Consider the following 235,238-nt stretch of genomic DNA (forward strand, 5'->3'; position numbering starts at 1 on the left):
TGTAGATCGAAAAATGCACAAAGATCATATCAACCCCCTAGACAACGACATGACACACGCAATTGGGATCAAGGACCGCAGAGACGGAGTTATGAGCCACACGCAGGGGAAACAAAAAGGTATCCCCCAAAAAGAGACTGGCAAATCACTGATAGTTCCCATTTACCCCTTTCACAGGTAATAGCTGCCAGCGCAATGCAGGGAGGTCACCACGCACCATAGGGGCGGGGCCACACCTGTAATCTGCAGCCAGTAAAATTAATTGCGAGCCTTGGAAGTGAACCCGAGGTCACAATTGATGTAGCTGGTAAATCTCTAAATTTCCTTGTAGATACGGGGCGGCCAAGTCAGTGATAAATTCGACCGTGGGCATGAGAACCACTGGTAAAACAATTCCAGCCATGGGAGTAACAGGAGTAGTACAGCACTACCCTTTAAGCAAACCTGCAGAGATTACGATAGGGCCTTTGCATACCAAGCATTCTTTTCTGCTGGCTGCATCGGCTCCGACTAATCTCCTAGGGAGAGATTTACTGTGCAAAATGGGATGCGTCATATACTGTACTCCTGAAGGTGTGTTCTTGGACATACCCGAAAACCACGCTCAGGAAGCGCAGGATATGCTAGACTCCCCAACAAGATTAATGTCACACACTGTTGTTGAAAATAGGTGTCCGTCCAAGGTAGAGGAAATGATTTCCCAGATACCGGAATCACTTTGGACCAAGGATGGACAAGACACTGGATTGATGGCAAACGTAGCCCCAGTAGTTGTGCAAGTAAAAGATGGTAGGATAGCTCCAAAAATCCCACAATACCCTCTGAAGCCAGAGGTGGAGTTAGGAGTTTACCCTGTAATAGAGCGCTTGCTACAACAGGGCATTCTGGTAAGAACGTCCAGCACTGCCAATAGTCCCATCTTCCCTGTTAAAAAGAGTGGGGGGAGGGGTTACAGATTAGTGTAGGATCTAAGAGGGATCAACAAAATAGTTGAGAGTCAATTCCCCGTAGTGCCAAATCCAGCTGTCATCCTTATGCAAATCCCTCCCACTGCCAAATTTTTCACTGTGATTGACCTCTGCTCCGCTTTCTTCTCGGTACCTCTGCACCCTGACAGTCAATACTTATTCGCATTCACATACAGAGGAGTTCAGTACACTTGGATTCGATTACCACAAGGTTTCATAGACAGTCCAAGTATTTTCTCACAGGCCCTGCATGATTGTTTACAGTCTTTCCAACCAGAGAGTGGATCAATATTGATACAGTATGTGGATGATTTACTACCGTGTTCAGATTCACTGGAAGCGTCCCTGAGAGATACGAAACAACTCCTGTTTCATCTTTCAGACACAGGACACAAGGTTTCCAAGGACAAGTTACAATTATGCCAGACCCGTGTGAGGTATTTGGGACACTGTCTAACACAAGGACTGAGACACCTTACCGCTGATAGAATTCAAGCAATTCGTGACATGACCCTGCCACAAACCCAGCAACAGATAAGAACATTTTTAGGAATGTGTGGGTATTGCCGTAACTGGATCCCAGGTTTTTCCATACTAGCCCGACCTTTGCAGGAGATGGTCTCCTCAAACAAACCTGATCGGATTTCGCACACAGACGAATCTGAGATGGCATTTGAGAGACTTAAACAGTGCCTAACGCAGGCACCAGCATTAGGTATGCCTGACTATGGGAAACCCTTTGAGCTGTACGGAACAGAGAGTGCTGGGTGCGCAGCAGGTGTCTTAACCCAGAAGCATGGTGATGCCAGCAGGCCGTTAGCCTACTATAGCGCTCAGCTAGATACAGTAGCGCGATCCCTCCCCACATGCTTGCGAAGCGTTGCAGCAATAGCATTGCTAGTCACAAAAAGCGAAGATGTAGTGCTAGGACACAACCTCACAATTCATACACCACATGCAGTGTCAGCCTTACTGAATTCTGCCCAAACCAGACACGTCTCATCAGCGCGGTTTACAAGATGGGAATTGGCATTGATGGCCCCCGTAAACATCACCATAAGGAGATGCAGCGCATTAAATCCTGCAACGTATCTCCCAGGTGTGCCTGGACAGGCACAAAGGGTGGAGGATGAGAGTGATGGTGAAGGAGGATTTAATACAGGGGATGACACGCATGATTGTATGGAATATTTGACCCAAAATTTCACGGCAAGGCCTGACATCAGTGACAACCCACTGGAAGATGTAGATTTTACCTTCTACACTGACGGTAGTTGTCACAGACAGACGGACTCGGGAGACTTGTGTACTGGATACGCAGTCGTAGATGACCAAGGTACCATAGAAGCGGAACCGCTAGGCCCACCACACTCAGCACAAGTTTCTGAACTGGTTGCCCTAACCAGAGCATGTGAATTGGCTAAGGGCAAATCAGCCAATATTTATACAGATTCTAGGTACGCCTTCGGAGTAGTCCATGATTTCGGGGCCCGTAGCGCGTGCAGCCCACATCAAAAGACTTCTGACAGCGATACAGGAACCCGACAGAGTGGCTGTTATCAAGTGTAAAGCTCACACATATAGCCAAGACCCGGTATCACTTGGTAACAGCCGAGCAGATGAAGCTGCTAAATCAGCAGCCGGTAACCCCATACAAACAGACAGTACACAACTGATGGTATTTAATACTGTAAACACACAGAAATTGTGTGAAATGCAAAACTTGTGTTCCCCACAGGAAAAGGCAGTCTGGAGGTCAAAAGGATATGGCCAGGAGTCCTCAGGACTCTGGACAGATGGACAGGGTAAGCCAGTGGCACCCAGAGCATACCTTCCAAGTCTAGCGGAAGCGGCACATGGGCTGACTCATCTAGGCAAAGAAGGAATGTGTAAGTTGGTAAGAGCTTATTGGTGCGCCCCATGATTTTCTTCCCATGCGGGTAAAAGAGCGATGACATGTCTCACCTGCTTGAGGAAGAATATCGGAAAGGCAATACCGACAGAGCCATCCCATATCCCTCCGACAGATGGCCCTTTTCAGGTAATACAAATTGATTTCATACAATTGCCACCTTGTAGAAATTTAAAATATGTATTGGTCTGTATTGATGTGTTCTCAAATTGGGTCGAAGCATTTCCCGCGGCCACAAATACCGCTGTGTTTACTGCAAAGAAAATTGTGCAGGAATTTGTGTGTAGGTATGGTATCCCTAGAATCATTGAAAGTGATAGGGGTACCCATTTTACAGGTGAAGTCTTTCAAACAATGTGTAAGTTAATGGGAATTAATAGTAAGCTGCACACTCCGTATCGCCCCCAGGCGAGTGCAAAGGTGGAAAGAGTAAACAGCACTATTAAAAATAAATTGAGCAAGGTAATGACTGAAACAGGACTGTTATGGCCTGAAGCTTTGCCAATCGTATTATACAGCATCAGAACCACTCCCAGGTCCCCTCTTAATCTGTCTCCTTTTGAAATTCTGTTTGGTCGACAACCCCATGTTATGATTAACCCCCAGGATGATTTGAAATGTAACAATGAAGTAACTGTAAAGTACTTGGTTAAGATGAGTAAGCAATTGAGGAATCAGAATGATAATCTAAAGTTGGTGATTCCTGATTTGCCAGACAGTAATTGTCATGACATTGAACCTGGGGATTATGTAATGATACGGAATTTTCTACGCTCAGGTTGCCTTATTGACAGATGGGAAGAGCCATATCAAGTCTTATTGACCAGCACAACAGCATTGAAGGTTGCCGAGAGAGAGACTTGGGTCCATTCGTCTCATTGTAAAAAGGTCACTGACCCAGAGAGGTCCCGTGATAAAGAACAGACGGTAGAGGTTGTATCACTAGAGTGTCTGTTCAGGGAGGATTGAGACGACACCTGAGCGCTGAGAATAACAAGACCGGAAGCTTGTCGAGCCAGATTTCTTTTTCCCATTTGTTATTTTCTCCAGTTCCCACCTCCCTCCTATTTCCTTTCCCCCTTCTTATTTTTTTCCTTTTACTCCTCTAAGATGGACTTGCCCCAAGAGACTGTGATCCGGATTTTCCTGTTGACCATGATGTTGACCAGAGCAGTCTGTTTCGGTGAGAGTACCATGGAGGTCGAGAAAGGATCGGGAATGGGTTCTGATGACCAGGATGCAGGCGTAAATTTCCAAGAGCAACATAATCACCGAGTAAAGGCGAGTATCAGAAAACGATCTGGTAGCATTGACAATAGAAGGAATTGTGAAGGATTGTTAGCTGAAGAGAACTGCATCTGTAGGCATTGTGACAATATAGTTGAGGATGGGTGCATAAAGAAATGTCAGTCCAGTTTTAATGTCCACATGGACCGGCATCCATTGAGTGACTATCACTCCTTAGTGGGTAAAGTGTTAAATCAGACAGACTGTTGGGTATGCTCTCAAGTACCTCAAGGCCATAGCAAATCAGGACTAGTACCATTCCCTTTAACTGTAGGAGAGGTACTTGAGCTAAGTGGTGGGAGGCCGGTGGACAAGAGGTTTAATATCTCTAGTCCTCCTAGTTTGAAGCTCCACCAATATCATGTGGATAGGTCCTTAGGGTGCTTTAACATTTCCAATCCCCGAAAGCCGGGAAATTGGGAAGTGTCATGGAGTAATCAAACCATGACCTTTTCATACAGACCCGACAGAATGCCCATAGACACAGAACTTATACGCCAGATAGCCGACCATAGGAAATTTTTCCGGTATAGGTACACCTTAGGAAGTAGGACCATGCGAGTTGGAGAAGTATCACCAGGATACTGTGCACAGATCGTACAAACTGATACGTGTACTAAACAGATGGGAGAGTTAGGGTTAGGAGATTTCACATGGAAAATTTGTAACATGATAATGTCATACTCCGTCCCATATGTTCTCCCCGATGATGCATATTTCATATGCGGGAGGAAGGCGTATAAGTGGCTTGCCCCAAACTCAGAGGGATTGTGCTATATTGGAAAAGTAGTGCCTGAAGTAATGACTGTAACCCATAACAAAATGACAGATATTCACCGCAGTGCCCAAGCTCCTTATACTCACACTCATTACGAGCACGTCGTTAAACGGCACCTGATAGAGAGGACAGAGCATTCAGCCTCTGATCTGATCCATGAATCCACCGGGATTCAATTCCTACTCGCGTTAGATATCACTCGTACCGCCAGAGGAGTGATAAATTATAAATATATATCTGCGCTTGCAAATTTATTAGACAATATCACCGAAATGTATGACGACACATTCAGGTACACTGGGAAAGAGTTACAAGCCTACAAAACAGAACTGGTTCAGCATAGGATGATTCTCAATTACCTCACAGCTGTGACAGGCGGGTATTGTGTTACCCTAGCAACTCAATATGGAATAAAGTGCTGCACGTACATTACAAACAGCACGGAGGACCCAGCCGAGGTCATAGACCAAAAGATGGATGACATTTTACAATTTTAAGTGGGAGTTTCGAAGGAAACACAATCTCACACTCGCTGCTCTGGGTAATGAGCTGACCAGTTGGGTGTCATGGTTGAACCCACAAAATTGGTTCTTGGGCTTAGGAGAATGGGCCCAAGGTATTATTATGGATGTAGGGAAATTTCTTTTGTGTATTCTGGGAGTCGTCATATTGGTTGGCCTGATATTTAGATGCGTTCGGGTTTTAGCGAAGTGTAAAGGTAGTACCAGGGTGATGAGTCTGAGGAGCGAGGACACTGTACTAACAACAACTAATCTGATTTATGACCCAACGATAGAGACAATGTTGTGATGAAAATGTGATTGCACGGTCCGTTTCTTTCACCCGTTTCTCCTTTGTTTTCCTCCAAGGTACAAAGACATCCGCTTGGAAGAAGAATTTGACAACCTCTTTTATACAGACCATTGATGAACTATGTACAAGCCCCAAATATCCCTAGTGACTTTAAATTTTACGATAGCCCAAACATTTGAGTGACTAACTTTCTGGACAATGGAAAAACTTTTGCCGTCATTTATAGCAAAAGCATCAGGAGACTACAGTCAACATGTACATCGAGACAAGACACAAGACAAGACCTCAATCGGCAAATGTATATTAAACTCACATAGTTTATGACTGCATTTACCATAATTGCTTCTTATCTTCATTTCTACAACCTTCAGGTAATGACACACATAGTCAATAGGGAATATAGGCACAGATATCAGCACTCACATATCCCCCCATTCATGTATCATCAACTAAAATGTGCTTCCCCATTTTGTTACAACTAAAAGCCGAAAAGAGCTCGGTAAAGTTTGACAGCCCATCCACAGACCCGTAATACGGGATAAGAAGGAATTCAAATGTATACTTCGCAATACCTCGAAGCTTGATTTAAAACACGTACGGCACGATGATACATGACCCCTCAAACATGGATTCATACACACATGCTTCTACTATCTCACTAGGTCATACCTTTTTCCCACCTGCTCCTCTCCTCCCTTTACCCAATCATAAAATTGTATTTGCATTATGACATATATTTTTCTTTTGAACTGTTTTAGGAAGTGGCAGTTATTGATGACTGCCAAAGGGTGGACTGTCAAAGTCGGAAAAATATCATGCTGCACGTTGCCATATATTCACCTCATGCGCTTGCCCGCTGCACGTGCACATTCTCTCCCGTGCGTGCGGATACTCGCAGCTGCGTAATGGAGCTTCTACGGCCGTGCGCATTGGCGCGTGGTATGTGCATTTATGGTAGAGTTTGTGTGCGTCTAGCGGGCGACTCAAATGTTAAATAATAAAACCAAATAGTATGTTTTATAGATAATGTTCCCCTTAATAATGATTGTAAGTTTGTTTAATGTAACTGGTCGCTGGACAGAGAAATTCCTCTTTTCATGGTACGAAGGGTCAGACAGGGTTTAAGCAGTTGTGTTTGGTACCTAACTAAAGAACATTTTATTAGAAACAATCCGGTGCTGGTTAGGTAAAGATTAATCGCTCCTGCGTATAGTTATGGCCATTAGTATTTTCTGGACATTTACTATATTTGCGATTCATTATCCATGCGGCGGGAATTCTCAGATTCCCTCCCACCTGAGCAGTTTGATATAGTCACAGCCCACCTGTTCAAACTAACCTATGACCTTTTGTTATGATGCGAGGAGACATTCCTGTGTCCAATGAACAATGAGATTATAGGTCCCTTTGTAGTACACTGTACGCAGTGTATATAAGATCAGCCAGCCTGGGCAGCTCTCTCACTCTCCACAAACGGTTTTCATCTTGACTAACTTGGAGCTGGTACAAGAAGCTGCGCAGCGATCGTTCCCAGTGTGTGTAAGTTATTCTCTGTAACCATTCTAAATCTCTGTTTGTATTTGCCATATTCTCTCTCTCTGTTATTGTATAAGATTGTGACGATATTGTATATTTATGTGTAGTTAGCCTGCTTAGATATTGATGTTAGCCTGTAGTGTATGAACTGTTAACTGTTTTAACTTTTACATAGCTAGATATTGTTAGTAAAGGTGTTGGAACCTTAGCAAGGTATTGTGTGTTTATTACATTGCTGAGAGTATTCAGAGTGTCTCGATCGCTCAAGAGGCTTTCATACAATAGAGGTTAATTAGCATTGCATTGTGCTCACATTACAAAACCAAGGTTTACAGTACAATCTCAGTCTTTCACTGTGTTGCATACAAGGTTTACTGAGTGTCATCCCGTGAGCGTCTGCGCCGCTCGTGTTCTCCTCGTGGTCACGAGCGTACGCTACGCTAGTAGCGTAGCAAGTTGTGAGCGAGCGTGTCACATGTGCGTCTCGATCGCGGCCGAGCGTATGCTACGCTAAGTGCGTACACTTACGGTACCCCACAAGCCAATTGCGTACTGAGTCTCTTACCCATTTATAGTGAATGTTATAAGATAAATAGTTAGCTTTATCATTACCATGGCAGCCACCTGGCTATCAGCGCTGGGGCACACTCTGCTGTTGCCGATGGGGGGGGACTCTACACTGGACATACGGCCACCGATCCCCACTCTGTGATGGAGACCTTACAGCTACCGCTGTGTTCCCGGCTCCCTCTCCAGCTTCACCCCCCTGTGCCTGGCCGCTAGTTCACAGCTCTGATGTCTACAGCTTGGGTGGTAGCTCAGGCACAGGGTTATGAGCACTCAAGGGAGGGATCAGTAGACTGCTGTCAGCTGTGACTGACAGCTCTTATCTCTCCCTTTCAAAGAGGTCACGTGACCTCTCCTGAGGTGATGCCCCACCCACTGGCAATCACCTCACTGGATGATTGACAGCTAGGAGCACAAGGAGTTACTAGAATGTTCCCTCAGTCACTGGCCACCAATGTGTACATTAATACGTATAATACATTTTAGCATGTACATAAATACATATCAATAAAAATACATATAGCTGGTGTACATACATGAATTTTTTCTCTCTTGACAATTGTAATACAGGTTGAGAATCCCATATCCAAATATTCCGAAATACGGAATATTCCGAAATACGGACTTTTTTGAGTGAGAGTGAGATAGTGAAACCTTCGTTTTCTGATGTCTCAATGTACACAACCTTTGTTTAATACACAAAGTTATTCCAAATGTTGTATTAAATGGCCTTCAGGCTGTGTGTATAAGGTGTATATTAAACATAAATGAATTGTGTGAATGTAGACACACTTTGTTTAATGCACAAAGTTATAAAAAATATTGGCTAAAATGACCTTCAGGCTGTGTGTATAAGGTGTATACGAAACATAAATGCATTCTGTGCTTAGATTTAGGTCCCATCGCCATGATATCTCATTATAGTATGCAATTATTCCAAAATACGGAAAAATCCGATATCCAAAATACCTCTGGTCCCAAGCATTTTGGATAAGAGATACTCAACCTGTATATGGTAGGTTAACCCCATTCTCAGGGCTGCACTTCTCCATATAAACTATATTTTAACTCTGTTCCAGGGTTACATTACTCCTTTACCTCACAAATGTATAGTTTACAACATACTTATGTGTAACATCTATTATAACCGCTACATGGGATTTCATATATATATATATATATATATATATATATATATATAATGAAGCAAGGACTGGCACTCCTTAAGATCCAAAAAACAACAGGGTGAGGGCCCAGGTGCCAGATGTTGAAATTGATAACCGAGTGAAAAGATCCGGCACTCAGAGGACTTAATGTAGAGCAATAAGCTGGTTTAAATATCAAGCTGACAGCGCAGCATCAATAGGTCAACGTTTCATTTATTTCCATAAATTTCGTCAGGACAAGAATAACTTACAAGTAAAACAATCTTACCTTAAATAACCCTCCACACAAACCATCATGCACGCTGTGTGTGCTTCCTGGACGGGGTTTGATGACGTCACCCCGGGGCGACGCGCGCTCTCCAGCGCCGTTTTCATGGTTACCCGCCGGAGGCAAACACAGCGCTGAAAAGACAACAAAGAATGATCACCTTAGAGACGTGAATAAAAACGTGAAACAACAGATGTCAATACACTGCTAGGAAGTGATCAAGAGGCTGGGCATGCATTATTATATACATATTGCAATTACAATAATGTATTAACAGGGAAAGACATACGCCCACTAATATGAAAACTATTATGGTGGCGTAAAGGGAGGTCAAATTAACCCTATGGTATTTAATAACCTGGATTTATAATATAAAGAATAAATCCTCAGACACAATTGGAATAAATTTTTGCCTGATAAAGGGACATTACATGACTAGAAGAAGCACCCCAGGTTATTGGACTCATTGAGACCATACGGTGAGAGTGTACAGAGCTCAAAAATCCAACGGGCTTCTCTACGTAATAACAGAGCACCCCGGTCACCCCCCCGTATATTGGCAGGGACATGGTCAATGACCTTATGTCGTAAACTGGCCAATGTGTGTTTTGCTTCACGAAAGTGGCGGGCGACCGGTTGTTCTTGAGGGGTGCCTGAAAGGGCAGAACGTATGGCTTGCCGGTGCAGTGCTATCCTTTCCTTAAATTGTCGGATGGTCTTACCCACATACAGCAAGCCACATGGACATTTGATATAGTAGATAACATAAGAGCTCTGACAGGTTAAGACATGCTTGATTTTAATTTTAGATCCGGAATGTGGGTGGGTAAAGAATGAACCACATTCCATTGAACGGCAGGTCATGCAACCTAGGCACTTATAGCATCCAGGCTGTCGTGTTAGAAAAGTTCTGGGGATGGATGTGTCCATATTTGAAATGTCATTCTTGACGAGTATGTCACGAAGATTGCGGTTCCGCTTATAGCTTGGCATCAGCTTGCAATCTTGGAGGGATTTTAGATCAGGATCTGCCGTGATTATGGGCCACAGATTCATGCCATTTTTCATAATCTTATGGTTGAGGGGATGAAATTCCTGGACAAATGGTATCCTTTTGTCCAGTGTCTTAGAAGAGGTTTTCAAACAAAGAGTGTCCTCTCGTTGAATGGTTAACACCTGACGTTTAGTATCCATCAAACGGGTGACATCGTACCCTCTGGAAACAAACTGTTGAATCATTAGATCTATTCGTTGCTCTGCTTTGACAGGCGTGTCACAGGTGCGGATTGCACGGAGGAATTGGGATTTGGGAAGACTCTGGGATACAAAGCCAGGATGTTGGCTATCAGCCCTCAAAATGGTGTTTCGATCGGTTGGTTTTTTATATAGATCGGTTGTAAGTTTCCCATCCTGTATAGTGACTTCCACATCAAGGAATTGTACCTGTTTGTCACTGATGGAATAGGTAAAGTGTATGTTGTCATCCAAAGTATTGACATGGTCCATTGTGGTTTTGAAAGCTTGGCAGGTGTTTGTCCAAATGATAAATAAGTCATCTATATACCTAGTGAGGTATAAGATGTGCGGCCGCATCATGGGGTTTAACAAAAAAAGATTATGGTCAATGTCAAACATAAAGATGTTAGCTAGGGACGGCCCCACGCAAGATCCCATGGCGCAACCTCTCAGTTGGATGTACCATCGGCAGTCAAAAAGGAAATAATTCCTAGTTAAGGATAGATGTAATAACTCGCAAAAAAAGTTAATGTCAGGACCACGGTATGCCAAATTCCCAGTAAGAAACCTGCGGACGGCCTGAACTCCCCTCTCATGGGGGATGTTGGTGTATAATGACACCACGTCCACTGTGCAAAGATGACAGCCCTCTGGTAGTGTAGAAAACGAAGATAATTTCCTAAGAAATGTAGAAGAATCTTTTAGGAACGTAGGTTGATCCTGGATTAGTTCCTGTAGGAAACTGTCCAAGTATTGTGATATGATGTAATAAATGGATTCCCGTGCACTGATAATAGGTCGTCCGGGCGGGCAGCTGGAATTTTTGTGTAATTTCGGGATAGAATAAGGTCATAAGGTCATTGACCATGTCCCTGCCAATTTACGGAGGGGGGGGGACCGGGGTGCTCTGTTATTACGTAGAGAAGCCCGTTGGATTTTTGAGCTCCGTACACTCTCACCGTACGGTCTCAATGAGTCCAATAACCTGGGGTGCTTCCTCTAGTCATGTAATGTCCCTTTATCAGGCAAAAATTTATTCCAATTGTGTCTGAGGATTTATTCTTTATATTATAAATCCAGGTTATTAAATACCATAGGGTTAATTTGACCTCCCTTTACGCCACCATAATAGTTTTCATATTAGTGGGCGTATGTCTTTCCCTGTTAATACATTATTGTAATTGCAATATGTATATAATAATGCATGCCCAGCCTCTTGATCACTTCCTAGCAGTGTATTGACATCTGTTGTTTCACGTTTTTATTCACGTCTCTAAGGTGATCATTCTTTGTTGTCTTTTCAGCGCTGTGTTTGCCTCTGGCGGGTAACCATGGAAACGGCGCTGGAGAGCGCGCGTCGCCCCGGGGTGACGTCATCAAACCCCGTCCAGGAAGCACACACAGCGTGCATGATGGTTTGTGTGGAGGGTTATTTAAGGTAAGATTGTTTTACTTGTAAGTTATTCTTGTCCTGACGAAATTTATGGAAATAAATGAAACATTGACCTATTGATGCTGCGCTGTCAGCTTGATATTTAAACCAGCTTATTGCTCTACATTAAGTCCTCTGAGTGCCGGATCTTTTCACTCGGTTATCAATTTCAACATCTGGCACCTGGGCCCTCACCCTGTTGTTTTTTGGATCTTAAGGAGTGCCAGTCCTTGCTTCATTATATGTGATTGGGGTAGCCTGAGCTATTGTCCGTCTTTGTGCAAAATGACGGATACTACCCATGTTCCTCATATCTGACAAGGCACCCCCTGTTTTATTACCAGGATACAGACTGTTTTGTTTTTTGTATATTATTTTTCACTTTTTTTCACTAATCATTCCTTTGGGATTTTCTTTTGGTGTGTCAAACACTGTTGTTAAATATGGCAACGGGTTTCGAGCAATCTACCCACAGTGGATACAGGGATGTTCCCCTGCCACTAGGAGAACTGCTATCTCTCTCGGAGAGTGAGGCGGAAGGCATCCTATTTCCTGAGATTACAGACACATTTGAAAGCACAATGCCTAATGAACAAATCTTTTTCAAACTCCTCAAATTAAGAAAGAAAGAGATTGATTATTTCTTACATGGCTCTACCCTGAGTGATTATTATCGCAAAAAATTGATTCCCAGGGGTTTTCGGATCAAAAATGCCCCCACCATCGGTAAATTCAACCCAGAGTTCTGCCGACGGTGGGTGGCAGTATTAAATAAATGTAGTTTTGATCTACTTTTACTGGTTATCGAAGAATCCCAACGTGAATTAACCAAGATTAAAGATAAAATCATTGCCTTTGAGGCTACCTTGGACAACACATTCAAAGACGACCCGGACACCCAATGGATGACTAAACTTCAAGAGCAAGTCGACAAGTATCGACAGGAATTGCTGAAATTTAAGCGTGACAAGCTTACAGTGGTTCAAAGGGACTACCAACAAGGCTCCGTATATCCCTGGGTGAACAACCCAGGTGTCTCGACCAAACGACAAGGAATATCCAGATGGCAACAACGACGTGACCGGGCCACTAATGATTCCTCTGGTACGCAATCATCGCAAAGCGACCAGGATGGTGAACGTTCTAAAACCCACGGCAAACCCCCTTTAGGGGTTCGTACCCGCGCTCAAAGCGGGGCACCAACAAAAAAACCCGGCGAGGTGGCCAATGGAAAAAGATCTACAAACAAGAAGCGTGCAGCCAAGAAGAAGACATAGGGGTAAATTTACTAAGATTCGTAATTTCCGTAAAAAGGTCAAAGTTCAATCACGAATGACATCGACAGTGTAAAACTGCAACTTTTTGAATTGATTACGATGGATTTACTAAGCTGTCGTATTCGGGTTTTTCTTTTCTTCCGATGTCGATGTCATTCGTTTTTTTTTACCTATTTTTACGGCAGTGATTAGCAAAACACTGCCGTTTTTTTTTACAATCAATCTCGGCCGGATCTGTGTGATCCGTGCTGGGGTTCTTATTTTTTTTTTTTTTAATTAAGCAATGTAAAATCCCCAAAAAAAATGCGTGGGGTCCCCCCTCCTAAGCATAACCAGCCTCGGGCTCTTTGAGCCGATCCTGGTTGCAGAAATATGGGGAAAAAATTGACAGGGGTTCCCCCATATTTAAGCAACCAGCATCGGGCTCTGCGCCTGGTCCTGGTTCCAAAAATACGGGGGACAAAAGAGTAGGGGTCCCCCGTATTTTTAAAACCAGCACCGGGCTCCACTAGCTGGACAGATAATGCCACAGCCGGGGGTCACTTTTATACAGTGCCCTGCGGCCGTGGCATAAAAAATCCAACTAGTCACCCCTGGCCAGGGTACCCTGGGGGAGTGGGGACCCCTTCAATCAAGGGGTCCCCCCCCCCCAGCCACCCAAGGGCCAGGGGTGAAGCCCGAGGCTGTCCCCCCCCATCCAATGGGCTGCGGATGGGGAGGCTGATAGCCATTTGTGATAATGAAAAGATATTGTTTTTAGTAGCAGTACTACAAGTCCCAGCAAGCCTCCCCCGCATGCTGGTACTTGGAGAACCACAAGTACCAGCATGCGGCGGAAAAACGGGCCCGCTGGTACCTGTAGTACTGCCACTAAAAAAATACCCAAAAAAACACAAGACACACACACCGTGAAAGTATAATTTTATTACATACATACACACATACATACATACTTACCTTATGTTCTCACGCAGGTCGGTCCTCTTCTCCAGTAGAATCCAAGGGCTACCTGTTGAAGAAATTCTACTCACCAGATCCATGGGTCCAGGCTCCTCGGCAAATCCAGGGTTAATCCACGTACTTGAATAAATAAAAAAAAACGGTGTCCCGACCACGAACTGAAAGGGGACCCATGTTTGCACATGGGTCACCTTCCCACGAATGCCAGAAACCCACTTTGACTTCTGTCTAAGTGGGTTTCTTCAGCCAATCAGGGAGTGCCACGTTGTAGCACTCTCCTGATCAGCTGTGTGCTGCTGTCCTCACTGACAGGCAGCACGCGGCAGTGTTACAATGTAGCGCCTATGCGCTCCATTGTAACCAATGATGGGAACTTTCTGCTCAGCGGTGACGTCACTTTAGGTCAACCGCAGGGCAGAAAGTTCCCATCATTGGTTACAATGTAGCGCATAGGCGCTACATTGTAACACTGCCGCGTGCTGCCTGTCAGTGAGGACAGCAGCACACAGCTGATCAGGAGAGTGCTACAACGTGGCACTCCCTGATTGGCTGAAGAAACCCACTTAGACAGAAGTCAAAGTGGGTTTCTGGCATTCGTGGGAAGGTGACCCATGTGCAAACATGGGTCCCCTTTCAGTTCGTGGTCGGGACACCGTTTTTTTTTATTTATTCAAGTACGTGGATTAACCCTGGATTTGCCGAGGAGCCTGGACCCATGGATCTGGTGAGTAGAATTTCTTCAACAGGTAGCCCTTGGATTCTACTGGAGAAGAGGACCGACCTGCGCGAGAACATAAGGTAAGTATGTATGTATGTGTGTATGTATGTAATAAAATTATACTTTCACGGTGTGTGTGTCTTGTGTTTTTTTGGGTATTTTTTTAGTGGTAGTACTACAGGTACCAGCGGGCCCGTTTTTCCGCCGCATGCTGGTACTTGTGGTTCTCCAAGTACCAGCATGCGGGGGAGGCTTGCAGGGACTTGTAGTACTGCTACTAAAAACAATATCTTTTCATTATCACAAATGGCTATCAGCCTCCCCATCCGCAGCCCATTGGATGGGGGGGGACAGCCTCGGGCTTCACCCCTGGCCCTTGGGTGGCTGGGGGGGGGGGACCCCTTGATTGAAGGGGTCCCCACTCCCCCAGGGTACCCCGGCCAGGGGTGACTAGTTGGATTTTTGATGCCACGGCCGCAGGGCACTGTATAAAAGTGACCCCCGGCTGTGGCATTATCTGTCCAGCTAGTGGAGCCCGGTGCTGGTTTTAAAAATACGGGGGACCCCTACTCTTTTTGTCCCCCGTATTTTTGGGACCAGGACCAGGCGCAGAGCCCGATGCTGGTTGCTTAAATATGGGGGAACCCCTGTCATTTTTTCCCCCATATTTCTGCAACCAGGATCGGCTCAAAGAGCCCGAGGCTGGTTATGCTTAGGAGGGGGGACCCCACGCAATTTTTTTGGCAAAAATAAGCACTTTCCCACCCCTTCCCACTGATATACATGCACGGATCTCATGGATCCCTGCATGCATCTCAAATCACGGAAAAAAAAAGCAGGTCTGTTTTTTTTAGGACTTTTTTACGAGTTGTAATTTTTCACGGCAGTGTTTTGTGTTTTTTTGCTTTGCACTTCTTAGTAAATGACCGAGATTCATATCTAAACAGGCGTAATTTGACCGATGGTGTATTCATTCGTAATTTTTTACCTGAACTAGCAAAAAATTACGAATGCCCTCATCACTGCCGTGATTAGTGTTTAGTAAATGACCGAGATTAACCGAGATGACACTTTGAAGAAAAAACGGCATCTCGGTCAAAATCGGGAGCTTAGTAAATATACCCCATAGTCTTTAATCTGTCCAAAAGAACCTTATCCAGTGATGAGATAAGTGTCCTTAACAAAGGTCTTTCTTTTATACCATCCACCATTTTTGACAAATTCACCTGGACTGTGGACTTACATAAATTCACCCGACAGATTAGACTAAAGGAGTTTTTTGACAAACAACCAGTACAACTCCCGGCATCTCAACTGCAAAGATTTAAACCAAAATCATTTTTTGATCCTTCTTCCTCTAACAACTCACTTAAAGTCTTTTCCAGGACTCTTAACAAAAGTGTAATGGATGAATTTAACATCTTTGCCGAAAGAACAGCCCTGAAGAACCTACAAAGCTACATGGACATCGTTATCCGCCACACAGATAAGGGCGCGGGGGGGGGGGGGGTGGTTGTTCTAGATCTTGAATATTATCGCCAAGAATTGCAATCCCAACTAAATGATATAGAGGTGTACAAGGAGTTGGGATCGGATCCTACAAATTCATTCAAAAGTGAATTGGATGCCATCCTCAAGGAGGCTACTGTAAATGGGCTCATTACAGAGACTGTCCGCCAAGCTTTAATTACTAATCACCCAAAAACAGCTGTCTTGTATTCTATCCCGAAATTACACAAAAATTCCAGCTGCCTGCCCGGACGACCTATTATCAGTGCACGGGAATCCATTTATTACATCATATCACAATACTTGGACAGTTTCCTACAGGAACGAATCCAGGATCAACCTACGTTCCTAAAAGATTCTTCTACATTTCTTAGGAAATTATCTTCGTTTTCTACACTACCAGAGGGCTGTCATCTTTGCACAGTGGACGTGGTGTCATTATACACCAATATCCCCCATGAGATGGGAGTTCAGGCCGTCCGCAGGTTTCTTACTGGGAATTTGGCATACCGTGGTCCTGACATTAACTTTTTTTGCGAGTTATTACATCTATCCTTAACTAGGAATTATTTCCTTTTTGACTGCCGATGGTACATCCAACTGAGAGGTTGCGCCATGGGATCTTGCGTGGGGCCGTCCCTAGCTAACATCTTTATGTTTGACATTGACCATAATCTTTTTTTGTTAAACCCCATGATGCGGCCGCACATCTTATACCTCACTAGGTATATAGATGACTTATTTATAATTTGGACAAACACCTGCCAAGCTTTCAAAACCGCAATGGACCATGTCAATACTTTGGATGACAACATACACTTTACCTATTCCATCAGTGACAAACAGGTACAATTCCTTGATGTGGAAGTCACTATACAGGATGGGAAACTTACAACCGATCTATATAAAAAACCAACCGATCGAAACACCATTTTGAAGGCTGATAGCCAACATCCTGGCTTTGTATCCCAGAGTCTTCCCAAATCCCAATTCCTCCGTGCAATTCGCACCTGTGACACGCCTGTCAAAGCAGAGCAACGAATAGATCTAATGATCCAACAGTTTGTTTCCAGAGGGTATGATGTCACCCATTTGATGGATACTAAACGTCAGGTGTTAACCATTCAACGAGAGGACACTCTTTGTTTGAAAACCTCTTCTAAGACACTGGACAAAAGGATACCATTTGTCCAGGAATTTCATCCCCTCAACCATAAGATTATGAAAAATGGCAAGAATCTGTGGCCCATAATCACGGCAGATCCTGATCTAAAATCCCTCCAAGATTGCAAGCTGATGCCAAGCTATAAGCGGAACCGCAATCTTCGTGACATACTCGCCAAGAATGACATTTCAAATATGGACACATCCATCCCCAGAACTTTTCTAACACGACAGCCTGGATGCTATAAGTGCCTAGGTTGCACGACCTGCCGTTCAATGGAATGTGGTTCATTCTTTACCCACCCACATTCCGGATCTAAAATTAAAATCAAGCATGTCTTAACCTGTCAGAGCTCTTATGTTATCTACTATATCAAATGTCCATGTGGCTTGCTGTATGTGGGTAAGACCATCCGACAATTTAAGGAAAGGATGGCACTGCACCGGCAAGCCATACGTTCTGCCCTTTCAGGCACCCCTCAAGAACAACCGGTCGCCCGCCACTTTCGTGAAGCAAAACACACATTGGCCAGTTTACGACATAAAGTCATTGACCATGTCCCTGCCAATTTACGGGGGGGTGACCGGGGTGCTCTGTTATTACGTAGAGAAGCCCGTTGGATTTTTGAGCTCCGTACACTCTCACCGTACGGTCTCAATGAGTCCAATAACCTGGGGTGCTTCCTCTAGTCATGTAATGTCCCTTTATCAGGCAAAAATTTATTCCAATTGTGTCTGAGGATTTATTCTTTATATTTTAAATCCAGGTTATTAAATACCATAGGATTAATTTGACCTCCCTTTACGCCACCATAATAGTTTTCATATTAGTGGGCGTATGTCTTTCCCTGTTAATACATTATTGTAATTGCAATATGTATATAATAATGCATGCCCAGCCTCTTGATCACTTCCTAGCAGTGTATTGACATCTGTTGTTTCACGTTTTTATTCACGTCTCTAAGGTGATCATTCTTTGTTGTCTTTTCAGCGCTGTTTTTGCCTCCGGCGGGTAACCATGGAAACGGCGCTGGAGAGTGCGCGTCCAGGAAGCACACACAGCGTGCATGATGGTTTGTGTGGAGGGTTATTTAAGGTAAGATTGTTTTACTTGTAAGTTATTCTTGTCCTGACGAAATTTATGGAAATAAATGAAACGTTGACCTATTGATGCTGCGCTGTCAGCTTGATATTTAAACCAGCTTATTGCTCTACATTAAGTCCTCTGAGTGCCGGATCTTTTCACTCGGTTATATATATATATATATATAGGAAGAAGTCCAACAATGTGGAGGGGCACTCATCCAATCAGAATGTCTTCAAAGGCTTCAATTTCATAATCACTTTATTGCAGTCGATCTCAGGCTTATTGTAGTCGACGTTTTGATCCTACATTAAGGATCTTTATCAAGACAAGCTTCCGTATACATAGAATAATTGCAAAGCATCACACATTGATTGTCCAAAGGATCAATGCGGCATATTCAGACAGTGTTATGGCTGTGTGGCAAATATTTCACCATTCATCTCACAATTACAGTAGTAAATAAACTCTCAGCAATTAGATAACCGAACAACTGGAGTCATCACCCCGGGTGGCTAATCGGGCCCACAATACTTCTACAGCCAGGGCACCTTCCCCTCCAGGGATAAAGGTTCCAGACTGTGCACTTGAATTATACATTATATGTGTTACCTTATTCTACACGGGACTATTTTGTATTTTCTACAGTGCATTGCTGTTATTAATCTGGTACATTATCATGCATAAAGTAAACTAGCAGTATTTACTATATAACTATATTAAGGAGCCCAGACCATGTACTGTACTCCCTAATGGTTAGCCAAACATATGTGAAGGCTGGACACACCCCCTCTGGAGAGTGGACACACCCCTAAACATGGGCCCATACAACTGCATATCCCCGGTGGGCCCTTCATGCCTGGGATCATCTATTTCACACTCTTACGAGGTTTGGATTCCTGGGGAATTTTATCTCTTTGCTGAAAGCTCTTTACTCCTCCCCCCTTACCCAGGTGTCCAGCACTTGCTATTTTTCTTCTCCTTTCCAGATTTAGAAAGACACTCGGCAGGGATGTCCTATGTCCCCATTATTGTTTGCAATTGCATTGGAACCGCTTGCTATAGTTCTTCGCTCTCCTGACAGCTTTAAAGGGATTACCGTGGGTCAGACTGATTTAAAATGATCCCTCTTTGTAGACAATATGCTGCTTTTTGTCTCAGATCCCAAAATCTCCATTCCAAATATATCGATATTGTCTATGTTTGGGTCATTTGCGGGTTATAAAATCAACTTACATAAATCTGAACTTCTACCGATCACGGGCCTTAGTGCCTCTGACCTTTTAGACCCCGCATTCAGTCATTTCCATGTTACCCGTACTCAATTTAAATACTTTGGTATAAATATCTCTTTGTCACTGTCAGCTTTATATCGCTCTAACTTCTCCCCGGTCATCTCTCAAATTGCAACATTACTGGACTCATGGAAATTATTACCGTTGTCACTGCTGGGTAGGATAGCTTTGATTAAAAGTATAATATTCCCCAAATTGTCTTACCCAATTCAAATGCTACCTATCGCCCTATCCCAAACTGATATCAAACACTGTTTACGTTTATTTACCATTTTTTTATGGAAGGGAGGACATCCCCGCATAGCTCTTACCAAATTATTGCTCTACAAATCTAAAGGTGGTTTGGGTCTCCCAGACATTAAACTGTTTACTAACTCAGTATTCTTTAGATATATCAGCGACTGGTTGTTAGGTAGGGAGGTATATACCCATGCTTCGTCTGAAGTGGCTCTTTTTGCCCCCTTTTCCTGCAGCAGCACTGCTCCACACCCCAAAATGCCTTATTCCCCCGATATTTGTAATAATATTATGTTTCATGACACATATGTGGCGTTGAAGGCAATTTGTTTTAAGCTCTCTAGGCCGTATACTGCGTCTCGATATATACCTTTTTGTGGGAATCCTCAATTCACCCCGGGGTTAAACAATGTTATGTTCTCACTGGATATTAAAGGGTATCTCAAAAATAAGGGATGTTTTTGACCCTGGCGGCATGATTTTACATTTTTCTGACTTTCAGGCCACATACCGGATTCAACGCCAACAGTTTTTTATGTATCTCCAAGCTTCTCATTATGCTAAGTCAATTACCTCATGGCTGTCGCTCTTGACATCACCTGATCCTATACAATCACTCTTAGCATTTATTGTTTTACACCCATGTAAGACAAAATACTTGAGTGCCGAACTGACAATATCAGTACCTACTAGAGTTTGGAAACAGAATGTAGCAGCATGGGAGTGAGATGTTCCCTATATAATTTCTTCTGACCTATTACTTGATCATTTCGAATCCACATTGAAATATTTGCGATGCACCTGGTTACAAGAGGTTCACATTAACACAATTAATAGGGTGTATATCTCCCAGTCCAGAAGAAAGCATATGGTTTCAGGGGAGTCGAGTGATTGCCTAAAGTGTAAATGCCAGAACGCAACCTTTTTTCATAACATGTGGTCATGCCCGAAAATACGTACATTTTGGGGCAAAGTAACAAACTATATCAATTCTATTTTTCATTTACAACTTCAAGCTGAACCCCTTGCTCTATTATGCGCAAATTTTAAACATTGGTCCTTAGGCTCTGATGGTCCTAACTTCATCCCCTTGTTGACCAATATAGTAACAATTGCCAGGAAGACAATTTTATGTGTTTGGACTAGTTCCACCCCCCCCACCCCCCTTTTTTTTTGGGAACGGTTAAATCCCTTTTGTTGAAAACTCTTTATTATGATAGATAAACCATATTTCCAGCTCTAGCATCTGGTGTAGTCTCATTCTATAAGAAATGGGGCCCCCTTGTTGAATCACTCGACTCCCCAACTCGAGACAAAGTTATGCAGGTGTTTGAAACTACTAGCTGGTTGTCACGAACCGGTCTCTCACCTTTGCGGGTTCTCGGGTTCATCCGTTGCCAGTGCGGTTGCTCGCGGTGCTGTGCGCCCGTGTGGGGACACGGCGTGATCAATGGCACAGGTAATGCAGAGTCTGGGAACTGTGAGTGCGGGGACCAAATGGCCTAAGGCACTGCGGTGTGTCTGCTGTATAGGAGGTGGCCATGTTGGAGACCAAATAGCTAATACTGAGCACTTGTGAAAACACCTGTGGGCAGGTGTAAGCCAATCCCGTGCTTGTGCTGCCTTTAAGTAGGCTGGGATTATGTTACTCTGGGCCAGTGCTTTGTTGTATCAAAGCTGTGCTCTAGCTCTGAGCTCTCTCCGTGCATTCCTGTGTGATTCCCGTGGTCCAGATATCGCCTCCGTTCCCAGAGGTCCGTCTGCAGCCTTCACTGCTGAAAGATCCACCGGCTCTCTGCTGTGCTGTCAGTTAATTGCACTCCTATTGGAAATAGTTGGATTCCCAGTGTCCTTCATGAGGTTACCTTGTCAGTCTGTCTATCATTCAAAGTCTGGAGGATTCTGTTTCTCTCAGCTGTTCGTTTGTTCAACTCTGCATTTAACCCATTCATCACCTTGTCTTCTACTACAGTTTCACAGTGATCTCCGGAACCCGCAAGTAACCCAATTCAGTACTTTTTATTTGCTATGTTGTCATTACAAGGATAATTCATCACAGTCTCTCAGTTAACCCTCAAAACTCTATTGCAAATTCTTACAGTTAATTCACCATGTCTGCATTAACCAGTTAAACACAATCTGCAGTTCTGCATCAAAGCTTGTTTATATTTGGACAATCCAACATTTATTCTTCAGCTTGCTTTTGCATATGTTTCCATGAACATTTCTTTTATTTATTTTTGAGTTTTCTCTTGCATATTATTTCTGCCATTCTTGCAATACTTCAGTATAATGATGATTAACAACTAGTCATTTAACTCCTTACTGAATTGTTATTTAATAAATATATGAAGCGGAACTTTCTTTGTCCTCCCTGCTTTCTTCATACCCCAGCACCTACACCTGTGGTTGGTTCCGGGTTAACGGATTCACAAAAACACCCGGGCCTGACAGTAAGCACTGGCCACATGGATCCGTCAAGTGACCAATTCGCAGGAGGCGGTGCTACGTCAGATATCCTTTCCCGTCTGGAAAACCAGGAGTCTATACAGACACAAATAGTGCAGTTTATGCAAACTATGGCAGACCGTTTAGAGACTCTTCATACAGCTATTAAAACGTCTCAAGTTCAGATTCCAACTCCGGTTGTCCCAGTTACCACTACAGCTTCTCCTGTGATGCTGCCTACGTCCCGCTTGCAGTTACCCTCTCCAAGTAAGTTTGACGGGACTCCAAAACTTTGCAGAGGATTCCTGAATCAATGCGAGATCCAGTTCGAACTGATGTCCGCCAGTTTCCCATCAGCTCGTTCTAAGGTCGCATATATTATTGCCCTCCTCTCTGGTCAGGCTCTGGAGTGGGCATCACCATTATGGGAGAGAGGTGATCCTATCCTCTCTAATTACAAAGAGTTCGTATCTTCCTTCCGGAGAATCTTTGACGAACCAGGCAGGACCACCTCAGCATCCTTGGAGATTCTCCGTCTACGTCAAGGTTTACGTCCTGTCAGTCAATATATTATTCAGTTTCGCACGTTGTCTTCAGAGTTAAACTGGAATGAGGAGGCCCTGATCGCCGCGTTTTGGAATGGACTTTCAGAGAGAATCAAGGATGATTTAACTATCCGGGACGTGCCAACTAAACTGGATGAATTGATTTCTCTCTGTAACAAACTTGACCTACGCTACAGGGAGCGATGTTTAGAGAAATCCAGGGCAGAGCGATCCAGTCCACGTTATCATCCTAGGCCTCGACAAGACTCTTCTTCACAGTCTCCGGTAACGACAGAAGAACCTATGCAGATTGGGCGCTCTCGCCTCACAGAAGAGGAACGACTTCGTCGTCGACAGGGTAACCTCTGCATGTACTGTGGGTCCTCCGAACACTTAGTTAAATTCTGCAAACTCCGACCGGGAAACTCTCGCTCCTAGCTTATTCAAGAGAGGTTAAGCTAGGAGTTACTCTAGAATCACGTTCTGGGAAAGAGCCGACCTTGTCTATTCAATTAGAAGTTCCAAGTTCTACAGTGAAAGTTTCAGCTCTCCTAGATTCTGGGGCAGCCGAGAACTTCATCTCCTCAGCCTTTGTCATGCGGTCTAAAGTTCAAACCATGCCTCTGGAAGCAGCAGTTGCCGTTACAGCAGTGGATGGAAGTCGAATTCCAGATGGTATAATTACTCATCGAACCGTATGTCTCAAGATGAAAGTTGGTGTGCTCCATTCCGAATACCTCTCCTTCTACGTGATTCCCAAAGCCTCTCAAGATGTGATACTTGGTTTACCTTGGCTGCAGAAACATAATCCTCAACTCAATTGGCAAACCATGGAAGTCCTTTCGTGGGGTAAATCTTGTACCAAGGACTGTTTAGCCTCCGTTGTACCTCTCCGGTCAATTAGCCTTCCCGACCTACCTCCGGTGTATCAATCTTTTGCAGATGTTTTCAGTAAACAAGCAGCAGACTCTCTACCTCCTCACCGCGAATGGGACTGCCCAATCGTCCTGGTTCCAGGCAAAACCCCTCCTAGGGGACGAATTTATCCGCTATCCATCCCAGAGACGCAAGCTATGTCTGACTATATACAGGAAAATCTAATCAAAGGATTTATCAGACCATCTTCTTCACCTGCAGGAGCCGGATTCTTTTTCGTTAAGAAGAAGGACGGTGGGTTACGACCATGCATAGATTACCGTGGACTCAATGAGATCACTGTGAAAAACAAGTATCCATTACCCTTAATTCCAGAATTATTTGACCGGGTAAAGGGAGCTACTGTGTTTACAAAACTGGATCTCCGAGGGGCCTACAATTTAATCCGCATCCGTGCAGGGGACGAGTGGAAGACTGCTTTTAATACCCGGGATGGGCATTACGAATACCTCGTAATGCCCTTTGGTCTTTGTAATGCACCTGCAGTTTTTCAAAGCTATGTGAATGAACTTTTTCGTGATCTTCTCTACAAGTGTCTAGTAGTGTACCTGGATGATATCCTAATATTCTCTAATGATCTAAAGTCTCACCGTCACCAAGTTAAAGAGGTACTGACACGTCTGAGGAAAAATCAACTTTATTGTAAGTTAGAGAAGTGCACTTTTGAAGTATCTTCCATACCGTTCCTTGGTTACATCATTTCTGGATCAGAGCTATGTATGGATCCAGGTAAGGTACAAGCTATCCGAGATTGGTCCACTCCTTCAACTCTCAAGGGGATTCAGCGATTTCTTGGCTTTGCGAATTTCTATAGGAGATTCATCAAGAATTATTCTACGTTAGCTGCTCCCATCACAGCCTTAACTCGCAAGGGAGCAAATCCTATGAACTGGTCTTCTGAAGCAATCAAAGCCTTCTCTGATTTAAAGCAAGCCTTTGTGTCAGCCCCCATTCTTCGACAGCCTGATTTGAATCGTCCCTTTCTACTAGAGGTGGATGCATCTACAGAAGCAGTAGGAGCTGTGTTGTCACAACTCTTTGAAGATAAAAAGGTCCATCCCTGTGGATATTTCTCCCGTAAGTTCCTCCCGGCAGAACGTAATTATGCAATCGGTGAGCAAGAGTTACTTGCCATCAAGTTGGCATTTGAGGAGTGGAGATACCTTCTAGAAGGAGCACAACATCGCATTACAGTTTATACTGATCATAAGAATCTTCTGTATCTGCAGTCAGCTCAGTGTTTGAATCCACGACAAGCTCGATGGGCGCTTTTCTTCTCACGATTTGATTTCAAACTCACCTATCGTCCAGGGTCTCAGAACAAAAAGGCAGATGCCCTTTCCCGGTCCTTTGCTTCTTCTGAATTAAATGATGCTACCACGAATCAAGCCATTGTGAATCCTACGTCCTTTTTAATGACTCGAACCTCTCCAGTTCCTCCGCTTGGCAAGACCTTTGTCGCCACAAGTCTTCGAAAACGGCTGCTTACCTGGGCTCACTCCTCTTCCTTCATGGGTCATCCTGGGGTTCTAAAGACTCTCAAATTTATTCAACAGTCTTATTGGTGGCCACGTCTCAAAGCCGATGTCCAAGAGTTTATAGCAGCATGTCCTAAATGTGCCCAACATAAGAGTCCAAGAAGTTCTCCACCAGGTCTATTACATCCACTATCCATACCCAAACAACCATGGACTCATATCTCAATGGATTTCGTGACCGATCTACCTCCATCAAAAGGGCGAAATACCATTTGGGTGATAGTGGATCGATTTTCGAAAATGGCACATTTCATTCCATTAACTGGGTTACCATCAGCCCCTTTACTAGCCAGATTGTTCATCTCTGAAATCTTCAAGTTGCATGGCCTTCCTCGAGAAATTATCTCTGATCGGGGAACACAGTTTGTGGCCAAGTTTTGGAGGTCGCTGTGTTCATCTTTAAATGTCAAGTTGAACTTTTCTTCTGCATATCATCCTCAGACAGATGGACAAACTGAGAGAGTCAACCAAGACCTTGAAACATTTCTCCGGCTATATATATCGTCCTCACAGGATGACTGGGTTGACTACCTTCCATTGGCAGAATTTGCTCATAATAATCTCTTCCATTCATCTTCAGAATCTACGCCCTTTTATATTAACTTCGGCTTTCATCCTCGGGTGCCAGAGTTTCATCCATTGCCAGCCCTAGAGGTCCCAGCGGCAGATCAAGAGCTTCAACGTCTATCTAGCATCTGGAGTTGTGTACGTAAGTCCTTGGTCAAAACTTCCGCTCGTTATAAATCTTTTGCAGATAGAAAACGTAAAGCTGTACCGAATTACAAAGTGGGAGACCAAGTTTGGATTTCTACGCGCAATCTCAAGTTCAAAGTTCCTTCTAAGAAATTTGCTCCCAGGTTTATTGGTCCATTTCCCATTGTAAAGGTACTCAACCCTGTGTCATACAAAGTCAAGTTGCCACCGTCTTTGAGAATTCCTAACGCCTTTCATACATCTTTACTGAAGCCTTTGATTCTCAATAAGTTCCGTACTACCCAGTCCAAATCTCCTAAAGTTCACTCTTTGCAGAATGAGGAATTTGAAGTTAAAGAGATTGTGGACTCACGTTCCCGATATGGACGTTTACAGTTTCTGGTCGACTGGAAGGGTTACGGTCCGGAGGAGAGATCCTGGGTTTTCTCTGAAGATGTTCATGCTCCAAGACTGGTACAGAAATACTTCTCCAAAAATCCTGACAAGGTTCAAAGGTGTTCGGAGACCACCCGTAGAAGAGGGGGTACTGTCACGAACCGGTCTCTCACCTTTGCGGGTTCTGGGGTTCATCCGTTGCCAGTGCGGTTGCTCGCGGTGCTGTGCGCCCGTGTGGGGACACGGCGTGATCAATGGCACAGGTAATGCAGAGTCTGGGAACTGTGAGTGCGGGGACCAAATGGCCTAAGGCACTGCGGTGTGTCTGCTGTATAGGAGGTGGCCATGTTGGAGACCAAATAGCTAATACTGAGCACTTGTGAAAACACCTGTGGGCAGGTGTAAGCCAATCCCGTGCTTGTGCTGCCTTTAAGTAGGCTGGGATTATGTTACTCTGGGCCAGTGCTTTGTTGTATCAAAGCTGTGCTCTAGCTCTGAGCTCTCTCCGTGCATTCCTGTGTGATTCCCGTGGTCCAGATATCGCCTCCGTTCCCAGAGGTCCGTCTGCAGCCTTCACTGCTGAAAGATCCACCGGCTCTCTGCTGTGCTGTCAGTTAATTGCACTCCTATTGGAAATAGTTGGATTCCCAGTGTCCTGCATGAGGTTACCTTGTCAGTCTGCCTATCATTCAAAGTCTGGAGGATTCTGTTTCTCTCAGCTGTTCGTTTGTTCAACTCTGCATTTAACCCATTCATCACCTTGTCTTCTACTACAGTTTCACAGTGATCTCCGGAACCCGCAAGTAACCCAATTCAGTACTTTTTATTTGCTATGTTGTCATTACAAGGATAATTCATCACAGTCTCTCAGTTAACCCTCAAAACTCTATTGCAAATTCTTACAGTTAATTCACCATGTCTGCATTAACCAGTTAAACACAATCTGCAGTTCTGCATCAAAGCTTGTTTATATTTGGACAATCTAACATTTATTCTTCAGCTTGCTTTTGCATATGTTTCCATGAACATTTCTTTTATTTATTTTTGAGTTTTCTCTTGCATATTATTTCTGCCATTCTTGCAATACTTCAGTATAATGATGATTAACAACTAGTCATTTAACTCCTTACTGAATTGTTATTTAATAAATATATGAAGCGGAACTTTCTTTGTCCTCCCTGCTTTCTTCATACCCCAGCACCTACACCTGTGGTTGGTTCCTGGTTAACGGATTCACAAAAACACCCGGGCCTGACACTGGTCTCTCAAACGTAATCTTACTGCTGGTATACAGCCGAATACTCGCGGAATGTCTGACACAACATAGTGACCTGCTTTCCCTATCTTTCCCTATCTTATATTTTATATCAATTTTGATAGATGCTTTTTTATTAATGTATTGCTCTTTCAGTTGTACCATACTTCATTCTTACGCTTTGGACTTTTTAAATGTTGTTGGTTCACCCAATTGTTATAATCAGTGACTGATAATGTTTGAGGTTCCTTACCCTTGCCTCCCCTCTCCCTTTTTCCTCCTCTTCTCCTCCCCCCTCCTCTCTTTTTTTATGTTTTGTATTTCTGTATGTCAGGGACTTTACTGTTTTCATCATCATGTATAGTTATGAGTGTTACCATTATGTATTGCTCCCTGTACTGATTGTTTTTCTTTCCTGTGTAAAAAACCTAATAAAAACGTTTATGAAAAACATCATCCTTCATCCTCACCCCTAAACATCATCCTCCATCCTCATCACACCCCCGCTGCTACATAACAGCCCCCTGCTACTCCAACCTGACTGCCTCCTCCCGAAGGGGGCAGCCATATTGTCGGTAAGTACGCATTAAGGTACACTGTATTTTGCTGTAATATGATATCTGCAGGTAATAAATGTGTTCCTCTTGCTGAAATGTGACACCAAATGATTGCACGTAAACTGTAACCTGGAAGCGCTGTTTATACCTCAACATATTGGGGAGTGTCTGCAAGTTATTTCTTTTGTGTGTAAGCAGCTAGTGTTGTTATTATTATTATTAGTAGATATAAAATATTGATTGGTAGAATCTTGTAAAATATTCTACAAATATTTTACTTGATCTGTACTATACTTGATATTACCAAAAATGCAGAGTGTGTTTCATTAGGACTAACTTCACTTGAGAAATTTCTCCTTGTTTATGTTCTATCTATCTATCTATCTATCTATCTATCTATCTATCATGGGCTCTGCTGTCTGGCGTAACGTGTATAAACTAAGGGCTTTGCTGAAAGACATAATTTTTATAAGAGGCTGTACTGTTGTGGTCAGGTGTAATGTGTATAAAGGGCTCTACTGTGCAGTTTAATGTGGATTATGGACACTACTGTGCAGTGTAATATAAATTGGTACTATTCTTTTTCCATGGCCCTTCCCCACGAAGTCACACCCCTATTTTGAATATGGAAGGGGGCACCAATTCTCTTTATGGCAAAGGGCACCAAAATGTCTAGTTACGGCACTGCCCATTTCTAATGAGGAAGGAGTCAGATGAAAGGCCATTGACTATTATTGAAGCTGAGGGGATGCGGTAGAGCGAAGTTACACTGTTATAAAAAGCCACTTTGATACACACATTAATAACGGTTCACTGTATAAATGACCAGGCTACCCTGTCAAAAGTTTTTTCAGCATTGAGAGCCACCACCAGGGCTAATAAAGATCGGTCTTGTGTGAGGTGAATGAAATTGATGAGCTGTCTAGTGTTATCGGAAGCTTTTCTATTTGGAATGAAACCAACCTGATCTGGATGTACTAAGGAGCTAAACGGTTAGCTTATATTTTAGCGAAAAGTTTTAAATCGATATTAAGAAGTGAGATTGGCCTATAATTCTTCATTTCTAAGGATCACAGTCTGGCTTTGGGATGACTATTATATTAGCCATGGTGGTGGCTTGGAACCCTTCAAGAGCGAATTTAAAAGTAATTGGAGCATAGGGAGTAAGGAATATAGGGAGGTGATGCCATCGAGACTGGGAGTGGTTGATCGACGAAGATGTTTTATTGCTGCAGAAATTTCCTCATCTGTGATGGGTGCGTTGGGAGCCTCAATATGTGATGCGGAGAGTTTAGGCAGATGGCCGGACGCCAAGAAGTGGTAAATATTATCTACTGTAGATCTTTGGGGGGTTTTGTGGCCTTGGGTGAAAAGATTGTGTAAAGATTTATAATAATTCTTAAACTGCATAGTTCCCAAGGGTCATTGGTAATAGAGCCGCCAGAGTATTTCAGGGAAAGGATGCGATTTTGTGTGCGTTTAGTTTGTAATCTTCAAATGAGTAGCGTGCCAGCTTTATTAGATTTTTTGTAGAATCTATTACAGACCCATAAAAGAAAGCTAGTATTCTTTTTAGTTAGAATCTGTGAGAATTGGCTGTTAGCCTCAAGGAAGTTTAAATACAGTAAGTGCGCTTTTAGAGTTGCAGTGGTGAACTTCAGTTAGGGAGGTGAGTGTTGTTTCTAGTTCAGATACACGGTTGAGTCACATTATTATGACCACCTCCTGCATTTGACGTCGGCATCGCTTAGCCCATTATTATTATTATTATTATCCTTTATTTATATGGCGCCACAAGGGTTCCGCAGCGCCCGATTACAGAGTACAAATGCACATAAAAAATAGGAAAACAGTGACTTACAGTTGAATACAATATAGGACAAGTACAGGGCAGCTAAGCATAACTACACCAGTAAACATAGAGATAAGTTCCAGGTGGTCAAAAAACTGTGGGATCTGGGCGGTTGAGGATTATTAAAGTAAGAAAAGTATAAGCACATGAGGGAAGAGGGCCCTACTCGTGAGAGCTTACATTCTAAGGGGCCCATGAAGTACATCACATGTCGTGCGCTGGCTTGGTGTGTATGCGGTCAATTTGCCGGCTGTTGGGATCCCAGCGGTCAGGATACCAACACCGGAATCCTGACACCCGGTGAAATGCCAGCGGTTGAAATCCGACGACTGCCCGGATTCCCCACTTGGGTGGTGGACCACGCCACCACCTGAGGGGGAATAGATTAGTGTGGCGACCTAAGGTTGCCACCAGGTCCGATGCGCGGCGAGTGCAGCGAACCCGCGAGGGGACATGGTTCACTCGCTGCTGCTATTCCATCTGTCGGGATTCTGGCATCAGTCTGCTGCCAGCCAGGATCCCGACAGGGATATAATATTGACCCCGCTTGGTGGGTATATAAGGTGTGCGATAGGCCATCTGCATATCACTCGCTGCTGTCTTGGGTAAAAGGGGCGATTTATACTTGTTGCAAAAAGGGGTAATTATTGGCTTTTGGGCCAAGGGTGGCAGTATTTCTGAAACAGCGCAGTTTGCAAACTATTTGTGCGTTGCTGTGGTGCAGGTGTATCATGCCTGGACAAGTGGCACCATGTGTCATTTATGTGAGAGGTGGATGTTGGCTACGAAGGTGCCTGAGGGCTGACCGACATGCTAGAGTCAAAATGTACCTGGGGCCAACCTACCAGCACCTTATTGAGTCAGTCCCAGCCTGTCTAGCTGATGTACGTGCTGCACACGGCAGTTACTCTGGCCATTATCTTGTGGTCATAATAATGTGACTTGACCGTGTTTAATATATACTGTATGTGTGTTTTTGAATGATATATAATATACTGTATATGTGTTTGTGTGTCATATACCATATAATATAAATGTGTTTGTATGTTTTAAATAGTATGTCTCATGGAGCTATCACCTTACAAGTCATTACATGCAGACAAGTTCCTATGTGTGAGTGCCAATGTTTGGATTACACTGGATTGATAAGGGAACAATATTACAATAAAATAAAAGAGTTGAGACCAGCTGGGGAAGGCATTGGCAATCAGAGCCTTTTAGAATTTTTGGTGCCCTGTGCCAGAAAAAGAATTGCTGCCCCCCCAAAATTGGAACTCTGACAGACACACACCAGGCTGCTATTATTTATGGTGCTGGTTCAGCGAATCCAATTTATCACCCATTAGAAACAGTAATTGTTCCATAGTATTCCCTTTGTTCATATGCTTCATTGGTCCAATATAATCGTAGGTAACAATATATAAAGTTCCTGTTAGGGACCTTCATTAATTGAAGATTTTTATCCGATTTTAATTAATTCTGTAGTAATTTCCCACATGGAAAACCGATCTGTTTTCAGACTATTTCAAACCGGCACTTCTAGCGACATACTCCTGTATATCATATTTGCCTATAAATATTGATACTTGCCCCTGAAGAAGTCATTTGGGATGAAACGCGTTCGGTTCTGTGTCATTTTTGTTTTTCATTTATCACCATCTGAATGAATATCTGACAAAAGCTATTTGTCCTGTTCATGTTGAATCTATCATTACATCAAAGTAAAATCTGCTGTTAATCTGTGCTTAACTGCTCTTATGTGTGGTTCTGTAAAATAAATTGTATTTATTTAAAGGAGTTTGTGTTTTATAAAGACTTTTAGATTACTGGTACTATACAGCTGTCTTACACATTATTATCATTTGGTTGCTTAATGATACCATTCCAATATTGTGATACAATGATTGTTTAACAATGAATCACACTTCCCTTAGGTCAGTCAAGTAAAAGATAACAGGGGCCTCAAACCAGAAATAACCATGTTTGGATGGTCTGGTGGGGTGTGTGAGGTCATGCTGATGTCATAGTGGCAACTGCCTCTATCAGCACTGTGCTGTTGCTGTCTCTCACATATGCCTTCAGAGGCCTGGGATGGCATAGCACATTGTGTAAGCAAAAGGAGAAAGAAGAAGGCTCTTGTGTGGGCGCACTCATTAACTAATTGTAATCACTTTTGGTGATTAACACATTGGTTATTCTATTTACTGATAAAACACAATTTTATTGGCATAGCACATTGGCAGAAGGTTAGTGACTAGACAATTTTGGGGCAGCTTAGTTCGGCAGACTTTTAGCATGACTATTATAATAATAAGAATTTACTCACCGGTAATTCTATTTCTCGTAGTCCGTAGTGGATGCTGGGTACTCCGTAAGGACCATGGGGAATAGACGGGCTCCGCAGGAGACTGGGCACTCTTAAAAGAAAGATTAGGTACTATATCTGGTGTGCACTGGCTCCTCCCTCTATGCCCCTCCTCCAGACCTCAGTTAGGGAAACTGTGCCCGGAGGAGCTGACATTACTAGGAAAGGATTTGGAATTCAGGGTAAGACTCATACCAGCCACACCAATCACACCGTACAACTTGTGATAACTATACCCAGTTAACAGTATGAACAACAACTGAGCCTCATTCAACAGATGGCTCATAACAATAACCCTTTAGTTAAGCAATAACTATATACATGTATTGCAGAAAGTCCGCACTTGGGACGGGCTCCCAGCATCCACTACGGACTACGAGAAATAGAATTACCGGTGAGTAAATTCTTATTTTCTCTGACGTCCTAGTGGATGCTGGGTACTCCGTAAGGACCATGGGGATTATACCAAAGCTCCCAAACGGGCGGGAGAGTGCGGATGACTCTGCAGCACCGAATGAGCAAACTCAAGGTCCTCCTCAGCCAGGGTATCAAACTTGTAGAATTTTGCAAAAGTGTTTGATCCCGACCAAGTAGCAGCTCGGCAAAGTTGTAAAGCCGAGACCCCTCGGGCAGCCGCCCAAGAAGAGCCCACCTTCCTCGTGGAATGGGCTTTTACAGATTTAGGATGCGGCAGTCCAGCCGCAGAATGTGCAAGTTGAATCGTGCTACAGATCCAGCGAGCAATAGTCTGCTTTGAAGCAGGAGCACCCAGCTTGTTGGGTGCATGCAGGATAAACAGCGAGTCAGTTTTCCTGACTCTAGCCGTCCTGGAAACATAGATTTTCAGGGCCCGGACTACGTCCAGCAACTTGGAATCCTCCAAGTCCCGAGTAGCCGCAGGCACCACAATAGGTTGGTTCAAATGAAACGCTGATACCACCTTAGGGAGAAATTGGGGACGAGTCCTCAATTCTGCCCTGTCCATATGGAAAATCAGATATGGGCTTTTACAGGACAAAGCCGCCAATTCTGACACACGCCTAGCTGAGGCCAAGGCCAACAGCATGACTACCTTCCACGTGAGATACTTCAATTCCACGGTCTGAAGTGGCTCAAACCAATGTGATTTTAGGAAATCCAGCACAACGTTGAGATCCCAAGGTGCCACTGGAGGCACAAAAGGGTGCTGAATACGCAGCACTCCCTTAACAAACGTCTGAACTTCAGGCAGTGACGCCAGTTCTTTTTGAAAGAAAATAGACAGGGCCAAAATCTGGACTTTAATGGATCCCAATTTTAGGCCCATAGTTACTCCTGACTGTAGGAAGTGCAGAAATCGACCCAGCTGAAATTCCTCTGTTGGGGCCTTCCTGGCCTCACACCAAGCAACATATTTTCGCCATATGCGGTGATAATGTTTTGCTGTCACATCTTTCCTTGCTTTAATCAGCGTAGGAATGACTTCATCCGGAATGCCCTTTTCCATTAGGATCCGGCGTTCAACCGCCATGCCGTCAAACGCAGCCGCGGTAAGTCTTGGAACAGACAGGGCCCCTGCTGTAGCAGGTCCTGTCGAGAATCCGGGCAGTCGTCGGATTTCAACCGCTGGCATTTCTTGTAGTTCCGGGTACCAAGTTCTTCTTGGCCAATCCGGAACGATGAGTATAGTTCTTACTCCTCTCTTTCTTATTATCCTCAGTACCTTTGGTATGAGAGGAAGAGGAGGGAACACATAAACCGGCTGGTACACCTACGGTGTCACTAGAGCGTCCACAGCTATCGCCTGAGGGTCCCTTGACCTGGCGCAATATCTTTTTAGCTTTTTGTTGAGGCGGGACGCCATCATGTCCACCTGTGGCCTTTCCCAACGATTTACAATCAGCTTGAAGACTTCTGGATGAAGTCCCCACTCTCCCGGGTGGAGGTCGTGCCTGCTGAGGAAGTCTGCTTCCCAGTTGTCCACTCCCGGAATGAACACTGCTGACAGTGCTAGCACGTGATTCTCCGCCCATCGAAGAATCCTTGTGGCTTCTGCCATCGCCATCCTGCTTCTTGTGCCGCCCTGTCGGTTTACATGGGCGACCGCCGTGATGTTGTCTGACTGAATCAGCACCGGCTGGTTTTGAAGCAGGGTTACTGCTTGACTCAGGGCATTGTAAATGGCCCTTAGTTCCAGAATATTTATGTGTAGGGAAGTCTCCTGACTCGACCACTGTCCTTGGAAGTTTCTTCCCTGAGTGACTGCCCCCCAACCTCGGAGGCTTGCATCCGTGGTCACCAGGACCCAGTCCTGAATGCCGAATCTGCGGCCCTCGAGAAGATGAGCACTCTGCAGCCACCACAGCAGAGACACCCTGGCCCTCGGGGACAGGGTGATCAACCGATGCATCTGAAGATGCGATCCGGACCACTTGTCTAACAGATCCCACTGAAAGATCCTTGCATGGAACCTGCCGAAGGGAATTGCTTTGTAAGAAGCTACCATCTTTCCCAGGACTCGCGTGCAGTGATGCACCGACACCTGTTTTGGATTCAGGAGGTCCCTGACCAGAGATGACAATTCCTGGGCCTTCTCCTCCGGGAGAAACACCTTCTTCTGTTCTGTGTCCAGAATCATGCCCAAGAACAGCAGACGCGTCGTAGGAATCAGCTGCGACTTTGGGATATTCAGAATCCAGCCGTGCTGTTGTAGCACTTCCCGAGATAGTGCTACTCCGACTAACAACTGCTCCTTGGACCTCGCCTTTATAAGGAGATCGTCCAAGTATGGGATAATTATAACTCCCTTCTTTCGAAGGAGTATCATCATTTCGGCCATTACCTTGGTAAATACCCTCGGTGCAGTGGACAGACCAAACGGCAACGTCTGGAATTGGTAATGACAGTCCTGTACCACAAACCTGAGGTACTCCTGGTGAGGGGGGTAAATGGGGACATGTAGGTAAGCATCCTTGATGTCCAGTGACACCATAAAATCCCCCTCTTCCAGGCTTGCAATAACCGCCCTGAGCGATTCCATTTTGAACTTGAACTTCCTTATATAAGTGTTCAAGGATTTCAAATTTAGAATGGGTCTCACCGAACCGTCTGGTTTCGGTACCACAAACATTGTGGAATAGTAACCCCGTCCCTGTTGAAGGAGGGGAACTTTGATTATCACCTGCTGAAGGTACAGCTTGTGAATTGCCACCAGTACTACCTCCCTTTCCTTGGGAGCAGCTGGCAAGGCTGATTTGAGGTAACGGCGAGGGGGAGACGCCTCGAACTCCAGCTTGTATCCCTGAGATACCACTTGTAGAACCCAGAGATCCACCTGTGAGCGAACCCACTGGTCGCTGAAGTTCCGGAGACGCGCCCCAACCGCACCTGGCTCCACCTGTGGAGCCCCAGCGTCATGCGGTGGACTTAGTGGAAGCAGGGGAGGATTTTTGTTCCTTGGAACTGGCTTTCTGGTGCAGCTTTTTCCCTCTACCCCTGCCTCTGGGCAGAAAGGACGCGCCTCTGACCCGCTTGCCTTTCTGAGGCCGAAAGGACTGTATTTGATAATACGGTGCTTTCTTAGGCTGTGAGGGAACCTGAGGTAAAAAAGTCGACTTCCCAGCTGTTGCTGTGGATACGAGGTCCGAGAGACCGTCCCCAAACAATTCCTCACCCTTATAAGGCAAAACCTCCATGTGCCTTTTAGAATCAGCATCACCTGTCCATTGCCGAGTCCATAATACTCTCCTGGCAGAAATGGACATTGCATTAATTCTAGATGCCAGCAGGCAAATGTCCCTCTGTGCATCCCTCATATATAAGACGACGTATTTAATATGCTCTATGGTTAGCAAAATAGTATCCCTGTCAAGGGAATCAATGTTATCTGACAGGGAATCAGACCAAGCAGCTGCAGCACTACACATCCATGCCGAAGCAATTGCAGGTCTCAGTATAGTACCTGAGTGTGTATATACAGACTTCAGGATAGCCTCCTGCTTTCTATCTGCAGGCTCCTTTAAGGCGGCCGTATCCTGAGACGGCAGTGCCACCTTTTTTGATAAGCGTGTGAGCACCTTGTCCACCCTAGGGGATGTTTCCCAACGTAGCCTGTCCGTTGGCGGGAAAGGGTACGCCATCAGTAACCTCTTAGAAATCAAATCACTAATTTCTTATCAGGGGAACACCACGCTTCTTCACACAATTCATTTAACTCATCAGATGGGGGAAAAGTCACTGGCTGCTTTTTCTCCCCAAACATAATACCCTTTTTAGTGGTAACCGGGTTAATGTCAGAAATGTGCATCACATTTTTCATTGCCGTAATCATGCATCGGATGGCCCTTGTGGACTGTACATTTGTCTCTTCCTCGTCTACACTGGAGTCAGACTCCGTGTCGACATCTGTGTCTGCCATCTGAGGTAGCGGGCGTTTTTGAGCCCCTGATGGCCTCTGAGATGCCTGGGACGGCGCGGGCTGAGATGCCGGCTGTCCCAAAGCTGCGTCATTGAACCTTTTATGCAAGGAGTTGACACTGTCGGTTAATACCTTCCACATATCCATCCACTCTGGTGTCGGCCCCGCAGGGGGCGATATCACACTTATCGGCACCTGCTCCGCCTCCACGTAAGCGTCCTTCTCAAACATGTCGACACAGCCGTACCGACACACCGCACACACACACAGGGAATGCTCTGACTGAGGACAGGACCCCACAAAGTCCTTTGGGGAGACAGAGAGGGAGTATGCCAGCACACACCAGAGCGCTATATAACAGAGGGATTTACACTAACAGAAAGTGAATTTTCCCCCAATAGCTGCTTATAATAAGAATTTACTCACCGGTAATTCTATTTCTCGTAGTCCGTAGTGGATGCTGGGAACTCCGTAAGGACCATGGGGAATAGCGGGCTCCGAAGGAGGCTGGGCACTCTAGAAAGATTTATGACTACCTGGTGTGCACTGGCTCCTCCCACTATGACCCTCCTCCAAGCCTCAGTTAGGACACTGTGCCCGGACGAGCAGACATAATAAGGAAGGATTTAGAATCCCGGGTAAGACTCTTACCAGCCACACCAATCACACCGTACAACTCGTGATACTATATCCAATTTGACAGTATGAAAACAACTGAGCCTCTCAACAGATGGCTCAACAATAACCCTTTAGTTAACAATAACTATTTACAAGTATTGCAGACAATCCGCACTTGGGATGGGCGCCCAGCATCCACTACGGACTACGAGAAATAGAATTACCGGTGAGTAAATTCTTATTTTCTCTAACGTCCTAGTGGATGCTGGGAACTCCGTAAGGACCATGGGGATTATACCAAAGCTCCCAAACGGGCGGGAGAGTGCGGATGACTCTGTAGCACCGAATGAGAGAACTCCAGGTCCTCCTCAGCCAGGGTATCAAATTTGTAGAATTTTGCAAACGTGTTTGCCCCTGACCAAGTAGCTGCTCGGCAAAGTTGTAAAGCCGAGACCCCTCGGGCAGCCGCCCAAGATGAGCCCACCTTCCTTGTGGAATGGGCATTTACAGATTTTGGCTGTGGTATGCCTGCCACAGAATGTGCAAGCTGAATTGTACTACAAATCCAGCGAGCAATAGACTGCTTAGAAGCAGGAGCACCCAGCTTGTTGGGTGCATACAGGATAAACAGCGAGTCAGAGTTTCTGACTCCAGCCGTCCTGGAAACATATATTTTCAGGGCCCTGACAACATCTAGCAACTTGGAGTCCTCCAATTCACTAGTAGCCGCCGGCACCACAATAGGCTGGTTCAGGTGAAACGCTGACACCACCTTAGGAAGAAATTGGGGACGAGTCCTCAATTCTGCCCTATCCATATGGAAAATCAGATAAGGGCTTTTACATGATAAAGCCGCCAATTCTGACACTCGCCTGGCTGAAGCCAAGGCCAATAACATGACCACTTTCCACGTGAGATATTTTAGATCCACGGTTTTTAGTGGCTCAAACCAATGTGATTTTAAGAAAACTCAACACCACGTTGAGATCCCAAGGTGCCACAGGGGGCACAAACGGGGGCTGAATATGCAGCACTCCTTTCACAATGTCTGAACTTCAGGTACTGAAGCTAATTCTTTTTGAAAGAAAATCGACAGAGCCGAGATCTGTACTTTAATGGAGCCTAGACTCAGGCCCATATTCACTCCTGCTTGCAGGAAATGTAGAAATCGACCTAGTGGAAATTCCTCTGTTGGGGCCTTTTTGGCCTCGCACCAAGCAACATATTTTCGCCATATACGGTGATAATGCGTTGCCGTAACATCTTTCCTGGCTTTAATAAGCGCAGGAATGACTTCTTCCGGAATACCCTTTTCCTTCAGGATCTGGCGCTCAATCGCCATGCCGTCAAACGCAGCCGCGGTAAGTCTTGGAACAGACAGGGCCCCTGCTGAAGCAGGTCCTGTCTGAGCGGCAGAGGCCATGGGTCCTCTGATATCATTTCCTGAAGTTCCGGGTACCAAGCCCTTCTTGGCCAATCCGGAACCACGAGTATCGTTCTTACTCCTCGCCATCTTATTATTCTCAGTAGCTTTGGTATGAGAGGCAGAGTAGGGAACACATAAACCGACTGGTACACCCACGGTGTCACTAGAGCGTCCACAGCTATCGCCTGAGGGTCCCTTGACCTGGCGCAATATCTCTTTAGCTTTTTGTTGAGGCGGGACGCCATCATGTCCACCTGTGGCCTTTCCCAACGGTTTACCAACAGCAGGAAGACTTCTGGATGAAGTCCCCACTCTCCCGGGTGTAGGTCGTGTCTGCTGAGGAAGTCTGCTTCCCTGTTGTCCACTCCCGGAATGAACACTGCTGACAGTGCTAGTACGTGATTTTCCGCCCATCGGAGAATCCTTGTGGCTTCTGCCATTGCCATCCTGCTTCTTGTGCCGCCCTGTCGGGTCACATGGGCGACTGCCGTGATGTTGTCTGACTGTATCAGTACCGGCTGGTTTTGAAGCAGGGGTCTTGCCTGACTTAGGGCATTGTAAATGGCCCTCAGTTCCAGAATTTATATGTAGGGAAGTCTCCTGACTTGACCATAGGCCCTGGAAGTTTCTTCCCTGTGTGACTGCTCCCCAGCCTTGAAGGCTGGCATCCGTGGTCACCAGGACCCAGTCCTGTATGCCGAAACTGCGGCCCTCTAGAAGATGAGCACCCTGCATCCACCACAGTAGAGACACCCTGGTCCTTGGAGACAGGGTTATCATTTGATGCATTTGAAGATGCGATCCCGACCACTTATCTAAGAGGTCTCACTGGAAGGTCCTCGCATGGAACCTGCCGAATGGAATTGCTTCGTATGAAGCCACCATTTTTCCCAGGACTCGTGTGCAACGATGCACCGATACCCTTTTTGGTTTTAGGAGGTCTCTGACTAGAGATGACAGCTCCTTGGCTTTCTCCTGCGGGAGAAACACTTTTTTCTGTTCTGTGTCCAAAATCATCCCCAGGAACAGTAAGCGAGTGGAAGGAACCAGCTGTGACTTTGGAATGTTCAGAATCCAGCCATGCTGTTGTAGCACCTCCTGAGATAGTGCTACTCCGACCAGTAACTGCTCCCTGGACCTTGCCTTTATAAGGAGATCGTCCAAGTATGGGATAAATAAAAACTCCCTTTTTTTTGAAGGAGTATCATCATTTCTGCCATTACCTTGGTAAACACCCTCGGTGCCGTGGACAGTCCAAACGGTAGTGTCTGGAATTGGTAATGGCAATCCTGTACCACAATCTGAGGTACTCCTGGTGAGGAAGGTAAATAGGGACATGCAGGTAAGCATCCTTGATGTCCAGGGATACCATGTAATCCCCCTCGTCCAAGCTTGCAATAACCGCCCTGAGCGATTACATCTTGAACTTTGTTATGTAAGTGTTCAAGGATTTCCATTTTAAAATGGGTCTCACCGAACCGGCTGGTTTCGGTACCACAAACAGTGTGGAATAGTAACCCCGTCCTTGTTGAAGTAGGGGCACCTTGACTATCACCTGCTGGGAATACAGCTTGTGAATTGCCTCTAGCACAGCCTCCCTGCCTGAGGGAGTTGTCGGCAAGGCAGATTTGAGTAAACGGCGGGGGGGAGACGCCTCGACTTCCAGCTTGTACCCCTGAGATACTACTTGAAGGATCCAGGGATCCACCTGTGAGCGAGCCCACTGATCGCTGAAATGGTTGAGGCGGCCCCCCACCATACCTGGCTACGCCTGTGGAGCCCCCGCGTCATGCGGTGGACTCAGAGGAAGCAGGGGAAGAATTTTGATTCTGGGAACTGGCTGCTGGTGCAGCTTTTTCCATCTTCCCTCGTTTGACCCGCCTGCTTTTTTGAAGCCGAAAGGACTGTACCTGATAATACAGTGCGTTTCTTAGGCTGTGAGGAAACCTGAGGTAAAATATTTTCATCCCAGCTGTTGCTGTGGATACGAGGTCCCAGAGACCATCCCCAACCAATTCCTCACCCTTATAAGGCTCTATGTGCCTTTTAAAGTCAGCATCACCTGTCCAGTGTCGGGTCTCCAATACCCTCCTGACAGAATGGACATTGCAATAATTCAGGATGCCAGCCGGCAAAATATTCCTCTGTGCATCCCTCATATATAAGACGACGTCTTATGTTCGCAAAATAGTATCCCTGTTTGAAAGGGGTACAGACCACGCTGCAGCAGTCTGCAGGTCTCAGTCTAGTACCTGAGTGTGTAATTACAGACTTCAGGATAGCCTCCTGCTATTTATCAGCAGGTACCTTCAAAGTGGCCGTATCCTAAGACGGCAGTGCCACCTTGACAAACGTGTGAGCGCCTTCTCCACCCTAGGGGATATCTCCCAGCGTAACTTATCCTCTGGCGGGAAAGGGTACGCCATCAGTAACTTGTTAGAAATTACCAGTTTCTTATCGGGGAAACCCACGCTTTTTCACACTTCATTCACTCATTTGATGGGGGAACAAAACACTGCCTGCTTTTTCTCCCCACACATAAAACCCTTTGTTTTTAGTGGTACTTGGGTTAATGTCAGAAATGTGTAACACATTTTATATTGCCGGGATCATGTAACGGATGTTCCTAGTGGATTGTGTATATGTCTCAACCTCGTTGACACTGGAGTCAGACTCCGTGTCGACATCTGTGTCTGCCATCTGAGGGAGCGTTGATGGCCTTTGAGACGCCTGGGCAGGCGCGGGCTGAGAAGCCGGCTGTCCCATAGCTGTTACGTCATCCAGCCTTTTATGTAAGGAGTTGACACTGTCGGTTAATACCTTCCACCTATCCATCCACTCTGGTGTCGGCCCACAGGGGCGACATCTCATTTATCGGCATCTGCTCCGCCTCCACATAAGTCTCCTCATCAAACATGTCGACACAGCCGTACCGACACACCGCACACACACAAGGAATGCTCCAATGAGGACAGGACCCACAAAAGCCCTTTGGGGGGACAGAGTGAGAGTATGCCAGCACACACCAGAGCGCTATATAATGCAGGGACTAACTGAGTTATGTCCCCTATAGCTTCTTTTATATAATTTATACTGCGCCTAAATTTAGTGCCCCCCCTCTCTGTTTTAACCCTGTTCTGTAGTGTAGACTGAAGGGGAGAGCCAGGGAGCTTCCATCCAACGGAGCTGTGAGGGAAAAATGGCGCCAGTGTGCTGAGGAGATAGGCTCCGCCCCTTTTTCGCGGACTTTTCTCCCGCATTTTTATGGTATCTGGCAGGGGTTAATATACATCCATATAGCCCTGGGGGTTATATGTGATGTATTTTTGCCAGCCAAGGTGTTTATATTGCTGCTCAGGGCGCCCCCCCCCCCCAGCGCCCTGCACCCTCAGTGACCGGAGTGTGTGGTGTGCATGAGGAGCAATGGCGCACAGCTGCAGTGCTGTGCGCTACCTTGGTGAAGACTGATGTCTTCTGCCGCCGTTTTTCCGGACCTCTTCTCGCTTCTGACTCTGTAAGGGGGACGGCGGTGCGGCTCCGGGACCGAACACCAAGGACTGGGCCTGCGGTCGATCCCTCTGGAGCTAATGGTGTCCAGTAGCCTAAGAAGCCCAATCCGGCTGCAAGCAGGCGAGTTCGCTTCTTCTCCCCTTAGTCCCTCGCTGCAGTGAGCCTGTTGCCAGCAGGTCTCACTGAAAATAAAAAACCTAAATCTATACTTTCTTTCTAAGGGCTCAGGAGAGCCCCTAGTGTGCATCCAACCTCGGCCGGGCACAAGATCTAACTGAGGCTTGGAGGAGGGTCATAGTGGGAGGAGCCAGTGCACACCAGGTAGTCATAAATCTTTCTAGAGTGCCCAGCCTCCTTCGGAGCCCGCTATTCCCCATGGTCCTTACGGAGTTCCCAGCATCCACTAGGACGTTAGAGAAATCACCTTTTGCGCCTAAATTTATGTGCCCCCCCTCTCTTTTTTACCCTTCTCGTAGTGTATACTGCAGGGGAGAGCCTGGGGAGCGTCCTTCCAGCTGAGCTGTGAAGAGAAAATGGCGCTGGCTGTGCTGAGGAAGATAGCCCCGCCCCTTCAGCGGCGGGCTTCTCCCGCTTTTTTAATAATATTTATGGCGGGGGATTAGGCACATATACAGTTTATAACTGTATTATGTGCATTTTGCCAAAAAGGTATACATATTGCAGCCCAGGGCGCCCCCCCCCCCCCCCCAGCGCCCTGCACCCACCAGTGACCGGAGCGTGTGGTGTGCTGTGGGAGCAATGGCGCACAGCTGCAGTGCTGTGCGCTACCTTATTATAGACCGGAGTCTTCAGCCGCCGATTTTCTCCTGGTTCTTCCGTCTTCTGGCTCTGCAAGGGGGACGGCGGCGCGGCTCCGGGAACGGACGATCGAGGTCGGGCCCTGTGTTCGATCCCTCTGGAGCTAATGGTGTCCAGTAGCCTTAGAAGCACAAGCTAGCTGCAAGCAGGTAGGTTTGCTTCTCTCCCCTCAGTCCCTCGTAGCAGTGAGTCTGTTGCCAGCAGATCTCACTGAAAATAAAAAACCTAACAAATACTTTCTTTTCTAGTAAGCTCAGGAGAGCCCACTAGGTGCATCCAGCTCTGGCCGGGCATAGATTCTAACTGCGGTCTGGAGGAGGGGCATAGAGGGAGGAGCCAGTGCACACCAGATAGTACCTAATCTTTCTTTTAAGAGTGCCCAGTCTCCTGCGGAGCCCGTCTATTCCCCATGGTCCTTACGGAGTACCCAGCATCCACTAGGACGTCAGAGAAATATAATTTATGACCTTGGGGATAGCATAGTATTGGATTAAAACAAAATCTCACACCTACTGGGACAGCACCATTACTTAACAACCACATGTGCCTGCAACTGGGAAATTAGAGAAATTTGAAGCACTGTCTAGATGGGCCTATAATGTTCCTAATTACAGGTAATTCCTTTATGTGCAGCCGCACCTATGACATCTCCTTGGAGTTGTTTGGTGAGCCTATAATGTTGCAAATCAAATACTTTACTCTCTCTCTCTCTCTCTCTGCCTGCCTAAATCCCAGTATGCCAGTATTGCAGGCTGATCCATTTTTATTAATGTGCAGAGAATTATATTGTGCTTTAATCATTACTTTTGTTTTTATCCAATACTATATACAGATGTAGCCATGCTGGTCATGGTTACATCTGAGGTAAATGCAGGGATGTACAGTCAGGGGAGGCAGGGGAAGCAGTGCCTCCCCGTCATTAATGATTAAAATAATATAAAGAAGATACTTATGACACATATTCTGTGTCAGAAGCATCTGCTTTATATTTTCCTAATCATTATCCCTGTTTAAATGTGTTTGGGAGGCACCGATCATGGTGCCTCCCGTTGTGAATGGGGAAAAGTGTGGGAGCGAGGGGCGGGCGCAGGCAGGGCCTAGCCATGGGCATTAAAAGCCCACTGGAAATACAGTACATGGAAAAGCGGCACCATTAGAGGTGCCGCTTTCATACAGGGACGTGCTTTCAACCCATGAAAACACGCCCCTGTCAGTGAGGCCACACTGACTGGCTAGCGGATCCGTCACTGGATCCGCTGTCATCACTATGGGGGCGCGGCGGAGGTGCGGGCGTCGGTGGCGGCGGAGAGTTTGGCAGCGGAATGGTACAAATTTCAAAAATGGCGCCTCGGCATCATTTTTTACATTCAGGGGAAAATAACAAAAAAAGTTCCAGTTAAATGTTGAAATAATTTACAAAAAATAATAATTATCCGACCAAAAAAATAAGAAAAAAATAAATCCCGACAGCCGGCGTACCGACAGCTGGGCGAGCGCAAATAAGCCCCTTGCGGCTCGCTGCGCTCTCCTCGCTGTGGGCACGGTGGTGCGCTATGCTCGCCACTCTATTTATTCTCCCTCCAGGGGGGTCGTGGACCCCCAAGAGGGAGAAAAATTGTCGGTATGCCGGGTGTTGGGATTCCGGCGCCAGGATCCCAACAGCTGGCAAACTAAATACCACCCCACAAGGATTACTGGCACCTCAGGAGGTATGTGATAACTCTGAGCTGTGGTAAGGGTTCCAGTGACACAGACTTTGTTTCTGTGCAAAATAGACAAATACAAGTGCTATGAGACCCGTAAACAATTGTTAATTACATTCTAAACAACTACAGTGGAGATAATATCATACAATTTTAATTTAGTCTATTTTCACTTAAAAAACAGTATCAATAAAGAAAAAGTGATGAAACAGTGCTGAATGTGATCTGCGGTACAGAATCTGACCTGCTTCCTAGGACTTGACCAACGACTGGCCTGCAGAGTCCTGAGAGCTGCGGCACATGACTGGACCAAAAAAGAAATCAGCGCCAAAGTCCTGGATCAGCAGAAGGATTATTGCAAAATGAGCTTCATACAAACATCTATTCCCTCAGTGGTTCCCAAACTGTTGTCTCTAGGCACTTGTAGTGGTGTCCTGGGTTGGTGGTCTAGGTCTAGGACCAATTCAAATTATTTATGGTCAATATAATAGGCAAAACCAGTGCTAAGCCTTACTGAAGCAGCCCCTATAGCAGGGATGGGGAACCTTTTTTCTACCAAGGGCCATTTGGATATTTATAAAATCTTTCGGGTACCATACAAAAATGATCAACTTAAAAATTAGCCTGCCTCCAGTAATTATGCCCCCAGTCAGTAGTTATGCTCCCAGTAGATATGCCCCAGTAGTTATGCCCCCAGTACATGTGCCCCCAGTACATATGCCCCCAGTCAGTTGTTATGCCCCAGTACATATGCCCCAGTACATATGCCCCGTCAGTTGTTATGTCCCAGTACAAATGCCCCAGTAGATGTACCCACAGTCAGTTGTTATGCCCCAGTAGACATGCCCCTAGTCAGTTGTTATATCCCAGTACATACGCCCCCAATCAGTTGTTATGCCCCATTAGATATGCCCCCAGTCAATTGTTATGCCCCATTAGATATGCCCCCAGTCAATTGTTATGCCCCATTAGATATGCTCCCAGTCACTTGATATGCCCCCATCACTTGTTATGCCCCATTAGATATGCCCCCAGTCACTTGTTATGCCCCATTAAATGAGCCCCCTCTAGTAGCGCCGCTTACACACACACATAAAAAAAAAAAAAAATCACAATACTCACCAGCCCCGTTCCTACTTCCGGACCGCTGCACACCGCCTGGCAGTCCACTCCTCGGAACTCTGGGAGAAATGTCATGACGTCTCTCTCATAGCGCACAGCCGCACACTGTCAGAGCCGGAGCTCAGGAGTGAGCTCCGTCTTTCGGCTGCCACTGAGGGGAAGGAGCCGGTGCCTGCTGGTAACACAATCTCAGCGGGCGCCCAACATCTCCATCGGTTAGGTGAGCCTGGCCGGGCCGGATCAATTGGATTTGCGGGCCTTATACGGACGTTCTCCACCCCTGCCCTATAGGAACACAAATTGTCTAGTTTCAAAGAGCAGAAGCTTCTCTTTCTATAAAAGTGTTGTACCAAGGTTATTCTAAGAGAACTGCTATTTCAAATAATTATAACACAAAAGAAAACTAACATGTATCTGTAACCTTGATAAAGGGCCTAATTCAGATCTGATCTGATCGCTGCTGTGTGCTTTCGCACAGCGGGCGATCAGATCTGAACTGCGCATGCCTATGCATCGCAATGCGCCAGGGCGTCAGACGGCTACAATGGGCTTCGCCGATCAGCGACGGGATGGTGCGAAGGATCCATTCACACGGGCGTTCGCACGGAGATTGACAGGAAGAGGCCGTTTGTGGGTGGCAGCTGACCGTTTTCAAGGAGTGTCTGGAAAAATGCAGGCGGGCTCAAGCGTTTTCAGGGAGGGTGTCTGGCGTCAGCTCCGGCCTCGATCAACAGGATTCAATCGCACTGGAATAGTAAGTCCTGGGCTGCGCAGAGACTGCACAAAATCAGTTTGTCCAGCTCTGCTGCACATGCGATCGCACACTTGCACAGCGAAAAAACACTCCCCCTGTAGGTGGCGACTATCTGATCGCAGGGCAGCAAAAAACGCAGCCCAGCTGTCAGATCTGAATTAGGCTCACAGACCTTACTGCAGTGTCGGACTGGGGCATGAAGGGCCCACCGGGGGAATGCTGTTGTAGGTGCCCATACTTAATGGTGTGGCCAGGCTCCAGTGGGAGAGTGGCCAACCACCACAGAGGTTTGGCTAACCATTACAGTGTACATGTTCTGTGCCCCTTGGTAAATGGATAATAAACCATATTCTTGTGAAGTATAATGTACAGAGGCGTATCTAAGGTAGGGCGAGCAGGGCATATGCCCTGGGCGCCCTGGCAAGACTGGCAGAAGGGGGCGCTGATGGCCAGGCCAGGGCAGATTAAACAGTAAACTGTCAGCCTCTGTCTGAACCTCCGCTTCGAACCTCCGCTCCGACCGTCCCTGGGCGGGTGAGGATCAGAGAACTGTGTAGCCACCGCCGGTCCATTAGGAGAAGAGTGGAGTGGGGAAGTAGCAGACAAGGCACCATCATTGGCTGCGCGTGGTGTCCGGAGGCGTCACCGGATTTTGCAGTATTGACCTCATTCAATACAGCCCGGCTGCCTGCACCCCCGCGTACTGTGTATCGCTAGTGCCAGATCTGGGCTCCTTCCCTAACCCTCTTCCGCACGGCGGGCGGGATGATCTGCTCTGGAGAAGAAGTGTGTGCACGGAGCAGCCAGGGGGGCGCTCACCCGCCCCAGCTACATACGTCCCGACACTCCCGCCTCCCGTTTCCCCGGTCAGTCTGCCCCAAAAGTGCCAGTCCGATCCCCCAGACCCATGCATGTTAAATCCGGATCCGCCCCCCCCCCCTCCCCCCCCTCGGCGGCAGTAGCAGCACCGGTTCCCTACCCCCTCGTCAGCAACAGCAGCGGTTCTTCCCCACTGTCCTCAGCAGCAGCTGCGGTTCCCTCCCCCCCTCGGCGGCAGCAGCAGCGGTTCTCCCCCTCCCCTCAGCAGCAGCAGCGGTTCTCCCCCTGCCCTCCCCTCAGCGGCAGCAATGGTTCTCCCCCCTCCCCCTCAGCAGCAGCAGCAGCGGTGTTCCCCCCCATCCTCGGCAGCAGCAGCAGCGGTTCTCCCCCTTCCCCCTCTCCCCGCCCCTGCACATTTGAAGTAATGGGCACTGGGATATCTACGATGGGGAGTGGAAGAACAGGCCAGGCAAGGAGAGCTCTGGCAGCAAGACTGAGCATGGAGGTGGCTGGAGAAGGAGTGTCTGGTCCCAAGGTGAGTGTGTGGTTCTACCCACAGCGTGTGTATGTGTGTGCATAGTATGCAATTGGCCCCTGTGTAACTGTAGGCTGGCAATTACCCATGTAGGTGTGTGTAGGGTGTCCGTGACCCGTGTGTGTGTGTTTGTGTAGGGTGGCGATGGTGTGCTGAGTGACGACACAGGGGCTAGGTGATGGTGTGCTTAGTGACAACACAGGGGGTAGTTGATGGTGTGCTGAGTTACGACGCAGGGGGCAGTGATGTTGTGCTGAGTGACGACACGGCAGAGGCGTATCTAGCACGGGGCGAGCCCAAACAGAGGGGGGCGCCACCGGCACCTGCACGGCCCACTCGCCCCATGCTTCAGGGATTCCGCCGGCGCTACCCGCGGCGCTTTCCCTGTCTCCCCGGCTGCTGTGCCTGTCACAATAGACAGGCAGCGGCAGCCAGGAGCCTCCCCCTACTCCCCCCATGCGCGTGCGCGACCTCGGGGGGCGTGCGGCCCCTGAACAGCAGTGAGTGCAGGTGAGCGGGGTAATCTTCTTTATACTTCGCTGTCGGGACAGGGGAGGGAAGGGGGTGCGGGACATTTTGTGTGTGTGTGTGTGTTAAGTGTGTGTGTGTTAATTGTGTGTGTGTCGGACAGTGTGCGTGTGTTGTGTGTGGGGCAGTGCGTGTGTGTTAATTGTGTGTGTGTGTGTGGGACAGTGTGAGTGTGTTAATTGTGTGTGTGGGACAGTTTGAGTGTGTGTAAATTGTGTGTGTGTGTGTGTGTGTGTGTGACAGTGTGAGTGTGTATTGTGTGTGTATTAATTGTGTGTGTGTGTGTGTGGGACAGTGTGTGTGTGTGTTAATTGTGTGTGTGTGTGTGGGACAGTGTGAGTGTGTTAATTGTGTGTGTGGGACAGTGCGTGTTTGTTAATTGTGTGTGTGTGTGTGTGTGTGTGTGTGTGGGACAGTGTGAGTGTGTTGTGTGTGTGGGACAGTTTTGAGTGCGTGTTAATTGTGTGTGTGTGGGACAGTGTGCGTGTGTGTTAATTGTGTGTGTGTGGGACAGTGTGAGTGTGTTAATTGTGTGTGCGTGTGTGTGTGTGTGTGTGTGGGACAGTGTGAGTGTGTTAATTGTGTGTGTGTGGGACAGTGTGAGTGTGTATTGTGTGTGTGTGGGACAGTGTGCGTGTGTGTTAATTGTGTGTGTGTGGGACAGTGTGCGTGTGTTAATTGTGTGTGTGTGTGGGACAGTGTGAGTGTGTTAATTGTGTGTGTGTGGGACAGTGCGTGTTTGTTAATTGTGTGTGTGGGACAGTGTGCGTGTGTGTTATTTGTGTGTGTGGGACAGTGTGCGTGTGTGTTATTTGTGTGTGTGGGACAGTGTGCGTGCGTGTGTGTTAATTGTGTGTGGGACAGTGTGCGTGTGTTAATTGTGTGTGTGTGTCTGTTAATTGTCCCGGCGGTTATTGGCGTCTGTAGTGTGCGCCCCGTCCTCCTCCGCTGCCGCTGACAGGAGCGGCGGTGTGCGGCTCTCCCCCTCCTCCGCCGGCTCCGTCCTCCCGTCGTGGCCCTGCAGTGTGTGCCGGTCTCCCCAGCAGCAGCAGCAGGTTAGTCTCTCCCCCCCCCCCCCCCCTCTCTCTCTCTCTCTCTCTCTCTCTCTCTCTCTCTCCTCCTGTGGATTGCAGTTTGTAAGTATCATTTTAATTTTTACAGGTACCCCTATTGAATTCTACTGGACAAGTGGACGTGACCGGCGTGGGATGTAGGTAAGTAATCTGTCTCTCATTTTTACAGGTACCCCTATTGAATTCTACTGGACAAGTGGACGTGGCCAGCGTGGGATGTAGGTAAGTAATCTGTCTCTCATTTTTACAGATTCCCCTACTGGATTCTACTGACAAGTGGACGTGATCGGCGTGGGATTTTGGTAAGTAATCTGTCTCTCATTTTTACAGGTACCCCTATTGAATTCTACTGGACAAGTGGACGTGATCGGCGTGGGATGTAGGTAAGTAATCTGTCTCTCATTTTTACAGGTACCCCTATTGGATTCTACTGTACAAGTGGACGTGATCGGCGTGGGATGTAGGTAAGTAATCTGTCTGTCATTTTTACAGGTACCCCTATTGGATTCTACTGGACAAGTGGACGTGATCGGCGTGGGATGTAGGTAAGTAATCTGTCTCTCATTTTTACAGGTACCCCTATTGAATTCTACTGGACAAGTGGACGTGATCGGCGTGGGATGTAGGTAAGTAATCTGTCTCTCATTTTTACAGGTACCCCTACTGGATTCTACTGGACAAGTGGATGTGACCGGCGTGGGATGTAGGTAAGTAATCTGTCTCTCATTTTTACAGGTACCCCTATTGAATTCTACTGGACAAGTGGACGTGATCGGCGTGGGATGTAGGTAAGTAATCTGTCTCTCATTTTTACAGGTACCCCTACTGGATTCTACTGGACAAGTGGATGTGACCGGCGTGGGATGTAGGTAAGTAATCTGTCTCTCATTTTTACAGGTACCCCTATTGAATTCTACTGGACAAGTGGACGTGACCAGCGTGGGATGTAGGTAAGTAATCTGTCTCTCATTTTTACAGGTACCCCTATTGAATTCTACTGGACAAGTGGACGTGACCAGCGTGGGATGTAGGTAAGTAATCTGTCTCTCATTTTTACAGATTCCCCTACTGGATTCTACTGACAAGTGGACGTGATCGGCGTGGGATTTTGGTAAGTAATCTGTCTCTCATTTTTACAGGTACCCCTATTGAATTCTACTGGACAAGTGTACGTGATCGGCGTGGGATGTAGGTAAGTAATCTGTCTCTCATTTTTACAGGTACCCCTATTGGATTCTACTGTACAAGTGGACGTGATCGGCGTGGGATGTAGGTAAGTAATCTGTCTGTCATTTTTACAGGTACCCCTATTGGATTCTACTGGACAAGTGGACGTGACCAGCGTGGGATGTAGGTAAGTAATCTGTCTCTCATTTTTACAGATTCCCCTACTGGATTCTACTGGACAAGTGGACGTGACCAGCGTGGGATGTAGGTAAGTAATCTGTCTCTCATTTTTACAGATTCCCCTACTGGATTCTACTGGACAAGTGGACGTGACCGGCGTGGGATGTAGGTAAGTAATCTGTCTCTCATTTTTACAGCTACCCCTATTGGATTCTACTGGACAAGTGGAAGTGACCGGTGTGGGATATAGGTAAGTATGTGTGAGTGTGTCAGTGTGCTTTAATAAATTTTTACTGTCACGGTGTGTGAGTTGTGTTTTTATTTGGGTATTTTTTCTGTTGTAGAACTACAGGTACCGGCGGGCCCGTTATTTCCCTGCATGTTGGTACTTGAGGTTCTCCAAGTACCAGCAAGCGGGGCAGGCTTTCTGGGCCTTGTAGTTCCACAACAAAAAACAATATTCTTTTTTTACTTACATGGCTATCAGCCTCCCATCCACAGCCCACGGATGGGGGGGACAGCCTCGGGCTTCACCCCTGGCCCTTGGGTGCCTGGAGGGGGGGTGACCCCTTGATTTAAGGGGTCCCCACTCCTCTAGGGAACCCCGGCCAGTGGTGACTAGTTAGGGGGGTAATGCCACGGCCGCAGGGACCTACATAAATGTGTCCCCCGGCTGTGGCATTATGTCCCTGGCTAGTGGAGCCCGGTGCTGGTTTTAAAAATACGGGGGGACCCCTACATCTTTTGTCCCCCGTATTTTTGGAACCAGGACCGGACTAAGAGCCCGATGCTGGTTGTCTAAATACGGGGAACCCCTGTCCAATTTTTTCCCAGTATTTAAACAACCAGGACCGGCTCAAAGAGCCCGAGGCTGGTTATACTTAGGAGGGGGACCTCACGCAGGTTTTTTTTACATTTTTAACCCATTCAGACCCTTCTCCATTAAGTTAATGGAAACCCTGGACAACAAAATTGCATTCATGTCCTCCTCCCACTCCCTTCCCAGTCCCAAACACTAATTATTATTTTTTTCTATAAAAATGTACAATATATCACAAGTATGATGAGCAGGCATGCAGCGGGCATTGGCGACTTTGGACTGAGTTGCAAATTAGTGGCGGAGGGCTGGGTCAGTTGATGGTGGGCGAGTTTGTAAGCCATTGGTGGTGGCAGCGGGCATCGGCTCAGAGGCAGTGGCGGGCATTGGCTCGGTGGCGGTAGGGGTCATCGGCAGGATTCGGCGGACATTATGGCTGTAGTGACTCACCGCACGCCACTGACCTCACCGCACGCCACTGGTGTGTGTTAATTGTGTGTGTGTGGAACAGTGTCAGTGTGTGTAAATTTTTGCAGTCCAGTGTGTGTGTGGGGGAGAGGAAAGTATGAGAATGTGTGTGTGTAGTCTGAGTGGGTGTGTGTAGGATTTGGGGGTGGCCAGTCTGTGTGTGTGTAATCAGTGTGTGTGTGGGATGTACTAATGGCCATTTACCGAAGAGAGATATGTATTAAACCACGGGCACTGAGATGCCCTTCTCACTCACCATCCAGCTGGGTGGGCGAGCCGGGCGGGTGGAAAGCCAGCAGCAGGGGCAGCATGCCGGATATCAGCAGCCGAGGGTGGGGGCTGTAATGCACATGCGGAGCCCAAAGCCGGAGATCAGCAGCATGCTGACCGGCAATAAGCAGCTTCTGCTTCCGCGTTCAACATGCTGCTGATCTCCGGCTTTGGGCTACGCAGGGTTCGGGGGATGGGTGTCCTCTGCCGGTGTACTGCAGCTCCTGGGGTGCGGGCTCCGGAGGCTTTCAGCACTGTTCTATATCCAGCTGCCTCAAGTAAGTACAGCCCGCACCCTCTGCTGCTGATATCCGGCATGCTGCTGCTGGCTGTCCCCCCGCCCGGCCACACAGCTGTATGGTGAGAAGGGCATCTCAGTTCCTGAGGTTTAACACATATGCCTCAGAAAATGGCCTCTGCGGTAAACGATACTAATGCTTACCGTGACAGTAACAGCGGGGAGGAAGGCGCACATCGGGATCCTGCAGCATGAAACAAGAACCCCTTCGGAGCGCAGCAGACCACACTGAAAAGGGAGCATACCCGGTGCGGTGCTCTGCATCCCGGGTGGTGCCGAAGATGTGGAGTGTCGGCGGTGGCAGAAGCGCCGCAGCTTGGGGTGAGAAACCGCTGCAGCCCTTCCGCTGCTAAACTCTGCAATTAGTCTATTAAGGGGGTGGGCTCCCCTCATCATAGTGCCCCACAGGCCATGTTAATTCTGGGGGTAGGATCCCCTAACTCTATAATGGGAATTTTGGCTCATATCATGTGCTGTAACGTGAATTTTGGCTAATACCGTGTGCTATAATGTGAATTTCGGCTCATACTATGTGGGGTAATGTGAATTTTGGCTCATTCCGTGTGCTGTAATGTGAATTTCGGCTAATACCGTGTGATGTAATGTGAATTTTGGCTCATACCATGTGGGGAAATGTGAATTTTGGCTCATACCATGTGGAGTAATGTGAATTTTGGCTCATACCGTGTGCTATAATGTGAATTTCGGCTCATACCGTGTGCTATAATGTGAATTTTGGCTCATACCATGTGGGGTAATGTGAATTTCGGGTCATACTGTGTGCTATTATGTGAATTTCGGCTCATGCCGTGTGGGGCAATGTGAATTTCGGCTCATACTGTGTGCTATAATGTGAATTTCGGCTCATACCGTGTGCTATAATGTGAAAGGGGCACCAGTACTAGATAGTATAAGGGGTCCTACGACACTGAAGGACACGCCCCTTTTGAGTGACCGCGCCCCTTTTCCGGAGCGCGCGCGCCTTCGGCGCGCGCATAATTGCTATCTACACTCTTTCATTACACCTTCAAAAATTCAACTTCGACCACTGCACCTACATACACATACATACACCCCCTGACATCTTTATATGCAGTGACACCGGTGGCGTCTGCACATACTTTCCTTTTGTATTTTTTTTTTATTATCATTTTATTAAGTATTTTTTTTTTGGGGGGGGGGGGCCATTATTGATCTTGCCCTGGGCTCCAAAAACCCTAGTTACGCCTCTGATAATGTAACATAAGTATAATGCATAATTTAAGTGTACTTGGATAGAGTGTGGAACCTGATCCCTAGAGGAGGAGGGCCCACAGGCAGTGGGGCCCATGGGTGGTTTCCCCCGTTCCCTGTGGGCCAGTCCGACCCTGCCTTACTGCACCTCCTAAATCTGAACTTTGAGCTTTTTATCTCTAGACCTATCATTCGCCATTATGGTGTTCCATTATAATGCCCATGTTGATGTCCTATAGATATATGCTACAATCCACAAAGATGTGTATTGTACATGGGAGGTCATTCCGAGTTGTTCGCTCGCAAGGCGATTTTAGCAGAGTTGCTCACGCTAAGCCGCCGCCTACTGGGAGTGAATCTTAGCATCTTAAAATTGCGAACGAAGTATTCGCAATATTGCGATTACACACCTCGTAGCAGTTTCTGAGTAGCTTCAAACTTACTCGGCATCTGCGATCAGTTCAGTGCTTGTCGTTCCTGGTTTGACGTCACAAACACTCCCAGTGTTCGCCCAGACACTCCTCCGTTTCTCCGGCCACTCCTGCGTTTTTTCCGGAAACGGTAGCGTTTTTTCCCACACGCCCATAAAACGGCCTGTTTCCGCCCAGTAACACCCATTTCCTGTCAATCACATTACGATCGCCAGAACGATGAAAAAGCCGTGAGTAAAATTACTATGTGCATAGCAAATTTACTTGGCGCAGCCGCAGTGCGGTTATTGCGCATGCGCATTAAGCGGAAAATCGCTGCGATGCGAAGATTTTTACCGAGCGAACAACTCGGAATGAGGGCCATTGTCCTACAGATTTATCAGTATGTGCTGCTCTGTTTAAAGAAAAAGATGATGTGGATGATGAAAAAATATACTATTTTACACGTCTTGTTTGCTTCCTCACACACTCAACTTTTTGACATTACTCCATAAACTGGAAGGGTGACATGCATGGACAGTGTCGGACTGGGGCATGCAGGGCCCACCGGGGGGAATGCAGTGGTAGGGGCCCATGTTAGGGGTGTGACCAGTCTGCAGAGGGGGTGTGGCCAGCCACCTCATTGGTTTGACTAACCATTAGAGAGTGCAACGTCTGGGCCCCTTCATAAATATATACAGTATATTAAGCTGCTGCATGCATGACAATGTACCAGATTAATAACAGATTAATAACAGCAATGCACTGTAGAAAATACACCATAGTCCAGTATAAGGTAACATATGTATAATGTATAATTCAAGTGCACAGTCGTGGGCCCCCAGGCAGTGGGGCCCACCGGTGGTTTCCCCTGTACCCCTGTGGGCCAGTCCAAGCCTGTATGTCTGTGTGTATGGTGTGTTATATATCTGTGTTTGGCACTTGTCTCCATCACCCAATTCAAACTACAGATCTTCACTGCAGCAGTGACTGAGGGCCTTGTCCCTGGCGGCAGGAGAAGGTGACCTTCATTCATAGATCATGAAGACCTCACACTGCCATCCCTTTGAACTGTCTGATCAAGTTTTGTTTCATTGTACATGCATACATGGCTTTTATATGTGCTATCGGAAGTGTTCTCCTTGATTTTATATAAATATACTATTGACTGTAATAAAAAATAATAATACTAATAATACAATACATATTGTAATAAATAATACATTTGTACTATATTTGCATTATAAACATAATTTAGAATTCATTTACAGTTTTTTTGTCACCAAAACTTGATTAAACATTGTATCATAATTTAGATTTTAATAGGATGTTGATTTTAGCAGTTATGACGCATAGAGAAACCTGTGAAAAAAAAAGTTTCCTTTAGAGCAGGGGTGGGGAACCTTTTTTCTACCAAGGGCCATTTGGATACTTATAAAATCCTTCGGGGGCCATAAAAAAAATTATCAACTTAAAAATGAACCTGCCCCCACTAGTTATGAACCATAACTATGCCCCAGTAGATATGCCCCCAGTAATTATGCCCCCAGTCAGGAGATATGCCCCCATTCAGTAGATTTGCCCCCAGTAGATATGCCCCAAGTAGATATGCCCCCAGTAGAAATACCCCGTCATTTGTTATGCCCCAGTAGATATACCACCAGTCACTTGTTATGCCCCATTAGCTATGCCCCCAGTCAGTTGTTTACCCCCTGTAGTTATGCCCCATTAGATATGCCCCCAGTCAGTTGTTTACCCTCTGTAGTTATGCCCCATTAGATATACCCCCTAGTAGCGCCGCTTACACACACACACACATTAAAATAAAAAATAAAAACACAATACTCACCAGCTCCTGCTTCCGGACCACTGCCCTCCATCTGGCTGCCCGCTCCTCGGAAATATGGGAGAGACGTCTTGACATCTCTCTCACAGCGCCGCACAGTAGCACACGCACATTGCCAGGGCCGGAAGCCGGAGCTCAGGAGTGAGCGCCTGCCTTCGGCTGCTGCTGAGGGGAAGGAGCCAGGCGCCCGCTGGTAACAAAATCTCAGCAAGCGCCCGGCATCTCCCTCAGTTAGGTGAGCCTGGCTGGGCCGGATCAAGTGGCTTTGCGGGCCTCACAGCAAAATTTTGAAAGCTCACCCCCAACTCCTAGCACTCCATCAGAGTGACAGGGGGATGGGGCAGTGGGTTAGGACAGTGACAGGGGGAGTTCAGAAAAGCAGAGAGAGTGACGGTTCCTGAAAGAGTGGAGGGCGAGGTGTGGCACAGCAGACTGAGGTAATATTTACATACAGTGCAAGACCCAATAAAAAATTGTATACATTCACACAAACACGTGCTAACCTTAAGACTTGTTGCACAGGTTCCAGTGCAGTCAGTTGATCTAGTTCCACTTCCTAATTGTTCTGAACTTGGTCTGGAGGTGCGCTCCCACCGTACTCTCTACTGAAACACTGGATCGCCAGCAGCTGTATGTTTCTCTCCCTTCTTTTTTCTGCTTATTGCTCCCCCCAGCTAACCCTCCCAGTTGTGGCTGTAACACCCATGCTATGCTGCCAGGGACAGGTCGAGAACATAATGACATAGGGCACTACGTCAGGGAGGGGGGGGGGGCGGGGGGACTACTTGTGCGCGTCAAAGGAAAAGTGGGGTGGCACAGGAATTAGGCCAGGTGAGTATCGGGTGCAATCCACAGCACCATATATCATGTAACATCCCCAGCTCCATAGCTACTTTGCCTCTCTCCACTCTCGTGTTCTTATCTAAACAACCTGCAAACCATCTGTTCTTGAGTCGTTCCTGCACGGAGCGGCAGTTCGGCGGCTACTAGTGAAGAGTCAGTCTGAGTGTGACTTATCAGACATATAGCCGCTGGCTCAGGCCCCTTAATAGCGGTGGCATACCTCTCAACATGACCCTCTCCAGGAGGGACACAATGCTCTGCTTCTGGACTTTTCTCCTAATTTATGATTGCCAGCATCTGTGTGAACAGGTGAATGGATAAGAAAGGTGTTTCAGCACAGGTGATGGCAATCATAAATTAAGAGGGAAGTCCAGGAGCAGAGCATTCTGTCCCTCCTGGAGAGGGTCATGTTGGGAGGTATGAGGTCGGCACCACTACTGGTCTCTCCCTCTCCTCTCTCTCCCCGCCCAACATGAGGGCTGACAGGGCTGAATGCCTCATCCTGGATACGGGTGGGCTTGCTGTTTAAATAAAAAATAAATTTCTTCTGAGCGACAGGTGGGGCAAATTACATGGTGCCCCCATCTCCCAAATCCGCCACTGTCTTTCTCTACCTCCACCTAACTCTCTTTTGCTTCTGCTAAACCCCATGGTCCCTCTGTTAGTGAAACTGGAAATTAAAATATAAGTAACATGTAATGTAAGTGTTGAAAGGGGTGTAGTATGTCTGACCGGCTGTCAGTATACCGACGCTAGGTCCCGGCAGCATACTGACGCCGGGATCCCGGCGGGGAGGGACGAGTGCAGCATGCCACTTGCGGGCTCGGTGGTGACCTGCGGTCGCCACGGGTTCTATTCCCACTCTATGGGTGTCGTGGGCACCCACGAGTGGAAATAGTCCCTGTTGGTCGGCATGCCGACCATCGGGATAGTGAGGGGGCGGGATGTCGGTGGAGGTCATGTGACCGTCAGTCACCCGACCGCCGGTCACATGAATACCACCAGACCAGTACATAATTAGACATAATAACTATCCCATTGCACTCCCTTCCTGGTCTATGGCTATGTGGGGTGGGGTGGGGTGGACTCAATTACATGCAGTAAATTACCATTGCTAATTGATCCCCGGGGCTTAATCAATTAGCCCCGATACCTGGCAGTATCTGGGATTTTCTTTTTACCTGCCTGGAGGTGGAGGCAGGAGAAAAAAAATCCCCACTAACTGACCTGCTTTCGTAGGCACGAACAAGAAAACACATGGATCTGGATCCTGTGTTGTTTGCACGTAAAAATAAAAAAGGGTCACTTTTCGCACAAGAAAAACTCCAATTGAATTCCCCCCATTGAAATTGAAAATAAATAAAAGATGTGTTTAAAGTAAAATAAAGTGTTGTTTATTTTCTATACAGTGTATGTTGGGTAAACAAGTACAGTTATATTTAGATCAAATATGAGTAATGTGTTGCTTTTAAAATATATATAATCATAGTTACAGCATCCTACATACTTGAGGCCAAGGTCTTATTGCATATATAAGAAAAATGCAAAATGAATTACTAAACGGTGGCTGGCTTCTCTGCATACAAACTGTAATATAGAAATAATCTGAAGTTAAATATCTTCAAGGAAAAAAGAATAAAAATCATATATACAGGGATTATGGCCATCTCTTGTTAGCAGATCATCTACTGATGGATGGATGGATGGTGTCTGCAGAGCAGTGATGTTGTTTTCTTGCTTCCGCATGCTCCTAGGTGGTCGTGCCGGGATCCAGGGATGCAGGAACAGAAATGTGCCGCTAGGCACCACATGTAATGATGTAATGATGTTGCCAATGCGGCTTCATTGATTAGTCTTGCACATGTACAGCGCACTGGGTGACATTTACATACACAGGGGGTAACAGGGGGAGGGATCACTTTTCTGTTTCTGTTTTCAGTTATTATTGTGTCGCTGGACAGCGTAGCTCCTAATTTAAATTGCACTCTAAATAAAGGTGGTTGGTGGAAACTAAGGGGAGATGTACGAAGCCTTGGAGAGTGATAAAGCGGAGAGAGAGAAAGTAGCAGCCAATCAGCTCCTAACTGCCATGTTACAGGCTGTGGGCAGGATGTACTAAAGCAAAAACTGTGGTAATAAATTAAGTTTTGGAGTTTTTACCACATTCCCATATGTACCAAGATCCAGAATGTGTTGCATTCCAGAGCTTGGACCCAATGGGCAACATCATCTGCTAGTCCCTACTAGAACCAACTGTGGCCACCATGTTGCTGTGATGCAAAGGACAGCTTTTATCGGGAGAGCGATACTAATCACACATGTAAGTACATATGTGAGTATTATGTAAGCAGTAAGTAGAGGGATGTATTTCGGATGCATTGCTTAGTGCATCCTGACCTGTGTTTGAAAAGTGACAGTTAGGAGCTGATTAGTTGGTAGGTTATCTCTCTCCCCTTTATCACTCTCAAAGGCTTAGTTATTAGTGACACACGGTGCATTGAACAGCCCCACCATGCGCCTCGAAGGTGTGTGCGACTGAAAGAGGTGCATGGCCTCCCTGCTCAACACCGTTTTAATCACTCGGGGGGCATGCCCAACATTCCCGGAGATGCTGGCCTGTCTAGGAGACTCGTCTGCCTGCACTCCCAGCCACTCTCCAGTGACAGGAGCTGGCTGCTGCAGATAAGGTCACAGCGCAGCATCTGGCTCCCTGTCACTAAGGAGGAGCCAGCATTTTTATGTCACCTGTCGGAGGGTTCCCCCATTGGGTGCCTGTGCCCCTTTGTACCCCTTAGTCGCTGGGCCTGGGGTGTGGTATGCAAAGTTGACCACACTTAGGTCGACAGTGTCTAGGTGGACCACTATTGGTCAACAGTAAGTAGGTCGACATGGTTTCTAGGTCAACAGGGACTTTAGGTCGACATGTACTAGGTCGACATGACAGAATGTCGACATGAGTTTTTGTACTTTTTTGGGTGGTTTTCTCCGTACAGTGACCGGGATCCCCAATTAGTGCACCGTGTCCCCTCACATGTCTCGCTTCGCTCGCCACGTTGTCTTTATGGGGTATTGTGTGTAGAATTTTGAGGGGAAAAAATGAATGTATTCCATTTTAGAATAAGGCTGTAACGTAACAAAATGTGGAAAAAGTGAAGTGCTGTGAATATTTTCCATATGCACTGTATGTAGAGTTGGTCAAATCTCACATATGCAGCCAACGCTGCATAGCAAGCAAAATGCAGATTTTTTACTCTGGGCCCATATAACTTGGCAGCTTCTGTCGAACTCTGAGTTAGTTCCACAATGTATATATTTTTATTAAGGTTGGAGGTTGCAGCCAATTTGTGTAAATCATGTGACTCACAAAGGTTATGGTGGGCAAGTGAAGGCTCTCCAGCATTCAGGCACAGAATAGGTGGCTCTCCATGTTTTGCGGCTTACATTATGTGGGTGCCTAGACAGCCTTTCAGTACCAGGGGTGCCAACAGCTTTTCTGGGCCCCGGTAATGAGGGGGGCAGGGGCAATGAGGGGGGCATGGCCATATCAGTCTATTGAAAATAGTAAAATACATAACTTATGTGCGACCGCGAAGCGGGCACACGCCTCACAAGGGGGGGCGCCGGGAGGTAGGGTGCGATTGCTCCCCTTCCTTTCATCATGGGAGACAGGACTGGCCTCCACTGAGCTGCCTCTCTCCCCAGGGCTGCTGGGAGAGAGGCTGCTGTAGCGGTGGCCAGTCCTCTCTCCCCACCTGACGTGCGGCTGTCAGCAACGGTGAAGGGGAGGGCAGCGGGACCTGGGACCCCGCCAATGGGCCCAGGACCAGGTAAAGAGTACCCACTCCCCCCCTCTCGGCGCCACTGTTTAGTACAGTCACATTATTTTCTAGTAACCCTAAGTATTGCTTCCCAGTGGTTTTGTCAATACCCAACTTATGGCTGGAGGGGCATAAGAACTTAGAACTCCACCACAACTGGAAAGCCACAGGCCTAAACAAAGTCAACAGTGTAAGAAACAAGCACGCCACCACTAGCGGACAGGTTTTTTCTTATTAGGATACAAATACCAATAACAAAATGATTCAGCAGCTTATTCGTGTTAAGTATATCACAGAGGTAAGTGATATATTTTGGTTCTCTTTAAATCGATGTTATCTCTAAAAAAATGGTACAGTCCCATTCCATCTAATCGCTGCTCCTTCCCATTTAGTTCTGATAGTCATCTCCAATGAGGGAAATCTCTTTTCACGATCACCTTCATCTATTTTGTAGTGTCCTTCCCAGTGATGGGAGTGAGTATCTGAAAGATAAAACACCCATTCATTAGTTATAAATAAAACTACAATGCACAATTGTTGGTTAATGCCAGCAAAAGAGCGGTAGGTTTCCTAAAGCTTCTAAAACAGACAAGTGGTAGTGTTGCTCATTGCAGAATGCACTAAAGAAATGATAACTAGAATCTGATTGGTTGCTATGGGCAACAACACTACTTCTCTGTTTTAGAAGCTTTATGAAATCTATCCCTTGGTGTGAAATCAAACAACATTGTAAGATGAAGCTCTGGTTAATGTGACAAAGGCAAACTAAAAATATTGTGTGTTATTTACAATAGAATGTGCAGACATAGGGTCTGATTGGGAGATGTGCACAAGCCAGATGGTTTGCGTACATCTCCAATGGTGGGGTTCTTGCGCATGTACTGAATTGGTCCTGCATGGTCACATGAGGCGTCCTCTGGGCTGTAGCCTGACTGATGCTGCAGGTGTCTGGGGACTGGGGTGGGCCAAGCTGGGCAGAGTTCACGGTCTGCGTCCTCTGGCCTCAGCAGTGTGAACATCTTGCTAATCCTGCGTAACATGAGGGTTACTCAGATTGCGGGTGTAGGTGCCTATGCTTGACAACTGAACATGCACAGTGCGAAAAATTGCAAGACCTTTCTATATAACACACTTATGTACATCTCTGAAGCAGCCACATTGGGCCTGCTATTGTGCTTACCAGATATCTGCCTGCATGCCTAAAATCATGTCCTTGTCCACTCCATTGACTCATGGTCACAAGCCTGAACTCATGTCTTTTCATCCAATTTACTGCTGGAGGAAATGCACAGTGACGCACAGACAAGTCACTTGGTATATGGGCTGTAAGGCGGGGTGTGCCAGGAGGACGGCACCATCTCTGCTCCAGTGTCTCCTTTTCCAGCATGTGGGTTACCTGGAACAGCATTCTGCAGCCTAGAGAGGCATTTGTCAGCATGTCCTTTAGATATACCCAGCTACCTGGCAGTTCCCTTTCACCTCTTTGTGACAACATGTTGTCATATGTTCTCAGTCCTAGGGGCTGCCCCATTGCGCGGAAGAACCCTGCTATGGCCCTGTCTGGCATTTCATCTTACATTCACTGCATGATACTGTAGCTAACAAAATGATCACAAAACCTAACGAGGCAGCATAGTGACCCACGTACTTATAGTTAGGAACAGCAAAAAAGTACAAACCATTGTGTAAATGCAATGCTGTATGCAGCACACAAATGCAGGGCAGCTATATTTACACTGCAACCTACTTGAGTAGGATTCATCCCCTAAATACTTCAATTGCATTGACGCACAGGGAAGAAAATTATTTGTTGGGCACTCTTTTATGTAGCAACTAGCTGTTCTACCCGTTCTTCGCACAGGAGTTTCTGATTTTCACGGTTGTAAATATAAACGAGTGTTAAAAGTGTAGTAAATCTTTAGAGATGTAAATTGGAGACGTCTTAATATAAGTAAATATTAATCCATGGTTCTTGGCGTTACCTGAGGAGCACCCGTAGCAGATACGGTAAAAAGTGACAGGACTATTTTTGAAGTTTATGAAATTCTACACACCGGAGGTTCAATCCAAATTTTGATCTGATTGTCCATTTGTGAGTTATCGCACATGCAACGCAAGTCACGCACTGGTAATTATGTCATTATGTTAACTCCCTTTTCATCCCCTTAGATGAGGTTTATTAAAATTCTAATTACATACATTAGTTTTCCTATTTCCCACCTGAAGAATACATATGTTAAATTTCAGCTTCCTAACAGCCCTCACTCATATATATATATATATATATATATATATATATATATATATATAGAGGTATAAATCTACTTTAGTATGTAAGCTCTCATGAGTAGGGCCCTCTTCCCTCATGTGCTTATCCTTTCTCTTACTTTAATAATCTTCAACTGCACCAAATCCCGCTGTCTTCTGCCACCTGATGCTTATGTCAGTGTCGTCTGCTGATGTAGCTATGTTTACTTACCCTGTACTTGTCCTATATTGTCTTCAACTGTAAGTCACTGTTTTCCTGTTTTGATTATTTGTATATGTACTCTGTAATTGAGCGCTGCGGAACCCTTGTGGCGCCATATAAATAAAGGATTAAATATATATATATATATATATATACTGTATATATTACAGCAATTAAAACATAACTTTTTATTGTACTTATATTCCTAAATTAATGGCGATGTACAAGTTAAATAAAAATTGTTAAGTTTGTTTATAACTTACAGGAAGAAAAAGCAATACCTTAAATACAGAAATGTTCAGGCTACTGCAACCTCTAATCATGTGTGCGTTAAACCTCTATGAAATGGGTACACGTTGCGTAAGCACACCGTCACGCTGTAAGCACAAAATAGCTACACGTGCGGCCTGTACACTTTAACCCCTAACAGGAAAGGAATGCTACACCAATTGTATATGTTATGTTGTGGTCCAATGCAGCAACAAATATTTACTTAAAAGGGGGTTCACAGAGAAATACAACAATACAAGAGAAAAAGGCTACAATCAATGGATACATACATTTGATCGCCTGCACCACACGGTTCCGGCCCTCAGTCAATCTGGATAGATAACCTTCAGAGAATAGACTGAGCCCAGCCAGGAGGCTTGGTTTTTATACAATGGTCCAAAGCATGAAACAAAGGAAACTGTAATCTCTTCATCCATTGGTCATTTACAGTACATGAGGGGTCATAGGTCGGTTTGAATAGGTGGGTGATGCCTGGTCCAGGTGCACTTGCAGATATCCTTCACTGGGATCCCGCCGAATATCAAGAGTACAGTAAATACAGTGTATTATTAATATTGTACTCTTGTGCATATCTATGCGCAGGAGCGTGCTACTTTCTGCAAACTGCCATCGGAATATTGCCATTGAAATACTGTACAACTGGATACCAAACACCACCTCCTAACCTAATTCTGTCCCCTCATAGCCTGTAAAGTTGAATATCTCTATTGTTCCATTTCTAAAGTAAACGTAACTTGCTGGTGTGGTGTGTGTGGGCCGTGTAAATTATGCACTACGTGGATGAAATGTCAGTTATGTCTTTGTGGCTTTTCCATGCGAATACTACCATATTTACTCATACCACGCGCTAATACGCAGGACTCGTGAGCCAATGTACGCAGCGCGCGGGCATGTGCACCCACGGCAGAACAAGCACACGCACAGAGGCCACTCTGTGTGGTGTTTGTACTTGATGCATGTGGGTATAATAGTTTCAACTTCAACAGTCCACCCTTTGGCAGTAAACAATAACTGCCACACATAACTAATAAAACTGAAAATATTACATATACATTATATACAAAGTTCGGGTGACTGAGGGAAGATTTGTAGGTGGGAAATGTATAGCCTAGTGGGATAGGAAGAAAGCATGTATGTATGAATTAATGTCTGAGGGGCATGTATCATCGTGCCGTATATGTTCTAAGTAAGCTTCGAGGTATTGCGAAGTATACATTAAATCCTTCTCATCCCGGGTCTGTACATGGGCAAACAAACTCTACTGAGCTCTTTTCGGGCAAGGACCATTAGCCCTCACCTTTCCAGCTTCTTATACCAACAAATGGGGGGCACATTTATCTGATGATACATGGAGTGGAAATGTATGTGTATGCTACTATGTGTGGATAACATTTATCGACTATGTGTGCCATTAACTGGGGATTGCAGAGATGAGGGTAAGACACATAAAAATACATTTACATAAATTAGGGTATTGTTGATGTCTTTTCCGGTTGGGTGTTTCTGGGTAGAGGGGAAAACAGAAAAATGGAGACAGAAACAGGCCATGAAATTCATTTACAATCCTTATCATAACACTGTTTCTACGGATGGGTCATATATCAAATCTGCCGCTGTTACAACGCCCTCACTCCTTAGACTCATCAAATTTGTCCTATGTTTGTGCCGCATCAAAATTCGAACACATCTGAATATCAGACCAATAATTATGACGACACCCAGGATACAGAGGAGAAACTTTCCCACACTTGCAATTACATTTTGCGCCCACTCCTAACCCAGAGAACCATTTGAGTGGGTTCAACCATGAGGCCCAGCCGGTCAATTCATTACCCACAGCTGTCAAGGTAAGGTTGTGCTTCCTTCCTGAACTCCCACTTCAACTGCAAGATCTCGTCCATCTTTTGATCGATGATCTCCGTTGGGTCTTCGGTACTGTTCGTAATATACGTACAGCACTTCACACCATATTGAGTTGCCAGAATAACACAGTACCCACCTGTCACAGCCGTGACATAATTCAGGACCATCCTGTGCTGGACCAGCTCCTTCTTGTAGGCTTGTAGCTCCCTACCCGTATACCTGAAGGTGTCATCATACATCTCAGTGATATTATCTATCAAGTTCGCTAGCGCATGGATGTACTTATAATTTATAATTCCTGTGGAAGTACGGGTGATATCTAATGCAAGAAGGAATTGAATCCCGGTGGATTCATGGAACAAATCAGAGGCTGTGTGCTCTGTCCTATCTATGAGGTGTCTCTTGACAACGTGTTCATAATATGTATGAGTATAAGGAGTCTGAGCGTTGCGGTGAATGTCTTTCATTTTGTCGTGTGTAATGGTCATAACCTCTGGTAGTACTCTGCCAATATAACACAACCCTCAAGAGCTCGAAGTAAGCCACTTGTACGCTTTCCTTCCACATATGAAGTACGCATCATCTGGAAGAACATAAGGGACAAAATGCAACAAAACCTTATTACATATTTTCCTTATAAAGAAACCGGTCCCCAGTTCTCTCATTTGCTCAGTACAAGTATCGGGCTGGATGATGTGGGCACAATACCCCTGCGACACTTTTCCAGCCCACATGGTTTTGATCCCACGTGTATACCTGTATCGAAAATACTTCCCACTTGCGGCTATCTTACGTACAAGTTCGGAGTTGATAGGTATTTTATCAGCTCTGTGTGAAAAGGTCATTGTCTGGTTATTCCATGTCACTTCCCAATTTCCTGGTTTCTGGAAATTGGACACATTAAAACACAATAGTGACCTATCTACGTGTTACTGGTGGAGCTTCAAGCTAGGGGGCCTAGATATATTGAATTTCTTGTCCACCGGTCTCCCACCCCGTAATTCGAGTACCTCATCTATTGTTAAAGGGTATGGCACTAATCCCGACTTACTCTGTCCTTGAGGTACTTTTGAGCACACCCAGCATTCTGTTTGGTTTAAGACCGTACCCACTAATGAGTGGTAATCACTCAAAGGATGTCCGCCAATGTCGATATTACTGTTTGACTGACATCTCTGGATGCACCCATCTTTGACTATGTTTTCGCAATGCTTACATATGCAGTATTCATCAGACAATAACCCTTCACATTGCCTCCGAGCTCCGTGACTACCAGATCTCTTACTGATGCCAGCTTTGACCAAAGTGATGTGCTGATCCTGTGGTCCTACGAATCTGTACTCTCCATCAGAAACCATTCCAGATCCTTGCTCGACGTCTCGGGGTCCCTCACAAAAACAGATTGTCCTAATCAAAAACAGAGTGACAAGAAAAAGCCGGAACACAGTCTCTTGGTGTGGATCCATTTCATTAAGGAGCATAAATAGAATAGGGGAAAAAGAAAAATGCAGTGGGGGGGGGGGGGGGGTGAAAAAAATAATAAGATTTTACTTACCGATAAATCTATTTCTCGGAGTCCGTAGTGGATGCTGGGGTTCCTGAAAGGACCATGGGGAATAGCGGCTCCGCAGGAGACAGGGCACAAAAAGTAAAGCTTTTCCAGATCAGGTGGTGTGCACTGGCTCCTCCCCCCATGACCCTCCTCCAGACTCCAGTTAGGCACTGTGCCCGGACGAGCGTACACAATAAGGGAGGATTTTGAATCCCGGGTAAGACTCATACCAGCCACACCAATCACACCGTACAACTTGTGATCTAAACCCAGTTAACAGTATGATAACAGCGGAGCCTCTGAAAGATGGCTTCCTTCAACAATAACCCGAATTAGTTAACAATAACTATGTACAATTATTGCAGATAATCCGCACTTGGGATGGGCGCCCAGCATCCACTACGGACTCCGAGAAATAGATTTATCGGTAAGTAAAATCTTATTTTCTCTATCGTCCTAGTGGATGCTGGGGTTCCTGAAAGGACCATGGGGATTATACCAAAGCTCCCAAACGGGCGGGAGAGTGCGGATGACTCTGCAGCACCGAATGAGAGAACTCCAGGTCCTCCTTAGCCAGAGTATCAAATTTGTAAAATTTTACAAACGTGTTCTCCCCTGACCACGTAGCTGCTCGGCAAAGTTGTAATGCCGAGACCCCTCGGGCAGCCGCCCAAGATGAACCCACCTTCCTTGTGGAGTGGGCCTTTACAGATTTAGGCTGTGGCAGGCCTGCCACAGAATGTGCAAGTTGGATTGTGCTACAGATCCAACGAGCAATCGTCTGCTTAGACGCAGGAGCACCCATCTTGTTGGGTGCATACAATATAAACAACGAGTCAGATTTTCTGACTCCAGCTGTCCTTGCAATATATATTTTTAATGCTCTGACAACGTCCAGTAACTTGGAGTCCTCCAAGTCACTTGTAGCCGCAGGCACTACAATAGGCTGGTTCAGATGAAATGCTGACACCACCTTAGGGAGAAAATGCGGACGAGTCCGCAGTTCTGCCCTGTCCGAATGGAAAATCAGATATGGGCTTTTGTAAGATAAAGCTGCCAGTTCTGACACTCTCCTGGCCGAAGCCAGGGCTAGAAGCATGGTCACTTTCCATGTGAGATATTTCAAATCCACCTTCTTTAGTGGTTCAAACCAATGAGATTTTAGAAAGTCCAAAACCACATTGAGATCCCACGGTGCCACTGGAGGCACCACAGGAGGCTGTATATGTAGCACTCCCTTAACAAAGGTCTGGACTTCAGGGACTGAAGCCAATTCTTTTTGAAAGAAAATCGACAGGGCCGAAATTTGAACCTTAATAGATCCCAATTTGAGACCCATAGACAATCCTGATTGCAGGAAATGTAGGAATCGACCCAGTTGAAATTCCTCCGTCGGAGCACTCCGATCTTCGCACCACGCAACATATTTTCGCCAAATTCGGTGATAATGTTGCACGGTTACTTCCTTCCTTGCTTTAATCAAAGTAGGAATGACTTCTTCCGGCATGCCTTTTTCCTTTAGGATCCGGCGTTCAACCGCCATGCCGTCAAACGCAGCCGCGGTAAGTCTTGAAACAGACAGGGACCCTGCTGAAGCAAGTCCCTCCTTAGAGGTAGAGGCCACGGATCTTCCGTGATCATCTCTTGAAGTTCCGGGTACCAAGTCCTTCTTGGCCAATCCGGAACCACTAGTATCGTCCTTACGCCTCTTTGCCGTATAATTCTCAATACTTTTGGTATGAGAGGCAGAGGAGGAAACACATACACCGACTGGTACACCCAAGGCGTTACCAGCGCGTCCACAGCTATTGCCTGCGGATCTCTTGACCTGGCGCAATACCTGTCCAGTTTTTTGTTGAGGCGAGACGCCATCATGTCCACCATTGGTCTTTCCCAACGGGTTACCAGCAAGTGGAAGACTTCTGGATGAAGTCCCCACTCTCCCGGGTGAAGATCGTGTCTGCTGAGGAAGTCTGCTTCCCAGTTGTCCACTCCCGGGATGAACACTGCTGACAGTGCTATCACATGATTCTCTGCCCAGCGAAGAATCCTTGCAGCTTCTGCCATTGCACTCCTGCTTCTTGTGCCGCCCTGTCTGTTCACATGGGCGACTGCCGTGATGTTGTCCGACTGGATCAACACCGGTTTTCCCTGAAGCAGAGGTTCTGCCCGGCTTAGAGCATTGTATATTGCTCTTAGTTCCAGAATGTTTATGTGAAGAGACGTTTCCAGGCTCGTCCATACTTCCTGGAAGTTTCTTCCTTGTGTGACTGCTCCCCAGCCTCTCAGGCTGGCGTCCGTGGTCACCAGGATCCAATCCTGTATGCCGAATCTGCGGCCCTCCAATAGATGAGCACTCTGCAACCACCACAGAAGAGACACCCTTGTCCTTGGAGACAGGGTTATCCGCAGGTGCATCTGAAGATGCGACCCTGACCATTTGTCCAACAGATCCCTTTGGAAAATTCTTGCGTGGAATCTGCCGAATGGAATTGCTTCGTAAGAAGCCACCATTTTTCCCAGGACTCTTGTGCATTGATGTACAGACACCTTTCCTGGTTTTAGGAGGTTCCTGACAAGCTCGGATAACTCCTTGGCTTTTTCCTCCGGGAGAAAAACCTTTTTCTGAACCGTGTCCAGAATCATCCCTAGGAACAGCAGACGAGTTGTCGGCATTAACTGGGATTTTTGAATATTCAGAATCCACCCGTGCTGTTTTAGCACTTCTTGCGACAGTGCTAATCCCATCTCTAGCTGTTCTCTGGACCTTGCCCTTATTAGGAGATCGTCCAAGTATGGGATAATTAATATGCCTTTTCTTCGAAGAAGAATCATCATCTCGGCCATTACCTTTGTAAAGACCCGAGGTGCCGTGGACAATCCGAACGGCAGCGTCTGAAACTGATAGTGACAGTTTTGTACAACGAACCTGAGGTACCCCTGGTGTGAGGGGTAAATTGGAACGTGGAGATACGCATCCTTGATGTCCAAGAATACCATAAAGTCCCCCTCTTCCAGGTTCGCTATCACTGCTCTGAGTGACTCCATCTTGAACTTGAACTTCTTTATGTACAGGTTCAAGGACTTCAGATTTACAGTAGAATAGGCCTTACCGAGCCATCCGGCTTCGGTACCACAAAAAGAGTGGAATAATACCCCTTCCCTTGTTGTAGAAGAGGTACCTTGACTATCACCTGCTGAGAGTACAGCTTGTGAATGGCTTCCAAAACCGTCTCCCTTTCGGAGGGGGACGTTGGTAAAGCAGACTTCAGGAAACGGCGAGGTGGATCTGTCTCTAATTCCAACCTGTACCCCTGAGATATTATCTGCAGGATCCAGGGATCTACCTGCGAGTGAGCCCACTGCGCGCTGTAATTTTTGAGACGACCACCCACCGTCCCCGAGTCCGCTTGAGAAGCCCCAGCGTCATGCTGAGGCTTTTGTAGAAGCCGGGGAAGGCTTCTGTTCCTGGGAAGGAGCTGCCTGTTGCTGTCTCTTCCCTCGACCTCTGCCTCGTGGCAGATATGAATAGCCCTTTGCTCTCTTATTTTTAAAGGAACGAAAGGGCTGCGGTTGAAAAGTCGGTGCCTTTTTCTGTTGGGGAGTGACTTGAGGTAGAAAGGTGGATTTCCCGGCTGTAGCCGTGGCCACCAAATCTGATAGACCGACTCCAAATAACTCCTCCCCTTTATACGGCAAAACTTCCATATGTCGTTTTGAATCCGCATCGCCTGTCCACTGTCGCGTCCATAAAGCTCTTCTGGCCGAAATGGACATAGCACTTACCCGTGATGCCAGTGTGCAGATATCCCTCTGTGCATCACGCATATAAAGAAATGCATCCTTTATTTGTTCTAACGACAGTAAAATATTGTCCCTGTCCAGGGTATCAATATTTTCAATCAGGGACTCTGACCAAACTACCCCAGCACTGCACATCCAGGCAGTCGCTATAGCTGGTCGTAGTATAACACCTGCATGTGTGTATATACTTTTTTGGATATTTTCCATCCTCCTATCTGATGGATCTTTAAGTGCGGCCGTCTCAGGAGAGGGTAACGCCACTTGTTTAGATAAGCGTGTTAGCGCCTTGTCCACCCTAGGAGGTGTTTCCCAGCGCTCCCTAACCTCTGGCGGGAAAGGGTATAATGCCAATAATTTCTTTGAAATTATCAGCTTTTTATCAGGGGCAACCCACGCTTCATTACACACGTCATTTAATTCTTCTGATTCAGGAAAAACTATAGGTAGTTTTTGCACACCCCACATAATACCCTGTTTAGTGGTACCTGTAGTATCAGCTAAATGTAACGCCTCCTTCATTGCCAAAATCATATAACGTGTGGCCCTACTGGAAAATACGGTTGATTCGTCACCGTCACCACTGGAGTCAGTGCCTGCGTCTGGGTCTGTGTCGACCGACTGAGGCAAAGGGCGTTTCACAGCCCCTGACGGTGTTTGAGTCGCCTGGACAGGCACTAATTGATTGTCCGGCCGTCTCATGTCGTCAAACGACTGCTTTAGCGTGTTGACACTATCCCGTAGTTCCATAAATAAAGGCATCCATTCTGGTGTCGACTCCCTAGGGGGTGACATCCTCATATTTGGCAATTGCTCCGCCTCCACACCAATATCGTCCTCATACATGTCGACACACACGTACCGACACACAGCAGACACACAGGGAATGCTCCTAACGAAGACAGGACCCACTAGCCCTTTGGGGAGACAGAGGGAGAGTTTGCCAGCACACACCAAAAGCGCTATATATAACAGGGATAGCCTTATAATAAGTGCTCCCTTATAGCTGCTTTATATATATCAAAATATCGCCATAAATTTGCCCCCCCTCTCTGTTTTACCCTGTTTCTGTAGTGCAGTGCAGGGGAGAGACCTGGGAGCCGTCCTGACCAGCGGAGCTGTGAGAGGAAATGGCGCCGTGTGCTGAGGAGATAGGCCCCGCCCCTTTTCCGGCGGGCTCGTCTCCCGCTATTTAGTGAATCCAGGCAGGGGTTAAATATCTCCATATAGCCTCTGGGGGCTATATGTGAGGTATTTTTAGCCTTTATATAGGTTACATTTGCCTCCCAGGGCGCCCCCCCCCAGCGCCCTGCACCCTCAGTGACTGCGTGTGAAGTGTGCTGAGAGGAAAATGGCGCACAGCTGCAGTGCTGTGCGCTACCTTTAGAAGACTGCAGGAGTCTTCAGCCGCCGATTCTGGACCTCTTCTGACTTCAGCATCTGCAAGGGGGCCGGCGGCGCGGCTCCGGTGACCATCCAGGCTGTACCTGTGATCGTCCCTCTGGAGCTGATGTCCAGTAGCCAAAAAGCCAATCCATCCTGCACGCAGGTGAGTTCACTTCTTCTCCCCTCAGTCCCTCGTTGCAGTGATCCTGTTGCCAGCAGGACTCACTGTAAAATAAAAAACCTAAGCTAAACTTTTTCTAAGCAGCTCTTTAGGAGAGCCACCTAGATTGCACCCTTCTCGGCCGGGCACAAAAATCTAACTAACTGGAGTCTGGAGGAGGGTCATGGGGGGAGGAGCCAGTGCACACCACCTGATCTGGAAAAGCTTTACTTTTTGTGCCCTGTCTCCTGCGGAGCCGCTATTCCCCATGGTCCTTTCAGGAACCCCAGCATCCACTAGGACGATAGAGAAAAAAATGTTATGACAACCGTCCTTGATTTTGTTGTTCTCCACGCTCAGGTGCCGTCCAACAGTCCTGTCTCTCAGCTTTCCCGGAACAGATTCTCTAGTGATACGAGGTTCTCTTCACCTTTCTCTTTGTCACGAGTTTTCTCTGGGTCAGCGACCTTCTTGCAGTGGGACGAGTGGACCCAAGTCTCTCTCTCGGCAACCTTTAGTGCTGTCGTGCTGGTTAACAAAACTTGATACGGTCCTTCCCACCTGTCAATGAGGCAACCTGAGCGTAGAAAATTTCGAATCATCACATAATCCCCAGGTTCAATGTCATGACAATTACTGTTTGGTAGGTCAGGAATCGCAAGGTTTTAGATTCCTTTGCTGGTTTCTCAGTTGCTGGCTCATCCTAACCAAATATTGCACAGTTATTTCATTATTGCACTTCAAATCATCCTGGGGGTCTATCATTACATGGGGTTGTCATCCAAAAAGAACTTCGAAGGGTGATAAGTTAAGCGGGAGTGGTTCTGATGCTGTACATCACTAGTGGCAGTGCTTCTGGCCACAACAGTCCAGTTTCAGCCATCACTTTGCTCTGCTTGTTCTTAATAGTGCTGTTCATTCTCTCCACCTTCGCACTTGCCTGTGGCCGGTATGGAGTATGCAGCTTACTATTAATACCCATCAGTTTTCACGTGACCTGAAAGACTTCATCTGTAAAATGGATACCCCTATCACTTTCAATCATTCTAGGGATACCATATCTACACACAAATTCCTGCACGATTTTCTTTGCAGTGAACATGGCAGAATTTGTGGCAACGGGGAATGCTTCTACCCAGTTTGAAAAGACATCGGTACATACTAACACATACTTTAAATTCCTACAGGGTGGTAACTGTATGAAGTCGATTTGTATTACCTGGAAAGGTCCGTCTGTAGGAGGGATATGGGATGGCTCCGTTGGTATTGTCTTACCAGTATTCTTCCTCAAGCAAGTAAGACATGTCATTGCTTTCTTACCTGCATGAGAAGAGAACCCTGGTACACTCCAGTAGGCTCTTACCAACTTGCACATACCTTCCTTACCCAGATGAGTCAGACCGTGTGCCACCTCAGCTAGGCTTGGGAGATATGCCCTGGGGGCCACTGGCCTACAGTGTCCATCTGTCCAAAGTCCTGAGGACTCCTGACCATATCCCTTCGCCTTCCAGACTGCCTTCTCCTGTAGGGACACAAATTTTGCATTTCGATTAATTGTTGCATGTTTACTGTGTTAAATGTCATCAGTTGTGTGATGTTGGTTTGTATGATGGTGCTTGCTGCTGATTTTGCAACTACGTCTGCCCCGCTGTTACCAAGTGAAATTGGGTCTTGGTTGTAAGTATGTGCTTTACACTTGATAACAGCCACTCTGTCCGGTTCCTGTATGGCTGTCAGAAGCCTCTTGATGTATGACGCATGCGCTACAGGTATGCCAGCTGCCGTCATGAAATTTCTGAGGTGCCACAGGGCCCCAAAATCATGCACCACTCCAAAGGCGTACCTAGAATCCGTGTATATATTAGCTGACTTACCCTTTGCCAACTCACATGCTCTGGTCAGTGCTACCAGCTCAGCAACTTGTGCTAAGTGAGGTGGACCAAGGGGTTCAGCTTCTATGATACCTTCGTCATCTACAACTGCGTATCCGGTGCACAGGTCTCCCGAGTCCGTCTGTCTGTGGCAACTACCATCAGTGTAGAAGGTAAAGTCTACTCCTTCCAGTGGGTTTTCACTGATGTCAGGTCTCGCAGTGAAGGTCTGGTTCAGGTATTCCATACAATCATGCGTATCAGTGTCTGCACTAAATCCTCCTCCACCATCATTCTCATCCTCCACACTTTGTGCATGACCAGGCACACTCGGCAAGTAGGTTGCAGGATTTAGTGTGCTGCAGCTCTTTATGGTGATGTTTACAGGGGCCATCAGTGATAGTTCCCACTTTGTAAACTGAGCGGATGAGACATGTTTGGTTGGAGCTTAGCAACGCTGATACTGCATGTGGTATATTGATGGTCAAGTCGTGTCCTAGCACTACGTCCTCGCTTTTACTTACCAACAAAGCTATGGCTGCAACACTTCGTAGGCAAGTGGAGAGAGACCGTGCTACAGTGTCCAACTGTGCACTGTAGTAGGCTACCGGTCTTCTGGCATCACCATGTTTCTGTGTTAAGACTCCTGCCGCGCACCCAGCGCTTTCAGTACCATACAATTCAAAGGGCTTCTCGTAATCTGGCATCCCCAATGCTGGTGCTTGTGGCAAGCACTGTTTTAGTCTCTCAAACGCCAGCTCAGACTTTTCTGTATGAGAGACCCGTTCTGGTTTGTTCGAGGAGACCATTTCCTGCAAAGGTAGTGCCAGAATAGAGAACCCTGGAATCCAATTCCGACAGTACCCACACATTCCGAGGAAAGTGCGGATCTGTTGCTGAGTTTGCGGCAGAGTCATGTCGCGGATGGCCTGTATTCTATCAGTGGTCAGGTGCCTAAGTCCTTGTGTCAAGCAGTGTCCCAAGTATTTAACCCTAGTCCGGCACAACTGCAACTTATCCTTTGAAACCTTGTGTCCTGTCTGGGAGAGATGAAACAGAAGCTGTTTAGTGTCTGCCAGGGATGACTCGAATGAGTCAGAACACAACAACAAGTCATCAACATATTGTATTAGCACCGACCCACTCTCAGGTTGAAAAGATTGCAAACAGTCATGTAAGGCCTGGGAGAAAATACTTGGGCTGTCAATGAAACCTTGGGAGGACGGGTCCAGGTATATTGTATTCCCCTGTGGGTGAAAGCAAAGAGGTATTGGCTGTCAGAGTGGAGAGGGACAGAAAAGAATGCAATGGCCCTATCGTAATCTCTGCAGGTCTACTCAAAGGGTACTGCTGCACCTTTCCCGTTACTCCCATTGCCAAAATCATTTTACCCGTGGTTGTTACACCTGTGTTTGAATTTAGTACTGATCTGCCAGTCCCTCCTCGGTGGGTACCTCCATGTTTCCCCTCTATGCAGCTCATAATCCCTCCTGTGTGTTCCCTGATCCTGGCTATGTGTTTGGTACCGTGGTTCGTATTCTGGTCTAGGGGATCTATATGTAGTATGTGTCCCATTACTCCTACAATTTTGAGCAAAATGTCCCTCCTTCCTACAAATGTAACACAGTCTTGGTTTTCTCCAATCAACAGGGGCCTGGGGTTTAGTTTGGTTGGACATCCCTTCCAGCTCCTGTATACTTACCAGCATCAACCTATCCCCTTGCGACTCCCTGTGTTTAGTGATATTGCGGTCATGCTCAAGTGCAGACTCTCTCAGTGCAGCTACCGTGATACCCCTCCAATTTGGCAGAGAGGTCTGCACTCTGGTCCTCAATGCCTCCTTTAGTTCATCCATTAGTACAGAGACAGCTACCTCCCTATGGTTGGCATTTTCCTTTATATCCTCTATCCCAGTGTATCTAGCCATTTCCAGTAGTGCTCTATGGAAATACTCGGATGCCATTTCACTTTCCTTCTGTTTTATAGAGAAAATTTTGTTCCACTTAACAACAATAGGGAAATACAATCCTAATTGTATGTTAATTTGACTTACATTCTCTTGGCTGTACTCATCAGTGAGAGGCACTTCTACATCGAGTTTACAATCAGTTATGAATTTTGGGATTTCAATATTTGAGGATAGACTCGCTCTTAGCACTGTCCGCCAATCTTTGAATTCTGACATAATTGATATCAGTTCTGATCGGGACCAAGGACAATGCATTGCAATGTTCCTGATGGGGGTTACTCCCTGATTATCAGTCTTCCCATTGGGGACTGCAATCACCCTGACTGGGTTTAACTCAACCACTTCATTTCTGTTTGTCTCTATAATACGGGGAGCTATTTTCTCTGCATAATGTATAGTTCCGTACTTACCGGTGGACACGACCTCACTCGTTCCTCCACTGGGGGGCATCGCCACTGCTCTCAACGGTTGGGCCGTGCCCACCTGGGTGTCCTGCATGGTAGCTGCTAGAGAGAGTGCTGATATCGTACTAGGCTCATCGTCTTCCTCACAACCTTTGGGAGAATTCAAAATGGGATACAACTTGCAAGGATTAGGGTTAACACATTGATTATGCATTTTGCTATCATTTACCGATGTACCATTGGTTGTAGCAAATATCTCCCCATCGACATATGGCGGTGGTGGTGCACTCACAATCACCTTCCTGTCAGGTTTGGAACTTACTGTGTGAGCCAGCTCCCTTTGCACATCTCCCTTTAGTTGCCACAGATTTAAACAGTTGGTATGTCTGATCCTTTGTTTCCTAGATTTGATCAGACATATCCTAATCCTTACGCTCTGTATTACCTCTGGTTCAAAACTACCCATCCTAGGGAATGATGCCCTATCATCAGCAGTCATACATACCCACTCATCACAAAAAGCCTCCGCATGTGGACCATACTTCCCACACATTATCAACCGAGCTGTCCCCCTGGGCCGCAGCTCCCCAGCCTGAACCCTGGCTGCCAAACGCTTCACGCTTGTGCACTTGGCTCCCATTGCGGACTTTTTTAAACACAATCTCCAAATGCACAACGAAAAACAGTGAAAGTACTTACCGAGTGCTTTCACTCACTCCTGCCCACGCTGGCCTGTACTCCGACCCACTCCAACAGTGGAAAACCCGGTGTACCCAACCTCGGACTCCTATCAGACCCTTCAGCACCGTAATTTCTTTCGGTGGAGGTTCTGTTGGAATATTTTTCCTGAGAGAGTCAGCGAAAAATTACTTTTTCGGTATCTTTCCACTGGAATTTTTATAGGATGAGAAACAGACTATCGATCACCCTTTCCAGTGACTGTCCACCAGGGAGATTTCCTGAAGAGCGAAAAACCCCTTTCTTTACACAATCACGTCTGCGTATTCTTCTACAAAATGCATATGATGACGCAATTTGCGCAAAAGAACGCAAATGGTATCCCGTTGCGCCTCGTATACCACACGGACGTGCGGTCCAATCGCACAGCCTATAGATTTGTTATGTATAAGCCCTACGATCACTATCATGAATTCACTTAGTCCACTTTAGACCACCTAGTTCACTTAGACCACCTAGTCCACTTCAGTCAATACGTAAGGTTGTGAACCTTTCACACCGCGAGCCTCTGCTAACTCAGCGTCTCTCATGGGATCCCAATTTTTGCCGGGGTTCAATACATCCACTCCTACTTTCAGCTCACACAAATACACAATGTTGTTTTTCTGTACAGAAAAATATCACTCCCTTTGATTGATATTCTATCCCAGAGGTAGTACAGTTTAAACAAAATATTATAATAATCTGCTTTTAAAATCGGATAGTTATGTGCTATAGTATAAATGTATTCTATCCCGCCTTAAATTGAATTGCTATTGTGCGGTCATAATTCGCGCTCCCAACTCTACGCAACCTTATGTAAACACGCCACCGTGCGAGTCCTTACGCCACGTGCGCGCTCCTGTACGCTGTCCTCACGTACCGTACCCACGTGTACAAACGTGCGTTCGCAACTCAATGAACCACACTATCACAATAAATGTGAGCAACAAATCTAATATCGCTCACTAACACAACACACAGTTGTTCCGTACACTCGGCTGAAGTCACTCCTCTATTGAGTGTATACCTAAACGTTTAGGCCGGAACTGCGTTTCATGTTTTACAATTACTCCCTTAACACACTATTTCAAATATATATATATATATATATATATATATATATAGCAAATAAATGTATCCGATTTCACACAGATCTATAATGACTCCAATAACCTATGGCAACAATGTGTGAGAATGCATGCAAGGTATCGGTATGCTTTGTGTACGCTTTCGCACCAAAAATTACACACAAATAATAAACTGCTTTTTTCCTGTTTTTCCCTTGGGTTACACCAGCACCTCTAAGACTATACAGCACAGACTTGGTCTAACAACACAAGATAGTTTTGAACACAATGCAAGGTTACTTAAGATGCGTCTCCACCCTTTGTTGCTAGATCAAAGTCTGTGTGGCTTGCAAGTCTATAAGCATGTGGTGAACCGGACAGAGCCCTCAATTGTTAAGTTCATTTATAACTTACAGGAAGAAAATGCAATACCTTAAATACAGAAATGTTCAGGCTGCTGCAACCTCTAATCATGTGTGTGTTAAACCTCTATGAAATGCGTACACATTGCGTAAGCACACCGTCACGCTGTAAGCACAAAATAGCTACACGTGCGGCCTATACACTTTAACCCCTAACAGGAAAGGAATGCTACACCAATTGCATATGTTATGTTGTGGTCCAACGCAGCAACAAATATTTACTTAAAAGGGGGTTCACAGAGAAATACAACAATACAAGAGAAAAAGGCTACAATCAATGGATACATACATTTGTTCGCCTGCGCCACCCGGTTCCGGTCCTCAGTCAATCTGGATAGATGACCTTCAGAGAATAGACTGAGCCCAGCCAGGAGGCTTGGTTTTTATACAATGGTCCAAAGCATGAAACAAAGGAAACTGTAATCTCTTCATCCATAGGTTAAAGGGCTGGTCATTTACAGTACATGAGGGGTCATAGGTCGGTTTGAATAGGTGGGTGATGCCTGGTCCAGGTGCACTTGCAGATGTCCTCCACTGGGTTCCCGCCGAATATCAAGAGTACAGTAAATACAGTGTAATATTAATATTGTACTCTTGCGCATATCTATGCGCAGGAGCGTGCTACTTTCTGCAAACTGCCATCGGAATATTACCCTTGAAATACTGTACAACTGGATACCAAACACCACCTCCTAACCTAATTCTGTCCCCTCATATCCTGTAAAGTTGAATATCTCTATTGTTCCATTTCTTAAGTAAATGTAACTTGCTGGTGTGGTGTGTGTGGGCTATGTGTAAATTATGCACTACGCGGATGAAATGTCAGTTATGTCTTTGTGGCTTTTCCATGCGAATGCGTATGCTACCGTATTTACTCATACCACGCGCTAATACGCAGGACTTCGTGAGCCAATGTACGCAGCGTGCGGGCATGTGCACGCACGGCAGAACAAGCACACGCACGGAGGCCACTCTGTGTGGTGTTTGTACTTGATGCATGTGGGTATAATATTTTCGACTTCGACAAAATATATGTAACATATTCAGTGTCTTTTTTCTACTTGGGAAGGAGTATGGTTCCTCCTACAAAGTGTTTAAACCCCTTTAAAATTAGTCAGTTCATTCTGGCTCCATGGCATCAATTTGTAAGGGGTTAAAGACTGACCTCTTTCTGACAACGGAAATTGTAAAGCTGTCTCTATCCTTATAGACCAGGCATCAACCAGATAACCATGCAATATGATTACCGTAAATTTTATAACTGCAGCATTAGATCATTCAATCCAAATGGTTCTGAATTCATGAACTATGATTCATATCAATCCACAAGTTATTATAATCAAATACCTTGACCTGAGTCCAATCCAAATCGAACTATACTGTGTAATTACTGCAGAGATAGTTTAACCATAGATGCCCAAGGTGAAGGTTGATCCATTACTTCTGCTGTCTGTTGGTAGTTACTATTGTACTACTGCACCTGGTATTTCCAGGTGGTCTTCCATCCAAGTACTAACCAGGTGGTCTCCCATGCAAGTACTAACCAGGTGGTCTCCCATCCAAGTACTAACCAGGTGGTCTCCATCCAAGTACTAACCAGGTGGTCTCCCTTCCAAGTACTAACCATGATTCATGATCCTACTCTGTATGCATTTTTAATACCCATCCTTCTCAGCACAGCATAGTTTTCCCAAGTTGTAAAACTGCACCTTCGCGCTCCCAACTCTACGCAACCTTATGTAAACACGCCACCGTGCGAGTCCTTACGCCACGTGCGCGCTCCTGTACGCTGTCCTCACGTACCGTACCCACGTGTACAAACGTGCGTTCGCAACTCAATGAACCACACTATCACAATAAATGTGAGCAACAAATCTAATATCGCTCACTAACACAACACACAGTTGTTCCGTACACTCGGCTGAAGTCACTCCTCTATTGAGTGTATACCTAAACGTTTAGGCCGGAACTGCGTTTCATGTTTTACAATTACTCCCTTAACACACTATTTCAAATATATATATATATATATATATATATATATATAGCAAATAAATGTATCCGATTTCACACAGATCTATAATGACTCCAATAACCTATGGCAACAATGTGTGAGAATGCATGCAAGGTATCGGTATGCTTTGTGTACGCTTTCGCACCAAAAATTACACACAAATAATAAACTGCTTTTTTCCTGTTTTTCCCTTGGGTTACACCAGCACCTCTAAGACTATACAGCACAGACTTGGTCTAACAACACAAGATAGTTTTGAACACAATGCAAGGTTACTTAAGATGCGTCTCCACCCTTTGTTGCTAGATCAAAGTCTGTGTGGCTTGCAAGTCTATAAGCATGTGGTGAACCGGACAGAGCCCTCAATTGTTAAGTTCATTTATAACTTACAGGAAGAAAATGCAATACCTTAAATACAGAAATGTTCAGGCTGCTGCAACCTCTAATCATGTGTGTGTTAAACCTCTATGAAATGCGTACACATTGCGTAAGCACACCGTCACGCTGTAAGCACAAAATAGCTACACGTGCGGCCTATACACTTTAACCCCTAACAGGAAAGGAATGCTACACCAATTGCATATGTTATGTTGTGGTCCAACGCAGCAACAAATATTTACTTAAAAGGGGGTTCACAGAGAAATACAACAATACAAGAGAAAAAGGCTACAATCAATGGATACATACATTTGTTCGCCTGCGCCACCCGGTTCCGGTCCTCAGTCAATCTGGATAGATGACCTTCAGAGAATAGACTGAGCCCAGCCAGGAGGCTTGGTTTTTATACAATGGTCCAAAGCATGAAACAAAGGAAACTGTAATCTCTTCATCCATAGGTTAAAGGGCTGGTCATTTACAGTACATGAGGGGTCATAGGTCGGTTTGAATAGGTGGGTGATGCCTGGTCCAGGTGCACTTGCAGATGTCCTCCACTGGGTTCCCGCCGAATATCAAGAGTACAGTAAATACAGTGTAATATTAATATTGTACTCTTGCGCATATCTATGCGCAGGAGCGTGCTACTTTCTGCAAACTGCCATCGGAATATTACCCTTGAAATACTGTACAACTGGATACCAAACACCACCTCCTAACCTAATTCTGTCCCCTCATATCCTGTAAAGTTGAATATCTCTATTGTTCCATTTCTTAAGTAAATGTAACTTGCTGGTGTGGTGTGTGTGGGCTATGTGTAAATTATGCACTACGCGGATGAAATGTCAGTTATGTCTTTGTGGCTTTTCCATGCGAATGCGTATGCTACCGTATTTACTCATACCACGCGCTAATACGCAGGACTTCGTGAGCCAATGTACGCAGCGTGCGGGCATGTGCACGCACGGCAGAACAAGCACACGCACGGAGGCCACTCTGTGTGGTGTTTGTACTTGATGCATGTGGGTATAATATTTTCGACTTCGACAAAATATATGTAACATATTCAGTGTCTTTTTTCTACTTGGGAAGGAGTATGGTTCCTCCTACAAAGTGTTTAAACCCCTTTAAAATTAGTCAGTTCATTCTGGCTCCATGGCATCAATTTGTAAGGGGTTAAAGACTGACCTCTTTCTGACAACGGAAATTGTAAAGCTGTCTCTATCCTTATAGACCAGGCATCAACCAGATAACCATGCAATATGATTACCGTAAATTTTATAACTGCAGCATTAGATCATTCAATCCAAATGGTTCTGAATTCATGAACTATGATTCATATCAATCCACAAGTTATTATAATCAAATACCTTGACCTGAGTCCAATCCAAATCGAACTATACTGTGTAATTACTGCAGAGATAGTTTAACCATAGATGCCCAAGGTGAAGGTTGATCCATTACTTCTGCTGTCTGTTGGTAGTTACTATTGTACTACTGCACCTGGTATTTCCAGGTGGTCTTCCATCCAAGTACTAACCAGGTGGTCTCCCATGCAAGTACTAACCAGGTGGTCTCCCATCCAAGTACTAACCAGGTGGTCTCCATCCAAGTACTAACCAGGTGGTCTCCCTTCCAAGTACTAACCATGATTCATGATCCTACTCTGTATGCATTTTTAATACCCATCCTTCTCAGCACAGCATAGTTTTCCCAAGTTGTAAAACTGCACCTTCCTGAGTGATTTGCTAGTACCTGTGGATGAGGCCCACAGTGTGCAGATATTAATGCACAATTTTTAATGACCTACCTAGTGAGGGGCCTGACCGAAAGTACACAATTGTCCCTGCACATATTCAGAAAAAACGAATGATACAATTCCAATGAACTAATTGCACTCCGTTCATTTTAGATTTCTTAAACTTTACTGTTTTACAATAAATATGAAATTATACCATCAAGGTGTGACTACATGATCAGTACATACCAATTGTCAGATGCGCTGTTTTGATTTGGGTAAACTGCCCACTGTAGAAATATAGATCAAATATGTGTTCCATTTTCCAATCACATAAGAGAGATGTGTTTGTTCCAAAAAGAACACTGTAGGTGCCATTAATATAGCACAGCCAGATAGGAAACTTTGGAGTTTTTAGCATGCTTCCCACCTGCAGACAAATGTTAATAGATGTCAGTATGTCATTGTAGTGTAAGCACCTTTACGAGTGAATACCAGTATGATACAGATTTCAGAAGGTTATAAGACATTCTATCTATGTTGACCAAAGGTGACACGTTTGCCCTTATATTCTGCAATTCCATTGGACAGTTAGGTATTTTACATCTAATTTGTCACACTGTAGTGTGCATGGGGCCAAAACAATTGCTAAACCCAGTTAAAAATTGATCAGAATAATTTAGATGTTTGCCGGGGCAGTTGGTAAATTCTGTCAGAAAGTGAATCCATCTGATTATATATGTGGCCATCATCTGACCATGCTAAATGAGCCCGTACAAGCAGCAAACATTCACAATCTGCTGAAGTACCGCTGTCCCACCAGTGGTGCTGCTCTCCCCAGTGGTGCTATTCTGCAATGCTCCTGTCAGTCTGGTCCCATGTTCTGTTGATGGTGCTGCAAGGTTGTGGTAACTGCCTAATTCAGCAGCTATTGGCTGCACCTCTGACCAGGGCTGGTGCTAGGGTGCCCCCCTGCAAACTAAAAATGTGTGCCTCCTACAAATGGGAGAGGCAGTGGGTGGTGCTGGGGATAGGCAGTGGTGATGCTGAGAATAAGTAGTGGGTAACAGGCATTGGGTAGCTCTGGGGAGAGATAGTGGGTGACAGGCAGTGGGAAATGCTAGGGAGAGGTAGAGGGTGACAGGAAGAACGAGAGAGGGAGTGGGTGGTGAGAAGAGTCAGGAGATGACGTAGAGAGGGTGAAGGAGAGAGGCAGTGGGTGACAGTAAGAGGCAGGAGGTAACAGGTAGAGAGTGACAGGGAGATGGTGACAGGCAGTGTATGACAGGAAGAGGGTAACAGGGAAAGGCTGTGGGTTACAGGAGAGAGTCGGTTACAGGGAGAGGCAGTGTGTGACGCTGGGGAGAGGTAGAGGGTGACAGGGAAAACGAGACAGGGAGAGGGAGTAGGTGATGATGACAGACACGGTGATGGGGAGAGGATGACAGGAGAGATGGTGACTGGCAGTGGGCGACAGGGAGAGGGTGACAGGGAAAGGCAGTGGGTGACAGGGAAAGGCAGTGGGTGACAGGGAAAGGCAGTGGGTAATAGATAGAAGGTGACAGGAGAGAGAGTGACAGGGAGTGACTTGGTGATGGGAAGAGGCAGTGGGAATAGCGGCTGGCGCAGAGGAAGGGAAGAGAGGCTGGTGCAGACAGAGGATGGGCGGAAAGGCGAGCACACAGGAAGTGAAGAGAGGCTAGCATATAGGAATGGAAAACAGGCTGGTTCAAACAGAGGTTGGGAAGAGAGAATGACACCACGTGGCCAATGGACAAGGCCCCCTATCATACAGAGTGTATATGCCACATTAATCTACATATACAGTATGTATACACTACCCTCCATGTCCTATGGATATATGAATGGATACCATACATGCACATGCCCTCTGTCCTGCACAAAGTCCCATTTTCACTTTATACAGCCAGAGAGAGAGAACCACATTCCATTATACAGAGGTCATATTGGACACAGCCTGCACTGCAGTGTCCAAATGTAAGCGAGGGCATTTCCCAAGCTCTGTCACACAGTACCCAAATCTGGGGATATAGGGGGTAATTCCAAGTTGATCGCAGCAGGAAATTTTTTAGCAGTTGGGCAAAACCATGTGCACTGGAGGGGAGGTAGATATAACATTTGCAGAGAGAGTTTGATTTGGGTGGGTTATTTTGTTTCTGTGCAGGATAAATACTGGCTGCTTTATTTTTACACTGCAATTTAGATTGCAGATTGAACTCACCACACCCAAATCTATCTCTCTCTGCACATGTTATATCTGCCCCCCCCCCTGCAGTGCACATGGCTTTGCCCAATTGCAAACAAACTTGAAGCTGCGATCAACTCAGAATTACCCCCATAGTCAGGATCCTGGCGGTCAGGATCTCAACCAAATCTGCCCAATGTTAAGTTAAAGAGTACCTCCATTTACCCCAGCATTCAGTTACACAGTAGCCACAGCCACCCCAGCTCACATCCATCATATCTTCCAAAGCTCTCACCCAGAGTATTACTCTCATCAGGCCCAACTCTCACCCACTGAGTACTAACCACATCCTCCCCAGTCATAGTATCTATCATATTCTCCCAGCTCTCACCCAGAGAGTACTACCCCAATCTGGTCCAGCTTTCTCCCAGAGAGTGCTACCCCCATCAGGCCCAGCTCTCACCAAGAGTACAACCTCATCTTCCCTAGGCAAAATACCTAAACTATACTCCCCACCTCTCTCCCAGAGAGTACTTCCTCCATCCCCGCTAGCTCTCAATCAGAGTACTACTCCCATCCTCCACAGCTCTCATCCAGAGTGTATGACCCCCATCCTCCAAACCTCTCACCCAGAAAGCACTACCCCATAATCCATACCTCTCAGCCAAAGTAGTAGCCTCATCCTCCCCCAGCTAGAGTGTACTAACTCCACTCTCCCCAGTCAAAGTACCTACCTTATCCTCCACAGCTCTCAACCAGAGAGAACTACCAGTATCTGGCCTAGCTCTCACCATCCTCCCCACCCAGATTCCCCAAAGCTCTCACCCAGACAGCACTGCTCCCATCCTCCTCTGCTCTTAGCCAGAGTACTACTGCCATCCTCCCAAGCCAGAGTACTACCCCCGATCCTCCCAGCTTTAATCCAGAACGTACAGCACCCATCCTCCCCACATTTCACCCAGAGAGCACTACCCCCCCATCCTCCCCATCTCTCAGCCAAAGTACTACCTCCATCCTCCCTAGAGAATACTACTCTCATCCTAGGCAGCCAGAGAGCACTACTCCCATCCTCCCCAGCCAGAGTACTACCCCAATCCTCCCCAAGCAGAGTACTACCCCCATCCTTCCCAGCCAGAAGGACCTATACTGCAAGTGCTCCAAGGAGACCTCCCAGCACTGCCCAAGCTGTATAGAAAATTTCCTGGGACCCCCGGTACTATAGTATCTCACTTCACAGTGTTCAGCAGTGTATGCAGACTGCAGTGTCCCACTGAACAGACTCCAGCTGCACAGACTCCAGCACTGAGTGGCCACCAGTGGCGGATTTAGCGGGGGGCGATTAGGGCGAACGCCCCTCCTACACATACCGGCACCGGGATAGAGGCCGGGTCCCGCCGCGGTGTTGGGAACGGGGTGGAGAGCGGTGCAGCGCGGCGGGGGAAGGGGAGAGAGAGAGCGTCCTGACGCGTGTACAGGGAGGAGGGGGCGTGGTCAGAACAGAGGCCGGCGGGGACAGACTACAGTGATTGTATACACTGCTGCCTCTGCTGTCCGTTCTGACCACGCCCCCTCCTCCCTGTACGCGCGTCAGGACGCTCTCTCTCTCCCCTTCCCCCGCCGCGCTGCACCGCTCTCCGCCCCGTTCCCAACACCGGGGCGGGACCCGGCCTCCATCCCGACTCCTCATGCTGCTGCGGACAAAATATGAGTAGGTGTCAGTGTATGCCATGTCTCCTCCCCTCCAAGCTAAAGTGTGTGTGTGTGTGTGTGTGTGTGTGTGTGTGTGTGTGTGTGTGTGTGTGTGTGTCATATCTTCCACCCCCCCTTCTCCTCCTAGCTTGCTAGCTAAAGTGTGTGTGTGTGTGTGTGTGTGTCATATCTTCCACCCCCCCTTCTCCTCCTAGCTTGCTAGCTAAAGTGTGTGTGCCATGTCTCCCCTCCTAACTAAAGCGTCTGTGTTCCATGTCTCCCCCCTCCCCTCCTAGCTTAAGTGTCTGTGTGCATTTCTCCCCCCTCTTCTCCTAACTAAAGTGTATGATATGTCCCCCCTCCTAGCTAAAGTGTGTGTGTGCCACGTCTCCCCCCTGTGTTTTTTTTCCTCACTGCCCCAGTGTAAGTTAATATGGGGGTAGGATTCCCCTTGCCCCCAGTGCCTGCATTATTTTGGCTCATTCAGTGTACTGTAATGTGAATTTCGGCTCATTCAGTGTGCTATAATGTGAATTTCTGCTCATTCAGTGTGCTATAATGTGAATTTCGGCTCATTCAGTGTGCTACAATGTGAATGTCGGCTCATTCAGTGTGCTATAATGTGAATTTCGGCTCATTCAGTGTGCTACAATGTGAATGTCGGCTCATTCGGTGTGCTATAATGTGAATTTCGGCTCATTCAGTGTGCTACAATGTGAATTTCAGCTCATACAGTGTGCTACAATGTGAATTTCGGCTCATACAGTGTGCTATAATGTGAATTTCGGCTCATTCAGTGTGCTATAATGTGAATTTCGGCTCATTCAGTGTGCTACAATGTGAATTTTGGCTCAGTGTGCTACAATGTGAATTTAGGCTCATTCAGTGTGCTGTAATCTGAATTTCGGCTCATTCAGTGTGCTGTAATCTGAATTTCGGCTCATTCAGTGTGCTGTAATCTGAATTTCGGCTCATTCAGTGTGCTACAATGTGAATTTCAGCTCATTCAGTGTGCTACAATGTGAATTTCAGCTCATTCAGTGTGCTATAATGTGAATTTTGGCTCATACAGTGTGCTATAATGTGAATTTCGGCTCATTTAGTGTGCTATAATGTGAATTTCGGCTCATTCTGTGTGCTATAGAAACATAGAATTTGTCGGCAGATAAGAACCACTTGGCCCATCTAGTCTGCCCCTTTTTTTTTTTTACATTATTTTTATCTCTAACCTTATTTGATCCTTATTTCTTTGTAAGGAGATCCTTATGTCTATCCCATGCATGTTTAAATTGCCCTACTGTCTTAGCCTCTACCACCCATGATGGAAGGAATGGCGATTCGCCAGTCTGTATCACCAGTGCGCAGGGTTCTCTCCACTAACTGGCAACATTTTATTAGTAATGGCAACAATAGGAAATTTTAGAAGCGAACGGGAAGGGCATTACTAAGTGGGAGGGGCTATGATTAGGGGGAGGAGTCATCATTCTTAAACCGCCCCCCCTAAAAGTTAAGTCTAGATCCGCCACTGGTGGCCACCATGCTCTACCTGGGCCTCGCAGCCCATGGGAGGGAGCATGGCTTGCAGAGGGGGCAGGGCTTCAGCCACTGTATGAATGCTGTAGCAGGAGAAAAACTTTTCCTGTCTACAGCAGCAGCATTGCCTGGGGTTCGTATTGGCACTCGGCTGAGATGCCTTGATACTGTTGCCTGCCATACTGTTTGACAGGCGCCACCCAGCAGCAGCAGTGGATAGCAGTGGAGCACGGAGAGCACCTTTGTAGCCCGGCACCTCTCTGCATTGCTGCCCTCGCTGAGCAGATCGCGCCAACTGTGCCTGTGACTGTCTTATTTAAGTCTGATCCACAGTGCATTTTGAACCAGAACCTTAGTGTTATATTTATGGTGTTAGAGCCTGTGTCAGTTTTCCTGTGTTAGATTTCTCGTGTCTGATTCTTGTGCTATATTGAAATCCTGCTCTTGCATTACTATACAGCACAGGTTCTCAGATGCGATCCCCAGGACCTCACACATGTAGGGCAGATGTATTAAGTTTGGAGACGGCATAAGGAAGTGATAAACCAGTGATAAGTGCAAGGTGATAAACGCACCATCCAATCAGCTTCTAACTGTTAATTTACAAATTGGAGCTGATTGACTGGTTCATTTATCACCTTGCACATATCACTGGTTTATCACTTCCTTATGCCTTTTCCAGGTTAATTCATCTGCCCCACAGTTCATGTTTTCCAGGTGACCTGTGGATATTGAAAGTGTGACAGCTGGTGATACACAGTGCACCTGCCAGGTGACCTGGAAAACATGAACTGCATTGGGTCTTGAATATCTGAGTTTGAGAACCACTGCTCTACAGCAGTGGTTCTCAAACTCGGTCCTCAGGACCCCACACGGTGCATATTTTGCAGGTAACCCAGCAAGTGCACAGGTTTATTAATTACTCACTGACACATTTTAAAAGGTCCACAGGTGGAGCTAATTATGTCACTTGTGATTCTGTGAGGAGACCTGCAAAACATGCACCGTGTGGGGTCCTGAGGACCGAGTTTGAGAACCTGTGCTCTACAGTATTCAGCTCCAGTGCTATGCAGAATACCTGCTCAGCAATGCTCTACAGCAGCAAGTTTCCTTGTTCATTTATTGGTTCCTGTGTCTCACCTCGTTGCTTCCACGCAGCCCAATACTATGTTATTACTATCACCCCTTGTTCCTATATCTTATACCTACAGCAGTATTGCATTTGGAGTTATTCATTCCTGTTTTGATATCAGCTTATTCTTGAACTGTAAATCATCTCCTTTCAACTATACCCCAGTGGTGCTAGCATTTGGCAGGCACACACAGCCGAAATACTAGAGGCATGACAAAACAGTGAGATCTGTTTTTCTATTTGAATGATATAGATGTATTAACCTGGAGAAGGCATAAGGAACTGATAAACCAGTGATGAGTGCAAGGTGATAAACGCACCAGCCAATCAGCTCCTAACTGTCAATTGCATATTGGAGCTGATTGGCTGGTGCATTTATCACCTTGCACTTATCACTGGTTTATCACTTCCTTATGCCATCTCCAGGTTTATACATCTACCCCATTGTGCAATTCCCCTTCTTTATTGCTCTGTGTTCTTACTGTTTTATATTATTCATGTGAATGTATGCTTATGTTATCTGCATTCATTTGACTGCTTTTCTTCATTATTTGTTATGTTTAACCAAGTGTTATTGTTGCCAACTTTTCTATTTATTATTTGTTTTTTGTACCATTTGTTTGTGTATTAAGATAAATCTTTTCAAATAAAAATACTCAATTAGGAAAAAAGAACAGTGGATTCTTTCAGATCGTGTCACTCACCTGGGGAAGTTTGTCCTGTTCCATTTCCTCCCTGCTCCAATGTAAGTAGCCCACATCACTGCGTGTCAGTACTCCATGATGCTTCTGCTCCGATTTCTGGTCATCCAGTAATTGGTCCCCGTTAAATACCTGTGGACTTGCTCTACCAGTTAGCATCAGGTTCAAGACTGCCTGCAAGTAAAACAGTTAAACTTGAAGGATTACCAAATTGTCTGCAGAAAATACATATCAATTTACTAATTAATAGGCAATGAAAAATGATGGAGTCCTAGAGACACACTTTAATTGACATAAACACAGCACTGAATTTTCTAATGATAACCTAACCTCATTTGCATTTTGAGGCAGATGACCTCAATCAAAGTACTGATTGGTGTAAAAGACACGATTATGTAATTCTTATACAATTATTGGTCCGATTTATCAATAATCGAGTGCTCAGCTATTTTTTTTTTTTGGTGTGCTGCAAATGTTCTCAAACGCAATCGTCAAGGCACCCCAATGATCCTGGTATTAAGTAAGTTTATCCATGCTTGGGCACAGGTGACCTAATTATCACTAGAGATGAGCGCCGGAAATTTTTCGGGTTTTGTGTTTTGGTTTTGGGTTCGGTTCCGCGGCCGTGTTTTGGGTTCGACCGCGTTTTGGCAAAACCTCACCGAATTTTTTTTGTCGGATTCGGGTGTGTTTTGGATTCGGGTGTTTTTTTCAAAAAACCCTAAAAAACAGCTTAAATCATAGAATTTGGGGGTCATTTTGATCCCAAAGTATTATTAACCTCAAAAACCATAATTTACACTCATTTTCAGTCTATTCTGAATACCTCACACCTCACAATATTATTTTTAGTCCTAAAATTTGCACCGAGGTCGCTGTGTGAGTAAGATAAGCGACCCTAGTGGCCGACACAAACACCGGGCCCATCTAGGAGTGGCACTGCAGTGTCACGCAGGATGGCCCTTCCAAAAAACCCTCCCCAAACAGCACATGACGCAAAGAAAAAAAGAGGCGCAATGAGGTAGCTGACTGTGTGAGTAAGATAAGCGACCCTAGTGGCCGACACAAACACCGGGCCCATCTAGGAGTGGCACTGCAGTGTCACGCAGGATGGCCCTTCCAAAAAACCCTCCCCAAACAGCACATGACGCAAAGAAAAAAAGAGGCGCAATGAGGTAGCTGACTGTGTGAGTAAGATAAGCGACCCTAGTGGCCGACACAAACACCGGGCCCATCTAGGAGTGGCACTGCAGTGTCACGCAGGATGGCCCTTCCAAAAAACCCTCCCCAAACAGCACATGACGCAAAGAAAAAAAGAGGCGCAATGAGGTAGCTGACTGTGTGAGTAAGATAAGCGACCCTAGTGGCCGACACAAACACCGGGCCCATCTAGGAGTGGCACTGCAGTGTCACGCAGGATGGCCCTTCCAAAAAACCCTCCCCAAACAGCACATGACGCAAAGAAAAAAAGAGGCGCAATGAGGTAGCTGACTGTGTGAGTAAGATAAGCGACCCTAGTGGCCGACACAAACACCGGGCCCATCTAGGAGTGGCACTGCAGTGTCACGCAGGATGGCCCTTCCAAAAAACCCTACCCAAAAAGCACATGACGCAAAGAAAAAAAGAGGCGCAATGAGGTAGCTGACTGTGTGAGTAAGATAAGCGACCCTAGTGGCCGACACAAACACCGGGCCCATCTAGGAGTGGCACTGCAGTGTCACGCAGGATGGCCCTTCCAAAAAACCCTCCCCAAACAGCACATGACGCAAAGAAAAAAAGAGGCGCAATGAGGTAGCTGACTGTGTGAGTAAGATAAGCGACCCTAGTGGCTGACACAAACACCGGGCCCATCTAGGAGTGGCACTGCAGTGTCACGCAGGATGGCCCTTCCAAAAAACCCTCCCCAAACAGCACATGACGCAAAGAAAAAAAGAGGCGCAATGAGGTAGCTGACTGTGTGAGTAAGATAAGCGACCCTAGTGGCCGACACAAACACCGGGCCCATCTAGGAGTGGCACTGCAGTGTCACGCAGGATGGCCCTTCCAAAAAACCCTCCCCAAACAGCACATGACGCAAAGAAAAAAAGAGGCGCAATGAGGTAGCTGACTGTGTGAGTAAGATAAGCGACCCTAGTGGCCGACACAAACACCGGGCCCATCTAGGAGTGGCACTGCAGTGTCACGCAGGATGGCCCTTCCAAAAAACCCTCCCCAAACAGCACATGACGCAAAGAAAAAGGAAAGAAAAAAGAGGTGCAAGATGGAATTGTCCTTGGGCCCTCCCACCCACCCTTATGTTGTATAAACAGGACATGCACACTTTAACCAACCCATCATTTCAGTGACAGGGTCTGCCACACGACTGTGACTGATATGACGGGTTGGTTTGGACCCCCCCCAAAAAAGAAGCAATTAATCTCTCCTTGCACAAACTGGCTCTACAGAGGCAAGATGTCCACCTCATCATCATCCTCCGATATATCACCGTGTACATCCCCCTCCTCACAGATTATCAATTCGTCCCCACTGGAATCCACCATCTCAGCTCCCTGTGTACTTTGTGGAGGCAATTGCTGCTGGTCAATGTCTCCGCGGAGGAATTGATTATAATTCATTTTAATGAACATCATCTTCTCCACATTTTCTGGATGTAACCTCGTACGCCGATTGCTGACAAGGTGAGCGGCGGCACTAAACACTCTTTCGGAGTACACACTTGTGGGAGGGCAACTTAGGTAGAATAAAGCCAGTTTGTGCAAGGGCCTCCAAATTGCCTCTTTTTCCTGCCAGTATAAGTACGGACTGTGTGACGTGCCTACTTGGATGCGGTCACTCATATAATCCTCCACCATTCTTTCAATGTTGAGAGAATCATATGCAGTGACAGTAGACGACATGTCCGTAATCGTTGTCAGGTCCTTCAGTCCGGACCAGATGTCAGCATCAGCAGTCGCTCCAGACTGCCCTGCATCACCGCCAGCGGGTGGGCTCGGAATTCTGAGCCTTTTCCTCGCACCCCCAGTTGCGGGAGAATGTGAAGGAGGAGATGTTGACAGGTCGCGTTCCGCTTGACTTGACAATTTTCTCACCAGCAGGTCTTTCAACCCCAGCAGACTTGTGTCTGCCGGAAAGAGAGATCCAAGGTAGGCTTTAAATCTAGGATCGAGCACGGTGGCCAAAATGTAGTGCTCTGATTTCAACAGATTGACCACCCGTGAATCCTTGTTAAGCGAATTAAGGGCTCCATCCACAAGTCCCACATGCCTAGCGGAATCGCTCCGTGTTAGCTCCTCCTTCAATGTCTCCAGCTTCTTCTGCAAAAGCCTGATGAGGGGAATGACCTGACTCAGGCTGGCAGTGTCTGAACTGACTTCACGTGTGGCAAGTTCAAAGGGCATCAGAACCTTGCACAACGTTGAAATCATTCTCCACTGCGCTTGAGACAGGTGCATTCCACCTCCTATATCGTGCTCAATTGTATAGGCTTGAATGGCCTTTTGCTGCTCCTCCAACCTCTGAAGCATATAGAGGGTTGAATTCCACCTCGTTACCACTTCTTGCTTCAGATGATGGCAGGGCAGGTTCAGTAGTTTTTGGTGGTGCTCCAGTTTTCTGTACGTGGTGCCTGTACGCCGAAAGTGTCCCGCAATTCTTCTGGCCACCGACAGCATCTCTTGCACGCCCCTGTCGTTTTTTTAAAAATTCTGCACCACCAAATTCAAGGTATGTGCAAAACATGGGACATGCTGGAATTTGCCCATATTTAATGCACACACAATATTGCTGGCGTTGTCCGATGCCACAAATCCACAGGAGAGTCCAATTGGGGTAAGCCATTCCGCGATGATCTTCCTCAGTTGCCGTAAGAGGTTTTCAGCTGTGTGCGTATTCTGGAAAGCGGTGATACAAAGCGTAGCCTGCCTAGGAAAGAGTTGGCGTTTGCGAGATGCTGCTACTGGTGCCGCCGCTGCTGTTCTTGCGGCGGGAGTCCATACATCTACCCAGTGGGCTGTCACAGTCATATAGTCCTGACCCTGCCCTGCTCCACTTGTCCACATGTCCGTGGTTAAGTGGACATTGGGTACAACTGCATTTTTTAGGACACTGGTGAGTCTTTTTCTGACGTCCGTGTGCATTCTCGGTATCGCCTGCCTAGAGAAGTGGAACCTAGATGGTATTTGGTAACGGGGGCACACTGCCTCAATAAATTGTCTAGTTCCCTGTGAACTAACGGCGGATACCGGACGCACGTCTAACACCAACATAGTTGTCAAGGCCTCAGTTATCCGCTTTGCAGCAGGATGACTGCTGTGATATTTCATCTTCCTCGCAAAGGACTGTTGAACAGTCAATTGCTTACTGGAAGTAGTACAAGTGGGCTTACGACTTCCCCTCTGGGATGACCATCGACTCCCAGCAGCAACAACAGCAGCGCCAGCAGCAGTAGGCGTTACACGCAAGGATGCATTGGAGGAATCCCAGGCAGGAGAGGACTCGTCAGAATTGCCAGTGACATGGCCTGCAGGACTATTGGCATTCCTGGGGAAGGAGGAAATTGACACTGAGGGAGTTGGTGGGGTGGTTTGCGTGAGCTTGGTTACAAGAGGAAGGGATTTACTGGTCAGTGGACTGCTTCCGCTGTCGCCCAAAGTTTTTGAACTTGTCACTGACTTATTATGAATGCGCTGCAGGTGACGTATAAGGGAGGATGTTCCGAGGTGGTTAACGTCCTTACCCCTACTTATTACAGCTTGACAAAGGCAACACACGGCTTGACACCTGTTGTCCGCATTTCTGTTGAAATACTTCCACACCGAAGAGCTGATTTTTTTGGTATTTTCACCAGGCATGTCAGTGGCCATATTCCTCCCACGGACAACAGGTGTCTCCCCGGGTGCCTGACTTAAACAAACCACCTCACCATCAGAATCCTCCTGGTCAATTTCCTCCCCAGCGCCAGCAACACCCATATCCTCCTCATCCTGGTGTACTTCAACACTGACATCTTCAATCTGACTATCAGGAACTGGACTGCGGGTGCTCCTTCCAGCACTTGCAGGGGGCGTGCAAATGGTGGAAGGCGCATGCTCTTCACGTCCAGTGTTGGGAAGGTCAGGCATCGCAACCGACACAATTGGACTCTCCTTGTGGATTTGGGATTTCGAAGAACGCACAGTTCTTTGCGGTGCTTTTGCCAGCTTGAGTCTTTTCATTTTTCTAGCGAGAGGCTGAGTGCTTCCATCCTCATGTGAAGCTGAACCACTAGCCATGAACATAGGCCAGGGCCTCAGCCGTTCCTTGCCACTCCGTGTGGTAAATGGCATATTGGCAAGTTTACGCTTCTCCTCCGACAATTTTATTTTAGGTTTTGGAGTCCTTTTTTTACTGATATTTGGTGTTTTGGATTTGACATGCTCTGTACTATGACATTGGGCATCGGCCTTGGCAGACGACGTTGCTGGCATTTCATCGTCTCGGCCATGACTAGTGGCAGCAGCTTCAGCACGAGGTGGAAGTGGATCTTGATCTTTCCCTAATTTTGGAACCTCAACATTTTTGTTCTCCATATTTTAATAGGCACAACTAAAAGGCACCTCAGGTAAACAATGGAGATGGATGGATACTAGTATACAATTATGGATGGACTGCCGAGTGCCGACACAGAGGTAGCTACAGCCGTGGACTATTGTACTGTACTGTGTCTGCTGCTAATATAGACTGGATGATAATGAGATGTAGTATGTATGTATAAAGAAGAAAGAAAAAAAAAACACGGGTAGGTGGTATACAATTATGGATGGACTGCCGAGTGCCGACACAGAGGTAGCTACAGCCGTGGACTACCGTACTGTGTCTGCTGCTAATATAGACTGGTTGATAATGAGATGTAGTATGTATAAAGAAGAAAGAAAAAAAAAACCACGGGTAGGTGGTATACAATTATGGACGGACTGCCGAGTGCCGACACAGAGGTAGCTACAGCCGTGGACTACCGTACTGTACTGTGTCTGCTGCTAATATAGACTGGATGATAATGAGATGTAGTATGTATAAAGAAGAAAGAAAAAAAAACCACGGGTAGGTGGTATACAATTATGGACGGACTGCCGAGTGCCGACACAGAGGTAGCTACAGCCGTGGACTATTGTACTGTACTGTGTCTGCTGCTAATATAGACTGGATGATAATGAGATGTAGTATGTATAAAGAAGAAAGAAAAAAAACCACGGGTAGGTGGTATACAATTATGGATGGACTGCCGAGTGCCGACACAGAGGTAGCTACAGCCGTGGACTACCGTACTGTACTGTGTCTGCTGCTAATATAGACTGGCTGATAATGAGATGTAGTATGTATAAAGAAAGAAAAAAAAAACCACGGGTAGGTGGTATACAATTATGGACGGACTGCCGAGTGCCGACACAGAGGTAGCTACAGCCGTGGACTACCGTACTGTACTGTGTCTGCTGCTAATATAGACTGGATGATAATGAGATGTAGTATGTATAAAGAAGAAAGAAAAAAAAACCACGGGTAGGTGGTATACAATTATGGATGGACTGCCGAGTGCCGACACAGAGGTAGCTACAGCCGTGGACTACCGTACTGTGTCTGCTGCTAATATAGACTGGTTGATAATGAGATGTAGTATGTATAAAGAAGAAAGAAAAAAAAAACCACGGGTAGGTGGTATACAATTATGGACGGACTGCCGAGTGCCGACACAGAGGTAGCTACAGCCGTGGACTACCGTACTGTACTGTGTCTGCTGCTAATATAGACTGGATGATAATGAGATGTAGTATGTACAAAGAAGAAAGAAAAAAAAAACCACGGGTAGGTGGTATACAATTATGGACGGACTGCCGAGTGCCGACACAGAGGTAGCTACAGCCGTGGACTACCGTACTGTGTCTGCTGCTAATATAGACTGGTTGATAATGAGATGTAGTATGTATAAAGAAGAAAGAAAAAAAAAACCACGGGTAGGTGGTATACAATTATGGACGGACTGCCGAGTGCCGACACAGAGGTAGCTACAGCCGTGGACTACCGTACTGTACTGTGTCTGCTGCTAATATAGACTGGATGATAATGAGATGTAGTATGTATAAAGAAGAAAGAAAAAAAAAACCACGGGTAGGTGGTATACAATTATGGATGGACTGCCGAGTGCCGACACAGAGGTAGCTACAGCCGTGAACTACCGTACTGTGTCTGCTGCGACTGGATGATAAATAATTATATAAAAAATATATATATATCACTACTGCAGCCGGACAGGTATATATTATATAATGACGGACCTGCTGGACACTGTCATTAAAAGTACATAAATTAGTCCAACTTTGCCAGCCCATGACTGAGGAGCTGTGCACTGGAGCTCCCCCTCTATTCAGCCAGCAGCATCTCTGCACCGTGTTAGGTACGGCTGCCTGCGCTCCGCTTGGACAGATACACCGATGGATCAGCGGCCAGGGAGGAGGGGGTGCTCTGCGCTCGTCACCCAATGCCTCTGCCGCAAACACCTCTCCCTACCCCTTTCTCCTAGCAGCACCTCGCCTCACCTTTTCTTCTGTGGGCGCACTTGAACTTCTCCGCTCCTCTCCCTGTGCGGAACATGGAGAGGACGCAGCACAAAACTAAGCCCGGCCGCCGCTCCAGCGCCGTCCACCGTCAGAACAGAAGCTCCACCGCGCTTGGCAGTATGGAGGCTGGAAAACGGAAGACGGAGCTCAGGAGTGAGCCCCAGCATTGGTAGCGAGCAACTCTAGATCCCCTTCGAGGAGAGGACCCCTTCAGTCTCCAGCTGTAGTGCATGCGTGTGTGAGGGGATCAGACATTAGCGGGTGCCTGCTATGATGGGGGTGCATGTGAGTGCACGGCTCGTTTTGGTGTCACCCTATTGAAGGGTAACACCCGGGTGCGGGCCGCACACCCTGCACCCACCGCATGACGCCACTGCTGGCAGTGACTTCCTATTTGAAGTCCTACCTGCCAGTCACAGACACACAGGGCAATCCCATTGGGAGATGTTTCCTCCCTCCAGGACTGCCAGACCGGGATGCGATAGGCAGAGAGCTGGCTTCCGGTAGGAAGCCACACTCTGCCTTTCGGGCAGCCCTAGCCGGTTTCTATGGGCTGCAGATGGGGGTTTGCAAATGCCTAGTACCGTCGCTGCTACTGTGCATGTAACGGTCCCGGAGTCTGTGAATGACATTGTATAGATGCCGGGAAGCAGCCAGCGGCGGAGACATGGGAGCAGGGACCCGACAGCATGGCCAGCGGCAGCCTCCACCTCCACTGAGGTAGGAGCCCCCACTGCTTACAACTAAGCAAAACATGGTGGAAAATCTGTGCGCCACTTTCCATAATCACCTGTCTGACTGCGTAATTCCCCAGACAAAAATGCAAGAGTTGGGTTGTTGTATAGTCCAAGTCTTGACGAATCCTGGATAAAGAGAAAGATTTCAATTGAACACCAAGTAATACAGATCCACTCACACCTATTATATGAATACAATCCCACTGTTTGCCAATAACAAAATAGCAGTATTTCTTATTGAGGAATATTCTCATTCATCTAATTCAGGGGTGGGGAACCTCAGGCCCGAGGGCCGTATAAGGCCCTCAAAGCCACTTGATCCGGCCCAGCCAGGCTCACCTAAACAAGCCCAGCGCCCACTGAGATTTTACTACCAGCGGGCGCCCAGCGCCTCAGCTGCAGCCAGAGGCAGGAGCTCACTCCTGAGCTCCAGCTTCTGGTTCAGGTAGTGTACATGTGTGGCGCTATGGGAGAGACGTCATGACATCTCTCCCATAGTTTTGAGGAGAGGGAGGGCAGCGGTCCGGAAGCAGGAGCAGGGCAGGTGAGCATTGTGTTTTTTTTCTTTCTTTTAATGTGTGTGTGTAAGCGGCACTACTATGGGGCATATTTAATGGGGCATAACTACAGGGGGCATATCTAATGGGGCAGGGGGCATATGTAATGTTGCATAACAACTGACGGGGCATATCTAATGGGCCAAAACAACTGACAGTGGGCATATCTAATGGGGCATAACAACTGACTGGGGGCAAATCTAATCGGGCATAACAAGTGACTGGGGGCATAACTACTGACTGGGGGCAGGCTCATTTTTAAGTTGATAATTTTCGTATGGCCCCCGAAGGATTTTATAAATATCCAAATGGCCCTTGGTAGAAAAAAGGTTCCCCACCCCTGATCTAATTAGTAGATAATCACAAAAAATTGCAAATTGTCCACCACGGACCTCAGTGAGGTTAAAGAACAAAATAAATGGATGATGGTGAATGAGAAACAGACACATATCAACTGACTTCCATTTTGTATAATAAATAAATGAATAACGGAGGGACTCTGCACTGACTATATTACTATCAAAATATATATTATAAAAATGTTGCATTTAAGCCAGTGGTTTAGAAAAGAAGTGCCGCAGAGCACTTACAGGGGTGCCATGGAATGGTTATCCAATACCAAATATGATGCCAAAACCAGTCCTGGGGCTGCCAATCATAAAATATTTCAACAGAGAGAAGCACAACCCTGTCCATCACCATATAGCTGAACCAATGGATGACAGGTAAGCACAATTTACTGTAATAATTTATCATTTTTGCTGCGTTTCTAAACAGTAAACTGCTGACCTAGGGGTGCCATAAAAAAAAAATTGCTGATACTCTAGAGCGCCATCATTCAAGAAAGTTTGGGAACCACTGACAGAAGAAATAGATATTATCTGTATAATCAGTGACAAATCTCTGAATAAAAAGTCTCACCTTATAATTGTTCTGGAGAAGAGCAAACTGTACAGAAATAGTATCACTCCATGACTCCCCTCATCTTTGAACTATGAAAGATGTGCAAATGGTATAAATATTATAACAAGGTATAGGTTACACCTACAATTCAGTGATCAGTGCTGCCTGTAGGTGGCACTGCTGCTCCAAGTTTCTTGCTAGGAACCACCACTTCTATTGGTTTATACAGTATGGTCTTATGCTCATAAATAGAAAAGGGCAACTGAAGCAAACAGTATTGTAACACACATCTGTATAACTGTAAAAAGGGAAACCCCTAGCAGATCCATTTCAATTCTAACCAAAATCTTTTCTTCCTTCTAGAAGACTGCGGTATTATTTACGGATACTTACATGGCCCAATACCTCACTGACTGATAGAGACTTTCCAGAGGTTCACATCTTGCTCCTGTCAATCTGCACTGATTCACAGCTGAACTACTTACACTACATATATGGGTTTTTTGTTTTTTTTTAGTTAAAAAAAAAAATCTGTTTTTTTTTTTTTAAATCTCTTTTAAAAAAAAATATATGTATGTTATACACTGTCTCTAAAAAATTGCCTATGTTCATTTTTATACTGGCTATATGATCACTTTTTAGAAATATATTTATTCTACTATTGTTTATCTCATTATATTCCAGTTTTAACAGCACTGGTCGCTGATGCCGTATTCCATTTTATCTGTGTCACTTTTTACTGCATTTTACCCTTGCTGATTATTTAGGTGCTAGCTGACACCCTAAATATAATAAGGAATGTTTTTTTTTTTAGAGTGAAATTGATTTGTCAAAGGTTCAACTTTTATACCCACATTTGGCACTGTAACTCCACATTTTCTACAGTACTATTCAGGAGACTTCATGCTTTGGTGACATCTCTGATTTGTACTGTATTGAGTATTCCACTACCTGCACAGGCAGTCATTTTCAAATCACACTGCTTAATACCTTGGTTTTGCATCAATACACCATGATAGACCAAGCATACTTCCAAATACAAGCCTCCCTTCCTTCCTCAAGAGACAACCCCACAACCTAGAAGCGTGACAAGGTGTGCAGCGAGGTGAAAAAAATCTCCATCATTTTGGGGGGTTCTACCAGACTTTCCGAAGCTTAGGCCTCTACTGGGCCCTTCTGCATTATGGTTCCACTCCTTAAGGTGTGTACACACGGTGACATTCGGGCTAGCCCCGATTCTCACTATGAGATAGGGACTAGGTCGGTATTGCAAGCCTAGATAACTAGATGACTGTGCTTGCGATACTGGCCATGTGCGATTTTGGCTAAGGGTCAATTTTGACTATACTTTTAAACTAGATAGTCAAAATTGACTTGCATGCACAGTCTATTTAGGTTTGCGATACCAACCTCGCGGGACCGCGCATCGGTATCGCATCGTGATCGCAAGGTGACTTTCACCTAGCGATCTGCACCAACTTTTCTTGCGATTTTGACTATATAGTCAAAATCGGAAGAAAAAAATCTCACCGTGTGTACACACATTTAGGGCTATTTCACACGCTGCGGTTGTGGACGGACGGGACAGAGCCGGGTGGCTTTTTGCCGTGCCGGTATTCTAATGAGTAATACAAGGTGTAGGGTCCTTTCACACAGTACGGCTCCGACCCCATCCCCCCCCCCCCCGCACAAGTACAAAAGCATCGCACAGCGGCGATGCTTTTGTACTGTAGGAGTAGCTCCCAGTCAGCACAGCTCCTGTGCGCTGACAGAGAGCACTCGTTGCAGCCCGGGTCACAGCGGCTGTGTGTGACATCATGCAGCCACCACTGCCCTCCCCCTCTTAACAGTCCGGACACGGCTACGTTGCCCGGACCGTGCCCCCTAAAGGGCGGCTAAATACCGCCGGCCCGCCCCTCCCGCCCAGCGACCGCCTCTGTCTGTCAATCAGGCAGAGGCGATCGCTGTCTGGCATGCGCCGATGCACTGCGGCACCGGCGCATGCGCACTTCAGACCTGATAGCTGCTGTGCGAAAACGCACAGCACCGATCAGGCCTGAATCAGCCCCTTTGTCTGGATTTTTGCCATCCGGTGAAAACCAGAGTGTGTGAAACAGGCCTAATTGTGTGACTGATTACCCAAATTACATTGCCCTAATCCATAGACTGCAATCTGGACCTTCTTTTCAGTGTCTACCTGAGAGGAGATACAAAATATACGTACAAGCATGCTCTCAGTGCAACTGGGAATCCTCTTCTTTGCTGATCTGCAGCATGGAAGCTCAAAGCAGGTCCAATTAAAAGTATATGATGAGCCCCCAAATTCTCCTCTACAGTCTCTGCAAACTTTAGTTCCTCCACCACCTTGCCCTGCAAGTCTATGCACATTAGCAGGATTGTCTTTCACTTCTACAACTGAGGTGCCCAACAAGTCCAAAGCTGGTTTTGCCCTACATAGTGGACATTTTTAGGGGATCATTTTAGAGAGTAAAAGGCAGTACAGATGGTGTAATGGTTAGCATCACTGCCGCACAGCACTGAGATCACAGGTTCGATTCCCACCACAGCTTTTGTGTGGAATTTGTATATTCTCCCCATACTTGCGTGGGTTTCCTCTAGGTACTCTGGTTTCCTCCCACACTCTAAAAATATACTGGTAGGATAACTGGCATCCAACAAAAAATTAACCTTGGCGTTTAAGTGTGTTTATGTACACGGGCAGACTAGATGGGCCAAGTGTCTCTTATCTGTTCGCCATTGACATTCCCATCATCCCACTCAAGTTATTCTAAATGTGAAATACTATTTTTTTACGGGACCTCATTTGTGCATGGGGTCATTATCATGCTGAAACAGGAAAGACCCTTAGCCAAGCTGTTACTACAAAGGTGGAATTATTATCTAGAATCTCATTGCATGCTTGTTACCATGTCGCTCACCCCACCCCCTACCTTTGCCATCTCTACCTTCCCTACTTCCTGCCCTCAGGCCCCATTTACATGTTCATACCTCATGTCATCTGTCTGTCTCCCCTCTCGCCTAGATTGTAAGCTCCTAGGAGCAGGGTCCTCTTCCCTCCTGTTCTCACAACCCTTTTCTTTAGCACTTCATTGACAGCTTTCACCTACTCAGTGGCCATTTAGCCTGGAATTCCTCTCGCTCAGTCAGTGGCGTCGAGAGGGTGGAAGCGGGCACTCTTTTTAACCGGGCCTGAGCCCGTTGGAGGGGTCTAGCGGGGGCTCGCATCCCGCTGCCCTCCCCCTTCCCTGTTGCTGACAGACGCATGTCGGGTATGGAGAGAGGACTGACTGCTGTTGCAGCAGCCTCTCTCTCCAGCCCAGCACATGGCATACGCTACTGTGTGCTGGGGAGAGAGTCAGCTGCAGTCAGTCCTCTCTCCCTGCGTGATGTGACGAAGGCGAGCGATTGTGCCTGACCGCCCGCTTGCTGGCCGCCACCTAACGGTACTGACACCGGCGCACCCCCGTGCTGTGCGCGGCAACTTTGTGGGTGCCCAGAGGTTGTCTTTAGAGGCCACACCTCCCCATGGTTCACACCCCTCTCAGTAACGGGGCCCGGCAGAGCTGTTGTCACCCCTGATTGCCATTCGCCGATTACTCCCTTGCTCACCTTGCTTCCCAGCTGTTTTGTGTACTGAGAATTGTTATTTGTGCTGGTTTAGGTTTTGCTTACTGTAATGTAATGTTATGTTCTTAGTACCATGTACTGTCTTACTGTTACCAGAGATACGGCACTGCGGACCACTCGTGGTGCCTTATAAATAAAATGAAATAACAATAATAATGCTGTAGCATTAAGATTTCCATGGAAGTAAGGGGCTCATGCCAAACCATGATAAACAGCCTCAGACTACTATTGCTCATCTACCATACTTTATAGCTGTCATCGTGACTTGCGCAGCAAGTGCCCTCCTGACATCCGCCAAACCCAGATTAGTCCATCAGATGGTGGCACTCCACTACTCTAGATAACAAAGGTGGTGGGATTTATAGTCCAGCCTGTGGTTGACATGGTAGTCTGCGGCTTGGTACACAAGGAAACCCAATTCATTATGCTCCCAATACACCGTTTTTGTGCTTTATTGCTTCCTGAAGCACTTTAGAACTCTGTAAAGAGTATTGCGACTAAAGGCAGGCATTCTTTATGTGCTACATGCTAAACCACTCAGTTTTCCAGCACTTACAGATGACTGTTGCAGTTCTAGCAAGGCAGAAATGTGATAAACTTGTACATAAGGTGCCATCCTATGAGAGTGCCACATTAAAGGTCACTGAGCTCTTCAGTATGACCTATTCTTCTCTAATGATTGACTATGGAAGACTGCATAGCTGTCTGCTCAGTGATAGGCACCTCTTAGCTATGGCTGTAGATGAAATCGCCAAACACAGTTTTCTTTTGCTCGAGGTTAGAGCCCCTCTCTCTATATATATATATATGTATCCATATATTGCTGCACTGCTTACACTCATCAAAAATAAATTCTGTTCTCACTCTGTATTATAAATAAAGGATATTTCAAACTTCAACCGGCTCTGGAAGTGGAGGACGCCTAACACATACAACTAAGGACTTAGCATAGACTAACAAATGACGTAAAGTGTAATCGTCACAATTATAGGTATTAAAATAACAATGAAAATGTGGCATTTGGGCCGAATGCAGATCTGATCGCTCCTCTGCATTCAGATAACCGCCGCCCATAGAAAGTGAAAACCCGTTCTGTGCAAGTGTGCGAATGTGCATACGCCGTGCAAAAACGTCGCCAGACAGCGGACATCTGCAAATCCGTTTGCAACTCACTCACCATCGAATGATTTTTCCAGTCTGTGCATAGCCCAGGACTTACTCCTACAGTGCAAAAGAAACAGGCTGATCGGGTCTGGAGCTGACGTCACATAGCCTCCCAGAAAACGCTTTGGCACACCTGCGTTTTTCCGGACACTCCCAGAAAACGGCCAGTTACCTCCCACAAACGCCGCTTCCTGTCAATCAACTTGCGTACGCCTAGCGATTGAAGTTTTCGCACCATTCTTTTCGCAGATTGACCTCGCGCGTGCGCATTGGGATCCATACACATGCACAGTCAATCGATAATCGCTCGCCAAGCGAAATCACACAACAGCGATCAGGTCTGAATAAGGCACCTTGTTACATTATGGAGACTCACACAGTGTATGTGGGCACAAAGGAACTTCTCCAGGTTGTCTTTTTCCACAAATTCAAACAACAGGAGCTGTCAATTGAAACAAATTGTTGATGAAATGACACACAGTTTCAATGACAAAACAGTAAAAATAAGAATTTACTCACCGGTAATTCTATTTCTCGTAGTCCGTAGTGGATGCTGGGTACTCCGTAAGGACCATGGGGAATAGACGGGCTCCGCAGGAGACTGGGCACTCTTTAAAGAAATATTAGGTACTATATCTGGTGTGCACTGGCTCCTCCCTCTATGCCCCTCCTCCAGACCTCAGTTAGGGAAACTGTGCCCGGAAGAGCAGACATTACTAGGAAAGGATTTGGAATCCAGGGTAAGACTCATACCAGCCACACCAATCACACCGTACAACTTGTGATAACTATACCCAGTTAACAGTATGAACAACAGCTGAGCCTCATTCAACAGATGGCTCAGAACAATAACCCTATAGTTAAGCAATAACTATGGCCCTCATTCCGAGTTGATCGGTCGCAAGGCGAATTTAGCAGAGTTACACACGCTAAGCCTACGCCTACTGGGAGTGTATCTTAGCTTCTTAAAATTGCGACCGATGTAATCGCAATATTGCGATTACAAACTACTGAGCAGTTTCTGAGTAACTTCAACCTTACTCTGCCTGTGCGATCAGTTCAGTGCTTGTCGTTCCTGGTTTGACGTCACAAACACACCCAGCGTTCGCCCAGACACTCCTCCGTTTCTCCAGCCACTCCTGCGTTTTTTCCGGAAACGGTAGCGTTTTCAACCACACGCCCATAAAACGCCGTGTTTCCGCCCAGTAACACCCATTTCCTGTCAATCACATTACGATCGCCGGAGCGACGAAAAAGCCGTGAGTAAAAATACTATCTTCATTGTTAAATTACTTGGCGCAGTCGCAGTGCGAATATTGCGCATGCGTACTAAGCGGATTTTCATTGCGATGCGATGAAAAATACAGAGCGAACAACTCGGAATGAGGGCCTATATACAAGTATTGCAGAAGTCCGCACTTGGGACGGGCTCCCAGCATCCACTACGGACTACGAGAAATAGAATTACCGGTGAGTAAATTCTTATTTTCTCTGACGTCCTAGTGGATGCTGGGTACTCCGTAAGGACCATGGGGATTATACCAAAGCTCCCAAACGGGCGGGAGAGTGCGGATGACTCTGCAGCACCGAATGAGCAAACTCAAGGTCCTCCTCAGCCAGGGTATCAAACTTGTAGAATTTTGCAAACGTGTTTGATCCCGACCAGGTAGCAGCTCGGCAAAGTTGTAAAGCCGAGACCCCTCGGGCAGCCGCCCAAGAAGAGCCCACCTTCCTCGTGGAATGGGCTTTTACTGATTTAGGATGCGGCACTCCAGCCGCAGAATGTGCAAGTTGAATCGTGCTACAGATCCAGCGAGCAATAGCCTGCTTAGAAGCAGGAGCACCCAGCTTGTTGGGTGCATGCAGGATAAACAGCGAGTCAGTTTTTCTGACTCTAGCCGTCCTGGAAACATAGATTTTCAGGGCCCGGACTACGTCCAGCAACTTGGAAGCCTCCAAGTCCAGAGTAGCCGCAGGCACCACAATAGGTTGGTTCAAATTAAACGCTGATACCACCTTAGGGAGAAATTGGGGACGAGTCCTCAATTCTGCCCTGTCCATATGGAAGATCAGATAGGGGCTTTTACATGACAAAGCCGCCAATTCTGACACACGCCTAGCCGAAGCCAAGGCCAAAAGCATGACCACTTTCCACGTGAGATACTTCAACTCCACGGTCTGAAGTGGCTCAAACCAATGTGATTTTATGAAATCCAACACAACGTTGAGATCCCAAGGTGCCACTGGAGGCACAAAAGGGGGCTGAATATGCAGCACTCCTCTAACAAACGTCTGAACTTCAGGCAGTGAAGCCAGTTCTTTTTGAAAGAAAATAGACAGGGCCGAAATCTGGACTTTTATGGATCCCAATTTTAGGCCCATAGTCACTCCTGACTGTAGGAAGTGCAGAAATCGACCCAGCTGAAATTCCTCTGTTGGGGCCTTCATAGCCTCACACCAAGCAACATATTTTCGCCATATGCGGTGATAATGTTTTGCTGTCACATCCTTCCTAGCTTTTATCAGCGTAGGAATGACTTCAACCGGAATGCCCTTTTCCATCAGGATCCGGCGTTCAACCGCCATGCCGTCAAACGCAGCCGCGGTAAGTCTTGGAACAGACAGGGCCCCTGCTGCAGCAGGTCCTGTCGGAGCGGCAGAGGCCAAGGGTCCTCTGAGATCATTTCTTGTAGTTCCGGGTACCAAGTTCTTCTTGGCCAATCTGGAACGATGAGTATAGTTCTTACTCCTCTCTTTCTTATTATCCTCAGTAACTTTGGTATGAGAGGAAGAGGAGGGAACACATAAACCGATTGGTACACCCACGGTGTCACTAGAGCGTCCACAGCTATTGCCTGAGGGTCCCTTGACCTGGCGCAATATCTTTTTAGCTTTTTGTTGAGGCGGGACGCCATCATGTCAACCTGTGGCCTTTCCCAACGATTTACAATCAGCTGGAAGACTTCTGGATGAAGTCCCCACTCTCCCGGGTGGAGGTCGTGCCTGCTGAGGAAGTCTGCTTCCCAGTTGTCCACTCCCGGAATGAACACTGCTGACAGTGCTATCACGTGATTCTCCGCCCATCGGAGAATCCTTGTGGCTTCTGCCATTGCCATCCTGCTTCTTGTGCCGCCCTGTCGGTTTACATGGGCGACCGCCGTGATGTTGTCTGACTGAATCAGCACCGGTTGGTTTTGAGGCAGGGGTTTTGCTTGGCTTAGGGCATTGTAAATGGCCCTTAGTCCCAGAATATTTATGTGTAGGGAAGTCTCCTGACTCGACCATTGTCCTTGGAAGTTTCTTCCCTGAGTGACTGCCCCCCAACCTCGGAGGCTTGCATCCGTGGTCACCAGGACCCAGTCCTGAATGCCGAATCTGCGGCCCTCGAGAAGATGAGCACTCTGCAGCCACCACAGCAGAGACACCCTGGCCCTCGGGGACAGGGTCATCAACCGATGCATCCGAAGATGCGATCCGGACCACTTGTCTAACAGATCCCACTGAAAGATCCTTGCATGGAACCTGCCAAAGGGAATTGCATCGTAAGAAGCTACCATCTTTCCCAGAACTCGCGTGCAGTGATGCACCGACACCTGTTTTGGTTTCAGGAGGTCTCTGACCAGAGATGACAACTCCTTGGCCTTCTTCTCCGGGAGAAACACCTTCTTCTGTTCTGTGTCCAGAATCATACCCAAGAACAGCAGACGCGTCGTAGGAACCAGCTGCGACTTTGGGATATTCAGAATCCAGCCGTGCTGTGGTAGCACTTCCTGAGATAGTGCTACTCCGACCAACAACTGCTCCATGGACCTCGCCTTTATAAGGAGATCGTCCAAGTACGGGATAATTATAACTCCCTTCTTTCGAAGGAGTATCATCATTTCGGCCATTACCTTGGTAAATACCCTCGGTGCCGTGGACAGACCAAACAGCAACGTCTGGAATTGGTAATGGCAGTCCTGTACCACAAATCGGAGTTACTCCTGGTGAGGTGGGTAAATGGGGACATGTAGGTAAGCATCCTTGATGTCCAGTGATACCATATAATCCCCCTCTTCCAGGCTTGCAATAACCGCCCTGAGCGATTCCATTTTGAACTTGAACTTCCTTATATAAGTGTTCAAGGATTTCAAATTTAGAATGGGTCTCACCGAACCGTCTGGTTTCGGTACCACAAACATTGTGGAATAGTAACCCCGTCCCTGTTGAAGGAGGGGAACCGTGGATTATCACCTGCTGGAGGTACAGCTTGTGAATTGCTGCCAGTACTACCTCCCTTTCCTTGGGAGTAGCTGGCAAGGCTGATTTGAGGTAACGGCGAGGGGGAGACGTCTCGAACTCCAGCTTGTATCCCTGAGATACCACTTGTAGAACCCAGAGATCCACCTGTGAGCGAACCCACTGGTCGCTGAAGTTCCGGATACGGGCCCCCACCGCACATGGCTCCACCTGTGGAGCCCCAGCGTCATGCGGTGGACTTAGTGGAAGCAGGGGAGGATTTTTGTTCCTGGGAACTGGCTGTCTGGTGCAGCTTTTTCCCTCTACCCCTGCCTCTGGGCAGAAAGGACGCACCTCTGACCCGCTTGCCTTTGATAATACGGTGCTTTCTTAGGCTGTGAGGGAACCTGAGGTAAAAAAGTCGATTTCCCAGCTGTTGCTGTGGATACGAGGTCCGAGAGACCGTCCCCAAACAATTCCTCACCCTTATAAGGCAAAACCTCCATGTGCCTTTTAGAATCAGCATCACCTGTCCACTGCCGAGTCCATAATACTCTCCTGGCAGAAATGGACATTGCATTAATTCTAGATGCCAGCCGGCAAATGTCCCTCTGTGCATCCCTCATATATAAGACTACGTCTTTAATATGCTCTATGGTTAGCAAAATAGTGTCCCTGTCAAGGGTATCAATGTTATCTGACAGGGAATCAGACCATGCTGCTGCAGCACTACACATCCATGCTGAAGCAATAGCAGGTCTCAGTATAGTACCCGAGTGTGTATACACAGACTTCAGGATAGCCTCCTGCTTTCTATCTGCAGGCTCCTTTAAGGCGGCCGTATCCTGAGACGGCAGTGCCACCTTTTTTGATAAGCGTGTGAGCGCCTTGTCCACCCTAGGGGATGTCTCCCAGCGTAACCTATCCGTTGGCGGGAAAGGGTACGCCATTAGTAACCGCTTAGAAATCACTAGTTTCTTATCTGGGGAACCCCACGCTTCTTCACACAATTCATTTAACTCATCAGATGGGGGAAAAGTCACTGGCTGCTTTTTCTCCCCAAACATAATACCCTTTTTTGTGGTAACCGGGTTAATGTCAGAAATGTGCAACACATTTTTCATTGCCGTAATCATGCATCGGATGGCCCTTGTGGATTGTACATTTGTCTCATCCTCGTCGACACTGGAGTCAGACTCCGTGTCGACATCTGTGTCTGCCATCTGAGGTAGCGGGCGTTTTTGAGCCCCTGATGGCCTCTGAGATGCCTGGGCAGGCGCGGGCTGAGATGCCGGCTGTCCCAAAGCTGCGTCATCGAACCTTTTATGCAAGGAGTTGACACTGTCGGTTAATACCTTCCACATATCCATCCACTCTGGTGTCGGCCCCGCAGGGGGCGACATCACACTTATCGGCACCTGCTCCGCCTCCACATAAGCGTCCTCATCAAACATGTCGACACAGCCGTACCGACACACCGCACACACACACACAGGGAATGCTCTGACTGAGGACAGGACCCCACAAAGTCCTTTGGGGAGACAGAGAGAGAGTATGCCAGCACACACCAGAGCGCTATATAACAGAGGGATTTACACTAGTACAAAGTGAATTTTCCCCCCAATAGCTGCTTATTATCACAACTGCGCCAAAATTTATGTGCCCCCCCTCTCTTTTTTACCCTTTCCGTAGTGTATACTGCAGGGGAGAGCCTGGGGAGCGTCCTTCCAGCGGAGCTGTGAAGAGAAAATGGCGCTGGCTGTGCTGAGGAAGATAGCCCCGCCCCTTCAGCGGCGGGCTTCTCCCGCTTTTTTAATAATATTTATGGCGGGGGATTAGGCACATATACAGTTTAGAACTGTATTATGTGCATTTTGCCAAGTAAGGTATACAAATTGCAGCCCAGGGCACCCCCCCCCAGCGCCCTGCACCCACCAGTGACCGGAGTGTGTGGTGTGCTGTGGGAGCAATGGCGCACAGCTGCAGTGCTGTGCGCTACCTTATTGAAGACCGGAGTCCTCAGCCGCCGATTTTCTCTGGAATCTTCCGTCTTCTGGCTCTGCAAGGGGGACGGCGGCGCGGCTCCGGGAACGGACGATCGAGGTCGGGCCCTGTGTTCGATCCCTCTGGAGCTAATGGTGTCCAGTAGCCTTAGAAGCACAAACTAGCTGCAAGCAGGTAGGTTTGCTTCTCTCGCCTAAGTCCCACGTAGCAGTGAGTCTGTTGCCAGCAGATCTCACTGAAAATAAAAAACCTAACAAATACTTTCTTTTTTAGTGAGCTCAGGAGAGCCCACTAAGTGCATCCAGCTCTGGCCGGGCACAGATTCTAACTGAGGTCTGGAGGAGGGGCATAGAGGGAGGAGCCAGTGCACACCAGATATAGTACCTAATCTTTCTTTAAAGAGTGCCCAGTCTCCTGCGGATCCCGTCTATTCCCCATGGTCCTTACGGAGTACCCAGCATCCACTAGGACGTCAGAGAAATAATGATCTGCTCTAATTATGTAGAAATGGTGGGGTAAATGAAATAGGGTGCGAGAAGCCAGAGCTTCTGGTGTTTGTTCGAGAATGCCCATATTTTTAAAGCGGCAACCATTTACAAGGCTAAACCAACCTGGTTTTGCCTTGTAAATGATTTCCGCTTTAAAAATAGGGCTACTCTGAAACTGCACAAAATCTTTTTGCTGCGCTCAGCTGCAAAGGCGTTCACATACTTGCAAAGCGATAATACACTCCCCCGTGGGCGGCGACTATGTGTTTGCACGGCTGCTTAAAGTAGCTAGCGAGCGGATGATCCCCTAAGGGCCTAATTCAGACCTGATCACAGCAGCAAATTTGTTAGCAGATGGGCAAAACCATGGGGGTCATTCAGAGTTGATCGCTCGCTAGCTACTTTTAGCAGCCGTGCAAACTCATAGCCCACGGGGGAGTGTATTTTCACTTTGCAAGTGTGCGTACGCCTTTGCAGCCGAGCGCTGCAAAAACATTTTATGCAGTTTCAGAGTAGCTCTGGACTTACTCAGCCCTTGCGATCACTTCAGTCTTTTTGGTGCCAGAATTGATGTCAGACACCCGCCCTGCAAACACCTGGACACCCCTGCATTTTTCCAAACACTCCCAGAAAACGGTCAGTTGACACCAATAAACACCCTCTTTCTGTCAATCACCTTGCATTCGGCTGTGCGAATGGAATCTTTACTAAATCCAACGCCAAGCATCAATCCTTTTTGTACCTGTATGACGCGCTTGCGCATTGCGGTGCATACGCATGCACAATTTTGCTTTTTTTTTACCTGAATGCTGCGCTGTGAAAATCGTCAGCGAGCGATCAACTCGGAAAGACCCCCTATGTACACTGCAGTGGGGGCAGATATAGCATGTGCAGAGAGAGATATATTTTGGGTGAGTTATATTGTTTCTGTGCAGGGTAAATACTGGCTGCTTTCTTTTTACACTGCAATTAGATTTCAGTTTGAACACACCCCACCCAAATCTCTCTCTCTCTCTGCACATGTTACATCTGCCCCCCCTCCCCCTGCAGTGAACTTGGTTTTGCCCATTGGCTAACAAATTTGCTGCTGCGATCAGATCTGAATTAGGCCCTAAGGTCGGAAGAGTGGGTTGGTCCCAGTGGGAAAATCTCCATTTCCATTCTAGACCACCATAGTGTCGGGAGTTAGGTAATTGGCAGGCAGTTGGGCAGTAGGCTTGTGGGCTTGGTATGGAAGGGGTACCAGCTTAAATCTTACCTAGGGCACCCAATTGGTCAGGGTCAGCCATTCTCTCACCACTTGTGAGTTATACTTGTGCTTAGGGCATAACATAAAAAATACAGTGTATGCACTGTTTATTTGTCGTGCACTATGCAGCATTGGAGAATGTGCGTTATGGGAGCAGTTATATATACATACCTTTTCTGTAAAATTATCGGTTTTGTAGTCAGGGCTCTCTGTGAAATATGAATCACTGGTGATGAGGCAAATTGTAGCTCTCTTCATTTCTCCTGCTGTCCAAAGAATATAGGCAAGAGATGCTGCCAGGGCTCTTTCTTGTTGTTTTTGGCTTAATTCTGCTAAACTAAAAGAAATGAAAATATTAATGATTTAGGGACATATATGGGATTCAGGGAAGATTTGTCCCAGGAATGTAGAAAATATTTCCTGATTTTGTTACATTCTTTCCTGTTACCTGCATCCACCTTTGATTTGTGTTTCAAAAGCCTACTAGGTTTTCAGAAGGTTTTCATAACTGGTCAGTAGCCACAGCAACTGTGAGAGCCTTGTTACATACAGCACTGTACTGCCCCACGCAGGGACCTGAGCACCAGTGCATCTGAAGTACTGGCCTTCCACTAACCCTGCCAGGGGTGTGGATCATAGGGTCAACCACACTTAGGTTGACCACTATTGACCGACAGTGACTAGGTCGACACCTGAAATAGATTGACATGGTCATTAGATCGACATGAGCAAGGTCGACATGGAAAAAGGTTGACATTGTTTTTTTAAAAAATGGTGCCGTTTTCTTGGTAAAGTGACTGGGAACCCCAATTAGTGCACCGTGTCCCCTCGCATGGCTTGCTTCACTCGCCGTGCTTTGGGCAAGGTTACTATCCCCAATTGCAGTTCACGTGGATCGTAAAGTATGAAAAAGTTCAAAAAATGAAAAACAAAAATGTGAAAAACTCATGTCAACCTTTTTCCATGTCGACATTTTTCCAGGTCGACCTAGTGGCCACATCGACCTATAGATCATGTCGACCTAATGCATCATGTCGACCAATAGTGGTCGACCTAATGACTGTCGACCTAAGTGTGGTCGACCTAAAGACCGGATACCCCCTGCCACTACTCTTCCTTCCCTTCCTCATCTTCTACACACATTGGTGCTCATTACTAGTGTTGGGGCTACTAACCTTATCAGTATCTTCTTACTATTGATCATTATTGTTGTTGTCATCATTTCCTCAAGTGAGAGACAAATTTGCCGGCACTCTTATTATAAAGGAACTTAGTATATGTCTCTATTATTAACTTTATATTCTAATATTACATAGTGACATGTTCAACCTGCTTCTAATTTTCACTGTTGATATGACACCATTGTTGAGTCTACCATTGTCACCAATGTTATTGTTGATTCTTCCATTGAAACCTGTAATTAAATGTCATTGTTGAATGTTATATACTATACTATAATGCTATATATGTTAATCTTCTACTCAAGAATTGCATTACGGTCTCCATACGTGTTATTTGTATTGTATAATTACAGTCATGTAAACCACTTTATTCTTGCAGAGGACAGTATCCTTTCCTTAACTCAGTGGTTCCCAAACTGTGTGCCTAGGCACCCTGGGGTGCCTCAGGACACTTGAAGGGGTGCCTTGGATTGGTGGTCCAGGACAAAGTTAAATTATTTATGATCAGTGTAATAGGCAAAACCAGTGCTGGTGGCTGCCAATCAGACAATATGTGGACAAACAGAAGCAAATCCTGTCCCACACCACACAACAGAACCTAAGGATGACATATAAACACAATTTACTTCATTTAATATTTATTCTAAATCGCTCAATAAAAAAGTTTTGGCATAGGGGTGCCGTGAAAACAATTCTGATACTCTAGAGCGCCGTGATTCAAAAAAGTTTGGGAACCACTGCCTTAACTCATCATCTATTAAATGAATGGTTTTCCAGTTATCAGACCATGTAATAAACATTCCTGAAAAAACCCACAAGAACATAACCACACTAAATGAAACATTATTTGTAATATTGCAAAACGCTTTTTCCCGAATTACAGTCCTGATATGATACAATCGCTCCTTACTTGTCATGCGGAGGTGCCACAGCCAGCACTCTATATTTTGGCTCTAGATTTACTGCTCAAACAAAAAGAAAGTGTATATGTTTGTGATGCACTGCAAGTGTTTTTTCTTTTTTATATTAAAACACACATTTTAAAGACCAATAAGAGAAATGTTATGATCAGGAATAATTAATGTAGGAAAATATTGTTGTTTTGCACAGCTTGTGTTATTTCAAATACATTTCCATTTTAATAAAGAAACACCCACAATATATATCATAATGTTATGTTTTTCATGAAAATTACTTTTTTTTATATAATTTGTTTTATGAGACAAAGTAATCTCCAAAAATATTGCTATTCTTCAGCCAGTGCCCCCTTACTGATTCATTACAATAATGTTTCCTGTATTAACGAAGCCAAACAAGCTGAAACAGTCTAGGGATGAAGAACAGTGGGATGTATGTTCATATGTATATATCTTTGCCTACTCTGTGGCTGATACTGTAGAGTTGTACACAAGTTACAGTAGTTTGACGGATGTTTCTTGAGTGTATTCATACTGCGTCTGCTCTGGAGCAGAGTATACACAAGCAAGTGCAATGCACAGCCTTATATAAATCGACTGCATCTTCACTTGTGACTGAATGAGTTTAACTTTGATGTAACGGGAAGGAGGGGGGGGGGCAGTGGCGGATCCAGAGGGGGGGGGGGGCACTCGGGCCCGTGCCCCCCCTGTCATTTGTGGCCTCCGTCCCCGGCGCCGCACAGGGAGATGATGGGCGCCCGCTGAGATTGTGTTACCAGCGGGCGCCCGTCTCTCCTCACCGAAAGCCGGAGGCAGGAGCTCAGTACTGTCACTGTGTGGCGTGCGCTATGGGAGAGATGTCAGTCATGACGTCTCTCTCATAGTGCTGAGGAGAGGACGCCAAGAGAGGAGTACTGCAGCGGTCTGGAAGCGGGAACGGGGCTCGGTAAGTATGATTTAATTTTTTTCTTCCTTAGTGCAGCGGGGGCAGCTACTGGGTGCAAACTACGGGGGGACATTACTACTGGGGGGGGGCATCAACAAGGGGCATTACTACTGGGGGGGGCATTACAACTGGGGCAAACTACTGGGGGCATTATTACTGGGGGGCATCTACTGGGGGTATTACTACTGGGGGGTCATCTATTGGAGGCATTACTACTGGGGGCAGCTACTGGGGACATTTTTACTGGGGGGCATCTACTGGGGGCAAACTACTGGGGGATATTATTACTGGTGGCATCTACTGGGTGTATTACAAATGGGGGCATTATTACTGGGGAGCATCTACTGGGGGCATTACTACTGGGGGGTCATCTATTGGGGGCAAACTCCTAAGGGGCATTACTACTGGGGGCAAACTACTGGAGGACATTATTACTGGGGGGCAGCTACTGGGGGACATTATTACTGGGGGGCATCTACTGGGGCCAAACTAATGGGGGCTAAACTACAAGGGGGGCAGAACTACAGGGGCTAAACTACAATGGTGCAAACTACAGGGGGGCATTACTACAGGGGCTAAACTACAAGCAGGCAAACTATTGGGGGCATTACCACTGCGAGGCTAAACTAAAGGGGGGGGGTAAACTACTGGGGTCATAACTGCAGGGGCATTACCACTGGGGGCATAACTACTAGGGCGCTAAATGACTGGGGGCATTACTACAGGCAACATTACTACTGGGGGCAATACGGGCATTGCATAAGGGGCACCACTACTATGGGGTCTATATAAGGGGCACTACCAGTACAGTGGACATTGCATAATGAGCGCTACAACTGTGGGCATTGTATAAGAAGCGCCACCTCACATGCACCGAAGCCGCACGCAAATGTACTTGCCCCTACCATGGTGCCCCCCTATCATTTTCTTCAGGATCCTCCCCTGGGGGGGGGGGGGGGGGGAGGGAGGGTTGTTCCCACATAGGCGAAACCCAAATATGGCATGTAGACTGATTTGTGCAGAATTATTCCACCAAGAATAGGGCTGGTGTAAGTGTGCAATGATGATGATGATGGGTATGAAATGAAATGTACAGATAGGGAGCAGCCTAGCTGCATACAGGAGAATATACACATTTAGGTCTGTGCGCACTATGCAATTATGGACGACTTTCCACTCTCTACCATCCCATATCTCTTACCTGCTTAAAGAGCCGTGGTCACATTCCTTCTTCTGAAACAACAGGTACTTAATGATGTGTGCCTGCACCACCAGCTGAATGGATCTTGCTCCACCCTTTAAGGAAACTCAGTTTATTTATATAATTTTATATATATATATATATATATATTACACACACACACACACACACACACACACACACACACACACACACACACACACACACACACACATCACACATATACTTGGCATTGAGACGCACAGTATCAGAAATGTCCTAGAAATGTGCAAGGTGTTCCTGGGAGGTAGCTCTTCGGATGCACGTAAATGGTCTGTCTTATGAGCGTGTTATGAGAGTATGGCGTTGTGTCGCTGAACTGGTTGCATATACAGGGGCTGATTCAGAGATGGGCATAAATGTTGGCGCTGCATCTATGTATACAGTGACAATATGCAAATGCCACCGGTTGCCCACTGCCGGCTTCACTAGCCACTGGCTGCTTATGAAGACACAGCATTGGGACAACATCGTGACCATCAGTCGCAGCATCAGACCTCTGAGTAACCCTTAAGGCTACACAGGATGTCCGACAAAATGATGCTGCTTGGACCAGTGAACCTGCATCCAAAGATGCAGTTAATGGTTTGGTATGTCCGTTAACTGGGTCCGACATGCCTCCATTTTCTGGAATGCACCTGCAGCTTGTCAATCAGTCTACAGCTAATAGGGCACAGCGACCGGAGCCGCAGCATCATCATGAGACATGCATGCACTGCAGCACTGGCACAAGCGCAATCCCGTAAACATTGGTCAATTGCGAACAAATCGGGGCTGAATCAGCTCCACGTATATACTTAATTGCTCACAGTGGAGGACATACTTAAAAAATCTGCACCTGCCATAGAGCTGATGCAAGTTTAGATGATGCAACAAATGGTGGAGTCTAGAGATGCACCAAGCAGTATTATAGCATCTTCAGATGCTCAAGTGGGCGTGTCACATCATGCACAATCAGATGTGCGTTGATACTAGCATTAGCACAAAGTCGCAGATGTGACTACAGCAGAAAATACTAAAGCGGTCAGAATCAGGCCCTATATCTTTCCAACCGTCCACCTTCTGGCACCAGCAGCCAGAATCCTTGCATCTTAATGGCAGCCCATCCCAGGCATTATTATCAATACTGGGTGGTTTGTAAGTGTACAACTGTAGGATGTGTGTACTCAACTACCAGTCCACCCACCAGAATGAGCTGCTGAGTATAGAATGTCTGTATGCCCACCTCCTGGAGCTTCACAGACAGTAGAGAAAGATGTCTGTCTTAGGAGTTCTTTAAGGACTGCACCGGATATAGTCAAAATGATAACAGTGGTGAACACTACTAGAATCTACCTAAACACAGATATAATTTTGGATTCCAGTTTGGATGATAAATTGAATCCTTCTTGCTTTATGAGTGGGTGCAAGCCAGCCAACCTTACTGGTGAACATTCTGTATGATTAATATCAATTAGTAGTCAATCGGCAGTGGCTAAAATCCATTAGGCTCATCTTGTCAGTACTTATTCCATTGATCCACAGTAACACACTAACTTTGTGTCAATGTGATCTGTCTCTGAAGTTGAGTTATTAGCAGCTGGATCTGTCCAATATGTCACCTGTGCATGGCATCACCGGCCACAAATCTGACAGCTCAAGTCATACTAAGTGTCATTTTACCCTCTATAAGCAGCATTAAGGTGTTATACTTCCTACTAGAGAAATTAACAATCAATCTAAACTCTTCCCCAAAGAAATTTAATAGATCAGTTAATAAAAAAAAAAAATCAAAGTAAGCATAAACTACAGTATTCTATGGCTTATTATTGCACCCTCTTTTTTCTTATCCTCTACCACTCAGTTTAGTATAGCATCTGTATACGTCACTCGTGGGAAAAGTTCATTCATAGAGGTGCAGAAATCTTTGCTTATGTTTCAAACATGCATCAGTGAATATTATTGTGAAATACACCGGTTTCTATGGAGAAGTGCATGGACTAAAGGGCCCCATACACTAGAACGATAATGCCCGATTTCAGCCCAATTCGGGCATTCGGGCCGATATATTGGGTGAAATTGGGCATTTTCGTTGTGCTTTACAGCCGATCCGATCCGATGTGCATCGGATCTGATCACCCTACATCCGACATATCACGAGTGCTGCACTCGTGATATGTTGGATCCCGCAGGAATGGATGGGCTAGTAAAAGATACATTGTACGCAAAAGGACAGCATACGATGTATCTTTTACTATTCTGCCGCTCGGGAGGCTGCTGGGAGATTGAGGGGAAATCCTAGACGACATGACGGAACGTCATGTCGTCTTAGTGTATGGGGCCCTTGTAATGTTGTAATGTGCAGAGGTTCAAAAGTTTACTACAACGGTTGGTTGGAGGACACAGGTGGTCACTTGTGAAGTGATGATTGTAAATAGTTTTGCACTGAAGTGCAGAAAAGAGATGTCATATTACAGGATGGTATTATTTATATGAGCAAAGTACACAATGCAATAAAAAAAAACACTTGAAGCCTAGAAAACCATGTAATAAAGACATTCCCTTACTCATGTGACACACAAATGGAACTGAGCAGTGTTTTACAGAGAAAAACGCAAAGTATTAAATTAATGAAAAGTTTGGACCTGAAGTGGTACTGAAGCTGGATTTGTTATGATCCATTTACTGTTTTCACCTTGTGCATTTTCCAGAGTATCCAGCAAAACACAAAACTATGTGACCCCTGTGTGTATTGTGGGGTACCTGGAGCTGCTTGTTCCTTTCCCTCTACTTCCACCCTAGAAGCACCAGTAATATCTTCTTAGAAGTTATAGTAGATTTTCTGGGGACGTTTTTCACAGTGGCTGGGGGGGTTTAACCATACCTTCCTTCTCCACTGCTCTGCATGAAAACGTGTTTGGAGGGGAATAGGGGGGGCTGCCCCAAATGTGCCATGACCCACTGTGAGACGCACATGCACCAGCGATGTATGGTCTCATTCAGTGGGCATGGCCACATCCTCATCATGACATAGACAAGTATTCATAAATTGGAAATGTTGGGAGACATGGTTCAACTACACCACTGTGTGCAGCTATGTTATAGCGTAATAATTGGCATACACTGTAGGCCTGCCATCTTACTGCATAGGGGGTCTATTGATATAGTCTTATGTTCTTTGATGATTACCTTTTCTGCTTCCAATGCATAAGCCAGGTCTGAAAAGGCATCTCTGAACTTGAAAAAGGATTTTTTCCATTCATAGTTGAATGTTTGAAATGCATTTCCAAACAGAAGTTTTCTTATGTCCTATAAATAAAACCATACAATTTAGTATAACTTTCAAAGGGCTTACATTTTAATCATAAACAAAATCTGCTGTCTTTGCATTACCTGCATTACCATGTAGACATCAAGGGAACAGTCTAGGGTAACATCATTTACACACCCCCCCCCCCTTTCCCCGTCAGGTAACACAGGCAAGGGAGGGTAGGTGACCAGTAGTGGAGCTGTGGAACGCAGTTCCCAAGTGCAACATATACTTTGCTTATCCCCTAATATGTAATAGTTTAGCCAGTCAAGCTACTTGACAGAGAAATCAGTGAGTTGAATATAAGAGACGTTGCAGAGCCCAGTGCCCGCCATAAACTGGCACCTAAGGGCAAATATGTTTTGACCTGCATATAAAAAGTTAGGTTGGCCAGTCCTACTGTTCAGTCCATGGAGGACAGCAGGGAGGAATAGAGCATATTAGTGGGGTGATCTTCAGTTTGCCGGCTGTCGGGGTCCCGGTGCACAGTATACCGGTGCCGGAATCCCGATAGCCGGCATACCGACACCGTTTCTCCCTCTTGGGGGTCCACGGCCCCCCTGGAGGGAGAATAGATAGCGTGGCACGTGTAGCGCACCACCGTGCCCGCAAGGGGCTCATTTGCGCGCGCCACGCTGTCGGTATGCCGGCGGTCGGGATACCGGCGCCGTTATGCTGTGCGCCGGGATCCCGGCAGCTGGCATACCATACTACACCCATATTAGTGATGGGGGCATATTTATTAATTTATGTGTTATGCCCCCAAAAATTATGATTCCTTATCACCACAATTTGCAGCAATAAGGAATCCTTATTCGCCTATGTATCTATATACATAGGTGCCGATTTATGTTTTTGCTGGTGGGTGCTCGACAGGAGCGTGAATGAACGGGCGGCTGTGGCAGTGGTTAATGCCCATTACACATTATGCAACACACAGTAATACCCATTACTCATTATGCCACACACCGTAATGCCCATTACGCAATAGCCACACACCGTAATGTCTATTACACATTATGCCACACACCGTAATGCCCATTACACATTATGCAACACACAGTATTATGCCACACACCGTAATGCCCATTACACAATATGCCACACATTGTAATGCCCATTACGCAATATGCCACACACCGTAATGTCTATTACACATTATGCCACACACTGTAATGCCCATTACACATTATTCCACACACTGTAATGCCCATTACGCAATATGCCACACACTGTAACGTCAATTACAAATTATGCCACACACAGTTATGGCCCTGACACCATTTTATGCCCCACACACATTAACGCCCCTTACAAATGATGCTTCTGATTACTTTTAAATTACCTGCCTGTTGTCAGGGGTTTCATGCTCTGGGTTCCATGCTCGCTGGGGGCTCCTGCGCGTTGCCAGGGGTCTCCAGCACATTGCCAGGGGTTTCATGCGCATTGTTAGGGGTCTCCTGCGTGTTGCCAGGGGTTTCATGTGCATTGCCAGGGGCTTAATGCGTGTTTCCAGGGATCTCCTGCACATTGCCAGCAAAGTATGGGAGGGTGGGTGCAGGCGGGCATCACTAAGTATACTGTGCTGCTAGCCCAGGGGCAAATGCAGGATATTCCTGGGGGGTTTCTGTACATGATTGTTAGGAGTAAATGCAGGTTTTGTAGGGGAGGGGTGGTGGGTGAGTTTCATACACATTACATAGAACACATACATGTACACACACACAGAACACATACAAACACACACAAAGACAAATATATAACACACACAAACTCATAAAACACACACACATAGATCACAGACACACCTACATATACAGTATACAGTACCCGTCTCCCCCCCGTGCGCTCAGCCCCCGCAGTGGATTGAGACGCGCTGGGGGCTGCGGAAGGTTTTCCGTACATTGCATGTAAAAAAATACTTAAAATGCCCGCCGTCGGGGAGACGAGCACTAGAGGTCAAATGTGACCTATAGCGTTTGTCTCCTCCTTGTTGGTGGCCATTTTTGGTAGGTCTTTTTTACACAGTAATGTACGGAAGCCCTTCCACAGCCAGCTGCGCATCTCAATCGAATGCGGGAGCTGCGGGGGATGCGGCGGGGGCTAGCTTTAGTGGGTGGATGGTTCCGCGGGTGCTCCTCGATGTCCGTGAGTGCTTGGGCCCGGGAGCACCCACGGAATCGGTGCCTTTGTGTATATATTATATATATATATATATATATATATATATATATATATATACACTGCTCAAAAAATAAAGGGAACACTAAAATAACACATCCTAGATCTGAATGAATGAAATATTCTTATTAAATACTTTGTTCTTTACATAGTTGAATGTACTAACAACAAAATCACACAAAAATTATCAATGGAAATCAAATTTATTAACCCATGGAGGTCTGGATTTGGAGTCACCCTCAAAATTAAAGTGGAAAAACACACTACATGCTGATCCAACTTTGATGTAATGTCCTTAAAACAAGTCAAAATGAGGCTCAGTAGTGTGTGTGGCCTCCACGTGCCTGTATGACCTCCCTACAACCCACACAAGTGGCTCAGCTAGTGCAGCTCATCCAGGATAGCACATCAATGCGAGCTGTGGCAAGAAGGTTTGTGTTTCTGTCAGCGTAGTGTCCAGAGCATGGAGGCGCTACCAGGAGACAGGCCAGTACATCAGGAGACGTGGAGGAGGCCGTAGGAGGGCAACCACCCAGCAGCAGGACCGCTACCTCCGCCTTTGTGCAAGGAGGAACAGCAGGAGCACTGCCAGAGCCCTGCAAAATGAACTCCAGCAAGCCACAAATGTGCATGTGTCTACTCAAACGATCAGAAACAGACTCCATGAGGGTGGTATGAGGGCCCGACGTCCACAGGTGGGGGTTGTGCTTACAGCCCAACACCGTGCAGGACGTTTGGCATTTGCCAGAGAACACCAAGATTGGCAAATTCGCCACTGACGCCCTGTGCACTTCACAGATGAAAGCAGGTTCTCACTGAGCACATGTGACAGAGTCTGGAGACGCCGAGGAGAACGTTCTGCTGCCTGCAACATCCTCCAGCATGACCGGTTTGGCAGTGGGTCAGTAATGGTGTGGGGTGGCATTTCTTTGGGGGGCCGCACAGCCCTCCATGTGCTTGCAAGAGGTAGCCTGACTGCCATTAGGTACTGAGATGAGATCCTCAGACCCCTTGTGAGACCATATGCTGGTGCGGTTGGCCCTGGGTTCCTCCTAATGCAAGACAATGCTAGACCTCATGTGGCTGCAGTGTGTCAGCAGTTCCTGCAAGACGAAGGCATTGATGGTATGGACTCGCCCGCCCATTCCCCAGACCTGAATCCAATTGAGCACATCTGGGACATCATGTCTCGCTCCATCCACTAACGCTACGTTGCACCACAGACTGTCCAGGAGTTGGCGGATGCTTTAGTCCAGGTCTGGGAGGAGATCCCTCAGGAGACCATCCGCCACCTCATCAGGAGCATGCCCAGGCATTGTAGGGAGGTCATTCAGGCACGTGGAGGCCACACACACTACTGAGCCTCATTTTGACTTGTTTTAAGGACATTACATCAAAGTTGGATCAGCCTTTTTCCACTTTAATTTTGAGGGTCACTCCAAATCCAGACCTCCATGGGTTAAAAAATTTGATTTCCATTGATAATTTTTGTGTGATTTTGTTGTCAGCACATTCAACTACTGTATATAAAAAGCAAAGTATTTAATAATAAGAATTTATTCACCGGTAATTCTATTTCTCGTAGTCCGTAGTGGATGCTGGGAACTCCGTAAGGACCATGGGGAATAGCGGGCTCCGAAGGAGGCTGGGCACTCTAGAAAGATTTATGACTACCTGGTGTGCACTGGCTCCTCCCACTATGACCCTCCTCCAAGCCTCAGTTAGGACACCGTGCCCGGACGAGCAGACATAATAAGGAAGGATTTAGAATCCCGGGTAAGACTCTTACCAGCCACACCAATCACACCGTACAACTCGTGATACTATATCCAGTTTGACAGTATGAAAACAACTGAGCCTCTCAACAGATGGCTCAACAATAACCCTTTAGTTAACAGTAACTATGTACAAGTATTGCAGACAATCCGCACTTGGGATGGGCGCCCAGCATCCATTACGGACTACGAGAAATAGAATTACCGGTGAGTAAATTCTTATTTTCTCTAACGTCCTAGTGGATGCTGGGAACTCCGTAAGGACCATGGGGATTATACCAAAGCTCCCAAACGGGCGGGAGAGTGCGGATGACTCTGTAGCACCGAATGAGAGAACTCCAGGTCCTCCTCAGCCAGGGTATCAAATTTGTAGAATTTTGCAAACGTGTTTGCCCCTGACCAAGTAGCTGCTCGGCAAAGTTGTAAAGTCGAGACCCCTCGGGCAGCCGCCCAAGATGAGCCCACCTTCCTTGTGGAATGGGCATTTACAGATTTTGGCTGTGGTATGCCTGCCACAGAATGTGCAAGCTGAATTGTACTACAAATCCAGCGAGCAATAGACTGCTTAGAAGCAGGAGCACCCAGCTTGTTGGGTGCATACAGGATAAACAACGAGTCAGTTTTCCTGACTCCAGCCGTCCTGGAAACATATTTTCAGGGCCCTGACAACGTCTAGCAACTTGGAGTCCTCCAATTCACTAGTAGCCGCCGGCACCACAATAGGCTGGTTCAGGTGAAACGCTGACACCACCTTAGGGAGAAATTGGGGACGAGTCCTCAACTCTGCCCTATCCATATGGAAAATCAGATAAGGGCTTTTACATGATAAAGCCGCTAATTCTGACACTCGCCTGGCTGAAGCCAAGGCTAATAACATGACCACTTTCCACGTGAGATATTTCGGATCCACGGTTTTTAGTGGCTCAAACCAATGTGATTTCAAGAAACTCAACATCACGTTGAGATCCCAAGGTGCCACAGGAGGCACAAACGGGGGCTGAATATGCAGCACTCCTTTTACAAAAGTCTGAACTTCAGGTACTGAAGCTAGTTCTTTTTGAAAGAAAATCGACAGAGCCGAGATCTGTACTTTAATGGATCCTAGTTTTAGGCCCATATCCACTCCTGCTTGCAGGAAATGCAGAAATCGACCTAGTTGAAATTCCTCTGTTGGGGCCTTATTGGCCTCGCACCATGCAACATATTTTCGCCATATGCGGTGATAATGCGTTGCCGTAACATCTTTCCTGGCCTTAATAAGCGTAGGAATGACTTCTTCCGGAATACCCTATTCCTTTAGGATCCGGTGTTCAACCGCCATGCCGTCAAACGCAGCCGCGGTAAGTCTTGGAACAGACAGGGCCCCTGCTGTATCAGGTCCTGTCTGAGCGGTAGAGGCCACGGGTCCTCTGAGAGCATCTCTTGAAGTTCCGGGTACCACGCTCGTCTTGGCCAATCCGGAACCACGAGAATTGTGTTTACTCCTCGCTTTCTTATTATTCTCAATACCTTTGGAATGAGAGGCAGAGGAGGGAACACATAAACCGACTGGTACACCCACGGTGTCACTAGAGCGTCCACAGCTATCGCCTGAGGGTCCCTTGACCTGGCGCAATATCTTTTTAACTTTTTGTTGAGACGGGACGCCATCATGTCCACCTGTGGTTTTTCCCAACGGTTTACCAGCATCTGGAAGACTTCTGGGTGAAGTCCCCACTCTCCCGGGTGGAGGTCGTGTCTGCTGAGGAAGTCTGCTTCCCAGTTGTCCACTCCCGGAATGAACACTGCTGACAGTGCTAGTACATGATTCTCCGCCCATCGGAGAATTCTTGTGGCTTCTGCCATCGCCATCCTGCTTCTTGTGCCGCCCTGTCGATTTACATGGGCGACTGCCGTGATGTTGTCTGACTGGATCAGCACCGGCTGGTGTAGGAGCAGGGCTTTTGCTCGACTTAGGGCATTGTAGATGGCCCTTAGTTCCAGAATATTTATGTGAAGGGAAGTCTCCTGACTCGACCATAGTCCTTGGAAGTTTCTTCCCTGTATGACTGCCCCCCAGCCTCGAAGGCTGGCATCCGTGGTCACCAGGACCCAGTCCTGTATTCCGAACCTGCGGCCGTCTAGAAGATGGGCACTCTGCAGCCACCACAGTAGAGACACCCTGGTTCTTGGAGACAGGGTTATTAAGCGATGCATCTGAAGATGCGATCCGGACCACTGGTCCAATAGGTCCCACTGAAAGATTCTGGCATGGAACCTGCCGAAGGGAATTGCTTCGTAAGAAGCCACCATCTTCCCCAGGACCCGTGTGCAGCGATGCACTGATACTTGTTTTGGTTTCAGGAGGTCTCTGACTAGAGATGACAACTCCCTGGCTTTCTCCTCCGGGAGAAACACTTTCTTCTGGACTGTATCCAGAATCATACCCAGGAACAGTAGCTGTGTCGTCGGAACCAGCTGTGACTTCGGGATATTCAGAATCCAGCCGTGCTGGTGCAGCACCTCCTGAGATAGTGCTAATCCCACCAACAACTGTTCCTTGGACCTCGCTTTTATTAGGAGATCGTCCAAGTACGGGATAATTAAAACTCCCTTTCTTCGAAGGAGTATCATCATTTCCGCCATAACCTTGGTAAATACCCTCGGTGCCATGGACAGTCCAAACGGCAGCGTCTGGAATTGGTAATGGCAATCCTGTACCACAAATCTGAGGTACTCCTGGTGAGGATGGTAAATGGGGACATGTAGGTAAGCATCCTTGATGTCCAGGGATACCATGTAATCCCCCTCGTCCAGGCTTGCAATAACCGCCCTGAGCGATTCCATCTTGAACTTGAATTTCTTTATGTACGTGTTCAAGGATTTCAAATTTAGAATGGGTCTCACCGAACCGTCCGGTTTCGGTACCACAAATAGTGTGGAATAATAACCCCGGCCTTGTTGAAGTAGGGGTACCTTGATTATCACCTGCTGGGAATACAGCTTGTGAATTGCCGCTAGCACCGCCTCCCTGTCTGAGGGAGCAATCGGCAAGGCAGATTTTAGGAACCGGTGGGGTGGGGACGCCTCGAATTCCAGCTTGTACCCCTGAGATACTATTTGCAGGATCCAGGGATCCACCTGTGAGCGAACCCACTGATCGCTGAAATTTTTGAGGCGACCCCCCACCGTACCTGGCTCCGCCTGTGGAGCCCCACCGTCATGCGGCGGACTTGGAAGAAGAAGCGGGGGAGGACTTTTGCTCCTGGGAACCTGCTGTTTGTTGCAGCCTTTTTCCCCTACCTCTGCCTCTGGACAGAAAGGACCCGCCTTTTCCACGCCTGTTTTTCTGGGTCCGAAAGGACTGAACCTGATAAAACGGCGCATTCTTAGGCTGTGAGGGGACATGGGGTAAAAATGCTGACTTCCCAGACGTTGCTGTGGAAACTAGGTCCGAGAGACCATCCCCAAATAATTCCTCACCCTTATATGGTAACACTTCCGTGTGCTTTTTTGAATCCGCATCTCCTGTCCACTGGCGAGTCCATAAGCCTCTCCTAGCAGAAATGGACAATGCACTTACTTTAGATGCCAGTCGGCAGATTTCCCTCTGTGCATCTCTCATATATAAGACTGAGTCTTTTATATGGTCTATGGTTAACAGGATCATGTCTCTGTCTAATGTGTCAATATTTTCTGACAGTTTATCTGACCACGCAGCGGCAGCACTGCACATCCAAGCTGACGCAATAGCTGGCCTAAGTATAATGCCTGTGTGTGTATATACAGACTTCAGGATCGCCTCCTGCTTTCTATCAGCAGGTTCCTTGAGGGCGGCCGTATCCGGAGACGGTAGTGCCACCTTTTTAGACAAACGTGTGAGCGCTTTATCCACTCTAGGGGGTGTTTCCCAACGTGACCTATCCTCTGGCGGGAAAGGGAACGCCATTAGTACCTTCTTAGGAATTACCAATTTTTTATCAGGGAAAACCCACGCTTCTTCACACACTTCATTTAATTCATCTGATGGGGGAAAAACTACGGGTAGTTTTTTCTCTCCAAACATAATACCCTTTTTAGTGGTACCTGTAGTTATATCAGAAATGTGTAACACCTCTTTCATTGCCTCAATCATGCAGTGAATGGCCTTAGTGGGCATCAGGTTAGACTCATCGTCGTCGACACTGGTGTCAGTATCAGTGTCGACATCTGGGTCTGCTTGAGGTAGCGGGCGTTTTAGAGCCCCTGATGACCCATGCGACGCCTGGGCAGGCACGAGCTGAGAAGTCGGCTGTCCCACATTTGGCATGTCATCGATTTTCTTATATAGGGAGTCTATACGTGCACTCATTACTTTCCATAAGCCCATCCACTCAGGTGTCTGCCCCGCAGGGGGTAACATCCCTTCTAAAGGCATCTGCTCCGCCTCCACATCATTATCCTCATCAAACATGTCGACACAGCCGTACCGACACACCGCACACACACAAGGAATGCTCCGAATGAGGACAGGACCCACAAAAGCCCTTTGGGGGGACAGAGTGAGAGTATGCCAGCACACACCAGAGCGCTATATAATGCAGGGACTAACTGAGTTATGTCCCCTATAGCTGCTTTTTTATATAATATATATATTGCGCCTAAATTTAGTGCCCCCCCTCTCTGTTTTTACCCTGTTCTGTAGTGTAGACTGCAGGGGAGAGCCAGGGAGCTTCCTTCCAGCGGATCTGTGAAGGAGAAATGGCGCCAGTGTGCTGCAGGAGATAGCTCCGCCCCTTTTCCGCTGCCTATTCTCCCGCTTTTTTCCATATTCTGGCAGGGGTATTTTCCACATATATAGCCTCTGGGACTATATATTGTGGAGTTTTTGCCAGCCAAGGTGTTATTATTGCTTCTCAGGGCGCCCCCCCCCAGCGCCCTGCACCCTCAGTGACCGGAGTATGAAGTGTGTATGAGGAGCAATGGCGCACAGCTGCAGTGCTGTGCGCTACCTTGGTGAAGACTGATGTCTTCTGCCGCCGTTTTTCCGGACCTCTTCTTGCTTCTGGCTCTGTAAGGGGGACGGCGGCGCGGCTCCGGGACCGAACACCAAGGACTGGGCCTGCGGTCGATCCCTCTGGAGCTAATGGTGTCCAGTAGCCTAAGAAGCCCAATCCGGCTGCAAGCAGGCGAGTTCGCTTCTTCTCCCCTTAGTCCCTCGCTGCAGTGAGCCTGTTGCCAGCAGGTCTCACTGAAAATAAAAAACCTAAATCTATACTTTCTTTCTAAGGGCTCAGGAGAGCCCCTAGTGTGCATCCAACCTCGGCCGGGCACGAAATCTAACTGAGGCTTGGAGGAGGGTCATAGTGGGAGGAGCCAGTGCACACCAGGTAGTCATAAATCTTTCTAGAGTGCCCAGCCTCCTTCGGAGCCCGCTATTCCCCATGGTCCTTACGGAGTTCCCAGCATCCACTAGGACGTTAGAGAAAAGAATATTTCATTCATTCAGATCTAGGATGTGTTATTTTAGTGTTCCCTTTATTTTTCTAGATACATGTGCCTGGGGCAACATAATATCTCACTAGAGCGCTGCAAATGATAAAATGTTAGGGGTGTAAAGAGGCGCAACTAGTGGTGATATAAACTGCCCAATCAACACCAGGTTCTACCTATTAAGTACCAGAAAAGATCAACAAAATGAAGATACAGTAATGTTCAATGGTGCTAAACCTCACAATACTTACCTTATGTTATTTCTCTGGCAACCATATGCAGAACAGCAACTCTGGTGACTAGTGTAGGGAGTGGACTCTCAGTTGTGGTGACTAATTTAGAATGTACTAACTGTACAGAGCTGTTCCACTCTCTGTTCTTTAGTTCACTGAAATGCTTACACTTATTTGCACCATCATTGGTGACATGGAGGAGAGTTATCAGACCGTTTTAAGGGGCTAGAGGAAGTGTTGCCCATAGCAGTGGCAGAACTCCCAGAAGCCATGGAAGCATTAGCCTCCAGTGGGCCAGATGTCAGAGAGATCCATCCATAACCACTGCTTGCACCCTGCTAACTTCAGCAGTGCAGGCAGTGGTTATAGATGGATCCATTACTGTGTGGTCCGGGCAGCCATTTGCCCTTGCCAGCAGCTGCCTGGTACAATAAGAATTTGTGTTTTTTTTATTGAGACAAGAAGTGTTGCTGGATGGAAAGCCAGAAGGGGTACTGGCTGGAGAGACTGCAGGGTTATGGGTGGAGAGACAGAAGGGTTCTGGGTTGGAGAGACAGAAAGGGGTTGGCTGAAGACACTGAAGGAGTCTGGAGAGACAGAAAAGGGCTGGTTGGAACTGGAAAGATATTGAGGGACTGGAGCTGCAGAAACACGGGGAGATGAGGCTGAAAATAACTGGTGGGAAGTGGCTGCAGATTACTGGCAAATTACTTTCTCCATTGCCCCCCTCCCAGATGTGCTACTGAGCATGCGCCATCAGGGAGCACCACCATCTATTTTGCCTCTAGGTAGCTGGTATGAACTTATGTCCCTGGCCCATAATAGCCATACGATACTCAATGGGGTTTAGCCAATTAAAGCCGATCCATTTTTGATGGGTGAAAATGGACGGATATTATGATTACTGACAGATGATTAATAATAGGTGGTATCCTATTACAGGCTAATTTCATCGGCCAAAAATGGACCCACTCCCTCCGTGGTCCCGGAAGTGAGCCGCCAGTCCCATCGCCGCACAAGGAGAATTGCGTCATGACGCACATCCAGCGTCTGTGTATACCCGTTACCATGGCAACACGCTGTTACAATGCCACACTGTAATACATCAAATTACATTCATCAATAATCAAAGCTACAACATATGTAAACTGGCAATATTACAAAGTAACAATAACCAACACCACTCTGCTTAATGCATCTCACAACAAGGCATAGTATAAAAGGGAAAAAGCCTTGCACGGAACAATACACTGTCATACAGCAGTACACATTGCATAAACCATATCTGTACATAACCCATAATATTGCGTAGATAGCAAAAGACCAATTACTACACTATATGCCAATGATAATATGGTTACTGAGCATATTACATAAATCAATAGATAAATAGATGGCTTTAATTAGAGGAAACGTGACTACTGTATATACAGTAGTCATTTAACCCTTTCGGACTAACCACATTTAGTCGATGTGTCTATCGATTTTCACACTCTAATAACATCAAGTTTCTATCACCTCCTTGCCTTGGAATGGGAATATGGTCAATCATATGGTATCTTTAGCTAGCTAGGCTGTGACCTTTTTCAGCGAAGTGGCGTGCCACCGGCTGTTCACTAGTGCCACATCCAATGGCTGCCCTATTGGCCGACCACAGCCATTGGATGTGGCACTAGTGTGGCACTACTGGAGAGTGCCGCGATAGTCACAGGTGGCTCAGTTCGGTGCAGGACTAATGCTATAGTGTCCGTCCAAGATACTGCCAAGCTTTGGGTATTGCTGCGAGGGCACCCACGCAGGTTTGAAATTCTAATGAAGTGCAGGACATTGTGCATATATATATATAATATATATATATATACGTATATATATATATATATATATATATATATACTATTTGCATAATTATTCCTTCTTGTAGGCCATTAAAACCTATATCCCTGCCATGAATAAAAGCAAAGGCTACACTGTTGTCATTCCAATTTGCAAAAATTAGTATTGTCCTATGCAGGCCCACACTTTCAGTGAGCACGTTTACACAGGATTACATGTGTTACATGGGTTATATTTCATGCAGTGTTAGTAAGCCACATCTTTTGTTCTTCTTCATTAAGTCAAGTATTTTTTAAAAGTCTTTGTAAGGTTTTTCTATAAAAGCCTGAAATTGCTGCACCAGAATGTACAGAGTGTGCACGGTGGTGTTACGTTTCTTAACTAGACAGACAATGAAAACATACACCGTAGCTTTGTATAACCACCCACAGCCCCAGAATAACAACCCACAATTTAAAGCCAATGGCTACTGATAAGTGTCAGAAAGCTGAAAAGACATGAGACAGCATATCCATTACTCTCATTAAACTTTCAGTAACATTAGTCTGGTAATCAGAATAGAACATTTCAATTACCAAGGAGACCAGGCCAGTCACTTAGACTCATAAAATATAAGCATGTGTGTGTGTGACTTCTCCTCTTGGGGGGAGATGTACGAAGCCTTGGAGAGTAATAAAGCGGAGAAAGATAAAGTACCAGCCAATCAGCTCCTAACTGCCATGTTACAGGTTGGGCTTGAGAAAGGAGCTGGTTGGTTAATAGTTTATCTCTCTCTCCACATTATCACTCCCCAAGGCTTAGTACATATCCCCCTAGACTGGATATCTACATCTTGCAGTCTTGTACTGTCAGAAAGTACATTCCGAGTTGTTCGCTCGCTAGCTGCTAAAAGCAGCATTGCACACGCTAGGCCGCCGCCCTCTGGGAGTGTATCTTCGCTTAGCAGAATTGCGAACGAAAGAGTAGCAGAATTGCGAATAAATAATTCTTAGCAGTATCTGAGTAGCTCGAGACTTACTCCTACACTGCGATCTGCTCAGCCCGTTTCGTTCCTGGTTTGACGTCACAAACACGCCCTGCGTTCGGCTAGCCACTCCCCCATTTCTCCAGACACTCCTGCGTTTTATCCTGGCACGCCTGCGTTTTTCCGCACACTCCCAGAAAACGGTCAGTTTCCGCCCAGAAACACCCACTTCCTGTCAATCACACTCCGATCACTTCAACGATGAAAATTCTTCGTTCGGACGTGAGTAAATCTACTAAGTTTTGTGCTAAAATACTTAGCGCATGCACACTGCGTACCATGCGCATGTGCATTTTTGCCTTAATCGCTCCGTTGCGAAAATAGTCAATGAGCGAACAACTCGGAATGACCCCCATTGTCCCCTCACTCATACCCCTTTTCCACTAGCTTTTAAAACACGGGTAAATGCGCGGGCGGGCGCATTTGCCCGTGTTTTTTCCTAGTGGAAATGGGTCCACCTGCAAATTCCCCGATCAAGTGATCCGGGAGTCCTACTCGGGTAGCTTGCCGGGTTGAACACGTGTTCAACCCGGTAAGCTGTGTAGTGTGAACGGGAGCCGTGCCGATGCGACACGGTTCCCGTTCACAGTGTATGGAAGGGCGGCACTGGGAGATCATGTGATCTCCCAGCGCCGCCCCTGCCGCGTCACTAACAGCGCCACCAACCCGGCAATATGCCGGGTTGGTGAGTGCCGTGGGAAAGGGGGCTGTAGCACGGGTCGCAGCCGTGTCAGGCTCCAGGCTGCGACCCGTGCTACAGATGGAAAAGGGGTATAAGATGCCTTCTGCTTGAATTCAAATATGTCTCAACTTTAAGGGTTGGCCTAATATCAGATGTAGGAGTTTTTGACTATTGGTCTGTGTTTTTCTTACAAATCAATGTGTACGGCAGGAGTACAGTTGTATTCTTTCATGCAAACAAGAAATCACATTACACAGCAAAATCATTTTTATTGATGGTGTTCTCTCACCCAAGTGCATGAAAAAAGAGTGTATAAATTCCACAAACATGCTCAGTGGTATGTCTCCATGCTCTCCTTAGAAAAGGAATGGCCCCTATATCCCCAACCCCTGGAACAAAAAATAAGATTTCTCTGACGTCCTAGTGGATGCTGGGTACTCCGTAAGGACCATGGGGAATAGACGGGCTCCGCAGGAGACTGGGCACTCTTTAAAGAAAGATTAGGTACTATATCTGGTGTGCACTGGCTCCTCCCTCTATGCCCCTCCTCCAGACCTCAGTTAGAATCTGTGCCCGGCCAGAGCTGGATGCACTTAGTGGGCTCTCCTGAGTTCACTATAAAGAAAGTATTTGTTAGGTTTTTTATTTTCAGTGAGATCTGCTGGCAACAGACTCACTACTACGTGGGACTTAGGGGAGAGAAGCAAACCTACCTGCTTGCAGCTAGCTTGTGCATCTAAGGCTACTGGACACCATAAGCTCCAGAGGGATCGAACACAGGGCCCGACCTCGATCGTCCATTCCCGGAGCCGCGCCGCCGTCCCCCTTGCAGAGCCAGAAGACGGAAGATTCCGGAGAAAATCGGCGGCTGAAGACTCCGGTCTTCAATAAGGTAGCGCACAGCACTGCAGCTGTGCGCCATTGCTCCCACAGCACACCACACGCTCCGGTCACTGGTGGGTGCAGGGCGCTGGGGGGGGGGGGCGCCCTGGGCTGCAATTAGTATACCTTAAGTGGCAAAATGCACATAATACAGTTCTAAACTGTATATGTGCCTAATCCCCCGCCATAATTATTATTAAAAAAGCGGGAGAAGCCCGCCGCTGAAGGGGCGGGGCTATCTTCCTCAGCACAGCCAGCGCCATTTTCTCTTCACAGCTCCGCTGGAAGGACGCTCCCCAGGCTCTCCCCTGCAGTATACACTACAGAAAGGGTAAAAAAGAGAGGGGGAGCACATAAATTTAGGCGCAATTTGTGATATAAGCAGCTATTGGGGGAAAATTCACTTTGTGTATAGTGTAAATCCCTCTGTTATATAGCGCTCTGGTGTGTACTGGCATACTCTCTCTCTGTCTCCCCAAAGGACTTTGTGGGGTCCTGTCCTCAGTCAGAGCATTCCCTGTATGTGTGTGCGGTGTGTCGGTACGGCTGTGTCGACATGTTTGATGAGGACGCTTACGTGGAGGCGGAGCAGGTGCCGATAAGTGTGATGTCGACACCAGAGTGGATGGATATGTGGAAGGTATTAACCGACAGTGTCAACTCCTTGCATAAAAGGTTCGATGACGCAGCTTTGGGACAGCCGGCATCTCAGCCCGCGCCTGCCCAGGCATCTCAGAGGCCATCAGGGGCTCAAAAACGCCCGCTACCTCAGATGGCAGACACAGATGTCGACACGGAGTCTGACTCCAGTGTCGACGAGGATGAGACAAATGTACAATCCACAAGGGCCATGATTACGGCATTGAAAAATGTGTTGCACATTTCGGACATTAATCCGGTTACCACAAAAAAGGGTATTATGTTTGGGGAGAAAAAGCAGCTAGTGACTTTTCCCCCATCTGATGAGTTAAATGAATTGTGTGAAGAAGCGTGGGGTTCCCCAGATAAGAAACTAGTGATTTCTAAGCGGTTACTAATGGCGTACCCTTTCCCGCCAACGGATAGGTTACGCTGGGAGACATCCCCTAGGGTGGACAAGGCGCTCACACGCTTATCAAAAAAGGTGGCACTGCCGTCTCAGGATACGTCCGCCTTAAAGGAGCCTGCAGATAGAAAGCAGGAGGCTATCCTGAAGTCTGTGTATACACACTCAGGTACTATACTGAGACCTGCTATTGCTTCAGCATGGATGTGTAGTGCTGCAGCAGCATGGTCTGATTCCCTGTCTGATAACATTGATTCCCTTGACAGGGACACTATTTTGCTAACCATAGAGCATATTAAAGACGTAGTCTTATATATGAGGGATGCACAGAGGGACATTTGCCGGCTGGCATCTAGAATTAATGCAATGTCCATTTCTGCCAGGAGAGTATTATGGACTCGGCAGTGGACAGGTGATGCTGATTCTAAAAGGCACGTGGAGGTTTTGCCTTATAAGGGTGAGGAATTGTTTGGGGACGGTCTCTCGGACCTCGTATCCACAGCAACAGCTGGGAAGTCGACTTTTTTTACCTCAGGTTCCCTCACAGCCTAAGAAAGCACCGTATTATCAAGTACAGTCCTTTCGGCCTCAGAAAGGCAAGCGGGTTAGAGGCGCGTCCTTTCTGCCCAGAGGCAGGGGTAGAGGGAAAAAGCTGCACCAGACAGCCAGTTCCCAGGAACCAAAATCCTCCCCTGCTTCCACTAAGTCCACCGCATGACGCTGGGGCTCCACAGGTGGAGCTAGGTGCGGTGGGGGCCCGTCTCCGGAACTTCAGCGACCAGTGGGTTCGCTCACAGGTGGATCTCTGGGTTCCACAAGTGGTATCTCAGGGATACAAGCTGGAGTTCGAGACGTCTCCCCCTCGCCGTTACCTCAAATCAGCCTTGCCAGCTACTCCCAAGGACAGGGAGGTAGTACTGGCGGCAATTCACAAGCTGTACCTCCCGCAGGTGATAATCAAAGTTCCCCTCCTTCAACAGGGACGGGGTTACTATTCCACAATGTTTGTGGTACCGAAACCAGACGGTTCGGTGAGACCCATTCTAAATTTGAAATCCTTGAACACTTATATAAGGAAGTTCAAGTTCAAAATGGAATCACTCAGGGCGGTTATTGCAAGCCTGGAAGAGGGGGATTATATGGTATCACTGGACATCAAGGATGCTTACCTACATGTCCCCATTTACCCACCTCACCAGGAGTACCTCCGATTTGTGGTACAGGACTGCCATTACCAATTCCAGACGTTGCCGTTTGGTCTGTCCATGGCACCGAGGGTATTTACCAAGGTAATGGCCGAAATGATGATACTCCTTCGAAAGAAGGGAGTTATAATTATCCCGTACCTGGACGATCTCTTTATAAAGGCGAGGTCCATGGAGCAGTTGTTGGTCGGAGTAGCACTATCTCAGGAAGTGCTGCAACAATATCCCAAAGTCGCAGCTGGTTCCTACGACGCGTCTGCTGTTCTTGGGTATGATTCTGGACACAGAACAGAAGAAGGTGTTTCTCCCGGAGGAGAAGGCCAAGGAGTTGTCATCTCTGGTCAGAGACCTCCTGAAACCAAAACAGGTGTCGGTGCATCACTGCACGCGAGTCCTGGGAAAGATGGTAGCTTCTTACGAAGCAATTCCCTTCGGCAGGTTCCATGCAAGGATCTTTCAGTGGGATCTGTTAGACAAGTGGTCCGGATCGCATCTTCAGATGCATCGGCTGATCACCCTGTCCCCGAGGGCCAGGGTGTCTCTGCTGTGGTGGCTGCAGAGTGCTCATCTTCTTGAGGGCCGCAGATTCGGCATACAGGACTGGGTCCTGGTGACCACGGATGCAAGCCTCCGAGGTTGGGGGGCAGTCACTCAGGGAAGAAACTTCCAAGGACAATGGTCGAGTCAGGAGACTTCCCTACACATAAATATTCTGGAACTAAGGGCCATTTACAATGCCCTAAGTCAAGCAAAACCCCCGCTTCAAAACCAGCCGGTGCTGATTCAGTCAGACAACATCAGGGCGGTCGCCCATGTAAACCGACAGGGCGGCAAAAGAAGCAGGATGGCAATGGCAGAAGCCACAAGGATTCTCCGATGGGCGGAGAATCACGTGATAGCACTGTCAGCAGTGTTCATTCCGGGAGTGGACAACTGGGAAGCAGACTTCCTCAGCAGGCACGACCTCCACCCGGGAGAGTGGGGACTTCATCCAGAAGTCTTCTAGCTGATTGTAATACGTTGGGAAAGGCCACAGGTGGACATGATGGCGTCCCGCCTCAACAAAAAGCTAAAAAGATATTGCGCCAGGTCAAGGGTCCCTCAGGCGATAGCTGTGGACGCTCTAGTGACACCGTGGGTGTACCAGTCGGTTTATGTGTTCCCTCCTCTTCCTCTCATACCAAAGGTACTGAGGATAATAAGAAAGAGAGGAGTAAGAACTATACTCATCGCTCCGGATTGGCCAAGAAGAACTTGGTACCCGGAACTACAAGAAATGATCTCAGAGGACCCTTGGCCTCTGCCGCTCCGACAGGACCTGCTACAGCAGGGGCCCTGTCTGTTCCAAGACTTACCGCGGCTGCGTTTGACGGCATGGCGGTTGAACGCCGCATCCTGATGGAAAAGGGCATTCCGGTTGAAGTCATTCCAACGCTGATAAAAGCTAGGAAGAATGTGACAGCAAAACATTATCACCGCATATGGCGAAAATATGTTGCTTGGTGTGAGGCTATGAAGGCCCCAACAGAGGAATTTCAGCTGGGTCGATTTCTGCACTTCCTACAGTCAGGAGTGACTATGGGCCTAAAATTGGGATCCATAAAAGTCCAGATTTCGGCCCTGTCTCTTTTCTTTCAAAAAGAACTGGCTTCACTGGCTGAAGTTCAGACGTTTGTTAAGGGAGTGCTGCATATTCAGCCTTCTTTTGTGCCTCCAGTGGCACCTTGGGATCTCAACGTTGTGTTGGATTTCCTAAAATCACATTGGTTTGAGCCACTTCAGACCGTGGAGTTGAAATATCTCACGTGGAAAGTGGTCATGCTTTTGGCCTTGGCTTCGGCTAGGCGTGTGTCAGAATTGGCGGCTTTGTCATGTAAAAGCCCCTATCTGATCTTCCATATGGACAGGGCAGAATTGAGGACTCGTCCCCAATTTCTCCCTAAGGTGGTATCAGCATTTCATTTGAACCAACCTATTGTGGTGCCTGCGGCTACTCGGGACTTGGAGGCTTCCAAGTTGCTGGACGTAGTCCGGGCCCTGAAAATCTATGTTTCCAGGACGGCTAGAGTCAGAAAAACTGACTCGCTGTTTATCCTGCATGCACCCAACAAGCTGGGTGCTCCTGCTTCTAAGCAGACTATTGCTCGCTGGATCTGTAGCACGATTCAACTAGCACATTCTGTGGCTGGACTGCCGCATCCTAAATCAGTAAAAGCCCATTCCACGAGGAAGGTGGGCTCTTCTTGGGCGGCTGCCCGAGGGGTCTCGGCTTTACAACTTTGCCGAGCTGCTACCTGGTCGGGATCAAACACGTTTGCAAAATTCTACAAGTTTGATACCCTGGCTGAGGAGGACCTTGAGTTTGCTCATTCGGTGTTGCAGAGTCATCCGCACTCTCCCGTCCGTTTGGGAGCTTTGGTATAATCCCCATGGTCCTTACGGAGTACCAAGCATCCACTAGGACGTCAGAGAAAATAAGAATTTACTCACCGGTAATTCTATTTCTCGTAGTCCGTAGTGGATGCTGGGAGCCCGTCCCAAGTCCGGACTTCTGCAATACTTGTATATAGTTATTGCTTAACTATAGGGTTATTGTTCTGAGCCATCTGTTTAATGGGGCTCAGCTGTTGTTCATACTGTTAACTGGGTATAGTTATCACAAGTTGTACGGTGTGATTGGTGTGGCTGGTATGAGTCTTACCCTGGATTCCAAATCCTTTCCTAGTAATGTCAGCTCTTCCGGGCACAGTTTCCCTAACTGAGGTCTGGAGGAGGGGCATAGAGGGAGGAGCCAGTGCACACCAGATGTAGCACCTAATCTATCTTTAAAAGAGTGCCCAGTCTCCTGCGGAGCCCGTCTATTCCCATGGTCCTTACGGAGTACCCAGCATCCACTATGGACTACGAGAAATAGAATTACCGGTGAGTAAATTCTTATTTTTAAACCTACCGGTAAATCTATTTCTCCCAGTCCGTAGAGGATGCTGGGGACTCCGTAAGGACCATGGGGGTATAGACGGGCTCCACAGGAGATAGGGCACCTAAAAAGAACTTTGACTATGGGTGTGCACTGGCTCCTCCCTCTATGCCCCTCCTCCATACCTCAGTTAGAGAACTGTGCCCAGAGGAGATGGACAATACAAGGCAGGATTTAGCAATCCAAGGGCAAGATTCATACCAGCCCACACCAATCATACCATGTAACCTGGAACATACATAACCAGTTAACAGTATGAACAAACTACAGTAACGGTCCAAGATCGATGTCAACTGTAACATAACCCTTATGTAAGCAACAACTATATACAAGTCTTGCAGAGTTTCCGCACTGGGACGGGCGCCCAGCATCCTCTACGGACTAGGAGAAATAGATTTACCGGTAGGTTTAAAATCTTATTTTCTCTTACGTCCTACAGGATGCTGGGGACTCCGTAAGGACCATGGGGTCTATACCAAAGCATCCATTCGGGCGGGAGAGTGCATATGACTCTGCAGCACCGACTGAGCAAACGCTAGGTCCTCATCAGCCAGGGTATCAAACTTGTAGAATTTAGCAAAAGTGTTTGACCCCGACCAAGTCGCCGCTCGGCAAAGTTGTAAAGCAAGGACTCCTCGGCAGCCGCCCAAGAAGAGCCCACCTTCCTAGTGAAATGGGCCTTAACCGAATTTGGCACCGGCAATCCAGCCGTAGAGTGAGCCTGCTGAATCGTATTACAGATCCAGCGAGCAATAGTCTGCTTCGAAGCAGGAGCGCCAATCTTATTGGCCGCATACAGGATAAACAGAGCCTCTGTTTTCCTAATTCTAGCCGTCCTGGCTACATAAATTTTTAAGGCCCTGACTACGTCCAGGGATCTGGAATCCTCCAGGTCACTTGTAGCCACAGGCACCACAATAGGTTGATTCATATGGAACGAAGAAACCACTTTAGGCAAAAATTGCGGACGTGTCCTCAATTCAGCTCGATCCACATGAAAAATCAAGTAGGGGCTCTTGTGTGACAAAGCCGCCAATTCTGACACTCGCCTTGCTGATGCTAAGGCCAACAACATGACCACCGCCCAGGTAAGAAATTTCAACTCAACCTTGTTAAGCGGTTCAAACCAGTGTGATTTTAGGAACTGCAACATCACGTTCAGGTCCCATGGTGCCACTGGAGGCACAAAAGGGGGCTGGATGTGCAGCACTCCCTTTACAACGTCTGGACTTCTGGAAGAGAAGCCAATTCCTTCTGAAAGAAAATCGAGAGGGCCGAAATCTGTACCTTAACAGAGCCTAATTTCAGGCCCATATCCACTCGTGTCTGTAGGAAGTGGAGAAGACGACCCAGATGAAAATCTTCCGTAGGTGCATTCTTGGTTTCACACCAAGACACATACTTTCGCCAGATACGGTGATAATGTTTTATCGTCACCTCCTTTCTAGCCTTTATTAACGTAGGGATGACCTCTTCTGTAATCCCCTTTTTCGCTAGGATTCGGCGTTCAACCGCCATGCCGTCAAACGTAACCGCGGTAAGTCTTGAAATACACAGGGCCCCTGCTGCAACAGGTCTTCCCTCAGAGGAAGAGGCCAGGGATCTCCTGTGAGCATCTCTTGTAGATCCGAGTACCAGGCCCTTCGAGGCCAGTCTGGGACAACGAGTATCGTTCGTACCCTTCTTCGTCTTATGATCCTCAACACTTTTGTGATGAGAGGAAGAGGAGGAAACACGTAGACCGATTTGAACACCCACGGTGTTACCAGAGCGTCCACTGCTATAGCCTGAGGGTCCCGAGACCTGGCGCAGTACCTCTGAAGTTTTTTGTTGAGGCGTGACGCCATCATGTCTATTTGAGGAGTTCCCCAAAGACGTGTTAAGTCTGCAAAGACTTCTTGATGAAGTCCCCACTCTCCTGGATGGAGATCGTGTCTGCTGAGGAAGTCTGCTTCCCAGTTGTCCACTCCCGGAATGAAGACAGCTGACAGAGCGCTTACATGATTTTCCGCCCAGCGAAGGATCCTTGTGGCTTCCGCCATTGCGACTCTGCTTTTTGTCCCGCCTTGGCGGTTCACATGAGCCACTGCTGTGACATTGTCTGATTGAATCAGAACCGGTAGGTTTCGAAGAAAACTCTCCGCTTGTCGAAGGCCGTTGTAAATGGCCCTGAGTTCCAGCACATTGATGTGTAGACAGGACTCCTGGTCTGACCAAAGACCCTGAAAATGTTTTCCCTGTGTGACCGCTCCCCATCCTCGGAGGCTCGCGTCCGTGGTAACCAGGATCCAATCCTGAATTCCGAACCTGCGACCCTCCAGGAGGTGAGCACTTTGCAACCACCACAGGAGGGACACTCTGGTCCCTGGGGACATAGTTATTTTCCGATGTAAGTGCAGATGGGACCCGGACCACTTGTCCAGAAGGTCCCATTGAAAAGTCCTTGCATGGAACCTGCCGAAGGGAATGGCCTCGTAGGCCGCCACCATGTTCCCCAGAACTCGAGTGCATTGGTGAACTGACTCCCTTTTCGGTTTTAGCAGGTCTCTGACCATGTTCTGTATGTCTTGGGCTGTCTCTATTGGGAGGAAGACCTTCATTTGTTCCGTATCCAGTATCATACCTAGGAACGGTAGTCGAGTTGTCGGAATCAACTGTGACTTCGGTAGATTTAGAATCCAACCGTGTTGCTGGAGCACTCTCAACGAGAGCGCCACACTGTTCAGCAATTTCTCCCTTGATCTCGCTTTTATCAGGAGATCGTCCAAATATGGGATAATTGTGACTCCATGCTTGCGCAGGACCACCATCATTTCCGCCATTATCTTGGTGAAAATCCTCGGGGCCGTGGAGAGTCCAAACGGCAACGTCTGAAATTGGTAATGACAATCCTGTACAGTGAATCTCAGGTATTCCTGATGGGGGGCATATATGGGGACATGAAGGTACGCATCCTTTATGTCCAGAGACACCATAAACTCCCCCTCCTCCATGTTGGCTATTATCGCTCTGAGAGATTCCATTTTGAATTTGAATCTTCTTATGTACAGGTTTAGGGATTTCAGATTCAAAATAGGTCTGACCGAACCGCCCGGTTTCGGGACCACAAATAGGGTTGAATAGTAACCTCTTCCCTGCTGGCGCAGGGGAACCTTGATTATCACTTGCTGTATACACAGCGTTTGAATTGCAGCTAACACTACATCCCTTTCCGATGTGGAAGCTGGTAGGGCCGATTTGAAAAATCGGCGCGGGGGCACCTCCTCGAATTCCAATTTGTAACCCTGGGAAACTATTTCCAACACCCAGGGATTCAGGTCCGAACTGACCCAGGCCTGACTGAAGAGTCGAAGACGTGCCCCCACCGGTGCGGACTCCCTCAGGGGAGCCCCAGTGTCATGCTGTGGGTTTTGGAGCAGCCGGAGAGGACTTTGGTTCCTGGGCACCTGCCGAAGCAGGTGCTCTCTTGCCTCTGCCCTTACCTCTGGTGAGGAAAGAGGATCCCCGACCTCTTTTGGACTTGTGCGACCGAAAGGACTGCATCTGATAGGGTGTTACTTTCTTTTGCTGTTGGGGAATATATGGTAAAAAATTTGATTTACCTGCTGTGGCTGTGGAAACCAGGTCCGTCAGCCCATTCCCAAACAATACATCACCCTTGTAGGGTAGTACTTCCATATGTTTCTTGGAATCCGCATCACCCATCCATTGGCGAGTCCATAAGGATCTTCTCGCTGAGACAGACATGGCATTGGCCCTAGAAGCTAGCAATCCAATGTCCCTTTGAGCATCCCTCATAAATAAGACTGCGTCTTTAATATGGGCTAGAGTTAGGAATATAGTATCCTTATCCATATTATCAAATTGATCTGTCAGCTCATCTGTCCAAGCTGCAATTGCGCTACACACCCATGCCGACGCAATTGTCGGTCTTAGCACAGCACCCGTATGAGAATAAATACACTTTAAGGTAGTTTCTTGCCTGCGATCTGCAAGGTCCTTAAGGGCTGCTGTGTCATGAGACGGTAGCGCCACCTTCTTGGACAAGCGCGTCAGGGCTTTGTCCACAGTGCGGGGTGATTCCCAAATCTCCATGTCCTGCTTAGGGAAAGGGTATGCCATATAAATTCTTTTGGGGATCTGCGGTCTCTTATCCGGAGTCTCCCAAGCTTTTCCAAAGAATTCATTTAATTCATGAGATGTGGGAAAGTTAATAATCTGTTTCTTTTCCTTAGACATGTGTACCCTTGTGTCGGGGACAGAGGGTTCATCCACAATATGCAACACATCCCTTATTGCCACAATCATACACTGAATGGTTTTAGTCACCCTAGGGTGCAATTTTATTTCGTCATAGTCGACACTGGAATCAGAATCCGTGTCGGTAGTAGTGTCTTGTGTTAAGGGACGCTTTTGAGACCCCGACGGGCCCTGTGAGTCGGTCCAATCTGAGGATTGACCCCCTGATGTCCCCCCTAAATCAGCCTTATCAAGCTTTTTATGTAAAGATGCCACACTTGCATTCAACATATGCCACATGTCCATCCAATCTGGAGTCGGCACAACCGACGGGGACACACCACTCATTTGCTCCACCTCCTCCTTGGAAAAGCCTTCCGCTTCAGACATGTCGACACCACGTACCAACACCCCACACAAAGAGGGATTAACCTATAAGGGGACAAAACCCCAACCAGGCCCTTAGGAGAGACAGAGAGAGAGTATGCCAGCACACACCCAGCGCTTAATAACACTGGAAAAATATGACCAGATAGCGCTTTTATATATATATATAAAATGACCAGATTCCCACTCACTGCGCTCAAAATGCCCCCCTCCTCTTTTTTCCAGCCTGAATGTTCAGCAGGGGAGAGACAAGGGAGCCAGCGTTTTCCTCATGCAGCTTCTGTGGAGAAAATGTCGCTGGTTAGTGCTGGGGATCAAGCTCCGCCCACCCGACGGCGGGCTTCGGTCCCGGTGATTTTTTTATAGAAAATGGCGGGGAATCGTAGAATTACTGCCCAGCAGCCTAATCTACCTTGTCAGTGCCCAAATGTGAGGTTTATTGCTGCCCAGGGCGCCCCCCCCCCCCCCTGCACCCTTCAGTGCTGCTCTGTGTGTGTGAATGGGAGCAATGGCGCGCAGCGGTACCTCATGAAGATCTGATGTCTTCTGCCGCCTATGATGTCTTCTGCCTTCTCATACTCACCCGGCTTCTATCTTCGGCATCTGTGAGGAGGACGGCGGCGCGGCTCCGGGACGAACCCCAGGTGAGACCTGTGTTCCGACTCCCTCTGGAGCTAATGGTGTCCAGTAGCCTTAGAAACAGAGCCCAACTTGACAAGCCAGCTCTGCTTCTCTCTCCTCGGTCCCACGATGCAGGGAGCCTGTTGCCAACAGGACTCCCTGAAAATAAAAAACCTAACAAAATTCTGCTTCCACAGAAAACTCTGGAGAGCTCCCCTGCAGTGCACCCATTCTCCTCTGGGCACAAGATCTAACTGAGGTCTGGAGGAGGGGCATAGAGGGAGGAGCCAGTGCACACCCATAGTCAAAGTTCTTTTTAGGTGCCCTATCTCCTGCGGAGCCCGTCTATACCCCATGGTCCTTACGGAGTCCCCAGCATCCTCTAAGACGTAAGAGAAAATAAGAATTTACTTACCGATAATTCTATTTCTCGTAGTCCGTAGTGGATGCTGGGGACTCCGTAAGGACCATGGGGAATAGCGGCTCCGCAGGAGACTGGGCACATCTAAAGAAAGCTTTAGGATCACCTGGTGTGCACTGGCTCCTCCCCCTATGACCCTCCTCCAAGCCTCAGTTAGGATACTGTGCCCGGACGAGCGTACACAATAAGGAAGGATTTTGAATCCCGGGTAAGACTCATACCAGCCACACCAATCACACTGTACAACTTGAGATCTGAACCCAGTTAACAGCATGATAATAGAGGAGCCTCTAGAAAAGATGGCTCACTACAACAATAACCCGAATTTTTTGGTAACAATAATTATGTACCAGTATTGCAGACAATCCGCACTTGGGATGGGCGCCCAGCATCCACTACGGACTACGAGAAATAGAATTATCGGTAAGTAAATTCTTATTTTCTCTGACGTCCTAGTGGATGCTGGGGACTCTGTAAGGACCATGGGGATTATACCAAAGCTCCCAAACGGGCGGGAGAGTGCGGATGACTCTGCAGCACCGAATGAGAGAACTCCAGGTCCTCTTTAGCCAGGGTATCAAATTTGTAGAATTTTACAAACGTATTTGCTCCTGACCAAGTAACTGCTCGGCAAAGTTGTAAAGCCGAGACCCCTCGGGCAGCTGCCCAAGATGAGCCCACCTTCCTTGTGGAGTGGGCATTTTAAGATTTTTGGCTGTGGCAGGCCTGCCACAGAATGTGCAAGCTGAATTGTACTACAAATCCAACGAGCAATCGTCTGCTTAGAAGCAGGAGCACCCAGTTTGTTGGGTGCATACAGGATAAACAGCGAGTCAGATTTTCTGACTCCAGCCGTCCTGGAAACATGTATTTTCAGGGTCCTGACCACGTCAAGCAACTTGGAATCCTCCAAGTCCTTAGTAGCCGCAGGCACCACAATAGGTTGGTTCATGTGAAATGCAGAAACCACCTTAGGTAGAAAATTTGAGGACGAGTCCTCAATTCTGCCCTTTCAGAATGAAATATTAAGTAAGGGCTTTTATATGATAAAGCCGCCAATTCTGACACACGCCTGGCTGAAACCAGGGCTAACTCGTCACTTCCATGTGAGATATTTTAAGTATACAGTGGTGAGTGGTTCAAACCAATGTGACTTTAGGAAACTCAACACAACATTGAGATCCCCAAGGTGCCACTGGAGGCACAAAAGGAGACTGTATAGGCAGCACCCCTTTTACAAATGTCTGAGCTTCAGGCACTGAAGCCAGTTCTTTTTGGAAGAAAATCGACAGGGCCGAAATTTGAACCTTAATGGACCCTAATTTTAGGCCCATAGACAGTCCTGTTTGCAGGAAATGGAGGAAACGACCCAGTTGAAATTCCTCTGTAGGGGCCTTCTTGGCCTCACCCCACGCAACATATTTTTGCCAAATGCGGTGATAATGTTTTGCGGTTACGTCTTTCCTGGCCTTGACCAGGGTAGGGATCTTCAGGATCCGGCATTCAACCGCCATGCCGTCAAACGCAGCCGCGGTAAGTCTTGGAACAGACAAGGCCCTTGCTGGAGCAGGTCCTTTCTTAGAGGTAGAGGCCACGGTTCGTCCGTGAGCATCTCTTGAAGTTCCGGATACCAAGTCCTTCTTGGCCAGTCCGGAACCACGAGTATAGTTCTCACTCCTCTCCTTCTTATGATTCTCAGTACTTTTGGTATGAGGGGCAGAGGAGGGAACACATACACTGACTGGTACACCCACGGTGTTACCAGAGCGTCCACCGTTATTGCCTGAGGGTCCCTTGACCTGGCGCAATATCTGTCTAGTTTTTTGTTTAGACGGGACGCCATTATGTCCACCTTTTGTTTTTCCCAACGGTTTACAATCAGGTGGAAGACTTCTGGGTGAAGTCCCCACTCTCCCGGGTGAAGGTCGTGTCTGCTGAGGAAGTCTGCTTCCCAGTTGTCCACTCCCGGAATGAACACTGCTGACAGTGCTATCACATGATTTTCCGCCCAGCTAAAATCCTTGCAGCTTCTGCCATTGCCCTCCTGCTTCTCGTGCCGCCCTGTCTGTTTACGTGGGCGACTGACGTGATGTTGTCCGATTGGATCAATACCGCCTGACCCTGAAGCAGGGGTTTCGCTTGACTTAGGGCATTGTAAATGGCCCTTAGTTCCAGAATGTTTATATGAAGAGATGTCTCCAGGCTTGACCATAAGCCCTGGAAATTCCTTCCCTGTGTGACTGCTCCCCAGCCTCGCAGGCTGGCATCCGTGGCCACCAGGACCCAGTCCCGAATGCCGAATCTGCGGCCCTCTAGAAGATGAGCACTCTGCAACCACCACAGGAGGGATACCCTTGTCCCTGGTGACAGGGTTATCCGCTGAAGCATCTGAAGATGCGACCCGGACCATTTGTCCAGAAGGTTCCACTGTGCGTGGAATCTGCCGAATGGGATTGCTTCGTAGGAAGCCACCATTTTTACCCAGAACCCTTGTGCATTGATGCACTGAGACTTGGTTCGGTTTTAGGAGGTTCCTGACTAGCTCGGATAACTCCCTGGCTTTCTCCTCCGGGAGAAGCACCTTCTTTCTGGACTATGTCCAAAATCATCCCTAGGAACAGAAGACAAGTCGTCGGAATCAGCTGCGATTTCGGAATATTGAAAATCCAATCGTGCTGCCGCAACACTACCTGATATAGTGCTACACCGATCTCCAACTGTTCCCTGGATCTTACCCTTATCAGGGAATCGTCCAAGTAAAGGATAACTAAAATTCCCTTCCTTCGAAGGAATATCATCATTTCGGTCATTACTTCAGTAAAGACCCGGGGTGCCGTGGACCATCCCTACGGCAGCGTCCGAACTGATACAGTTCTGTACCATAACCTGAAATACCCTTGGTGAGAAGGGTAAATTTTGACATGAAGGTAAGCATCCTTGATGTCCCGAGACATCATGTAGTCCCCTTCTTCCAGGTTTGCAATCACTGCTCTGAGTGACTCAATTTTGAATTTGAACCTCTGTATGCAAGTGTTCAAAGATTTTAGATTTTAGATTTTAAAATCGGTCTCACCGAGCCGTCTGGCTTCGGTACCACAATAGTGTGGAATAATACCCCGTTCCCTGTTGCAGGAGGGGTACCTTGATTATCACCTGCTGGGAATACAGCTTGTGAATGGCTTCCAAAACTGCCTCCCTGTCAGCGGGAGACGTCGGTAAAACAGACTTTTGGAAACGGCGAGGGGAATACGTCTCGAATTCCAATTTGTACCCCTGAAATATTATCTGAAGGATCCAGGGGTCTACTTGCGAGTGAGCCCACTGCGCACTGAAATTCATTGAGAACGGGACCCCACCGTGCCTGAACTTGTAAAGCCCTAGCGTCATACTGAGGGCTTGGCAGAGGCGGAAAAGGGTTTCTGTTCCTTGGAACTGGCTGATCTCTGCAGCCATTTTCCTCTCCCTCTGTCACGAGCAGAAAAGAGGAACCCTTTTGTCCGCTTGCCAACCAGGACTGCGCCTGATAATACGGCGTCTTATTTTGAGAGGCGACCTGGGGTACATCCCCTCTTTTAAGGCAATACTTCCAAATGCCGTTTGGAATCCGCATCACCTGACCACTTTACTGGAATAATTGGACAACGCACTTATACTTGATGCCAGTCGGCAAATATTCCGCTGTGCATCATGCATATATAGAAATGCATCTTTTAATTGCTCTATAGGCAATAATATACTGTCCTTATCTAGGATATCATATTTCCAGTCAGGGAATCCGACCACGCCAACCCAGCACTGCACATCCAGGCTGAGGCGATTGCTGGTCGCTGTATAACACCAGTATGTGTGTAAATACATTTTAGGATACGCTCCTGCTTTCTATCAGCAGGATCCTTAAGGGCAGCCATCTCAGGAGAGGGTAGAGCCCTTGTTTTTACAAGCGTGTGAGCGCTTTATCCACCCTAGGGGGTGTTTTCCAACGCACCCTAACCTCTGGCGGGAAAAGGTATACTGCCAATAACTTTTTAGAAATTATCAATTGTTATCGGGGGGAAACCCACGCATCATCACACACCTCATTTTATTTCTCAGATTCAGGAAAACTACAGGAAGTTTTTCCTCACCAAACATAATACCCCTTTTTTTGGTGGTATTCATATTATCAGAAAAGTGTAAACTTTTTCCATTGCCTCAATCATGCAATGTGTGGCCCTATTGGAAATCACGGTTGTCTCTTCACCGTCGACACAGGAGTCAGTACCCTTGTCGGCGTCTGTATCTGAGGTAACGGGCGCTTTAGGGCCCCTGTATGAGACGTCTGGACATGCACAAGCTGAGTAGCCGGCTGTCTCATGTCAACCACTGTCTTTTATACAAAGCTGACACTGTCACGCAATTTCAACAGTACATCCACTCAGGTGTCGACCCCCTAGGGGGTGACAACACTATTTCAGACACTCTACTCCGTCTCCTCATCATTTTTCTCCTCATACATGTCGACACCAACGTACCGACACACAGCACACACACAGGGAATGCTCTGATAGAGGACAGGACCCCACTAGCCCTTTGGGGAGACAGAGGGAGAGTTTGCCAGCACACACCAGAGCGCTATATATATATACAGGGATAACCTTATATAAGTGTTTTTCCCTTTATAGCTGCTGTATTGTTATATACTGCGCCTAATTTGTGCCCCCCTCTCTTTTTTAACCCCTTTCTGTAGTGTAGTGACTGCAGGGGAGAGCCAGGGAGCTTCCCTTCAACTGAGCTGTGAGGGAAAATGGCGCCAGTGTGCTGAGGAGATAGGCTCCGCCCCTTTCTCGGCGTCCTTATCATCCTTTTTCTGTATGTTTTGGCAGGGGTTAAATGCATCCATATAGCCCAGGAGTTATATGTGATGCATTTATTTTAGCCATATAAGGTTTTTTATCGATTTATTGCGTCTCAGGGCGCTGCCCCCCCCAGCGCCCTGCACCCTCAGTGACCGGAGTGTGAAGTGTGCTGAGAGCAATGGCGCACAGCTGCGGTGCTGTGCGCTACCTTATCTGAAGACAGGATCGTCTTCTGCCGCCGATTTTTCCGGACCTCTTCGCTCTTCTGGCTCTGTAAGGGGGACGGCGGCGCGGCTCCGGTGACCCATCCAGGCTGAACCTGTGATCGTCCCTCTGGAGCTAATGTCCAGTAGCCTAAGAAGCCCAATCCACTCTGCACGCAGGTGAGTTCGCTTCTTCTCCCCTTAGTCCCTCGATGCAGTGAGCCTGTTGCCAGCAGGTCTCACTGAAAATATAAACCTAAACTAAAACTTTCACAAAGAGCTCAGGAGAGCCCCTAGTGTGCACCCTTCTCGTCGGGCACAGAAATCTAACTGAGGCTTGGAGGAGGGTCATAGGGGGAGGAGCCAGTGCACACCAGGTGATCCTAAAGCTTTCTTTAGATGTGCCCAGTCTCCTGCGGAGCCGCTATTCCCCATGGTCCTTACGGAGTCCCCAGCATCCACTAGGACGTCAGAGAAAGGTCCTTTATTAAAGGAGGGTCTACAGCAGCCGTGGCCAACCTGTGGCTCTTGAGCCGCATGCGGCTCTTTCTTTATTCAAATGTGGCTCCTGACATGACCACAACAGATCCGGAAACTGCAGCACTCCAGCCAGACAGGCAGCAGCACTACGGGGGCTGAGAACTGAGGGAGCCAGATACAAGAGGTGAGACACCCACTGGCAAACAGAGGACACATAAGGGGCTGCTGCAATGACACATGGTGTGTGGGGGGGAACTGTAGTGACACATGAGGGTCCTAACAGGAATGACACAGGAGAGTGCTGGCAGGAATGACTCATGGGGGAGCTGGATGGAGTGACATGGGAGTGTGGTAGCAGGAGTGACACTTGAGGGAACTGGCTGGAGTGACATACGGGGGAATTGAAGTGTATTATGTGAATCTGGCTTTTTCAATATACTTTATGTGGATCTTTCTTCCTCAATTATTTTATGTGGAAGTGGTTTTTTAAAATGTATTTTATGTTGGATCAGGCTTTTTAAATGTGTTTTATACCAGGGGAGTGGCCTAGCAGACACAAGGAAACACCCCATTTCTTTATGCATGCCTTCGGCTCGATGCCGGCTCTTTGACGTACCTAATAAGATTTTTTGCTCTTTGCCTCTGACTGGTTGTCCAACCCTGGTCTACAGGCTCCCCTTCGCTGCAAAGCTTTGGGTTCTCTTTTTCCTGGGACTTGCCGAGGATTCACCCAGTGACCTGAATCTTATACCCTCCCCCTGGAGGGAGGATGTCACAGATTCAGGGGGTGGGAACTTCATGACTATGCCACTCTCCTTGGATCTTGGGGATAGGAACCCATAAGGACACACGAACCAATGGCGGATCTAGACTTTACTTTTAGGGGGGGAGGTTTAAGAATCATGACCCCTCCCCTCTAATCATAGCCCCTCCCACTTAGTTATGCCCCTCCCATTTTCAACGAATATTGAAGAAAAAACTCCCAGAATATTCATAAACAAGAAATAGATATTATAAAAAATAAATAAAAGATTTGATTGCACAGTAAGGACTTTTTAGTCAACTGCATTGGTTCACCATTGTACTACATGTTGCCCCATTATAAAAAAAAATCCAGCCATGAGAGACAGCTTTTTAAAATTTTGGGGGGTACACTACATACATGTGCATCAGAGCACATCTATTGTGATTGGGTATTGTTACATATACCACAGGCAGTAGCAAAATAACACTTTATCATACTGTATAGTGGGGTCTCAACCACCAACATATTTTAAGTAGCCAAACTCATAAATATCTGAAGATCTGGCCTTGCCTATCTGGCTTAAGGTGGGTACACACTAATAGATATATCTGCAGATCAATTGATCTGCAGATATATCTATGGACGGATCGGGCAGTGTGCTGTGCATACACACTGCCCGATCCGTCGGGGGACTGACGTCATGAACTGGGCGGGCGTGTACACACGCCCGCCCAGTTCAGCTGTCAATCACCGCCGGCCGCCGCAGCATGTGTACGGGCGGTCGCCGACCGCCCCGTACACACACAGCGACGCGCCAATATATCGGTAGATATATTGGCCGTCAACTGTGCTGCGCAGCCGACGCGATACGTCTGTGAACGACGGAGTTCACAGACGTATCGGCCGTACACACTGGCCAACGGTCACGCGATATATCGTCCGTTCAAGAGAACGGCCGATATATCGACCAGTGTGTACGGGCCTTTAGAAGAGGTAGTGCAAGATAATCATAGCAGCAGCATCCCAGCTCAAGGACCCAGCACCACTTCCCCACTAACAATAGTACACAGACAGTATAGCATCTTCACCTCTGGAAGTGCCACAGGGTGGCCATAGCCACTGTGCAAGGCACATTCATGATATTTATAGCAATAATGTACATTACAAGAGCAATGAGGATAACCAAGCAGCAATAATTACAGACAGCCCAGTAAGAGGAACCATGTGCAGGGACCAGGTCCAGCCAAGCAATCACTGGGTTATATAGGGCTGCCCCCTCATTGTAGCTCCCAGCCGCAGGGAGACCCTGGAATACCCTGTACCCATGCAGGTTAGCATACAGGGGGTGAGATCGCATTGCACAGACTGCAGTGCTACATATATATACACACACAGGTGTATTATACAGCTCCATACTAATAAATGCATGAACCAGATGCTGGCTTTCCTGCACATACAGCATTAAATAATGCTAATAATTATAGGGAATACTGTAGTTTTTTTTAAATGGAAGAATGTATTAAAACAAAAGAGTGAGCAATGATTGTAAAGCAATGCCACATGACAAAGAGACTGGCGCCACAGTTCAGGTTCTGTGAGAATCACTCATTATTATAGGTGGAGAAGCCTTTTTGTGTCTGTCTCTCTGATAATGTATAGAAAAAGCTTAATTGCAACAAGTTTTGAATCAATAAATCTATCCCATGATACATAGTGTAACAGACACCAAACATTTCTTGTTTCAAATGTTTTTGGTATCTACACTGTTCTAGGGGGCTAATTCAGACCTGATCGCGAAAACGCACAGCACCGATCAGGTCTGAATCAGCCCCTTTATACGTTGCATCATCAATAAATAACCATTTCTCATACGTCCTAGAGGATGCTGGGGACTCCAAAAGGACCATGGGGTATAGACGGGATCCGCAGGAGACATGGGCACTTTAAGACTTTAAATGGGTGTGAACTGGCTCCTCCCTCTATGCCCCTCCTCCAGACCTCAGTTAGATTCTGTGCCCAGAGAGACTGTACACACACAGGGGAGCTCTCCTGAGTTTCTCTGTAAAAAAGACTTATGTTAGGTTTTTTACATTCAGGGAGCACTGCTGGCAACAGGCTCCCTGCATCGTGGGACTGAGGGGAGAGAAGCAGACCTATTTCTGTGAGTTCAAAGGCTCTGCTTCTTAGGCTACTGGACACCATTTGCTCCAAAGGGTCCGATCACTTGGTGCGCTTAGCTGCTTGTTCCCGGAGCCGCGCCGTCACCCCCCTCGCAGAGCCAGAAAAAAGAAGCCGGGTGAGTATTACGAAGAAAAGAAGACTTCAGTGACGGCAGAAGACTACAGTAGTGAGGTACCGCGCAGCGGTCGCGCTGCGCGCCATGCTCCCACACACACATACGGCGGCACTAGCAGGGCGCAGGGGGGGCGCCCTGGGCAGCATGAATACTGAAGTTAAACACTGGCAAAAATATATATTAGAAGTGCCTAGGCACTAAATATAGCCCCCGCCAGTATAAAAATTTTGAATCTGAGCAGGACTGAAGCGCGCCGGTTAAGGGGCGTGGCTTAGCCCTCACAGCTAACCAGCGCCATTTTCTCTTCACAGGAGCTGCAGAGACGCCTCCACACTTCTGCACAAGTAACAGGGTGCAAAAAAAGGGGGTGGGGGGGCACAGTATTTTGGTGCTATTATCATTTGATAGAAAAGCGCTAACAGGTCTGAGGCAATGTGTATAAAGTCTCAGTACCGGGATAGGCGCTGGGTTGTGAGCTGGTAAACTCCCTCTGTGTTTCTCTAACAGGCTTTCCTGTGGGTCTGTCCCCTATAGCCCAGTGTGATTGTGTGTGTCGGTACGTGTGTGTCGACATGTCTAAGGCTGAGTGCTCCTCCCCGCAGGAAGTTGCAGTGGGGGCAGATAAGGCGCTGGGAGTGACCCTGTCGGCACCGCCGACAGCTGATTGGGTAGATATGTTGAGTACGTTGAATGCAAATGTGGCGTTATTGACTAAAAGGCTGGATAAAACTGATTCTCGTGCCCAAACATGGAGAAAATCCATGAAGGACGCCTTGTCTCAGGTCCAGACCCCCTCGGGGTCACAAAAGCGTTCATTTACCCAGATAATAGATACAGATACCGACACGGACTCTGACTCCAGTGTCGACCATAGTGATGCCAGTTTGAATCCTAAACTGGTTAAGAGTATTCAGTACATGATTTTGGCAATTAAAGACGTATTGCATATCACAGTAGTCCCTACTATTCCTGATACACGGTCTGTTTATATAAGGGAAAAAAACCTGAGTTAACGTTTCCCCCCTCTCATGAGCTGAACACTCTTTTTGAAAAATCTTGGGAATCTCCTGACAAAAGGTTACAGATTCCCAAAAGAATTCTGATGGCATATCCATTCCCCTCTGAGGACAGGGAAAAGTGGGAGTCAACCTCCAATGTGGACAAAGCTCTGTCATAGCTGTCCAAAAAGGTGGCGCTTCCGTCTCCTGACACGGCTGCCCTAAAGGACCCTGCGGATCGTAAGCAGGATACTACCTTAAAATCCATTTATGTCACTACGGGTACGCTGCTCAGACCTGCCGTTGCGTCGGCGTGGGTGAGTAGCGCTATTGGAAAGTGGGCAGATAACTTGGAATCTGACATAGACAATAGCATTCTTTTGACTCTCGGTTATATCAGGGATGCTGCAGCCTACCTAAAGGATGCGGCGAGGGATATTGGCCTGTTGGGATCAAGGGCCAATGCCATGGCAGTCTCGGCCAGGAGAGCACTGTGGATTCATCAATGGAAGGCTGATGCCGACTCTAAGAAAGCTATGGAGGCTCTCCCGTATAAAGGTGGTGTCTTATTTGGTGACGGCCTCGCTGATCTGGTATCTACGGCTACCGCGGGTAAGTCATCATTTCTACCTTATGTCCCTGCACAACAGAAAAAGACGCCTCACTATCAGATGCAGTCCTTTCGGCCCAATAAATACAAAAAAGGAAGAGGGACGTCCTTCCTTGCCTCTAAAGGTAGAGGAAGGGGAAAAAGGTCACCTGCTGTGTCAGGTTCCCAAGAGCAGAAGTCCTCCCCGGCTTCTGCCATGTCCACCGCATGACGCTGGAGCTCCTCTACACCGGTGGGGGCATGTCTCCGACTCTTCAGTCAGGTCTGGTTTCACTCGGGCTTGAATCCTTGGGTGTTAGAAATAGTGTCCCAAGGATACAAACTGGAGTTTCAAGACGTGCCCCCCCACCGATTTTTCAAATCAGCCTTGCCAGTTTCTCTTCCAGAAAGGGAAGTAGTGTGCGGGAAGTAGTGTGCGCTGCGATACAAAAGCTGTGTCAACAGCGAGTCATTGTCACGGTACCCCCGTCACAACTGGGAGAAGGGTTTTATTCGAGCCTGTTCGTCGTCCCAAAGCCGGATGGCGCGGTCAGACCGATCCTGAACTTAAAATCCCTCAATTTATATCTGAAAAGTTTCAAATTCAAGATGGAATCTCTTCGAGCAGTGATCTCCAGTCTGGAAGGGGGGGATTTTATGGCGTCAGTCGACATCAAGGATGCCTACTTACATGTCCCAATATATCCTCCACATCAAGCTTACCTGAGGTTTGCTGTTCAGGATTGTCATTACCAGTTTCAGACGTTGCCGTTTGGTCTTTCCACGGCTCTGAGGATTTTCACCAAAGTAATGGCGGAAATGATGGTGCTCCTGCGCAAGCAGGGTGTCACAATTATCCCGTACTTGGACGATTTCCTGATAAAGGCGAGATCAAAGGAGCAGTTCTAAGAAACGTTGCGCTCTCCCTGACAGTCCTGCAACAACATGGTTGGCTCCTAGATTTGCCAAAGTCACAGTTGGTTCCGACAACACGGCTGTCATTCTTGGGCATGATCCTGGACACGGAACTGCAGAGAGTGTTTCTCCCAGGGGAAAAAGCTCTGGAAATCCAGAACATGGTCAAGGAGATTCTGAAACCGGCAAGAGTGTCGATTCATCAATGCACTCGGGTACTGGGGAAGATGGTGGCTGCCTACGAAGCCATTCTGTTTGACAGGTTCCATGCCAGGGTGTTTCAGTGGGTCCTGTTGGACAAGTGGTCCGGGTCTCACCTGCACATGCACCGGAAAATAAGCCTATCTACCAGGACCAGAATATCTCTCCTGTGGTGGCTCCAAAGTTCTCACCTCCTAGAGGGACGCAGGTTCGGGGTCCAGGATTGGGTCCTGGTGACCACGGATGCAAGTCTCCGAGGCTGAGGGGCAGTCACACAGGGGGGAAAATTTCCAGGTAAAATGGTCAAGCCAGGAAGCTTGTCTGCACATAAACATTCTGGAATTAAGAGCCATCGACAACAGCCTTCTACAAGCGGAACATCTTCTTCGCGGTCTGCCCGTCCTGATTCAGTCAGACAACATAACAGCAGTGGCGTACATAAACCGCCAGGGTGGAACAAAGAGCAGAGCGGCGATGGCGGAGGCCATAAAAGTTCTCCGCTGGGCGGAAAAACATGCAAGCGCTCTGTCAGCGGTCTTTATTCCGGGCGTGGACAACTGGGAAGCAGACTTCCTCAGCAGACACGATCTCCATCCAGGAGAGTGGGGTCTTCATCAAGAGGTCTTTGCAGAAGTGACAAGTCATTGGGGAATCCCTCAAATAGACATGATGGCGTCTCACCTCAACAAGAAGCTTCAGAGATATTGTTCCAGGTCGAGGGACCCTCAAGCCAGTGCAGTGGACGCCCTGGTGACACTGTGGGTGTTTCAGTCGGTATATGTGTTCCCTCCACTTCCACTCATTCCAAAGGTGATAAGGATCATAAGAAGAACAAGGGTTCAGGCGATACTCATTGTTCCAGATTGGCCACGGAGGACCTGGTATCCGGATCTTCAGGAATTACTCATAGGAGATCCCTGGCCTCTTCCTCTAAGAGAGGACCTGTTACAGCAAGGGCCGTGCATGTTCCAGGACTTACCGTGGTTGCGTTTGACGGCGTGGCGGTTGAACGCCAAATCCTAGCTCGAGAGGGTATTCAAGGTGAAGTCATCCCCACTTTGCTTAAAGCTAGAAAGGAGGTTACGGCGAAGCATTATCACCAGATTTGGAGAAAATATGTGTCTTGGTGTGAATCCAAGAAGGCTCCTACGGAAGAATTTCAGCTGGGTCGTTTTCTCCATTTTTTGCAAGCAGGTGTGGATGCGGGCCTAAAGCTAGGCTCCATTAAAGTGCAGATTTCGGCCTTATCAATTTTCTTTCAAAAAGAATTGGCCGCCCTTCCAGAGGTTCAGACTTTTGTGAAAGGAGTGCTGCACATCCAACCTCCATTTGTGCCCCCAGTGGTTTGAACCTTTACGAAAGGTTGAGTTAAAATTTCTCACTTGGAAAGTGGTCATGCTTTTGGCCTTGGCGTCCGCAAGGCGGGTATCGGAATTAGCGGCTTTGTCTCACAAGAGCCCCTATTTGATCTTCCATGTGGATAGAGCGGAATTGAGAACTCGTCAACAATTTCTGCCAAAGGTGGTTTCTTCGTTTCACATGAACCAACCTATTGTGGTGCCTGTGGCCACTGAAGCCTTGTCTAATTCAAAGTCTCTCGATGTAGTCAGAGCTTTGAAAATTTATGTCGCCAGAATGCCTCAGATTAGGAAAACAGAGGCTCTGTTTATCCTGTATGCTCCCAACAAAATTGGGGCTCCTGCTTCTAAGCAGACTATTGCACGCTGGATCTGTAATACGATTCGTCATGCTCATTCTACGGCTGGATTGCCATTACCGAAGTCGGTGAAGGCCCATTCTACCAGGAAGGTGGGCTCATCTTGGGCGGCTGCCCGAGGAGTCTCGGCGGTTCAACTTTGCCGAGCAGCTACTTGGTCGGGTTCAAACACTTTTGCTAAGTTCTACAAGTTTGATACCCTGGCTGATGAGGACCTCATGTTTGCTCAATCGGTGCTGCAGAGTCGTCCGCACTCTCCCGCCCGGTATAGAGCTTTGGTATAAACCCCATGGTCCTTTTGGAGTCCCCAGCATCCTCTAGGACGTATGAGAAAATAGGATTTTAATACCTACAGGTAAATCCTTTTCTCTTAGTCCGTAGAGGATGCTGGGCGCCCGTCCCTGTGCGGACTCTATCTGCAGAACTTGTTGATAGTTATTGCTTTTGTTACATAGAGGTTGTGTTTCGGTTATGTTCAGCCTGTTGCTGTTTTTGGTTCATGCTGTTAACTGGTATTTTCTTAAAAGCCATGTTGTACGGTGTGTTGTGGTGTGAGCTGGTATGTATCTCACCCTTAGTTTAACAAAAATCATTTTCCTCGAAATGTCCGTCTCCCTGGGCACAGTTCCTATAACTGAGGTCTGGAGGAGGGGCATAGAGGGAGGAGCCAGTTCACACCCATTTAAAGTCTTAAAGTGCCCATGTCTCCTGCGGATCCCGTCTATACCCCATGGTCCTTTTGGAGTCCCCAGCATCCTCTACGGACTAAGAGAAAATAAGATTTTACTTACCGATAAATCTATTTCTCGTAGTCCGTAGTGGATGCTGGGGACTCCGTCAGGACCATGCTGGGGACTCCGTCAGGACCATGGGGAATAGCGGCTCCGCAGGAGACAGGGCACAAAAGTAAAAGCTTTAGGATCAGGTGGTGTGCACTGGCTCCTCCCCCCATGACCCTCCTCCAAGCCTCAGTTAGGATACTGTGCCCGGACGAGCGTACACAATAAGGAAGGATTTTGAATCCCGGGTAAGACTCATACCAGCCACACCAATCACACTGTACAACCTGTGATCTGAACCCAGTTAACAGCATGATAACAGCGGAGCCTCTGAAAAGATGGCTCACAACAATAATAACCCGATTTTTGTACCAATAACTATGTACAAGTATTGCAGACAATCCGCACTTGTTGTAGGAGGGGTACTTTGATTATCACCTGCTGGGAATACAGCTTGTGAATTGTTTCCAATACTGCCTCCCTGTCGGAGGGAGACGTTGGTAAAGCAGACTTCAGGAACCTGCGAGGGGAAACGTCTCGACTTTCCAATCTGTACCCCTGGGATACTACTTGTAGGATCCAGGGGTCCTGTACGGCTCCAGCGTCATGCTGAGAACTTGGCAGAAGCGGTGGAAGGCTTCTGTTCCTGGGAATGGGCTGCCTGCTGCAGTCTTCTTCCCTTTCCTCTATCCCTGGGCAGATATGCTTATGGGGACGAAAGGACTGAGGCTGAAAAGACGGTGTCTTTTTCTGCATAGATGTGACTTAGGGTAAAAACGGTGGATTTCCCAGCAGTTGCCGTGGCCACCAGGTCCGATGGACCGACCCCAAATAACTCCTCCCCTTTATACGGCAATACATCTTTGTGCCGTTTGGAATCTGCATCACCTGACCACTGTCGTGTCCATAAACATCTTTTGGCAGATATGGACATCGCACTTACTCTTGATGCCAGAGTGCAAATATCCCTCTGTGCATCTCGCATATATAGAAATGCATTCTTTAAATGCTCTATAGTAAATAAAATACTGTCCCTGTCAAGGGTATCAATATTTTCAGTCAGGGAATCCGACCAAGCCACCCCCGCGCTGCACATCCAGGCTGAGGCGATCGCTGGTCGCAGTATAACACCAGTATGTGTGTATATACTTTTTAGGATATTTTCCAGCCTCCTATCAGCTGGCTCCTTGAGGGCGGCCGTATCTGGAGACGGTACCGCCACTTGTTTTGATAAGCGTGTGAGCGCCTTATCCACCCTAAGGGGTGTTTCCCAACGCGCCCTAACTTCTGGCGGGAAAGGGTATACCGCCAATAATTTTCTATCAAGGGAACCCCGCGCCTCATCACACACTTCATTTAATTTATCCGATTCAGGAAAAACTATAGGTAGTTTTTCCACACCCCACATAATACCCTTTTTTGTGGTACTTGTAGTATCAGAAATATGTAACACCTCCTTCATTGCCCTTAACAAGTAACGTGTGGCCCTAAAGGAAAATACGTTTGTTTCTTCACCGTCGACACTGGAGTCAGTGTCCGTGTCTGTGTCTGTGTCGACAGACTGAGGTAAAATGGGCATTATAACGTCCCTGACGGTGTTTTAGACGCCTGGACAGATACTAATATGTTTGCCGGCCGTCTCATGTCGTCAACCGACTTGCAGCGTGTTGACATTATCACGTAATTCCTTAAATAAGCCATCTATTCCGGTGTCGACTCCCTAGAGAGTGACATCACCATTACAGGCAATTTGCTCCGCCTCCCAACATCGTCCTCATACATGTCGACACACACGTACCGTCACACAGCACACACACAGGGAATGCTCTGATAGAGGACAGGACCTACTAGCCCTTTGGGGGGACAGAGGGAGAGTTTGCCAGCACACACCAAAAACGCTATAATTATACAGGGACAACCTTTATATAAGTGTTTTTCCCTTATAGCATTTTAATATATATGTAGTCATATCGCCAAATCAGTGCCCCCCCTCTCTGTTTTAACCCTGTTTCTGTAGTGCAGTGCAGGGGAGAGCCTGGGAGCCTTCCCACCAGCATTTCTGTGAGGGAAAATGGCGCTGTGTGCTGAGGAGAATAGGCCCCACCCCCTTTTCGGCGGGCTTCTTCTCCCGTTTTTCTGAGACCTGGCAGGGGTTAAATACATCCATATAGCCCCCAGGGGCTATATGTGATGTATTTTTAGCCAGAATAAGGTACTATCATTGCTGCCCAGGGCGCCCCCCCCCAGCACCCTGCACCCTCAGTGACCGCTGTTATGAAGTGTGCTGACAACAATGGCGCACAGCTGCAGTGCTGTGCGCTACCTTATGAAGACTGAAAAGTCTTCTGCCGCCGGTTTCTGGACCTCTTCACTTTTCGGCATCTGCAAGGGGGTCGGCGGCGCGGCTCCGGGACGAACCCCAGGGTGAGACCTGTGTTCCGACTCCCTCTGGAGCTAATGGTGTCCAGGTTACGGCGAAGCATTATCACCAGATTTGGAGAAAATATGTGTCTTGGTGTGAATCCAAGAAGGCTCCTACGGAAGAATTTCAGCTGGGTCGTTTTCTCCATTTTTTGCAAGCAGGTGTGGATGCGGGCCTAAAGCTAGGCTCCATTAAAGTGCAGATTTCGGCCTTATCAATTTTCTTTCAAAAAGAATTGGCCGCCCTTCCAGAGGTTCAGACTTTTGTGAAAGGAGTGCTGCACATCCAACCTCCATTTGTGCCCCCAGTGGTTTGAACCTTTACGAAAGGTTGAGTTAAAATTTCTCACTTGGAAAGTGGTCATGCTTTTGGCCTTGGCGTCCGCAAGGCGGGTATCGGAATTAGCGGCTTTGTCTCACAAGAGCCCCTATTTGATCTTCCATGTGGATAGAGCGGAATTGAGAACTCGTCAACAATTTCTGCCAAAGGTGGTTTCTTCGTTTCACATGAACCAACCTATTGTGGTGCCTGTGGCCACTGAAGCCTTGTCTAATTCAAAGTCTCTCGATGTAGTCAGAGCTTTGAAAATTTATGTCGCCAGAATGCCTCAGATTAGGAAAACAGAGGCTCTGTTTATCCTGTATGCTCCCAACAAAATTGGGGCTCCTGCTTCTAAGCAGACTATTGCACGCTGGATCTGTAATACGATTCGTCATGCTCATTCTACGGCTGGATTGCCATTACCGAAGTCGGTGAAGGCCCATTCTACCAGGAAGGTGGGCTCATCTTGGGCGGCTGCCCGAGGAGTCTCGGCGGTTCAACTTTGCCGAGCAGCTACTTGGTCGGGTTCAAACACTTTTGCTAAGTTCTACAAGTTTGATACCCTGGCTGATGAGGACCTCATGTTTGCTCAATCGGTGCTGCAGAGTCGTCCGCACTCTCCCGCCCGGTATAGAGCTTTGGTATAAACCCCATGGTCCTTTTGGAGTCCCCAGCATCCTCTAGGACGTATGAGAAAATAGGATTTTAATACCTACAGGTAAATCCTTTTCTCTTAGTCCGTAGAGGATGCTGGGCGCCCGTCCCTGTGCGGACTCTATCTGCAGAACTTGTTGATAGTTATTGCTTTTGTTACATAGAGGTTGTGTTTCGGTTATGTTCAGCCTGTTGCTGTTTTTGGTTCATGCTGTTAACTGGTATTTTCTTAAAAGCCATGTTGTACGGTGTGTTGTGGTGTGAGCTGGTATGTATCTCACCCTTAGTTTAACAAAAATCATTTTCCTCGAAATGTCCGTCTCCCTGGGCACAGTTCCTATAACTGAGGTCTGGAGGAGGGGCATAGAGGGAGGAGCCAGTTCACACCCATTTAAAGTCTTAAAGTGCCCATGTCTCCTGCGGATCCCGTCTATACCCCATGGTCCTTTTGGAGTCCCCAGCATCCTCTACGGACTAAGAGAAAATAAGATTTTACTTACCGATAAATCTATTTCTCGTAGTCCGTAGTGGATGCTGGGGACTCCGTCAGGACCATGCTGGGGACTCCGTCAGGACCATGGGGAATAGCGGCTCCGCAGGAGACAGGGCACAAAAGTAAAAGCTTTAGGATCAGGTGGAGTGCACTGGCTCCTCCCCCCATGACCCTCCTCCAAGCCTCAGTTAGGATACTGTGCCCGGACGAGCGTACACAATAAGGAAGGATTTTGAATCCCGGGTAAGACTCATACCAGCCACACCAATCACACTGTACAACCTGTGATCTGAACCCAGTTAACAGCATGATAACAGCGGAGCCTCTGAAAAGATGGCTCACAACAATAATAACCCGATTTTTGTACCAATAACTATGTACAAGTATTGCAGACAATCCGCACTTGTTGTAGGAGGGGTACTTTGATTATCACCTGCTGGGAATACAGCTTGTGAATTGTTTCCAATACTGCCTCCCTGTCGGAGGGAGACGTTGGTAAAGCAGACTTCAGGAACCTGCGAGGGGAAACGTCTCGACTTTCCAATCTGTACCCCTGGGATACTACTTGTAGGATCCAGGGGTCCTGTACGGCTCCAGCGTCATGCTGAGAACTTGGCAGAAGCGGTGGAAGGCTTCTGTTCCTGGGAATGGGCTGCCTGCTGCAGTCTTCTTCCCTTTCCTCTATCCCTGGGCAGATATGCTTATGGGGACGAAAGGACTGAGGCTGAAAAGACGGTGTCTTTTTCTGCATAGATGTGACTTAGGGTAAAAACGGTGGATTTCCCAGCAGTTGCCGTGGCCACCAGGTCCGATGGACCGACCCCAAATAACTCCTCCCCTTTATACGGCAATACATCTTTGTGCCGTTTGGAATCTGCATCACCTGACCACTGTCGTGTCCATAAACATCTTTTGGCAGATATGGACATCGCACTTACTCTTGATGCCAGAGTGCAAATATCCCTCTGTGCATCTCGCATATATAGAAATGCATTCTTTAAATGCTCTATAGTAAATAAAATACTGTCCCTGTCAAGGGTATCAATATTTTCAGTCAGGGAATCCGACCAAGCCACCCCCGCGCTGCACATCCAGGCTGAGGCGATCGCTGGTCGCAGTATAACACCAGTATGTGTGTATATACTTTTTAGGATATTTTCCAGCCTCCTATCAGCTGGCTCCTTGAGGGCGGCCGTATCTGGAGACCAGGGCCGGCTCCAGGCATGTTCGACTAGAGCGGCCGCGCGGGGCGCCACTCTTACAGGGCGCCGCACGCTGCGGCCGCCATTTTCCTGCCTGGAGCCAGCCTCTGTGTGTCCGACTCCCGGCCGCTTGTGTGCGCGCTATGCAGCGCGCTGTGCGGCGCCGGCGTCTGACGTTGGACGCCGGCGCCGCGCAGCGTGCATAGCGCGCACACAGTTTTGTTCCTCCGTCCGCGGCCCGCCCACAGCAGTATTCCCGGCTCCCAGCAGCACCGCAGTGTCAGTGACAGACAGGTAAGTTAAAATCTGTCTGGCACTGTGTGGGGCCGTTTATTTTTCTGGCACTGTGGAGGCATTATTTTTCTGGCACTGTGGGGGCATATCTGCACTGTGGGGGCATTATTTTTCTGGCACTGTGGGGGCATTGTTTTTCTGGCACTGTGGGGGCATATCTGCACTGTGGGGGCATTATTTTTCTGCCACTGTGGGGGCATATCTGCACTGTGGGGGCATTATGTTTCTGGCACTGTGGGGGCATTATTTTTCTGGCACTGTGGGGGCATATCTGCACTGTGTGGGCATTATTTTTCTGGCACTGTGGGGGCATTATTTTTCTGGCACTGTGGGGGCATATCTGCACTGTGGGCATTATTTTTCTGGCACTGTGGGGGCATATCTGCACTGTGGGGGCATTATTTTTCTGGCACTGTGGGGGCATATCTGCACTGTGGGGGCATTATTTTTCTGGCACTGTGGGGGCATATCTGCACTGTGGGGGCATTATTTTTCTGGCACTGTGGGGGCATATCTGCACTGTGGGGGCATTATTTTTCTGGCACTGTGGGGGCATATCTGCACTGTGGGGGCATTATTTTTCTGGCACTGTGGGGGCATATCTGCACTGTGGGGGCATTTATGTTTCTGGCACTGGGGGCATTTATGTATCTGGCACTGTGAGGGCATATCTGCACTGTGGGGGCTTTTGTGTTTTGTGGCACGGCGGGCATTTATTTATCTGGCACTGTGGGGGCATTTATGTTTTGTGGCACTGGGGGCATTTATGTATCTGGCAGTTATGTATCTGGCACTGTGGGGTCATTGATGCATCTGGCACTGTGGGGGCACTTATGTATCTGGCATTGTGTGGTCATTTATGTATCTGGCATTGTGGGGGCATTTATGTATCTGGCACTGGGGGCATATCTGCACTGTGTGGCCATTTATGTATCTGGCACTACTGGGGGGCATGTCACGTGTAGCTGGCACTGCTGGGGGGTATGTCACGTGTAGCTGGCATTGCTGGGGGGCATGTCACGTGTAGCTGGCACTGCTGGGGGGCATATCATGTAGTGTATCTACTAGGCGTCTGTGGCTAGGCAATGTGTCTATCGTGCGCTGCCTGGCGCAAAGTGTCTATCGTGCGCTGCCTGGCGCAAAGTGTCTATCGTGCTCTGCCTGGCGCAAAGTGTCTATCGTGCTCTGCCTGGCGCAAAGTGTCTAACGTGCTCTGCCTGGCGCAAAGTGTATAGGAGGTTCTACCTGGTGCAATGTGTATTAGCTGCACTACTATGTGGTGTAATGCGAATTGCCACTACTCTGTGGTCATGCACCTTCCCCACGAAGCAACGGCCCTAAATTTTTGCTGCGCGCCTTCGGCGCGCACTGTCCCTGCTTCAGCATGTGGGTGGAGGAGCACCAAGCATTACAGTATGTACATCATTTTGCCCTCCTTACTTAAAAATGTGCCCTCCTTGTGATCAGCACCCTGCCCTAAAACGTGAACACTATCATGTGTAGCTGGCACTGCTGGGGGTCTATTGTGTGTAGCTGGCACTGTTGAGGGGCATGTCATGTGTAGCTGGCACTGCTGCGGGGCATGTCATGTGTAGCTGGCACTGCTGCGGGGCATGTCATGTGTAGCTGGCACTGCTGCGGGGCATGTCATGTGTTGCTGGCACTGCTGCGGGGCATGTCATGTGTAGCTGGCACTACACTGGAGACATTGTGTGTAAGGAACACTACTGTGGCTGTTCTGCATAAGGCTGCTAATTGTGTGCATAGAGGGGGTGTGAAAAAATATATTTATTTATAGTTTAATAATATGAAGTTACGAGGCCACACCCACTTTCCCAGGAGGCCACGCCCACTTTTCCCGAAGCGCGCGCGCCTTCGGCGCGCGCATAGGGGTTAGGGGGCGCTTTTACATTTTCTCGCACAGGGTGCTAGTAGGCCTGGAGCCGGCCCTGCTGGAGACGGTACCGCCACTTGTTTTGATAAGCGTGTGAGCGCCTTATCCACCCTAAGGGGTGTTTCCCAACGCGCCCTAACTTCTGGCGGGAAAGGGTATACCGCCAATAATTTTCTATCAAGGGAACCCCGCGCCTCATCACACACTTCATTTAATTTATCTGATTCAGGAAAAACTATAGGTAGTTTTTCCACACCCCACATAATACCCTTTTTTGTGGTACTTGTAGTATCAGAAATATGTAACACCTCCTTCATTGCCCTTAACAAGTAACGTGTGGCCCTAAAGGAAAATACGTTTGTTTCTTCACCGTCGACACTGGAGTCAGTGTCCGTGTCTGTGTCTGTGTCGACAGACTGAGGTAAAATGGGCATTATAACGTCCCTGACGGTGTTTTAGACGCCTGGACAGATACTAATATGTTTGCCGGCCGTCTCATGTCGTCAACCGACTTGCAGCGTGTTGACATTATCACGTAATTCCTTAAATAAGCCATCTATTCCGGTGTCGACTCCCTAGAGAGTGACATCACCATTACAGGCAATTTGCTCCGCCTCCCAACATCGTCCTCATACATGTCGACACACACGTACCGTCACACAGCACACACACAGGGAATGCTCTGATAGAGGACAGGACCTACTAGCCCTTTGGGGGGACAGAGGGAGAGTTTGCCAGCACACACCAAAAGCGCTATAATTATACAGGGACAACCTTTATATAAGTGTTTTTCCCTTATAGCATTTTAATATATATGTAGTCATATCGCCAAATCAGTGCCCCCCCTCTCTGTTTTAACCCTGTTTCTGTAGTGCAGTGCAGGGGAGAGCCTGGGAGCCTTCCCACCAGCATTTCTGTGAGGGAAAATGGCGCTGTGTGCTGAGGAGAATAGGCCCCACCCCCTTTTCGGCGGGCTTCTTCTCCCGTTTTTCTGAGACCTGGCAGGGGTTAAATACATCCATATAGCCCCCAGGGGCTATATGTGATGTATTTTTAGCCAGAATAAGGTACTATCATTGCTGCCCAGGGCGCCCCCCCCCAGCACCCTGCACCCTCAGTGACCGCTGTTATGAAGTGTGCTGACAACAATGGCGCACAGCTGCAGTGCTGTGCGCTACCTTATGAAGACTGAAAAGTCTTCTGCCGCCGGTTTCTGGACCTCTTCACTTTTCGGCATCTGCAAGGGGGTCGGCGGCGCGGCTCCGGGACGAACCCCAGGGTGAGACCTGTGTTCCGACTCCCTCTGGAGCTAATGGTGTCCAGTAGCCTAAGAAGCCAATCCATCCTGCACGCAGGTGAGTTCACTTCTCTCCCCTAAGTCCCTCGATGCAGTGAGCCTGTTGCCAGTAGGACTCACTGAAAATAAAAAACCTAACAAAACTTTTACTCTAAGCAGCTCTTTAGGAGAGCCACCTAGATTGCACCCTTCTCGGCCGGGCACAAAAATCTAACTGAGGCTTGGAGGAGGGTCATGGGGGGAGGAGCCAGTGCACACCACCTGATCCTAAAGCTTTTACTTTTGTGCCCTGTCTCCTGCGGAGCCGCTATTCCCCATGGTCCTGACGGAGTCCCCAGCATGGTCCTGACGGAGTCCCCAGCATCCACTAGGACGTTAGAGAAAAGGATTTACCGATAGGTATTCATTTCAAATCCTATAATTTCTTCCCTTTTTGGAAGATCTTACAGCCGCCCTGGCATTCAGTAAGGTTCTGCACAGCAGATAGGATTCCCTAAGCTCTTTGTTGGCTGTGGTTTGGATTTCAGCTGCTGTTCTATTGACAAGATCTACTTACCGTTGCCATTTCTATTGAGATAGGCTGGCCACCGTGGTCTGATGTTATTATCAGCTCTCTCGGGATAGAATAAAATAAGCTTCCTGGAGAAATTCTGTGCTTCTTGGTCTTGGAAGTCTCTGCTCTCTCCTCACTCTCTTCATCTGTTTTATGGGTATCCTGGTTCGTCTTGAACAACATTGCATAGTTAGTGAGTGCACGATTACCCTCTGCAGTTGTAAGCTATAGAAAATAACTACTGAAATAGGTGCCATGCAATCTATATAACTGCAAACCAAACACATGTGGTGCGCAGGGTTGGCAGTATAGGCCAGATTGTCACTAGCGTCTACAAATGCATTGAAGTCATCATTTGAAAGACATACACTAATATAATGATTATATAAACCCATACCACAGGTAAAATAATAGTAAACAGTTACAAAAACCTATTTCCCACCACAATGCAGATATCTTTATCCACACTTCGGGAAGTACAGTTCTGATATAGAAAGTAATAAACCAACTCATTGGAAAGCATGCATTTATATAGTATATAGGGGGTTATTCAGAGTTGTTAGCAAACCAAAAAAGTTAGCAGTTGGGCAAAACTATGTTGCACTGCAGGGGAGGCAGATATAACATGTGCAGAGAGAGATAGATTTGGGTGGGGTGTGTTCAAACTGAAATCTAAATTGCAGTGTAAAAATAAAGCAGCCAGTATTTACCCTGCACAGACACAATATAACTAGAGATGAGCGCCTGAAATTTTTCGGGTTTTGTGTTTTGGTTTTGGGTTCGGTTCCGCGGCCGTGTTTTGGGTTCGAACGCGTTTTGGCAAAACCTCACCGAATTTTTTTTGTCGGATTCGGGTGTGTTTTGGATTCGGGTGTTTTTTTCAAAAAACACTAAAAAACAGCTTAAATCATAGAATTTGGGGGTCATTTTGATCCCAAAGTATTATTAACCTCAAAAACCATAATTTACACTCATTTTCAGTCTATTCTGAATACCTCACACCTCACAATATTATTTTTGGTCCTAAAATTTGCACCGAGGTCGCTGTGTGAGTAAGATAAGCGACCCTAGTGGCCGACACAAACACCGGGCCCATCTAGGAGTGGCACTGCAGTGTCACGCAGGATGTCCCTTCCAAAAAACCCTCCCCAAACAGCACATGACGCAAAGAAAAAAAGAGGCGCAATGAGGTAGCTGTGTGAGTAAGATTAGCGACCCTAGTGGCCGACACAAACACCGGGCCCATCTAGGAGTGGCACTGCAGTGTCACGCAGGATGGCCCTTCCAAAAAACCCTCCCCAAACAGCACATGACGCAAAGAAAAAAAGAGGCGCAATGAGGTAGCTGTGTGAGTAAGATTAGCGACCCTAGTGGCCGACACAAACACCGGGCCCATCTAGGAGTGGCACTGCAGTGTCACGCAGGATGTCCCTTCCAAAAAACCCTCCCCAAACAGCACATGACGCAAAGAAAAAAAGAGGCGCAATGAGGTAGCTGTGTGAGTAAGATTAGCGACCCTAGTGGCCGACACAAACACCGGGCCCATCTAGGAGTGGCACTGCAGTGTCACGCAGGATGGCCCTTCCAAAAAACCCTCCCCAAACAGCACATGACGCAAAGAAAAAAAGAGGCGCAATGAGGTAGCTGTGTGAGTAAGATTAGCGACCCTAGTGGCCGACACAAACACCGGGCCCATCTAGGAGTGGCACTGCAGTGTCACGCAGGATGTCCCTTCCAAAAAACCCTCCCCAAACAGCACATGACGCAAAGAAAAAAAGAGGCTTTTTACTGATATTTGGTGTTTTGGATTTGACATGCTCTGTACTATGACATTGGGCATCGGCCTTGGCAGACGACGTTGCTGGCATTTCATCGTCTCGGCCATGACTAGTGGCAGCAGCTTCAGCACGAGGTGGAAGTGGATCTTGATCTTTCCCTAATTTTGGAACCTCAACATTTTTGTTCTCCATATTTTAATAGGCACAACTAAAAGGCACCTCAGGTAAACAATGGAGATGGATGGATTGGATACTAGTATACAATTATGGACGGGCTGCCGAGTGCCGACACAGAGGTAGCCACAGCCGTGAACTACCGCACTGTACTGTGTCTGCTGCTAATATATAGACTGGTTGATAAAGAGATAGTATACTCGTAACTAGTATGTATGTATAAAGAAAGAAAAAAAAACCACGGTTAGGTGGTATATACAATTATGGACGGGCTGCCGAGTGCCGACACAGAGGTAGCCACAGCCGTGAACTACCGCACTGTACTGTGTCTGCTGCTAATATAGACTGGTTGATAAAGAGATAGTATACTACTAATATTATATATACTGGTGGTCAGGTCACTGGTCACTAGTCACACTGGCAGTGGCACTCCTGCAGCAAAAGTGTGCACTGTTTAATTTTAATATAATATTATGTACTCCTGGCTCCTGCTATAACCTATAACTGGCACTGCAGTAGTGCTCCCCAGTCTCCCCCACAATTATAAGCTGTGTGAGCTGAGCAGTCAGACAGATATATAATATATATAGATGATGCAGCACACTGGCCTGAGCCTGAGCAGTGCACACAGATATGGTATGTGACTGACTGAGTCACTGTGTGTATCGCTTTTTTCAGGCAGAGAACGGATATATTAAATAAACTGCACTGTGTGTCTGGTGGTCACTCACTATATAATATATTATGTACTCCTGGCTCCTGCTATAACCTATAACTGGCACTGCAGTAGTGCTCCCCAGTCTCCCCCACAATTATAAGCTGTGTGAGCTGAGCAGTCAGACAGATATATATAATATTATATATAGATAATAGATGATGCAGCACACTGGCCTGAGCCTGAGCAGTGCACACAGATATGGTATGTGACTGAGTCACTGTGTGCTGTGTATCGCTTTTTTCAGGCAGAGAACGGATTATAAAGTAAACTGCACTGTCCTCACTAGTAAACTCTCTCCACTCAGTCTCTACACTTCTACAGTAACAGTACTCCTCCTAGTCAGCTCCAGTAAATCTCTCTCAGTCTCTTATAATCTAAATGGAGAGGACGCCAGCCACGTCCTCTCCCTATCAATCTCAATGCACGTGTGAAAATGGCGGCGACGCGCGGCTCCTTATATAGAATCCGAGTCTCGCGATAGAATCCGAGCCTCGCGAGAATCCGACAGCGTCATGATGACGTTCGGGCGCGCTCGGGTTAACCGAGCAAGGCGGGAAGATCCGAGTCGCTCGGACCCGTGAAAAAAAACATGAAGTTCTGGCGGGTTCGGATTCAGAGAAACCGAACCCGCTCATCTCTAAATATAACCCTCCCATATCTAACTCTCTCTGTACATGTTATATCTGCCCCACCTGCAGTGCACATGGTGGTCATTCCGAGTTGTTCGCTCGTTATTTTTTTATCGCAACGGAGCGATTAGTCGCTAATGCGCATGCGCAATATCCGCAGTGCGACTGCGCCAAGTAAATTTGCTATGCAGTTAGGTAATTTACTCACGGCATTACAAGGTTTTTTCTTCGTTCTGGTGATCGTAATGTGATTGACAGGAAGTGGGTGTTTCTGGGCGGAAATAGGCCGTTTTATGGGTGTGTGCGAAAAAACGCTACAGTTTCTGGGAAAAACGCGGGAGTGGCTGAAGAAACGGAGGAGTGTCTGGGCGAACGCTGGGTGTGTTTGTGACGTCAAACCAGGAACGACAAGCACTGAACTGATCGCAGATGCCGAGTAAGTGTGGAGCTACTCAGAAACTGCTAAGAGGTGTCTATTCGCAATTTTGCTAATCTTTCGTTCGCAATTTTGATAAGCTAAGATTCACTCCCAGTAGGCGGCGGCTTAGCGTGTGCAATGCTGCTAAAAGCAGCTTGCGAGCGAACAACTCGAAATGAGGGCCATGGTTTTGCCCAACTGCTAAAAAAATTCCTGCTGCGATCAACTTGGAATTACCCCCATGGTTTTGCCCAATTGCTAACTTTTTTGGTTTGTTAACAAACCTGAAAAACCCCCATTACATTTTTCTGCACAGCTCAATGAAATAAATACACATATTGTAGTGAGCTCCACAGACCTCTAGAATCCTAGTAATGCTATATCAATATAACATTTTCCAGTCAGCTGTCAGAATGTTAAGATTTCCAGATCCCAATAAAACATGTATGAATTTATTTTTCCATCTTACAACTTAATAACTAATCACAAAGCTCAAGTCTATATACAATATAATGATTATGCTTTTTATTATTCATTACTATATATCTTCACAATATGGAAAATGCACAATTATTCCAGTCTATAAACAGAATTATTAATTACAGTGCTACAGTATAAAATGAACATAATGTATAATAAACAACTCACAATAATGGCTGCCACTTACTATTGGTCTCTTCCTGATGTCTTCCTGTAGTAACTCAATGTAACTTAATTTTGCAGCATCTCCGTTTGGAAGCACTTTTGCACATTCATTCATAATAACAATGTAACAAAAGAAGTCAGAGCTGAAGGCACTTTAGATGTCTGATAGGAAAATGCGGCCTCTCTACCTGTGTGTGTCTGGATACTGCCTTCCCAACTCTTCTCGATTACCAGATAACAAGACATGATCACCCTTGTTTAACAGATAAGCTAAGTCACTTGCACTATGGCAGCCAGGACTAGCACGGTTCCAAAGAGAAAAAAAAATGTCAACACCAGCTGGTATGGGACATTAGCAACTTTAGAAAAAATAATAATATTTTGACCATTGAAGTTTATTTCTACACATAAACCTTTTAGCACTCATTAATGCATACAAAATGTGTTTGGTGTTAAACATTTGGCTTAATTTTCATTACAAGTTGTGTCTCATTACAAAGCTGTAAATGTGTGTGCAGGGCCAGTGCTAGGGTGTTCGGCGCCCCCCTGCAAACTATACATTTGCACCCTCTCATACTTTACAAAGGGACAGCACACGCCTTTGGGCCGCACCAAAACAGGGGTGTGGTCTTACAAGGAAGAGGAATGGCCATACAATAGCATCACCATTTCAAATTCTGCCACACAGTAGCAGAATCTTATTCACATTATACAAGTAGTAGTGATGCTTATACATAATGCACCCAGTTGTGGTGCCACTTATACACATAAGGCCCGCAGTAGTGGCGCCACTTATAAGTAATGCCCCAGTAGTAACGCCGCTTATACATAATGCTCCCAGTAGTGACACCGCTTATACACATAATGCCTCCTGTAGCAGTGCCGCTTATACACGAAACACCCTCTGTAGCAGTGATGCTTACACACACAACGCACCCTGTAGCAGTGCCGCTTAAACATATAACGCTCCCTGTAGTAGTGACACTTACACATATAATGCTCCCTGTAGCAGTGATGCTTAGACATGTAACACTCCCTATATGCAGTGACGCTTAGACATGTAATGCTTCCGTAGCAGTGATGCTTAAACATATAACGCAACCCTGTAGCAGTGACGCTTAAACATATAACGCCCCCCTGTAGCAGTGACGCTCAGACATATAACACCCCCCTGTGGCAGCGACGCTTATACATGTAACACCCACTGTAGCAGTGATGCTTACACATATAACACCCCCTGCAGCAGTTATGCTTACACATATAACGCCCCTGTAGCAGTGATGCTTACACATATAACGCCCCTGTAGCAGTGACACTTAAACATATAATGACTCCCGTAGCAGTGACGCATAAACATATAATGCCCCGTAGCAGGGACGCTTAAAAATATAACGCCCCCGTAGCAGTGACGCTTAGACATGTTACACCCCCCTGTAGCAGCGACGCTTAAACATATAACGCCCACTGTAGCAGTGATGCTTACACATATAATGCACCCCTGTAGCAGTGACACTTACACATATAACGCCCCTGTAGCAGTGACGCTTACAGATATAATGCTCCCCTGTAGCAGTGACGCTTACACATATAATGACTCCCGTAGCAGTGACGCTTAAACATATAACGCCCTTGTAGCCGGGACCTTTAAAAAATATAACACCCCCCGAAGCAATGATGCTTATACATGTAACGCCCCCTTGTAGCAGTGACGCTTAAACATATAACGCCCCCCTGTAGCAGTGACGCTTAAACATATAACACCCCTGTAGCAGTGACGCTTATAGATATAACCCTCCCCTGTAGCAATGATGCTTACACATATAACGCCGCCTGTAGCAGTGATGCTTACACATATAACGCCCCCCCTGGAGCAGTGACGCTTACACATGTAACGCCCACCTGTAGTAGTGACGCTTACATGTATAACACCCCCTGTAGCAGTGACGCTTACACATATAACGCCCCCCTGTAGCAGTGACGCTGACACATATAACGCCCACCTGTAGCAGTGATGCTTACACATATAACACCCCCACAGCAGTGACACTTTATGCCCACATAGTCAAACATACACATACAGATACACACACACATTCACATATATGCACACACACACATACATACACAGATACTCACACACTTTCTCTCAGTCACCAACTCTTTCCATCCACGCTTACCTAAGGAAGTCTGTCTGCTGGAACAGCTCATTATCTCCTGTGTAGTAGCAGGCTGCCTACAGCCTGGTCCCATGCAGCTCTGCCCCTCCATTCCATGTAGCCCCGCCACTTTTAGGTCCCGCTGTTCTGCACAATGACTGACTGTCACGGGAGGGGAAGAGGGGACTTTAAGCTGCCGGCGCTGCTGCCTGTCCTACAGTGTGACAGGCACAGCAGCAGCGGGGACAGGCCAGTGCAGCAGCGGGGATGCAAAGCAGGGAGGGTGCCTCTCCTGGCTGGCGCCTACCTGGTTTGCATCCCTTTGCTGAGCGGGTAGCACTGGGCCTGGCTGCCTGTCCTACAGTGTGTCAACTCGCAGCCCCCCTTGCTGGCGTCCTAAAATGAACAAAAAGTGATCCATATGGGAGCCAAAACTGTACTTTTCTCGTCGCACCCAACACTTTGGTCGCGTTTAGATATTTTACGTGGCAAAAAAAAACAACTGAATTGCGACTAGCGATTTACTGTCACTTTAGATAGGAAATTGGGCGCTCAGCCAAAATGTAAAACAATTAGATTCCCCCCATTAAATCTATTTACTAAGACATGGCGATACTGTAGGTGTGGTTTCTATCACCGCTTATCGCAGGATTAGGAAACCTCATAACGCCAAAATTTACACACACACACACAAATATATATATATATATATATATATATGCTAAAACAAATCAGGAGAGCGCACTGGTAAATGTAAAATCATTCACTTTATATAGAAAAAAGCAATATCCACATACATTGCAGTTAAAACTTCCAAGCTCAGTAACATTTACAAGACCGTCAGCGTTCTGCTCAGTCGAGCTGGAACTCTCTCGCCGACTCCGGACCCAGCGGGTGACCTCACAACGTCCACAGCAAGTATGGCGTGGCTACTTGCTGTGGACGTTGTGACGTCACACGCCGGGTCCGAAGCCGGCGAGAGAGTTCCAGCTCGACTGAGCAGAACGCTGACGGTCTTGTGAATGTTACTGAGCTTGGAAGTTTTAACTGCAATGTATGTGGATATTGCTTTTTTCTATATAAATTGAATGATTTTACATTTACCAGTGCACTCTCCTGATTTGTTTTAGCACCAATACCGTTTGCTCCCTGGCTGGGAGCTGGATTGAGCAGCACTGGGACAATTGTTTCAAAGAGACTCTGGAAAACACGGACATGCAGCGCAGGGATTGAATATTGTTGTTATATATATATATATATATATATATATATATATATATAATTGTAGAAAAGGGCACTCAGTCATAATGGCAAGTATTGAAAAAAAACATATACATTTATTTTCAGCCACAAATGGGTCCTCCAGAAAATCCCAAAAAATGGTGGCTGAGCCCAGAAAATACAAATGAGCTCAGATGGCTCTACACTAAGGAAAGGTGGCAGTGACATGATGCAGGGGTCTTGAACGGTCATTAACTGACCGAGGTTGATGGACTGAAGACTGATAAGTTAACCTTACCTTTTTAAAGATTTTTTCCACTGGACTGATTATTGTGGCACTGATTGTACTATAAGTGTTTTATATGAAGCTATTTGTATTTTCTGGGCTGAACCACCATTTTTGTGATTTTCTTGAGGACACATTTCTGAAAATGAAATGAAAATACATTTATATGGTTTTTTTAATACTTGCCATTATGACTGAGTGCCCTTTTCTACAATCATTTATTCTACCTGGACAATAATGGAACAGACTAAAGGGAGCACCATCTTACTATGATACCAGGGGGTTTATTTACTAAAGTCCCGATTTTGTTCGAGTTTTTTTTTTTTTTCATCTAAGTGGCAACACGGGAATTTACTAAGCACAAATCACGGCAGTGTTGGGGCTATTCGTAATGGTTTTCACGGCAAAGGGCAGAAATACGAATGACTAGACCATCGGTCAAACGCGCCTGTTTATTTATACAACACGGTAATTTACTATTCATTCGTATTTTGATGTTTATCCGTGAATGTTCGATTGCTGACGTATTTTTTAGCGACTTGTAAAAAAAAGCAGAAAAAAAATAGACCTGCTTTTTCCTGGCGTGTTTGGATAGTCATGCACGGATCAGTGAGATCCGTGCATGCTTATCTGTGGGAAAGGGTCTGTTTAGGTTAAAAATGTAAAAAAAAAATTGTGTGGTGTCCCCCTCCTATGTATAACCAGCCTCGGGCTCTTTGAGCCGGCGCTGGTTGTAAAAATACAGGGGGAAAAATGCGTAGGGTTCCCCCATATTTATACAACCAGCACTGGGCTCTGCGTCCAGTCCTGGTTCAAAAAATATGGGGGACAAAAGATGTAGGGTTCTCCCGTATTTTTTAAACCAGCACCGGGCTCCACTAGCCAGAGAGATAATGCCACAGCCGGGGGACACTTTTATATAGGTCCCTGCGGCCGTGGCATTACCCCCCCCCAACTAGTCACCCCTGGCCAGGGTTCCCTGGAGGAGTGAGACCCCTTAAATCAAGGGTCCCCCCCCCTCCAGGCACCCAAGGACCAGGGGTGAATCCCGAGGCTGTCCCCCCCATCTGTGGGCGGTGGATGGGAGGCTGACAGCCTTTGTGTAAAAATAAGAATATTGTTTTGTTGTTGTAGAACTACAAGTCCCAGCAAGCCTCCCCCACAAGCTGGTACTTGGAGAACCACAAGTACCAGCATGTAGGGAAATAACGGGCCCGCTGGTACCTGTAGTTCTACAACAACAAAAAATACCCAAAAAACAACACAACACACACACCGTGAAAGTAAAGCATAAATTTACATAAATGCACACTTACACACTCACATACTTACCTAGTGTCCCACGGAGCCCCTCGGACCCTTGTCAAGTAGAATCCACGGGGTACCTGTCAATTAAAAATTATACTTACAACCAATCCAGTGTAGATCTGTCCTCTTCTTATCCGACGTAATTCAGGGACTTGAATAAAATAACAAACCGGAAACCCGATCCACGCCACTAAAGGGGTTCCATGTTTACACATGGAACCCCTTTCCCCAAATGCCGGGACCCGCCATGACTTCTGTCACTGAAGGTCCCGCCAGCCAATCAGGGAGTGCCACGCCATGGCGCTCTCCTGATTGGCTGTGCACTCCTAGCCTGTCAATCAGGAGGAATGCACTGGCTAGAATGGAGGAGAGCGCTTCTCCATTCTACCCAATGATGGGAACTTTGCGGTTTGAGGTAGTCCGTGAAGTTAATTGGGGTCACCCACAAGAGTGACCCCAATTAACCTCGCGGTTTACAGCAGACAGCAAAGTTCCCATCATTGGGTAGAATGGAGGAGCGCTCTCCTCCATTCTAGCAAGCGCTTCTCCTGATTGACAGGCTAGGAGTGCACAGCCAATCAGGAGAGCGCCATGACGTGGCTCTCCCTGATTGGCTGGCGGGACCTTCAGTGACAGAAGTCATGGGGGGTCCCAGCATTCGGCCCAAAACTTGCAAGGAACCATGCTTCACTGTTGCCTGCTGACACTCATTACTTTACCGCTCTCCAGCCCTTTGGCTTGGAACTGCTTCCTGTTACAGCCAAATATTAAATATTTTGACTCCTCAGCCCAGACCACCTGCAGCCATTTTTCTACACCCCAGTTTCTATGTTTTCATGCATAGTTGAGTCGCTTGTCCTTGTTTCCACGTCAAAGTTATGACTTATTGGCCACAATTCTTCCATGAAGACCACTTCTGGCCAGACTTCTTTGAACAGTAGATGGGTCTACCCGGGTCTCACGGATTTCTGCCAGTTCTGAGCTGATGGCGCTGCTGGACATATTCTGATTTTGAAGGGAAGTGAGCATATGATGTGTCTTTCATCCGATGCACTAAGTTTCCTTGGCCGACCACTTCATCTACGATCCTCAGCATTGGCATTTCTTTGTGCTTCTTCAAAAGAGCTTGAACAGCACATCTTGAAACCCCAGTCTGCAAATCCTTGCCTGGAAGAGATATTGTTGATGCAGTATACCTGCCTTATGTCTTGTTGCTGTGCCCAGTCTTGCCATGGCGTATGACCTGTTACATGAAATGGCCTTCCATAACCTCACCTTTGTAGCAGAGTTTGGCTGTTCCTCACCCAGTTTTAAGTCTACTACACAGCTATTTTTGTTTCAGTTAATGACTGTGTTTCAACCTACATATGAAAATGATGATCATTATCACCTGTTTGGTTAATCATACACTTGTAAGCGTACCTTGAAGCACTGATGCTGTTTTAAATGCAAAGGGTAGTCACACCAAATATTGATTTGATTTAGACTTCTCTTCTGTTCATTCACATTGTATTTTGTTAATTGATAAAAATATACTATTAACACTTCTACTTTTGAAAGCATTCTTACTTTGCAGCAACTTTTGTACAGTATTGTATGTCACTCATAAAAGTCGATCTTCTGCTATTGATATATAGACTAACTGATGTGACCAGTTTCAACCTGGCAAAGGTTTGCTGTGCTAAACTTTTTACCCCTTCTTACCCCATTAGGAGACCACCCAACAGGTGTACAGGGAGAGTTCACCAACTGTCACATTTTCCAGAGCACAATGGTGATGCATTGTAAATGGCAGGTGGATATTTTGACACATAACTCAGAAATGAAGCAACCAATTACAATGCCAAGATTTTTCTGAAAATCTAAGGACCAAAACCTTTAGTTTGGTAAATGATGCTCAGACAACGGAATCATAGAAATATGTCACTCAGAAAAGTTGTCCTTCCGCTTGGAGACATTTGGCAGACATCTCAGGATATACAGCATAACCAAATAAGTTGAAAAGCATATTATTTTAAAATTGCACAGCAACAGTTGCACAGACATGCTTTAAGGTTATCTATATTTCTATTGGAACCATTGAATAGTGATTGCTAGAGATTCTATTATGCTCTTTAGTCTACATTCAAGGACTTTTAGAACATAGTACTTTTAGTATATAGTACTTGAAGAGAAGGGATTGTTGCATAGATACAAAGGTAAAATATCTTCCAAGAAAAAAGTTCTTCATATTCCAATTAACTTATATCCTTATTAAAATATGCTGTTTTACTGGTGATACATTCCCTTCACTTACTGCATATTGAGTGTCAACTTCACAAAAAGGGGCCGATGTATTAAGCCTGGAGAAGTGATAAAGCAGTGATAAGTGGAAGGTGATAATGCACCAGCCAATCATTATGGGTTTGAAAAATGACAGTTAGGAGCTGATTGGCTGGTGCTTTATCACTTCTCCAGGCTTAATACATGTGCCCCAAAGTTTGTAGTTTTTGCAACTATGTAAATCATCAAGGTACGTAAACTAGCAGAGATTACCTGATATATTGGGTTGCTGATTTCCAACCTGCAAACAATAAAAATAACTGTTAGATGCTCTGAATAATGATTTTGTCTTATCTGAGCCTTCTAATACTGAAACATTGCGGTAAAAGTAATTATACCCACTTATGAGTGATAGTCTTACCCCTTGGAGCTGAATATTGTTCTCCACTTGTCTAGTTCAGAAATTTTGGTTGTAATTTCCTCTAATTCCATTGGTTTAGAGCCAGGTTCTCTGCCCAAAGTTCTTGGATCCATCAGAAGCTGAACGGAACATGAAAACACATAAGAAATTGGACCTTCTTTTATAAGGGACATCAAAGACTGATACTGCATCCCCAACAAAGACCAGATGGAAAGTTACTGACAAAGCATCACCATTCTGAAATGGATGTTAGCTCACATCATCACCTTGTGATTAAAGTTTTATCAGAGCTGGAACACTTGTCTGCCTTTCTGGTTGCTGTTTAAATTTAGTTCATCATTCTTTTTCTAAAAACACAAAATACATGTTTAGATTTGGGCTGGTATTACATACTGTATCTGATTCCCCAGGGCTTGAATAATTTAAGAATGCGAATTGTTCAATGTTCAAGGACCAGAATAAATGTTTTCATGTTTCATTATAGTTCCAGCTTTTCCACTGGTACAAAAGGGAGAGGCAGATCACTCAGTCTGATAACAGAAATGCAATATTCCTTTTTGTAATCCAGGTCAACTCCTGTCAACTCCTATATAACATATTTTTGGTAATAAAACAACAGATGCTGCATAATGGTAATAAGTATGATTTTTGCTTATTTCAAAATAATAAATTATTACCTGTTGGATGTCTAAAAAAAATGGACAGAGGCAGTTGATCAATTGCTTGAACATCAATGATACCTTAATTTATTGCTGGCATTTTAAAATACAACTTATTTTAATTTATTCAAATTTTTTTACTTTGCTTGTATATCTATTGTTTTTCTTTAGCGGTCTTAAGTCATTTTACTATTGATTTCAACACAGTAGTGGCATCTTTTTGGGAACTGCCAAATTCCCTAGGTGGTACAATTGGAGACTGAAAGTCTGACCTTAGAATTTGTACCACCCTCCATTGACTTAAAATTAATTTATCTTACCCTGAGAATAGATGCTTTTCTACTTATCCAGCCTTAGGTCTGCTCCCCTTCAGCCAGGAGCTAGCTGTCAACTTTTAACTAGGTATGTGTGCCGTCACGTGTATCTCCGTCATGCTTTGGATCTATATTTGGTTTTGCCAAAACCACCCTTGTGGGTTTTGGATCTGTATTTGTTTTACAAAAATCAAATCAGCTTCTCAAATCACGGAATGGTTGGTCTATTTTTGTTCCTACATTATTATTAACCTCAATAACATTAATTTCCACTAATTTCCAGTCAATTTTGACTGACAGCTCACAATATTGTTTTCATCCTGTTTAGGCCATAAGCGACAGCAGTGGGCAGCACAAACAAGTGGCACTTAAACTTTCAACATGGCACATCTAGGAAACAGAATGGCACTGCAGTGGCAGACAGGGTAGCTCTTTAATAAACTGTGAAAATGTTTGTCGTCTACAAAAGAAAAGAGGTGCAAGATGGAATTGTCCTTATGTTGTACATAATACGTATATATGTTGTATATAACCCTTATGTTGTATATATTAAACAGGACATGCACAGTTTAACAAACCAATCACTTCAGAGACAGGGACTACCACTTGTGTCTGAAATTATTTATTTATTTGGGCTGCCGCAAAACATACTGAATATGGTCTCTGCATACACAAACTGGCTCTACATGGGCAAGATGTCGCCTTCGTCATCATCATCATCATCATCCGATTCCTCACCCCCATCAGTAAGCACATCCTCTTCTTCACACACTATTAATTTGTCCCCGCTGCTGTATTTTTTGGATGTAATTGCCGGTAAAGGTCTTGTTCATGGAATTTGTAATTCATTTTGATGAACATCATCTTTTCCACATTTTGGGGAAATAATCTCCTACGCTGATCGCTAACAAGGTTCACTGTTCAAGCTGCACTGAAAACTCTGAGTACACACTGGAGGGGGGCAACTTAAGTAAAGCGAAGCCAGTTTGTGCAAGGGCCTCCAAATTGCATTAGTTTCCTGCCAGTAGTGATACAGACTGTCTGACATGCCTATTTGGATGCAATCACTAAAATAATTATCAACCATTCTTTGAGTGGTGATCATATCCAGAGCCGGATTTAGACCTCATGGGGCCCAAGGCAAGATACTGGTTTGGGCCCTCCTCCTTCAAGCAATCCACAGCACTATATTTTTATTCCTTATTGCGAGTGACATCACAAAAGTACCTTGGTGCATGCGTAGTGCAATCACGGCGTGTGCGAACTCTACCAATAATCGCTCAGTTGCGTGAACATCGGCATTGTGTACAAATCTGAATCAGGCCCTAGGTCTTTTGGAAGTAGACTTGAAACCTGTGTTACATCTAAGTAAACCGACTGCCCACACTCAATGGATGAAATCATTTTGTGTCTCCAAACATTTCTCATCTTATCAAAGAACATGGCCTAGCAATATTGTCACTAGTCCCTAGAAAGTCGATAGGCTGCATTCTCAGGATTATTGGTTCAGGACCTTATATTTCTTGGACTGGACTAGAGGTAGGTTTATTGATGAGAGTATAAAGGAGTCTGCAATTCCACCTTATACACATACCCACTAACTGTAACGCTTTGGCCGGTACCATACTGTTTTTTAACAGTCTGTACCAGCAAATGGGGCTGTACCGATATGTACCGGATTCTGGGCATCCCAATAGCAGCGCTGTGGGCACAGACTCCTGCAGTGCCGGTGAAGTAAAAGGCGGCTCCGTCCTCTGTGTGGCTACAGCAACACTGTGGGGACAGACTCCCGCATTGATGGTGAGCTGACAGTCGGCTCCGTCTTCCTTGTAGCTGCAGCAGCAGGCCAGTCTCATGCCCCTTTACCGGTAACCATGCCCCTTTTACACATGGCCACATCCCTTTAACCGTGGCCCGACCCCATGAGTCGAGTGTACTGTTTTTTTAATATAAATGTTGGAGGGTACACAGCAGTTGAAAACTGTACTCTTTGGGCCAGGGCCTGAATCTACACAAATATATTTAGATCTGTAAATCCAGGATGCATAAAACTATACCATAACCCCTAACCCTCAGTTTTTCCCTCTTAGTTGAATAAAGGCGGACCCTCCCCCCGCTTCTCCTCATCCTCATACAGTATATAACATGCAAGCATGATATGAAAGAGTGCTGGGGATTAAAGGTTGCTGCGAGGTGGATCTGCAGTGGGAGTGGTGTGGTGTGGACACTAAGAGCTTGTGGTGTGGTGGGTTAGGGTACATGCACAGTAATGTGTGGGACTCTGCCTTGCTTAGTGACTATGACATGTAATAATGGCGATGCTTTATTGCCACAGACTATGGTGGGCTAATCTCTCTTGGGCTATGTGGCACAGGGCTTTCATATACATTTCCACACTGCAAGCTCTGGCTGCCTACCTAACAATGACATTACTGGGGGGGCCAGGGTAATTTCACAAGTTAGAAACTAATTTATAGATGTTGGTAGATTAATAGATGTTGGTAATTGGTATTATCATACAGCCCCCCACCCACACACACACATACCACCTTTTGTTTTTATTACTCTATAGGATTTATTTTTATGGTAGGTGGAAAGTGAACAGAATTGCCTTATATTACATGTATATTACAATTACCTAACATACACAGTGCAGACAACGAGACTCTGGGGGTACGGGCAAGTCTGCGTGATGTCATGATGTCTTGCGGTAGTTGTGCAGTGCTACCCTGGGAACATTTTGGAAAGACTAGATTTCTTTGTGGGGTCCTTCCAAGGGCCTCTTGGTACCCACAGGGCCCCTAGGTTGCCTTGTGGGAAGTCCATGCCGGGCCATATCATATGCAGTCACAGTGGACATGTCACTAATTGTAGGCAGTTCCTTCAGTCTGGACCAAATGTCAAAAATTTTGCTGGCTGATCAGCATCACCACCAGTGAGTCTCTTAGGCAAATTTATTTTTTCCTAGCAGCCAAAGTTGCCAGAGAAACTGAAGGATGAGATGTTGCCGTGTTGAAGTGCTGTGTTGTTCCACTTCAGCTGACAATTTGCTCACCAACAGCTCTGTGCATCTCTTCAGATGTATGTCCATTGGAAAGAAAGATACAATGTACAATTTAAACCTAGGACCGCCAAAATATAGATATTTCAAAAGATTGACGACTTTTGGATACTGGCGAAGCAAATAAAGGGCTTGATCTATAAGTCCGACATGCTTAGTGGAACCGCTTTGTTTCAGGTCCTTCTTCAGTTTCTCCAGCTGCTTTTCCAAGAGTATAATAAGGGGAATTACCTAACTCAAACTGGTAACTCAAACTGACAGTGTCTGAACTAACTTCACATATGGCAACTTCAAAGGGTTTGAGAACCTTGCACAACATGGAAAGTATTCTCCACTGCACTTGAGTAAGGTACATTCTCCCTCCTTTCCCTATGTAATAGGTCGTTGTGTAACCTTGGATGGCCTTTTGCTTCTCCTCCATCCGCTGAAGCATATAAAGGGTAGAATTCCATTTAGTTACTACCTTTTGCTTTAGCTGATGGCAGGGCAAATTCAACCTTTGCTGCAATCTTCGTCAGGCACTTGCTGAATGTCGAAAATGTCCTGAAATTTTTTTGGGCCATAGAGAGCATCTTCTACACTGACATCTAATTTTTTTTAAAGAATTTGCACCACCTAATCAATTGTGTGACCTAAACAGGAGATGTGTTGGAATTCACCCAGATGTAATGCTTTCACAATATTCGTAGCATTGTCAGAAATCACTAATCCTGAGGAGAGTCCAAGAGGGGTAAGCCATTTTTCAGTGTTTTCCCTGAGTTTTTCTAAGAGGTTGTTAGTGGTATGCCTCTCAATGATACCGGTGATACACAGAGTACCCAGCCTCTGAATGAGCTGGCATTTGTTGGATGCTGATGCTGTTGTTGGTGCTGCAGAAGGCAATACACCTACCCAGTGGGCTGTCACAGTCACATAATCTTTTATTTGCCCTGTCCTGCTTGTCCACATATGTGGTTAAGTGGATAGTGGGTACAATGGCATTTAGGAGGACACTAATTACAGTTAGTTTTTTGTTAACATCCTTGTACATACTGTACTAGGAAATTCTTTTTCTAGTGAAGTGGAATCTACATAGGATTTGGTAGCGGGGACACAGGACCTCAATTAACTGTCTAACACCAACTGCATTAATGGCGGATAGCTGTTATGGCTCAGTAATCCACTGTGCAATTGGGTAACTGCTGTCATACTTACTCCCCCTTGCAAAGGATTATTTAACAGTCAATTGCTCTGTTAAACTACTACAAGTAGTCTTCCTTGTCCCCTTCTGACACGAAGATCCACTCACAGCAGCAGCAGAAGGCGTAGCATTCAAGGATTCTTCTGAGGAAGCCTGGATAGGAGAGGAGTCAGTCATGTTTATGAAATTGGATGCAGGAATACTTCTGATCATGATTGAGGAGATTAATGATAAAGATGTTGGTGGTGGAGATTGCAGGCGATTGGGTCTAACAGAGAGAAGGGAGCTAGGTGACGCTGGACTGGTTGTTGTTACTTTTTAGGCAAAGTTTCTGAATTTACCAAAAACTTGTGACAAATGGATTTGTAAATAGTACACAGAGAAAAAGAAGACTTTTTTGTGGGCGCACTCTTAACAGTCGGTAAATACCGTGTATTGTATATGAAATCTAAAATATAACTTTTAATAATATGCCACTAAAATGGTTAATTGGCTCACAGAAAACAGCTAGAAGAAATAATAAATGTGTAGAAAAATATAAGGTAAGCGAATTCTCATGCAATATGCAAATTCAACAATGAAACCTCCAAATATAGGGGTTCACCCACACTTATATAGTAAAAAATTGGTGATGCTAAAAAGTTCTGTGTGTTCTGGTCAATCTCCATATAATATGGGTTGGGAGTATGCAGCCATATATTTGGGCTGCAACCTACCACCCTGACCAGTACAGATAAACTGTATTAATTAGGCCACAAATGGCCAGGCATTACAAAGAGCCCCACCTGGGTTTAGGTGGCACTGTACATTGAATAATGATATTTTATTGAAACAAATAAATTAGGTATCCCATCATATAGAAATAATGACACATGCTATATGGAAGGAAGATAGAGGTGCTTCTGCTGTTAGTGTTGGAGGTTTGTCGATGTCCTAGTGGTTCTCTGGACCCCTACAACACTCGGTATTCCTTGGAGGTCACCCTTCCAGGTACTAACCAAGCCCAAACCGCTTGGCTTCCAAGATCAGACGAGATCGGGCGTATGTGGTATGGTATGGTAGTAGAGACTCTGAACTGATACAAACCACTAATGAGAGAGCACCAGAAAAGTAGATCAGAAAATGGATGCGTAGTGCAGGTGTCCTTAAGAAATATTAGGAAAACGAAAAAATACAGTATGGTGTTAGGCAGGGGATTAGCCCTGAATCACAGATGAGAGTTCACCGAATAAGTGTAGTGAAGTTTACAAAATTAATTCACAGATTACTGGTTTTTAATATAGATAGCCTGACTCGGTATCCATTAAGGAAAAGAAACATCTGTGGTTGAGTGAGATAATCTTAATACTTATTCTGAATATAACAAGTGCTGAGCAACCATGGCTGATTGTTTAGTAGTTTGTGTGCATGTTATATACCACTACTGCACATATTGGCAAATATTACCTCCGAGCCTAAAAATTAGGCTGGGTTGATCACTATAGACAGAGCAGTATGATAGTCTTTTAACACACACAATTGATACATATTCCCTCAGAGCCTAAAAATTAATAGTTAAGCTAAGGTTGATCACTATAGACAAGACAGTATAATAGTCCCCTCACACACACCTAAATATAAAGTCTAGCTTATACTTGGAAGATGTAACAAGTTAATAAGAAATATCGGCCTATATCACATGTGGTGTGTGGAGGATCTAGCAGTCCGTATCATTATTCAACCTCTGTGGCCGTCATACGGTTAAGAGTGCGCCCACAAAAGAGTCTTCCTTTTCTCTGTGTACTAGTTACATATATTTCTCTCTGACTCTGGGTGCACCACCAAATGGACACCACAATAGTGATATAAGTCGTACTCTGATTGTCCCATTTTGGTTACTAGGAAATTGTTATTATTATTTTACTGGTGCGGAGTCATCCCCTTTTCTTTTGTTGTTGACAAATGGATTTGGGAAGAATAATTCCACACATAAGAGGTGGATTTTTTTTGTCTTTTGCCCAGTCATGACAATGGACTTTTTCATATTATGGGCTAACTGTTTCCACTGGTTCTGATTTACACAAACAACATCCTCATCAACAACATCCTTATTAGCCCCAGCTACACAAATATACTATTTTCTCTGGTGCACTTCCACAGAAGCATCCTCAATTTCTATGTCAGCATGTACACACATTTGCAGAGGGCTCACAAATGGTGGAAGAAGCCTCCTCTTTAGTACAGTATTGGAAATGTCAGGCTCACACATGGCACCTGTGGACACACTTAGACTCTCTTCAGGGATTGGTGATGTTTTTGAGCACACAGTTGGTTCCTGTGCTTTAACGAGTTAAATTTTTTTGACACTTCTACAGGGAGAAGAGCTTACATCATCATAAAAGGCAGAACCACCAGTCAAAAATAAAGGCCAAGGCCTTAGCCTTTTCTTGCCACTTCGTGTAGTGAATGGCATATTGCTAATTTAATGTTTCTCTGTAGCTAACTTTATTTTTTTAGGTTTTTTCTTTACCACTGTAAAATTATATTGCTTCATTGATTTTACATGCCCTGACTTACGCTCTCTATGCCATTGGGCATTGGCCTTAGTAGATGATGTTGACAGACTTGTATTGTCACTACTGGTGGCAGCAGCTACAGCATTGTGTGCTTCCTGCTCTCTCAGTTGTTCATCCTCCATATCTATCAACAAACATGAATGAAGTGAGGTACAGCACATACCACAATTTGCACAAAAAATGTACCACCTACAGTGTCACAATACGATAAGAGTTAGGAATAATAATTTTACACATCTACAGTGTCACACAATACGAGTATGAGAAAGAATACTACACTGCGGTCTGACTGGCAGTGTCACAGTACTTATAAAGTTTTATTATTTTAATTTTAAACTGGGACAGAGCCCCTGGATGGATGGACACAACAACCCCTTGATGGACAGCACAGCACCCCTTTATGTACAGCAAAGCACCCCTGGGTTTGGACCACCTACAGTTGGGGTACCAACTACAGTGTCACAATACATGTATGATACACTGTAGTCTGACCGGCAGTGTTACAATAAAATAACAGTGTAGTACATGGGTATAGCACAAAAATATATCTATATCTATCTATCTATCTATCTAGATATAGATTTACTATCACTGTTTATTGTGAAGGTCGCTCAGAGACCACTATATACATGTGTTTGTCATTGTCAGTTCAATACTTGGGTCAATTAGTTATATCTGATTAGTGTATAATTAATTGTTTCAAATGACATTTAGTAATTTTACAGTATATACATGGCTGAATACTGCATTCCAGGATATTCGTGGCATTGGTTTGTTCTTTTTTTTATTTTAGAAGATGCAGCTTACCTTGCTCGTGCAGATAATATTCATTTGTAAATAGAGATACCAACCCTGACAGTAAATCAATTGCACCCATGTTCAATAAACAAGCCTCATTCCCCTCAGTCACCCCCAACATTAAATGAAAAACATACAGTATATGTATAATATAGTAGATATCAAAAAACATTAATATTAATATTAATAGTCCCCTATAACCAGCCCTGAAATTTAGTCAGTAGCATTCAAATTAAATAGGTCTATATCACCCCAAGTAGCCCTATCATCAAATTAGTAGCATTTAAATTGAATAAATAGATCTAATTCCCCCAACCAGACCCCACCAACACACATTACATTAACATCTCCCAATCCCCATATAACATTAAGCACACACACACACACACACAAATCCCCACATAACATTAATATCTCACAACAGTCCCAGTATACATGGTCGAGTCACATTATTATGGCCACCAGCTAAGAGCCAGAGCAGCACGGATAGCAGCTAGACAGGCTGAACCGTTGTTTTAGACACAAATCCCAGAAAAACCGCTGACAGACCAGGCCTGGGATTTAAGCCACACACCCTCTGACACTTGGCTCTGCCCCCTTCTAAAGACCCGCAAATCGCAGATTTTGCACTTACAGTACGCACACTTGCTGTGTGTCCTGGCAGCTGCCGTTATCTACAAATCTGCCACAGTTCCTCCACTTGCTGCAGCTCCATATTACTCGGAACACTCTCTGATCCTGTTCCTGGAGGATTAATAAAGCCAGGCATTTTCAAGTTCAATCCACATATACTTACATATCTAGTTTCTCCTGCAGTACAATTTCAACTGTAGATAGATAGATAGATAGATAGATAGATAGATAGATAGATAGATAGATAGATAGATAGATAGATATTGGTTTCATTTGCTCTATCTATCTATCTATCTATCTATCTATCTATCTATCTATCTATCTATCTATCTATCTATCTATCTATCTATCTATCTATCATCTCATGTAGGTCTATCTATCTACACTAGTTTAACTACACTAGTTTAATGGACCTAACATATACTGTGTCACCTCAGTCTCCACCAACGTGGTTTGCTCCACCTCTCTCTGGAAACACCCTCCTGCAAATCCTGCATTTGCCCCTGGTGTCGGTCGGCCCTCATGCACCTACATAGCCGACGTTCACCTCTCACATCAATAGCACGTGGTGCTCCACAGTTTCCATGTCGGTTATTCGCAATGGTGACATTTGTGCAGTCACGATGCACCTTCACCACAAAAGCACAAGAACAGTTCTGTCACACGCCAGGGGCAGCGGCCGCCGCGCTTACCCCTGTGTGTCCGCAGGTCCTCCTGGCGCTCTCCGCCTCCGGTGGTCGCCGGGTCCCGGCGTCTGGCTGGCGCTGCTCCCGGCGGTTCCCCGGAGTGTGGGCGCCGCCATTGCACCCGGCTATCACGTAGGTGGTGGGCGGGTGACGTCACTGGCTCCTCTCCACCAATCAGCGGAAGGCGGGGAATTCAAAGGTGGATGCCGGATAGAGCCCGGCGCCTGAGTATCGTCTCTTCTTAGACGTGAACTTCAGTGCTCCTTTGTGCAGTGTTGCTCCCTGCTGTTTTAGCTCCAGTGCTTCCAGCATTCAGCGTGTCCCTCTGCCTCACAGTCTCCAGTGTTTCCAGCATTCAGTGTGTCCCTCTGCCTCACAGTCTCTAGTGTTTCCAGCATTCAGTGTGTTCCTCTGCCTCACAGTCTCCAGTGTTTCCAGCATTCAGTGTGTTCCTCTGCCTCACAGTCTCCAGTGTTTCCAGCATTCAGTGTGTTCCTCTGCCTCACAGTCTCCAGTGCTACCAGCATTCAGCGTGTTCCTCTGCCTCACAGTTTCCAGTGCTTCCAGCATTCAGCGTGTCCTTCTCCCCTACAGTCTACAGTACTTCTGACATCCAGTGTGTCTCTCCGCTGTACAAACTCCAGTGCACTCAGTGTGCTTCAGCATTGCTCACAAGTTCCTCACTATTCAGTGTGCTTCAGCATCGCTCACAAGTTTCTCACCACTCAGTGTGCTTCAGCATCACTTACAAGTTTCTCACCACTCAGTGTGCTTCAGTACCGCTCACAAGTTCTCACCACTCCGAGTGCTTCAGCATTTGCCCGCAAGTCTTCCATCATTCAGTGCGTTCCAGCATTACTCTCAACTCCCCTTCAATAGGTGATTCTTCAGCATCGTTCTCGAACTCCAGTTGTCGTTTTGGTCCTGCATGAGGAAGACCTATATCCGGCCGTCCCTACTCCGGCCCAGCTGCGGTTCCTCTTCCCGACCATCGGAAGAACCCCCGAGTTCTCAACTCTCTCAACCCAGGTCAGTGACAGTATACTCAGGCCCCATGGACCCGGGGGATTGGAACACAGAGTGAAGTGCCATCCAAAATTTGGCTTCCCGAGTTCAGAGTCAAGAGGCGGCACAGGGCCAAGTGATGCAGTATCTCCAGGAATTGTCCGGCCGGCTGGATCAAATTCAAGCATCTCTGGCTTCAGTTATTCCGGCTCCTGTTCCTGTACCCGCTCCGGTAGCCGTTTCCAGTAATATCCAACCCTCGGCTGGAATCAGGTCACGTCTTGAGCTTCCTACTCCCTCCCGCTATAATGGGAATCCAAAGAATTGCTGCGGTTTTCTGAACCAGTGCGAGGTGCACTTTGAACTTCTTTCACACAATTTCGCCACGGAACGGTCTAAAGTGGCTTATATTATTTCCTTGCTAGAAGGTTCAGCTTTGGATTGGGTGTCTCCGTTATGGGAACGATCGGATCTATTGGTTTCCAACTACACCAATTTCATCGCGTCCTTCCGATCTTCGACGAGCCCGGCAGGGCGACCGCCGCTTCCTCTGATTTGCTTCGTGTTCCTCAGGGCTCCCGTTCTGTGGGTCAGTACGTTGTTCATTTCCAGACCATTGCCTCAGAACTACGCTGGAATAATGATGCTCTCAGGGCCGCCTTCTGGAACGAGCTCTCTGACCGTCTGAAGGACGAGCTGGTCACTAGGGATCTGCCGGAGCCACTAGAAGAGTTGATCTCACTTTGCGTCAAGGTGGACCTCCGCATGCAGGAGCATGGTGGTGAACGTAGTCGGTCGGATCGGTCCAGGTTTCGGCTTCCTCCTCCTAGGCAAGCGGCTGTACCGTGTCCGGACGAACCCATGCAAATTAACCGATCTCGACTGTCTCCAGAGGAACGACAGCGCCGTCGTGAGGGTAAACTTTGCCTTTACTGTGGAGCTGCAGATCACTTTATCAAGTTCTGTAAATCCCGTCCGGGAAATGGGCAGGCCTAGCTTGTTCTGGAGGAGTCAAGTTGGGGGTCACGATCAAATCTTCTCCGACTGTGGATTGTCTACTCTCCGTGTCTCTGTTTTCCGAGTCAGTTGCCAAACCGCTTAATGCCCTACTGGACTCTGGGGCTGCAGGGAATTTTGTTTCTCTTTCTTGTGTTCAGAGGCTGGGTTTAAAGCTGCAGCCTATCAAACGACCTATTATGTTGACTGCTATCAACGGTACCAAAATAACCAATGGTCTTATTACAAGTCGCACAAAGCCCATCAAACTACAGTTTGGAGCTTTACACCAAGAGCGTTTGGAGTTCCTAGTGATTCCAGAGATGCCCCACGATCTTGTCCTGGGGTTGCCTTGGCTCAAAACTCATAACCCTCACGTCGACTGGAAGTCGTCGCAAATATTGTCCTGGAGTTCGTTTTGTCACTCTAGTTGCATCACACCCGTTTATCTGCTTCGTGCATCTTCCAAGTCGGATGAAGAACTCATTCCGGAGACCTATCGGGAGTTCGCAGATGTCTTCTCTGAACAGGCTGCTGAACAGTTACCACCCCATAGACCCTGGGACTGTCCCATTGAGCTTATCCCAGGGGAGATGTCACCCCGGGGTCGCACATATCCCTTATCACTACCTGAGACCCAGGCTATGTCGGAATATATTAAGTCTAATCTTCTTAAAGGGTTCATCCGTCCCTCTACCTCCCCGGCTGGAGCGGGTTTCTTCTTCGAGAAGAAGAAGGACGGGGGGTTAAGACCATGTATCGATTATCGTGGCTTAAACGATATCACCATTAAGAATAAATATCCCTTGCCACTAATCACGGAGCTATTTGCTAGGGTTCGTGGAGCTCATGTTTTTACGAAGCTCGACTTGAGAGGAGCCTATAATCTCATACGCATCCGACAGGGGGATGAATGGAAGACTGCCTTCAATACTAGGGATGGGCATTACGAATATCTGGTAATGCCGTTCGGCCTCAGTAATGCTCCTGCCATTTTCCAGGGGTTCGTAAACGAAATCTTCCGAGATATGTTATACCAAAGTGTAGTGGTGTATTTGGATGACATTCTGATATTTTCCAAGAATCTTGCGGAGCACAGAGTACAGGTCAAAGAGGTACTTTTCCGTCTACGAAGGAATCGTCTCTACGGCAAAATTTCCAAATGTACCTTTGAGGTCCCTTCAATTCCGTTTCTCGGTTATGTCATCTCAGGTACGGAGCTTCGCATGGATCAGGAAAAACTCACGGCCATTCGGGATTGGACTCAGCCTCTCTCTCTGAAAGTAGTACAAAGATTCCTGGGCTTTGCGAATTACTACAGAAAATTCATTAAGGGGTTCTCCACCATTGTTGCACCCATTACTGCATTGACTAAAAAGGGGTCCGATCCAAGTCTGTGGTCTTCCGAAGCCATAGTAGCATTTGCCCGGTTGAAATCAGCTTTTATGTCAGCTCCGGTACTCCAACAGCCAAATTTCACAGAACCATTTTTCTTGGAAGTCGATGCCTCCTCAGTCAGCATCGGAGCCGTTCTTTCACAGTACTCTTCTGACGGGAAGTTGCATCCATGTGGTTTCCATTCTCGTAAGTTCTACTCTGCAGAACGGAACTACACTATTGGAGATCAGGAACTTTTGACAATAAAATCTGCCTTAGAAGAATGGAGATATTTATTGGAAGGTGCTAAACATCTAATTACTACAGGTTGAGTATCCCATATCCAAATATTCCGAAATACGGAATATTCCGAAATACGGACTTTTTTGAGTGAGAGTGAGATAGTGTAACCTTTGTTTTTTGATGGCTCAATGTACACAAACTTTGTTTAATACACAAAGTTATTAAAAATATTGTATTAAATGACCTTCAGGCTGTGTGTATAAGGTGTATATGAAACATAAATGAATTGTGTGAATGTACACACACTTTGTTTAATGCACAAAGTTATAAAAAATATTGTCTAAAATGACCTGCAGGCTGTGTGTATAAGGTGTATATGAAACATAAATGCATTCTGTGCTTAGATTTAGGTCCCATCACCATGATATCTCATTATGGTATGCAATTATTCCAAAATACGGAAAAATCCGATATCCAAAATTCCTCTGGTCCCAAGCATTTTGGATAAGGGATACTCAACCTGTATTTACACCGATCACAAGAACTTGTTGTATATCAAAACTGCCCAATGCCTAAACCCCCGTCAAGCTAGATGGGCGCTCTTCTTCACTCAGTTCTCGTTTGTTATTAAGTACCGGGCTGGGACTCTCAATGCCAAAGCTGACGCTCTGTCCCGTTCCCTAACGGCCTCGGATGAAGAGAATTCCATTGAGAAAAGTTTGACTCTCAGTCCAGTTTCCATTTCCGCAGCTCCTACTTCTCTAGGTCCTCCTCCTGGGAGAATGTCTGTACCAGTTGAATTTCGACCAAAGATACTGCAGTGGGCCCATATCTCCAAGTTCTCCGGTCACCCGGGAGCCCAGAAAATGTTCGAATTTCTACGAAGGTCATATTGGTGGAACACCATGAGGAGGGATATACAAGATTATGTTAATTCTTGTCCTCAGTGTACCCAGCACAAAACTCCTCGTTTGCCTCCTGCTGGTTTGCTTCGTCCACTGTCCATTCCTAGGAAACCTTGGACCCATATTTCTATGGACTTCATTACCGAGTTACCCCTCTCCAAGGGTTGCAATACCATCTGGGTGATTATTGACCGCTTTTCAAAAATGGCACACTTTGTTCCGTTGACAGGTCTACCAACGGCTCCCAAGTTGGCTCTACTATTTATCCGAGAACACTTTCACTTGCATGGGTTACCTCAGGAAGTAGTCTCTGATCGAGGGGTACAGTTCACTGCAAGGTTTTGGAGGGCTCTCTGCTCGGCTTTACAAATAAAACTCAAGTTCTCGTCTGCTTATCATCCACAACCAATGGTCTAACCCAGAGGTTCTCAAACTCGGTCCTCGGGAGCCCACACAGTGCATGTTTTGCAGGTAACCCAGCAGGTGCACAGGTGTATTAATTACTCACTGACACATTTTAAAAGGTCCACAGGTGGAGCTAATTATTTCACTTGCGATTCTGTGAGGAGACCTGCAAAACATGCACTGTGTGGGCCCCCGAGGACCGAGTTTGAGATCCTCTGGTCTAACCGAACGAGTCAACCAGGATTTAGAGACATTTCTCCGCATTTATCTCTCTCCTTCACAGGACGACTGGGTGGAGCTGTTACCCTGGGCTGAGTTTGCCCATAACCATCTGTATCACTCTTTCACTGGTGAGTCTCCATTCTTTATCAATTATGTATTCTATCCACAAATTCCAGAGTTACCACTCCTTCCTTCAGAGGATGTTCCTGCTGTTACTTCCACTCTTCGGCACTTCAGTCAAATCTGGAGTAAGATTCATGCTAATCTCAGGAAAATCTCCATTCGATACAAGTTCTTTGCAGACAAAAGACGACGAGCAGCTCCTCAATACAAGGTTGGCGACAGGGTATGGCTCTCCACCCGCAACCTCCGTCTAAAAGTGCCCGCTATGAAATTTGCTCCAAGGTTTATCGGGCCTTACCCAGTTTTGCAAGTCCTGAACCCTGTAGTCTGCAAATTGGGTTTGTCCTCTCACTTTCGTGTACCAAATTCTTTCCATGTTTCTCTCCTTCGGCCTCTCATATTAAATCGTTTCCAGTCAGAATCCCCTAGTCCAGTCTCAGTGGAGACCGAAGTTGGAACAGAATTTGAGATCAAAACGATTCTCGACTCTCGTTTCTACCACAAGAATCTTCAATACCTAGTGGAGTGGAAAGGCTATGGTCCTGAGGAAAGAAGTTGGGTAAAAGCTTCCGAAGTCACTGCTCCTCGACTAGTTCGGATCTTCCATTCCAAACACCCAATGAAGCCCGGGAAGTGTCCGGGGGCCACTCCTGGAGGAGGGGGTACTGTCACATGCCAGGGGCAGCGGCCGCCGCGCTTACCCCTGCGTGTCCGCTGGTCCTCCTGGCGGTCTCCGCCTCCGGTGGTCACCGGGTCCCGGCGTCTGGCTGGCGCTGCTCCCGGCGGTTCCCCGGAGCGTGGGCGCCACCATTGCACCCGGCTATCACGTAGGTGGTGGGCGGGTGACGTCACTGGCTCCCCTCCACCAATCAGCAGAAGGCGGGGAATTCAAAGGTGGACGCCGGATAGAGCCCGGCGCCTGAGTATCGTCTCTTCTTAGAAGTGAACTTCAGTGCTCCTTTGTGCAGTGTTGCTCCCTGCTGTTTGAGCTCCGGTGCTTCGGTGCTTCCAACATTCAGCGTGTCCCTCTGCCTCACAGTCTCCAGTGTTTCCAGCATTCAGTGTGTCCCTCTGCCTCACAGTCTCCAGTGTTTCCAGCATTCAGTGCGTTCCTCTGCCTCACAGTCTCCAGTGTTTCCAGCATTCAGTGTATTCCTCTGCCTCACAGTCTCCAGTGTTTCCAGCATTCAGTGTGTTCCTCTGCCTCACAGTCTCCAGTGTTTCCAGCATTCAGTGTGTTCCTCTGCCTCACAGTCTCCAGTGTTTCCAGCATTCAGTGTGTTCCTCTGCCTCACAGTCTCCAGTGCTTCCAGCATTCAGCGTGTTCCTCTGCCTCACAGTCTCCAGTGCTACCAGCATTCAGCGTGTTCTTCTCCCCTACAGTCTACAGTACTTCTGACATCCAGTGTGTCTCTCCGCTGTACAAACTCCAGTGCACTCAGTGTGCTTCAGCATCGCTCACAAGTTCCTCACTATTCAGTGTGCTTCAGCATCGCTCACAAGTTTCTCACCACTCAGTGTGCTTCAGCATCGCTCACAAGTTTCTCACCACTCAGTGTGCTTCAGCACCGCTCACAAGTTCTCACCACTCCGAGTGCTTCAGCATTTGCCCGCAAGTCTTCCATCATTCAGTGCGTTCCAGCATTACTCTCAACTCTCCTTCAATAGGTGATTCTTCAGCATCGTTCTCGAACTCCAGTTGTCGTTTTGGTCCTGCATGAGGAAGACCTATATCCGGCCGTCCCTACTCCGGCCCAGCTGCGGTTCCTCTTCCCGACCATCGGAAGAACCCCCGAGTTCTCAACTCTCTCAACCCAGGTCAGTGACAAGTTCACAATCTCCAGCTGTTTCAGAAATACTGCCACTCATGGCCAGAAAACAGATAATTATCCCTTTTTGCAACTTGGAAAAATCGCCCCTTTTACCCATGACAGCAACGAGTAATATGTGTGCAGACGGCCTATCGCACACCTTATATACCCACCAAGCCTGCACACGACATGTGACATACTTCATGGGTAACGTGCTACTGATGTCAGATGTAGGAGGTGGTCATAATAATGTGAATGGACTGTGTATAACATTAAAACCCTTCTTCCCAGTCCACACATTATATTGATATTTTATCCCGATACAATTAATAGCTGTGCAATTTTGTGGAAACTTGTCTGTCTGCCCTCTGGAAGTGATGCAACTGTGAAATTGGAATTGGGTTAAAACGGGAATGGTCCGGGCCGCGGAATGCCAGATTGGACCAGCTCCATGCAGCAAACTCTGCCATTCTGGATCTTGTAGTGCTTGTTCACGCCCGGTTAGTGTCCTGTCCGGAGAAATATCTGTGACAGCTGTAACTGGGGAGGCAGGGAGGGAGAGATTACAGCCTCTCTGTAAGGTCCAGGGATGGGTTAATAACTGGAACAGCCTAAACCAGTACGGTGAGGTTGTAATCTCTCCCTCCCCACCTTCCCAGTGACAGTTTTCACAGATACCCCCACGGAAGGTGTACCGCGCAGACAGGGATGAAAATTTGCACAGGGAAATGAGGACATAGAAGAGTCGGCCCACACAGAGAGATTGCAAGAGGGAGGGAAGGAGAGGAACAGGTGAGTTTGGTGGTCCCCTGGAGGACGAGGATTAATTCATACCAACAGGATTAGCTCATCAGTGTTGAACTTTAGCAAAACTGTTTTTCCTACAGTAATGGTAACAAAGGATATCAGTAATGCTCTGCTCTTTGGCTGCCACTAGTATAATAAATACCTGTAGCTCTTCTTTTATTCAGATCTGTCATAGCTGTGATAATGCCAGCTGGGCACAATCACATATACACAAAGGTCTGTGCACTAATGACTTCTCATATTCCACTTCCCCTTCCCTCATCATTCAGCAAGTTCTGAAAGCATCTTAGTATTTAGCAATATGAGACCTAAACAAATTTCACAGCACATTGACTGACCTTATTTGTCTGCATTGTAAGTTTCAGATTGTTTTATTTACTCTGGATCAAATATGTTCTATGTTCTATTTAAAACTCTGGTAAATATAATACATTTCACTGGCACACGGTTTAGAGATTATGCTGTTCTTATAACGTAGCAATATGTCAGTAGATACAGTAAATGTGTTCATAGGCCTGCACACATGGGGTCCGACGCCATATCCATGTCAGCAGTTACTGGTGCCGTCGGCATTCTCATGAGATGACAGCATCATTAAGTGAGTCATTCACTCAGTGACTCATTAGCCACTTCTCTTTATGCCTTAATTATCCCTGCCCACGGAGGAGCAGTCCAATGAGTTGTACATATAAAATACACTGTTCAGTTCTATTTGGCATAAAATGTGTGTAGCATAATATGGTAATATGGTAAGTGATGAGACACAGTTGGGGGAATTAATGGTAGATCGGTCAGGAAGATCGGTAACATCGGAATATCGGTAACATTGCGACCATCGCCATGATACTTTTTACACCCAAGACAGCTGCCAGTTACACAGGGGAGGACTGGGGGTGTCTTGGGGGGGGGGGGGGGGTTGTTTTACACTTCCCCAGGGCTGCCATTGTCTGCAGCCGCTGGGTAGGGGGTCCTGCCGTGCTGACCGATCAGCAATGATCGGCAGCACGGCAACACTGAAGGGAGGATGCAGGGAGGGAGAGAGACCTTCCAGAGGGAAGTTTCTCTTCCCTGCCACTGCTAAAACTGTTTATCTGACTGGTCGCTTTGCTGGCATTGTCGCATCTGATGCCACCATGCTAGGCAAGTGGTTAAAGCTTTGTTGAAGCCTAGTAACAAATACATATTTGACAAGCAATCTAAAAATGGTTAGACATGAATGTAAATGTATGTGACATACAGATATGCATCTTGTAAACCTGGTGCAATCGTACAAGCACCTTGTGATAGCTGCAACTCTTAAGTTCCAATATAACAAATAAAATGTATGACATGGGAGGAAGTGTAAGCTGCCCCAAAACATGAAAGTCACAATAAAGTAGAGATGTGCGGGTTCGGTTTTACTCGGATTTATCCAGATCTCAAAACAGCATTTTATTAGCTCTCGGATGTCACGTGTTTTGCATAGACAATAGGAAAAATCTGGATAAAACCGAACTTGCATTAATTCTGGCATTAAGAACAGGGTAAATCCGAACCCGCTCATCTCTACAATAAGGCATTCAGCCTATATTATATTATGTGTACTAATGTGGTTTATGAAACATAAAATGTATCTCGAAAACAATCATTAGATACAGTATATAAACTATTGTATGAAGCGTTTAGGAATTGCAGCCATTTTTATACACGGTCTCCTATTTTCAGGGGCTAAAATGTAATTGTATAAATTAATATAATCAATAAATAAATGGAAATTTTTATTGTTGAGAATTCTTTGTAGGTAATGACTGTCTGATGTCTGGAACCCAAGGACATCACCAAATGCTGGATTTCCTCCTTTGTTATATTTTGCCAGGCCTTTACTGCAGCTGTCTTCAGTTGTTGATTGTTAGTGGGTCTTTCTGCCTTTAGTTTTGTCTTCAGCAAGTGAAATGCATGTTTTATCAGGTTGAGATGAGGCGACTGACTCGGCCATTGCAGAATATTCCACTTCTTTTTCCTTAAAAAACGCCTGGGCTGCTTTCGCAGTATGTTTTGTGTCATTATCTATCTGTACTGTGAAGCGCCATCCAATCAACATGGCTGACTTTTGCTGAATCTGAGCAGACAGTATTTCCCTATATACTTCAGTACTCATTCGGCTGCTTCTGCTTTCCATCACATCATCAGTAAACACAGAGCCACTAGAAGCCATGCAGGAAATGACATCACACTGCCTGCACCGTGTTTTACAGGTGTTGTGGTGTGCTTTAGATCATGAGCCATTCCAAGCCTTCTACATACTTTTTTCTTCCCATTGTTTGGTACAGGTTGATCTTAGATTCATCTTTTCAAAGAATGCTGTTCTGGCTGTTTCTGGATATTCTAATCTGGCCTTTCTATTCTCGAGGCTTATGAATGGTTTTGCATTGTACCTTGTTGTAAAATTTCTTTATTTGCTCTTGTATAGTCTTCTATTTTTGGTACTCTTGGATAATGATATTCCTTACTCCTGGAGAATATTCTTCACTTGACTGGATGTTGTGAAGGGTTATTTTTTTTTTACCATGGAAAAGATCCTGTGATCATCCATACTTCTGACAGCGCCCAGGCCTTTCTTTGTTTTGTAAAGCCCGCCAGTGCGTTCTCAGAGGGTATGGGACTCAGGGTCGACAGTGTCTAGGTTGACTCACATTAGGTCGACACCTATTGGTCGACAGTGAATATGTCGACCCATGAAATAGGTCGACATTGCCATTAGGTCAACATGAACAAGGTCGACATGGAAAAAGGTCGACATGGGTTTTTTATGTTTTTTTGTGTCGTTTTCTTCGCAAGAGACCGGGAACCCCAATTAGTGCACCGTGTCCCCTTGCATGGCTCGCTTTGCTCACCATGCTTCGGGAAAGGTGCCTCGCTCCGCTACCACTGCACTCGGCACAGGTTATCATTCCAAATTGTAGTCCACGTGGATCGTAAAGTATGAAAAAGTTCAAAAAAACTAAAAAAAAAAGTGAAAACCTCATGTCGTCCTTTTTCCATGTCGACCTTGTTCATGTCAAGCTAATGGCGGTGTTGACCTATTTCCTGTGCCGACCTACTCACTGTCAACCAATAGTTGTCAACCTAATGTGTGTCGACCTAGACACTGTCGACCCAGAGTCCGGATACCATTCTCAGAATGTACCAAACGGTTAATTTGGCCTATTCTAAGGTTCCCACTTTCTCTCTGATGGATCTGTTGTTGGGTTTTTTTGCCGCCTAAGTATGGTCTGTTTCACTTGCATTGAGAGCTCCTTTAACTGTATGTTGTGGGCTCACAGCAATAGCTTCCAAATGCAAATCCAACACTTGCATCAACTCTACACCTTTTGCCTGCTGAATTAATGAAGAAATAACAAAGGTACAGAATAGTCTACAACTCTCCATGAAACAGCTCTTGGGTCTATTGTCCAATTTTGGTGCCTTTATTAAGAGGCGGCTACATATTAAACAGCTGTAATTCCTGAACCCTGTCTCCAAATTGGATGTGACTACCCTCAAATTAAAGCTGATAGTCTGAACTTTAAAACCATATAAGTACAGTTGTGCTCATAAGTTTACATACCCTAGCAGAATTCGTGATTTTCTGGCCATTTGTCAGAGAGTATGAATGATAACTCACAAACTTTTCTTTCACTCATGGTTAGTGGTTGGGTGAAGCCATTTATTGTCAAACAACTGTGTTTACTCTTTTTAAATCATAATGACAACAGAAACTACCCAAATGACCCTGATCAAAAGTTTACATACCCTGGAGATTTTGGCCTGATAACATGCACACAAGTTGACACAAACGGGTTTGAATGGCTACTAAAGGTAACCATCCTCACCTGTGATCTGTTTGCTTGTAATCAGTGTGTGTGTATAAAAGGTAAGTGAGTTTCTGGACTCCTGAAAGACCCTTGCATCTTTCATCCAGTGCTGCACTGACATGTCTGGATTCTGAGTCATGGGGAAAGCAAAAGAATTGTCAAAGGATCTGCGGGAAAAGGTAATTGAACTGTATAAAACAGGAAAGGGATATAAAAAGATATCCAAGCAATTGAGAATGCCAATCAGCAGTGTTCAAACTCTAATTAAGAAGTGGAAAATGAGGGATTCTGTGGAAACCAAATCACGGTCAGGTAGACCAACAAAAATTTCAGCCACAACTGCAAGGAATATTGTTCGGGATGCAAAGAAAAATCCACAAATAACTTCAGCTGAAATACAGGACTCTCTGAAAAAAAGTGGTGTGGTTGTTTCAAGATGCACAATAAGGAGGCATTTGAAGAAAAATGGGCTGCATGGTCGAGTCGCCAGAAGAAAGCCATTACTACGCAAATGCCACTAAGCATCCCGCTTACAATACTCCAAACAGCACAAAGACAAGCCTCAAAAGTTCTGGAACAAAGTCATTTGGAGTGATGAGACCAAAACTGAACTTTTTGGCCACAACCATAAACGTTACATTTGGAGAGGAGTCAACAAGGCCTATGATGAAAGGTACACCATTCCTACTGTGAAACACGGAGGTGGATCGCTGATGTTTTGGGATGTGTGAGCTACAAAGGCACTGGAAACTTGGTCAAAATTGATGGCAAGATGAATGCAGCATGTTATCAGAAAATACTGGAGGAAAATTTGCACTCATCAGCCCGGAAGCTGCGCATGGGACGTACTTGGACGTTCCAACATGACAATGATCCAAAACACAAGGCCAAGTCGACCTGTCATTGGCTACAGTAGAATAAAGTGAAGGTTCTGGAGTGGCCAACTCAGTCCCCTGACTTCAATATCATTGAGCCACTCTGGGGTGATCTCAAACGTGCAGTTCATGCAAGACAGCCCAAGAATTTACAGGAACTGGAGGCTTTTTGCCAAGAAAAATGGGCAGCTTTACCATCTGAGAAAATAAAGAGCCTCATCCACAACTACCACAAAATACTTCAAGCTGTCATTGATGTTAAAGGGGGCAATACACGGTATTAAGAACTGGGGTATGTAAACTTTTTATCAGGGTCATTTGGGTAGTTTCTGTTGTCATTGTGATTTAAAAAGAGTAAACACAGTTGTTTGACAATAAATGGCTTCACCCAACCACTAACCATGAGTGAAAGAAAAGTTTGTGAGTTATCATTCATATTCTCTGACATATGGCCAGAAAATCACAAATTCTGCTAAGGTATGTAAAATTATGAGCACAACTGTATATAACTGTAACCTGAATATGTTTTGGTAAACAGCTAAAATAACAGAAATCAGACTTACCAAGATCTACGCGTTCCGGAAATGCGATCCCCTTTTTCATGATGACATTGTGAAAAAGGGGATCACATCTCCAAAACATGTAGATGCTGCAAGCACCACAGTATTGAGGAAGATTGGTGGTATACGGAGGGAGAACTTGGTGCACATAATCTTACCTCCATATAGAAGCTGCAGAAGGGATGCTAACCCAGCAATACCATCTAAACTCCTATACTCTGGTACAGTATTTACACTTACCCTCATGAAATTGCAGCCATCTATTTTAATTGTTTTATAAACTTTGGTGGATTTTAATCCTTTTTTTGTGTGGACCAATAAATGTGCTATTTTTATATATATATATATATATATATATATAGCCAGGGAAAGGAGGCGGCACTCAGAGTCTCAATGATTTAGTGAAAAACGACCCGTGTTTATTTCAACGTTTCGGGGGACGGACCCCCATCTTCAGGAAACACAATACAAGCGTGGCACACAGTGTACAAACTTTAAATAACTCACCCCTCCATGGAACGCCAGCCTCCGGTGCGAAGGCGCCGCCCGCGGCCTCGGGTCCCGAACTTCCGGTCACGTCTCTCCTCTAACCCCGGAAGCTGCGTCACCACGCAGCCCGGCGGCGCCCTGCAGCGGCTGTTGGCATGGAAACATGTCATTAACTCCATGGTTACAATCCAAACAATGTGTGATACAAGCGTGAGATTGATTTCATGTATCACGGGAAGACCCTGTCTGATTATTTCAGAAACAAGCAGATCCCACGGGGTTTCCGTGTACAGAATACCCCCACAATTGGGCGGTACAATGCCTTATTCTGTAAACGCTGGATTTCGGTCCTTAACAAATGTGCAATGGACCTGATGCTGCTTGTCATCGAGGAGTCCACCCGTGAAGTCAATCTCACTAAGGAGAAACTACAGAAATTTGAAGAACAACACCTACGGACATTGACGGATGACAAATCCACTAATTGGCTGGAAAAGTTGAAGTCTCAGGTGGATACGTATAGAATTGAGCTTACCAAATATAAAAAAGAGAAACTGCGCAAGGTGCAGGCTGATTATGAACAGCACCGCGTATACACATGGCAATCCAATAATGCCAATAATCAAGGAGGCCCACGCCCCATCAGGGAACGTAGACGCAGAACACCGAGACATCAACACAGCACATCAGCCAGTGATACCGACGATACAGCCGCATCAGAAGCAGCATCCACCTCTAAGGAGGCCCCTTTAGGGACTATCACTCGGGCAGTGGCCTCTGGAAAGAGAAAAAACCCACAAGGCGGGGCGGCCAGTCGAGGAGGCAGGCGGGGAGGAAGGTCCCCCCGGTCGAATCGGACTTAATTTTCAATTTGTCAACCTCGCCACTTTCCCCAGCAGAAACATCTGTGCTCAACAAGGGCCTCTCATACATACCCACCAACTCACCTAGCAAATTTGGTTGGAAGGTTGAGACGTATAAATTCCATAGGACATTGAAATTAAAAGAGCATTTCGGCAAAGCCTCGGAGAAACCTACAGAGAGTGTCCTGAAGCCACAGATTAGGAAATTGGGACAATCTTCTCAATTTGACCCAGTGTCACACCATCCCTCAATTAGGACCTTTGCACGCATGATGGACTCCCTACAGGATGAACCAACACCAATGATGTTTAAAAATCTTACTAAAGAAGAAAATCTTGCCCTGAAGTCCCTACGGGATAGACAGGATATCATCATTAGGGGTGCGGACAAAGGGGGTGCTATAGTAGTGATGAACACTACAGATTACATTAGAGAATGTGACCGGTTACTATCTGATTGTGATACATTTCTGGCATTGGATGGTGATCCCACCATGGCTTTTAAGGCTGAACTTGACCCATACTGGTGGAGGCCAAGAGTGAGGGACTCATCTCAGCAGAAGTTTATAACAAATTGACCTGCTCACATCCGGTTGTGCCTGTTTTTTACATTATTCCAAAGGTCCATAAGGACGCAAGGAATCCCCCTGGTCGACCGATTATTTCGGCTAGGGGTTCTCTCTGCGAACCGATATCGATCTTTCTAGACACATTTCTGCAACCTTGTGTACAGGCCACATTTTCACATCTCAAGGACACTAATATGCTTTTAAATAAGCTGCTGTACATGGATAAAGTACCAGCAGGGATGACTATGGCAACCATTGACGTAACAAGTTTGTACACATGCATTCCCCACCAGGCTGGGATTATGGCTGTGAAGCATCTTATTTTGAATAACATGGCTTATGAGGGTCCTGATGTCGAGTTGTTTTTGCAGTTACTAGAGTTTACATTAACAAAGAATTATTTCCTGTTTAATGGGCGGTTCTTTCAACAAATCGCCGGTGGTGCCATGGGGTCAGCAGTGGCTCCGTCTCTCGCCAATGCCTACATGTGGGAGGTTGAGAGACAGTTGTTCTTTACGAGCACGGCCATCTCCACACATGTGATATTGTACTATAGGTATATAGACGATCTGTTGCTGTTTTGGGATGGGGATCCAGAGGTCTTGACATCCCTGGTTGATAAACACTATCTCTCAGACAGCCCTGTCAAGCTCACTCTAGTCATGAATGAACAAGAAATCTGTTTCTTAGATGTTAAAATTATGGTCAAGGAAGGTAATATTCAAACATCCATCTATACAAAGCCCACAGACCGCAACACTTTGTTGCAGTTTGATAGCTTCCATCCCCCAGCGACAGTCAGGGGTTTACCTTTTTCCCAATTCCTCAGGGTCCGCAGGATTACCAGTGAACCCGAGGAGTTGGAGTTACAGCTAAATTGTATGACCGAGAAATTCTTACAAAGAGGATATCCTCTGAAACTGTTACAGACAGCGAGGAAGAAGGCAGCTGCTAAAAATAGGTTGGAGCTACTCCAAAGTCAGATAGTTAAATCTTCTGACAATAGGGTGCCATGGATTAATGAATTTAACACAGCCAGTCAAAGAACATGTAAACAGATGAAACAATTGTGGCCGATGGTGGCATCGGATCCCAGTTTACCCACTTTACAGCATAAAAAAATCATGCCATGTTACACCCGTAGTGCAAATCTGAAAGATCTGCTAGTGAAAAGCGACGTCACAGGGTTCAAAAGCACACCAACTGTTACAAATTTCCTTAGTCGCAAGCCGGGATGCTACAAGTGTCTCGGATGCACGACCTGCAGCTATATGCTGACAGGGAATTACATATCACATCCCCATACTGGGAAATAGATCCCCATTAGATGGCCACTGACATGCAGTTTCAATTTTGTAATTTACGTTCTAATTTGTCCCTGTAGTTCCTATTATATATGAAAAACACAATGCCAGCTTAAGGAAAGGATGGCCCAACATAGATCGGCCATCCGGGCAGCATTACAATCGGGAGATAGTGAGCAACCCGTGGTGCGCCATTTTGCCCATTTGAGACATCCATTGGCATCCTTGCGATATAAAATTGTAGATCAGGTCCCAGCCTCCCTTCGGGGAGGAAATAGAAACATAGAAACATAGAAACATAGAATTTGTCGGCAGATAAGAACCACTTGGCCCATCTAGTCTGCCCCTTATTTTTTTATTTTTATTTTTATATTATTTTTTTATCACTAACCTTATTTGATCCTTATTTCTTTGTAAGGATATCCTTATGTCTATCCCATGCATGTTTAAATTGCTCTACTGTCTTAGCCTCTACCACCTCTGATGGGAGGCTATTCCACTTGTCCACTACCCTTTCTGTGAAATAATTTTTCCGCAAATTTCCCCTGAACCTCCCCCCCTCCAGTCTCAGTGCATGTCCTCGTGTCCTATTGCTTCTCTTCATTTGGAGAATGTTTCCCTCCTGGACTTTGTTAAAACCCTTCATATATTTGAAAGTTTCTATCATGTCCCCCCTTTCCCTTCTCTGCTCCAAACTATACATATTGAGATTTCTTAGCCTTTCTGGGTATGTTTTGTGATGTAGGCCATGCACCATTTTAGTTGCCCTCCTTTGTACAGTTTCTAATGTATTAATATCCTTTAGAAGATATGGCCTCCAGAACTGAATACAGTATTCTAGATGAGGCCGTACCAATGACCTATACAGTGGCATTATTACTTCTTTCTTTCTGCTGCTGATTCCTCTCCCAGCAGAAAGAAAGAAGTAATAATGCCACTGTATAGGTCATTGGTACGGCCTCATCTAGAATACGGGCTAAATAACTCCTACAACTGGAATCACGATGGATCTATAAACTAGACACCATCAACCCAAGGGGTTTGAATGACAATTTAGGCTTGAGCTGTTTCCTTTAATAGAAGAGGTCCATATGCAGATTAATAGTCCAGGGGGGCCCATTTAGAATTCCCAATGTAGTTGGTTCTAGACAGGAGGCGATTATGCCCCACAGTGAAAAGATAGATATGGTAGTTGCACACAATTAACACTATAGAGCCAGTAGCCATTATAATGGGAGCTACGTTTTTAATACTTAAATGTGCAGCTTTGTCAGTTACTTGCATGTTCAAGTGAACTATACAGTTTTTTTATTTCACCACGCTTCACACTTGGGTAATGATGCCCAGTGTGTCTTATCAGTCACTATTTATCATATTTGATACACTTATGTTTGTCTACAAATAACAGTTCTTTTGCACTATAACTGTTCAGCCCTGCTAGCGTTGTGCTAACGGGCTTTACAGTGTTTTATTGTTGAATTCTGTATCACACATTGTTTGGATTGTATCCATGGAGTTAATGACATGTTTCCATGCCAACAGCGGCTGCAGGGCGCCGCCGGGCTGCGTGGTGACGCAGCTTCCGGGGTCAGAGGAGAGACGTGACCGGAAGTTCGGGACCCGAGGCCGCGGGCGGCGCCTTCGCACCATGGAGGGGTGAGTTATTTAAAGTTTGTACACTGTGATGCCACGCTTGTATTGTGTTTTCTGAAGACGGGGTCCGTCCCCCGAAACGTTGAAATAAACACGGGTCGTTTTTCAGTAAATCATTGAGACTCTGAGTGCCGCCTCCTTTCTCTGGCTGTATAAGGATTGATACTCCTTGAGGAGGCACCTGAGCAAGTATCCAGGCGGAGAGAGAGTGCCGGACTGCAGCGAGGAGTATATATATATATATATGGTTCCCGCTGCTGCAACATATATATTTAAAGGAATTACTTACAGTATCTGTGAAATATTACAAGCTTTGGACACGGCTCTTTGAAAAGGGTGGTGCAGTGAAAGATAATCGAAGGAGAGGGGAATAAAGAAACCTTTCTATGAACACCTGTCAGAAATGTTATGTAAGTGTGTTTCTTAGGAGATGTGGAACGGTCTTCAATCTATTGACCATCTTAAAGATCGCTTTATGTGAATGTGGGTGTGAATCAAGTGGTTCACCAAACTTTTTTGAATAACGGCTCCCTAGTGTATCAGAGTGGTATGGTACCCCTAGGCCAGAAAATTTCATATTAAGAAATTCAGGGGGGGAAAAATTAAATAAATAATTTAAATTGGTCCTGGACCACCAACCCAGGGTGCCATGGCACACAGTTTGAGAACCACTGATGTAAATGTTGGTCTAATTTACTCCTAGGAGAATAGAGAGAGATACTCTATTTTAAGTAGAAGTCACATGACAGTTTGGTCCACAGTTCACATCGCTGCTGTGTCTTTGGACACAGCAGCGATGTGAAAATATGCTAATGCAGTAAGCTGATACCTCCTGTCCATTTCTGTTATCTACTGTTGCATCCTAAAATGAAACATTGGATCAGTCTGCAAAAACATCGGCTATCTGAGTGACCCTGAGGCTACTCCAATTGGCTGTCACAGCTTTGTAGCTGAGGCCAGGAAACCTGCATTGGAAGACTCCTACCCTTGCCTAGACTCTACCAGAAAACAGGGACCACAAGCCCCCATTTTGGGAATGCTGGCCATCTCTGCCCTCGCCCTGCCCCCGGATGGTCACAGCCTGTCAGTCAGGCTGTGGCATTGGGGAACTTTGAGAGATCTTGCAGTAGAAGACCAGGCGCATGCACAGTACAGATCCTGCGCATGCACCAATCTTCTAACATAGGAGTAGTACGCAAACCATCGGGATGGCGTACTCTAAATCAGGCCCTAAATGTGGATATGCAGATGTGTGTGCACACTGCCCCTATCCAACGCTTGTTCAAACGGCTGTCATCACTATCAGCGTGCACTTGCAGTAGCCTTATCCTTGGTGCACTGGATCAAAGCAGCCCGCAATGCCTACTTGCTGTGTCTCACCCTCATTAAACTTAACCTATGTACAGAGCAAGCGCAGTTTAAGAAATAAAAATGAAACATCGCAAGATACGTAATATGGATTTAAGTGCGTCTCTGCATCAACCCCTTTTCTTTTTTGTATATAGGTATGACATTGTTTCCCTATAAGAGACTATTTGCCTTATAACAGTGAATAAAATATACAAAACTCACCTTTGTATCGTTGTCCCTGGATTCTGGACACCCTCGTTTAAAGTTGGTGGCAGCTGTGTCAGTTCGGCTTCTAGAGGACGTTGTGAAAGATTTGTTCCTGAAATAAAGGTAGCAAAAGGAGGCTCAGAAACCATGATTAGAAAAGCATACCTGCCATTAATTAATCCTGCTGCAGAAGTAAAAGTCTGAACACAAGAAAAAAGATTTTACATTTGAAAACACAGGGGTTGATTTACTAAGCCTTGGAGAGAGATAAAGTGAACAGAGATAAAGTACCAACTCATCCGCTCCTGTTATATTTCAAATACAGCCTGTAACATGGCAGTTAGAAGCTGGTGTTTACCTCCTTTATTTTGTTTAGTGGATCTTACTTCTACCATACCTCTCAACATGACCCTCTCCAGGAGGGACAAAATACTCTGCTTCTGGACTTTTCTCTTCATTTGTGATTGCCGCCACAGGTGATGTCACTCATACATTATGAGGGAAATCCAGGACCAGAGCATTCTGTCCCTCCTGGAGAGGGTCATGTTGGGTGGTATGTTATACTACTCTTTCCAGATGCTGATATACTGTATGGTAGTTCTGACAACTAATGGCTTAAGCCACAAATACAGTCTAAAAGTTCTTCCGCACTCCCTAAGTTGCTTGGAGGTCTAAGAGGCATGTGAGTGACATGTGGGGAGGTCTGAGTGGTATGTGAGGTACATGTGGGGAGGTTAGGGTGGCATGTGAGGGACATGTGGGGAGGTCAGGGTGGCATGCGAGGAACATGTGGAGAGGTCAGATTGGCATGTGAGGATATCTGAGTTGCATGTCAGAGTGGCATGTGTGGGGGAGTTTCAAAATAAATGAGTGATATGAAGGCTTGTTGCGGTCTTTGGGCATGTGGCAGCATTTTGTAGTAAGTGGGGGTATGCAGGCATGTGATGGAAGTTTGCAACACCTGAGCATCATATGAGTGCATATTGGCCCTCATTCCGAGTTGATCGGTCGCAAGGCGAATTTAGCAGAGTTACACACGCTAAGCCGCCGCCTACTGGGAGTGTATCTTAGCATCTTAAAATTGCGACCGATGTATTTGCAATATTGCGCTCACAAACTACTTAGCAGTTTCTGAGTAGCTCCAGACTTACTCTGCCTGTGCGATCAGTTCAGTGCTTGTCGTTCCTGGTTTGACGTCACAAACACACCCAGCGTTCGCCCAACCACTCCCCCGTTTCTCCGGCCACTCCTGCGTTTTTTCCGGAAACGGTAGCGTTTTCAGCCACACTCCCATAAAACGGCCTGTTTCCGCCCAGTAACACCCATTTCCTGTCAATCACATTACGATCGCCGGAGCGATGAAAAAGCCGTGAGTAAAAATACTATCTTCATAGCAAAGATACTTGGCGCAGTCGCAGTGCGAATATTGCGCATGCGCACTAAGCGGAATTTCACTGCGATGCGATGAAAAATACAGAGCGAACGACTCGGAATGAGGGCCATTGAGATGAAAGAATCATAATAGAGTGCTAAAATTGTTTACAGCCCATGAAGTATTGAAGCATGTCTAGTTGGCCATCACTGGTATATGGGGTCCATGTAATCCAACATGATCCATTTCTCACAGTATAAGCATACCACTCCACACTTATGGAACACACAACTACACGGAATCTGAATCCACCCTTCTGTAATGGATTAAACACTCTCATCAAAGACTACCATCTTCCACATATGTCCAGGGGTGCTGAGGGGGGATGGGGGGTGGACTGGTTACCAGTACCTAGGCACTTGTCGGTTCACGACGGCCCTTTATACGTCCACTCTTAGTATTCCTAATCCCACATTTTCTCTCATTGTCAACCACTCTTATCTCAGTCCCCATTAAATTGCAAGCTCTCATGAGTAGGGTCCTCAAACCTCTTATCATCTTGTCGCTCCTCCCATCTCTTCCACCTGTGCGTCCTTGTCTCTTACCTCGTGCATGTTTTTTATGGTTCTTGTCATAAATCCTACCTGTTAAATCTTATGCCCAGTATAGTTTTTCTTATTTACATTACTGTTGGTGTGTCCTATGCTCTACTTCTCCACTTTGTGTCACTGCAGATTTGTGTGGTCTTATATTCAAGGGCTATTCAGCATGTTTATTGCATAGTTGCCTACCCTCCCTCATTCTGCAGGAGACTCCCTGAAATAATAGCAATCTCCCTGATTCCCTGAATAGTTCATCAATCTTCCTGATTGCACCTTACCGCCATTATATAGCTGTTACATTCTTGAGTAAAAAAAAAAAGAAATCAGAGATATATACATTCAAATGGGTTCATCATTGCCATTTCCCTGCATTGGCTATAAGGCACCATGATCCCTACGGCTATATGCATTCTAAATTAGGTTTCTCCTGGGAACTTACAGTATAAGGAACCTCATATAAAACACAATACATAAACAAATCCTGCAAAATATCAGAGTCTTTTCTTCAATAAGTAGATCTTACTAACTTTGGAGCATTTACATTTGGATGTAAGTCATTTTCTTGATACGCCTCTAAGATGTAGCAGTACACGCCCGCGCTGATAGGTGGGGAAGTGGTGAATCCCAGCGATCACAATGCCGATGCTGGAATCCCGCACAGTGCTACAATGCCGACACCGATAAAGGGAGAATATAACCTGTGGCGAGCGCAGCGAGCATCCTGGAGGCTGGGATGCTGCTGTCGCTATGCTGATGGCCGGCCATCGGTATCACATACTGAATCCGATAGGTGTTACTTTCACAATCTCCCTGAAACGGCTTTTTCAAAAGTAGGCAAGTACGGTTTATTGTAGGGTTCAATTATTAGTAGCACATACCCCAAATTAGTTTTTCATGAACTATAGAATTTATATAATTTATTCTTGATAGATTACTTGGAGTTCTTAAATTAAGTTAACAAAGCAGTTATTACCAAACTCCATGTGTGCGTGTTGTTTTTACCTGGTCTGTTTGACATATGACAAAAGGTACTTTCCCATGCTTGTCTACTTATGAAAAAGCATTTCAGGGAGATTGTGAAAGTAACACCTATCAGCGTGGGCGTGTACCGCTACATCTGAGAGGCGTGGCATAAACATGACTTACATCCAAAAGAGCCCTAGTAAGGTCTACATGTTCATGAAAAGACACTGATATTTTTCAGGGTGTGCTAATGTATTGTGTTTTACAAGAGGGTCTATATAAGTCATACTTGTCTACTCTCATGTAACAGCCGGGAGGCTCCCAAAAAAGCGGGCGGCGCTCCTGGAAGAGTGGACAACCGCACCTGCCCGTACCACCACCCCTCCCCTACCCCCCACCCCACCTCGCATCTGCCAACTTCTCCTCTAAACCACCAAATACCCCCCCCCCTTCTCTGTGATATGGTTGCACGGTCACACCCCCTGTCCACACTCAATTCTGGCTCCCCCACCATGCCCCCCACTGTTCTGACCTGGTTTTCCGCAAATATGATATAAATGCTCACAAGAAACCTTATTTAAAAATGCATGTCATCACACAGATGTGGTCTCATACATCATTGCATGTTAAACAGCCCTTCTAGTCGCACCAAGTCATGAGCGCATTTACTAATACAGGGCATATTATTGTGCATTTTTTTCCTTGAAAATCGCCATGCGAATAAGACACACACGCAGACTCTGTTAGTTAAAATGATATGCAGCATGCCTATATTCTGTGTGAGTCCTCGGCTTTATCTGTGTACAGCTGCAGTTAGAAAACACAGTAACATAGCATTTTGTATGCAGATTCAGCCGCAGTCACACACAGAATATAGTCATGCAGCATATCAGTTTAATCCTGCTGGCCCACTCCCGCCAGATATCTTGCAGTGCATGGTGTATTGAGGCTAGTTATATAAGGAAACATCTGTGGGGATGGGATGCAGTTAGGATGCTGGTGTTTGAAATACCAGCGCTGGAAACCCGACACACAGTCAAGATGCCGATGCCAGAACTCCAGCATCACTTAGCGTACCGAAGCTGGAATCCCGACTGCCGACATCCCGAATGTACATACGCCGGGGTCCGCTACATTTTAGCCGTGGGAGGGAGGTTAGGGTTAGGCTGCGGGAAGGGAGGGCTAGGGTTAGACGGGTAGGGAGGAAGGGTAAGCATACTTACCCGACCCCTGATGGATTCTGAAAATCGGGATGGTGGTGTCGGTCTGATGACTGCCGGCATCCCAAGCGCCGGTATTTCATATGACGCCCATGGGGATCATTGTGCATTATAACCACTATAAGGAAATGGACCTGATGATTCCATTTAAATGTATATATCTTTGCTTATATTTTTCAAAAGTATATAACAGCTACATAATGTGGGTGTGGTGCAATCAGGGAGATTGCTAGACTCTTTAGGGAGAGTTGGCAAGTACGTCCTTTCCCCATCACCCATGTGTGCTGGGCCCCCTTACTTGTCAGTAAATTTGCTGAGAGTTCAAATTAAATCAAATGTTCCCCTATCATTACAAAAAAAATAAGAATTTACTTACCGATAATTCTATTTCTCGTAGTCCGTAGTGGATGCTGGGGACTCCGTCAGGACCATGGGGATTAGCGGCTCCGCAGGAGACAGGGCACAAAAGTAAAAGCTTTAGGACTAGGTGGTGTGCACTGGCTCCTCCCCCTATGACCCTCCTCCAAGCCTCAGTTAGGATACTGTGCCCGGACGAGCGTACACAATAAGGAAAGATTTTGAATCCCGGGTAAGACTCACACCAGCCACACCAATCACACTGTACAACTTGTGATCTGAACCCAGTTAACAGCATGATAACAGAGGAGCCTCTGAAAAGATGGCTCACAACAATAATAACCCGATTTTTGTAACAATAACTATGTACAAGTATTGCAGACAATCCGCACTTGGGATGGGCGCCCAGCATCCACTACGGACTACGAGAAATAGAATTATCGGTAAGTAAATTCTTATTTTCTCTGACGTCCTAAGTGGATGCTGGGGACTCCGTCAGGACCATGGGGATTATACCAAAGCTCCCAAACGGGCGGGAGAGTGCGGATGACTCTGCAGCACCGAATGAGAGAACTCCAGGTCCTCCTCAGCCAGGGTATCAAATTTGTAGAATTTAGCAAACGTGTTTGCCCCTGACCAAGTAGCAGCTCGGCAAAGTTGTAAAGCCGAGACCCCTCGGGCAGCCGCCCAAGATGAGCCCACCTTCCTTGTGGAATGGGCATTTACAGATTTTGGCTGTGGCAGGCCTGCCACAGAATGTGCAAGCTGAATTGTACTACAAATCCAACGAGCAATCGTCTGCTTAGAAGCAGGAGCACCCAGCTTGTTGGGTGCATACAGGATAAACAGCGAGTCAGTTTTCCTGACTCCAGCCGTCCTGGAAATATATATTTTCAGGGCCCTGACAACGTCTAGCAACTTGGAGTCCTCCAAGTCCCTAGTAGCCGCAGGCACCACAATAGGTTGGTTCAGGTGAAACGCTGACACCACCTTAGGGAGAAACTGGGGACGAGTCCGCAGTTCTGCCCTGTCCGAATGGAAAATCAGATATGGGCTTTTGTGAGACAAAGCCGCCAATTCTGACACTCGTCTGGCCGAGGCCAGGGCCAACAGCATGGTCACTTTCCATGTGAGATATTTCAAATCCACAGATTTGAGCGGTTCAAACCAATGTGATTTGAGGAATCCCAGAACTACGTTGAGATCCCACGGTGCCACTGGAGGCACAAAAGGGGGTTGTATATGCAGTACTCCCTTGACGAATGTCTGGACTTCAGGAACTGAAGCCAATTCTTTCTGGAAGAAAATCGACAGGGCCGAAATCTGAACCTTAATGGACCCCAATTTGAGGCCCATAGACACTCCTGTTTGCAGGAAATGCAGGAATCGACCGAGTTGAAATTCCTCCGTGGGGGCCTTCCTGGCCTCACACCACGCAACATATTTTCGCCAAATGCGGTGATAATGTTGTGCGGTCACCTCCTTCCTGGATTTGACCAGGGTAGGTATGACCTCTTCCGGAATGCCTTTTTCCCTTAGGATCCGGCGTTCAACCGCCATGCCGTCAAACGCAGCCGCGGTAAGTCTTGGAACAGACAGGGTCCTTGCTGAAGCAAGTCCCTTCTTAACGGCAGAGGCCATGGGTCCTCTGTGAGCATCTCTTGAAGTTCCGGGTACCAAGTCCTCCTTGGCCAATCCGGAGCCACGAGTATAGTTCTTACTCCTCTCCGTCTTATAATTCTCAGTACCTTGGGTATGAGAGGAAGAGGAGGGAACACATACACTGACTGGTACACCCACGGTGTTACCAGAGTGTCCACAGCTATTGCCTGAGGGTCCCTTGACCTGGCGCAATACCTGTCCAGTTTTTGTTGAGGCGGGACGCCATCATGTCCACCTTTGGTTTTTCCCAACGGTTCACAATCATGTGGAAGACTTCCGTGTGAAGTCCCCACTCTCCCGGGTGGAGGTCGTGCCTGCTGAGGAAGTCTGCTTCCCAGTTGTCCACTCCCGGAATGAACACTGCTGACAGTGCTATCACATGATTTTCCGCCCAGCGAAGAATCCTTGCAGCTTCTGCCATTGCCCTCCTGCTTCTTGTGCCGCCCTGTCTGTTTACGTGGGCGACTGCCGTGATGTTGTCCGACTGGATCAGCACCGGCTGACCTTGAAGCAGAGGTCTTGCTAGGCATAGAGCATTGTAAATTGCCCTTAGCTCCAGTATATTTATGTGGAGAGAAGTCTCTAGACTTGACCACGTTCCCTGGAAATTTCTTCCCTGTGTGACTGCTCCCCAGCCTCTCAGGCTGGCATCCGTGGTCACCAGGATCCAATCCTGAATGCCGAGTCTGCGGCCCTCTAGTAGATGAGCACTCTGCAGCCACCACAGAAGAGACACCCTTGTCCTCGGAGACAGGGTTATCCGCTGATGCAACTGAAGATGCGATCCGGACCATTTGTCCAGCAGATCCCACTGAAAAGTTCTTGCGTGAAATCTGCCGAATGGAATCGCTTCGTAAGAAGCCACCATTTTTCCCAGGACCCTTGTGCAATGATGCACTGACACTTTTCCTGGTTTTAGGAGGTTCCTGACTAGCTCGGATAACTCCCTGGCTTTCTCCTCCGGGAGAAACACCTTTTTCTGGACTGTGTCCAGAATCATCCCTAGGAACAGCAGACGTGTCGTCGGGATCAGCTGCGATTTTGGAATATTTAGAATCCACCCGTGCTGTTGTAGCAGTACCCGAGATAGTGCTACTCCGACCTCCAACTGTTCCCTGGACTTTGCCCTTATCAGGAGATCGTCCAAGTAAGGGATAGTTAAGACGCCTTTTCTTCGAAGAAGAATCATCATTTTGGCCATTACCTTGGTAAAGACCCGGGGTGCCGTGGACAATCCAAACGGCAGCGTCTGAAACTGATAATGACAGTTCTGTACTACGAACCTGAGGTACCCTTGGTGAGAAGGGCAAATTGGGACATGAAGGTAAGCATCCTTGATGTCCAGGGACACCATATAGTCCCCTTCTTCCAGGTTCGCTATCACTGCTCTGAGTGACTCCATCTTGAATTTGAACCTTTGTATGTAAGTGTTCAAAGATTTCAGATTTAGAATAGGTCTCACCGAGCCGTCTGGCTTCGGTACCACAAATAGTGTGGAATAATACCCCTTTCCCTGTTGTAGGAGGGGTACTTTGATTATCACCTGCTGGGAATACAGCTTGTGAATTGCTTCCAATACTGCCTCCCTGTCGGAGGGAGACGTTGGTAAAGCAGACTTCAGGAACCTGCGAGGGGGAGACGTCTCGAATTCCAATCTGTACCCCTGGGATACTACCTGTAGGATCCAGGGGTCCACTTGCGAGTGAGCCCACTGCGCGCTGAAACTCTTGAGATGACCCCCCACCGCACCTGAGTCCGCTTGTAAGGCCCCAGCGTCATGCTGAGGACTTGGCAGAAGCGGTGGAGGGCTTCTGTTCCTGGGAAGAGGCTGTCTGCTGCAGTCTTTTTCCCTTTCCTCTACCCCGGGGCAGATATGACTGGCCTTTTGCCCGCTTGCCCTTATGGGGACGAAAGGACTGAGGCTGAAAAGACGGTGTCTTTTTCTGCTGAGAGGTGAGTTGGGGTAAAAAGGTGGATTTTCCAGCTGTTGCCGTGGCCACCAGGTCCGAAAGACCGACCCCAAATAACTCCTCCCCTTTATACGGCAATACTTCCATATGCCGTTTGGAATCCGCATCACCTGACCACTGTCGTGTCCATAAACATCTTCTGGCAGAAATGGACATCGCACTTACTCTTGATGCCAGGGTGCAAATATCCCTCTGTGCATCACGCATATATAGAAACGCATCTTTTAAACGCTCTATAGTCAATAAAATACTGTCCCTGTCCAGGGTATCAATATTTTCAGTCAGGGACTCCGACCACGCCACCCCAGCGCTGCACATCCAGGCTGAGGCAATCGCTGGTCGCAGTATAACACCAGTATGTGTGTATATACTTTTTAGGACATTTTCCAGCTTCCTATCAACTGGCTCCTTGAGGGCGGCCGTATCAGGAGACGGTAACGCCACTTGTTTTGATAAGCGTGTGAGTGCCTTATCCACCCTAGGGGGTGTTTCCCAACGCGCCCTAACTTCTGGCGGGAAAGGGTATAATGCCAATAATTTCTTAGATATCAGCAATTTTTTATCGGGGGAGACCCACGCATCATCACACACTTCATTTAATTCTTCTGATTCAGGAAAAACTACGGGTAGTTTTTTCACACCCCACATAATACCCTTTTTTGTGGTACTTGTAGTATCAGAAATATGCAAAGCCTCCTTCATTGCCGTGATCATGTAACGTGTGGCCCTACTGGAAAATACGTTTGTTTCTTCACCGTCGACACTGGAGTCAGTGTCCGTGTCTGTGTCTGTGTCGACCGACTGAGGTAATGGGCGCTTTAGAGCCCCTGACGGTGTTTGAGACGCCTGGACAGGCACTAACTGACTTGCCGGCTGTCTCATGTCGTCAACAGTTTTTTGTAAAGTGCTGACACTATCACGTAATTCCTTAAATAAGACCATCCAGTCAGGTGTCGACTCCCTAGGGGGTGACATCACTAATACAGGCAATTGCTCCGCCTCCACACCATTTTCCTCCTCATACATGTCGACACACGCGTACCGACACACAGCACACACACAGGGAATGCTCTGATAGAGGACAGGACCCCACTAGCCCTTTTCGGAGACAGAGGGAGAGTTTGCCAGCACACACCAGAGCGCTATATATGTATAGGGACAACCTTATAAATAAGTGTTTCTCCCTTATAGCTGCTATATATGTTTTTATATGCCAAATTAGTGCCCCCCCCCCTCTCTTTTTTACCCTGTTTCTGTAGTGCAGGACTGCAGGGGAGAGTCAGGGAGACGTCCTTCCAGCGGAGCTGTGAGGGAAAATGGCGCTTGTGTGCTGAGGAGATAGGCTCCGCCCCCTTCACGGCGGCCTTTCTCCCGCTTTTTATGAGGTAAAATGGCAGGGGTTAAATACATCCATATAGCCCAGGAGCTATATGTGATGTATTTTTTACCATAAATAGTGTTTTCATTGCGTCTCAGGGCGCCCCCCCCCCCAGCGCCCTGCACCCTCAGTGACCGGAGTGTGAAGTGTGCTGAGAGCAATGGCGCACAGCTGCAGTGCTGTGCGCTACCTTTCTTGAAGACAAGATGCCTTCTGCCGCCGATTTCTGGACCTCTTCACTCTTCTGGCTCTGTAAGGGGGCCGGCGGCGCGGCTCCGGGACCCATCCATGGCTGGGCCTGTGATCGTCCCTCTGGAGCTAATGTCCAGTAGCCAAGAAGCCCAATCCACTCTGCACGCAGGTGAGTTCGCTTCTTCTCCCCTTAGTCCCTCGATGCAGTGAGACTGTTGCCAGCAGGACTCACTGAAAATAAAAAAACCTAAGTCTATACTTTTATTCTAAGCAGCTCAGGAGAGCTACCTAGATTGCACCCTTCTCGGCCGGGCACAAAAACCTAACTGAGGCTTGGAGGAGGGTCATAGGGGGAGGAGCCAGTGCACACCACCTAGTCCTAAAGCTTTTACTTTTGTGCCCTGTCTCCTGCGGAGCCGCTAATCCCCATGGTCCTGACGGAGTCCCCAGCATCCACTTAGGACGTCAGAGAAATGGCGGTTAGTAAACAATCAGATCACTTACTAACACTTCAATAAATATCAATTTACTTTTGATTTTGGTTTGTAATTACTTTATTTTCAATCACTAAGCGCCATTTGCTTTGTAGATATTTCTACTTTCCTTCTACAAAATTGTATTTAGCATCATAATGAGTGAGTCTGTTTTTCTAAAATTGTCATTAAAATATAATTTCAAGAGCTGGCAATATTTTGTATAAATAAAAGTAGCATCATGCTGTCTTAGATCCAGCTGGCACATTACGTACATTCCAGATGGATGGCAGGGAATGCTGGGACATGTAGTTTCACAGTTGATGGAGAGCCAAATGTGCATTCCTTATTTTACAGAGCAGTGCATGTATGTATGCTTTAGGAACACAACTCATTTAAAGTGGAGTCACTGGTAGTGCGCTATTATTATTATTATTATTATTATTATTATTATCATCATATTAAAACGTTAATTTCATATATATATATATATATATATATACATACACACACACTGTATATGAATGTTCATTCATTCAAAATGTATTTTTATGTAACTTAAGCCATTGTTATTACACATGCAATGTATTTGTATTGTTTTCAGTATATAGGCCCTCATTCCGAGTTGTTCGCTCGTTCTTTTTCATCGCATCGCAGTGAAAATCCGCTTAGTACGCATGCGCAAAGTTCGCACTGCGACTGCGCCAAGTAACTTTACTATGAAGAAAGTATTTTTACTCACGGCTTTTTCTTCGCTCCGGCGAACGTAATGTGATTGACAGGAAATGGGTGTTACTGGGCGGAAACACGGCGTTTTAGGGGCGTGTGGCTGAAAACGCTACCGTTTCCGGAAAAAACGCAGGAGTGGCTGGAGAAACGGTGGGAGTGCCTGGGCGAACGCTGGGTGTGTTTGTGACGTCAAACCAGGAACGACAAGCACTGAAATGATCGCAGATGCCGAGTAAGTCTGGAGCTACTCTGAAACTGCTAAGTAGTTTGTAATCGCAATATTGCGAATACATCGGTCGCAATTTTAAGAAGCTAAGATTCACTCCCAGTAGGCGGCGGCTTAGCGTGAGCAACTCTGCTAAATTCGCCTTGCGACCGACCAACTCGGAATGAGGGCCATAGTACGTAGAACAGATAAAGGAGAGTGAATTGGAGGACAGTTAAACTCACACTATATCCAGGCTGCCTTGGGACTGTGACTCTCTGTTTCAGTATAAATTCTGGTCCGGTTCTAGTCTTCTGGTTCTTCTCAGCATTGTGATAGCATGTGCAATTGCCTGTTTCAGGTCATTCTTTTGAGTTGTGACTGATTTTGGAGTTACAAGGGAAGGACCTCCCACTGTCACTATAGGAACATTGCCTTTGTTTGTTGCTATAAATCACGAAGCATGTCAAATATCCAACCACAGAAATACTGGTTTCATATTCCCTACACACAGTGTTAGAGCTACCCACAGTGCTAGGACATTGAAATCACCCACTGCTATTATATATTCACATGCATCATCATAAATGCTTATCCTACGTGGTGGAGTCACATTATTGTGACCACCAGCTAATAGTCAGAGTAACCGCTGAGTGCAGTACGGACAGCAGCTAGACCGACTGAACTGTCATTTTAGACACACATCTATAAGCCACCAGGTTCATTTTCATGGTTAGCGCCTCCGCTGTTGCGTGTCGGTGAGCCCTCACGCGCATTCGTAGCCGACATTCACCTCTCACATCAATGGCACATGGTGCTTTGCAGTTTCCACGTCAGTTATTCGCAATGGTGTCATTTGTCCAGTCACGATACACCTTCACCACAGCAGCACCCGAGCAGTTCACAGACTGCGCTGTTTCAGAAATACTGGCCTGAAAGCTGATAATCATCCCTTTTTGCAACTCAAATAAATCGCCCCTTTTACCCATGACAGCAACGAATGATATGTGTGCAGTCGGCCTATCACGCATCTTATATACCCACCAAGCCAGCACATGACACGTGACGTACTTTATGGGCTACACACTGCCGACGTCAAATGTAGAAGGTGGTCATAATAATGTGACTCGACCGTGTTATTTACGTACTGTATATGGCACACAAGTATTTAAATATCAAAAACACAGTAGTTCTAAAAAAAAGTATAACAGTGGTTCAATAATGAAAATAAGTCACTGTGCAAAGCGCCATTTCTGCGCCAGCACTTTCTTTCACACTTCAAATTTGCAGAACCCTATTAGTAAACTTATACAAAGTGCAAAAACAGATTAAAGTACAGTCTTTCTTATTTCAGCTTCCAGCCTCACTAAATTTACTATTTCATGATTTTTTTCCCATCATACCTCACAAGTCCCAACTTTAGAACACAGGAAATCAAGACAAGGGACAAGGCCACTTCATAAAGGGGGCATGGTGTGGGGTTAACTCCTCCCCTCCAAATGCTCAGTCTAAACAGAGCCAGTGTCAGACTGAAGCATGAAGGGCTCACCAGGGGAATACATTGGTAGATGTCCACTAAAGGGGTGTGACCAGTCATTGGGTGGGTGTGGCCAGCAACTGGAAGGGCGTGTCCAGGGTTGGAAAAGGTCATGAAGAGCCCACTTAGATTGAATGCTAGGGGTCGGTAAAGTGGACTGAATGCAAATCACCAAAGGACGCCGCAGTCTTTACTAGCCAGAGACATAACCAACATGTCCACTGGGGAACTTCCTGAACAACATGTGGATAGCAGTGATTAAACTTCCACCATCCACAATACAGCACACATTTACTGTACATCTCCTTTTTCAAATATGAAAAGTATAACAGGTGTGTTAGGTGGACAAGAGTCCTTGGCGGCAAAGTCCTGGAGTTTGGGATTAGGCCAAGAAATCCATTCAGAAATCTACTAGGCTAGGTTCTATCTGAATGAGCTTACTATAGGGTAAGGGGAACAGAACCCCAACAGGTGCTTCTTCAGGGCAGGCATTGATCATGATGATAGGTGATCTGACATCTTCAGTGGGTATCTTGAATAGGTGGCACCTGTTATGCTCATACAGAGCACCATCTGCTTCCACCAGAAGGAATCCCTCCCAAGACTCCAAACTCACAAGCATTTCCTGAAAACTCACCCCTTTACTCCAGCTTACTAAATTCCTGAACCCATTTTAACTACCCCTATACAGAATGCATGCAACGTATATTTATACTCTTTCTATAATCAATCTACTGATCCCCACACCAACAGTGCTGTGTGAGTAAATAATGTAGCCCCACTGCCCACTTTTTCGCATCAAAACTTGATTGGACCAATCAGGGCCGCCATCAAGGGGGGACTGGGGGTACTGCAGTCCTGGGCCCGGACATTCAGACAGATAGGGGGGGCCCGGCCCGCTTCTGCTTCGCTCCCCCGCTCCTACTAAAAATGAGAGCGGGCCCCTGTCCTACCGACCGCCGGAGCTGGTAAATCCCCGCCCCACCTCTCTGCTTAGTAGCTCCACCCACTACCATCGAGCAGAGGGACCCATGCACCATTTAGTGGCAAGCTGGTCTATGTGGGAGAACCTTAGGCAGGACTAACTGGCCCACCTGTATTCAGCATTAGCAGAATGCTGGTCTCTCTCTGATCTGTTCTAACGCTGAGGAGTTCCCTGTTTAGAGCGGGAACTCCTCAGCAGTGTGTGCTGTGCTCCGATTGGCTAAGTGACACATCACACACAGTCACTCAGCCTATAGGAGCACAGACACTCCCCCCCTCCCTTCTCCACATACAGACAGTACATGCCGGGAAAATAGGATTTTAATACCTACCGGTAAATCCTTTTCTCTTAGTCCGTAGAGGATGCTGGGGATGCTTCAAGAACCATGGGGTATAGACGGGATCCGCAGGAGACATGGGCACACTATAAGACTTTGAATGGGTGTGAACTAGCTCCTCCCTCTATGCCCCTCCTCCAGACTCCAGTTATAGGAACTGTGCCCAGGGAGACGGACATTTCGAGGAAAAGGATTTATTTAATTATTTTTAAAAAACTAAGGTGAGATACATACCAGCTCACACCTCAAACACGCCGTACAACATGGCATTCAACAACAACGCATGCAACGGCATGACCAACAACAGTCACAGATTGACTGAACTCAACGCAACATGAGCGTAACTATAACCAAACTGCAGATACAGCCCGCACTGGGATGGGCGCCCAGCATCCTCTACGGACTAAGAGAAAAGGATTTACCGGTAGGTATTAAAATCCTATTTTCTCATACGTCCTAGAGCAGGGGTGTCAAACTCGTGGCCCTCCAGCTGTTGTGGAACTACACATCCCAGCATGCCCTGCCACAGTTTCAGCAGTTCCTAATACAAAATCTATGGCAAGGCTTGCTGGGATGTGTAGTTTCACAACAGCTGGAGGGCCACGGGTTTGACACCACTGTCCTAGAGGATGCTGGGGATGCTTCAAGAACTATGGGGTTTATACCAAAGCTCTAGAACGGGCGGGAGACTGCGGATGACTCTGCAGCACCGATTGACCAAACAAGAGGTCCTCCTCAGCCAGGGTATCAAACTTGTAAAACTTTGCAACGGTGTTTGATCCCGACCAAGTAGAAGCTCGGCAAAGTTGTAACGCCGAGACCCCTCGGGCAGCCGCCCAGGATGAGCCCACCTTTCTGGTAGAATGGGCTTTCACCGATTTCGGTAACGGCAATCCTGCCGTAGAATGAGCCTGCTGAATCGTATTACAAATCCAGCGCGCAATAGTCTGCTTAGAAGCAGGAGCCCCAATCTTGTTGGGAGCCCACAAGACAAACAGACTTTGAATCCGCCAAGGTGTCAGTAGCCACTGGCACCACAATAGGCTGGTTCACGTGAAAGGATGAAACCACTTTTGGCAGAAATTGCTGACGAGTTCTCAACTCTGCTCTATCAGCATGGAAGATTAAATAGGGGCTTTTGTGAGACAAAGCCGCCAACTCAGACACCCGCCTTGCGGATGCCAAGGCCAACAACATGACTACTTTCCAAGTAAGGAATTTTAACTCAACCTTGCGCAAAGGTTCAAACCAATGCAATTGCAGGAACTGCAACACTACATTAAGATACCACGGTGCCACAGGAGGCACAAATGGAGGTTGGATGTGTAGCACGCCTTTCACGAAGGTCTGAACTTCTGGAAGGGAGGCCAATTCTTTCTGAAAAAAGATCGACAAGGCCAAAATCTGTACTTTAATGGAGCCTAACTTTAGGCCCGCATCCACACCTGCTTGCAAAAAATGGAGCAAACGCCCTAGGTGAAATTCTTCCATAGGAGCCTTCTTGGATTCACACCAAGACACATATTTTCTCCAAATACGGTGGTAATGCTTTGCCGTTACTTCTTTTCTAGCCTGAAGAAGTGTGGGAATGACTTCACTGGGAATACCCTTTCGGGCTAAGATTTGGCGTTCAACCGCCACGCCATCAAACGCAGCCGCGGTAAGTCTTGATACACGCACGGCCCCTGTTGCAACAGGTCCTCCCGAAGAGGAAGAGGCCAGGGATCTTCTATGAGCAACTCCTGAAGATCTGGATACCAGGCCCTTCTTGGCCAATCCGGAACAATGAGTATCGCCTGAACCCTTGTTATTCTTAGAATTTTTATCACCTTTGGAATGAGTGGAAGTGGAGGGAACACATATACCGACGGAAACACCCACGGTGTCACTAGGGCGTCCACCGCTATCGCTTGAGGGTCCCTTGACCTGGAACAATATCTCTGAAGTTTCTTGTTGAGGCGGGACGCCATCATGTCTACTTGAGGAATTCCCCAACGACTTGTCACTTCTGCAAAGACCTCTCGATGAAGACCCCACTCTCCTGGATGGAGATCGTGTCTGCTTCCCAGTTGTCCACTCCTGGAATGAAGACTGCTGACAGAGCGCTGGCATGTCTTTCCGCCCAGCGAAGAATCTTCGTGGGCTCGGCCATCGCCGCTCTGCTCCTTGTTCCGCCCTGGCAGTTTATGTACGCCACTGCTGTCACGTTGTCTGACTGAATCAAGACAGGCAGACCTCGAAGAAGATGTTCTGCTTGCAGAATGCCGTTGTAAATGGCCCTCAATTCCAGAATGTTTATGTGTAGACAAGCTTCCTGGCTTGACCACTTTCCCTGAAAATTTCTTCGCTGTGTGACTGCTCTCCAGCCTCGGAGGCTTGCATCTGTGGTCACCAGGATCCTATCCTGAATCCCGAACCTGCGTCCCTCCAGAAGGTGAGAACTGTGCAGCCACCACAGAAGAGAGATTCTGGTCCTGGGAGATAGAATAATTTTCCGGTGCATGTCCAGGTGAGACCCGGACTACTTGTCCAACAGGTCCCAATGAAACACCCTGGCATGGAACCTGCCATACGGAATGGCCTCGTAGGCCGCCACCATCTTCCCCAGCAACCGAGTGCATTGAAGAACTGACTCCTTTGCTGGTTTCAGAATCTGTTTTACCATGGTCTGTATTTCCAGAGCCTTCTCCACTGGAAGAAAAACTCTCTGCAATTCTGTACCTGGAATCATACCCAGGAATGACAGCCGTGTCGTCGGATTTAATTGTGATTTTGGCAAATTTAGGAGCCAACCATGTTGTTGCAGAATCGTCAGTGAAAGGGCAACATTTTTCAGCAATTGTTCCTTGGATCTCGCCTTTATGAGGAGATCGTCCAAGTACGGGATAATTGTGATTCCCTGCTTGCGCAGGAGAACCATCATTTCCGCCATTACTTTAATCCTCGGAGCCGTGGACAGACCAAACGGCAACATCTGAAATTGGTAATGACAATCCTGAACAGCAAACTTCAGGTAAGCCTGATGTGGAGGATATATGGGGACATGCAAGTAGGCATCCTTTATGTCGACCAACACCATAAAATCCCCCTCCTACAGACTGGAGATCACTGCTCGGCGAGATTCCATCTTGAATTTGAATTTTTTTAGAAAGAAATTGAGAGATTTTAGGTTCAGAATCGGTCTGACTGAGCCATCCGGCTTCGGGACCACGAACAGGCTCGAATAAAAGCCTTCCCCCTGTTGTGACGGGGGTACCGTGACAATTACTTGATTTTGACACAACTTTAGTATCGCCGCGCATACTACCTCCCTTTCTATAAGAGAAGCTGGCAAGGCCGATTTGAAAAATCGGTGAGGGGGCACGTCTTGAAACTCTAATCTGTATCCTTGGGTTACTATTTCTACTATCCAAGGATCCAGGTCCGAGTGCACCCAGACCTGACTGAAAAGTCTGAGACGTGCCCCCACCGGTACGGACTCCCGCAGAGGAGCCCCAGCGTCATGCAGTGGATTTTGTAGAAGCCGGAGAGGACTTCTGCTCTTTGGAACTTGCCACAGCCTGTGACCTTTTTCCCCTTCCTCTTCCTCTTGCAGCAAGGAAGGAGGACCCTCGTCCTTTTTTTAATTTATTGGTCCGAAAGGACTGCATCTGATAGTGAGGCGTTTTCTTTTGTTGTGCAGGAACATAAGGTAAAAATTACGACTTACCTGCGGGAGCCGTAGACACCAGGTCAGTGAGGCCGTCACCAAACAGGACACTACCGTTAAACGGTAACGACTCCATCGCCTTTGTAGAGATGTGCCCTGTGTCCCAGGGCACATCACCACAACAGTGTGCAGGGGATCTGCGTCCCCTGCAGTTCCTTGCTGTGAACAGCGCTGGGGCAGCTTGTCTGTCCCCAGCGCTGGGAGTGCGGCAGCGGCGGGTGTCCGGTGCAGGGATCAGATATTTCCCTGCACCAGACTGTCAGCGGAGTCGGGCTGCGTGGCGGCGTTTTGAATTTGGTGCCAATTTGGCTGCCAATCAGAAGCGCCGCCACGGGATTTCAAATCGGCGCCGTCCGCGAGCCAATCACGGCTCGCGGGGCGCTGGCCAATCAGAAGCGGGTGCGGCGAGCCAATCGGCACTCGCCGCGTCGCAGGCCCTGCCCACGGCATCTGACGTCAGACGCCGGCGGGAGCCAAAGACGAGAAGCGCGCGGAAGAGCGCTGAAGAAGGAGAAGAAGCGGCCAGGACCCGGAGAAAGAAGTCGGCGCGCAGGAGCGCAGAAGAGAGACCGGCGCGGAGGAGAAGACGACGGCCATTTGAAGAAGAGCTCCGGTGGCCGCTGAAGAGGCCAGAAGACGTCGGGCTGCCAAAAGAAGATGTCCAGCGGCGGCTGGACGCTGAGAAGAAGCGGCGGCGCTGCTGGCCAGGACGGGCCAGCGGCAGAAGAATGCAGCTGAAGATCCGGAGAGGCCACCAGGGGTGGGAAGAAAAGAGCTGACGAAGCTCCCCCCTGGTGCCTCTCCCATCGGGTCAGGTAGGCCCTTTTCAGGTGCCTCTGTACCCGCTCCTCCCTAGACCACCGGGTGTTCGGGCATTAGGCCCGTGGGCACAGTCAGGCCCTTCCGGCCTGTGGGCACTTAGTCGGGCCCTCCCGACCCGTGGGCATGTGAAGTCGGGCCCCCCCCTGGCCTGTGGCCCTGTCAACCAGGCACTAGGCCCGTGGCCCTGATAGGCAGGCACTAGGCCTGGGGGCACAGTTTGGGCACTAGGCCCATAGGAATAGTCAGGCCACAGGCATGTGGTACAAGATAGGCGGGCATTATGCCCGAGGGGCAATTCAGGCAATAGGCCTGTGGGACATTAGAGGGCATTAGGCCCTAGTGTATTTTGAAGGTTAGGGATATAAGGTGACCCAGGGCATTAGGCCCAGGTCACCCAACGGGCGACCAGTTAGGCGGGCGCTAGGCCCGAGGGATAAAGTCAGGCCTCTGGCCTGTGTAATTAGGGGCGCTAGGCCCAGTAAATAAGTGCCCCCAAGGTGAATAAAGGTGGCACTGGGTGCTAGGGCCAGGCCACCCCAAGGTGTATAGGTAGGCAGGCTCGCTTGGCCTGAGCCCCACATAAGAGAGGGTACAGGAGGTGGGTAGGCTGTACGGCGTCCACCCCCCCAGAGTGCAGGTAGGGATTTAAAGGAACAGCACCGTTTGATGTTGTACTCTGATATGTGTGTTGTTACTGTGCAGGGCAAAATGTTGTCTTAGAGTTTGTGCATAGTTTGTGTTGCACCACCCACACTTGAGCCAGTTTGAGGGCTTTGTTTATGTAGCTAGTGTAGCGGATGCACACTAGGTTAGAGTTAGGCCCTGCACGGCTGTTTCTCTCTTTGCCTCCTTGCAGGTACCTGTAAGTGGAGAAGATCGGAGTACAAGACGTAGGACGGTGAGTAACATCTGTCTGTGTGTTTCTTCTGTGTTTGTCCCTATCTGTCTCCCTTCCTTCAGGGCGAACGGTGAGCCTTGCATGCCGGTGCAAGGTAGAATTTCCACCTGGTGCGAGAGTGCCAATAGGTGAAATTCGGGCTCTGAGGTGTACGCCTGGGATGACCCTCACCTAGCCCGAAAGCGCTATTTTCCTCGGTTCCGGAGGGCGTTTCGGTCCACAGTAAGGAGGGCGGCACTCAGCAATCTCCTTCCTCCTAGGTCATCGTGTCCGGGTCCGACTGAAGATTTCCAGGTCCGTTGAAGGTTCCGGTACCTGAAGGTGAGAGAGTGCGGCGCCTGGTGAGTAGCGAAACCACACCTGCACGGCAGCAGGCACTACACGCACCGCGCCACCACCCCTCTTACACCTTCTTAGAGTCAGCGTCAGCATTCCATTGATGAATCCACAATGCTCTCCTTGCTGAGACTGCCATGGCATTGGCCCTTGATCCCAAAAGGCCAAAATCCCTTACAGCTTCTTTTAAATATGCTGCAGCGTCCTTGATATGACCCAGAGTCAATAGCACGCTAGCCCTGTCTAGGGTATCTATCTCAGATGACAAGTTATCTGCCCACTATTCAATAGCGCTACTCACCCATGCCGAAGCAATGGCAGGCCCGAGTAGCGACCCTGTAGTGACATAAATGGATTTTAGTGTATTTTCCTGCTTATGATCCGCAGGATCATTTAGGGCTGCTGTGTCAGGAGACGGAAGCGCCACCTTTTTGGATAGATGCGATAAAGCTTTGTCTACCGTGGGGGTTGACTCCCACTTTTCCCTGTCCCCAAATGGAAACGGATATGCCACTGGAATTCTTTTGGGAACCTGTATCTTCTTGTCAGGATTTTCCCAAGCCTTTTCAAAAAGCGCATTCAGTTCATGAGAGGGAGGAAACGTTACCTCAGGTTTCTTTCCTTTATACATACAGACCCTTGTATTAGGAACAGCAGGGTCCTCTGTTATATGCAACACTTCTTTTATTGCCACAATCATGTACTGAATGCTCTTAGCCAGTTTTGGATTTAATCTGGCATCACTATAGTCAGGGCCGGTGCAAGGGTTCTCGGCACCCTAGGCAAAACTTCTGCCTACTGCCCCTTCCCCCTACCCACCCTTCAGATGAAAGGCATGCTGCTCTCACCCCATCCCCCCTACTCTGTTAAATGTCTGCTGTTCTATCCCCCCCACCATCTGTGTGCATGGTGCTGCTCATCCCCCAGACTGTGTGCATGCCTGCTCCTCATCTCCCCCCCCTCACTACACTGCTGCTCTCACCCTCTTTCCTTATCAATGCAGAGAATGCATTGTGCAGCCACCTTACCTGCGGGCTGCAGTGCAGAGTTGGGACAGAGTAGTCTGTGAAAGAGCCTGGAATGAAGAGCGGTGCTCCATGTCACCCCCAGCCAGGACTCCAGGAGCTGTCAAAGTTACTGCCTGTGCTGAGTGCAGGTGGAGCTGGAGGCTGCAATACGGGAGCTTAGCAGTTGCAGCTACTGTAACATACGAGTTCTGGGGGATTGCAGCGGCTGGGAAAGGTAGGACCATGCAACCTTTTTCAGGCAGCTGTAGCAGGCCGCCCCCTCAGGTCCTGGCGCCCCTAGGCAGCTGCCTAAAGCTGCCTAGTGGAAGCTCCGGCCCTGACTATAGTCGACACTGGAATCAGAGTCCGTGTCGGTATCTGTATCAGCTATCTGGGTAAATGCACGTTTCTGTGACCCCGATGGGGTCTGAGCTTGTGATAAAGCATCCTCCATGGATTTCCTCCATGTCTGGTTCTTAGACTCAGATCTATCAAATCTCTTAGTCAACCGAGTCACATTTGCATTTAAAACAACATATTTACCCAATCATCCGTCGGTGGTGCCGACAAGGTCACTCTCACAGTATTTTCTGTCCCCACTCCAGCCTCCTCCTGGGAAGAGCACTCAGCCTCAGACATGTCGACACACACGTACCGACACCCACAACCACACTGGGGCTATAGGAGACAGACCCACAACAAAGCCTGTAAGAGAGACACAGAGGGAGTTCTGCCAGCTCACAACCCAGCGCCTATCCCGGTACTGAAGCGAGTAAAAAGACTGCCCAGACCTGTTAGCGCTTTATATATAAATAATTAGCACTACATCACTTGTGCCCCCCCCCCCCCGTTTTGCACCCTGTTACTTGTACAGCAGTGTGGGAGGCCAGGCTCAGCGTCTCTGCAGCTTCTGTGAAGAGAAAATGGCGCTGGTCAGAGCTGTGAGGGCTAAGCCACGCCCCCTTCATGGCGCGCTTCAGTCCAGCTTAAATTACATATTTATACTGGTGGGGGTCCCGTAACTAGTGCCTAGGCACTGTTTGTACTTCTGCCAGTGCCATTTGAGGGTCCAATGCTGCCCAGGGTGCCCCCCCCCTGCGCCCTGCACACTGCAGTGCCGTTCATATGTGGGAGCATGGCGCGCAGCGCGACCGCTGCACGGTATCTCAAACGCAGTCTTCTGCCGTCACTGAAGTCTTCTGATCTTCCTATACTCACCCGGCTTCTGTCTTCTGGCTCTGTGAGGGGGGTGACGGCGCGGCTCCGGGAACAAACAGCTAGGCGCACCAAGTGATCGAACCCTTTGGAGCTAATGGTCTCCAGTAGCCTAAGAAGCAGAGCCTTTGAACTCAGAGAAGTAGGTCTGCTTCTCTCCCCTCAGTCCCACGATGCAGGGAGCCTGTTGCCAGCAGGTCTCCCTGAAAATAATAAACCTAAGTCTTTTTTCTGAGAAACTCTGGAGAGCTCCTCAGTGTGCATGCAGACTCACTGGGCACAGAATCTAACTGGAGTCTGGAGGAGGGGCATAGAGGGAGGAGCCAGTTCACACCCATTCAAAGTCTTATAGTGTGCCCATGTCTCCTGCGGATCCCGTCTATACTCTATACCCCATGGTTCTTGAAGCATCCCCAGCATCCTCTAGGAGTATGAGAAAGTTGTATTAGAATAAGTTGGAGGAAGAGTCCGGGAGGCTGCTGCTGCTGAGACTGCAGACAACACAGAGGAAGAGCCTGGTCAGTGTTCCTATGTGTATGTGTCACGTGTGTGAGCATAGTAGTGTCACTGTGTGAGCCTGATCAGTGTTAGTGTCACTGTGTGTGTAAGAGCCTGGTCAGTGTGTGTGTGTGTGTGTGTGTGTGTGTGTGTGTGTGTGTGTGTGTGTGTGTGTGTGTGTGTGTGTGTGTGTGTGTGTGTGTGTCAGGTGTGTGAGCTTGGTCAGTGTTAGTGTCACTGTGTGTGAGCCTGATCAGTGTTAGTGTCACTGTATGTGTAAGAGCCTGGTCAGTGTCACTATGCGTGTGTGTCAGGTGTGTGAGCTTGGTCAGTGTCCGTGTCACTGTGTGTGGGAGCTAGGTCAGTGTCACTGTGTGCGTGTGTCAGGTGTGGGAGCCTGGTGTATGTGTAACAATGTGTATCTTCCAAACCTTCACTACATTAGCACTGTGGTGCCTTAAGGATAGTGGGGGTCATTCCAAGTTGTTCGCTAGCTGCTTTCGGTCGCAGCAATTATGTGAAAAAGCGTAATTTCTGCGCATGCGTATGGTGCGCAGTGCGCACGCTCGACGTACTTTCACACAAAACTATGCAGTTTCACACAAGGTCTAGCGACGCTTTTCAGTCGCACTGCTGATCGGTGAGTGATTGACAGGAAAGGGGCGTTTCTGGGTGGCAACTGACCATTTTCCGGGAATGTGCTGAAAAACACAGGCATGTCCGGTAAAAACGCAGGCGTGCCTGGGGAAATAGGGGAGTGGCTGGCCGAACGCAGGGTGTGTTTGTGACATCAAAACAGAAACTAAACAGACTGAAGTGATCGTTAGCTAGGAGTAAGTCTCGAGCTACTCTGAAACTGCACAATCTTTTTTTGTAGCAATGCTGCGATCCTTTCGTTCGCACTTCTGCTAAGCTAAGATACACTCCCAAAGGGCGGCGGCTTAGCGTTTGCACTGCTGCTAAAAGCAGCTAGCGATCGATCAACTCGGAATGAGGGCCAGTGTCCACAAACCCTGTAACATCTGCTTTGTCTGCGCATTGAAGCTCTCTCTGTCCCCTTCTCTTATCCTACTGTATCTGTCTACCCCTCTTTCCCTGACTCCCCCCACAACCCCGCCCTTGGTCTCTCTCTCGCCATCTTCACCCCTCCCCAAGTCTGTTTCCCCTCCTTTCCCTCGTCTCTTTCTCTCTCCCTCTTGGTCTGCCCCAAACACACTTTTTTCACTCCCTCATTTCTCTCTCTCCCCTCTTTTATTTCTCTCTCTTCCTTCTTTTTTCTGTTATGTTTTTTTCTCAGTGTCCACATCTTTTCTTATTTTTTTCTATTTCACTGTGTCCTAATGTTCCGCAGTTCATTATCTACAGCCTTGTCTTTCAAGCCACAACCCGCAGTTCTTTGTCTACAACTACGTCTTTAAGTCATCGTTCACAAGCCACAGTTCTCTACCTCAGCCTCATTCTCAAGGACTACAACTCACTGACTCTTAGCTCCACCTACGTTCTTCATTGCCCCTTGTCCCATGAGAAGGAACTATGGCCCTCATTCCGAGTTGATCGCTCGCTAGCTGCTTTTAGCAGCAGTGCAAACGCTAAGCCGCCGCCCTCTGGGAGTGTATCTTAGCTTAGCAGAAGTGCGAACAAAAGATTAGTAGAATTGCACAGGAAAAATTTCATGACGTTTCTGAGTAGCTCCAGACCTACTCCTATCTTGCGATGACTGCAGTCTGTTTAGTTCCTGGTTTGACGTCACAAACACGCCCTGCGTTCGGCCAGCCACTCCCCCGTTTCTCCAGCCACTCCTGCGTTTTTTAGCACACTCCCTGAAAACCCTGAGTTGCCGCCCAGAAACACCCACTTCCTGTCAATCATACTCGAACACTCGTGCGACTGATAAACGTCGCTCAAGCTTGGGTAAAACAACAAAGTTTTGAGTGAAAGTACTGAACGCATGCGCGCTGTGTACCATGCGCATGCGCAGAATTGCCGCTTTTTCACTTGATCGCTCCGCTGCGAAAAACGGCAGCGAGTGATCAACTCAGAATGAGGGCCTATATCCAACCCCCTCGTCTTATTCATCCGCAGACAACTACTTCCTTGGGCAAGTCTCAGCTGCCGGATCCTCAAACCTTGCTAGGTGTGAATGTAGACATATAGAAGGGGAGGTTAGGGCTAGGCATCAAGCGGGAAAGGTTAGATTTAGACAGCGGGGAAGGGAGGGTTAGGCACAAAGTGGGGAGGGTTACGGTTAGGCACCACAGGGTAGGGTTAGGGTTAGGCACCCACAAGGGAGGTTTAAGGTAGGGGGGAGAGGAGGGTTAGGGTACTTCCTGGGGGGCTGCCGGCATTCATCGGCAAATCATACTGATCCCTTTAGGAATACTCAAGGCCTGTACACACTAGTCTATATACTGTAGTAAACAACGTCGCTCATTTTGACCCTTCTTGGGCGATATTGTTTACTATATTGCCCATTGTGTACACAGTAAAGG

General features: G+C 46.8%; 1 protein-coding gene and 1 pseudogene across 4 annotated transcripts; both read right to left on the reverse strand.

Annotated features, from left to right (window-relative positions):
• Positions 1–58,998: 58,998 nt before the first annotated feature.
• Positions 58,999–221,795, reverse strand: MINDY4B (MINDY family member 4B). 4 transcript variants are annotated; one of them, XM_063916050.1, is made up of 15 exons: positions 221,651–221,795; positions 210,298–210,394; positions 186,028–186,166; positions 180,800–180,918; positions 180,652–180,679; positions 168,787–168,954; positions 120,819–120,938; positions 117,612–117,706; positions 113,538–113,703; positions 105,784–105,849; positions 100,614–100,684; positions 99,189–99,261; positions 90,813–90,983; positions 83,798–83,978; positions 58,999–61,927 (listed from the first exon to the last, which is right to left on the reverse strand). In XM_063916050.1, the coding sequence occupies exons 4-15, from the start codon at positions 180,910–180,912 to the stop codon at positions 61,785–61,787; spliced, it is 1,395 nt and encodes a 464-aa protein (XP_063772120.1). In that variant the 5' UTR covers positions 180,913–180,918; positions 186,028–186,166; positions 210,298–210,394; positions 221,651–221,795; the 3' UTR covers positions 58,999–61,784. The 4 variants fall into 4 exon arrangements, with proteins under 4 accessions (XP_063772120.1, XP_063772119.1, XP_063772122.1 ...); XM_063916049.1 differs by lacking the exon at positions 186,028–186,166; XM_063916052.1 differs by lacking the exons at positions 168,787–168,954; positions 186,028–186,166.
• LOC134912224 (5S ribosomal RNA) lies at positions 186,963–187,080 on the reverse strand (annotated as a pseudogene).
• Positions 221,796–235,238: the final 13,443 nt, after the last annotated feature.

The sequence above is a fragment of the Pseudophryne corroboree genome, chromosome 4 (genome assembly GCF_028390025.1).
Source record: "Pseudophryne corroboree isolate aPseCor3 chromosome 4, aPseCor3.hap2, whole genome shotgun sequence".
NCBI classification, from domain to species: Eukaryota; Metazoa; Chordata; class Amphibia; order Anura; family Myobatrachidae; genus Pseudophryne; species Pseudophryne corroboree.

Bases quoted from the DNA above. Each gene is read 5' to 3' on its own strand.
- MINDY4B (XM_063916049.1), bottom strand. From the start codon at position 180,912: ATGGATCCAAGAACTTTGGGCAGAGAACCTGGCTCTAAACCAATGGAA. The intron at 117,707-120,818 runs GTAATCATCAAA...GTTTCCTTAAAG, and splicing joins ATGCATTGGAAGCAGAAAAG to GGTGGAGCAAGATCCATTCA. The intron at 100,685-105,783 runs GTGAGTCTCCAT...CATCTTTCATAG, and splicing joins TTTGTGCCCACATACACTGT to TTCAAAGATGAGGGGAGTCA.